We start from the raw sequence: 259,479 nt of genomic DNA, 5'->3' as shown, positions 1-259,479 counted from the left end.
GTGGCAGATGACAGAACAAGGAGCAATGGTCTCAAGTTGCAGTGGGGGAGGTTTAGGTTGGATATTAGGAAACACTATTTCACTAGGAGGGTGGTGAAACACTGGAATGGGTTCCCTAGGGAGGTGGTGGAATCTCCATCCTTAAACACCTCAGCCCTGGCTGGGACGATTTAGTTGGGGATTGGTCCTGCTTTGAGCAGGGGGTTGGACTAGATGACCTCCTGAGGTCCCTTCCAACCCTGATCCTCTATGGTTCTATGTTTGGGAGCACTATTAAGAGTTCCTCTGACATCAGCAGGGCTAGGCACAGACTCAGAGACTATTCCGTGTTAGGGGAGTATGGTCAGGGCCTAGGTTTGGAGGCAGAGCTGGGTTTGAAGAGATGCCAACAACATTCAAGGCCACACCTGTGCCCTATGCCACAGAAGAAGCTGGTTAGCGGTGCTACCCGTGGAATTTTCTGGTCTCTCTCTCCCCCCCATCCCCCCTTGTATTACCCAATAGCAATGCACTGTCTGCATTTGCAAGGCTGTGGAGTAACTGTGAGCCCCTGCCTGGACCAATTCCAGCCCCTACAGTCCTAAAATCAGCATGCACAATTAGCAGAGACCAGAAAGTTTACCCAACTAGATTTGTCTTCGATTAATTAGGTGTAGTTCAAGCAAGAGTCTCAAAAATACCAGGGCGTAAACACCCACTGTGACCTGTGTAGCTATGAAACTGCACTGCCTTTCACTTTTGTGTCCCGAACCTTTAAACAGTGGAGCTCACGCAGCTCAGCCACCATTATGTTCCCAGGATTCAGCAGGGATACCCACTGTGCTCTCTCGGGGGAGTTGGCTTTTGTTCTTTCTTGTTCAGCTGGTCTCATAAACCTAAATGAAAGGTCATTTGGATTTACAACAGTGCTTTTCAACCGGTGGTCCAGGCACCCCTAGGGGTCTACAGACTATGTCTAAGATTTCCAAAGGGACTTGCATCTCCATGTGAAAGTTTTTAGGGGGTCTGCAGATGAAACCGGGTTGAAAACCACTGATTTAGAAGACCTGTTTGCTCTTTGTGGACAGCAAGTACAATAAGCTTTGTGAGGAGGAAGGATGGGTTGGCGGAAACAATCTTTTGGTACTTCTCTGGCCCTCAGAATAGCTGAGAGTATCAAAGTTTTAAATGTATTTATCCTCACACACGCCTGTTAGGCAGACAATGCTGTTAGCCCAGTTGGACAGACGAGGAACTAAAGCTCAGAGGGACTCAAGGTAGACAGCTGCTGGAAGATGTAATTCCCAGCACAGGTAGACACATATGCTAGCACCTAAGTATAGCAACGTGGCTGTGGTGCGACCTTGGGCTAGCCACCCAAGTTCAGTCCGCACTGACCCCTGGGAATGTACTCAGCAGGCAGCTAGCCCATGCCACTAGACTGTGGTTTTTAGATGCTAGCCCATGTGCTACCCATTCTGGGAATCAGACCTCTCAGCTGCCATGTGCATGTACCTTCCATGACTTGTCCGAGGTCATGCAGGGCAGCTGTGGCAGAGCAGGGAATTGAACCAGCTCTCCAAAGGCCCAGGCTAGCGCACTAACCCCAGGCCAGCCTTCCTCCCAGGGAGGAGCTCCAAGACTGCGAAAGAGCAAGAAACCTGCCTCCCGGTTAAAAAAACCCAAAACAAACAGAAAAGCTAGAAGGCCAACTATGGAAATATGGGACTGCTTCCAGTTGCACTAAAAGGAAGAACAAGGGGGATTTTATGTCTGCGGGTTCAAAGTGTATTTTTATGCAAATGTTGTGAAGGGTATTGATAAAAAAAGATCATTTTTCTAATGTTGTGGGGCCAACTAGCATTTGCGGCGTTTAGGTTTTCCACTGGGACTAGGTGACTTCCAGTAGAAAGTCTTGGAAGAGGTTCTTAAAAAGCAGGAGATGTCCAAAACTAACCTTGTAGCAGAAAGATCCAAGTTCCATCTAAGGGCACAAATCAAAGGAGAAAATATCTCTGGATTTCTAGCCAGTCTGCCAAAGCTTTCACTGGGTTCTGGCAAAGACTGCACGTTCATTTTGCAGAAAAGAGTAAGTTGTGATTAATGCTTAATACGAGGTGGCCATACGAAGAACACTCCTTTGGCCAGGCCCTGTGACGCATTGCATAATGTTTGCCATTTCTAGGTCATCTGACCAGATCACGTCAGATAATGATCCCCCGTTTGCGTCTGAGGAATTTCAAATATGCCTCAGGATAGTAAAGCACCCTGATTATCATCCAGCGGCAAATGGATGAACAGAGAGATGTGAGCAGACACTTGGATGAGGAAGGAAAAGTATAACTAACGTTAGAATGGACCAACAAGCCCATACAGAACAGCGTTAGAACATTTGGGTACCACCATCTTAGCATGATCATTTACCATTGCTGGCTGGATCTACCCCAGAACATCGGGATCATGTCCCAAGGAAAATACAGACAACGAGACAGACAGGTGAAGCCCAGAGCAGTGGGACCATCTCTTGACAATGAAATGTGGGGTTTTGATCACAGATGCCGAATTTCCAAAGTGCCGGGGGGTGCTTTGACCCCCGGCTCTGCCCCAGGCCCCACCTCGATCCACCCCTTCCCCCAAGGCCCCACCCCTGCCCTGCCTCTGCTCTCCCCCTTCCTTTCCCGCCCAGTCCCACCCAGTCCTCCCTGAGCGTGCCCTGTCCCCCCTTGCCTCGTGGGAGGCACAAGCAGGGAGGGGGGATGCTGATTCATGGGGCCTGCCGGCAGGTGGGAGAACTAATGGGGGGCTGCCAGTGGGTGCTCAGCACCCACCATTCTTTCCCCGTGGGTGCTCCAGCCCTGGAGCACCCATGGAGTCAGAGCCTATAGTTTTGATAGATAAATAATAGGACTTAATTAAAACTACTGCTAGCCTGTCTCCGGAATGCGAGAGGCCAGTGTGGCCGTATTATTTATTATTGGTATTATGGTAGTGTAAGGGAGCAGGGCACCATTGTGCCAGGTGCTGTACAAACAGAACAAGGACGGCCCCTTCTCTGAAGAGCTCACAATGTACGTAGGTACATGACAAGAGACTACAACACACAGACGGGCGGCAGGCGCAAGGTAATAACGAGGCCACTCTGCGCGGCCTGACAAGCTGCGCTCTCCGCACACCAGCTGCCACCCTGTCGTCGAGTTCTTTGTCTGCATCCCAGCAGAGGGGAGCGTTAAGAGGCAGGTGACTAGCAGAGGTTTATGGAGCGCTCCCGCCGTGGGGCGCCAGGGGAGGAAGCATGGAGTGCTGGCTGGACAATTTGAGCAATGGGGGCTGGAGGAGCGGCGGCAGGCGTGAGCATCTCTGTAGTGTGTATGAGATAACAGGGAGGGTGGTGATAGGCCATGATGAGCCTTAAAAGCGAAGATGAGTAGCTAGCATTTGATGTGGCGGAGGGGGTGGGGGGCGAGGGACACACAGAGAGGGGGGAATATAGCCAAAGCAGCAAGCCCAAAGCAGCAGCAAGGAGCTATTTAGACAGGCTGGGAAGGGGGTGAGGCCGCAGTAGTGAAGATGTGAGATGACAAGGGGCCTGGACGAGAGTTTTACCCATGTGGACAGAGGACCGGCCGATCTCACAGCTGTCCTGAAGGAAGAAGCGACTGGATTTTGACATGGCCATGGCAGAAAAGCCATTTGCTATCACATTCCTAGCCCCAGCTAAAGCAGAGGGAAACTCTGCTCTGGCAGCAGAGGACAATGGGGATGCTGTGGGCAGGGAGGGAGGAAAGTAAGTGAATAAGGAAATCCCCATGTTGTCCTGTGGGAGGAAGTTTACAGTGATTACAGGCCGCAAGCCTCTCATTAAAGATCTGGGGTTGAAAGTGGGACTCCAGGGCTGCGTAATTGGGCCCTGATGTTCGTGTCTTCTTGCCCCGAGGGCCAGAGTGCACCTGCTGCATTTCCAAAGCGCCCAGCTCCTGTTGAGAGCCCCACTGAGAATAATGCGAGTTGGTGCTAAGCTCTCTTGGAAAATCCAGCCCACGAGGTTGGGGAGAAGCCATCTGCTAATGCACCAGCCTCATCGCCCGCACATTAGAGTGGGAATGTCCTTTTAGAGAACCTCTGTTTAGGAATGAACGTGAAGAAACCTCCACCAGAGAAAGATAAAACTGCCTGAACTCAGGCCTTGTGCAAGCCTTATAGGTGACAAACTGACCCCAGGTGGAACCCCAGATCATGCTCTCGCAGCTGTCTGCTACATGTCCATGTCCTGTGCGTGACACAGGGAGCCGTGTGTGATGGGACCAGGAAGCAGTGATGTAGCATCCCCCTGGGTAGGTCTACACTGAAATCACAGGGTATGATTGAAGGTCAGGATTTTCTCAGGTAAATGACTGCATTTTTTCAGGTCAGTTCACCCTTTTTGGACTGTTCTATCGCAAGAGCGGTTCAAGAAAGTCCAAAGCCAGAACTGCCGCTGCTAGGGTGACCAGACAGCTACTGTGAAAAAACTGGGACATGGGGTGGGGGGGGTAATAGGCACCTATATAAAGACAAAGCCCCAAATAATCGGGACTGTCCCTATAAAATTGGGACATCTGGTCACCCTAGCCACTGCCAGGCATTCGAACGCAATGAGAGAGGGCAGCCATTTTGGATAAGGGCAGACCTTCACCAAACTGGAAGATGAAATCAGAAATTCATGAGAACCTTTAAAGACCCACCGGACTCACGATGAAATCATGAAAGTTGGCAGCATGGCTTTCATTCTTCGGTCCTCTAGGGCAGGCTAGTGCATGCCACGGTTACTGAGTGGGGGTTGTGTGACCTTTGAGGAACTCAGCCTCTCCAAGGACACATGGGGGTCCCTGGGATGCCTGGTGAGGATGTCATATGGACACTGCATTAGACATGACCTCTCACATAGAATATCAGGGTTGGAAGAGACCTCAAGAGGTTCATAGATATTAGGTCAGAAGGGACCATTATGATCATCTAGTCTGACCTCCTGCACAATGCAGGCCACAGAATTTCACCCACCACTCCTAAAAAAGACCTCACACCTATATCTGTGCTATTGAAGTCCTCAAATTGTAGTTTGAAGACCTCAAGGAGCAGAGAATCCTCCAGCAAGTGACCCGTGCCCCATGCTACAGAGGAAGGCGAAAAACCTCCAGGGCCTTCCAATCTGCCCTGGAGGAAAATTCCTTCCCGACCCCAAATATGGCGATCAGCTAAACCCTGAGCATATGGGCAAGATTCATCAGCCAGATACTACAGAAAATTCTTTCCCGGGTAACTTGGATCTTACCCCATCTAATCCAGTCCCACCTCTTGCTCAAAGCAGGACCATGACAGAGGGGCCAGGGTGACACATGAAGAGGGGCTTCGGAACAGCTCTGAGCCACCCAAAATACTGAGAACGTCTGACATGAAACAGACGGTGGGGGGGGGGGCAGCAGAACTCCAAGATGGCAAACTCTGCACCTCAAATATGGGGGCTGGGTGTGTAGCACATCTCTCTGCTGTCTAGAAACTGCCCAGGAAGCTCTGCGCAGGGGCCGAGAGTCAGCTGCCCTGTGGGGATCGGAAGCAGCCCCCCAGGGGAGCGGCTCACACCGCAGAAGCTGCATGCATTCATCGCAGTAACCAACCCAGGGCAATCAGGCCTCCCTCAGGACCTGAATCTCCACTGGCAACGGGTTGCATTCATGATGGCGGTCATGTTGGCCGACACACCAGGGCCTGAACTAGGGATCTCCAGCGCTAAGAGCACAAACTGCTAAAAACTCCCTCGTTAGCTGTGTGACAGACTTATAGCCGCCGCTGACTGGCAACAGAAGGGGGGCCTGACACACCCTCAGCAGAGGGGCAGGGAGATACGGGGCAAAATAAAGCGAGGATACCTTTGTGCCTCCTGGTCCTCAGGTCCCAGCCAGCTCCTGATGTAAGTTAGAGCAACCCTCAGGGTGTTTCATTTTGTGTGTAGGCTGTCCGAGGCCCCTACGGGATGGTGGGCAGCCGAGTATAACCACAGCGCAGCAGTGCTCTGACTCCACGCCCTCTGTGCTGGGAGCTGGGAAAGAGGCTGGCTCTTATTGGCTGGCTGTGGGACTTCCTTTTTTTCTTTTTGGTCCACTGCTGAGGCTTTTTTCAGTTGCTGTCAGCTTTCTGAGCCACCAGGTCACATTTCCAAGCTTTTCTCCTCTGCCATGTGGGCTATAAACTTAGCTTTCATAAAAGAAAAGGAAAAGAAGAGAAAAGAAAAAAAGTGAGATTCTCACATAATCACATGACTCCAGGAGCTAAGGCTGTAAGAAGAACACCAAATATCACAAGAATTCCACATAGAATCATAGAATATCAGGGTTGGAAGGGACCTCAGGAGATCATCTAGTCCAACCCCCTGCTCAAAGCAGGACCAATCCCCAATTTTTGCCCCAGATCCTTAAATGGCCCCCTCAAGGATTGAACTCACAACCCTGGGTTTAGCAGGCCAATGCTCAAACCACTGAGCTATCCCTCTCGGCTTTCCTATTTATACAATGGGGCCAATAATACCTGGTTCTTATCTAGCACTTTTCATCCGTAGATCCCAAAGCATTTTACAAAGGAAATCAGTATCATTTCCCCATTTTACAGATAGAGAAACTGAGGCGCAGAGAAAAATGACTTGCCCAAACTCACCCAGCAGGCCAGTGTGAAAGACAAGACTAGGATGCAGGTCTCTTGGGTTCCAGCCCAGTGCTCTATCTAGTGGGCCACACTGCCTCCTATAAGCACAGTGATCTCTCTGCATGACAGGGATCTGGGAGGACAAGCTCCTTCTTACTGAATGCTATTTGTGGTTCCTTGGTGCAAGAGTCTTCCAGAGAGAAAGAACCCAAGTTCAGTATGGAGAGGAGACTGAGTGGTTGAGAGAGGACCAGTCTGTGCCACTAGGTCAAATGTGTGAGCTGCCAAGAAACTGGCTGCAGTCAGCTAGGGCACAGCTTAGTCTAAATCTTAGGGTATGTCTACATTGCAATTGGGTCTGTGATGCGGCACATGCCTGATGCATCCAGGAGTACATCTTGCAAGTACCAAGAGCAATAAAGCGGCAGCAACATGGACATCAGCATGGGCTGGCCACCCGAGCAGTTACCCAGGGTCCCAGCTGGGCTTCCACACAGCCATCATGCTCTCGGTCACTGACTAGCTGGATTAAAGGTGCAATCACACCCCCTGATGGCACTGTAGACAGACCCTAAGCATGGCAGCAGGCAGGCTGGGGCTGAAGGCCACAAATCTTGTGTCTCTCGTCTGTTCAGTACTGTGTTGCTCCCTGGTTCCGAGGACTAACTCATAGTAGGGGAGGGCTGTGAGAGACCCCCTTACACAGCCCTCTGGTGATGATGCATGACTAATTTTAAAGACGGTTGCAGCGTTATAGCCATGAGAATCCCAGGATATTTGAGACACAAGGAGGGTGAGGGAATATCTGTTATTGGACCAACTTCTGCTGGTGAGAGAGACAAGCTTTCAAGCCACCCAGAGCTTCTGAAGAGCTTGACTCTTTCCACAGTGGACGTTGGTCATAAGAACGGCCATACTGGGTCAGACCAAAGGTCCATCAAGCCCAGTATCCTGTCTTCCGACAGTGGCCAATGGCAGGTGCCCCAGAAGGAATGAATAGAACAGGTAATCAAGTGATCCATGCCCTGCCACCTAATGCCAGCTTCTGGCAAACAGAGGCTAGGGACACCATTCCTGCCCATCCTGGCTAGTAGCCATTGATGGATCTATCCTCCATGAATCTATCTAGCTCCCTTTTGAACCCCATTATAGTATTGGCCTTCACAACACCCTCTGGCAAGGAGTTCGAGGTTAACAGTGCATTGCATGAAAACATACTTTCTTGTGTTTGTTTTAAACCTGCTACCTATTAATTTCTTCTGGTGGCCCCTTGTTCTTGTATTATGAGAAGGAATAAATAACACTTCCTTATTTATTTTCTCTATACCACTCATGATTTTATAGACCTCTAGCATATCCCCCCCTTAGTTGCCTCTTTTCCAAGCTGAAAAGTCCCAGTCTTAGTACTCTCTCCTCATACAGAAACCGTTCTATACCCCTATCATTTTTGTTGTCCTTTCCTGAACCTTTTCCAATTCTAATATATCTTTTTTGAGATGGGGCGACCACATCTGCACACAGTATTCAAGATGTGGGCATACCATGAATTTATATAGAGGCAATATGATATTTCCTGTCTTATTATCTACCCCTTTCTTGACGATTCCCAATATTCTGTTCACTTTTTTGGCTGCCGCTGCGCATTGAGTGGATGATTTCAGAGAACTAGCCACAATGACTCCAAGATCTCTTCCTTGAGTGGTAACAGCTAATTTAGACCCCATCATTGTATATGTATAGTTGGGATTATGGTTTTCCAATGTGCATTACTTTGCATTTATCAACATTAAATTTCATCTGCCATTTTGTTGCCCAGTCACCCAGTTTTGTGAGATCCTTTTGTAGCTCTTCGCAGCCTGCCTGAGACTTAATTATCTTGAGTAGTTTTGTATCATCTGCAAATTTTGCCACCTCACTGTTTAACATATTCATAAACGATCTGGAAAAAAAGGTAAAGAGGACTGGGCCCAGTACAGATCCCTGGGGGACACCACTATTTACCTCTCTCCATTCTGAAAACTGACCATTTATTCCTACCCTTTGTTTCCTGTCTTTTAACCAGTTACCAATCTATGAGAGAACCTTCCCTCTTATCCCATGACTGCTTATTTTGCTTAAGAGCCTTTGGTGAGAGACACCTTGTCAAAGGCTTTCTGAAAATCTAAGTACACTCTATCCACTTGGATCTCCTTTGTCCGCATGCTTGTTGATATTCCCTCACCCACCTTGTCTCTGTAATTTTAAAGTGACAGTACCAAAACATACCACAGCGAGCATGGACTTGCAAGGATTTATGCTTTGTTTATAGAAATCCAAGCCTCAACCACCGTACCTGCCAAGTGGGGAGAAACAGGAGGTTACAAGGTGCCCCCTGAGAAGCTGTTCGCGATGCACCCTAGGACGTCTGAAACATCACTTGATGGAAGGGAAAAGAGGGGAGCATTCCAAAGCTCCAGAAATGACATCTCTGCCAGCTTTGGCAGGCTCAGTAGCTGTACCGGGCACATCTGATTTGCCTGAAGGAACAAATTCCTGACCCGCCCCTGAGCTTGGCAGGCTCCAGATGAGCGGGGCGTGTCTCCTGAAACAAGGGAACATCAGCACTTTGTCATTAGGATCCAGATACAGAGTTTCTTTTCTTTTCATTCATGAACACTTTTTCCATGGACAGAGCCTATTTTAATCCCAAGCCAGCGCTGCAAAGAGTTAGTCTCTAAGGTGCCACAAGTACTCCTTTTCTTTTTGCGAATACAGACTAACACGGCTGTTCCTCTGAAACCTAACATTAATACTATCAATCTGGGAACTAATCCAAGGGCAATTCCTAATAACCATTTATAATGAAGTTCTGTTCAGGGCATTGCAGGAGCAGGCCAAATGTTTCCACTGGGAAAAAAAAAACAGCACATTGGTGTTTGTAGGACAAAATAAGATCATTTCCCCCCCCCCCCCCCCCGACTATGCCCGTCTCTTCCAGCAGGAGAGAGCTGCAGAAACACAGAACATAAAACTGGTCACCCCGCTGCGGCTGACAGATCTGCGGGTTCAGACACCATGCCCCAGGGGAGGCGATTCTGTAAAGGGAAGTGCTGGTCTACGCTTGAAATGCTATAGCGGAACCGCTGCATCTGCGCAGCTGTTGGGCTTGAGTGTAGATACCCGAGCCGCTTAGTCAAGAGGACCCATCCCCCTCCCTTGGGGAGGGGGTTCTCCTGTTGGCATCGGTAATCTACTTCCCCAAGGGAGGGGGGATAGGTCAGCTTAATTATGTCCTTCGGGGGGGGGGGGTGGATTTTTCACACCCCTGAGCACTGTCGTTAAGCCAACCTAATTTTCTAGTGTAGACGAGGCCTCTGGATCTTCTAGATTTTGACTCCAGAAAAGGATGAATTTTCCTGGTGCAAGAGGCCCAGGTGAACCAATCACATCAAGAAAAAAAAATAATAATAAAAAAGATCTCACTAAAGGCTTTGCATGAGTGCCCGCATGACGTGATGTTTATTAGGGAAGATTCATAATAGGCAAAAACCTTTTTCCTTAATGGACCCAAGAGCCTGTTTAAGTGTTTTGAAGAAGATCATTAAATAAGAGCATGTGGAAGAGGAAGAAAGAGAGGAGCTAAGTAGGAGCAAAAAGTCAGTGGGAATTACAGAGTGGGCAGGTTGCTTTGGTGTACGGGAGTGATGGTGGTCTTCTACCCGTACCTCCATCACCCCTGTGCATGGCAGTGTGGCCTAGTGGGCAACACAGTGAACTGAGGGTATGTCTGCATTGGCTGAAAGGTTCAATTCCCAGCTTATGTAGACGTACCCAATATCCAATGGAGTGAGCACATTAAAGAGGCAGTATAGAGCAGTGGTGCCAGGGACTAGGAGCCTGAGTACCTACCCAAGGTTTCAGAGGGGATCATTCTCAGGGCAGCCAGCCTCTCCTGCCACTCACCTCCAGCGTAGACATATCTGGAGACCCCAGAGAGCCTATCTTTGCCATTGCCCTGCTGTGTGACCTTGGGCAAGCTGCTGCCCCTCCTCTGTGCCTCAGCTTCTGCATTTATCACATGGGGAAAACGATACGTTTGCAGAGCTCTTGGAGAGCGGCACAAGAAAAGCGCAAAGGAAGAGGGGAGTTTTGCAGGACAAGGCAGAAAGCAGGCTGACGCGAAGAGAGAAGATGCAGGGTAGAAAGGGCAGGGATGAAAGAGAACTGCAACTGAAAACAGCAGAGGAGAAGGGAAAAAAACCCCAAACATTTAAAACAGCCCAGTCCAGACACAGGGCGGAATATTCGACCTATTGCAACATTGTTTGTTATTTGCGGGACTGGGAGGCTTGCAGATTTTACCGGGTTTAAGGGCAGAAGAGAACACGAATGAGCATCGAGTTTGATCTCCTGCATAACACAGGCCATCTGGTGTCGGGTGACGTTGCCAGGACCCTGCTAGCCATCCAGACAGGTTGATTTAAAACACCCTTTCTCCTTTGCACTTTTCCAGTTCCCATGCTCTGTTTTCGGTAACAACACACTGAACAGAACACAGGGCTCCATTATGGCTATTGTCTAGAGAACAAAGGATCCTCATCATACCGGTGACACATTTGTTTAGCTCATTGAAAGGGCTGATTGTGTTCTGGGCAGTGAGTGGAGCCAGGTAAAACACTGAAGGCAGGATTCCTCTGCGACCTGATTTTCAAAGGAACCATTCTCCACCAGCATAGAGTCATAGAGTGTAAGGTCAGAAGGGACAAGGTCATCCAGTCTGATCTCTTGTATGTCACAGGCCACCAGTCCCTCCCAGCACCTGCTCACTGAGCCCAATAACTGAAATCAGACCCAAGTATCACAGTATTATGAAGTATCCAAATATTATGAAGGCTTCACACACTGGTGCACCTAGGTCCCTAGTCTATTTTCGCCTGTGGCACATAATAGTGCCTATTGTGTGCCGCAGGTAGAGAATAGGCTAGGGACTGAGGTGCACCAGTGTGTGAAGTCTTCCTAATGGCAGGGAAATGATTAAGTGTGATATACCCAGATAATCCTGGCAAGTCACCCCCTCTGTTGCAGAGAAAAGCAAGAAAGCCCCAAAGTCCCTCTTAATCTGATCTGGAGGAAAATCCTTCCTGACCCCACATATGGCATGTGAGCTCGCCAAGCCAAGCACCTGAGAGAGCAAATGCTGAGTGCCACCTCAAAGCTCTGGCCCAACTTGAACAATATCCCACCTCCAGCCATGGCCATCTCTCATGCTTCAGAGGAAAGAGACCAAAAAAACGAACCAACCAACAACAACCTAGAATACATTAGAGAGGGAAAAATCCCATCCTGCCTCCTGCCAGTAGCCATCTGAAACCCTGAAGCATGAGCTTTTAGGAATGCAAGACAAACTGGAAGTGAGCCCCAGGGCAGCCGAGCCCTGCTCCCCACTGTCTCAAGCAACCCCAGCCAGGGGCACTGGAACCATGTGTACAACAGGGGTGCTGAGAGCCACCGAACCCAACTGTCAACCCTGGATATGATGGAAACCACGTCAAGCCAGGGGGTGCTGCAGCACCCCACCCCCACCCCTAGCTCCGGCACCTATGACCCCCGCAGGCGGCCACACTCATAAATTTGTCCAGCATCTTCAAAGGCAACTTTGTGTGGGGCCAGAGCTGTGAATTGGAGGAAACTGGTGACTTCTTTGGGTTCAGAAAGGTCTTTGTGCTCTGTACAGGACATGGAGGGGATCTGGGCAGAGAGGAGGACAGTGTAGCTAGAGAGGAAGGATGGGCTAGCGGGGAGGCACTAGCTTAGGACTTGAGACATGAGGTGAAGTCCCCACTCATCTACAGATTTTTTGGGTGAGTCACTTAGTCCCCCCCATGCCTCATTTGCCCATCCGTCCAATGGGGATAATAGCCCGGCCCCGCCTGACAGAGGAGTGTGAGAATAAATACAGTGTGCGGATATTACAGTAATGGAAGCCGCACAAGCTCCTGCAACGGATTGCTACAGCAGAGCGTGTTGCATCCCAGTGCTCTGCAGCTTCTCCTTGATGTCCTCCACGCACACTGACCTCTTCACGTTTGTCAGGGCTCACCGCTTTTAAAGCCAGGTGGGACCATTCGATCATCTAGTCTGACCTTCTGTATACCACAGGCCAGAGAATTTAATCCAATTACCCCTGCACCGTGCTGGGTTTGGCTAAAGCTGCACCATCGCTTCCAACCCTGATCTGGAGACACCAAGAGATGGAGGATACACCGCTTCCCTGGGGAACTTGTTAATCACCCTCCCTGTTGAAGATGTGCCTTATTTCTAATTTGAATTGATCTGCCTTTAAATTTAGCCGTTGGTTCTTGCTCTGCTCTGCCTTTCTCTACTAGTTTAAAGAGCCTTTTAGCACATGGTGTTTTCTCCCCAAGAGGGTGCCTACACACCATCATCAGGTCATCTTGAAAGCTTTTTGATTTTATTTGATTTAGAGTGTGCAGAGTCGTCTAGCCAAGCAATGGCCTCTTCAGTGGTGGGATGCAGTTCTTTTAGGCCACCGCTGAACCTAGTCAGCAGGCATTCCTCGACAATGTGCGTCATGGTCTGTGTCACCCCGCAGCTGCACAAAGGGCTGTCCCGAAGGCCCCAGTGACACTGGTTGGCTGCACAGAGACCTTGCCTGGTCCGGAACCTGTTCAACAGGGACCATTGGCAATGGGGCAGGTCAAAACCAGGCGGGCAGACTGTGGGGTCGGTGACAAGGGACTGGTTGGGGATTATAACAGATATCCATTCCTCTCGCCAGAGTGTTTCCGCCCTACCATCCTGGCATGGCAGATGAGACCATAATGGGCGACGTGACGGCAAACATGCAGCTGGTGGTTTAGAAAAAGGTCATTGTGCCGTGGCAGGCTTGGGTTGGCGCGTACTTTCTCCAGTAACTTGCCAGTGGCACCCTCTCATCTGATATGGGGAGGAGCGATAGTGCTCAGAACTGGGAGCCATGGGAGTGGAGTCGGACCCAGGGTGCCGGAGATTATGCGCATGGCGGCAGGTAACTGCATATCCACCAGTTTGGTGTGTGACAATCGACTCCACACTGGTGCACAGGACTCCACCACCGAATATGAGGTGGCAAGAGCGGACGTCCGCAGAGTTGGAGTGCGAACACCCCATGACGAACCTGCCAGTTTGCTAAGAAGATGGTTGCACGTTTTCACTTTAGCTACTGTCTTCTTCAGGTGGGCATGGTAACTCTGTGTGCAGTCTAAGATCACACCTAGATAGACCGATTCTACTTCAAGCTTCGCCTTCTGACCATTCAGATAAGCATTCATTCAGTTCTCGGGTTGCGCTGGCGTGATGAAGATAGAACAAACTGGAGACTGTTTTAATGGCGTTTGGCTGGAGGAGCCAAGTCTTATAGTCATCAGGTAACTTTACCATGTCCTGGTTTAAGGTGGCATCGAGCTCGTGGAACGTCCAGGCCTAGGTACCACAACAGATGTCATCTGCATAAGTGAACTATCATGACTCCGTTGTTGGCAGGTCACTGGTGTAAAGGTTGAAGAGGGTGAAAGAACAGAGCCCTGGGGTAACCTGTTGCTCCGTCGTCTCCAAGCACTCGTCTTCTCCCCCATATGGACTCTAGACTGCCTATCGCGGAGGAACAGTTCAAGAACGCCTGTGACCCAAGGTTGCAGGACCCGTGATACCTTCACAAGCAGGCCAGTGTGCCATGCCGTGTCGTGTGCCGCTGTTAGATCGATGAAAACATCTCCTGTTTTCAAGCGTCTCTGGAAGCCATTTTCAACAAATGTGGTCACGCGAGTACTTGGTCGCATGTGCTATGGCCTCGGCGAAAGCCGGCTTGGTCAGGGCTCAAAATTCTCTCCATGTCGGGTGATATGTGCTGTAGGATCACGCGCTCTAGTGCCTTGAAGCACACCGACAATAATTATATGGGACGATAGCTTGATGGTTGACTTGGGTCCTTTCTGGGCTTTAGGAGGCCAATGACTTTTGCAGTGCGCCATATTTTTGGTAGCCTCCCTTCACTGATGACCCTGGTGAAGAATTTTGCAAGCCAAAGCCGAGCACAGGGGCCAAGGTTTTCAGGAAATGTGTTATAGCCCACAGCTGTTCCACACTTGATGCTACCCAGTGAATGGTTCTGGGCAGCTTCCGATCTGGTGTACGTGTTTAAACGCACGCCAGTCGTTCCTCACTTGTCTTTGCACCCGTTTCTCCAAAAGTGCTCTGACCACTTTAAATAGGTGTCCAGCTACCTGGCTGGGTGTCACTGAGGGTCGGCAGAGTGCAGGTTGCTGCTGCACAGACTCCAACACGTGCGGCTGGAGCAGGCAAAGCTCATCCTCTCGGTCATCTCCTCCCATCTGGCATGGGGAGTAGTGTTCAGTGATTCTGTCAGATGGTCGGTGACATCTGGGACAGCAGATGCCTCATACTGCTTGAGCAAGGCAGCGCTCTCCCCGTCGAGACAGGGGATGTAGGAGGGGTGGCAACCACGTGGGATGGCTCTGCAGGCTGCTTTGTAGATAGCACCACAGAAGCGACAGTAGGTCTCATTTACAGAGAGACGCCGGGCTGGCATTGTCACCACACTCTTCTCCAGCGCTTCCTGGAATTTTTCCTGGTCGGCCTTTCAGAAATTTCACTGCTTCTTTTTGGAACTCTTGACAACTGGGAGCTGTAGCCCGATATGGATCAGCGACGGTTTGTGTTGACTGTGTGGAAAGTTGTCCAAGACTTGGCATGTTGCTGGCTGAGGAGGGCCATGAACTGAACTGACCCAGCACAAGTCAGGAGAGTAGTCACAATCCCATCTAGAAGAATGGAATGTGCCTTACTGCTTAGCATCATGGATAAGGGCGAGGTCATTTCGAGATGCCCGGTCTGCAAGTTGTTCACCATTGGTGTCAACCGCCTCATACCCCCAGTCTGTGTGATGGCTATTGAAGTCCGACGTAGACAGCTGGATGTGGCAGGCTTGGTAGAACCTGTTGGCTCCAGCTGATGCTTGGAGGCTTGTGAACATTTGCTAGCCAGAAATCGCCAACCCAGATGCTATCACGGAATTCAGTAGACCATTCAGCTGATGTATCTGCAATATCAGACTGAATGTATGTGACTTGGCCGTGCTTCGGGTGTGCCACATGGCACAACAGGTTGAAGCCATCGATACTAGAATGCCCGGCTTTGGCAGTTATCATGTGTCTCTCTTGCAAGCAAATGATGTCAATAGTATGTCAATGAGCAAGAACGCTGAGTAAATCACGCTTGGCAGCTGACAAACCCTCCACATTGAGCTGGAACAAGCGTAGAGCTGGACCAACGACATAGAAGTCACCGGGCTGCACGTTGGGGTTGTTGGTGACGACAGTGCTGGGCTTCACTGAGCTCGTGGAATTCGTCTCGCCGGTTGGATCATTAGCTTCCTTGACTGCTGTCAGGTACTGGTGGGTGGCGTGAGGAGGACACAGATCCGTTTCCCTCAAAAGCCCTATTAGCTTTTTGATAAATGAAACCGACTGAGCTCATTCGTTCGCTCCCTGTAAGGCACTTTCTCCAGTCCTCACACACTGACATTCTGCAGCAAAGAGACGCTGTTGTTAATAACAGAGCTCTCTGTGAATCCCTCTAAGCTCTGCAATATCTGCACAGCCAAGAAGTTGAGTCTGGGATGGAGTCTCTCATTGGCCCTGGCTAATTCCCCTTATTACAATCACGGGGTATTTCCAAACCCTGGCTGCATAGTGAAAGGTATGAGTGAACTGGTTGTTTCAAGAGGAACCTCCCCTTGCGCAGAGCCTCCTTTCTTATGCTGTCGACGTTCAGCTTTTGATGCTTTTCGCATCTAAAAATGTCTCGGAATCAAAGTTACCTGAAACAGTGGATTCCCGCTCCAAAGGGTACTCTAGCCTTTCCCCTACAGGGCCAGCTTCTCCAGAGCTAGGAATCTGAGCTCTGCTGCAGTCATGCAGTTTTGAGAGGTTATGGATTCCAAGACAGGACATTTTTAGGACACAAAAGCCAGAGACACTCAGCGCTGAAGTTCCCACAGTACATTAACTTTGTCCCTTGTGTATGCTCCTGCAAATGGCTGGGCTCCAGAACTTACCAGCAATGATACAAAATGCTGCATAGTGGAATAAACTTGCTGGCTTCTCCTGGATATCTCCCTGTGCCCGGGCTAAGCTGGAGGGAAAGGATCTGGCCAGTAGAGGGTGTTGTGCTACCAAACCGAGCATCCATCCACAGCCCGCAGTGTATGGGAACAGGTGGTAGCATCCGGAGGATCCGAGGGGACCAGACTCAGGGCAGGGACAGAAGCTGTGTGAGCAGGAGCAGCAGGCTGGGAACTGGACAAGGAAGCAGCCCATTACCTGTGGCTGGCAGGACAAAACAGGGCAGTGGCCAACTGGTGGGGCGATTATGGAGAGGTTACGTGGGGATACACAATTGGAGTTGCAGCTAGCAAGGGATGTGAAGGGTAACAAGAAGGGTTTCTACAGGTATGTTAGCAACAAGAAGGTGGTCAGGGAAAGGGTGGGCCCCTTACTGAATGGGGGAGGCAACCTAGTGACAGAGGAGGTGGAAAAAGCTGGAGTACTCAGCGCTGTTTTTGCCTCAGTCTTCACAGACGAGGTCAGCTCCCAGACTACTGCACTGGGCAGCACAGCATGGGGACGAGGTGAGCAGGCCTCAGTGGTGAAAGAACAGGTGAAGGACTATTTAGAAAAGCTGGACATGCACAAGTCGATGGGTCCAGATCGAATGCATCAGAGGGTGCTGAGGGAGTTGGCTGATGTGATTGCAGAGCCATTGGCCATTATTTTTGAAAACTCGTGGCCATTGGGGGAGGTCCCAGACAGTTGGAAAAAGGCAAATATAGTGCCCATCTTTAAAAAAGGGAAGAAGGAGAAACCAGGGAAGTGCGGACAGGTCAGCCTCACCTCAGTCCCCAGAAAAATCATGGAGCAGGTCCTCAAGGGATCCATTTTGAAGCACTTGGAGGAGAGGAAGGAGATCAGGAACAGTCAACATGGATTCACCAAGGGCAAGTCATGCCTGACCAACCTGATTGCCTTCTATGAGGAGATAACTGGCTCTGTGGATGAGGGGAAAGCAGTGGACATCATATACCTTGACTTTAGCAAAGCTTTTGATACGGTCTCCGACAGTATTCTTGCCAGCAAGTTAAAGAAGTATGGGCTGAATGAATGGATTATAAAGTGGATAGAAAGCTGGCTAGATCATTGGGGTCAACAGGTAGTGATCAAAGGCTCAATGTCTAGTTGGCAGCCGGTATCATGCAGAGTGCCCCAGGGGTCGGTCCTAGGGCTGGTTTTTTTCAACATCTTCATTAATGATCTGGAGGATGGTGTGGATTGCACCCTCAGCAAGTTTGAAGAGGACACTAAGCTGAGGGGAGAGGTAGATAAGCTGTGGGGTAGGGATAGGATACAGAGGGACCTAGAGAAATTGGGAGATTAGGCCAAAAGAAATCTGATGAGGTTCAACAAGGACAAGTGCAAATTCCTGCACCTAGGATGGAAGAATCCCATGCACTGCTACAGGCTTTGGACTGACTGGCTAAGCAGCAGTTCTGCAGAAAAGGACCAGGGGATTTCAGTGGACAAGAAGCTGGATATGAGTCAGCAGTGTGCCCTTGTTGCCAAGAAGGCTAACACCATATTGGGCTGCATTAGTAGGAGCATTGCCAGCAGGTTGAGGGAAGTGATTCTTCCCCTCTATTCGGCACTGGTGAGGCCACATCTGGAGTACTGTGTCCAGTTTTGGTCCCCCCACTGCAGAAGGGACGTGGACAAATTGGAGAGAGTCCAGCGGAGGGCAACAAAAATGATTAGGGGGCTGGGGCACATGACTTATGAGGGGAGGCTGAGGGAACTGCGCTTATTTAGTCTGCAGAAAAGAAGAGTGAGGGGGGATTTGATACCAGAAAGGGGGTTCCAAAGAGGACGGCGCTCGGCTGTTCTCAGTGGTGGCAGATGACAGAACAAGGAGCAATGGTCTCAAGTTGCAGTGGGGGAGGTCGAGGCTGGATATTAGGAAACACTATTTTATGAGGAGGGTGGTGAAGCACTGGAATGGGTTCCCTAGGGAGGTGGTGGAATCTCCCTCCTTAGAGGTTTTTAAGGCCTGGCTTGACAAAGCCCTGGCTGGAATGATTTAGTTGGGGTTGGTCCTGCTTTGAGCAGGGGGTTGGACTGGATGACCTCCCGAGGTCCCTTCCAACCCTGATATTCTATGATATGGTTCCCTTATAGCCGGGCACTGGGCTGGGCTAGGGACAGTTGTGCTGTTTTATTGTAACAAAGCCCTTGTGTGGGGGGCATTCACAGCTTGTAGTGGCTGGCACCCAGTAGAGGAATCCTCTGTTACCCAGAATATGTGAGCGTCTCTGGGGGCCCGTAGACCCCAGTCCTGGCCTGGGAGTACTACAGCGCTTGCCTCCACAGCACACCCCTGGAGGGGAGTTGATGACAGAGAGAGAGGGATGAAAACTGGATCACGTTTCTTGCAAAGATCGTCACGAAAGATCCGTCCATTTTGTTGTAAGCCTATATCACAAGTGTGCATTGTTCAGCTGCCCTCACTCCCGTGGAGGAAGCCAGATCCTCGCCCCACGTATCAATGTTCCCAAGCCAGGCACACACGACGGACAGGCCATAAAGGCAACTCAAGAAGGATTCGGTGGCTTAAAACTCTCTTCTCTGAGAACATTTCTACCTCCTGTGGTTCTGGAGGGCACCCGGGGTCACTCAGCCAGAAGGAGATTAGAGAGCAGCTTTGTTTTGCTCGGTTTGGCCCATTTCATTTCTTTAGCTATTTGCCAGCATTCTCCGCAGCCAGGTTCCTGGGCTGAATGGCTCTTTCACACAGCTTTAGGACTGCCTCCCTTTAATAGGTGCTGTAGTTTGGGCAGTTCCTGCATCACAGCTCTCCTCTGCAGGGTATTCCTCTGCCTGCGGGTCCCCGAGCCAGGCACACAAACAGGACCAGGGCCCCATTGCACGTGACGCTGCGCTTGAGAGACTCCCCGTCTTCAACAGGCCAGACAAAACCTGAAGCAGGAATGTCTACACTGCTAGTTTGAGCCCCGTAGCGGGAGCCGGAGTCAGTTGACTCAGGCTCCGAGACTCACTGCCTCGGGATTTTTTTGCAGTGTTGACATACCTTAAGTGACTTGCCCATGGTCGTGCAGCAGGGCTGTGGCAGAGTTGCGAACTGAACAGAGACTATGGGAGAGCCAGGTCAATGCTCTCCATCTTTCCTATGTCACCTCTCCCCTACCTGCTGCCCTGGGCTGCTTCCTCAGCATTCCTCTCCAGGTTAGGGGCTGGCAGTTTGTTCAGGCTTATGGATGCGGTATTGCCCTGAGGAAAAGCGAAAGCTGAGAGGGAGGGATGTGGGTTGCCTTGCTCTGAGGGTGGGGACTGTCTTTGGGCTGAGTGTGGCCTGGGGCCAGGGCCATTGCACCAGGGATTCTCAGTCTCAACATTGGAGCCCTGGGACCGTTACTCAAAATGCATCTTGGAGGGGTCTGATTAAGAGGAGAACCACCAAATGCTGTGTGTGCGCACGTCTGCCTGTGTACTACTTTGTGCTCTGTGTGTGTGTGTGTATATACACACTAGCATACCACAGAATGCTCTGTGTGTCCATTGCCCAATGCAGGGGTGTATGTGATGGCCCAGGGGTTGCTAGTTAAGCTTCATCCAGGGCCTCTCTCCTGTAGATCACCAGCTAACTCCCTCAGCTCTGCAGTAGCCCATGTCTGGCTGTGTGGAGGAGAACTGTGAACAAAACCTGGATGGTCTCAACCCACTCCCTAGCAGACAGCTGTACATTAGGCTAGGCTAGGCCCCATCAAAGCGCTCCTTCCCAGGAGATAGAACTGCTTAGTCTTTGCCAGAAACAGTCCCTCCAGCTCAGGGCAGAGGCCTAGAGGCCGGGCAGGGGATGGAGGGCGTTTGCTCTGCTGCTGACTCTACAGACAAAAAGGAGCTTTAGCCTTGCCAGCGTCAGTCCTGAACTTCTCCCCACAACTATATTTGCTCAGAGTAGACCCCAAAGGACCAATAACCCTGCCGCTCTCCTGCTTACCCCAGACGCGTCTGTTTCAACGGGGGAACTTGGGCTGAACGTCTCCACGGAATTAACCTTGCCAAAAAAGGCAAACCCAGCTGCACTCTGGTGGCTGCAGTAACACCCAAGTCCTATCTTAGCCTAACAATGCACCACAGGGGATTAGCAGAGCAACCACCGGGGCCTCGGATTCCCGGATTTTACTCTCCAAGGAACGTTTACCAATAAACCAGATAATGAACCGTGAGCCTCTGTCTTACCGGACGGAGGTGGCCTGAAGGCCTTTACCGAAACACATGCATGTTAGTTACCTGTTTCAGTCTGAAGTGCTACATTGCCGAGCGGGCTGGGTGTAGGAAATGGTTCCTGGCACATACTGAGCGCAAGGTTCTGAACTCACCCCGAGACGTCTTGAGAGACAGAGCCTTCGGCTGCCAAGAAATTCTGCTCACATCAGCTGTTTCTTCACAAGCAACGATTAACTAAATGACTCAAAAGTGACCAGCTGTGACACAAGCACTGGGCAAGAGCGTCCTGGGAACATGCTCATTTCCCAGAACCTTGCTAACTGGGTCTCTTCTGCACTCATGCTGAGAAACCGCTAGCTTGGAAGATAATTAGGGAAATTTTTTGCACTGGGGGGGGGGGGGGATTATAGAGGGGAAACAAAAATTTTGGCATGTTTCTCTGAGAAACTCTCTGGCCTTTGTAACCAGGGGAAACCGGAAGTGCCAACGGGGGGAGGAGCACGCAGCGCCCACTACATCAGCATGGCTTGGTTGGTGATGCTCTACCTTGCCCACAGGATGCTAAAGGTACATAGCCCATCATTCAGGGGTAACAATCTCTATAGACTGGAATCACATCCCACAGCTTGGGCTCATGGAATACAGCAGCGCAGGGACGGCGGGGGCTGCTGTCCTTCCCGTAAGCCGTCTGCCTGAGCTCCTGTCTCCAGTGCCCAGCCAGGCTGAAGTTCTCATCATCTTGGGGACAGGCGAGCGGAGAGGATCAGTAATGGGAGACGGCATCGTTCATCTCTAGGCCACCTCGATGGTTCTTTAGTGACCTGCACCCTGTCATGGGAGCAGGGATCTCAATGCACAGATCTTCAGTAACATTCCCAGCAGGGAGGCGGAGGTTGGGTGGGGCGTGAGGGCTAACACCCACCCCCTCCACGGGTCCCAAAGGTGCTGCTCCCACTGGGGCAGGATGGATGCTTGTGCAGTGCCGATACTATGAATACACAGGGCATTTCCGGCGCTGCCAGGCCACTATTTTAAAACAGCTCCTGAGGCTTTAGAAAAGAGTCAGCTTTGAAGGCAGAGTCCTGGCCAGTGCACCTGGCACTCAGAAGCAACTGCTGTCCGAGACTGGATTCATCCTCAGCCTCTTACCCACGGCCTCCTCCTCCCACGTCTGACTGCGAGGGACGTCCCGCCCACCCCTCGCTCCCAGCTGCCCCAGCCACTCAGCCCTCCAGCCCACGAGGGCTAGGGGCAGACCAGGATTTAGAGGGGGGAAACTGTGAACCTGGGAGCACCTCAGGCTCTGGCTGTGTCCAGCAGCCTCTCTCCTCAGCCCTCCCCTCACCCTTATTCTCATCCACTTTCTCTCTCCTTAGTCTTCCTCCCGCATCACAGGGGGAGCCTGTGTGAGCCCCAACTATGCCGGCTGGCTCTGGGCATCACTCAGTGGCTCCTGCCCCTCTCTGCACCAGCCAGTGTAGGGCGAGGCGCAGAGGGCTGACAGCTGAGCTGTGGGGCTAGGAGCTGCCGAGAGCAACTTGCCCTTTCCTTAGTGTAACCTTCTGCCAGGCGGAGCCAACACCAACCAGGGCCCGGTTCAATATCTCAGGGCTCCTTTTCAACAATACAACATAGAACCGGCCTCAGCCCCCACCCAGTAACCTGGGAAAATTACACACCACCCGGGCGCCTCTGAGAGGCCATACTCCCCCCCCCCCCCCCTCACAAGCACAGAGGGTAGAAAAGAAACATTTAACGAAAGGAGGGAAGTCACCTGACATTAACTAGGGAAAACGCCACGCGCAGGATTCATAATCGTAAAACCGTGAGGGGGACGTCCCCGCCACAGCGTGTGGGGCAGAAGCCTTCTGCCGCGTGTTCTAGAGCCAACAGTTCCTTTTCTGTGCCTGTAGCAAAGGGACGACTCACCGAGGCGGCACCCCCTGCTGGTCATCTGGGAATTAGCGCTTTTCCAGCGTACGGAGCGTCCTCTGCAGGCCGGTGTCCCTCCTGGACCCCAGTGCCTCTTTACCTCAGGGCTCTGCCCCCAGCAGTACTCCCACGCTCTGGGTCTCCCCTCCCAGGGGAACCCCCAACTCTCTAAACCCACCTTGCCTCAGTGGCTACTGCCAGTCATCATCTAGCCCCCTTTCCCTGGGGCAGGCTACAGTCTGTAATGGCTACTCATCATTGGCAAGGGGGTTAGGACCTGCTGCCTCTGCCTACTCCCAGGCTACACCTCTGTAGCCTCAGTATCTTTCCTGGCCTTTAGCAAGGCCTGCAGCCTGGGGGTTTACCAGGCTGGAGCTCCCCAGCCCCCTTTACCCTTCCCCAGCACCGCTCTGCTTCAGGTACCTTGCTTTCAGGGAGCTAGCCCTTCCTATTCCAGGGCTAGAGTGAGACTCCTCCCGCTCCTGGCCCACAGCCCTCTTATCAGGGCCAGCTGGGCCCTAATTGAGCTGGCCACAGCTGTGGTCAGCTACTCCCTCAACTGCTTTCACTCTTTTTCTCCTCTCCAGGGCTGCTTTCAACCCCTGTTCTGTGGGAGTAGGGCATCCCCCCTCATCCCACCCCACTCACGGTGGCTGTGCTTGGTCAGTGAGGACCCAGGGTTCAGAGGTGCAGCTGTGTGAGTTCACCTCCCACCCGGGGAAGAAGACGACACCTGGCTTGCTCCATCATCTGAGCACTTGCTCTGGCTGGCCACTCTGTCAGCCGCTGTTCCTCACTGCCTGGGCGCCCCACCAGCTGCGGTTCCTTTCCTCCCGCTGGCTGACTGCTCGCCACTTTTGCTGGCCGCTCCCACAGGCAACCCATCAGTTACCTTCTGCTGCCACCTGCCTCTCTGCTGTGACCTCTATAGGTCAGTCCTTTTGTGATTTTTAGCTCTCAGCAGAAACACGGCCCCACCAGAAGTGATTTCAGCGTTTAAAATAAAAAAAGGCTCCTAATGAAGCCTGTTTAGCTCTATCTTTGAACAGTGGGGAGGAACAGGTTAAACCAGACCGGGGACCCTTAGGGAGTGTCCACACCACCTGGCAGGGACACCTGTCCCCACCCCTCTCACTTTCACAGGGTCTGGCATTTGAGCCCCTGGCTTAATGGGGTCCTTTCAAGCTGAGGGTGGCCCCCTCATTTGGGACTGGTTAAGCACAGTTCTGCTCCCCTTTATTCATACAATAAAGGCAACAACACTGATAACAGTATTTCACTCCCCCTGCATTGAGTACTACAGTGATTTGTAACCCAACACCCGCCTTTGAGCACTTCATCACTTTGAGCAACACTATCTGCTGGATATCTAGGCAGAGTAGGTATGTTCATGTAAATACAGTTTGCTCCTGAAGTCTATCCCCATCCCAGCTAGTGGGATGAGTCAGGGGGTGAGTTCATTCAGACCCTGCTTACACTAGATTGGGCAGGGCACCGGGGTTGGTAGAGAAAGAAACAAGTCACCCACCTCCCACAGCCCTAGGGCCCACCCTCACCCCACTTTCATCCTCCTGGCCCTGACCCCAGAGATGTGCACAGCTCCCTTCCCCCCGCCCCAGGACTGTGCTCACAGCACACTTTGGGGCAGGCTGCACTACTTTGAGGTGTAGCTAGAGAGTTTTGCTCCTCAGACCACTTGGTGCATTTTCAAACCCTTCAAACATTGTTATCGCTCCGCCTTTCCCCACCGGCGAGACACTCCTGCAAAACCAGCTCACCAGGAGAATGCAGGGAGAAGACAGGCTCTGGTATGCCATTCTCCCTGTCCTGTATTCTGGTCCCCACAAGGAAGGTTTGACCAGACAACTGATTCTGAGCTAGTGCGGAGTCCAAAAAATGAGAATGGCCCATCTGCTGCCAAGAGCTGAAACACAGAGAAAAGGATCTCCTGGAAATCCCCTTCTCCCCATCCCGGAATGCCTCTCCTGCCTCAGGGGACACCCCCACCCCCAAAGAAATTTGAGAGACAATATGGGCATGGGGGAGTGGAATGGAAGGATCACAGCAATGCTAATTATAGAGAGTCACGCCCCGGAAACTGATCTCAGCTGGTACTCCGCCCTCAATCAGCAAAAGCACCCCGCCATGTCAGTCGGCGCTAGAGATGGACAACGAGCTGGGACTAAGGTTTAGCCCTTCGGGTTTGAAAACCTCAAGGCCGGATGCATCCCTGTTGTGACATCAGTGGATTCACGCAGGGTTACCCCAGGGATGGTTTTACCCTGGAGAACTCAGAAGTAGCAGCACTGACAGTTCTCCAAACAGGGTGTAAATGGGCCCGGATGCAGCGAGGCTATTGGAGATCCCAGTGCAGCCACTTACACCAGGACTGAACAGGGCTTAGTGAGTTCTTGGCAAGAGAAGGGCCTGATTCCCCCTGCCCTGCACCTGGAGTTCATTTACACCAGCTCCCAGTGGGCGGGAAATGCCCCCAGACTGGTAGTGTCTCACCCGCCTTGTCTCTCTGATATCCTGGGACCAACATGGCTAGAACTACACCCAACCTGGGAGGTTGATTCTCTGGGACAATCATGAATTGGGCTGAAATGCAGAGATACTGACCAATAGCCCTATAATTAGGCTGCAGCTGCCCTCTGGTGTTAGCACAGAATCACTGTCGGTGATTGCCCGTAGTCAGAGGTTTTGGAGAAGTCTTTTACCAGAACCTGGGGAAGACCCAATCCTCTGCTCCCTCCCCATGCTGTGACTGTCTTCTTGTTGGGGGAGGGCCTGTACCCCCTCACTGCCCATCTGCCCCATGGCAGCATGAGGCTTCTGCACTTCCTTAGAAGGGGCTTGGCTTTTCCTCCAGGAAACCCCAGCTTCCATCAACTCAGGGAGATCCCCCAGTTTCTCTCCCCGAGGTCTGCCCCTGCTGTACCTGCCCCCCAGTATCCCATGGATCCTGCCTGCCCCCCACACGGTGTCTCTGTCCCTCCTGGGCCTGAGGGCAGGGTGGGGTGCGGTGAAATGGGTCATGCACATCCTCAGCCCCCCCCGGGAGGGTTAAAGCAGGCAGTACACCTCCCTTCCTCTGAGCTGGTCCACTCTGCACTCTCACACCTAGGAGCAGCTGAGGAAGGGGTGGGGAGGAGCCAGACATCGGCTGCCCTCCTTTGCTCTTAATCCGCTCTGCACAGCCCCCCATGGTGGCAAGAGGCTGGCGTTTCTTCCAGCAAACAGGCTGTATCAGCAGCCATTCGTCCCTAGGCCACTGGATTATTGAAACCAGGGCAAACCCCTGCGACCACAGTCACCAGCAGAGGGGCAGGTTGTGTGAGGGTGTCTAATCTAGCCAGGGTCGGCCATAGATCTCTCTCTGAACGAGGCAGCGTGTTGGGGGCATTCGCAGACTGGGGGAAGTCACACCGGCCAGTGAGGGCCGAGAAATAAACCAACGGCCCTCAGGAGGTTAGACACCAGGAGAGAAGCAATGGATGACGTGGGAGCAGAGGGTAGCACCTAGCCACAAGCTGGGCTGAATGAGAAGTGGTGAGCAGCTCCTAGAGCAGGAAGGGGAGCGACTGTATGGCTGGGTGTTTGGGCCACTTGAGGTTCTCCACAGCTCTCTTGGTTTCACCGATGTACCTTCAGCTATTTAGTAGCACTGATGGACTTGCTGTCTGAATTGTTCTCCTAGGAGCTCAGGGCCTCAGGCCTCACCTGTGTAGGAATGTAGGTGCCAAGTGGAAGAGGCCTCAGGTGAACCCCAACAACCCGTATGGTCTCCTACGCTGAATGCTTCTGGCCATGGGATGAAGCCAGGGACAGAGGTCGTGTTGGAGATCAGAGTGCCATTACTTAACCCTTCCGTAAACACCCCCTTGCCCTGTTTTCAGACAGATTCATGATTCTGAGGCCAGAAGGAACCATTGTGATCATCTCTGACCTCCTGCATAGCGCTGGCCATAGGACTTTCGCATGAGTTCAACATACCTGCTGAGCGCGCTCTACCGCACGGGGAATTAGTCCTGAGGGGAACACCCAAGAGACATATTCTAACACCACCGCAACAACTGGAAGGGGCCTCGCCCTGATCTGCCAGATTTCTGTCACTAGCCCCAGCCTGCCTGACCCAAGTAAGAGGTTCCATTGTGTGGGGCCTGTGTGAATCAGGAGCACCCCTGATTTCCAGAGGTCCTCTCTGTGCTGAGCTGGCCAGTGTCTCTGGCAGAATGAGGCAGTCCAGCCGCTGTTGTCCTCAGCACTGAGAGGTTGTCCTTCCTTCCCCTTGGATCCAGGCAGGAGCTGGTTTATTAGTCACTGGCTGCTTGACAGCTTTCAGTCACCTTCGCATTTGTTTTCCAAACAGTTGGTCTGGGTTATCATTGTCCCTTTGTCCTCAGTTCTGTCGTGGCTACATCTGGGGAGAGGATCCAGGCCATGGAGAGTGGAAGAGGGGACGCTGTGTGGCCCCAGACACAGAAGATGGGGCCTAGTGGAAGCCAGGGAATGTGATGGGGTGGGCCCTGTCCCTGAGTCTGCCCAGGGACCCTGAAGGGAGGAGTGGGGCACAAAACCAGTTATGGTGAAGGTTTGAAGCCAGAGCTGGGAGAGTGGGAGTGGAGGGGGCTGAAAAGGGTGAGGTGTGGGGGGAATGGCCGATTCCAAGGGAGCAGGGGATGAGCTGGGAGTGACTGGGATTCCCCTGCATTGGGCCCTGACAGAAATGCCAGAGTGGTGCCAAGGGGGCAGGACTCTTCCCTGCACACACAGGCCACAGTATTGTTGCTTGGCCAGGATTATAGGGTCAGACACAGGTTTGCAGCCACTTGACCGGGCCTGACACCACATGCAGAAACACGCAACAGCTGAGCATTCAAACATGACTCAGTGTGTTTGTAATGCTCCGTGCTATGAGAGACAGGGCTGGCTCCGCTCCAGGAACTCAGATATCCCCCAATCGACCCAGGGCTTGGAGCAAGGGTGGGGGCCTGGGGAAAGGAAGGAACTTAAATGTCTGGGGAAGGGGCAAGGTGCTGGGTGAAGCAGAGAGTGTGGTTGCCCCACCCTGTGGGATGAGGAGAGGGGATGGGTGGAGGACAGGGCATAGCCAGTTGTGGCCATTGGGGCTGGGCAGGGCAAGGCCTATTGCGATGGTTCTGGTCACTCTGGCCAGCTCTCAGCAGGGTCTCGTGGCTGCCAGACTCTTGCTGAGCCCCCAGCTCTTTTAATTCATTCAGGGCTTGGCCCCTCGAGGTCTGGGCTCCGTTAGAATCATAGAATCATAGAATATCAGGGTTGGAAGGGACCTCAGGAGGTCATCTAGTCCAACCCCCTGCTCAAAGCAGGACCAACCCCAACTAAATCATCCCAGCCAGGGCTTTGTCAAGCCGGGCCTTAAAAACCTCAAAGGAAGGAGATTCCACCACCTCCTTAGGTAACACATTCCAGTGCTTCACCACCCTCCTAGTGAAAAAGTTTTTCCTAATATCCAACCTAAACCTCCCCCACTGCAACTTGAGACCATCACTCCTCATTCTGTCATCTGCTACCACTGAGAACAGTCTAGATCCATCCTCTTTGGAACCCCCTTTCAGGGAGTTGAAAGCAGCTATCAAATCCCCCCTCCTTCTTCTCTTCCGCAGACTCAGCAATCCCAGTTCCCTCAGCCTCTCCTCATAAATCATGTGTTCCAGGCCCCTAATCATTTTTGTTGCCCTTCGCTGGACGCTTTCCAATTTTTCCACATCCTTCTTGTAGTGTGGGGCCCAAAACTGGACACAGTACTCCAGATGAGGCCTCACCGATGTCGAATAGAGGGAAACGATCACGTCCCTCGATCTGCTGGCGATGCCCCTACTTATACAGCCCAAATGCCATTGGCCTTCTTGGCAACAAGGGCACACTGTTGACTCATATCCAGCTTCTCATCCACTGTAACCCCTAGGTCCTTTTCTGCAGAACTGCTGCCGAGCTCCTCGGTCCCTAGTCTGGAGCGGTACATGGGATTCTTCCGTCCTAAGTGCAGAACTCTGCACTTGTCCTTGCTGAACCTCATCAGATTTCTTTTGGCCCAATCTTCTACTTTGTCTAGGTCCCTCTGTATCCTATCCCTACCCTCCAGCGTATCTACCACTGGGCCTGCTCAAGCTCCTGTTGAGGTCAGGGGATGTTGGGCTGGGCTGCACACATGGCACTTGTCCAGGACTTAGCCTGGGATGACTCTGCCTTAGAAGTTTTGCGTGATCTTTCACTGCAGCTGCCCTGCCCCCCCCACCAATTCCTTCACTAGCCCCCCATGCCCTGTGATAGCACTTCCACCTTAAACGCTTGCAGGCTAACCTCTCTCCCAGCCCCATGCTAAGTCTCCAGGGCTCATTTCTTCAACCGTAACTCCCTGTATCCCATCTCTCAGGTGCCTACTCCCATCTCCTAACTTCCTTCAGAGAGCCAAATGGTGCTGAACCCGTATGTCCCACCTCCCTTTGCTGGCCCTTATATTGCCTTGGTGCCCAAACAGCTGTCTCCCCTCGGAATCTAACAGCCACCATGTGTCTGTGGCTCATGAATCCCTCACATTCATGGCTCTTCCTCCCCATACCCACCTGTTGTCCCGTTCTGACAGCCAGACTCTCCGGATCCTCCTAACACTAGGAAAATGGCCCATTGTTGACAATCGGAATCACCACTGGGTCCCTCCTCAGCTGGTATTGAAAACAGCTTGACTTGAAAACAGCAATTGGAGCTGGAGCCTGGCTGTTTTCGACACCCGTTCAGAGGGTTTGCTAGCAATGGGGTCCAGCATGCTGTCTGCAGTGGGTGCTGGGCCCAACCTGAACTCTTCTGCAGAGAACAGATCCTTATTTCTGATGGGTCTTGCTAGGTTTGGGATTTTTCTGCTGATATGCCTGCATGTGCTCAGAACCACAGGGTTAGAAGGGACCACAAGGATCATCTAGTCCAGGGGTTCTCAAACTTCATTGCGTCGTGTCCCCCTTCTGACAACAAAAATTACGACATGACCCCAGGAGCAAGGACCGAAGCCTGAGACTGCCTGAGCCCCACATGGGTCGGGGGGGGGAAGCCAAAGCCTGAGCCCCACCACACCGGGTGGAGGGGGGCAAAGCCGAAGCCCAAGGGCTTCAGCCCCAAGCAGGGGGCCTGTAACCTGAACCCCGCCACCCAGGGCTGAAGCCCTCGGACTTCAATCGCAGGCAGTGAGGCTCAGGCTTTGGCCCTGGGCCCCAGCAAGTCTAAGCCAGCCCTGGCAACTCCATTAAAACAGGGCTGTGACCCCCTTTGGGGTCCTGACCCACAGTTTGAGAACCACTGATCTAGTCTAACCCCCTGCCAAGATGCAGGGGTTGTTGTGTCTAACCCATCTCAAACAGAGGGCTCCAGCCTCCTTTTGAAACCCTCCAGTGAAGGAGCTTCCACTAACTCCAGAGGCGTCTGTCCCATTGTCCTGCTGTTCTGACAGGCAGCTTTTCTGGAGATTAAATCTAAATCGGCTGTGCTGTAGTTTGACCCCATCGCCTCTTGCCTTGCCCTCTGTGGCAAAAGAGAACAGCTTTTCTCCATCTTTTTCATGGCAACCTTTCAAGTATCTGAAACCGCTATCATGTCCCCCCTTAATCTCCTCTTTTCCAAACTAAACAGCCAGTTCCTTCAGCCTTTGCTCGTAGGGCTTGTGTTCCAACCCTCTGATCATCTTTGTCACTCGCCTCTGGATCCTTTCCAGTTTCTCCACCCCCTTTCTAGATGGCGACCAAAACTGGACACCGTCCTCCAGCTGAGGCCTAACCAGTGCCGAGCAGAGCGGTATTCTCTCTCAATGCAACCTAAAATTGCATCTGCTTCTTTTGCAACGGCATGGCATCGCTGACTCATGCTGAGGTTGTGATCCACCACAGTTCCCAGATCCTTCTCAGCCGTGCTGTTGCCAAGCCAGTTATCCCCCGGTCTGTATTTATGCATTTGCTTTTTCTTCTCTAAGTGTAGCACCTCCCAATTGTCTTTGTTGAATTTCATTTTGTTTTCTATAGCCCAGTTCTCCAATTCATCAAGATCCCTCTGAATTTTAGCTCTTTCCTTCAAAGTGTTGGCAACCCCAGCTTATGCTCAAATAAATTTGTTAGTCTCTAAGGTGCCACAAGTACTCCTTTTCTTTTTGCGAATACAGACAAACACGGCTGCTACTCTGAAACCCCCCCCCAGTAAATAAATCCCTCAGTCCAATATACATCATTGTCATGCCATTTATTTCTGATAGGTAGCCTACATCTTCCTTCACTGCATTCCATCCCAATCATGTCGTCAGCATCTCCACTGGAGTCACTCTGGATTGGCTGTGGTGGAAATGTCTGAAAGTGACAACAGGTGTCATTTGGCTTCTTGCGCCAACACACAGGGGCACAATGAGTCTTGGGACCACAAATGGCCTGGGCTTTCCCATTTCCGAAGTCTCTTGCTCCAGCATGGACAAAAAAGTAGACCCGAGTTCTAGCTCTGGTACCACCATTCACTTGTTGTGTGACCCTGGGCATGTCATTTTGCCTCCTTGGTAACAATGGAGATAATATTGTCTAACATTGTTTAGGACTTTGAGAGCTTTGGATGCTAACTACTATTTACATCCCAATGTCTTTGTTACCCATGGGGGAGTATGTGTTAAAGGTTCCCCTCTGTGCCACTGTATAGCGAACAGGTGCTGTAAGAGCCCTCAGCTGGAGCTGCTCATGCTTCATAGCTCTGGAGGTCACTGGTTCAGTCCCCAGTGTAAACCAAAATGGCGGCCATCGCAGTTTGACTCACTATTAGGCAGCTTTGCAGCCCTAAAGACACACCTGGAAGGTGATGAGCTGTACTTTGTGGCAAATTCTGAGGAGGGTTCTTTTTGACATTGTGTGTGTTTGACTTGCATCTTCTGGCATATACCGTCTCCGCTATCATTCTGGCCCTGCTGTGTGATTAATAGTAATCATCTCTTTTTGCTGCCATTGGAGGAAAAACCGTACAATGGATGCATTCCCCAAGCCACCCTAACTCAGGTGCAGCTGGTGCATGGAGGTTTCACAACAATGTGTCTCTCGTTTTGGCCGCGTACAGGAATATGCTTCCGCTGGCTCATCTGAGATAGAAATTGATGCTGATGACAAATTCTCCTTGAGCCAGCAAGTTCCAGGAAGAATTTGCAAGGCCCTGGCTCTGTAAATGCTTACGCACATGCATAACTTTATGCACACTGGTGGGTCCTTTGACTCCAAGAGGGCTGCTCTGACGAAGTTACCGACATGCTGAAGCGGTTGGCAGACCAGGGAGGAAGTATCAGCTTTGCGACCAGCAGAGGGCAACATGGCAGTTTCTTCTTTGCTGTGCGAGTCACTTGTGTCCGTGCTACACCACAGCTGGGTAGTAAGTAGTTACCAGCTCAGCCTGGGACCTGGAGGTGCCCTCATGTCAGCCTTAGTTAACTGGTTCTGTACATGGGATCGTTTGGATTTTTCCTGTCCCCATGTAGGCCAATGGAAAAGCAGCTTTCTTGGGTGGGGGGAAGGGTTGTTTCATTCTAGCTCTTCTGCTGTTAAACATGGGATTCTCCAGCCCACTTTTTGTGTGCCGGTGACTTTATCAGAGACAGATCCTACCATGGACACACTTCCTCATCCAGCCTCTCACGCTGTCTACTGCCGGAGTTCATTCTGCACCACCCCAGGGTGTGTGTGTGTGTGTGAGTGAGACACAGTTTGAGCAGCTAGGGAAAAATAATCCATAACTCTTATGTAGCACTTTGCATCAGGAGAGCGCAACGTGCTTTACAAAGGAGGTCAGGATCATTAGCTCCATTCTACAGATGGGGAAACTGAGGCACGGAGTGAGGCAGTGACTTGCCTGAAGTCACCCAGCAGGCCAGTGGCAGAGCTGGGAATAGATCACACTCCTGAGTCCCAGCCCAGGGCACTATCCACTAGGTCAGCAAGAAGGTTGTGAGCCCCGCGGGGTCAGGAGGCACTGACAAAAGAAAAATTCATGCCCCCCCCACACTCTTCGAGCTCCAGTGGTCTCCGCCAGCCTCTCCCAGCACCCACACAAACGTGAGATATAGGCTGAGCATTGTTATCATTGATACATTATGGACCCGAGGTGCCTATGCTCCCCAGCTGCTCAGCCACCTGCCTGGCAGGGAGCTTGGCAGCTGGGGTCCCCAGCTCCCCCAGCATGGGTCTCATGCTTCCCAGTGGCCTGTCCGGTGGGGAGCTTGGGAGCCAGTGCTCCTCAGGTTCCTGGTTGCACTGGCTACCCAGCAGCCCACCTGGCCATCTCCCAGGCGGTCCGCCACCTGCCAGGCAGGCAGCCAGCAAACCAAAACATTCTATTTCCACTCCCCAGAAACAGGGGGGAACCAATCACATTTTTGACTTTTTGTCACATTTCAGAACAAAAACATTTCAAACCCGTGGACGGTTTTGCAGGAAGAGATTTCAATTTCCCAGCCAGCTCCACCCCTGACCGATGCGGCGGTTACTCGGCCCCCATCTGCCATCTGTTACTGAACAGCGACCTCTGACTCTCACTGATTTTCTGACCCTGCAGATGCTCCTTGTTAGAAAACAGTTTCTTCTGCAGTGGCCCAGTCAGATGCATTGCCTGGAGCAACTGTGCTGCCCTGGTGTTTCTGGGGGTCGGTATGCTCTCTCTCTCCATGCACAAGCATCAGCAGGAGCGTCCTGGACATCCTCCAGAATCAGAGCTCTGGCACATCGCTGGGTTTTGTTTTGGTATCTCTCCACCCCAGTGGCTCTGATGTTAAGACCCTGGTGCGAATAGCAGATTGGCAGGTTGCTGGGCATTTTCCCGTTGGGTTACGGCATGTCAGCAACATAGCCAGCGGTGCTCAGGGAGTGACGTGGCCAGCATCATGTCTGACCACCTGTGACTGCCATAACCCAAGGGATCAAGTACCCAGCTTGCAGCTGGTTTGAACTGAAGGTGGCCTTTCAGTGTGAGAGTGAGCAAGACACAAACCCACGTCATTCAGGACTGTGGTCAAGAGCCTTAACCACGCAGCCACCACACCTTGATCCCTTGAGGATGGGGGCAGGTATCAGAAAGGGGGATCTGCCTTGAGGTTATTACCTCCCTTCTGGGTGCCACAAAGTTACTAGGTGCCTCAAAGGCCCTGACAGTAAATACACCAACTTCCACCTGAGGATCACACCCTGATCCCACCAAAAACCTGGCTAAGGCAGGAACCTGGATGGTGCTGACCTCCAGACCTGCGTATTGTAACAGCGATACCTGGAACTGCTCCAGCTATGAAACACAGCAGCTCAAGCCACGGTCAACAAGTCACCCCAGTGCTCCGCTCTCTGCACCGACGCCCTGCCCAATACCGAGTTCAGTGCAAGGTCTCTGGCCTAGTGTTCAGATTCCTCCAGAGGACAGGCCTCTGCCTCATGAGAGACACCTCTCTCATTGTGGTCATCACCTCACATCAGCTACAACCCCTGGGAGCCGTAACACGGCCAACAAGCAGGGGGTGACTTGTTAGTGCAACAGACAATTTCTGGGAGTCAGATCCAGACTGTGCAGCTATCTTCAGAATGACCATGGGCCTTACTGCTTTGAGAACTAAGGGCAACCCTCACCATTTAGGCGTGGCTTTCCCTCAATAACTCCAGCCGACAGATACATGCGGGCACCTGAATACAGACACACACACAACCATGAGTCACACACAAAGCACACAGATCAAGTCTCCCAGTTACTGACAGCTCCTAGCTGCGGGGAAGGAACTGCATGGCAGCATTTCTGACATTGCTGTTTGATCATTTGCAGGTGCCCAGATATTACAGAGGCAGCCACTGCACAAGAACCTGGAGAGCAAGACAGACAACCCATACTGATCTGCTGGTAGGATTTTAATCAGTGGCTCCCAGGGGCCCCATCCAGGACCTCACTGTCCTAGAGAAAGGGAAGAGCCTCCCCACAACTCATTGCCAAGTCACAGGCCAGGCACAGCCCAGGCTGTGGGTTACATGGCAGTTACCCCAGATCCCAGCTTTCCAGGTCCATGCACGCTTGGGACATTGCCTCTTGGGGGCAAAGTGGTCTCTGAACGAGGGGCACTGGCTGCTGCTGCTGCCCCATCTCTGCCGAGCACCTGTTCCCATCACTACAGGCCGAAGCTCTACTGAGCAGGCATGTCGGAAATCCTGTGTTTCAGAGCATAGGGAGAGGGGCTGCTCCGCATTCCAGGGCAGGGGCGTGGGGGTGGAGGGAGCGGGCCTGGCATCTTGGCGCAAGGAGCAGCTGCTCCCAAATTTGTTACAACTTGTCATTGTCAGAGCAGCAGGAATAGATGTCGGGCAGCCTGGAAAGCAGAGGGGACTTGGGGGTTGGGGGCAGGCAGAGGCATGGGGTCCCTGAGAGGAGAGGGAGGGGGGGTTAACTCTCTGGGGAGAGGGCTTGGGTCCCTGAGGGGAGCTGGAGAGGGCTGTGTATCTGGGGAGAGGGCTTGGGTCCCTGAGGGGAGCGAGGAGGGAGCTGGGTATTCAGGGAGGAGAGGGTCTGGATCCCTGAGGGAAGCTGGAGGGGCCTGAGTTCCTGGAGGGGGCTGGGTACCTGAGGAGCGGGCCTGGATCCAAGGGGCCGTGACTCCCTGGGTTGTTCCCTAGAGCACTTTTTCTAGTGTAGTTTTAACTGTTCCAAGCTCAGAGGCTTTCACTGGGGTGTTGTTTCCTCCATTCGATTCATCCCATGTCCAGACATTCATCCCTCACATTCAGTTTAACTGTCTCTTTTCTGAATCCCAACTCATGGTTACAGCTCCAGTGCCATCCTCACCCATCCCCCTCCATGCATGGGGCTCACCCCCTTGGACTGTGATCCCCTGAGCCACCAGCCACCTCACCCTGATGTGCAACGGTGTAGACAAGAGGGAACAGCGAGGGAAGGGGTTCCTCCCTCACTGTAGGAAATCCATCACTCCCAGAGGCAGGAATGGTGTCTACACTGGGGCTTAGGGCAGCTTAACTACAGCGCGCAGGGTATGAAATTTTCCCCAGCCCTGAGCAATGTCGTTAAGCTGACCTAGCTCTGAAGTGTAGACCAGCCCTTCGAAATGTTTTTAAACTGATTTCTGGTAAAGTGGTGCAAAGCCCTGTGTGCCACTTTGATTCCGGATGCCTCCAAAGGGGCGGGCTGGCTGGTAAGCTCACACTGGCTCTCTGGATAGTTAGGTAAAGATGAAAAGTTCTTTATTCTCCCTTTCCCCAGGACCTGTGCAACCAGAAACCTATAACAGACTGTCAGCTCTTCTTGTTCTGTTTTTGTACAGCACCTGGCACAATGGGGTCCTGGGCCATCACCAAGGCTCCTAAGTGATACTGCAATACAAATACACCCTAATAACAAGAGCTGACCACATTCACAGCTAGGATAGGCAGGTCCCAGATAGCATTGACTAATTAGCCCTGCATCTCCTCATTGACTTCTGGCCTCCTCTTTATCCAACATATACAATTTCCAGTGACCTTAATGGGCGAACCTACTGCATCTGAGACTCCCCGAACTCTCCCTTGTAAACAGACCATGGGAGCAGCACCTTGTTCCCAGGCCTGCGGGCCCACAGTCCAGCAGGGAGAGAGGAAAGGACCAAATCCAGGCAGCTTCCGGAGCCAATCACAGGGGACTTATTTTGGGTTAGCTTCTGCTGATTCCTAGTTGTCTTGTGCTGAACTGAAATGAGCCCATTTTTAAACCATAAAGAGGGTCCCACACAGCCTTTTCTGCTGGTTCAACTAAATCAGTTCAAAGTCACATTCATCCAGTGAAAGTTTCTTAGGTAGACAAGCCCTGAGCCAGACGTAGCTCTTTGCACCTTTTCCCACAAGCCCCTGGATCATTTCTGTTGCTCTTCACCCAAACTGCCCTTAGTTTCTTTCCTGTAAAGCGGTGACTTGAACGGAGCACATTATTGGTGACACCAGCGATACAGAGGGAGAAGCTGCTACCTCTCTGCTGTGCGACATGGTATCTCTGCACTCACAGCTCACACCACTGGCCTCTAGCCGTGTAATCATTCAGTGCAGATATATCACACAGCAAACTCATAGCTCATTTGTTGTGTGCCAACACCAAGCTCTCTCTGTCATTATGGTGTGGCCTCGTGGACAAAGCATTGGACTGAGACCTAGGAGATCTGGATTCTATTCCCATCTCTGCTACTGGCCTGCAGAGTAACCTTGGGCTAGTCACTTCCCTTTTCTGTGCCTCAGTTTCCCCATCTGCAAAATGAGGATGAAGACACTGATGTCCTTTGTAAACCGCTTTTAGATCTAATGGTGCACACTGCTATTTAAGTGCTAGGTGTTATTATTATTATTATGGGAATTCACTTCCTGGATGTCCTGCTGCCAGGCCAAGCTCCACACGACTAAACCTTATCTTCTCTCAACAGCTTCCCTTCTCCATCACGGAGACTGATGCCAGTATCCTCCCCAGGGCTCATGGTAATGGCCTCCATTTCCTCTTCAGTTCCCCTCCTCCATCTCCCCCAACAGCCAGGTTTGCCCCTGTCATAAACATACAGCTAAGGGTAGCATAAAATCTCTCCTTTACCTGTAAAGGGTTAAGAAGCTCAGATAACCTGTGTGATGAAGTGGGACTGTTCTTAATGTTTCCTCTGAATATTGTGGGGGTGCCTCAGTTTCCCCTATGCAGTTCTTAAGTATCTAGGTGGTGGGGTAAGGGTGTATGATCGTTGCAGAGCCCTAGAGGGCAGGTGTGTGCAGGGGTCTGGACACAGAGAATGGCCGACACCCTGTTTCCTGGCAACTGATGGCCTGGCCCTTCCCCCCTGCAAGGTGAGAGCTAAAGGGTTGGAGAACAAAGGAATCAGGTGACCTCCTGGACCGGGAAAGGGACAAAGCCCAGAGGAGGAGGGGCTGGAGGGAGTTTCGGTTTGGGGCTGGCTGGAGACATGGAGTGAAAGGCAGACATGGTTGTCTGGCTCACTGCCCCCCAAAATGGACCCAGCTGAGGGGTCCTGTTCTCTGCACCTGCAAACTCTGTTTTAGACCATGTTCCTGTCATCTAATAAACCTCTGTTTTACTGGCTGGCTGAGAGTCACGTCTGACTGTGGAGTTGGGGTGCAGGACCCTCTGGCTTCCCCAGGAGCCCCGCCTGAGCGGACTCACTGGGGGAAGCGCACGGAGGGGCAGAGGATGCTGAATGCTCCAAGGTCAGACCCAGGAAGGTGGAAGCTGTGTGAGCTGTGTGTCCTGAAGACAGGCTGCTCACAGAAAGGCGACTGCCCCAGAGTCCTGACTGGCTTCATGGGGAGCAGTTCCAGAGAATCGCCCAGGGACTCCGTGACAAGCTGGTTGGCACCTGATCAAAAGGACCAATAAGGGGAGAAGATACTTTCAAATCGGTGGGTGAAGGTTTTTGTTTTGTATTTCTGTGTGTTCTCTCCGGAGACGAAGAGAGAGACCAAGCAAGTAATCCAGCTCCTTCTGAATGATACATCTAAAATTACAGAAATAGTAAGTAAGAGCAAAAGTTCTGTTTTTAAGAATCTGATTGGGGTTTTTAGTGTCCTAAAAACCCAAGGGTCTGGTCTGTGCTCACCTTGTTTACTCTCAAGCCTCCCCAGGAGAGGGGGGGAAGGGGCTTGGGGGGTATATTGTGGGGAAACAGGAACTCCAGGTGGTCCTTTTCCTAAGTCTTTGTCTAATTCACTTGGTGGTGGCAGCGATACCGTTCCAAGGACAAGGAAGAATTTGTGCCTTGGGGAAGTTTTTAAACTAAGCTGGTAGAAATCAGCCCATTGAGGGCTGTTCACCTTCTCCCCATTCTGTGTTGCCCAGCACAGCAGTGTGGAAGCTGACCTTGTTTGTGAAGACCGAGGCTAAAAAAGCATGGAGTACTTCAGCTTTTTCCACATCATCTGTCACTAGGTTGCCTCCCCCATTCAGTAAGGGGCCCACACTTTCCCTGACCTTTATGCCAGTCTTCCCACACTCCTCCCTTGGTCCCTTCCAAATCAAACCAGCCCCAACCTCCATGCCTGCAGCTCCCCACAACTCAATACCTCACCTTCGGCTGTGGTCTTCTAGCCAGTTTGCAGCCCATCCAGACCAAAAGGAATCTGGAAGTCCCCTCCCAATCTGAACCATGATGTGTTTTCATGAGAAAACCAAATCAAGGGCAGGTCCACACTTAGAAGGCTACAGCAGTGCCATGGCATCACTTCCGTGAAGATGCTACCTATGCCAGTGGGAGAGCTTCTCCTGCCAGCGTGGGTAATCCACCTCCCCGAGAGGCCCTAGCTATGTCATTAGGCAAATTCTTCCATTGACTTAGAGCCGTCCAGACCAGGGCTTAGGTCAATTTCACTGCATCGCTTGGGGGTGTGGCTTGTTCATTGCAGTGAGTGACGTAGTTTCCAAGTGTAGACCAGGCCCAAGTGTTTGGAGTAATCAGGAAAGTTGTGTTTTGGAAGATTGTGCTGTATTTCGGAGATGACAACGTTGACAACTACTGTAATGGCCAGAACCCCTTGCCCTGGAGAACTCACAAGCCAAGAAGCTCCAGCATAGAAAGACAAGAAGGAGCTTTTTTCCGTGTCCACTGAGACCACAGAGCAGAGAGGACTAGCCATTATGGCTAAGAGAATGGGTGTGGTCAAGATACTGTCCTGAGACTCTGGCAGTGGAATGAGGAAGGTGATCCAACCCTGCTCCTTAGGGAAAGATCCCATGAAGTGAAGGGAAATACTATCTGAGCCCCGAGTCTCTACTATTTAGCCCCAGCTTAATTTGTAAGCCATATTTCAAGTGGATCCCATCAGTGGTGGAGCCAGGTTTTGCAATGCAGCGGGGTGGGGGTAGGGGTGACGGCTGAAGGGGCATTAACCACCCCCCAGAAGCACCCTTCACACCTGCACCTCAATCCTAATCCTAGCCCAGTGCGGAGGGGAGGCCCGGCGTGGGGGGCTGGAGAGTGAGTGAACCCACTGCACACTCACTGGGCAGCAGCAGCTCCTGTCCCACGGGACAGGCTCACTGCACTGGGCGTTGTGACATGGCAGTCATGACAGTGCCACGCGACCCTGTGTGCCATGTTGCAATGCCCGGAGCAGGAAGCCAGGCCCTGCCCCATGGGACAGGAGCCACCACTGCCAAATGAGTGTGGGGCAGACTTCCTTTCCAAAAAGACATCACACATACCCCCCCAAAGGCCACCGGGGGGGTCACCCCCCACCCCACATTAGCTCCTACACTGGATCCCATCCAGCATTGTATTCCAAGAGAACTCAGCCCCATGGTGCAGCACTTAATATCTTGCCTTTTCTGTATTCCTCTTTTGTACATAACTTCTTGCTCAATACATCCATTTCCAATATGGCCAAATTAGCTTGTTGGGAGCCCCTGTTTATTTCAGGCAGGGCATTAACCTAAAGGAGGGAAATGTGACTGATCTTGTGCCAGAAGAGTTCTGAGGGTAACGACTGAGTCACTGGGGATCACTGATCATGGGCCCACACTCCCCTTTCCAACTCACCCCTCTCCAGCTCACTGACGAAGACATTAAGGCCTCAGTTCTAGCAAAGCACTTTATCGTCAGCAGCTGAGTAGTTCCAGTGATTTTGGTTATCCATTTAAGCTCCTTGGAGATAAGATAATTGGCGGGAGCCAATTGAAGAGTGTCACCTTAGGGGTCTGCACCAGTTAAGGAAACTGATTGTAAAATGGTTTTGTTAAATGGGTACAACTTTTGTGCATAGACAAAGCCAGCAATTGCTAAGATTAACTCTCTCCTTTCTTCTGGCCCCCAGCCATATACTGAGAGGATCAAGCAGCTCAGACAAAATTCTCAAAAATATTAAGTGAAATCCTAGCACCACTGAAGTCAAAACTCCCATTGACCTCAATGGGGCTTGTGGATTTCACCCATTGTGCTTTGCAAATCATTCCCTCTGGTGGCCAGGGGGCCACTTCCCTGGGGAATTGTTTTGAAAATGCCTGCCAAAAAGATCCCAAACTTGTCCCTTTGAGGTTTCCTCCTGAGCGAAATACAAGACAGTCCAGCAGGGACTATCAAGCAGCATCCAAAGAGGGTGAACTGAACATAAGAATGGCCCTACTGGGTCAGACCAATGGTCCATCTAGTCCAGTATCCTGTCTGCCAATGCCAGGTGCTTCAGAGGGAATGAGCAAAACAGGTAATCATCAAGTGATCCAACTGCCCCAAAGATAGAAGAATTCCTTACATCTCCACCCCACTACTGCCCAAACACAGGTCAGTAAGTTAGGTTGAATACATTCTTGTGTTCTCACCCCAGCATGCTGATATCTTTGCTAGCAGGAGTCTGTGCTAGCAGCCTCCAGGCTCACACTCTGGCTGTTACATAGGTTATGTTATTTCTTTTTACCCTACAGCATAAGGTGTTTGTTACTCCACATGTTACCTGTTTGGTTTTTGCTGCAGTTGGATCTATGTCGTTACCCAGAAGGAGATCACAGATGAAAGAAGCCACAGCCAGTTGGTCTAAATGGTCTCAAGTTGCAGTGGGGGAGGTTTAGGTTGGATATTAGGAAAAACTTTTTCACTAGGAGGGTGGCGAAGCACTGGAATGGGTTCCCTAGGGAGGTGGTGGAATCTCCTTCCTTAGAGGTTTGTAAGGTCAGGCTTGACAAAGCCCTGGCTGGGATGATTTAGTTGGGGATGGGTCCTGCTTTGAGCAGGGGTTTGGACTAGATGACCTCCTAAGGTCCCTTCCAACCCTAAAATTCTATGATTCTAGTATTCTAAAGGCAAAGCGGCTTAGCTGGCGCTATGATGTGTCTGTTTTAAACGTTTGAGGTTTTCAGACAATACAAAAGGAAGAATCCAAAACAAAGGGATATTTCTGAATGAGTCAAGCCCCTGCGGGTCCCTAATGTGTCTCATCAGAGCTGTATCAGAGAGATGGTTATCTGAATCATGTCCTCCCGTGTTAGGAGAAGCTGCTTTTCTGGGAGAAGTGGGATTTCCCATGATAACACAGCATACTTCAGAGAATGTCTGCAGCTCTTTTTGTCTTTCTCTATCAAAACACAGACATGGATTTGAATCCTGTTCTCGGAAGCAGTCTCAGAGGGTTGTGCCTCTGGTACAGACCCTGGGGACCAAGGGCAAATGTTGATCTCTGTGGTTTTCTCAATGGACTGGTATTTTTAGACTGGGCTCAGCCCTGGCTTGCGGCGAATTTTCCTCCCTGGCTGTGAACATGTGAGCAGGCCCTGCCAGGGCCTTCCAGCCTCCCTCCTCCTTTTAACACAGTAAGGTCACCCCGTGACGGATCGGAACACGTTCGCCTCTTACACAAACACACAATGTCGCCTTTGTGTTGTTACCATCAGTGACCATCCATCACAGTCTAACCTGACAGCAGGCAGCAGAGCCCTAATCCCCCAGCCAGCTCGGAATTAGAGAGGGACATAAACCGCCTCTGCACACTCGCCCGGCCTGCTGCCTGGCTGCCCAGGAACGAGCCTCAGCCCTCACCCTCAAGGCGCAAAAAGGGGCTACGGGGGAAGGGGCTCCCCCTCTCCCGCAGCCCTCACCCCTCAGATCCCCTGGCTTATCAGACACAAGAGGTCCCAATGGCCAAGCGTGAAAGCTAGCTAAGGCTACACGGCCCCCACCCAGATGTGCTCTCCTAGGCGACGTCTCCATTTATGGCAGCGTGTAGAGAACAAGCACTCCCTGGGGAGCTAGACGCCGCGGCAAAAGGCTCGAGCAACAGGGAGGCAGCAAGACACGACGCTGCAAAGAATAGCAGAGTAGACATGGGGGGCACTGCTTGGGCGTGTCGAGAGCTGGGTAGGGCCCATGCCTGGGGGTTCACTCTGCTCCCCTAAACTGTGCCTCACCGTCTACACGGCTATTTATCCCCATCTAGCTGGGCGTGCAGTGTTTGTACTCTACATACCGCCACAGGTGGAGACGTACCCCTGATGTGTTACCGCGACAGCTGAGCGAATAATAGACATTTCAGGTCAGGAGCCAAACAACATGAAAGGCTGAAAAGTTTTGGGTCACACAAAATGTTTTGTTCAAGCCGAAATGAATAGTTCTGGTGGTGGTGTTTTTTGTTTTGTTTCTGGTTGTTTTCCACCCGTGTGTGTGTCTGTGTGCGTGTGCGCAGCTAGATTTCTAATGGAAACACGGTTTCAAAACAAACAAACAAAAATCAAAACTTTGTTTCAAAATTTCTGAAACAAGCCATTTTGATTTGAAAAACAGTTTCCCCACGATCACACAGCTCTTTTCCCTACACGTTGTAGACAGGGGTTTAAGGAACGAAAAGTTGTCCTGTTCTCTAGCATGGCTGGTGGTCTGCAGCAGACGCCAACTAGTTCCCGATCTTGTGCTTTATTTGTTTGAACATTGATCCATAAAGTATAAAAATAATTTGCTTCAGGACTTAGAAACAGGTAATGCCCTTTTGCACAGAGTGTCCTTCACATTTGCCAACTTGACCTGTCCTAAAGGGGTTCTACCTTGATTTTAACATTCCAGTCACATGAATCCCATCGAGTTTCAGTAATAGCAGCTAGGATGAACTGATGTTCATAAATCAGCAATTCCAATTGCTCTTGTTTATTACCTAGGCTCCTAGCATTGGTGTATAGGCAACTAAAGGATTTCTTCTCTCCGTGTCCTTTTGTTCTTCTATTAATTTTGTTCCCAACATCTCAACTTTGTGCTGAGTTCCCATATCTTCCCTTTTCGCACTCCCCTTTTGTAATTCGTTAAAGCTCCCCCTGACTACTCTAGCCAGCCTGTCCCCTTGGAAATTGGTTCCCCTTCTCCTGGGATGGAGGTCATCCAAACTATACAGCTCCCTCTCCCCATTGAAAGTGGACCTGTGTTGCACAAAACCAAACCCCTCTACCTTACACTACTAGCCAGTGGTTCATTTCCAGAATCTTCTGCCCTCTATTTTCCTTTGCTCCTGGAACTGGAATGATCTCCAAGAAGATCACTTCTCCCTCAGCTTCTTTCCAAGTTCCCCAAAGTAAACTATCATCTGAGCGATAGCCCATGACACAATGTCATTAGTGCTGATATACATAATCACCAGTGGATCTTTGTTGACTTCAGAAGCCTATCCAAGCATAGAGTGACATCTTCTGTCTTGGGCCTGGGAAGGCAGCACACTGTCCTGTTGTCCACCTATCACTTGCAGAATGTTCCTTCTATTCTTCATAGTATTGAATCTCCAACGAGGATCATCTGTCTTCCTTGGATGGTTGAAAATCTCTTTAAGGGTAAGCTTGATTTTCTGATAGGTCAGGCAGAAAGGCTGCCCACAGGTGTGTCCCCATGCACCTCTCCATTTCATTCGACCAACTGGATCTTCAGAGATTTCTTCTGCAGTTTCCATACTGAGAACCTGGTACCAACTGGAAACCTCTAGCTGTGTGGAATGCACACTGGTCCTCTTCTCTCTAGTGGTCACAGCCTGCCCATCTTCACCTGCCTCCAGCTGTGTAGAACGCCTCCTTATCCTCTTGCCTCTGATTATTATGAACCACCAGGCTGTGACAGGGTTCACGACCCGCCCCTCTTCCTGGGGCCCGCTTGCTGCCCCCAGTAAGGCTCAGAGAAGCTTCAGCGTTGTGCAACACCCATGTCTTTATTTACTTAAGGTTATCCCACCACTAGTGTCTAACTATATATAAACTTTACAGGATTAGTCACCTCTTTCATGGGCAGAGTCAGCCTTCAGCTAGGAGTCCCCTCCCTGGCTTCTCCCAGGCTGCCCCCCGCCCCTGCCTTCTGGCTCCCTCCCAGCCTTTATAGCCCTTGGCTTGTCAGGCCAGCAGGTGTTGCCAATCCTCAGGCCAGCATCAGGCCCTTTCCCTCAGCCCCAATCTGTTTCCCCTGATTGGAGCTGACTGGGCAGGGGCTAATTAGGTGCTTTTGCACAGGCCTCCTCTCTGATCTCATCAACAGTCAGATGAAAAAGTATCCCTTTCAATTACATCATGTAATGGCAGACAGCTAAGAAGTGACAAGTTTTTAAAGTGCTTATATACAAATGCTGGAAGTCTAAATAATAAGATGGGTGAACTAGAGTGCCTCGTATTACATGAGGATATTGATATAAGAGGCAACACAGAAACTTGGTGGAATGAGGATAATCAATGGGACACAGTAATACCAGGGTATAAAATATATCGGAAGGACAGAACAGGTCATGCTGGTGGGGGAGTGGGACTCTATGTGAAAGAAAGCGTAGAGTCAAATGAAGTAAAAATCTTAAATGAAGCAAACTGTAGCACAGAATCTCTATGGATAGTAATTCCATGCTCTAATAATAAGAATATAGCGGTAGGGATATATTACTGACCGCCTGGCCAGGATGGTGATAGTGATTGTGAAATGCTCAGGGAGATTAGAGGCTATAAAAATTAAAAAACTCAATAATAATGGGGAGATTTCAACTATCCCCATATTGACTGGGTACATGTCACCTCAGGACAGGATGCAGAAATAAAGCTTCTTGACACCTTAAATGACTGCTTCTTGGAGCAGTTAGTCCTGCAACCCATGAGACAAGAGGCAATTCTTAATTTAGTCCTAAGTGCAGTAAAGGATCTGGTCCAAGAGGTGAATATAGCGGGACCGCTTGGTAATAGTGACAATCATATAATTAAATTTAACATCCCTGTGATGGGGAAAACACCACAGCAACCCAACACTGTACCATTTAATTTCAGAAAGGGGAACTACACAAAAATGAGGACGTTAGCTAAACAGAAATTAAAAGGTGCAGTGCCAAAAGTGAAATCCCTGCAAGCTGCATGGAAACTTTTTAAAGACACCATAATAGAGGCTCAATGTATAGCCCACATTAAAAAACATAGTAAGAGAACCAAAAAAGTGCCACTGTGGCTAAACAACAAAGTAAAAGAAGCAGTGAGAGACAAAAAGGCATCCTTTAAAAAGTGGAAGTTAAATCCTAGTGAGGAAAATAGAAAGGAGCAAAAACATTGGCAAATGAAGTGTAAAAATATAATTAGGAAGGCCAAAAAAGAATTTGAAGAACAATTAGCCAAAAAGACTCAAAAAGTAATAGCGATTTTTTTTTAAGTACATCAGAAGCAGGAAGCCTGCTAAACAACCAGTGGGGCCACTGCATGATCGAGATGCTAAAGGAGCACTCAAGGATGATAAGGTCATTGCGGAGAAACTAAATGAATTGTTTGCATTGGTCTTCACAGCTGAGAATGTGAGAGAAATTCCCAAACCATTCTTTTTAGATGACAAATCTGGGAACTGTCCCAGACTGAGATGTCTTTAGAGGAGGTTTTGGAACAAATTGATAAACTAAACAGTAATAAATCACCAGGACCAGATGATATTCACCCAAGAGTTCTGAAAGAACTCAAATGTGAAATTGCAAAACTACTAACTGTAGTTTGTAACCTATCATTTAAATAAGCTTCTGTGCCAAATGACTGGAGGACAGCTAATGTGACACCAATTTTTTAAAAGGGCTCCAGAGATGATCCCAGCAATTACAGGCCAGTAAGTCTGACTTCAGTATCAGGCAAACTGATTGAAACTATAGTAAAGAACAAAATTGTCAGACACATAGATGAATATAATTTGTTGGGGAAGAGTCAACATGGTTTTTGTAAAGGGAAATCATGCCTCACCAATGCCAACTACCTGAAAGGGGGTTCCAAAGAGGATGGCTCTAGACTATTCTCTGTGGTAGCAGATAACAGAACAAGGAGTAATGGTCTCAAGTTGCAGTGGGGGAGGTTTAGGTTGGATATTAGGAAACACTTTTTCACTAGGAGGGTGGTGAAACACTGGAATGGGTTCCCTAGGGAGGTGGTAGAATCTCCATCCTTAGAGGTTTTTAAGGCCTGGCTTGACAAAGCCCTGCCTGGGATGATTTAGTTGGGGATTGGTCCTGCTTTGAGCAGGGGATTGGACTAGATGACCTCCTGAGGTCCCTTCCAACCCTGATATTCTATGATTCTATGATTCAATCTACTAGAATTCTTTGAGGGGGTCAACAAGCATGTGGACAAGGGGAATCCAGTGGATACAGTGTACTTAGATTTTCAGAAAGCCTTTGACAAGGTCTCTCAACAAAGGCTCTTAAGCAAAGTAAGCTGTCATGGGATAAGGGGAAAGTTCCTCTTATGGATTGGTAACTGGTTAAAATATAGGAAACAAAGGGTATGAATAAATGGGTAGTTTTCAGAATGGTAAATAGTGGTGTCCCACAGGGGTCTGTAATGGGATCAGTCCTGTTCAACATATTCATAAACGATCTGAAAAAAGGGATAAACAGTGAGGTGGCCAAATTTTCAGATGATTCAAAACTACTCAAGCTAGTTAAGTCCCAAACTGGGTGACTGGACAACAAAATGGTAGATGAAATTCAGTGTTGATAAATGCAAAGTAATGAACATTGGAAAACATAATCCCAACTATACATATAAAATGATGGGGTCTAAATTAGCTGTTACCACTCAAGAAAGAGATCTTGGAGTCATTGTGGGTAGTTCTCTGAAAACATCCACTCAATGTGCGACGGCAATCAAAAAAGCAAACAGAATGTTGGGAATCATTAAGAAAGGAATAGATAGTAAGACAGAAAATATCATGTTGCCTCTATATAAATCCATGGTACGCCCACATCTTTAATATTGCATGCAGATGTGGTCACCCCATCTCAAAAAAGATATATTGGATTGGAAAAGGTTCAGAAAAGGGCAACAAAAATGATTTGGGGTATGGAATGGCTGCCGTATGAGGAGCAATTAATAAGACTGGGACTTTTCAGCTTGGAAAATAGATGACTATGAGAGGATATGATAGAGGTCTATAAAATCATGACTGGTATGGAGAAAGTAAATAAGGAAGTGTTATTTACTCCTCATAACACAAGAACTAGGGAGTGACCAAATGAAATTAATAGGCAGCAGGTTTAAAACAAACAAAAGGAAGCATTTTCTCGCACAACACACAGTCAACCTCTGGAATGCCTTGCCAAAGGATGTTGTGAAGGCCAAGACTATAACAAAGTTCAAAAAAAAAAAAAACTAGATAAGTTCATGGAGGATAGGTCCATCAATGGCTATTAGGATGGTGTCCCTAGCCTCTGTTTGTCAGAAGCTGGGAATGAGCGACAGGGAATGGATCACTTGATGATTACCTATTCTGTTCATTACCTCTGGGGCACCTGGCATTGGCCACTGTCAGAAGACAGGATACTGGGCTAGATGGACCATTGTTCTGACCCAGTATGGCCGTTCTTATGTCTGTCAGATTCCTTGGTGGCCAGTTCATGTCTTACTTGAATCCGGGATAGTATGCTTCCCAAATCTGGTTGTCCAAGAAGTCTTCAGCTTCTCTATTTTGTTATTGTCTGCTCAATTAAAGAGACCTCTGGAAATCTTCTACCCATGTAGGATCTTATAGAGCACGATCATATCACCTCTTAACCTTCCCTTTGAGTAAGTAAATAAATTGAGCTTCTTTAGTCTCTTGCTACAAGACCTTGAATCATTCTTGTAAATCTTTTCTGAAGCCTCTCCAATTTTTCAATACCCTTTTAAAAAATGTAGACACCAGAACTGAACACAGTAGACTAGTAATGGTCTCTTCAATACTATATATAGTGAATACCATTTCCTTAATCCTCTTTGATATTCATCTGCTTATATATCCAAGGGTCATATTAGCTCTAGTAACCATAGCATTGCACCGCGAGCTCATGTTCAATTGGTTTCCACCATGCCCTCTTAAGTTCTTCTCAGTTCCCCATTCTGTAAGTGTGATCTACAGAGACAAGGCTATTCCTAGATGCATGACTTTGCATTTGGCAATATTAGGATTCATACTGTTCAGATGAGCCCAGTTTACCAAATAATCCAAATTTGGTCTGTATTACTGACTGGTCCTTGTCATTATTTACGATGCCATCAGTTTACCAATGCGAAGAGCAAGAATGAAATAGACTATATTTTAGTCAATAAAAGGTGCATTGTTCAAGACGTCTCTGTGGTGCAGCCTTTCTAACACCGGCAGTGACCATCGCCTGCTTAGAGTGAAGTTGATTTTCTACTAAGTGGTGGAAAAGAAGGCGTTACAGATGGCAAACAGGAAACAGCGGCCAAAGACATTCAATGAAGCAAAGCTGAAGAAAGTGATTTCTGGGTTTGACTGGAGCCAGATGGAAAAGTGTGATGAGGACTATACTATCTTTGTTGACAAGCTGAGACATTGCATAAAAGCAGCTAAATTTGAAAAGCCGAAGAAGGCGAAGGGAAGAATCTCGAATGAAACAAAAAACTTGTTGGAGAAGCGGAGAAACATGAAAAGGAGTTTGGATAACAACCTTGAGTACTCTATTCTGTGCAAGCTTATACGGTGAAAACTGAAGTATGACTTTGAGAACTTCCAGAAAGAAAAGCTCCTCAAAACAGCTGAATCACGCAAGAGCCTCAGGACATGCAAGCAGGAATTGACACAGTATAGACTGAGCGTAACAGCACTGAAGAACAAGGACGGAGAGACAGTAATCAATGGAGCAGGGATGGAGGACGTCTGCAAGGGCTTCTATACAGAACTGTTCAAATCAAGAATCAACGTCCCTCTCCCAACGCTCCAAGAGTCAGAAGAACGCATCCCATCAATAATCGTCAGTGAAGTCCAAAGCGCACTACACCAGATGAAGAAGGGGAAAGCTCCAGGCAAAGATGGAATAATGTCAGAAATTATTTCTGCAGGAGGTGAAAAACTTTGGAAGGCCCTAGCTTTAAGATTTAGTCGACATCTTGAAGAAGGAAAAATACCATCAAGCTGGAAGGAGTCGAATACCATCTTGCTGCACAAGAAGGGCAATTGAGAAAATCTTAAGAACTACTTCCCTATACACCTGCTCTCTCACATCTACAATCTCTTTACAAAGATGATAATGAACCGACTCTCGCAGAGTCTGGATGAACAACAGCTGAGAGAGCAGGCAGGGTTTTGAAGAAATTTCAACGCGACTGACCATATATTTACCTTTAGCCAGCTCCTAGAAAGAACAAGGGAATACGAACTCCCGCTGTGCATTGCTTTCATCGACTATGAAAAGGCCTTTGATAGCGTCGAGTTTAACACAATATTAAAGGTGCTCGCAGAGCAGGGCATTAACATGCAGTACATCAGTTTGTTGAAGGAAGCGAATACTGGATGTATAACAGACATTACTCTCCTCAAAACTCCCCTCCACATCCAAATCGAGAAAGGCGTAAATCAAAGAGATACGATTTCACCGAAACTATTCACCGCCTGTCTGGAAATGGTTATGAACAAGATCAATTGGAGGAGTGGTGTCAACATAAATGGAGTAAGATTATCCCATCTCAGATTCACGGACAACATCGTACTAATTGCCGAAAGCCCCAACCATCTGCAGAGCATGCTACGAAGACTTGACAAGAAAAGCAGTCAGGTCGGCCTGAAAATGAACAGCTGCAAAACGAAATACATGTGATCAGATGTCTTACGAAAAGCCTGAATAATGGTAATAGGAGAAGAAATCAAAAAAGTGGAACAGTACATATATTTGGGCCAAGAAGTTAATATGCACCAAGACCTGAATGGAGAACTCTCGCAAAGGATTCGGGCAGAATGGTGTGCATTTAATTCCATCAAGGATGTCCTCAAAGGAAAAATTGACAAGACCACACATGCAAATATCTTCAATTCAACAGTGCTGCCAGCCATGCTGTATGGCAGTGAAACATGGACACTGACAAAGAGAGAAGAACAGCGGCTGTAAGTAGCTGAAAGGGCAATGGAATGAGCCATGTTGGGAATTTCCCTTCTGGATCGCATCCCAAATGAAATGATCAGAGAACGCAGTGGTGTGAAAGATATTGTCGTGGAAAGCAGACATAACAAGATGCGATGGGCGGGCCACACAGCATGGCTCACGGACAATAGGTTATATTCTTATTAGAGCCTGGAATTACTATCCACAGGGATTCTATGAAACATGTGGATTCATTTAAGATTTTTATTTCATTTGATTCTACATTTTCTTTCACATATAGTGCCACTCCCCCCACCGCACGACTGTTCTGTCCTTCCGATACATTTTGTACCCCGGAATGATTGTGTCCCATTGATTGTCCTCACTCCACCAGGTTTCTGTGATGCCTATTACATCAATATCCTCCTTTAACACGAGGCACTCTAGTTCACCCATCTTATTATTTAGACTTCTAGCATTTGTGTATAAGCACTTTAAAAACTTGTCACTGTTTATTTGTTTGCCCTTTTCTGATGTGTCAGATTCTTTATGTGAATGTTTCTCGGCTGATCTGGCCCATACTTTATCCTCTTCCATCCCCTCCTCCTGACTAAAACCTAGAGAATCTCTGTCGATAGACTCTCCCCTAAGAGACGTCTCTGTCTGATCCACGTGCGCCTCTGCAGCCATTGGCTTTCCCCATCTCTTAGTTTAAAACCTGCTCTTCAACTTTTTTTTAATGTTTAGTGCCAGTCATCTGGATCCACTTTGGTTTAGGTGGAGCCCATCCTTCCTGTATAGGCTCCCCGATCCCAAAAGTTTCCCCAGTTCCTAACAAATCTAATACCCTCCTCTCTACACCATCGTCTCATCCACGCATTGCGACTCTGAAGCTCTGCCTGCCCACCTGGCCCTGCGCCTGGAACTGGAAGCATTTCTGAGAATGCCACCCTAGGGATCCTGCATTTCAGTCTCTTTCCTAGCAGCCTAAATTCTTGCTAATTCTTCTTGCATTTGAGTGCAAATTATCTGGCCCTGCAGATTAAAAATGTTTAACGTCAGTAGAGATTGCTTAGCATCTTCCCCAGTTAGTGTTGGACTGGAGAGTATTTCATTATCACTGGAAGCTGCGAATACACCATCAGCTTCTTTCCAAACACAGCACAGAAGCATTTGCAGAACACGTCTGCCTTTTCGTAGTCATTCCTGTCCATTGTATCGCTTCTATCTCGAAATGGACCTACACCGCGGCTGGGATTGCTTTTGTTCCTGATATATTTAAAGAATTCTCATCCTTAACCCGACCAGGCCAGAAATGACGCCAGAGCTACGAGGAGTGTGATGCCCATGCTTTGTGTCACTATTATTCTGCCAACAGTTTTATAGTTTGTATAACTATTTGCTATGAAACCTCAGATGCTCTGACACTTCCACGCTTCCTTGGCAGATGGAGGTTTAGCCCTCAGAGCAAGGGGGATTAGATTACGAATCGTCCAGACAGTTTTCAGCACCTTATCTAAAGGCCTTTGTGTTTCTGTCAGTTCCCCATACTGCTGTGAGCAAAGTTTTAAAGGCTCCCACCCACAGCGATCACCATCGGGGGTCATGCTGGCAGAGGGCTTGTTCTGGGTCAGACTCAGGCAAGACTCAAATGGACTGCAGCCGCTGGGGCAGTGAGCCTGGAAGGGATCAGACCAAATTGTCCTAAATCCCATAGGGTTCTCCAATCCTATGGAGGGGATGGCCCAGTGGAGAACACACTTGGGGTCGGGTTGGGTAGTGGGTAAGTACACTTCAGGGCTCAGAACACACTCATGGAGTTGGGGAGGGGCGGACCTTACAGCCTATGGGTGCCTTCTGTGGCCTTTGTGACTATCTGGTAATGGAAAAATCTCACATGCTGATGGGGAGTATCTGAACTGGGAAAGGCCACAATCCCATCCCCCAGCTCATGACACTCTGCCTCCTTTTAGAAGTTGAATGGGTGCCACTTTTCCAGTGGTCGCAGATCAGTGGGGGACACCAGAAAGAAGCCAGTCCTTAGAGACAAACTGCTGGCAGCTTTGATTTCTGCCTGTACCAGCAGCAGATTCTAAATATGCTTGAGGTCAGCCTGAAGTCACTGAGAGTTTAAGCATGGGGGTTAAGAAGTGAATGTTAAACTGCAAGTTCCTCCCACTGCGGGTGGGGATTTGGGGAAGGAAAATATTATCACATTTTGCCCTTCCCTTCGCTGACATTCTTTCCACTGACCAATCCCGCTGCTGGTATTTGGCCTGGAGCAGGAGAAAGGCTCTCCCCGAATGGGAGGAGGTGGTTGGAAGTTTCTTACGTTCCTAATGCAAAAATAATCAACACTAAACTAAACTAAAGACAAAGATGGAGGGATGTGGCTTTGTGGCCAGAGCAGGTGGCTAGGAGCTAGGATGCGGGTTAAAATCCTGGCACTGCCATTTGCACAGTGACTCAGTTTCCCAGTGACTCCGTTTCCCAGTTTGCAAATTAGGGACACACAGGGGAGCGGAGAAGCTCCCTTAGTTAATGGCTGCCCAGTTGTTTGAGATGGTAGAGGAGGGGGAAGTGTTAGTATCAATAAGATGCTCATCTCTGTTGGAGGGGACGGGTTACCACCGTAAACATCCAGCGCAAAATCTCTACCCTCCTTGGAACAACTGTCTGCTTTGCCTTTCATCCTTCCCAGGGGATACACTGATCATTGTGCCCTGATGTGGGGCCAGATTCCCAAAAGAGCTCTGTACCCAGCCAGCTGAGCTCTTTGGAAAATCTAGCCTTAAAGCTGGACTCCTGGCTGCTCTGCATGGACGCTGACTTGGGCACAGTCCATTGTTTATTATATGTTTGTACAGCACCTAGCACAGAGAGGCCCAACTTGGTTGTGGACTTTAGGTGCTACCAAAATACAAATTGTTTAATAATAAAGCATAGGACACTGGCTAATCTCCAGCACCTTGGGGACTGGCCTGTTTCCTAAGGTTTCTGCTGGGAGCAATATAATGGGGAGGATGGAGAATTTGGGGACCACTGGAGGAAGGGCTGGGCAATTATGGGGATGGACGAGTGTGGAAGGGGATGAATGGATGTGTAGGGGGCTGGCTGGATAAGCATATGGAGGGATGGATGAGTATTGGCAGGGATGGATGGATAGATGTGTATGGAGGTGGATAGATGGATGAGTATGGGGAGGGATGGATGGGTGTGTAGTGGGATGGATGGACTAATGGATGGATGAGTGTGAGGAGGGAGGGATGGGTGTGTAGGGGGGTCAATGGATGGATGAGTGTGGAAGGGGATGGATGGATGAGGATTGGCAAGGATGGATGGATAGATGGGTGAGTGTGAGGAGGGAGGGATGGATAGATGGATGGATGGGTGAGTGTGAGGAGGGAGGGAGGGAGGGATGGGTGTGTAGGGGGATGGATGGATGGATGGATGACTGTGAGGAGGGAGGGATGGGTGTGTAGGGGGCTGGCTGGATAGGTGTGTGGGGATAGATGGATGGATGGACTGATGATGGGTGAGTATGAGGAGGGAGGGTTGGATGGATGGGTGTGTAGGGGGCTGCCTGGATGAGTGTGAGGAGGGAGGGATGGGTGTGTAGGGGGCTGGCTGGATAAGTGTGTATGGGGATGGAGGGATAGATGGGTGAGTGTGAGGAGGGAGGGATGGATGGGTGTGTAGGGGGATGGATGGATGACTGTGAGGAGGGAGGGATGGGTGTGTAGGGGGCTGGCTGGATAGGTGTGTGGGGATAGATGGATGGATGGACTGATGATGGGTGAGTATGAGGAGGGAGGAGTGGATGGATGGGTGTGTAGGGGGCTGCCTGGATAAGTGTGAGGAGGGAGGGATGGGTGTGTAGGGGGCTGGCTGGATAAGTGTGTATGGGGATGGAGGGATAGATGGGTGAGTGTGAGGAGGTATGGGGATGGAGGGATAGATGGGTGAGTGTGAGGAGGGAGGGATGGATGGATGGGTGTGTAGTGGGATGGATGGACTGATGGATGGATGAGTGTGAGGAGGGAGGGATGGGTGTGTAGGGGGCTGGCTGGATAGGTGTGTATGGGGATGGAGGGATAGATGGGTGAGTGTGAGGAGGGAGGGATGGATGGATGGGTGTGTAGGGGGATGGATGGACTGATGGATGGATGACTGTGAGGAGGGAGGGATGGGTGTGTAGGGGGCTGGCTGGATAGGTGTGTGGGGATGGAGGGATGGATGAAGATTGGCAGGGATGGATGGATAGATGGGTATGTAGCAGTGTGGATGGGTAGCAGTGACACAGAGGGAAGGAGAAGAGTACGAGCACCAGAGAGGGTACCAGCCTGGCACCATGAGAGGTGATACTCCGAGAAGGAGCGGGGACGCGCAGAGATCAGAGCACGTGCAGTGTTTGGTACAAACCAAAGGCTCGATCCCCCATGTACGTTCCTGCCACACCTTCTGGCTGCATTGGGAGTTCTGGGTGTGGGCGGAACTGCAGGACGAGGCCCAAAGTCAAGAGACCAGCCAGGCTGGTGAGATGGTGGGCTGGAGTGAATAGCTGGAGTGTCAGACCCAGCAGTGAATCAGAGAAAGTGCAGGTGGAATGGTGGGGGACCAGGGGGCAGAGACAGAGAGGTGGGCCAGGCTGAGGGGCACGTGACAGGCAGAGACTGGTGGGACGAGGGGCACAGTGACCAATGTGTCAGAGTGGGCAATCCAATAGGCAAGTGGGCGAGGGGATGGGCAGAGTGCATGAGGGGAGAAGAGGAGGAGCAGAGCAGTGGGGAGGTGGTGAGTAGAGCAGGATGGGAGAGGTATGGCGGGGAGGGGCTGAGCAAGGTGGGGTGTGAGGGGCAGGGCAGAGTGTGAGGCTCAAGGCAGAGTGAGGTTTGAAATGAGGGGCAGGCTGGGGCATATCCAGAGGGGCAGAGTGGGGTGTGAGGGGAGGAGGAGAGTGGGGCATGACCAGAGGGGTGGAGTGGGGCAGGGTGTGAAGGGAGGGGCAGAGCTTGTGAGGCTCCAGGCAGAGCAGGCCTGCAGTTCGGGGCAGAGCAGGGTGTGAGGGGAAGGGAGGAGTGGGGCAGGGCATGAGGGGAGGGGCGGCGTGGGGCAGGCAGTGAGGGGAGGGGCAGTGCATGGGCAGCTCCAGGCAGAGTGGGGCAGGGTGTGAAGGGAGGGGCAGAGCTTGTGAGGCTCCAGGCAGAGCAGGCCTGCAATTCGGGGCAGAGCAGGGTGTGAGGGGAGGGGTAGCGCAAGGCTGTGGTGTGGGGCAGTGCGGGCAGGGCTTGGTGTGTGGGGGGCACCCCAAGGGCCTGCCCCTGTCGGAGCCGGGAACTGAGCTGGCCTTTCTCCTCAGTGCAGGCCGTGCTGTGAGGCCCTGGCCCTGGCCCTGGCCGGGAGCAGTAACTGAAGGCAGCAGATGATGCAGGAATGCAGCGTGGAGCTGCCAGCCCCGGGAGCAGCCTGATCATCAACAGCGCTGGAAAGAGAAGAAATGAGAAGGACTCAAACAAGGCCGTTGTTTGCGAGGTGGCTGAGCCGCTGTCCAACACATGCCAGCTCCCCCGTCCCCCCGCCCCCCAGATACAGCGCAGCCCCGGGCAGCCTAATCCCCACAGGGAGAGCACATGAAATCAGATGGACAAGTTTTGATGTGAGGCAGCAGCTTAGGGCAGGCTCAGGTTTCCTTTAGGTTTTTCTATATTTATCTCTGTGATTTAATGCCAGCGCCAGGGTTTAAATGCCACCAAACAGTTGGTGTTAGGAGACAGAGCAGCCGCACACTCTGAGCAGGCTGCTCCCCGCCAGCCGCTTGCCCATGGAGCTCTTTGAGACCAACCCTTACTTCTTTCCAGACCAGAGGTTTTACGATGGCGAAAACTATTTGAGCTCCCGTTTGCAGGGCTACGAGCAGGGGGCGTACCAGGAGCGGCCGGGCCTGGGGCTGTGTCCTGAGGGCAGGACGGGGCTGGAGGAGAAGGGCTCGCCCCTGCCTGAGCACTGCCCCGGCCAGTGTCTGCCCTGGGCGTGCAAGATCTGCAAGAGGAAAACGGTCTCCATCGACCGGCGCCGTGCCGCCACCCTGCGGGAGAAGCGGAGGTTAAAAAAGGTGAACGAGGCCTTTGAGGCCCTGAAACGGAGCACGTTACTGAACCCCAACCAGCGGCTGCCCAAGGTGGAGATCCTGCGAAGTGCCATCCAGTACATCGAGCGCCTGCAGACCCTGCTCAGCACCCTCAACCAGCAGGAGCGGGAGCAGAGGGACCTGCGTTACCGCAGCAGCGCCTCCCAGCCAGGGGTAAGTGCCCAGCGCCCCGCCCAGGGAGACCGCAGCTTCCAAAGCCGGCCCCCACCCAGGGAGACCGCAGCTTCCACAGCCGGCCCCCACCCAGGGAGACTGCAGCTTGCATAGCCGGCCCCCGCCCAGGGAGACCGCAGCTTCCATAGCCGGCCCCCGCCCATAGAGAGACCGCAGCTTCCACAGCCGGCCTCCGCCCAGGGAGACCGCAGCTTCCATAGCCGGCCTCCGCCCAGGGAGACCGCAGCTTCCACAGCCGGCCCCCGCCCAGGGAGACCGCAGCTTCCACAGCCGGCCCCCACCCAGGGAGACTGCAGCTTCCATAGCCGGCCTCCGCCCAGGGAGACCGCAGCTTCCACAGCCAGCCCCCACCCAGGGAGACCGCAGCTTCCATAGCCGGCCCCCGCCCAGGGAGACCGCAGCTTCCATAGCCGGCCCCCGCCCAGGGAGACTGCAGCTTCCATAGCCGGCCCCCGCCCAGGGAGACCGCAGCTTCCATAGCCGGCCCCCGCCCAGGGAGACCGCAGCTTCCATAGCCGGCCTCCGCCCAGGGAGACCGCAGCTTCCATAGCCGGCCTCCGCCCAGGGAGACCGCAGCTTCCATAGCCGGCCTCCGCCCAGGGAGACCGCAGCTTCCATAGCCGGCCTCCGCCCATAGAGAGACCGCAGCTTCCATAGCCGGCCCCCGCCCATAGAGAGACCGCAGCTTCCATAGCCGGCCCCCGCCCAGGGAGACAGCAGCTTCCATAGCCGGCCCCCGCCCAGGGAGACCGCAGCTTCCATAGCCGGCCCCCGCCCATAGAGAGACCGCAGCTTCCATAGCCGGCCCCCGCCCAGGGAGACTGCAGCTTCCATAGCCGGCCCCCGCCCAGGGAGACCACAGCTTCCATAGCCGGCCCCCAGCCATAGAGAGACCGCAGCTTCCACAGCCGGCCCCCACCCATAGAGAGACCGCAGCTTCCATAGCCGGCCTCCGCCCAGGGAGACTGCAGCTTCCACAGCCGGCCCCCGCCCATAGAGAGAGGGAGCACAGCGACCACCACTTCCCAGCCATGGAGAGTGCATGTACACCCCCTGCCTCCCAGTCCAGGGGAAGGTGGCCTAGAAGGGCTGAGAGTCGAGGCTGGTGACATCTGAAAATGGGCTGACAAAAGTGACCCAGAAAGGGGCACATGGAGACCAGTCAAGAAAGCAGGTGACGATCCCCTGGTCAGTGTGAGCAGCCACAGGGGCACAGGTTGCAAAGCGGTTTTGATCGTCAGCATTAAATGCCTGATATGCCCTATAACCCCTTCCACAATAACCCCCCAGTCTCCTCCTTAGGCCAAGCTCAGGTACAACTCGTGGCTGCTGATAACGCCAACAAGCAAACGAAGAGGGATCTTGAAATTCTCCTCTCTGCGTGGGCAAGCGCCGTCCTTTCTCCTTTCACAAAGGCTTAGAATGTAACAAGACACAGTCCCTGCAAGGTGGCATTGCCCAGGAAAGAGTCAATATTTTGTGCCTAGGATGCGTTCCTGCAGGGGGATGCGTCAGGGCAGATTTGCCAATATGTTCTCGCTGCTCTGCTCTGCTCTGGCAAAACAGCCTTGTGCCTGGATTCAGTGTTGCTAGAACAGCTGCCGTGTAGTGGAGAATCTGGTACATGCTGTATATACTGGATCATAATATTTGGGCAGTAAATGCTCTAGGCAATAAAAAAAAGTTAACTTCCTGAGCTAGTCTCATAGAAAGGCCCCTGAGCCAGGCACGCTAAGAGCAAATGTCTGCACATCCTTACAGCAAATGCGACTGGCACCTGGAACGGTCTTTGCAGCAGATGGCACTTGAGTGGCAAGCCCTCGCGCATATGCAGAGGAGAGGGCAAGAGGGTGTGGGTGTGGCTGGGAACAAGGCCACCTGTTTAGCACATTTGTTTTATTCAGTGTGCCCATCCAAGTGCCACACAAGGGCATTGGGGCCCCACCCAGAGTCTCAGAACCAGAACTGCCAACCATACGTATTCAAAACTCATGAGTCAGGGCTAGAGCTGGGTCCATTTTTTGGTTTCACGTTGAATTTTTTTTTGTACTTTTCAATTCTCCTAAAAAAAAAAAAAATTAAAAATTTGTTTTCAGTTTGACCGAAGACAGTTTTATATTTTAAATGTTTTGGAATTGCCAGTGAGCTGAAAAATCCATTCTTTGCCCAGTTCTGGTCAGTACTCACCACCGCCACAAGACTGTCTTAAAAATTATGAGATTTTTAAAAGATAATACACATTGGGTTCTTTTTATTTGCCCCCTGGTTTCTCAACCACTAGAGTTACACTCCAGTCAAGCTTTTCTCTAAAACCCCTGGGGCTAGAAACTTACTTTAAAACAACAACAAAAAAAGACAGCTGATATAGCCAGTAGTCACTTGACTTCAGGAGCTGGAGATTTAAGAAAAATCTCTGACTATTATAAGACTCCTGAGAAAAATATAAGAGTTGTCGATACCACAAAACTTCCATAACATTTTTGCACATTTTAAGAAATGTGAAAGACTGCAATGCATTCTGGGCTCAATCCTGTGGGGTGCTCAGCACACTGCACATTCCTATTGTGGTCAACAGGAGTTGAAAGTGTTCAGGACCTCACCGGAGGAGCTCTTTGTTTGCAATATCTCGCTGCCCATGCTCTATGGATCACAGTTCCCGAGGCGCAGATCTGGCTGTGAAATATTTTTTTCTTTCTTGTTTCATTACTTTTCATTCATTTTCTTTCACGATAATGATCAGAATTAAGAAAAATCTCCACAAGCAAACAACCAGATGAGGCAAATCTATAGGAACAAAGGTGTGAAAACTAGAAAGTATGCTCAATTGGAATTGATTTATATGGATTTCTCCTGCAGTATGGAAATAAATCAATGCAAACTGCTTACCAAAACAACCCAAACCAGGCAAGTGCTATGTTAAACTGTCAGGGCTAACAACTTTTCTTCAACCCATTTTAGCCTCCTTACCTCTTCTCCTCCTCCCAACTCCTAGGTAGGACTGATCAAAGGTGTTTACTTTAAGTGTATAATGTAAAATCTAACCTTTTTGTGAAACAAATTCATTTCCATTACGTTTTTCTATTTTTGGACAAAAGTCAAAATGAAAAATGCACATTTGTTTTGTTATGAACTGACATTTTAAATTGTGTTCTGGGTTTTTTAGTTTTTTCTCCATATTTTTCATTTCTCTCCCTTTTCCATGGGGATAAAACAAACAAAAACCAAGGAAATGAAAAGCCAAACAAAATGGACATATTCAATAAAACATGAAGAACTGAAGAAGAGCTGTGTGTGGCTCGAAAGCTTGCCTCTTTCACCAGCTGAAGTTGGGCCAATAAAATCCGTTATGTCACCCACCTTTTCTCTCTGAAACAAAACAAACATTGTACATTTCAATTCACTTAGCTGGAAAGTGATTTTAAAAATCCATGGAAAAATTGGAATTTTTTTCCTGGAAAATACTTACCGTTTTTCAACCAGATCACGCTTGTGGGTTAACTTACTGGATAATTGGAACAATGTAAATCACCACAAAAAAACAAAATACAAGAGAAGATGAATTCTGATTCACTAATGCCTTTGATTCTGTTAAACAATAACTTTTTTCCAAATGCAGTCATACCCTGCAAAGATACCTTCACTGCAAAGAATTGGTGCATTTTTATTTCAAGATGATTACACTGATGTGAAAACATTGTGGAGACAAGGCAAAAGTAGCTCCATAGAGCTAGATGAGATCAATCCTATAGCCTTTCTCCCCTTCCTGGGGTTTACCACAACTTGCTTCATCAAAGTGAAAACTACAATGTCCTACGTACACCAGGATTTTACATCAAGATCACTCTCTCAAGTTAGTTATCTTGACAGAAAAACATACCTCTTTTTGCAGTGAAGACAGCATCTCACAACGCAAGGGAGCAGATCAGTCTGTATAAATCCCAGTGATTTTGCGCACTGGTTCCCTGTTTAATGTGTGAGAAGAGACAAGGGGTATATGTCTTCACTAGACTTTTTACCTGGAGTTAAAGAATTGCCAGGTAACTCAAGATACATAACATAACACCGTCCCCACCGCCACATTTGGGCCAGGCTACATTTGATCTTCACCCAGCTGTAGCTCACGAAAGCTCATGCTCAAATAAATTGGTTAGTCTCTAAGGTGCCACAAGTCCTCCTTTTCTTTTAGCGAATACAGACTAACACGGCTGTTACTCTGAACCCTAGGCCAGCGTTTCTCAACCTGGTCAGGTTGGTGACCCGTTCTTTGAAGTGAAATATTTCCGACCCCCTTATGTTTGCAACGCGAGAGTAAATAATGTGGTCAATGCTATGCCTATAGAATGTATTTGTGTGGGACCCTTGAGAGGATGGCAGACAGTACTCGACCTTGAAACATCAGCAGTGAGGGAGCAAGATTTTCTTTGCTTAGAGATTATAATAACATTTTTACTACCCCCCTGGGCCCCTGACTGCCTTTTCTGACTTGCCCCCCACCATCCCAGGGGTCACGATCTACCGGGTGGAGAAGCAACCCTAGGCTAATCCCTGTGATGTTTGTAGACTTGATCAAACATGTATTTGGTCCATACCAGCCTTTACAACTGTGTTAAGTACTACAAGTCAATTAGCACCCAGTTAATTCCAGGTAAAAAACTCTAGTGAAGACCGGCCCAAGAGGGGCTAAGGAGTGGGGATTGCTGTTGCATGACCTCCGACTGCAGTGTAGCCCTACCCAATGGCATCTTCTGTTAACCCCCCGTTCCCCCTCCGATAGCATCTAGGCATGTAGGTGACAGGACTGTTTATATGCAAGGACTGTTTACCAGGAGCAGGTATAATGACTCCAAACTAGAACTCTTATTGGAGCAGTTGTCCCCAATATGGCCCCATTTTGATCTCAGCACGGTTGCTCTGCACTGTGGTTTCAGAGAGGAGCTGAGAAGCCACCTGGCGGGGTGCAGGTGTGACCAGGGAACGGTTGGAGAACAGACGCCGCTGTGTGCTTCCCAGCTCCAGTGAGGGTGGCCAGTCCCTCCCCTCTCCCTTCATTTGCTCTTGCTTCCATTCCAGTTTCTGCTATGTTCAATATCTCACTTCACACTTCTCCCCACCACGGGCCAAGGTGTTTTTCCCTTCTCACATGTCTTCTCAGGAGCTTTCCCCCAACTGCTTTTCTCTCCAGTGTCCCTATTTCTTCTCATACCAATTCATGCTCCTAAAACCTTCTCTTTGCCCCCCCCTCGTCTTTGGTCCATCTGCTGGGGTCTCTGCCTCCTCCCCAGGAGAGAAATTCCCAACCCCAGGCTTGTTAGCAATTGACCCTACACAGATGTGTAGAAAGACTCACCAGAGTTAAAGCCCCTATTGTCCTTCACAGCAGCTGATCCCATTGGGGTTCAGTTTACTGTCCCTTTCTTTCTTGAATCCCAGGAATGGAGATTCTGCCCTGAGCTCCAGGGGACGAAAATATTCCTAAGGATTGAGCTAGACCATCATGGGACCTGTTAAGGTAGAACAATACCCTAATCTGCTCACACACTCTCAGTTCCCATGAGCACAAAACAGCCATTAATGATCTGATCTGCCACTTATAAGATCTGGACACTCTCCTCAAGGTCCAATCCTTGCCCATGGGTCTCACAGAATCCACCTTGGGAGATCATTGTTTTAATTCTTAATTAATATTGAAAACATAGGACTTCTCACTCTGAGCAGGTTGGATACAGTGGTAGTGTGCTTCCACATGGACTGAACGTGATTTTTAAAAGAGGTTTGCTTTTCTCACTGGGATTGAGGGAGAGGAGAGCTAGGGCCATCTGGGCCAACTGAGTGGAGCATTTCAGAGCACACCTGGGAGATGACCCTGGGAGATGACCCAGTGTGAGGGTAGAGCTCTTGGCATGAGTAACCCTAACAGTGATTATCTCCTCCTAATTACAGGTGGCCAGTGAGTGTGGGTCCAACAGCGCCTCGTGCAGCCCAGAGTGGAGCTCCCAGCTGGAATTCAGCAGTAACCCTGGGGGTAAGCAGAACACATACCTCAGACTGGCCTCTTTGTCCCAGTGCTTTTGGGATGAAGGACAAAAAACTGGACAGTTCAGCTCAGAGAACTGGATGTTTATCCAAATTCTCTGAGCTTTGGGGACATTGCTCCCTCCAAAAGGCCTTCCTAATTCCCTTCTCACATAACGTCCTCTCCTCCCTACAGGCCCAGTCTCCCCTTTGCCTTGTCTTTTTGGTAGGCCCAGAGACCATCATCCCCAATCCACTGTTTTCAAGGGGTGTCCAGATGGTCCTTCCAGATATCCAGGAGACAGGTGGCTGTTCAGCTAGTCCTCAGAGCCCCATGGCAGCATCTTCTGAGCCAAGGGCAGTTACTGACCATCCACCCGCAGCGGGACCCAGACTGTCCCTTTAGCCACCGATAGGTTGTGTACCCAACAGCTCATCTCCCCAGAGCCTCCTCAAATTTCAGCAAGCCCTGCCCACCTGGCCAGGGCGTGAGAATGGCCCAGGTGGCAGCATTTCAAGTCCTGGCTGCCACCTCCCAGAACTTGTTGCTACGGCGATTGAGGGAGGGAGTGGGCCTGGTGCTGGACCACCTCCTCCAGAAGCCACAGCAGATAGGATGGGAGGAACTGAGGAGTGTTGTGGTGGTGGGGGATGTTCCCAGGTGGAAGGAGGGCACCCAGGGGTGGTTTTCATAGAAATTTTTCATAGAATATCAGTGTTGGAAGGAACCTCAGGAGGTCATCTAGTCCAACCCCCTGCTCAAAGCAGGACCAATCCCCATTTTTTGCTTTTTCCAGACCCCAGAGGAATTTTTCTCTAGGAAAGGGAAAAGGGTTGCTTGGTTCCTATTTTCTCGTCCTTCAGGCTTTTGTTATTCTGAGAGATGAGACTCCAGATGCTCCTAAACCGATGAGCTCTTTTCTCCCTCTGAGTTCAGGAGAATCCAGGATTTACTTCTGTTCTGAAGGGATATTACCTCTGGAGCTAGCCTGCCCCTTTGCTGCCTTTTCAGCGACTTGAGAATCAGGAGCAGAAGCCTCCGCACATGCCTAGAATAACACTAGCCTTTCTTCTGCACTGCAAAAGGATCCAGACATTGCAAACTCATGTCAGTCTTGATGTCCCCTCGCCCCACTAAGGATATGTCTCCACAGCACAATGCCCCCGCCCCCTCCCCGCCGTGGCAGTGAATCTCAGAGCCAGGTCAACTAGCTCGAGCTGGGCTCTGAGTCCCTCCCCCTTCACTAGGTCTCAAAGCCAGGCTCCAGCCTGAGCCCAAATGGCTACATGGCTATTTTTAGCCCTGCAGCACGAGCCCAAGCCAACGGACCCTGAGACGCCCTGCCACGGGTCTTTTTTTGCTGTGAGTCGTACCCTAAGCCTTGTTCACCATCACTGTGTTGCAGGTTTCCCCTTTTGGACACAGCAGGCTATTTTCACCCCAGTTGTAACACCTCAGCTGATACTCATCCTTTCCGAAGGGAACGCCCTAGACTGAGCTTCTGCATAATGCCGGCCAGCACATTTCTCCCAGATACCCTTGTACTGAGACTGCATTCAGACTAAAGCATTTCAGGCCTCAGGAGGCTAACCTGTGTCCTACAGGCAGCAAACAGGAGAGATGGGGCTACCCCCCACACCTGAGGCCCCAGCCGTGGCACAGAATTGATTAGGTGGGAGATGGCTGGAGGATCCCTGCTCTTTTCTGCCTGGTTCCTGTCTGTCAGGCCATCACGCTGGATGATTCTGGCTGCACTGATTCAGGGTAGACGCAACATAGCTTTAAGACGTAGGCTGTAGGAGACCCACTTGCAGCTGGAAATGGAGAAAGCAGCTGCTCAGCTGGTTTTGGTTCCTCCTTAGTTCCAGCTGCTAACTCACATCATCTCGAAATACATTCAGGACTGGGGCTGACTGGAAAAATGCATGCTTTATTCCAGGGGAAATTTGGACTTTTGGTTTGGGGAAAAAAAAACAACCAAAACAAAAATGCTGAAAACTGAAGAATGTCCAGCTAAAAAACATTTTCTGCTGCAAATCTTCAGTTTGGGGGATTTTTTTGGTTTTCCAACAAAAAATGGTAAATTTCCCACAGAAAGCAGACACTTTCCCCAAACATTTTTCATTTAATAAAAAACCTAATTTACTGTTGGAAAGAAGATTTAAGGGAAAATTTTCAACCAGACATATTCCTTGCTTCCTGAAAGGCCTTCCCCATGTCAGCAAGTGCTGATATTCCCACAGTGTTGAGTGGGAAGAGAGAGGGGGGTGGAGTAATTGCTAACAAGAGAGGAGGTGTCCATGAGACAATAGGAAATTAGGAATTGCCAGACTGATCAGACCAAGGGTCCAGCTACTCCAGTATCTTGTTTCCAACAGTGGCCAGTGCCAGCTGCTTCAGAGGGAGAAACCTGCACTAGCAGTTCTGGGATAACTTGCCCTCATGGACAGCTTCCTCCTGACCCCAGAGTTACAGGTCAGCTTATGCTAACCTTGTTATAAATGTCTCACTCTTTTCTGAATCCTGCCACTCTTTTGGAATCAAAGAATCATAGAATATCAGGGTTGGAAGGGACCTCAGGAGGTCATCTAGTCCAAGCCCCTGTTCAAAGCAGGACCAATCCCCAACTAAATCATCCCACCCAGGGCTTTGTCAAGCCTGACCAAAACTTCTAAGGAAGGAGATTCCACCACCTCCCTAGGGAACCCATTCCAGTGCTTCATCACCCTCCTGGTGAAAAAGTTTTTCCTAATATCCAAACTAAACCTCCCCCACTGCAACTTGAGACCATTGCTCCTTATTCTGTCATCTGCTACCACTGAGAACAGTCTAGATTCATCCTCTTTGGAACCCCCTTTCAGGTAGTTGAAAGCAGCTGTCAAACCCCCCTCATTCTTCTCTTCTGCAGGCTAAACGATCCCAGTTCCCCCAGCCTCTCCTTGTAAGTCATGTGCCCCAGCCCATGAGTCAGTGAGCTCTTGTGGCAGTGAGTTCTACCGGGCACTCATGGAGTGTGAGAAGGATTTCCCTTTAGCAGTTTTGAATCTGCTGCCTTTCAGTTTCATTGAACATCCCCCTGCTCTCATGTAACTTTTTGTGAATAGACGTTATCTCCCTTTACTACATCATCAATTATTTTGTACACTTTACCTCTGAGAGGCGATGAATAAGAGGGGACATGAGGAAACAGTCCTAATCTTTTCAGTGTTTTCCAGTCTCTGATTGTTCTCATGACTCAGCTCTGTTAAGACGTGGTGCACATGACCCAACGAGTGTGTTTTCCCATCTCTGACATTTCATCACTTACCCTAGAAGGGCCCTTACATTTGGGAACAGAAACTGCTTAAGGTGTCCACCACAGCTTGGCATTTCTCTCACCCCTCGTTCAGGGCTGCAGTCAGGGGATCACAGCAGGGAACAATTGTCACCTTTCCTAGCAGGTCAGTGAAGCTGGGCAAGTTTCACTCCCTGTAACACCCACGTATCTGAAGGAATGATGGGAGAGCCACACCCTAAGTGCTGATCTTCCATGGCCTGGCAGAGCTAGAAACACTTTGGTGATCAAGGCAAACACTTTCTGGACAGCGCAACGGCCCTGAACAGATTAGTTCCTTCCCTTTCAGCTGCAGGGATCCTGGTCATTCCTCTTAGGTCTCCCTCAGTCACCTTCATTGGCAGTTTGGTCCCCAAAATCACCTTCATATGGTTTCCTCTCTTGCTCTCTGTAGATCATTTGTTAAATGACGAATCCTCTGAAGACCACAACCTTCACTCCCTGTCCTCGATCGTTGAAAGCATCGCGGTGGAGGATGTGGCTGTCACGTTCCAAGAAGAGAGGGTTCAAAACTGAGGCGGGCAGAAGCCTCTGGGGCTTTTTAGAGTCTTCCCCGGCTGGTAATGAGGTGGTAATTTGGCACCAGAACTCTTCAGACACTGGAAAATGTATTTACCTGTCCAAAGTCATAGACTGTAACTGGTGAAGCCCCTTATCCAATTCCCTAATCATAGCAGAGTGTTTCCACTTGGTCAGCTAAGAGACAAAGGATAAACCGGCTGTTTAAAATGAAGCCTACATTAATACACAAGCTAGTGACCTGATTTTCAGGGGTGCTGAGTCCCCACTTCAATAGGAGTTATGGGTTCTTGGCCTCTCTGAAAAAACTGATCAAAGCATTTTGACATGATTTATTGTAACTGGTACTCAAGGGAGGGGGGCAGAAGCGACACAACTTCCGTGTGAGAAGGAAGGATTCCAGCGTGGGCTTTGTGTTTCGTTCCCTGTTTGTGGAAGTTTGTTTCTTTGGGGGCCAATGTTTGTGTGTGGTTTTTTTTTTTGTTTTTTGTTTTGTTTTTAAAAGATGCTGTTTGACCAACTTCCTTTGCCAGCTGGTGTTTTGCAGGCGCGGGAGCCGTGTAAATGCTGCCGTCGGGGTCTTTTCTACTGAGCGCTGTGTGGAGTTGCCGGGGTGGGGTTTTTTATTGTTATTTTTGCTAACTTATTTGGACTTTTTTTTAAATAAAGGCAGTCTCGTTTGAAATGGCTTCTGGGTCTCTGTGTTGCCTGAGGGTCACTGTCCCTCTCTCAGGCATGGCTCGCTGTGGGAGACTGGCTGCTTCTTGCCAGCCTTGTGGATCTGCTTCCATTAGGAGTCCAGGAAGCAAACACAGAGGAGAGGAGGATGCAAGAGCTCAACCCAATTGAAGTCACTGGGAGTTCCAGTGCTAATTTCAACAGGAGCTGGCTGGGGCACTAATTTAGATCAGTGCTACGCAGGAGAACATTCCCCTTCTAGTCACTCATGTAATTCCCAGCGTTTTCGTACCAGGAGCTCCCTTACAACTGATAGTCACAACAGATCTTAAACATGCTTTTTGTGCTGTGTTTGTACAACCCCTAGCTTGCAATGGGGGTGAGGTCCATGGCTGGGGCTGATAGCTGCTACCTCAGTACAAAAAGTAACAATAAAGTAACACCCCTGTGAACTAGGTAAGGCACCTGTCAGAACTTAGTTCTGGAGACTGTACGCAGAAGTCCCTGGATCTTAGCCCCATGCTCAGAGAATTGGACCACACCTCTCCTTTGATCTGCCTGTCCTCATCCACCTTAGCTCCAAGAATGCCAGGTTCCCTGTGGTGGAAGGGGGATGAATGCCCCTTCTACCTGCAGAGGAACAGGAGAGAATGTCCTGCCTCCCTAGCCGTGCAAGCCCCCCTGTCCCTTTAAATGGGGATCTCCCACTCCGCAGCACCTTGTGCTAGACACTGGCCGGCGCAGGAAGCTCCAGATGCATCATGTGCTCCAATTAAAAGATTCATAGATTTTTAAGGTCAGAACAGATCTTTGTGATCCTCTGGTCTGACCCCCTGCATAACACAGGCCAGGGCATTTCACCCGGCGATTCCTGCTTGGAGACCAATAGTTAGTGTCTGAGCAAGAGCAAAGCATTTGCACAGTAGGAAAGCCACCAGAAGTTGTTCCAACAGTTAATTACCCTCACTGCTAAAAAGTTGCACCTTATTTCTATCCTGAATTTATCTAGCTTCAACTTCCAACCACAGAGCCGTGGCATAAACAAGCTTTGTCTGCTATTTTAAAGAGTTGTCTAGTATCAGAAATCTTCTCCCCCCATAGGTACTTTTGGAACATGATCAAATCACCTCTTAACAGTCTCTCGGATAAACGCGTTCCTGGCTAGGAATCGGTCTTGTCGCGCTCTTCTGAACCCTCTCATTCTTTCCCTTGGGGCTCAACAGCATGAGAACCTGACAACTTGGAAATGAAGCGTTAAGATGCTACTTCGCACACAACACAACCTCAGCTTTGCCCCCGGAGGGACACCACAGGAACTTCGGGCCTTTCCCTAACAAAAATGTCCTTTTTCTTGGTTTCTCTACAATACCAAATCAAGACTCCTGCTCATCCAGTCCTTCACTGTGGCCTCTGAGCTGCATGAATAGGAGGAGTAATTGCTGCTGGTTGACATGTCACACTGTGCTGCCTTTCTGGTTCGTTTCCAGTTGTACAATCACAAGTAAAGAAGCTAACAATGCATTGGGGGTGTTCCTACAATTAGGTTCCTGCAGGTCAGTCAAATATTGTTCACTCCCAAAGAGGCTATACAGAAAGGTGTTGGCACCCTAAAGGGGGCACAGTTGAGGATGAATTGTGTGTGAAGCTGTACTGACCACAGCCCTGTGAAATTTCCAAGTTTATGGGTTGTTTGTTCTTGCCACCCTAATATTCTTTGCAGGGATTTGTGGGTAGGCTTAACTCCGCATTTCTCGGTTTGCTAACGTTTGAGTCTGGTGCTTTGAAGTGCCAAGTCCCATGGGGGAGCAGAGAGCCCCGTTATGCAGCAAAGACCAATCATTTTGGGGAGTAGATTCCCAAGAGTGGCATCAGCATGGCAGAGATTCAAGAACAGGCGTTGGTGGGAAGGCATCCTGCAAAATCATAGAATATCAGGGTTGGAAGGGACCTCAGGAGGTCACCTAGTCCAACCTCCTGCTCAAAGCAGGACCAACCCCAACTAAATCATCCCAGCCAGGGCTTTGTCAAGCCTGACCTTAAAAACCTCTAAGGCTGGAGATTCCACCACCTCCCTAGGGAATCCATTCCAGTGCTTCACCACCCTCCTAGTGAAAAAGTTTTTCCTAATATCCAACCTAGACTTTCCCCACTGCAACTTGAGGCCATTGCTCCTTCCCTGGCGTAGTAGGGGCAAGGGAGCTCTTCATGTGCATGCACGGCAGATTTTCTCGGCCGGACCTGCCCAAGAGCCCAGCCGGGATGTTTTCATTCCAGGACACGCTCATCAGCCTCCCGTTGGCAGAAGACAGCTACTGATGGCGGTAGAGCCATCACCTTTATCTAGGTTTCAGAGGGGCAGCCGTGTTAGTCTGTATCCGCAAAAAGAACAGGAGGACTTGTGGCACCTGATTGATGAACCCATTTATTTGAGCATCAGCTTTCGTGGGCTACAGCCCACTTCATCTAGTGGCTCTTCTCAGTGACCCCCAGTGAAGTTAAGGCTGAGCTGTGGTGGTCTTCCAATGGGCATGGATACAGAGGAGAATAAAGCACAAGCCACGTGTTGCTTTAAAATCCTGTTTATTGGAACACACACACATCCTTCCCCACCCCTTTTCAGGGCTTGGAATCCATGCAGTACCAATAATATGACAAAGAAACAGGGTATTGATATAAAGGGGCCACTTACTCTTCAAATTAAAAAAATATTTAATACTGTATTAGGCAAGTAATACACCAAAAGACATTGCAACTGTACAGTCTCTCTGATATTGCACTTCCAAACACACATGATGAGTATAGGTCATTCCAGCCATCTATAAATACCACACTAGAAACAGGGGCCACACAAGGCAAAAGTGGCATGAGGAGACAAAGAGATCCTACCCTACAGGGAAGAAATGGAAAGAGTCAAGAGTCTCCTGCACCAGTTGCTACCTAACCTCAGAGGGGCGGGTGGTGGGAGCTCCCGCTGCACCCACGGCTGGGGCAGGTGTGGTCATTTCCTGGGTGACCAAGCGGGAAAGGGAGGGGTGGGGAGATCATCTGCTGTTTGAACGTCTAATGTGTCCTGTGCACTTCTAGAGCCTATGTGGCTGGAGAGGGAGGCGTGGGGGCAGCTCCCGGCCTCCCCCTCACTGCCCATTGCAGATCGGTTTGGTGCCTCGAATCCTCAGAGTGCTCTCAGCATCAGCTCAGTTCACACACACACAGATACTGCTCAGTGTACACACGGCACGCGAAAATACTGCGTAACCCGGCCTAGTCACTAAGCTCACCTCTCCGTGAGGGGCAGCCCCCGCCCTGCACCAGCACAGACCCCTCTCACCCCGCCCCCGAGGGCAGCCCCCTCTCTGCAGCAGCCCATAAGCCCTGTGGCTTGGTGCTGAAGCCTGGTGTCTTCCCCAGCCCGTGGGCTGTCCTGGCAGAAGCTCCTAGCCGTGAGGCCTGGCACCACGGCTCGTGTATTATAGAGAAGGGGGATTCCCTCTTGTTCTCTTGGCAGAGGGCTCCTTGGCTCCCTGGTGCCCGCGGTGAGGAGACGCCAGCGCGGCTGCCCTCAGCTATATCGGCAAAACGAAACAGACACAGAAACAAAGTGGACAAATCTTGCAGGCCGGCCTCAAGGCGTCTCCGCCCCGCACATGGGGCCGGACCTTTCGGACGGAAACACAGCGCGGCCAGCTGACCACGCCTGCAGCAGAGAGGTGCCCCGTGCCGCTCTCAGAGGAGCCTGTATCCGTGAGGCAGGTGAGGAGGGAGGATGGCTGCAAAGCCACAGAGGTTACCGGGACCTAGGGGGACCCAAGAGGAGACTGGGAGGGGGTGGGGTTGTGTACAAGCGGGAGGCGGCGAGCGTCCTTTTCGGTCCACGTGGCCTGTAGCGTCTGGTCTTTGGAGCAGAGGCGCAGACGTGGTCTGGGATTCCGGCCTAGTCCCGGAAGGCAGCCAGCAGGTAGCCATACAGGAAGTGGGAATGTGCTGCAAGACAAAGTGCGAGAAGCCCTGTTAGCATGAGGGGACGTGACACTGAGCTGCAGCAGCTTCCACTTGCCTTCCTCCAGGGGCTCGAGCAGCTGGGGCTTGCCGTGGAGCAGGGCAGGGGGTTAGCAACCCCCCTGGCTTATCTATCTCAGGGACTTCCATAGCCCCCATTGCCATAGGGTCTAAGCGTTCCTTGCAATCTTTACAAGGGTAGTACAATCTTTACCCTCACATTCTTCTGGGAGGTAGGGCCGGGCTTTTGCTCCATTGCACAGACGGGGACTGAGGCCCAGAGAGGCTAGGTAACTTGCCCAAGGTCACACAGGGAATCTGTGGCAGAGCCAGGAATTGAACCTGGGTCTCTGGCTAACACCCTCACCACTAGGCTGCACTTTTTCCATTCCAGTGGGGCCCTCCCAAATCAGGAGGTGGAGGCAGCTCCAGGACAGAGACCAGGCCGGCTGTTTGCGCAACACCAGAAGGTTGGGCTTGTTAGGGACAGTCCCCTGGGGGCAGGGACCAGATCTGCCTAGGTCTCTGGACAGCCCCTAGCACAGAAGGACCCTGGTCTGTAGGTACCACTGCAGTACAGATAGTAACAACTAATAACAACCAGCTGGGAGGGCAATGGGAGCATCCTCTCAGGGGGCGCAGTGTTTCCATCAGCCAGAGCTGCCCCTGCTGTACAATGCATTGATCAGCACCTGGAGCAGGAGCAGGGAGAGTCCGATGTTCTCACAGGGTGTGATGCAGGCAAATGCAAGACCCCTGTGATCCATTCCCTTCGTGACTGGCAGCACATCTCCATGAGCCCCAAGAGGAGAGCTCTGGGCCTGCCCTTGCCCCCTGCTCAGCCCCTCCCCAGTCACCAGCTCTCAGTGAAGATCACCTGGACCAATCCAGCAAGCAAGTGAGCAGAGGGGAGCAGCGACCTGGGAGTTAATGGGAATGGGGTGCACTCTAGACATGCAGGTTTGAGTAATTGCCTCAGGGGCAGACAGGTCCCCGAGGCCAATGCACCCGATGCAGGCCCAACGCTGGCTTAGTTGCTCTGTGCCACCCTCAATGGCCCTCCATAGTCTCACACTGAACATCCTCCTCCCCAGGCTCCAGGCTGCATGTCCTTCACGTCAGCTGTGTCGGCCCCCCTCTGTACTCGTCCCCCTGCTGCAGGCCCGCCAGGCCCCTGTGCTCCAGTTCCACGTACCATGCCCGTTCTAGAGCCTTCTGGCCAGCACTGCAAAGCACGGTCACCTGCTCATTAATGAATTCACATGCAGCAGGGGAGTGTCTTACTGAGGCTAACCTGCTCTGGAGCGAGGACGTGCTGATGAACAGAACTGCTCCACGGCGGGTTGATGCCAGTGCTCCGTGCAAGCGGGCGAAGTGACCGGCCCTGAGTCACACAGCAAAGACATTGCCAGGGACAGAGCCCGACAGTCCTGACTCTAAGCTCAAGCTCCAACCACTGGGACGTACCCTGTGCGTTACTCTGTCAAATCCCCATGAAGACGAGGGTGGAAAGTGACTTCCTTTGATGTCCAGGGCCATACACTTGGCTGGGGTAAACCAGCACAGACCATTGATTGCCATGGAGCTGATTTACATCAGCAGATGATAGGCCGTAGAGGGTTATGAAACATCTTTCCTGCAATTACATTGGCGTGTCTCTGCAAGCACTGTGGGGCTGTATCTCTACGTCCATCCACAACACATCAGAAGAGAATCCTTAGTTAGAATTAAATGTTCAGAAAGCAGCATCCCATTAAAACCGACTGCAGAGGTACTGGTCCCTCCTCTTAGCCAGCGCCCTCCCCACTTGTCTCATCATTCCCTGCTGCATACCGTCCAAACACTAGACTGGGACAAGGAGGGTGAGGGAATATTTTCTCTTGGACCAACTTCTGTGGGTAGAAGGGACACGCTTCACTGAGCTCTTCCTCAGGTCTGGAGTTAGCTAGGTAGGAGTGTCGAAGGGAGGCCAAGTCAGGACACTAACCTGCCACATGCAAACTCACTAATGAGCAGGAGACAGTGCTTGGTGACGCTGTGACAGTTTGTACTCTTACAGTCACCCTTTTTACAAGTCTAGGATAAATTCTGTACAAAGTATGCCTGTAGGGCATCATTTGAAAACTCATAATCTGCTGAACATTATTGTCCTGGTAAAATATATGCAGCAACATTGTATGTAAAGTTATAAAACTCTACTGTATAAGGCATGTGCTAAATCTGGGGAAACAGCCTCAGACCAGTTCCCCAGAGACAAAAGGATAGCCTGCACTTCTGCTAGGTGCCAATATAATCAAATGGACTATCAGCTCGTTAAATGGCCACTCCCTGGCAGGAAAAAGGGTGTGAGTGAAAAATTTACAAAAATTGGCAAAGGAACAGACTTGTTGTTGTCTGACCCCAGCTGGAGAGGATTCTCAGAGCAGAGAAAAAGATATAAAAATGAGGAACAGAGGCCCCAAATTACCTCTTTCCCCTCATGGCATCAACAACGTTTGAAAGGCAAAGGACACATCACTGAACTGGGGAACTAGTGCTGGCTGAAAGATCCAGCCAGACTGGTGTAAGCAAATGGTGAGAAAAACCTTTTGCTTTGAATTCACTAAGCTTGTCAAGGTAGGTATTAGTTTGTGGTTTACCTTTTATTTCTTTGTAACCAACTCTGACTAATATGCCTCATTACTTGTAATCACTTAAAATCCATCTTTCTGTACTTGATAAGCTTGTTTTATTGTTTTATCTAAACCAGCATGTGTTTGGATTGAAGTGTTTCGGAACCTCCATTTCATCATTTCATATCACATCATTTCATATCATTTTCTATTAATGAAATGGTGGCCTTTCTATGGGTTTGTATTGTCCAGAAGGAAAGAGCTGGGCAGTACAAGACACACATTTCTGGGAACAAGTCTGGGTCTAAGAATTTGCTGGTGTCACTCTGCAATACAATTCAGGAGTGGCTAGCCACACTCACATAATTCAGCTGGAAGTGATTTTGCATGCTGGAGGCTATTTGAGAGCAGGCCAGGAGCGGTGGTTCTCACAGCGAAGCCGTGTAAAAGGCACCCCAGGTTGGAGAGTTAAGGGGACACAGCTGTTCAACAGCCCAGATCGTACCCTGGGGAAGGTCACAGTGATGGTCTCCAAAAGGTGCTAGCAACAGAAGCAACAGCTGAAGATGAGCTCTGTGTCACTCAAAAGCTTGTCCCTTCCACCAACAGAAGCTGGTCCAATGAAAGATATTTCCTCACCCACTTTGTCTTCACTCTTATCCTCTGTGAATACCAGACTACGAGCTCTCTGGGCCATGGGCTGCCTTTGCAGCATTTGTATCTACGGGGCCTAGTGCAGCAAGGGATCCCCAACCGGGGTCTTTAAGCCCTGCAATAACAATGAGAAGCTGTTTACTTCTGAAGCTCCAAAGGAAAGTCCTGGGGAAATCAGGAAACCCCGCTGATATGCTAATGACCTCATCTCCTCTGGAACCTCTCTAGGTGAGCTGGCTCAGAGCTCCTTCCCGGGGAGAGAGGCGGAGAGGAGGACAGAGGCATAGCCATGCCAGCGAGAGGAATCCAGCAGTAGAAGGCTGTACTGGGTCTTTCCTTGGGCTCGACGAGTAGACCCCCTGGCGGCTGCTTGGATTATTGCCATTTCAGCTACTGTACCTTGGTCTTCCTTAAACTTACCCACAGTCTGGGCTGATTCCCCTTAGAGAATGACCCTCAGCAGGAATACGTTCGAACTGTGGAGGTCTCCAATCTTTGCGGCCCAGATGCACCAACTGCAAGCCGGTCAGAGTAAAACACAAAGCATGCGATTAGGGGTGCCCGGGCCTAGCTCAGAATTAACTCTCAGCTGCCCACAGACATGGCTCCAGCTGGGCTGTTATTCGGAAGGGACAGGAGTTAGTTGTTTGGACTTGAAAGGACTGCATTATTTCAGTTAATAAGCCTAAATGAGTGGCTGGTTCTGTACAGTAGGGTGCGTGCATTGCTGTCACACAACGAGAGCAAGTTCCCCGGCGATGTCACAGGGAGGCCAGAAGCAGACTGATTTGGTGTAACTCCTACTTGGAGGGGGGAAGGAGTATGTTACATCAGCTCAGATTCCCTTCAGCCTTCCCTGTGCTTGTGTAGACTCTTCTCTGAATCTGACCCAGGATGTTTGAACTATTCTACCTCTTGGGACATCATCTCATTTTCTCCTTTGTGAAGCCTGCCCTGAGGAATGCTTCTCTTGGGCTTTATTCCCCCTGCAGGGTGCATTCCTGTGTCACCAACTCTCGCAATCTTATCCGGAGTCTACCACTACTAGGTGGTTTTCTGAAAGCCCCAACTCCTGGAGTCCCGTGATTAGGTAAGAGGCTCTGCGACTCCTAAGTAAGTTTCTAGCCCACGTGGTTGAGGAGAAATGCTTGGATGTATAGGCACCGGGGCTGGAGCACCCATGGGGAAAAAAATGGTGGATACTGAGCACTCACTGGCAGCCCCCTATCAACGCCTCTCCCACTGGCACCCACTGGCAGCCGCCGATCAGTGCCTCCCGCTCCCTCCCAGCGCCTCCCGCCTGCCACAGGCAGCTGTTTCGAGGCATCAGGAGGTGCTGGGGGGAGGAGCGAGGGTGCAGCACGTTCAGGGGAGGGGGCGGCACTGGGTGTGGAAGAAGCGGGGCGGGGGCGGGAACAGGTGGGGCCGGGGTGGGAAGAAGCAGGGCGGGACATTGGGGTGTGGAGCAGGGAAGGGGCCAGCGGGCAGAACACCCCTCCCGCCCCCAGCAGATTACAAACTCGGCGCCTCTGCTCGGGTGTGTGAGCGCAGCCCAAAGGCTCAGAAACCAGACGTCAAAGGCAACGAGCCCAATGGCCTTTTCTTTTTCTTTTCTTTTCTTTTTTTTTTAAATCAACCTTGTGACTTTTTAGGCCAATCTCCTGCTTTTCGGGGGGCTGAAGGGGGCCGACTCACGATTTTGGAATAGCTGGGAATGGCAACAGGGGCACCCTGCTTGGGAGGCGGGGCTCAGCGTACGTCCAGGCTTCAGTCCCAGGACACGACGGCAGCTCGAGCAGACACGCCCGAGCTAGCTTTGATGGAGTGCTGCAGCATGGGCCAGCTGCTCCGTGCCGCGAAGTGCTCGCTGCCACGGCTTTGCTGCTTCCGGTTCTGGAGCTAGCTAGGTCAATGCTCGCGCATCTAGGTCCACCGGAGCCGCAGTGGCAGTCCGCAATTGCAGTCTAGCCATCCCCAAAGAGTAACCAGGGGAGAGTGGATCATTGCTCGCCTGCTCTAAGCTTCCGGCTGACCACAGCTTCGCAATCCAGAGGAGAGAACAGAGTTAGGATGGGCCCTGGGGATTGGGTGCCATCTCTCCCAGTTCTGTCACCTGAAATGGACGGGCTGGATGCTGGAATCCCGGGGGGAAGCTCTCTGGCCTGTGTGATGCGGGAGCTCAGAGTGGATGATCAGAATGGTCCTTTCTGACCTTCGTGTCTACGAATCAATGAAACGCTGCTGATGCTGTGGGACCTGCTACTGCCCTACGGCAAATAGCCCCTGATGCCACCCGGGACCTGGGCGTCAGCAGCAGGGACGTCGACGCTGAACTGAAAACTAGAAATAGCAGCAACGTGGAGTGAACAGAAAATGGGATACAGAGAGGTGCCGCACTGTCCCCCTCTGTCTCTCTTGGACAGCAGCCGGGCTAATGGATACGTCAGAGCTTTGATTGTAGCTCTGTGGCTCAGCCAGGCTTCCTGGGGATGTCTGGCCCTGGTGACTTATGTTTTGATGTTATGGTGACAGACAGACAGCTAGGGAGCTTGGTGTTTCACCTCCACTTTGCCCTTTCATTAAGGTGCTCAGGGAAGAGACTGCGCGGCCTCCCATTCACTGCCTAGGAGGTGTTCCCCCAGCACCCTCCATGGTGGGTGCAGATGTGCAATCATCATTTCGCTTCTCTGCAATCTCCTCATCCTCCTTGATTGCCCCCTTTTCCCCCGGACGTGGCCCCAGGGCCTCCTACTTCTCATGGATCTGAAGGATTTATTCTCTCTGTATCTCAGCCTAGTCTCCAAGTTTAGCCCAACTATGACTAGCTCCCCTCTCAGACTCCCTTAGGCTGGATTTCCATTTTGGAGGCCAGCTTTCACCCTGGAGAATCACTGGGGCAATGACTTCTGGCTCACCAGGCACTAGAGCATGATGCTAACTGCTCGCCCAGGACAGCAGATGCTGGTTTGAGAGGCGTCTGCTCTGCAAAGAAGCCCCTGGGGAGCTGGGGCTGGAGGGCCCATGTCCTACCTTCTGGTGGCATTTTCTTCAGCGGGGCTGAGGGGGGTGGCAAGGGCACCAAGGCGGTGGCTCGGAATCCGGCGGGGAGCGTCTCGGCCGAGCCGCTGAGCATGTCGATGCTGTGAACATCTCGAGGGCGAAAGCGCTTTCTCCAGGAAGGGGTTCGCCGGAAGGCCTTGTCCTCACCCTGCAAGGGAACGGCTGGTTACGCCTTTCACAGCCAACAGCACCGGGAACAGCGGGCTCTCACACCAGTCGGGGCTGGCGGGGGGCGGTGTGTGAACGGGGTGACGCACGCCGGTGGGACAGTGTGTGTGTGTATGGGGGGGAGGATCAGACACTGCCTGCAGCACCAGAGATGGACTCAGACACCCCTGCGGCACGGCGGGGGGGGACGGACGAGATGACGGGGAGGGCTCAGCCATGCAGCTCAGGTAACGCCACCGCCCTTCCGTCAGTGGCACCCGCTTCCCCCGCATCCTCCATTCACAGCCCCCTGGGAGGTTCTCCGGCCGGCTGGCCCTTCCCTGTCACTAGCCCAAACTGAATGGCCCCCTCATGGGGCAGGTGAACGACCATCCCCGTGGGCTCAGCCACGCGGAACGAAAGGGCCACAAACTGCCACGTGGCGGCGTGTGACACCAACCCGGCCCAGCCATGACTCCTGGACAACAAAAGGTTTGTCTACAAGGAAAATTATTCCAGATTAATTAAACATGTGAATTTAAACATGATCAAGCCCATGTGGACACTCCCACGCAGAATAAAAGTGGTTTTAGGGATTGCCTACACAAACAGGGACACTCAGAAAAGTGAATCCTAATTAACTTTTAAAAGTACATTAGTTAATGGCATTAAACCTCTCTGTGGACACTCTCATTCAGAAGTAAAGTGGCCTTGGAACTGAATTAAATGAAAGAGAATTAAGGTCACTTTAATTCTGAATGAGAGCATCCACATAGGGGTTAGTGTGATTGAACTAATCCACTTTAAAAATTAATTTTCCACGTAGGCAAGCCCTTAATTCAGTTTAATTTAATGTACTTCCATAGTGGAGTAATTATCCTGGAATAAAATCCCTTTTATTCCAAAACAGAGAATCCACATGTGGCGCTATTCCAGAATACCTCTTCTAGCCAGCCAATTTCCTCATGTAGACATGTCCTAACGCTATAAGCTCATGAGGGTTTGACTTTCCCAAGCAGCTACCGCCATGGACAAGAGAGAGACAATTGAACCAGGTCTGGAAGTCAGCGGCTTATCTCCCAGTGATCATTCCCTCACATCCCCTCGCATGTATCTCCCTCCATCAGGGAGTACAGATGTGCTTGTACAATGATGGGTGTCACAGAATTCACACGCTCTCATGCGGCACTGGGCACAAAGAACGTGCAAGGGCAAAGGTCTATGCAGCTGGCATCCACGCCAACAAGGCCCTTTCTGTCCAAAGAACCTACCCAGATACCGGGGCTTCTTTTCTCTCAGGTCTCGTTGCCCTAGGAGGTTTGTCCATCCTGCACTGGGATTGCCACTAAGAGTTAATTAACTTGAAATAGCACAGATGTAGGCCTGGTCAAAAATTTGACGTCAAAACCGTTTTTTGATGAAAAACTGGGTGATTGGTTTTTTTTGCAACAAGTGTCTGCTCTCCGTGGAAACATCTGAATTTCAGCTGAAAAACTCAACGCCTCAAAACTGAAACAATTCCTCTGAAAACGGAAACATTTTTATTTGGCTCTGGTGCCGCAGTGCCTCATGGGAATTGCAGTGGAGTTGCCTCATGTCTCCATTCCGCTCCATGGGGCACTGCAGCATTTCCAAATCCAAATATTTCGGTATTCAAATTTTCCCCGAAAAACCGAAATTTTCCACAGGGGCTGGCTCTAATTTAATTTTTGTAACCACCTGTTGACTTGTTTGTGTCACGTTGGTCCCTTCCACGCTTCTGATTCACTCTCCCATTGGCGGTCGCTGGCGCACGAAAGGCTTGTCCAAAGCTAAGCAATGACTTCATACTGTAGCTACTCAGTAAAGAGACTGGCCTTGGCAGTGAGGGACCTGCACTTATTATCCGGTTTTTGTATAAAGGGCTCTGGGAAAGGGGATGGCATGAGGCAAAAGTAGGTGGCTTTAGGATGCTGTGTGGGGAAAGCTGAGGAACCTGGTTCCAGAGGGGCTGCTCAGGCCCCTGACACCACAGAAACTGTTTGAGGGCTTCCTGGCATACGGGTAAGGCTTGTCCTTCCCAGCTTAATGAGGTAGAACATGGGACCTGACGGTCTTAAATCAGACCCAGCTCTGGTCTGTCAGGGTAGTGGAGGCCCAAAGCCCAGACAGGCCCATGCCCATTTCTAAGGTAGGGCTGGCCAGGCGAGTTCCCTGAAGGGACCAAGTCCCCTGAGCATGGGCTCCCATCCCGGCCTGCATGTCTTGGTGCTAACTGTAATCTCGGCTTCAGGGACGGAGCGTGCCGAAGCGTGCGCCTTTTCCTGAGCACGTGAAATGGAGGGGCCAGTGCGGCGGCGAGCTGCTGGAGAGAGAGGCTTGTTCCAGCTCTCGGTGTGCCTGGTCGCTGGCTAGAACGGTGGATGTTCGTTTATAATGGCGTGGGCTTTTCATATTGGGGTTTTAAGTTACATCCTGGTCACCGAAGGGCTGATTTTCAAAAGCACAGATTGCATTTAGACACCTAACTCCCCTTGACTTTGAGAGTTAAGCACCCGACGGCCATCTGTGCCTCCAGAAATCTTCCCGGAGCGGAGGGATGGCTGCTTTTTTTATTCCATATCCATCTACATAAATACATAGACGATTTCCCATTGTCCCTGGGCTGCCGCTAAGCCTGGTCACCTGGGAAGTCATCTGTCAAACAGGTGCAGTGCCAAATGGCTGTGACTTACTTAGACTGTCAGCTCTGTGGGGCAGGGGCTATCTTTCTGTTGGGTGTCTGTACAGCCTAGCACAGTGGGGTTCTGGCCCATGGCTGGGGCTCCTCGGCGCTACCATAATACAAATAATAAATGAGGATAATCACTGAGGGTGCCTGTGGTGGAGGTGCTGGGGCTGCTACTGTGGCTATCATATCTCAAGTCTGCCGCCCAGTCCTTGCTGTGCCGTACCCTTCCTGCCACGGCCATGGCGCGGCTCACTTTCTGTGGAGGAAGACTTCCAGCTGACCCATCCCTAGCAGGATACCCCATATGTTCCAGCTGTTTCTTGGGAACAAGCAGCCACTTTGTGTAATTTACTAGGAACCTTGTAACTCCACCACCCTGCTGGTGGGAAGGACAGACCCGCCTAGATCCCTTCCAAAGCCAGTGGGGACATATATTGTTCTCATGGGGGAATATGCCCAATTCACACAACTGCGCTGCTCCAAATACAAGTGTTTGCTACAAGGAGATGGTACCAACTCTTGCCCATAAGGGCAGCACTTTGCCACGGCAGGGCTGCTCCCTCAGTAAGAGCCTGAGAAACGTCTGGCAATTGGTGTGTACCAAGAGATCGGCATTTTCAGGCTGTTCCGTAAGGGGTGGAGGTCACCTCTTTGAGGAGACAGTCTCACGGCCACCTCCCTCCCATTTGCAATTGCCTGTTCCCATCCCCGCTGCCGTTCGGGATTCCGTAACATCTCTGCAGTGAATGCTGGCTCGATGAGCCGCGCTGGCAAAGAACTCCTGCGCTTTCAATTGTCTTCACTGCAATGCAGGGCACACACCCTGACGGAAGCAGCGAGATGCAAGGATGAGCCAACCCCACAGGACCAGCCAGCTCTCGCAGACTGTGAGATTTTCTTAAACAGACTCCGCATCCAGCTACATCCTCACCTGTCCTGAGGCAGCAGATAGGCTGATCAGGCCAGTCCATACTGGATGTCTCTGGGTTCCACCTGAGCCACTGCTTGAAAGCTGCTGCTTTGCTTTTTCATCACTGATTAAAGCAGAGGAGGCCGAGACCAAAATTTTTAGGACAGTCTCTCTCCCATTGAGGCACCTAAATAAGCAGTCAGATTTTCAGAAGGGCTCAGCAAGGGGCGGGAGGGGGAGGGGGGCATGTTGGGTGCTGAGATCTTTGGAAAATCTGGCCCTCACTGCCAAGAACAGAAAGAGAAAGTGCAAAGAGACCCAGGGGCTGCATGCCTGTGATAACGACAGTGACCCACCTGCCTCTCTCAAATGTTATGAGCAGTAATTAACGTCCTGAAAATCGAACGCGTTGGCGGACGTGCAAAGCGTTACGATGCACCACCCTAGCCTACCGGCGGATAGAAAGGGACACCGTGCAGGCAGTGAGTGGCTGACAGACTTGGTGGGATTTCGTCACGCGCCACGAGGCTTGATGGCTCAAACTTCTGAACTCGGAAAGTGCCCCACTCGGTCACCAGCCTCCGGTCCCATCCCGAGCACGGAGAATTCAGGCAGCACTGGTAGCACGGTGACATCCTGTGTCCGAGTACAACGCTCAGCCTGGCCTGGAGAGCAGCTGGTGCTGCATGACGCCGGGCACAGGATGGAAACAAAATCTCCAGCACTGTGTCGCTGACGTCCAACTAGTTCTTGGTCCCCTCCCACCCCCAGTAGAAATGTGTGTCAGTTTTTGCCTTGCATGTTAGAGAGATCTTCAGAGCGACTGCCGCTGCCCCAGAACGTCACCAGACCTGCAGCATTTAAAGAGACCTTGCACATTCTTTGAACACAAGTTTGTATTTATTGACAGAATCATACACTGATCATGGTACATGAACCAGCTGGGACAGTGACTCACAATAGGTACAAAGTTACACGTCAGGGAGCGAACGGGCAGACTCAGCGTGGAAACCTCTTCAAATTACAGAACATCAGAAACACACTTACAGCTGAGCCCCTTGTTAGCCAGCTTCTGCAGCCACCTGGCTCCTACCAGCCTTAGATGGCCAGTAAAAGATAACACTAAAGCTAATTCTGCTCTAAAACCAGAGGAGAGCCAGCGTAGTCAGCCTCTTGGGATTTGGCCCACAGAAAATGAAGGCTGAAAAGACCCATTAGATTCCATCAAGTCTATTCCTGAATGCCAGACCGTCCCCAACAGCACAGGGCTATGGCTAGTACAGGCTAAAATTATTCAAGTCTTACTGCTCCCCCCGCTTTCCCTAGAGGGCTGACCCCACAACCTGTACACTTGCTAATTGGTGAGCCTTTAACAAAGCGAAGAGCCAAGGTGCGGCTGGTGCTGACACCTGTGCCTACAGAAATAACGCCAGAGCCTTGGTACCTTACAAAACATGCCGGTTTTCCTAGGGCAGAAATGGATCCTCCCCGCTGCTTGTGAGCAGCCATCCATGCCCATGGCTCTGTATATCCATTTCCTCGACCAGCACACCCCCCCAGAGTGTAACCAAGGTCGTTCAGGCCGTGCAGGGGTTTGAGCATTGAAGTCCTCTCCCGTAGGGGGTGACAAAATCAATGCTTACAAGGGCAACCTAGCTGTCGTCTCCCCTCCAACCCGCTGCCGTGTTGTCTATTTCTCATCCTACAGCAGGGACCCTCATCTTTTCAAATACCCAGCACGACTCAGTCACAAGATAGTACTTTGTACTCACATCGTCCAGCCTTCTGTCCGTGCCCAAGGCAAGCAGATTGTTGAATTCTCTCTCCATCACCTGCCGTGCCTGAAAATAAGATCAAATGAGTAACAGTAACACCCTGTCCCTGGGGAATGACTGACACTAACATAGGATCGCCATGCGCTCGGACAGATCCAACTACCAGTGCAGCAGCTGTGAGGAAAGGACAGGTCCCTCCAAACGCTGCTGGGCTGCCTTGTGACACACAGAGCTGAAGCTGGCTGGCTGGATCTTGCTACTCTAAAACAGATCCTTGACACGGTGAGAACAATATCAAATCCTCCAGTATCAATGGGAATGGCAGAGTCCAGTCAGGAGGAAAACCATTGCATTTTCAAGGCAGAGTATTTTGGATGACTCTCTCTCCATGTTCTGTGAAACCCCAAGGAGTACACACCACCACCTCGACACCAAGGAGATGGATGCCTTAGAAATACTTAAGCGGATGAGAGAATGGAGACAGATAGACAGACGGATAATATGCAATAATCTCTGGCAAGCCCATGGTGGAAATGTTCTCCTTACCTGGGTATTCTGCGTGGGTATTTGTAGGACAAGTGCCAGACTATTATGGTCAAAATTTTCATCCAAAGCTAGGAGTGCTCCATGGACTCCACTCTCGATGAGGTTATTTGCATACTCCCTAAGCCCAATGGACTGGATCCAGTGAATGACCTGATCATTGGTCCAGACCAAAACATCTGGAAGACAGCAGGGTCAGACAGTCAGTACATACCAAACCTTGAGTTAGATCAATTTTCAGGAATCTCTTGATCCCTGCTGAGCCTTGATCCCTGCCTGTCCCCGTGGCAGGGTGACAATATGACAGAACACAGTGTGTTGCCGGTATATATATTTCCTCACAGCTTATTGGAGTAGCCACATTGCCAGGAGCTACAGAGGAAGCTGATCACCTGTCTTCTCAGACGAAACGAAGGGGTTTGGCTAGGCCTGGCCCTGGGGCCACTATCCCTCCTGCCCGTCGACCAGTAGCAGCTCAGGTGCTGTGATCGTATTCTCACTGACGTTTACAAAAAAAACCCAAACCAGGAAGGAAATTGAGTGGATTACTCCTGGGACCTTTACTGTTGTTATCCCGATAAGGGAGGATAGATAAAGAGAGAACCTAAGCAATAGACACTTATACTAGGAGGGTGCACACCCTGCAGGTTCTGCTGGCCAATCCTATTGCACATACCACAGGCTCCTTGCATCTCTCCATCTCCCCCCACAAGATCCTGGTCCCCGAAGGAGCTGCCCTGACGCTGTCTCTCTGCATCTTGCCCATTTAATTCCCCCTCTCTACTCCCCATCTACCTCTGCTAGAGACACGATCAACACATTGTATGTGTCTTTGGGTCTCGCATCACGAGGCAGCGGTGAGACCGTCTGCTATCACCAAGAGGCTGCAGTGACCAGATTTCTCTCCCTCTGACATTGCCATGTGACATAGTGAAGTATTGGAATGGGTTAACTCGGGAGGTGGTGGAATCTCCAGCCTTAGAGGTTTGTAAGGTCAGGCTTGACAAAGCCCTGGCTGGGCTGATTTAGTTGGGGTTGGTCCTGCTTTGAGCAGGGGGTTGGACTAGGTGACCTCCTGAGGTCTCTTCCAACCCTAATCTTCTGTGATTCTCTGCACATGGTGTACTGTGACCTCCCTGTACAATTCCAGCCCGCCGTCTTTAGCAGTGAAAGCAGAGAGGTGCAGATGCTTGGGGAGCAGTTGGAAACCCCACTCAGATTAGAAACAATGCTACTCAGAGAGTCAAGTTCTCTGGCTGAAAACCTGGCAACTTCCCCGTCCCAACCCCAACTTCAACAGGGTCAGGATTTCACCCTTTTTTTGTTTAAATGATATATTTACCTTGCTATCTATAAGCCTGGGTAGATCCGCTGATGCAAGCAGGAATATTGGTGCATATTATATTACCTACTTGAGATCTCTCAGTGGTGATCACAATAGTTTAATTTTCCCAGTTCTGTTCAAGAGAGTTGAAAATACCGACCCACTTGACACAGAAACCTCCAATTCTCTGTGGAAACTAAATTCACTTTCGGGGCAGACAGTCTTTAAGTCAAATGCTGTCATCAAGTGGGCTCTCCAGTTAAGTTCAACCAATTCTTCATTTGAGTCCAATTGCAATAGAGCTGCTAGCGGGGGCTCTTTAGATCCTCAGGGTTTCTCTGCTCTTGCCATTCATCTCCCGCCTGCCGTCAGAATCCCGTGTTGGTTCAAACGAACGTGATCTGACAAACAGGATCAGGACTTCAAAGGGGACCGAGAAGGAGCCCGTAGAAATGACTTTGCTTCCAAGCAAGTATTCTGTAGCGAGCAGAACTTATTAATAAGTCACAATTTGCCTGCAGCTACTCCATGAATATGTGAAAAGCCAATTTCCTCGATATTTAGAGGGGGGAAGGGCTAGTGACTGTATGACATTGGTTGGGAAGTGTTGCCTTTTGTATTAAAAACCGAAATGGAAATAGAAGGCGGCGGGGTCTCTTCTGCTGTCATTTCCCCTGAGACGCAAACAGCTCTTTTAAATGGTTACTGACCTTTGATTTCGTGCTGGCTTTCCTCTCGCCTCCTCTGAAGCTCCTTGCGGTCATAATTTAACCTCTTCAGGCACATGATGCCATACTGTAGGCTGGTGCTGGGAAAACAACACATCACTCAACGCTCAGGATAGGATACACTAAGACAAGAGAGGGAGGCGTTTGCTTCTCAGCAAGGTTCACAACTCGGCGGAGGGATGCTCTTAGAAACGGTTGAGTCTTATTATCGACACTCCCTAGAGGGAAACTCTCAACCCAAGAACACCATAGTGGAGAAGGTCAAAGACATCAGCACTGAGAGAAACCCTTCCAGCTAGCTCACCTGCCAGGGTCCCTGGTACTTGACAGGGCCAGCTCTAGAGCCCAGATCCTTAAAGGTATGTAGGCACCTAACAGCCATTGATTTTAATGGCACTTAGGAACCTAAATACTTTGGATCTGGGCCTAGGGGTTTGCTGTCCCTAGGCTGGGATGTGTCTGTGCCATTCAGTCCTGTATTCATATGCACGATCAGCTGTACTGGGGCATTCAGCCTTCACCCATTCTACCTGCACGGGAGGGCATGGATCCAAACTCACCGACCCACAGCCCCTTTGACAGGTCAGAACTCTCTTGCCCGGGAATTCGAGAGCCTCGGGCTTCCGGGTTGCTAGCTGGAGCGGGGGTTCTGGAAGTGCCAGGGAGCTCTGCGATCAGTCCCGATGCTGCACAGGGCCCAGGAACCTGCATTCCAGTCACCGGCAAGGATCGAGAGATGTCGTACTGTCCTTGCTGAGGAAGTTGCGGTGGGACTTTCTGAAGACCCACCATGCACCCAACTTCCATTCCTGGGAGCAGGGGATGCGACCCAGCTCTCAGTCAGCGCACTGCAGAGCTGCACCCCAGGGGGCCGACCAGGGGGAATGCAGCCCCAGAGAGCAAGAATTCCTCCCACAGTGCCTCAATGGGTCGGGGAGCACGCCCCTTGTGACACACCGTCAGGGGCTGCAGCACACTGTCCTGCCCCCACATGCCATAACAGGCTGGCGTTAGGGAGGGGAGGTCATGGCCTTGCCTCCTCCTCACCCTCAGCGGTGCACGAAGGGAGCCAGGCCGGCACTGTGACAGCCCCCACGTGGGGGAAGGGTGATGCGCCCTGTGCGTCCTGCTCCCAACACACTTGTGGTTAAGCTCCTACCAGGGCACCCCAGCTGCAGGTCCCCAGTGAAGCCTTTGGGACCCATATGCAACCTCTTACGCCCAGGTGCAAGGCCCTGGAGCTCTTCTCCGGCTCCCCGGGCACCGGTGCTCTGCCCGCGGTAGCAACCCCCTGGCGACGTGCTCGGGGAGGGCAGAGGGAGGAATGCCACAGGCAGGTCTGGCCGCTGCCGATCCACGCAGAGTGGAGTACGGCTTGCAAAGCAAAGCAGGACGCACCGCACAGACCAGGGGACAGATCTGGAAAGCCATTCCAGGCTGGGAGTCCCCCTGCTTCCCTCAGTGAAATCACTGACCTCCTGGGCTGAAGGAACAGCTGCAGCAGGATGCAGTCCCCCCTTGAGCTGAACAGAGGCTTCATTTCAGCGGTGTCTTTGTAAAGGAAACGGGCTGCATTCTTCGCGATGCGCTGGCCGTCACGCTCTGTCTGACTTTGTGAGGCAGGGAGGGATGCTGGAACGGGGCGGGGGACTCAGAAGCGTGATTGGGTAGGAGTCGGAAGATCACCTCCTAGGAGCTAGGATTTTCTGCAGCTCCAAACAGGAGGAGGGACCAGCATTGGCTGGTGAGCTACAGAGCAGCTGCAAGTCGTCTATACATGTGTGTATTGCATAGGGATCGGAGCGGTCCAAACCCCAGGTCTGAAAGGCTCCCTGCCTCACTGAGATCTCTACAAAGGCTCCAACGAGAGGGAGGGAGGGGTCATGTGGATGTAAAGCCAAAAGATTCAGGAATCTCTTCTGTGTCTGGAGAAACCCCCTGCAGATCCCCGCCCGAAGAAGCAATCTCCAGGGGGACGCCAAGGAGCACAAACCAAACAGAAATATGGAGACGGCCCTCTGGGAGCTGGCCGGGATCCAGAATCGAGAGAAGCACGTCCAGCTCACACTTGCTAGGGACAGACACTGGCAGCTGTTCCCAGGGGACAACGAGCAGTCAGTCCTTTTGGCACTGGGACTCCGGCTCCGGCGCTGTTCCGAGGTGCCCCTTGGTACTGGCTTGCTGTCCAATGGCCTCACAGTCAGCCCCCTTCAACCCTCCTCCCAGACTGCGCCAGGCATCACCTGGCTGAGCCCAGGGACCTGGACCTGCATTTAACCTCAAGGGTTCACAGTGCAAGTGTGAACATCCCTTAAATAGTGCTTCACTAAGAGATGGGAGCAGAGGAAGGAAGCTGTCTGGGTTTGTGCCCGACCTGGATCCCCTCCTGGGGAGCAGAGACCAGCTCTGCCTGTCTAGTCCTGGCTCTTTGCCTCAGCTCCACTCAAGAGCCTGCTTTGCTTTTACTGTTTCCCCACAGCTGGCTGAGGCCTTGACACCTCGTGGTGCTAGACTGTACATCTCCGGGACGGAGCCATCTGCTGATGGATCCATGGGCTGCAGATTCAGATTCAAGTTAGCTTCTCATGACTCAGGGGCTTTGGGGAGGTGGATCCCCTGAGGGGATTGCCTGGCTCTGCAAAGGGCTGTGGGTTAGGAGAAGTGAGCCAATTTGAGGGCACCACATTCACTCGTTACTCGGAGAGCAAAAGATGCACCAGCCACCAGAAGAGAGGCCCTCACCGAGGCCCCTTGGGCACTGGATGTAACGATCCATTATGGACAACTGGCTGTCTCACAAAGCCTCTCAATCCTCCAGGGCTTCAGGATCTCCTCTCATGTGGCCTGCAAGCTGATCCCATTGCAGCAGTGATAGCAAACTCTAGTTCACTCGACAGCTGACACTAACAACCCCAACCACGACCCCAGTGTTCTTAAACCCCCCCCCCCCCCCCGCCCCTCCAATGCAACGTCAGAGAAATGGATGAGCTGCTTCCATGACTGCTCCAGAAGGTGAACAAAGGGAGGGACAGACAGATGAGCAGGGGGAGGCCTTTTACCTTTGTGCTTTGGGATGTTCTACTCCTGGGTCAGAAATTGCTCCACCCCTTGTGGTTGACCTGGATTGAATGGTTCTGTGCCACGCAACCACCTACACTGGGGATCTGCACAGGGAATTTCATGAAGGAGAACATCAGCCTTTCTAAGTTGTTCCAGACCATCCAGTTTGAACCTGAATAATTCTTCCTCCAAAGCTGGTGTCTGAGCATGGTCAGCCACACCAGCTGGATCTGGCTAAAATCTGTGGAGAATCCCACTTAGGAACCCTTGAAATCACAAGACCGACCACAGACCTTCTCCTTTACTGCTCAGGAAGGGACTTAATACTCTTGACACCTTCCAAGGGAGCCCAGCTCACCGATGGAAGCTGTCGACCATCTTTAGGTGCACTCTGAGATCTTTCTTAGTCAGGTGGTCCAGCATCCGAGCATCAACGAGACACTCCATGAAGTAGCTGCGATACTGCGGGAGCCCCAGACTAGGCAGCCATTCATTCCCAATCCATTCATGGTTCATGTCCCCATAGGCCAGCGTCTGTGAAAGCAAAGGGAAAAGCGTGCATACATGCCGGCTCTCAGCAGCCCTGCAGACACAACTTTCCAGGGGACTCGTTGGTGGCACTTTAGGACATGTTGGTGCAAGATGTTTTTTCCAAAGCTCTTGCATTTAGAAGAAGGTGGGTCATTTTCAGCTGAATTGGTTTTACTGGGAATTTTGCTTTGGCAAATGTCTGTCCAGTTACTAATAAATTGTGTTTTAATAAGTTAATAACTTGAGTCAGTGCTTCTCTGTCTGAGCAGACATGTCACAGATTAGAGAAATACAGATGAAAAGCCAGTATAAAATGCCCCAACCCTGGATGGATTGATGGAAGAAGGGACCCTTGGATCCCAAAGCATGACCCTCCCTTGTCTGAGCTAAGGGACCCAGCTCTGTTAGCCAAGGCTGAAGCTAGCGTTGGGCAGGAAATGGCTTTCCCATGAGACTCTGAAAATTCTCTCTCTCAAACTGGGACAAAAAATTTAAAGTCTTGAAAACTTCCACAAACTGAAAAATCCAAAAAAATTTTCAGATCGAGTCTATTGAACGCTTTGTTCTGATAATCTCAAAACATTTTGTTTCAATTTTGACCTGTTTAATTTTTTTTTTACTTTTTAAACCTTAAATTAACTTAAATTTCAAAACAAAAATGGCACTTGTGCCTCTCTAAAAAGTCAAAACGAGACGTTCCAGCAATTTCAAAACTTTTTTTTTCCAATTAATTTTTCAGAACAGGAAATTCAGTGGCATCCACCCTTTCCTGCAAACAGTTAGGTTTTGATAAAGTGGCATTTTCAGATTAAAAAAATATTTTGTCGAAAAATTCCTGACTAATTCTAGCTGCAGCAAACTCTTCAACCTCTATATATGCCCCAGCCACCATTAAAGGGTGACAGAGCGCCATGTTGCGTGGGCATGGGCTACATTGTTCTTATTAAGTGTAACCAGTTGGATACTTGCCTACAGTATCTCACACAGACGTTGTGAGGCTTAATTAACTTTTGCAAGGCATTTTGCAATGGTTGGATGAATGATGTTCTATAAATCAAAATTAAAACCAGGGGCCAAAAATTTTCCCCTCTCAATATTTTGCTACTTAAATTTCATAATGTAAATGTTATGCTGGTAACAGGGCAACTCGTAGAACATTTGCTGAGAAAAGCTCAGCGGCTCAGCATTCTCCGATGCCCGGGGACTGCTCAGCACTTCTCCGGTTTAAGCCCCACTTCTGGAAGTAAGGCAGAAATGTAGACAGTTAAATGTAAATCAGGAAGGAGGAGAGAAAGGGCCTCCTGCTCCACTGCCCTGCCCCCTGGTGCGGTTACTGAAGCCAGTCTCAAGTCAGTTTAAAATGCCACCCCATCCACACAGCAGTTCAGCACCCACTTTGCACCAGGTGCAGGGCAATCAAGGATCAGGCCCAAATGATACTATCGTTAACTCCGACCACATCGGCAAGTGAGCAGGACTCACATGGGTGGGTATGCCCTGGAGGACTACACGTGGTTTATCAACCCCTGTTTTTTAATCCTTGGCAGGAAGCACTCTCCCACCTCTACGTATCCCTAAAACAGACCCTGTTCCAATACCGGGAGGGGGGCAGTGTTGTCTTCCTACCAGGAAAGGCAATTTGCTTGACATCACTTCAGTATTTCTTCATTCCCTGCCCCCACCCCTGTATAAATGGATATTTCCTTCCCTCCCGGGGGAATGAGGAGGTCAGCCAATGCTGCCAGATGTGCAGCGCTGCAGCTGTTCTCAGGATCTTTATTACTGTTGCTAATGGAGGGCTTTCCTCTTTTCTCCTGCAAAGGACAGTCACGCGCCGAACAGAACAGAGATGTCTTGTCTTTAGCTACAAAGCCAGTGATGCATTTGACAGGCATGGCTGATCAAACAGAACAGGCGAGGGGCTAGGTTACTAAGGGTGGTGGGGAGAGAGGAGGGATTGCATCGCTGCTGGAACACTGCTACACTGCCTGCCCTATGGTTTTTACCAAGTCCCGGGAAGGAAAGTCCTGGCTAACATGCTCTAGAGGTGCCCAGATGATCAGAACTGGAATCCAGATCTGGTCTCAAAATCAGAGCTCCCCAGAAACTGGGATTGGGGGAATGGTTTGGGCCCAACCAGCTCATTCATTCATCCAGCCATTTGCCAGCTTTACTAACAGACTATGGAGTGGATGGACGATGACCGGTGACCACAGGGCATGCCATGTATGGGGAGATGAGATCACAAGCATTTTTACTCGACATGGGTCCCCAATTTTAGAAAACCATTTCCAGGCAGCAGGGAACCCAGAGCTGAGAGTTAACACAGTCACACAGCGCTTTTAGCCATGTATTTTTCATGCCTCGGAAATGGCGAAGGCCCCTGCCCTGACACGCCAAATCTCAGCCTAGTCTGTCACCTGCAGTACACAAACCCAGAAATGGTGTGCTGTGTTAGTTCCTGGGACAGCTAAAACGGGAGTCAAAAGAAACATGGCATTCCACCGCAACCAGCAATGAAAGGGCCATGTTCCTGGTGCGGGAGCGTACGGGCTAATACATGTTATTGGTTGGTGAGAGCTAAGAGATGAAGCTCCAGCCCCGGGAACACTATCCCCGCCTTACAATGACACAAAGGAAGAGTCAACAAACCACAAGAGAAAAGAAGAAGTGTTTTTCCCCTGCCTTTGAGCATTCTCTGTGCTGCCTTCACCGACCTTCCAGTGACGTCCCTTTGGGGGCAGGGTTTAAGGGGCAAAAGGGCGGGGCTAAATGCTGAATAATTGTCCGAGGGAGTGGAAACGGAGTGATGTGATTGGACACACACAGTGTCACTAGGGCATTCAATTCGCAAGAGGGTTGTGTGAGATTCTCTGGGCGACGGCCCTGCTCCTGACCCCGGTTCGCCTAGCTAACAGACATGGAAAGAGATGACATAGAGGTCTCACCTGTGCCCAGCTGCCCTCCTCTGTGTCCTAATTGTAACAAATGTAGCATGTCAACAAAAACAACAGGTAAAGTCAGTACCTCTGCCCCGGGGGGATCACGCCCTTCGAACATGAATAGAACAGAACACAGATCTGAAAGGTGATACATTGCGGTCAGAGGAAAGGTACGAGAGAGACTCGGGGTCCTTTGCGAGAGTCCTGACCTGAGTCAGCCAGACAGGAAATGGGAATGCTCACTTCATATGCAACTCAGGAACATGTGTCTCTCAGCTAGACTGCAAATGAGCCCTGGTGCAATCCTGATCCTGCGTGAATCAAAGGGAGTTTTGCCACTGGCTTCAATGGGGCCAGGTGTTCACCCTGGATACCATCAACAGTGCTGCTACGCTCCAGGAGTCCTGTTCTCCCCAGCATTTACTTCGGGCACAGACGCCTCTAGAGCACACGCTCGTTGTGACAAGCGGGTGTAGCACTGGGCAGAGATGCCAGGCTGACAGCCTCCATTTCCCAAAGTACAGACACAAGTCAGACAGCGGCAGTGCAAACTTCCACCGCATCGCCCGGCCAGCTTGCGCCATCCCTGACCTGGACACTATGCCAGTGACCCATACTCAACACCTGCAGGGCCAACGCAGGCCGATTAACATCCCTTGTGACGGCAGGTTTTGTGATGCGGACACCTGGCCACTAAGAAAGAGACTGAGACCCCTAAAGTCCTGGCCCCACTGAAATAAATGGAAGTTTGGCCCATGACTTTGGGGACAGGGGTGGGGGAGGGTGTCAGGATTTCACATTCTGGGCTGGTTTCTCTGAACCTTCTTGAGTTCAGTGGGTCTTTTTCTTTTTTACTACAGGTGGACAGAGAGACACAGTCATCATGGTCTCAGCAAAACCAACAGGACCTTGAAAAAGGAGAAAATATTTCTTATTTGGGGGAACAAAAAGGCAGCTGTAGAAACTGCCAAGTTATTAAAAGCTGAAAAGCAGCTTCTAAGCATGCACAAACCATTTTCCAAAAGGCACCTTGCTATGACTGCATGAGATACAGATCTCTTTCCATTCAACTGGACTGAGATTTCAGCACAAACACGCCTTCAGCTTGGTAACTGACATGCTGTTCAGATGGGAGATGGGATTAGACAAGAAACTAACCGTTTTGGTGGAAGTTGCCATGTTCTCCATCTCCTCGTGTGTGAGCCAGACATTTCCAGAGGACTAGAGGGAAAAGGTCAGAAAGGTCAATCAGAGAAAGATCAACAGCATGTTACAACAGGAGCACAGCGGTCTGCTCAAAATTCTTAAAAAGAAAAGGGGGACTTGTGGCACCTTAGAGACTAACCAATTTATTTGAGCATAAGCTTTCGTGAGCTACAGCAGCTTATGCTCAAATAAATTGGTTAGTCTCTAAGGTGCCACAAGTCCTCCTTTTCTTTTTGCGAATACAGACGAACACGGCTGCTACTCTGAAACCTGTCAAAATTCTTAGTGAAGCAAGTTCAACTAGAAACGGTATTTCAGGTTCTACAGTGGATTACAATGACACACATACAGGCTTTATGGTTGGATTCTTCTCTCCCACTGGTTTCACACCAGGAATTACTGCTCATTTACACCAGATTGAGATCAGAATCTGGTTCTGTTTATCTAAATCGAAAGGACACTGGTGGATTCCTCGCATTCTTGTCAAGAAACACACTTTCAGCTTCCATGAAATTTACCTAGGACTCCTTACCTTAGTAAAAGAGACAAGACGTGTGACAGGACAGAACGATGAGCCGTGCTGAGAAGGGTGCGCCCAGCCACCCCATTCCAAGAACAAAGAGCACATTTAAAATGGATAAAATGCAGTAATATTTCACACAGTGCGTATTTAATTAGTGGAATTTGTTGCTCCGGAATACCAGTGCGAGGAAAAGATGGTTACCTACTTGTAACTGGTTACAGAGTAGCAGCTGGGTTAGTCTGTATTCGCAAAAAGAAAAGGAGGACTTGTGGCACCTTAGAGACTAACCAATTTATTTGAGCATAAGCTTGCATCCGATGAAGTGAGCCGTAGCTCACGAAAGCTGATGCGGCAAATAAATTTGTTAGTCTCTACTCGTAACTGTTGTTCTTTGAGATGTGATGCAGATGTGTCTGCTACTTAGATGTGTGCGTTCCCAGAGCACTCGAGTCGGAGAACTTTGCCTTGCAGTACCCACAGGGCAGCACTCAGCCCCTCCCCTGGCCACAGAAGGCCAGCACCACCCTGACCCTCTCAGTTCCTTTGCACCAAATGTCATAAGCACAGACTCCGATGCAGAGGGGACGGAGGGTGGGCCGTGGAATACACGTCCGCATCACACCTCGAAGAACAACAGGTACAGGTAGGTGAGTGTTTTTACTTCTTCGAGTAGATGACATTTCTAAGTGACATCCCGATATTGGACATTGGCAGGGTTGCCACTTGGTCCTCTGGGCATGCATCTACCAATCACTGCTGCGCCCAAATCAGATGCAAACTTGGGGAAGGCAATCCTGCAGCCCTTGTTTAAACAGACTCCGAGCTCTACCTCCCATGCACACCGCTCGGGAGTCACCTAAGTAGAAGACATGGCTGCTGCAGCTACTGACCGCCACAGTGGCATCTCTTCATGGCCGGGGTGTATACTCCCAAAGAACGTAAAGTAGCTCAGGGGGCAGGGGGGTCTTTAAAAGAGTGCAGAGTTTCGTCTTCTTTTCTGAAAATAAAACCTGGCCATCAGACAGCAGCTTATGCGTATTCTCCTGAGGGAAGCCTGCCCGAGGTGGCACCCATCTACCTCCGGAGGTCCTGATACACCTGAAAGTCCTTGGGTCCCGAGGGAGGGGAAGATTCCGGCAGGGGAGAGTCGACCAAGGCAGTTCACTGCATCAGCAACAGGTCCTGTTCTGGCGCCGTAAGATCTGGTTGGAATAACCCGAGTCCAGGAGGATGGACTCAGCAGTCACCGGCCACTGAGATGGTTTGACCGAGGGAGCCACCATCGGGACTGGTGATCTCACTCTGGAGCGCGTCGAAGAGCGGGACCTTAGGGACCGAGGAACGTCCCAAGGAGTCTAAAGAGGCCACTGGGCGTCTGGATAAAGCATTGGTGGCCAGTAGGCACTAGGCCAAGAGCCCCGTCTTGACTGCAGTACAGATGCCAATCTCGGTACCAATGGTGATCCGCAGGCAATCTCTGGTGTCTGTTTGATGACGAGGGAGAAGATGACCCTGACCTGGATAATGGGGAGTCCCAGAGGGTCTCTAGTGACAACAGGGGAGCCAGCATTGACAGGGAAAACAAATAGTCAGACATCTGAAGCCCCATACGGGGGCAGCATTAGTGCTGAAGAGGAATGGGGGATTGGTACCAGTGGCCCTGAGTGAGGCACACCCACATGGTACCAGAAGAGGTGCTGGTACCTAGGCTAAGGGCGTACCAAAGATGCTCCACAGTCTGAGGCCCGGGTGGTACGAGCTCTGGTGCTGATGAACCTGGCGGCTCTGTGACGTGCCAAGGGCAGAGTTGGGATGAGGCGGTAGAAACCATGGCATCAGAGAACTCCGGAACAAGTGGAGAATCCAGGACTGAGAGGCAAAGCAGGTCAGATGCCACCAGGTAGCTGTTGGCATGGAGACAGTCAGTGCTGGTGCTGATGTTAATTGGTACCGGACTCAATGGATGCCTCATGAGTGGAGTGGAGGAACTGGAATTGATGGTAGGGACTCTCGGCATGGTACTGGGGAGCAGTTAGACAGACCTGCTCCATCCTGTGTGCCAGAGGGAGTACGGTGCCGGTCAGCGCTCCTCTTGGAAGAAGAAGAGGAGTCTTCCTGAGCCCTGGAATGGTCCCAGCTCATTTTACAGGACCTTTTCCTCACCGTACCAAAGGAGGGAGAACGACCTCTCTTCCTCTTGTGGGAAACATCAATGCCCGAGTGCGGGGCGGCATCGCTTGCTGGCTCCGAATGCGACTGCCGATCAGGCGAGGTCGCGATGCCGAAGCGAGCCTCATGGCCTGCTCCAACAGGGTGACTATTTAACTGGGTGGTTGTTGGTTTGAAAAGTGTGAATTGGGAGTGCTTCGTTCCAGGTGGGCCTTGAGTGGTTGACTGGAAGGAGTTAGCCTGGGAGTTCGCCTGAGGGGAGTTCCCGCAGAGTTTTTGCCTTTCAGGCTTCTGTGAGCAGTAAATACAACATCTGAAGACGCTCTTAGAAGGAAGACAATAGGGATAGTGACCCATCAGCTGTTGTGACCTGCCCAGGATGTGCCATGTTGGTCTTTCTCCCAGAGGGTAGAAGTGACTTCGTCTGTACGAAGCGCAAGCTGGTCTCTGTATTGGAAGAGAAGGTTAAAGGACTAGAGACCCAAGTGTCAACCCTGCGTTGCGTCAGAGAAAACGAAGACTTTCTGGATGGAAGTCAGCATTTGGTACTGCGGGCACAGCATGCTGAAGAATCAGAGAGGGAAGCGCAGAACGGGGAAGAAAATTGGCAGCATGTGACCTCCAGAAGAAGAAAGAGGAGAACCTGTGTGCCCCCCAACACAGATAGAGGTGCGAAATTGTTTTCAGGCTCTCTGCACAGGTACTGCAGTGGAGAATGGTTTGGAAGAGTTATCTGAGGGAAGGGATCAGAAGGAGACCCCATCGACCAGAAGGCATGGGATGCATTGTCCTAGGGATGGGGGTTCCATGACCACCACTCCCAAGAGGAGGAGACGGGTGGTGGTGGTCGGGGACTCCCTCCTAAGTGGGACGGAGTCATCCATCTGCAGTCCAGATTGGGAAACTCGAGAAGTGTGCTGCTTGCCTGGAGCTAGAATTCAGGATGTGATGGAGCATTTGCCGAGACTGATCAAGCCCTCAGACCACTAGCCCTTCCTACTTCTCCACGTGGGCCTTCAGTGGGTCACTGCAGACTATGTGGCTCTGGGAAGAAGGATAAAGGAGTTTGAGGTACAAGTCGTGTTCTCGTCCATCCTCCCTGTTGAAGGAAAAGGCCCAGGTAGGGACCATCGAATTGTGGAGGTAAATGGTTACACAGGTGGTGTCGGAGAGAGGGCTTTGGATTCTTCGACCATGGGATGTTGTTCCAGGAAGGAGGATTGCTAGGAAGAGATGGGATGCACCTAATGAAGAGAGGGAAGAGCATCTTTGGAAGCGGCCTTGCTAACCTAGTGAGGAGGGCTTTAAACTAGGTTCACTGGAGGATGGAGACCTAAGCCCTGAGGTAAGTGGGGAAGTGGGATACCGGGAGGAGGGTGCAACAGGGGAGGCCTCCTGATTCATACTGAGAAAGCAGGGCAATCGGCTAGCTTAGGTGCCTGTACACGAACAAAAGAAGCCTGGGAAAGAAGCAGAAAGAATTGGAAGTCCTGGCACAGTCAAGGAACTATAATGTGATTGGAACAACAGAGACTTGGTGGGGTAACTCAGATGACTGAAGCATTCTCATGGATGGGTGTCAACTGTTCATGAAGGACAGGCGGGGGAGAAAAGATGGGGGAGTTGCACTGTATGTAAGGGAGAGTAGGATTGCTCAGAGCTCCAGGAAGAAACTGGAGAAAAGCCTGTTGAGAGTCTTTGGGTTAAGTTTAGAGGCGAGAGCAACAAGGGTGATGTCGTGGTGGGCGTCTGCTACAGACCACCAGACCAGGGGGATGAGGTAGACGAGGCTTTCTTTGGACAACTAACAGAAGTTTCCAGAGCACAGTCCCTGGTTCTCATGGGGGACTTCAATCACCCTGACATCTGCTGGGAGAGCAATACAACAGTGCACTGATAATCCAGGAAGTTTTTGGAGAGAGTTGGGGACAACTTCCTGGAGCAAGTGCCGGAGGAACCAACTAGGGGCCGTCATCCTCTTGACCTGCTGCTCACTAACAGGGAAGAATTGGTAGCGGAAGTAGAAGTGGGTGACAACCTGGGCAGCAGTGACCATGAGATGGTCGAGTTCAGGACCCTGACAAAATGAAGAAAGGAGAGCAGTAGGATACGGATCCTGGACTTCAGAAAACCAGACTTTGATTCCTTCAGGGAACTGATGGGTAGGATCCCCTGGGAGGCTAATATAAGGGGAAAAGGAGTCCAGGAGAGCTGGCTGTATTTTAAAGAATCCTTACTGAGGGCGCAGGAACAAACCATCCTGACGTGCAGAAAGAATAGCAAATATAGCAGGCGACCAGCTTGGCTTAACGGAGAAATCTTTGGTGACCTTATAAGAAGCGGAAACTTGGACAGATGACTAGGGAGGACTATAAAAATATTGCTTGAGCATGCAGCAGTGAAATCAGGAAGACCAAAGCAAAATTGGAGCTGCAGCTAGCAAGGGATGTGAAGGGTAACAAGAAGGGTTTCTACAGGTATGTTAGCAACAAGAAAGTGGTCAGGGAAAGTGTGGTCCCCTTACTGAATTAGGAGGCAACCTAGTGACAGAGGATGTGGAAAAAGCTGAAGTACTCAATGCTTTTTTTGCCTCGGTCTTCACAGACAAGGTCAGCTCCCAGAGTATGGGGAGGAGGTGAGCAGCCCACAGTGGTGAAAGAACAGGTTAAGGACGATTTAGAAAAGCTGGACATGCACAAGTCCATGGGGCTGGATGCAATGCATCCGAGGGTGCTGAGGGAGCTGGCGGATGTGATTGCAGAGCCATTGGCCATTATCTCTGAGAACTCATGGTGATCAGGGGAGGTCCCAGAAGATTGGAAAAAGGAAAATATAGTGCCCATCTTTTAAAAAAGGAAAAAGGAGAACTACAGACTGGCCAGCTTCACCTCAGTCCCTGGAAAAATCATGGAGCAGGTCCTCAAGGAATCCATTTTGAAGCACCTGGAAGAGGGGAAAGTGATCAGGAACAGTCAACATGGATTCACCAAGGGCAAGTCATGCCTGACCAACCTGATTGCTTTCTATGAGGAGATAACTGGCTCTCTGGATATGGGGAAAGCGGTGGACGTGATATACCTTGACCTTAGCAAAGCTTTTGGTACGGTCTCCCACAGTACTCTATCCAGCAAGTTAAAAAAGTGTGGATTGCTTGAATGGACTATAAGGTGGACAGAAAGCTGGCTATATTGTCAGATTCAATGGGTAGTGATCAATGGCCCAATTTCTAGCTGGCAGCCGTTATCAAGTGGAGTGCCCCAGAGGGTTGGTCCTGGGGCCGGTTTTATTCAACATCTTCATTAATGATCTGGAGGATGGTGTGGACTGCACCCTCAGCAAATTCACGGATTACACTAAGATGGGGAGAGAGGTAGATATGCTGGAGGGTAGGGATATGATACAGAGGGACCTAGACAAGTTAGAGGATTGGGCCAAAAGAAATCTGATGAGGTTCAGCAAGGACAAGGGCAGAGTCCTGCACTTAGGACGGAAGAATCCCACGCACTGCTACAGACTAGGGACCGACTGGCTAAGTGGCAGTTCTGTTGAAAAGGACCTGGGGATTACAACGGATGAGAAGCTGGATATGAGTCAACCATATGCCTGTGTTGCCAAGAAGGCTCACGGCATATTGGGCCGCATTAGTAGGAGCATTGCCAACAGATCGAGGGAAGTGATTATTTCCCTCTGTTCGGCACTGGCGAGGCCACATCTGGAGTACTGCATCCAGTTTTCGGCCCCCCACTACCGAAAGGATGTGGACAAATTGGAGAGTCTAGGAGAGGGCAATGAAAATGATTAGGGGGCTGGGGCACATGACTTACGAGGAGAGGCTGAGGGAATTGGGCTTGTTTAGTCTGCAGAAGAGAAGAGCGAGGGGGGATTTGATAGCAGCCTTCAACTACCTGAAGGGGGGTTCCAAAGAGGATGGAGTTCAGCTGTTCTCAGTTGTGGCAGATGACAGAACAAGGAGCCATGGTCTCAAGTGGCAGTGCGGGAGGTCTAGTTTGGATATTAGGAAACATTATTTCACTAGGAGGGTGGTGAAGCACTGGAATGGGTTCCCTAGGGAGGTGGTGGAATCTCCATCCTCAGAGGTTTTTAAGGCCTGGCTTGACAAAGCCCTGGCTGGGATGATTTAGTTGGGGATTGGTCCTGCTTTGAGCAGGGGGTTGGACTAGATGACCTCCTGAGGTCCCTTCCAACCCTGGTATTCTATGATTCTATGAGTCTCATCGCCCAAGTTCTCTTTGTGAATGACTTGCAGATGGCGCACCTCTCACCTCGTGTGGGGGTCACTGCTGGGGATGGCCGCCCCACAGGACAGACAGTGGTTGAACCCTGGTGAGAGAGTAGACAGCCACTATAACTGAACTAACATAAACTTACCCAGAGGTACTACGAACGGCTATACGTAAGAAAAAAATTCTCAAAAACAGACCAATGAGCAGGGGGTGAAACATCGCATGGAGCTCTGACTGTAGCCACACCTGGTGAGAAGGAACTGAGGGGGCTGGAGTGGTGCTGCCCTGCCCGGGGCACGAAGCGTGAGTGCCGCCCCTTTGGGCACTGCTGGGCAAAGTTCTCCGGCTCTGGTGCGCTGGGCATGCACACACCTAAGTAGCACAAAACAAAGTCAACAAAGGAGCAAGAATAGCACCACTGTTACACTACGTAGGCTGAAGCATATATCATTCCTCATATTCCAGAGGTCAGGAGGCCTGGATCAGGAAGGAATTTCACCCTTATGGAAAGTATCGGGCAATTGGCCAGGTACATCATGAGGGTTTTAGGTCTTCCTCTGAAGCTTCTGGCATTGACCGGAGATGGAGACAGGATACTGGATGGACCAGACAGTTTGTTGCAACATGGCAAGGCATATATGTTCCTTACAAAGCATTAATTCATCCTGGAACATGAGCACTGCTTGAACGTAGATTCCCAGACTTCTAGTACTTCAGCTTTTCAGAGGCTGAATGAAATCCAAACAGCAGATCCAGTGAGAAGATGACATTCACTAGGAGGGTGGTGAAGCATTGGAATGGGTTTCCTAGGGAGGTGGTGGAACCTGTGAGGTTTTTAAGGTCAGGCTTGACAAAGCCCTGGCTGGGATGATTTAGTTGGGGATTGGTCCTGCTTTGAGCAGGGGGTAACCTCCTGAGGTCCCTTCCAACACCGATAGTCTACGATTCTATGATTAGCACAAACCACTTTATCTTTCACTGGGAGGAAGCAGTCTGTTATAGCTCCCACTCCCATCGTCAGGCTGTTTCAAGCTGAAGCAATGGTCTTGTGAATTCCTGCTCACCTGCAAGTGAGCAAGAAAAATGAAACTCTGCTCCCTTCACAGCCGGCTCCACTGGATCATCTCTGGTATCAAGTATGGAAGAAAAACTGCTTTTTCCTTTGGAAAAGCTGGCAGGGTACACTGTCCTCCATATCGTCTTTCTCTGACAGGAGGATGGATGGCACCCCATAAACAGGGTCAGGGTCTCCGCCATGTTATATACAAGAATCTCTGCAGCCGTGAAGCACTTACCGTCCTCGAGGTGGGCGGAGCCGAAGGACTTGTTAACGACACCATTTCCTGAATGGCCAGACGCAATTTCAGCCGGTGAAGGGGGTTGCTGATGCCGATCTCTCTCTGGATCTCTGTATCGGACAAGGCAGACATGATGGCACCGCTCTTCACGTTGGCTCTGCAGGCTGCAACATACCAGGCGGGCATGCCCACCCACAGCTGGCAACACAGAGGAAAGCAGAGGGTTTCATATCAAGGTCAGGCTTGACAAAGCCCTGGCTGGGATGATTTAGTTGGGATTGGTCCTGCTCTGGGCAGGGAGTTGGACTAGATGGCCTCCAGAGGTCCCTTCCAACCCTGATATTCTATGTGCCCATCTCCACCTAGACACACACGTGCTAACAAGGGACACAACCGCCGAGACTGAGGGTTCAGCTCAGTGGTTTGAGCACTGGCCTGCTAAACCCAGGGTTGTGAGTTCAATCCTTGAGGGGGCCATTTAGGGATCTGGGGCAAAAATTGGAGATTGGTCCTGCGTTGAGCAGGGGGTTGGACTAGATGACCTCCTGAGGTCCCTTCCAACACTGATATTCTATGCTTCTATGATTGATCTTTTTGAATCATTTCATTAAAGCTATGTCCACATATCCCCAGACAATTCCCATTGCAATGACAGGCTAAGGAGCCTGGCTCCATCAGCATAGAGCTGGAGTCGTTCTATGCTCCTGATACTCTAGGACAGTGGTTCTCAACCAGGGGTACGCATACCCCTGGGGGTACTCAGAGGTCTTCCGGGGGTACATCAACTCATCTAGAGATTTGCCTAGTTTTACAACAGGCGACATAAACAGCACTAGCAAAGTCAGTACAAACTAAAATTTCATACAGAGAATGACTTCTTTATACTGGGCCATATACTATACACGGAAATGTAAGTACAATATTTATTTTCCAACTGCTTTATTTTATAATCCTATGACAAAAATGAGAAAGTCAGCCATGTTTCAATACTGTAGTGCCCAGGGGCTGTACCCAAGTGCCCCCCATCCCCGGCTGCGGTCCCGAGACCAGTGGCTCTCAACCTTTCCAGAATACTGTCCCCCTTTCAGGAGTTTGATTTGTCCTGCGTACCCCCAAGTTTCACCTCGCTTTAAAAAGTAGTGTGATGTGCCACTTTTGTATTTTTAGGTCCGATTTATGTACCGCAGAAGAGGGGAGAGGAACAGCATGAACACAAGGTCTATCGTGAGTCGCACAATGGATATGTTCCTGTCTCGAGCTGAGCGAATAAACAATTTCCCAGTTTGGTGGATGAACCAAAAAAAAACCCAAAAAACCAAAAATCCGTTTCAGGTTGAAATGAAAAACAAAACAACAAACAAAAAATTAAAGTTGGGTCAAACAAAACATTTTGTTCAACCTGGAATGAATTTGGGGTGTTTTTTTTGGTTTCGTGTTCAGGGTTGGGTTTGTTTTTTACCCCTTTTTATGTTCATTTTCACAAATCTAGCTCAACAAAATGAAGCTGTTCAATTAGACAATGTCAAAATGAAAGGTTACAGCTTCTTCCTCCTGCCAAAACTATCCACTGAATTCAACCCAAATCCGCAAATCATTTCGGTTGACCAAAACCTGCACTTTTCAGCAAATAAACTATCCGTCCAAAATTTTTCGCCCAGCTCTATTTGCGACAGTGTCAACCTCTCCACTAAAATGCCCAGCCTCACCTCCAGCCAAGAGACCACCGTCGGTCCATCCCACTGAGCAAAGGGCATGCCTTTCCTTCGAGCATCTTCCAAAAGCTCATGCCTGGAAGGAAACGGTGAGGGAAGAGTTAGGCACTGAGGGCCAGGTTCTCCACGCACACACACATTGCCTCTACCAAGTGCTGCAGGCTCACTACCTCCCACGCCTTCAGGCAACGTGGTGGGAGCTAAGAAGAGGGTGCTGAAGACAGTTATCTGCAAGACACAGGTACATATGGACAAACCCAGCAGAAGTACAATGGGCACAGAAGCAATCGCTACAGGCAGTAGGACACTGTACTTAGCAACACAATAATAGAGGTATGGCTGACTCAGGAAAGGGAGCGGTGACCAGATGTCTCGGCTCAGCAGGACCTGGGTGGAGAGAGAGAGACTCGGGATTCAGGATTCCCAGATCGGCCAAGCCTTGCTGCCAGCTTGCAGGACTCCCCCTCCCTGCCTCACACAGGAGCAGAGAAACAGGCATGCTTACTTCTTCCTCAGCCGCCGGTCCCTCTCTGCTTGGGCTCCCAGCTTGCCAAGTCCCAGCGAATCTTGTATGCTGAGCTCAGGATCGGACATCAGAACTAGGAAAGGAGTCAAACCGTTTCGAAGGTTAGACTAGCCATCGTCTAGTCCCCAGCTCCTGCCCCCAAGCAGTCACGGCCACCTGCCTAGTGCTGTGCCACGTGGGCACGCATGGCTCCAGCACAGGGTGACCCATGACAGAGAGGGCGACACGCCCACTCCGACCCATTTACAGTACAACAGATGCTACCCACCCCACAGTCTCTGGACCCTTTGGTGAGGCCAACCAAGGGTGTTTTTTTTTCCATCCAGTTCTTCCAGATGTCCCATTCCTTTTGACGTCAAGAGCTTTATAATTACAATAATACCGTACTTAGCACTTCCGACATGCTCTGCATTTCAGAGGGCTTTGCAGAATGTATCTAGCCCGGCAGCAGGGTAAGATTTCAGGAAAGCAAATTTGAGGGAATTAAGGCATCGAATGAGCGAGGAGCAATAGGAGGCAGCGTTAAGCTCTGACCTACACCCAACCGTTGGGCCCCGTCAATTCGGCGGGTATGGTTCTAGCCGGACAGCTCCACTCTTGTGGCTGCAGTTATCCTGCTATGAATGTGCGTGCGGCTACGTCTACACTCTTGCATGGAAAGGGGAATAAGCAATGCACCTTTATATCAGTATAACTGTACCCACACGAGGGGATATACCGGTCCTGCTAGAACACTAAAGAATCACCCACCCTGACAGACGTCGCTGCCCCTGCGTAGAGGCCAAGCCGAAGTCAGCAGCTGTAGCATGGCCGTGCATGCCCAGAGACTGTAAGGACACAGTCCTTCAGAGCAGGGCTAACTGTTTAACAGAGACCTAACCCTGCCTAGAACAAGGCTTGGTTCCCCACTCTGCACCTGCCACGCAGACAGCAGCCCCCCCTCTCCCCCCAGTCTCTCATGCTGAATCCCAAGCAAGAGAGACAGCCACTCGGAAGGTGCTTCCCAGGGCCTGTCACCCCACATCACACCCTGCCCTTCTTTACAGGGGAAGGAAGAGACTCAGACCGTGGCCGGTGGCTCCGTCTCGGCTCAGCTGAATCAGACGGCCTTTCTCTTTCTTGCCGAACAAGCGCCCAATGGAAGATTTGATTCCTTTTCTCTTGGAGCCTTTGTGCAGGGAGTCCTGGCTGCTGGTACTGCTGCTCAGGTTGCTTGTCTGCTCCTCCAAAGAGCTAAGAAAGGGGGCAGGGGGGAAGAGAGAACAGGCAAAACCTTCAGATTGTTCTTTATTTGGAGCAGCACCAAGTAGCAGCACCCGGAGCAATGAGCAGGGAAACCCAGACGTCCCCCCCAGAGCCTGCTACTCCCCCAAGGGAGCAGTAAACCTTCTTTGTGTTTACACACCACGCACTCCAGACTGCACACACAGGAACTGAGCAGTAGCCATGCACGGCCAGCCTCTGGCACTGCCGAGCAGTGGGGGAAAAGAGATGCTGGCCAAGGACGCACACAGCAAACCGCCCGGGTCCCACGGTTATGTGCCGTGGGAAGACAAAGAGCCTTTGGTTCCAGAGGGGGTAGGTCCCTCACACCTAGCGCTTGGCCACCTTTACCATCCGCCCTGGCTAGAAGAGAACATATCCTCGCTGTTCACCTCCGTTCCGGGCTAACTCAACGGAGGCGGTGAACCGAGCCTCATCTGACACGGTTTCTCCGGCGATCTGTGTTCGGCCGGAGGGATACAAGTTGGGAGCCATCGTCCGTCTTCTCATTCCCAACCACCCTCGCCTCGGAACGTGATGCCTGGCGAACCCCGGGTTCCAAGCAGAGTGGATGAGGTCAAGTCGCTGAGCCCTACTACTTGGGAATTATCATAGGGTACGCACCACTCCCAGCCTCTCTAGGCTGTGAGGGAGAGCCCTGAGTCACCAGTATGGGCCCAGTCGTCTAGCCCAGAAGCCCAAAGGCCACCATCCACAGCCTTAGTCCTGCCAGATCCCTGCTCAACTATGACATCAGGTCTGGTGTTTAAAGCATCTGGTGCCTTTATTATTTCCATCCCCATGGCTTGTAGGAGGGTTTCCCTGCTCCACCACACACCATGAGAGGTGGCGCTGGCAGAGTGCATCTGCTTGCCAGGCCCCCTCCTGCCCCCCGTACCTTTTGCCATCCTCCTGACTGAGGGCAGGATGCCCCAGCTTCTCCAGCCGCAGTGTCCTGGGTGAGGAAGGAGGGGAAGTCTCACATTTTATGGTGGTTTTATCTTCTCGGTTCTCATCCCGAGCGGCTGGCGACTAAACAAACAGTGGAGCGGTGAGGTTAAACAGCAAAGATCCCTGCCTCCAGAGCTAACCCGCCTCTAACAGACACGCCCAGCCCCAGGAGCAGCTAGCCAGCCAGTGCCTTTAAAAATGAAGTGAGAACAGGGCCTCAGTGGTTTTTGTGCGCCACGACAGCCTCTTCTCACAGCATGCCCCGAACCAGAGCCCAGGTGAGGGCCTGTTCCCAGACCAGCAGGGGGCGACGTGCCCATAAAGGGCAGAGAGAGAACCTGATAAGAGTGGGGCGTGGCAGAGAAAGGAGGTGCCCTTTTGGGTCCCACAATGCTGTGCGGGAATGAGCAGTCTCCCTAAATTCCAAAGGAAACATGCCCATGTCCTAGCCTTGGATTCAGCCTGCACCCAGCCCCCGGAGGCCCCGTGGGCTAAAGGAGCAGACGTCCGCTGCAGGGATCCTACAAGCGGTGGGCACCAGTTAGATGAGTCGGCCCGACATCTTTGCAGCTCCCCACTGGGCCCAGGCAATAACCTCGCACTGGCCCGGACACCCTCCCACCCCATGGCACGACGGCCCAAATCCACAAAGGTGTTTGGGCTTCTAACTTCCACTGACATCAATGGAAATTCGGAGCCCGAGTCCCTTCATGGATCTGGGCGAAACTGCCCCAGTTTTGGTTGGGTGCCTGTCCTCCATGGTGAGGTCGGGGTGTTGAGGGGGAAGGGAGGTCGTTCCCTCCTTGACTAATGCAGCGATGGCTTTTCTGGCTGGCCGATCTGTATGCAGGCCTCTGGCCCCACACGCTCCGGGGCTAGAGGGACTGCATGAGTGGGCATCAAATGGGAAAGAAGCTACACGTGGGAGCGGAGCGTGTGGACAAGTGACACCGTTGGTGCCGGGATCTGGGTTGGGGCCACGGTCGAGGCAGAGCAGCAACATCCGCAGCTGGCACATTTGAAATCCTCCTGTGGCTGCTTCCTAGGAGGCATTAGCAAGGACTCCACCCTGCTTGCATAGAGCTCTTGGTGTGAGTCGAGAGGAAAACACAGCTCCTGAGTCTGCCCCCGTATCCATGCCAGGTGGAATGCTCTCCCCTCGGCACAGATCCCTGCTGGCACTGAGCCTGACACTGGGGCACCTGAAGGACCACGGCAGAGATGGCAAACGGGCTTCCCTGCACCATACAAAAGACTTGGCTCTGGAGCAGGGAGATGGCCACGGATGCTGGCAGACATCATAGAATATCAGGGTTGGAAGGGACCTCAGGAGGTCATCTAGTCCAACCCCCTGCTCAAAGCAGGACCAATCCCCAACTAAATCATCCCAGCCAGGGCTTTGTCAAGCCTGACCTTAAAAACTTCAAAGGAAGGAGATTCCACCACCTCCCTAGGTAACGCACTCCAGTGCTTCACCACCCTCCTAGTGAAAAAGTTTTTCCTAATATCCAACCTAAACCTCCCCCACTGCAACTTGAGACCATTACTCCTTGTTCTGTCATCTGCTGCCACTGAGAACAGTCTAGATCCATCCTCTTTGGAACCCCCTTTCAGGTAGTTGAAAGCACCTATCAAACCCCCCTCATTCTTCTCTTCCAGAGACTAAACAATCCCAGTTCCCTCAGCCTCTCCTCATAAGTCATGTGTTCCAGTCCCCTAATCATTTTTGTTGCCCTCCACGGGACGCTTTCCAATTTTTCCACATCCTTCTTGTAGTGTGGGGCCCAAAACTGGACCCAGTAATCCAGATGAGGCCTCATCAATGTCGTATAGAGGGGAACAATCACGTCCCTCGATCTGCTGGCAATGCCCCTACTTATACAGCCCAAAATGCCATTGGCCTTCTTGGCAACAAGGGCACACTGTTGACTCATATCCAGCTTCTCGCCCACTGTAACCCCTAGGTCCTTTTCTGCAGAACTGCTGCCTAGCCATTCGGTCCCTAGTCTGTAGCGGTGCATGGGATTCTTCCATCCTAAGTGCAGGACTCTGCCCTTGTCCTTGCTGAACCTCATCAGATTTCTTTTGGCCCAATCCTCTAATTTGTCTAGGGCCCTCTGTATCCTATCCCTACCCTCCAGCGTATCTACCTCTCCTCCCAGTTTAGTGTCATTTGCAAACTTGCTGAGGGTGCAATCCACACCATCCTCCAGATCATTAATGAAGATATTGAACAAAACCGGCCCCAGGACCGACCCTTGGGGCACTCCACTTGATACCGGCTGCCAACTAGACATGGAGCCTTTGATCACTACCCGTTGAGCCTGATGATCTAACCAGCTTTCTATCCACCTTATCGTCCAGTCATCCAGCCCATACTACTTTAACTTGCTGGCAAGAATACTGTGGGAGACCATGTTAAAAGCTTTGCTAAAGTCAAGGAATAACACGTCCACTGCTTTCCCATCATCCACAGAGCCAGTTATCTCATCATAGAAGGCAATTAGATTAGTCAGGCATGACTTGCCCTTGGTGAATCCATGCTGACTGTTCCTGATCATTTTCCTCTTCTCTAAGTGCTTCAGAATTGATTCCTTGAGGACCTGCTCCATGATTTTTCTAGGGACTGAGGTGAGGCTGACTGGCCTGTAGTTCCCTGGATCCTCTTCCTTCCTTTTTTTAAAGATGGGCACTACATTAGCTTTTTTCCAGTCATCCGGGACGTCCCCCAATCACCATGAGTTTTCAAAGATAATGGCCAATGGCTCTGCAATCACATCCACCAACTCCTTTAGCACTCTCGGATGCAGTGCGTCTTGCCCCATGGACTTGTGCTTGTCCAGCTTTTCTAAATAGTCCCGAACCACTTCTTTCTCCATGGAGTGCTGGTCACCTCCTCCCCATGCTGTGCTGCCCAGTGCAGCAGTCTGGGAGCTGACCTTGTTCATGAAGACAGAGGCAAAAAAAGCATTGAGTACATTAGCTTTTCCCTCATCCTCTGTCACTAGGTTGCCTCCCTCATTCAGTAAGGGGCCCACACTTTCCTTGACTTTCTTCTTGTTGCTAACATACCTGAAGAAACCCTTCTTGTTACTTTTAACATCTCTTGCTAGCTGCAACTCCAGGTGTGATTTGGCCTTCCTGATTTCACTCCTACATGCCCGAGCAATATTTTTATACTCTTCCCTGGTCATTTGTCCATTCTTCCACTTCTTGTAAGCCTCTTTTTTGTGTTTAAGATCAGCAAGGATGTCACTGTTAAGCCAAGCTGGTCGCCTGCCATATTGACTATTTCTACACATCTTTGCTCAGACGGCAAAGTCCGGGGCAGGCCGCACAATGGAACACAGAGGCACAGGTGGCTGCAGCCTGTGGGCCGGTGCATGCAGGTGTGACGGGCATGCGTGCAGCCAGCACGCTGCCTGCACAACCAGCAGCAGGAGGGAACGCGCAGGCAGGCATGGCAGCTGCACTAATGAATGCAGGAGTGGCAGCAGGACCATAGATGCCAGGGTTGGGAGAGAGCTCCTGTGTCCTCCCGCCCATTCCCTGCCCCAGTGCAGGACCGTTCTCTCACACTGAAGGGCTTTTTCCTTTCTCCTCGCTGATGACCCTAGTCCGGGGGGCTTGACTTCCCTCAGCAAGACGATGAACTGTCCAGGTGCTCTGGTTGTGAGATGTGTCTGTCAGAGCTACAGGCTGCTCTCCTGGAATCTCTGAATCTAATGGTGCTTCCTCTCTTGTGCGATAGCCTCTGGCAACGGAGACCCCGGTATCATCCCCTCATGGTTCCCGTTGCCCGCACGCTCGGCTAGTCTCTCTCCACAGGTCAGGCCCTCAGGCTCCTCTCGCTGTTGCTGCCTTTCCTTGGATTCTCTCCAAACACAAACTGAGATTTTTCTGGAAGTTATTCTAGAGTCTGTGCACGGGGCAGGACGTCAGAGCATCCCTGGAAGGAGAGCCTCATTAGTTGAATCACACAATCGTAGGACTGGAAGGGACCGCAAGAGGTCATAAATCCTGTCTTCTGCACTCATGGCAGGACTAGTCTTGTCTAGACCATCCCTGACGGGTTTGTCTACCTGCTCTTAATAAAAACAGGAAGAAGGCAGGCGGTGCATAGTTCCCAGAGGAAGGCTGGTCTGGTGGGCAATGCATGACCCCAGCACCTGGGAGACCTGGGTTCAAATCCCTGCTCTGCCACAGACCCTCTCTGTGACTTTGGGCTAGTCACTCAGATTCTCTCCCCATCTGTGACTGCAGGATCCCACTGTCCCAGAATGGCAGTGGACACGGGGTCTGGATGCGGAGTGAGTAAGCCCAGAACAGTGACCAGTCTCCTCCCAGAGCCAGGGGGCTTCGCAACATGTGGGGGTCCAGCAGTTATGCCCATGCACAACACCTGGCTATCCATCCAGAGAGCAGGACTGGGGCTAGCCTGTGACAGAGGGCAAATATGGGCTAGCAGATGGAACAGGCAAGCCAGTGTGATTCTGCACTGCACCTAGACAAGGGCAGAATAGCCCCTCTCTGTCCAGGAGCCTAAGCTCTGCCTTGCTGCCTGCCCCGGACAGGAGTCTGCTACTGTGTATATCAGCACCTCCGGGCCTCACCTCTGCCATCCGTGCTCCTGACTTGTACGTGGCCCCGCTACACTGTTTCTTGGGGCAGGGGACCTTGTCTCTCGGAGCGTGTCTACACTGCAATCACGGGGTGTCACTGCAGCTCGCCTGGGCTAGCTTTGATGGAGCCAGCTCTGGTACGGGAGCAGCACCAGGGGCGAGCCCTGTGAGTCATTACCCAGGGCTGCAGGCAGGCGTGTGCACACCAGCTGCAGGGCAGAGACACCCTGGGCCTGTCCGTCAAATGCCTGGGACACTGTTGTTCAAATACCCGGGCAGGGCAGTAATAAGGGCTAATGCACTAGCCAGGCTGTGCTCACGCTCCAGCTGGCTCCTTGACTCGGGACCTTCCTCGCTGTGCTCTGAAAGTCACCGGCGTTGCTCTGGCCCGTTGCTTATTATCTCTTCCTTCTTCCCGCCATGTCCGTTTTAACTTTTGGGCCCGAGCGCCTCTCACCGGCCATCGCTCAGGGTTTTCCCTTCAAAACCCATCCCGGCCTCGAGCTGGTTCCATCCACGCACTCGGAGCTCTCCCGAGCTGTCGGCACCTAGACTGGGATAAAGTGCCCTCCTCCTCCACACTGCCCTCTGGGGAACCCCATGCACCAGCTGCTGCAGCAGGAACGGCTCGTGGGACGAGGCCCACAGGCAAAGCCAACCAGGAAGGGTCTGAGAGACAGGCAAGCACCCCGTCCGTGTCCGAGGGAGGGGAGTTTGAACATAGCACCAGGCTGGGCTGTGCAGGACATTTTCTCCACAGCAACGAAGATCTGTTCGCAGATCAACCACACTGCTGTGCTCTGTCCAGCAGGCCCTACCCTACGGAAGAGCGGGGAATGAAGGCTGATTTCTACGCTGCTGTCCTTGAGCTGGCCCTAAAACAACACCGCCCAGCCACAGTCCCACAGATGCCAGCGGGCTCCCAAGGCCACTCCCCGCCACCGAACGCCCCCACGGGCTGGATCCATCGACAGGTGCTGCTCGTTATCCTAGTCCTGGCCGTCACTGACCTGTCGAGCAGCATTCAAAGCATGCCAAGACCCCATGGGCCCAGGCGTCTGCCCGGAGAGTCCTGGGGGTGGCTCCAAGCGAGCCCAGGGAGACAGCCAGCTCCTCGGCGTAGCGTAGGAGCTGTGCACATGCGATGAAAGTTGGCGTACACACGTATCCGAGGCCATGAACTGTCCGGGACAGCAATCCAGAACCCCGGTCCCCAGGGATTTCTCCCGGGTAAGCGGTACTGCACAGTGCCTCTCTTCACACAGAGGGGACGGCAGGGGCCCTGTCTGCGTACGTGTTACGTGACACAGCTCTTGGCTCGCATCCCAGGCAGCACCTGGCCCCCGTTTCTCCCCACACACCTGGGCTGCCCGCAGGACACTCGTTTCTGTGCCGCAGTGATGTGTGGAGTGAAAGGGGCAGCGCTGGACAGCGGTGATCGGAGCTGCAGGCGAGTCATTCTGCTGTCTCCTGCGGACGTGTCTGAGAATGGCTGAGGGTCACTCCTGTGTCCCACGGACAGACCCTGGGCCCAGCCTGATGGGATTTGGCCTTTCCGTTAGGAGCTCCATGCTGGAAAACGTGGAGAGGCAGAGTGGGTTCCGACCACTTTCAGCACACCCCTCTGTCTGACCATGTACAGATATTGCAGCAGCACCCGTCAGGATCAGAGCCTACTGTTCCAGGTGCCGTACAAACGTATGTACATCCCAGGGCACAGCCCCAGCCCCATATTGCTCACAATCCTTCCCCCTGACCAGTTTTCATTCCTCAGCATACAAACACACAGGAGCAGCTCCCGCGTGCAGTTCAACAAGTCGACAGGCACCGCAGCGGGGCCTGGGACGGGAGCAAGAGAGAGAGTCCAAGAGCCAGAGGAATTAGAGAGTGACTCACAAGCAGCTTCCTCCGGTGCTTCCGTAAGTCACTGGGCTGGTTGCAAGAGGCAAACAGAAAGAGACACAGAAAGGGAGGCAGTTAGCTGAGAATTCCCCTGCGGGCAGAGCAAAGCGACAGAGGTGCTGACTGCAAAACGCCCACCCCAGACAGCCCACAGAGCCAGGTGCGGGCCCTGGTGAGAACCCCGCTATGCACGGCTTTCCCTAGGGCTGGGCAAATCAACGCAAGGAAACGGCAACAAACACACTGGGCTTTCAACACCCCCCGCACTCACACACCCGGCTACCCTCCCATACGCCCCCGACAGCTCTCAGACCCCCACACCGCCCTCATACACCCAGCCCCTGCCCAGTTCTACACACAACGCCATCCTCACACCCAACCCAACTACACCCCCCCTCAGGTCCCTGTCCACCTGCCCAGCCAACACTACACCTCCATCCACACCCCTCACACACATCCCTGCCTGGGTACACCTCCCCCGCACCCGCCACGTACACTCCCACGCTTGGTACACCCACCTTTCCATCCAGCCCCCCACCCGCCCCACCTTCATTCACACATCACCCTTGTGCCCTCGTAACTGACCCTGCATTCGCCCCCTGCATCAGCCCCCGCCTCCTCCAGGCCTCCTCGTGCCCCCCTTTCCACTGGGAACAGCACAGCAGAGTTGCGCCGGCCAGGAGCAGGCGTGCGAATGAACGCACAACGGGCCATGAAGTTCCAGTGAGCAGCATCCAGAGGTGCCACCTGAGGGCTCAGAGACACCCTGCTCTGCCCCCCCCCCTCAGGCAGGCAGGCAGGTGCTATGTGGGGAGATCCCAGAGCGGCGCCCGCGGGCCCCTGTGGGTTCAGCGGCCTTGGCTGGCACCAGCGCACCCCGCCCGGCTCACCAGCGTCATGATCCCCATGCGGTCCAGGTCCTGAGCGGCGCTGCGAGAGGACAGCTTCGGGGTGGAGCGCCCGCTGACCGGGGGCGAGGAGCTGGCCAGGGACAGGGCTGTCAGGGAGGTGGGGATGGAAGCCCGTTTGCGGAGCTGCATCAGGTTCAGGCCCTCCATGCTGCCACTCGTGACGCGGGTCTCCAGCTCCTCAGCGCGCAGCTCCGTGGATTCCTTCTCCTCTTGAATCATCCTGAGGAATTGCAGACGGGGTGAGGCGTGGCAGAATTCCCGCTTCCCCGCCGACGGCCCGGTCGCCATTCCTGGGGGTCCCCCGGCCCGCCTCCTGCCTCCGCGGCTGCCAGATTCCAGCGGCCAAACGGGATGGCACCACAGGGCTCTGCCCCCCAACTGCAGTGCCAGGAGGCCCCTGTCCCCTCTCAGGGAGGCTGCATGGGGCCCCCTTCTCCACTCCAGCAGCAGCAGCCGGGCCCTGTCCCTCAGGAGCAAAAGGGATGGCCCTGGGGCCCCCCCAAAGACCAGGCGGAAGGAAGGTTGTTCAGGAGCCCCTGCAGTGTATTTTGATATGAACCCTTCCCTATAACTCCAGCACAGCGGGGCTTCGTCTGCAGGCTCCCAGGGCTTTTCTAAGTTAAAAATGTCACACGAGAACACGCCCCAAGGAGCCCCTAGAGGATGCTGCCCCACGATGCTTCGTCTCTCCAAATCATTCCGGATCTCAGCCTTCCATCCTTCCCGCCCGCTGGAATGCCCACGCCATGGTCCTGAGGAAGCTCCAGCTGCTTTCGTCCACTCTGGGCCGCACAAGTACCCTGAGCTGAGTGACGCGGTCTGCTGGGTTTGCAGCGGATCTCGGTCACCAGAGCAGGGCAAAGCAGCCAGAGGGTACAGCTAAATTCCCACCCCGTCCTCCAGAATCCCCTTCCCAACATTCCCCTGCATGCCCCCAAATTCCCCCTTCCCTCCTGCCCCTCCCGACATTCCCCTGCATGCCCCCAAATTCCCCCTTCCCTCCTGCCCCTTCCCACATTCCCCTGCATGCCCTCAAATTCCCCCTTCCCTCCTGCCCCTTCCCACATTCCCCTGCATGCCCGCAAATTCCCCCTTCCCTCCTGCCCCTCCCCACATTCCCCTGCAGGCTCCCAAATTCCCACTTCCCTCCTGCCCCTTCCCACATTCCCCTGCATGCTCCCAAATTCCCCCTTCCCTCCTGCCCCTCCCGACATTCCCCTGCATGCCCCCAAATTCCCCCTTCCCTCCTGCCCCTTCCCACATTCCCCTGCATGCCCGCAAATTCCCCCTTCCCTCCTGCCCCTTCCCACATTCCCCTGCATGCCCCCAAATTCCCCCTTCCCTCCTGCCCCTCCCCACATTCCCCTGCATGCCCCCAAATTCCCCCTTCCCTCCTGCCCCTTCCCACATTCCCCTGCATGCCCCCAAATTCCCCCTTCCCTCCTGCCCCTTCCCACATTCCCCTGCATGCCCCCAAATTCCCCCTTCCCTCCTGCCCCTCCCCACATTCCCCTGCAGGCTCCCAAATTCCCCTTTCCCTCCTGCCCCTCCCCAAATTCCTCCTGCCCCTGCACCCATATCCCCGGCCCTCCTGCCCCTCACGGCTGCACTCAGAACCAGACACTCCGCAGATTCTACCTGATCTCCTCGTTGATGGCGTCCAGCTGCTCCTGCAGCATGATGGCCAGGGTCTGGGCGTCGGAGTGCCCACTGGGGGACAGCACGTCCATGGAGCTGAAGAGCGCCTCGCGATCATCCTCCTCCATGTCCGAGATTTCCAGGTCGCTGTCGAAGGTGTGAGACACGGTGGCCAGGACGCCGCCTGGCTGGGCCTGCTCCCAGTCCTGAGAGATGGCAGACCCCACACAGGTCACTACTTCCCCACCAAGCAGCAGAGGCCAGGGCCCAACCCATGGGAGTTAGGCTCCTAACTTTGAGCAGCTGGGCCAAGCCATCAAGGTGAAGCAGCCAGCAACGGCTCCCCTTGAGTAGGGGCAGGGTCTGCTCCCTGGCGAGGCGTCGCCGAGTGCCCCTCATTCCTGTGTGAGCCCCCCTCTCACAACTGTGCCAGGAGACTCTTGTACACAAAGGCACCAACACACTGCCCTGCAGCAATCTCAGAGCTGGGCCCCGGGGAGACGGCCCCCCATATGACCCCCAGACCCTGGGGAGAGCCTTCCCTCTCAACCTGGTTCCTGGGAAGAGGGGCCCCCAGATTTGGGTCCCAGGGCAGGGGGCCCCCACACGCACCCTAGAGCTGGGCCCCGGGGAGACCCTTCCCTCTCAACTTGGGTCCCAGGGAGAGGGGACGCCCCCTTAAGCCAAGCTGAAGGGAAAGCCCCGCCCCTCAGTGCTAAGTCCCATGGAACAGGGCCCCCAGGTGCCCCAAAGCCTGATCCTGGTGAGAGGATCCAGGCCCTCCCCATTCCCCAGGGAAATGCAGGAACAGAGACACTCTGCTCAGGGCAGTGCTCTCTATTCACCAAGGGCCGTAAGTGCACACCGGCCGGCTCCGCTGACCCTCGACCCCCCATGCCAGCCCCGCGCCACGTGCGTGTGCTGTAGTGTAATGGCACTGTGCACCCACTTCACCCTGCACTTTAAACCAGGGAGTAAGTGCTGGCCTGGCCACGGTCCAGTCACTTCCCCACACAATAAGGAACCTCTTGGCTAAGAAGGGGGTTTAGGGCAGTAGCCCTGCAGCTGTCCCTGCCTAATGACCCCAGCAAAGCCCCCCTCATTCGAAAGGACACAGGCAGCTGCCACAGCTGTTTCAGTTGCAAAAGATCCGTAACACACTCCAAGCCGCCGGCGTAACTGGAGCCTGCATGCAGGCCGGCCACTGCCCTCGGAGCCGCTGGCTGGAGATCAGCCACGAGCCGCACTCGGAGCAAGGCCGACCCTGGGGAATTTTACCTTGGGGGCTTCTTCCCGCAGAGCTGCAAACCGACCCTTCTGTGGCCGGTGCAGTCCAGGAGGCGTCCCGAAGGTCTCGGCGGGGGCATGAACCCCAGTGCTCAGGGGGTACCTGAGGTCCGTGGCGCTGCCCACGTGGGACCTACGAGAACAAGGGAGAAGAGCCACGGTGTGAAATGCTGCGGTTAGGACAGCACAGGCGCATCCCCTCCTGCCCGGGACGAGCTGGCTCATGCGGCAGGCTGCTAAACCCGTCCCCCACCCCACAGGCTGAGCCGGTGCGCTCCGTGTCCGGCCCGGGTTTGCACTGAAGGGAAGAAGAGATGGAGACGAGGAAGTCTGAGCTCCCGGGGCTGTGACCACCTGATCTGAACTGACAGTGCCTGCTCAGGGCTCTGGAAGAAAGTGAAGCCCCTACCTCACCGTCTCTAGATCCCAGGGAAATTTCTCCCCACCCCTGACTCTGGAGAGGCAGTTCCACCTGGTGGGTGTGAGCAAGAACTAATGCAGGTAACCAGCCAACCTGTGATGCAACTGGTACCCAAGGCCCCGCTCCTCAAAAATATTTAGGAATCTAACTCCCACACAGATCAGGATCTGGACCCAAGTAATGGCCCATGTTTTCTTGCACCTCCATGTGCTAGGCAGTACAGGTACCAACCACCTGGCTAAGAGAACCGAGCCACTAAGAAAAAGCCCTGCAGTGTGTTTACTCATTCCCCTGTGAGCCCCTGAGTTCACACAGTTCTCATCCGAACTCTTGTGATCCTCCCGACAGGACTCAAGCCCCCCAAGATCCTCCTGCAGCCTTCTCTTCTCCATAGTTCACTTCAGCCCATCCCCGTGGTGAAGATCTGCCACTAGAGCTGGCCGGGAAGTCATCTGCCCACCCAACCCCCAGCACCACCACCAAAAAGTTCAACAAAACCAAAACTGTTTCCTTTTTGTCAATTTTTTTTCCTTCAGCCTTTTTGTGGGGTTCATCGAAAAGCTGAAAAATTTCAGTTTAAAACCAACCATTCGGGGCAGGGAGGTTCCCACAAATGGACAGGTTTTATTCATTTCATTGGAAAAACCCTTTTGGATAGCATATGTTTGAGCCACTCTCCCCACCACATTCCATGGGACCCCGGCGGGACTTCCGCCCTACGCATTTTCATTTTGGAAACGCCTGACACCCCATTCAAGCTACCGCCACGGAAAGGGAATCCAAATGCCGTTGGGTCTGACTCAGCAAACTTCAGGGCTTCCCCTCCCACTCCCGCAGCCCAGCGCTAGTCTCAGCTCAATCTGCAGCTTGATCCTGCCAGCCCCAAAGACACCGGCGCCGCTCCTAAATCACCGCTCACGGTGCAGGGAGAGAATCCGAGAGAGCAGTAACCTGAGCACGCCCACGGTTCAGGTCTATGGCCCAGTGTGGCAGGCGGGGCTGCTCTGCAGCGCCCCCTAAGGGACCTTGTGCGGGATTGCAGGTGTTCGCTGCCTTACTCTGTAAGTTGTGGCCACCGGCTTGGAGCAGGGTGACCTAAGCGCTGCGGGTCTCTCTCAACAGTTGAACAGCATCATGAACTCAGGATTCGGCTGTCTGCATTTTTAAGTATGGGGGGAAAAAATCCCTCAAATGCAAGCACTTAATTGTAGTACTTGAGGGTAAAGGCCTGACCTGTCCCTGAGATTCTGGGCTAGCACTGAGGAACTCCTCCTCTTCCCAGTTCCCCCAGCTCTGCCACTGAGAAGAAGCAGGCCAGCCTTGCTGGCCAGTCTGCTGGCTGTCTCGCTGGTAGCCTGGTCTGAGCGGATTTTCCCGGAGCCAGGGAGGAAACCGATGGCTCCTGCAGGGGGGCAGAGAAGGCCTGATAGATCCTGTCACACCCAGGAAGTTGGCATGCAGTGCACACGGGGCAGCAAGACAGTCTGTGGCCAAGCCCGAGGTCCTTACCTCGTATGTACGCTGTCCGCAAATGTCCCGCTTCTTGTCTTTAGCTGGTCAACCTCCGACCTCAGTTTGTCAATTTCATCTGACAACCTTCTCTGTTCAGAGAGAGACGGGACGGGAGGTTAGTTTGTACTGAGCAGCTCATCTTTTGGGGAATCTAGTTTCTCTACAGTTAAACCTGTTTTAAAATATCACACCCGTCCCAGGCTCTGGGCGGTCTTAATGTGTCTGGAAAGCCACGGGGAATGCAGGCAACGGTGATGCTGCTGCTAGGGCCTCTGCAGGGCCCGCTAGGTGTGTTACAGGGGGAACAGACAGATGTGTACACAGGGAAATGATGGGAGTCTGTTGCTGGTTTGTTACACGAAGGAGAACTGACCCCACTTGGATCTCCAGCTTTCGCTCCACGCCTTGCCATGTGAAGGTTTGCACTTATCCCAGCGAAAGGGCTGACAGCAAGGAATCTGCCCTGGCAGCCAAATCTGCCTCTAGCCCAGCTCCTCCCACTGCCAGCTAGCCAGCAGCTCTCTCCTAATCAGAAACTTGCATCTGCACTAAGTGGCCCCATTATAAATTAATAGCTGCCAATGGAGAGGCCACAGCTAGGCAAGGAGGCATCACAGACTGGACTGGAGCCAGGAAACCATTATCGCCGCCTGGCAAACTCCTGCCTTCCCAGAAGGCGGCAGCCACATCCCATCAAGTCACTGCTCATGAGACTAGATGCATCAGCAATGACTTGACGGGGGGCTAGTGTAAATGGACGAGGACCAGGTGACACCATCGCACCAGGCTCCAGTCCCGTGTGCAAACGGATCAAAACTTGGGTTTCTCCAAATGCTCCTTCCGCCAAGCACAGAGCACCATGTCAGTTCCCAAACATCTGGTTCCCTGCACCGCCCTGAGCAGCCATAGCCCTGCTAGCGGGAGATGCCGACAGCTAAGGCCATGCTCACACATCCCGAAGGGTCAGGGCGCAGCAGACAGCATAAAAGAGGAAGGGCTAGCTGAGAGCAGCCCAAGGATAGTTATGAGCGAGGCCCGGGGATGAAAGCAGGGCTGCTTAGACCCCGCACTGGCTTCTCAGCAAGCTGCAAGGGAGAGGCAAAGTCCTGCTCCTCATCTTCAAGGCCTTCTGCAGGCCGGGCTGAGATCAATTGTCACTCCAAGATGGAGCGAGCTCCTAGGGACCAGGCAAGCTGCTTCCCTGGCAGGCAGCCCTGAGTGTGGAACCACCTTCAGCAAGCACCAAGATAGTCCAGGAGACTCACTCTATGGAAACTTCACCTGCTTAGCAGGGCTTTCCCCAGAGCCCGCGAGTTATTCTGCAAATCCCCCTCATATAAACTAGGAGGAAGGGGCAGGGAGCAAGAATCAGCTGGCCAACTTTATGCTCCCTTTGGAAGGGGCATGGTTACCCTGGGGACAAGCGCAGGATAAATCTTGAGACAGCTCAGACTGGAGAGAATGTGCCTGTTAAATAATACCAGGGGCTGGTGGGACTCGCAGCTTTCACCCACGCCACGGCATGGCATTATTTATGGGACTCGTGCTGCTGGGCGTTTTGGGATCCTGGCTCTTGAACCCATAACCAGGGTGTTTTCAATAGATGTGGCTGCCACGGGCACGGGACTGGGAGTGAGGCAGCCCCCCGGAGCGGCACGTACCTTGTCATGCTGCTGTGCCTCGATCTGCTTTTGGGTGCTTTCCAGCTCTTGCAACAATGTATTCTTAAACATAAAAAGAGAGAGAGAGAGAGAGAGAGAGAGTCAGTTTAGCTCAATCAGTGGACATGTGCCCACATGGTTGATGAGCCTCAGAGGGGGCCAGGCTGATGGACACCCGTCAGAACAGAAGGTGACGTTTTCCAGACTCTCAGCTGGCAGTGATTGGCAGTGGGAGCCATCGCACGGACAGATCCACCTTGGCAATAACTAGCTGTGGCATCAACCATCTGCTTTAAAATCCCTTCCTCGGGTACCCGCAGCTGCCGCAAAATGGAATGTGAATAAACAATATCTGCAAACTTCGCAGCCCTGCCCAAGGCCTGCCCCAAGCCATGAGAAGAACATCTGATGGGAAGGGACCTCTGAGGCCATCGAGTCCAGGCCCCACTATCACAGGCCTGTCATATCATCCCCTTCATAAATTTACCAAGCTCCATCTTCACACCAGTGAGGTTCCTTCCCCCACTGCTCCTACAGGAGAAATATCCCCCAGTCCTGAAGCGAAGGGCGAGCAATCCGGCATGCGCCACAGACCACCCCCCACATACACACACACGCACACCATGTGCCTCATCCCTGCTCCCCACACTGTGGGAGTCTCGCCTAGCTAGCCTGTAAGCTCTTTGGGGCAGGGACCTTCTGCTCCCTGGCAGCGTCCTGTACAGTGGCCTGCAGATGTTACCGCAATATGGACAATAGCGAGTAACACTGAATCGGGACTGCTTGTGACCAGCCTGGGAGGCAGCAGGTGAGATTTGCAGAGATTTGCAGCACTGCCCAATTCCCAGTAGAAAGGGACGACCAATCCCACAGTGGGGTTGGAAATCCGAGTCCTGGTTTTTCCAGCCCTTCCGCCCATCTCTCCCCTGTGCAGAGGCTGCAAAGCTGTGCTCTCCACAGAGCCGTCATGGTCTCCTCTTGCCCCTCACCCTGCAGCCTGGTACCTTTTCCTCCAAGGCTGCCATCCGCTCCTTCAAGTGAAGCTGCAGCCGCTCATTGGACTCGCTCAGCAGCCGATCCACCGTGTCAGACAGCCGCTTGTTATGCTCCTCGTTCATCTTCTCTCGCTGCCGGGCCTGCAACGGCAAATGGCAATCAGCAGTCTGAGCCCCTGGAGCTGGGAGCGCTGGTAGGATGCTTTTCAAATAGTTCTTTATCCGAGTTGGGAAAGGCCTAGCCCATCTCCTGGCCACCACAGGCCCCTACCCAGCACTGGGACTGCTTCCAGGCCATCATTTGGTGCCTGTAGGATTTAGCGAAAAGAACCTATTGAATGTGAACCTGGTTGAAACTGCTGCCATATGGTCTCCCTGAGCCTGCAGAGAGCATGACCAGGCATTACCTGTCCCACTGATTTCAATGGGGGCTGACTCTGAACCCTAATGATGACATGTCACACAACATGCCAACACTGTTAGCTATTTCACTGCTGGTGAATTAAGCACAAGCGCCCGGCTTCCCCACTGGTGTTGGATGCAGTGGTGGATATTGGGGGAGCTGGTTGCTGTCAAGGGGTGCGGACCTAGGAGTTCAAGAGACCCCCCCAAAATTTCTAATGACTTCCAGCCTTACCCACCACGGGGAATGAAAGAGGAGATGCACCCCATGTACACCTGGTCCAAAGCCTCTCAGTTCCTGGCTGTCAAAATGCCCCTGCTGCCTTCTCCCCAAATTGCCAGCCTCCCCTGAGCACTCAAGTAAGCAAACCTGCCTGGGTGCCAGTGACCCTCCTGAACAGTGCTGTGGGCACGGCTCGGCTAGGGGGCCACATTCACATGGTCATTCCAAGCCCCTGTTTTCAGACTCTCACTAACCGTCGGAAATAGGTGAAGATTCAGGTTGAAATTCTTCCAGGCCCAAGAGCAGGATTCACACAGGACTCTGCTGGGCTGGAGTCAGCCAGTTTTGAGTTACCAGAGCAGAGAATTTATTTATTAGTATGCTTTAGCTCTTGGGGCGTGCAGAAGTGCCTGCGTTTCCAGGCTTTCAAACGTGCGAGAGCTGACTGGGTTCTTCGAAAATAACAAGGGGCAGAGCCGAGGCGCACCAGGAGATTATCACGAACATCAGAGGATCACGAGGACAACCCAAGGAGAGCAGCTCACCACTCCACATGCTTTAGAAAGGCGGGGCGGGGTCCTGATCCCCACCTGGGGCCCAGAGGCGGGAGGCTCATTGGGTCTGAGGCCATAAACAAGTGTCTCAGGCCGTTCATTCCTGGAGAAGTGGACTCTTTGTAAGTCGGTGTAGAGGGTCACCTGGCCAGGGGCAGCTGGAGCTGGTGAGCTCCCAGCCGAGAGCTCTCCCTGCCATCCTCGGGGCTTCTCCACACAGCTACCTTATCCTCCTGCAGCTCCTGCCATGCCTGGGAGCCCTGCCGAGCTCTCTGCACAGCTCTCCCATGATCCTGGCCCCACCCTGTCTCTCCATACAGTTCACCCGGCATATTGCTGGAACATGTGCTTGGCTGGCTGGTTTGACAGTGGCTGGAGGTTCTAACCACGTAACACACATCTGGCAGGAAATCTAGAACATGGTTTCCCAAGGCTTCTTGTTCTAGTTTTGCCCATGACCCAGAGCCAGTCAGGGGTGCGGAAAAGCAGCCGTATCCAGTCCCCGTTTCTCTGCCACTCATTGCTTCTGCCAGGTAAGGGAGCCCCTCTGCTTAGACCAGCCATGCACTGCTGAGCTGGGTTAAGATGGTCTGGGAGTGACCCCACCAGCCAGCCTGAGATCACTGTGTGCACAGCACAAGTCTACTTCTGGGGCTGGACCCCAGTAAACTGGGTACAAGATACTAGCTTAGGGCCTGACCCTTTACAGTCAATTCAAGCTCCCTGCGGGGACGAAGCAGGCCAGTGAGAGGGAGGGGAGTTCGGCTCTGCTGATGCAGAGAAGATGCTCAGCAATTTAACCAGTGCTTCCTGCAAGTGAATAGCCACCCCACTCCACAGCCTCTGGGCCTCTTCTCCTCTCTTCTGGACCAGTGTCACTGCCCTGACTCCAAGAGCGTTACAGCTGTGAGAGCGGAGAAGCAGGCCCAGGACTCTAAGGTGGTACATCGCTGGATCAAACAGATGGAGCGAGATTACCATGCAACTAGCATGATGGGGCAAAGCCCTAAAGACTAGATGGTGAGCAACCCAGGAGCAGGAGAGCAGCCCTCTGTTTACACCGCACGGCTTCAGAGACGGAGATTATCAGGGCTTTCCCCCTGGTATGGGAGGCAGCATTCTCTGGGTGTTCAAGCACACGACTGGGAGTCAGGAGATGTGGGTCATATTCCCAGCTGTGCTAGTGGCTCAGTGCTGGGGCTCGGGAAAGCCATTTCCTCTTGCTGGGCCTCGGTTTTCTCATCTGTAAACCGGGGATGATCATTCCTTCCAACCTCACAGGGCTGCGGCGGGGGTGACATGTCCACACGGGAAGGACTTTGAGAACCTCAGATGGAAGGTGCTAGCTAGAGCCGTGCAAAGGATGTGGCGAATACGGCAGTACCCACCATCTTTCAGTCCCCCAGGGGCATGGATCGGCATTCATGTTGTGCTCCCAGTCAGTGCTGTTAATGATCCCACCAGAGGACCAAATTCAGTGATGAACCCTGGTCACGCGGCGCCTGAGAGATGTTGCGCATATGCTAAGTAGAATTCAGTCCTCCCAGAGACAGGCCTTGTTTAGACTAGGGAAAAATGGGTGTGTGTGGTGGGAGAGGAGTTATAAATGAAGGGAGCTCAGCGCCTTTGACATTCTTCTTAGCACCAGGAGTAGGTGCAGTTTAACACCTGTACATCTGAGTAACCTTAATGGGTAGCCTAGATAAAGCCACAGAGATAAAGCAAACATGGCATGGGAGATTCCCCATCCCCTCACCCAGAGCTCCTCCCAGAACGCCCCACAAGCACCTCCTTCCCCAGCCCCACACAGAGCCACCCGCGTCTCTTCCGCCGCTTCGCATTCCCATGCAGAGATGCCACAAATGGGAGCGGAGGAGCAGCAGCCCAGCTCGTGTCCACAGCAGGCATGTGACTCCTGCATTGGTGGACCTTACCCTCGCCAGCTCCTGGTTCTTCTCCTCCAGCTGACTCTCCAGCTGCCGCAGATGCTCCTCTATGCTCCCGTGCCTCTCCTCCGCCTAGGAAAATCCAAGAAAGCTTCTAGGAGAAGCCCGCATGTGAGGCTCCAGAGAGCAGCCGTCCTGCCTGGGAACCGCATTGACCCACCAGAGAGGGCAATGGGACTTCAGTGCACTCCAGCACTGGACTCGACGGGACCCCCGTGGTGTCCCCAGGCACATCAGCTGGCCTCGCTCACTGAGTGGGCAGTGACAGCTCTCCATGGGGGGGCTTGGGGACTGGGCGGCCCTGGCAGAGGGCTCAGCTGGGCCTTGCGCACTAACTCTCGGGCCTGGCATTCGGGTGCTGAGAGAACCCTTGTTCAAACACAACATGACAGATGTTCGTGGCTCACTGTGCTGCTCTGCACCAAGCAATGATGAGACCAGGCAGGTAACTCCTGCCTCTCGGCGACTTGGGGTTCCCCCTGCCCTCCATCAGTCCCTGTCCCACACATTTCCAGTAAACTGCTCTGCAACAGGTAGGGGAACCCTTCTCCCCGCTTGGCATGGGCTCCCTCTCTCCCCAGCTCCTGGGTGCCCCATACTCCCCCAGGCACGGAGGCTGGGGACAGCCGACTGAGCACCCTCAACCAAGGCCAGCAGAGGCTGGCAGCATGTGCTGGCAAGGATCAGGCAGCCGGGCAGGAGCAGGGACACAGAGGAGGCTGATGATGAGGCACAAAGGAGGTTGTAAAGACACAGGCCACAGTGGCTTCTGCACCCCTCCCATCCCCAGGGCAGCCCCAGCTCTGCCTATCGTGGGCGTCTCAGACACACTTCTGCCCCGTTAAGGGTTGCTAGAGGCCGAGTGCCCCGGCGGTGCCTGCTGGGTGTCTGGGCTGGTGCACAGCCTGGCAGGCAGCAGGTGCCAGAATTAAACTGAAACGTGGCAGATGGACTGGAGGCACCGGGCGGAGGGACCTGGACACCCACACGTCCCAGAGCCGCAGGAGCTCAGGTAGCGGGAAGGGTGGGCGTGGCCCTGGCCGCCTAAGTCACGCCTCTTCTCTGCCCGCACTCCCCACACCTCATCCCCAGCACCACCCACGTTAGTTCAGGCCACAGCCCCGCAAGCAACACCCAGCTCCCCACCACCGCCATGGGGTTATTTGGCCCCACCCTTCGCCGAGCCCCTCAATGGAGCCCATCCTCCAGCAACTTCGCACGGCACAGCCCCTGGAGGAGCCTCTCTGCTCCTCTCTCTAGCAGAGTAACACAAGCGGCTCCGCTCTGGCACGCACATCCAGAATGCCCCTTCACTTAATGCTGTCAAAGGCCTTGGGGTTCGGCATCAGTGACAGCCATGCACTGTCCAGGCAACCCCTGCGCGGGCAGGGGCTCCTCTCGGCTCAGTGCTAGGGCTGAATGGCCTGGGTTAGACAGGCGGTCAGACGAGGGGATTAACAGGTCCTTCTGGCCTGAGAATCTATGAATAATGGGGGGTGGGGGATGTTCTCTGGGGAGGGTCCTGGCTACTCCCACTGCCCACTTACCTTGGTAAGGGCTGCTATCCTCTGGGCAAGCTCTGCTTCTACCTCCGGCAGCGTCTCTGCCTTCCTCATCGTTTGCTGCAGTTTCTGCTCGGCCAGCTCCAGCAGCTCCTGGAGGTGCCGAGCCTTCTCCTCGCACTGCAGGACAACGCAGAGGAGACACACTTAACCCGGAGCCCTCTATACCCCACATCACAAGCAAACAGGAAGGACCAGGGGAATCTGCCCTCCTTGGCTGGGTGAATTTCAGAGACTGGGGGTTCAAGAAAAGCACCAAACTCGTTTAGTCTCCCCCCGACAGATATTGCCAGCCTGGGTCACACCCATCGACCAGTCTCCTGGCTCCACGCACCTGCTGCAGAAGAAAGTGCAAGGGTCCCCCTAGTGGGCAACTGTGGAATTACCTGCCCATGTGGGAAGTTTCTTCCTGACCTCTGGTAGTTGTGATTGGCTCATGCCCTGAAGCAGGAGGGTTTTATTACTTATTAATTTTTTTACCCTCCTTAACATAGCTGTGGATGTTTTCACTATCCATAGAAAGGGATAACTCCATCCTGAATCCTGCAGAGTTCTTGACTCTAATAATCTCTTGGGGTGGTTAGTTCCCCTGGTTAATTATGCAGGATGGAAAAACTACCCCTCACACAATACATTTTGGCTAGCTCTAGGTATCAGCTGGGCTGGCAGTTGGGTCTAAAGCTAGGACCTCTGCAGTGACACCCCTGCTGAGATTTCCCCGACTTCAGTCCCTTTCTGAACAGTAGCAATGGCTGCGTCTAATTAACTGGAGCGGGCCGAGCCCGGCACAGCACCTGACCCTGCAGAGGGAGGGCGTGAAGGATGGGATCCTCTGTCCCATCTGTTTGGCCTGTGTTGTTTAAGATCTGGTTACAAGGGGTTAATTCAAGCAGAGGTTACTTGCAAGAAAGAGGACAATAGGTTCAGACAGCCCCATTTACCAGAACTTAAAAAGATAATGCAGGCGTCATTTGCTTTTGATGTTTTAACTCTGACCACGGGAGGGCTGGTAACCACAGTTTCCAGGCAGGAAAAATTGGAGCAAAGAACTTTGAAGGATACAAGGGAAGTCCATGGAGGACTGGGCAGACACTGAGGCAAGGACTGCTGGAAGGCAGGCTGCACTCCAGTCCCCAGAGGCTGAGGCGTCTGGGACAAAGTTAGTCCCTGCCTCAGCCGAGCTGAGCGACCCTGGAGAGTACCCAAGGTGTTATGGAGCAGGGACCTGGTCGGAGGGTGGAAGAACCGTGGGGTTGCACCCTGCGAGAGTGTAAGGTGCAGCTAGCTCTGGAGCCCTGACAAAGGGCTTCCAAGGAAGACCGACGGCTGATCAGCAGGCGGGGGTTGACTCCCGACGGGGCAGGCAGGCATCTCCAGACAGGATGCTCAGCTGAGGGGACAGAGGGGGGCTTCCAGGCAGCTACTGAGTCTGCAACCCCTCAAGCTGTTTCCTGTACGTACACTGCTCCTGCAATGCCGGGGAGGGCCCAGTACCTGGCGATGCAGAGACTCCTTGTTGGCCAGCTCATTCTCCAGCTTGTCGTTGAGGTCGTGGATGGAGGTGGCTTCTCTCTGGGCTGCCAGGTAGCGCTTCTCCAGCGTGGTGATCCTCTCCTCCATGTCGTCCTTCTGAGCCAGAGCCTGCGGGGACAGGGCACCATTAGAGTCACAGCGATCCACAAGCCCACAGGCCACTACCCCCAAGCCTGAGCACGGAAGGGGGAGCCCTGGCACATGCCAGAGAGGGGTTTAGAGCAGTAGGAGCTAATAGGACAGGGCTTGACAGCAATCAGGGGTCACTGTCATGGCAACAGACCCTCCTGTGCAGAGTAAGCTGAAAACCCCTATCCAAGTGTAAAGCCCTGGAGAAGCCACAGCCGCCGGCACCAACATGTCTTGCTGCCATGGGTCAGCAGCATGTTTGGGGACTGAGCAGGCAAAGGGGCAGAGATCCCCCAAAACAGGCCTCCAGAAGCGATGGCCTCGTTTGGGGAAAAAAATTAAAAATGTGGCCCTTTCACCTCTCTGCCTTTGTTTCCCCCGGTCTAAAACAGGAGCAAGGTCCATGGGCGGCGCGGGAAGCTTCCCCTGGGGGAGGCTAGCACCCTGCCCCGCCTCTTCTGTGCATGGCCCCCTCCATATTCCATCCCTGCTCGGCCCCGGGCCCCACCGCCACTCAGCCCCCTCCCTGCTTGGCCTCCTCCTCTCCTGCGCCCCCGCGAGGCCGTGTCCCTGCTCTCCTCCACACACCCCGTCCCCTGAGGCCCCCACCACTCGTGCTCTCCCCGTCCCTCCTCTCCCCCCGCCCCACCACGTGAGGGCCCACTGCTCGCAGGGATGCGGGGAGCAGCGGGGGAGAGGGGTAGAGGAGGGAGGGGAAGAGGTGGAGTGCAGGCGAGGACACCACGGCCACCCCTGGCCTATTTACGCCCGCCGCCTACACGGCAAAGATCCTGCCTGCAGCAGAGCGCCTGGAAGCCGAATTGGTCAATATCTGCCCGGCGCTTTGACGCTGCCCCGTGCTGTTAAGAGCACAGGGACTGTTAGCACGGCTGGAGCACAAGCATCTGACCTCTCGCAGATCCCTTTGGTACTTGCTGCTTAGCTCTTCTGATTTTATAAGATCCTTCCTGGCGGTGCCTAGATCCTCTTCCAGCTCAGCAACACTGGCCACCAGCCCCGCCAGCCGCTCTTTAGCTTGCGCAAGCTCGAAGTTCTGCTTCTCCAGGAGCTCCTGCAGCTCCACCACCTGACTCGCCTCGTCGTTGGGGTGGATGGAACCATTGGGAAGTCTCTGCAGAACCACAGGACACAAAGCTTTAGCGCTGGGGTGGAGCAGCGTCTTACAGAGGGCCCAGAGAATTGCCTGCAGGGCAGCCGGCCAAGCTGGCTAGTGGAGAGCTGCTGGAGGGTGCAGAGGAGGGATGTGGAGCCTTCTGTCTGGGGTGGGGACTGTTTGAAGCAGATGGTCTCCACTTAAGCAGGCGGATTTGGGCTCACAGTACATTTTATCTGCTCCCTGTTTAATCATGGGCCCAGTGAAGTGCTCGATGCCCTGGTTAGGAGTGCCCCACAGGTGCCTCTCTTGGAAAGCACGGCCCACAACATCCTCCAGCCCAGTCCCCAAACCTCAGGGCCCAGTCCTCTCCTCTCACCACGGCCTCACACCACTTCCCTCTCCCAGAAGGGGGGAAACCCGATTTGCCTGGCATGTCCCGAGATCACGAGGCAAGGAAAAGGATCAGGAAATGTCAGGGAACCAGCTCTGTGCTCGGGCACTGGGGGAAAGAGGATGACAAAGCCACCCCAGAAAGCTCCGAGGTCACCTGCAGCTACGCACAGCTGCCACTCAGATGGCAGGCATGGAATAGCGCAGTCCCTCTCTGCCCCTCGGAAAGAGCTCTCACCTTCCAGAGAATCTTTTGCCCTGGTTCCTTGCCCTCCACCCTTTTCTCATCTTCTCCGACTGAGGCTTCCCTCTGTGCAGGGCCCTGCTGCAAAACAGTTACCTGTAAAATGCAACCACGTTTAGGCATAAGCTCCCAGCCCTACTTTTAGTGCCCCAGGCTCTTCGCTCCCTGCCAGGGCTGCGGGCCCCTGCACTGCAATAACTGAGATCTTTGTTCACAGAGTCAGAGATTTAAAGGAACCATTGAGATCATCTAGCCTGACCTGCATCGCACAGGCCAGAGAACCTTCCGAGGGACTTCTGCATCCAGCCCATCACTTCTGGCCGAGCTAGAGCAAATCTGTGCCCAAAGGAGGGCCTGGAAAGCCCAGCTGATCGGTAGCATTAGCCCAGATACAAGGGAGGGGTGAGAATGGACTGTGTACGTGTAGATAGGTAACAAGAGGTAGATCCTGAGCTAGTGTAAGCTGTCCTTGCCCGTCGAGCTATGGGTTTCATGACAGCAACGGAGTGATAACAATTCGCACCAGCTGAGGATCTGCCCCTTGATCCCCACCTACCAACACTCTAACGTGCGGACCCACGGGTGGGAGGAATTGGGCTGGCACATGGGTGTCGGGCTCGGAGAAACGGGATAGACCCGAGACAGGAAAATCAGGCTGAAGAGGAGAAAAACTCCTAAAGAGCAAGATCCACCATGCCCCCTGCTCTCTGCCCAGCTGCTGACATGCACCCCCACCTGCACCCTGCACTGGCATGGGGTCCCCATCATACCCCCTGGCAGTGCCAGGGCACTGCATTCATGTGGCTGGGCTGGTTCATTTCTGAAGGGAGGGAGGGAACTGGGGTGAAAGGCCAGAGAGAGGAAGATCATAATCAACCCACCCCATCGCCCAGCTCCCCGTACCTTCTGCTCTCCCCCATTTCCCCACACTCCACCTGTCAGCAAGCAGGGACTACAGCAGAGTCAGGCTCCAGGCAACCTAATGAGCACAGCTGCCCTGTAGAAGGCTTCCCGATGAGTGGGAACAGCCAGCAGCCCAGCCGTTGCTCACAACATTCGCCCCTGGCTACGATAGCTCCTGCCTGGCCTCCCTCCAGTAACCCGGCTCTGACCCTCAGCTACTCCGGCTCTGATCACGGGGCACGATCACCCACGTCCCGGTTGCATCCCCCGGGCACCGCCTTTAGGAAGACACCCCTGACACTCTCCGATTTTGTGCCAGCACTTTCCTTTGCACAAGCCTCAGGAGCCCAGGCCGGCGCTGCCCGTGCACACTCTATTGTGCAATGCACGAGAAGGGGGCGCAGAGGCACACGTGGTTCTAGTGAGAGCCCAAACCGGTGCCACACAGCACAAGTCCACGCGCATGAGTCACACAGGGCAGAGGCCTCATCCTGCTCTGTTGGGGCGGGATGGTGGCCCAGGGTGGCCAAGTCCCAGGAATGGGTCTCTCCCCGCAGGAGAGAGAGGGCCAAAGGTGGGCGGCTGTCCATTGGGGCGAACGAGGGAAAGAGCCGCAAGTCCGGAGGAGGCGAGAAAGCCCCATTCTCCGCTCTCAGATGTGGCCTAAGATCCCATCTCGAGCCCTGGATTCATTGCCCGGGGATGCCCCCACTGCAATCAGAGACGTGACGAAAGCACACGCAGACAGAGCCGGCTAGCTCGGACCCAGCTAGTGCCAATCCCAATAGCAGCGATGCTGCGGCAGCACAGACTCGTCCCTCACGTACGTACCCAGAGCCCAGGCTGCGCTTTTACAGCCCGTACGGAAGCCCGGGCTGCCGGGGCTTCGCTGCCGTTGGTTCCCGAGCTAGCTAGGCCACAGCTGGCTCGGGCAGGTCGACCGGTGCTGTCGTTACAGCTCGGGGCGCAGTGTAGACACACAGGCCAAAGGACCAGGAGCGTCTTCCTTCAAGGGGATGAGGGCTGGTCTCTCTCCTGGAGTTCACAGATCAAATGGGGTTAAGGCAGGAGTCGAGCCTCTGCCACCGGGCGGACGGGTTCACTGCCGGATTAGGTGCCTGCTGCTCCGGGCCAGACCAAGGAGGCCTGGGGGAGCGTCAGTGTTTTTTTCGGCCGCAGCCCCCCAGGAAGCACACGGCGGCCCAGCACGATGTCCGTAGCAGATGAGGCCCCACGGGAGGATCCCAAAGCCCCCTCTTACCTGCTGATGGGCACTCGCCAGCTGCTCTTCTAAGCTTGCCACTCGCTCTAACGCCGCTCGCAAGCGCTCTCTGACCTGCAGGCATCCGAGACAACGGAAAAGGCAGTTACTTAGCTGCTGGGTGGGCACTGCTGACTCCTCGACTTGGCCCGACTCCTTGCCCGGACCCAGCACGTGCTGGGACCCAGGATCACACCCGAGCAGCATGGTACTGCCCGATCATCAGCCAGGGGCCAGAGCCGGGAGGGGCTGCAGGAGGAAAGCCCGGGGGTCACTGAGAGATTCAAGTTTGTGCTACTCCCACGATGCCTTTCCACTGAGGGCTGAGCATGGGCATCAGATCGGACCCCCCACCCCTGCGCCGTGTGAGCTGCATACAAGGCGTCTCATCACCAGGCTGCCCTGGAGCCCCAGCTGCTGAGACAGGGCCCAGGATTTTGCTCCCCTGTCTATATAAGTGGGCTACTCCCGTCACACTTGGCTCCAGCCCTCCCCCTCTGCTAACTCTCCTCCTCTCTCCACCTCCAGGCTCCCCGGGTTGGCTTTCCGGAGAGAGCCGCACGGCCAGCCCCAGCACCCCCAGCCGTCCGTCCGCAGCATGCAGCAGTGTGGGGCCGGGGCAGCCCGAGGGCCGAGCAGAGAGGGGCCTGAGGCCAGGTATCACTGGGGGAGGGGTCAGCATCCCACCACCAGCGACAGGCACCCCAGCCTAATCCCATCTACCTCCCAACAGCCATGCGCTCCGCCAGGGCAGCCAGCCAGCGGCGTGTCCCAGGGAAGTTTACACGCGAGTCTGGACGGTGACTACGCCATGGAGCTGTGCCCTGAAGAACCTGAACCAGGCCTGTGGCTACAGAGTAATAGGGTCACTGTCTCCCTGCCAGCTCCCCTGGGCTCTGGGGGGAGCCAGGAGTGCCTGGGGCCTGCTGCATCATCGCTCAAACGGCTCCTTTGCCTGCTTCCCTGCTGGGCCAGGGGAGCCCCTGGGAGAGCAGGAGGGGTGCTGGTGCTCCAGGCCAGAAGAGGAGAAGCCAAGAACCAGCCACCAATTATGTCTCTGAGTCTCTGCCCCAGGCCAGGTTAGAGCAGCCTGGGGGCTGTTCCACCTTATCCCAGCTGGCAGAGATCCCCAGTGGGAGCGGCACAAGGCAGAGGATCTGCCCCCAAGCACTGATGAAGGCCCCTTGACTTTCAGCCTGCAGGGACAGGACACCAGGGCTCGCATATGAGCCAGCTCCTTCCAGATGACTGATCCCCCCTCACTGCCGAGCCCTGCCATGCCTCTGAGCCCCCGTAACTATCTGAACCCTCCCAACTCCTCTGCCCCAGGGGCCAAACTGCTCCTCTGCTTCCCCACAGCCGCTGACAATGCTGAGACAGGCCCGTCCGTCCCTCGCGCAGGCCGCATGCCGGGAAGCAGTGTTCAGCAAGCCAACGCCTGCAGCTCTCTGGCTGACCCACTTCTGCCAGGAGAGCTCTGGATAAAAATCCAGGGGGAGGGTGATCTCGCTGCCATAATGCCCCAGAGGACTGCAGAGAGCCCTGCGGTCCCGCTCAGGGAAAGACGTCCTGCTGCTTAGAGACAAGGAGATTCTGCTTTGCACAGGAGAAAAAAGGAGGTGGAGAAAGGAATGGCTTGAGGGTTATTTCTGGGAGCTGCCTTCCCATGGGCCTCAAGTCCAGCCTTCTCCATCCATGAACACAGAGAGGGAGGGGGCTGGATGCTAGCCAGGCAGGGCCAGTGAGAGCGCTGGATACAGAGTGTCCCAGGTGCGGGGCAGCTGGCGATGGTAAGGGGGCAGGGCCCCAGCTGGCTCCAGGCCCCTCTGCAGGCAGCTCACCTTTTCATCCAGCGCTTTGTGATGTTCGAACAATGACTTCAGCGCTTTGAGGACTTCCACTTCGCTGGAGACGCCGGACGGGGACTGAGCCTGCCGCTTCACCACCGTCATCCTCAGCGAGCGCTCGTGTCTCGAGACCAGGCACTCCAGGTGCTCCAGCAAGAGCTGCAAGAGAGGGAGGGAGAAGCCTTCACCGCCTCCCATGGCCCTGCTCTCCGGTCTCAGCCCGGGGGGCTGAACAGGGCACTTCTCTCCTCCCCAGTTCCAGAGCAAAGGCCACGGTGGCACAACGCACGGCAGCCCCCATCTGGGCGACCAACCCAGCTCCACAGCCCAGACCTGGGCACATGCTTTACCGCCTGCCCAGCAGACAGAGGGGGCTACAAATGTGAAACCTCTTATTACTGGGGAGGGAGATCTGGAGACCCCTCCTCACCTAGCTGCAAAGACCAGGAAGCCTTTGGAGATCTCTCCCACGAAGCATGGAGAACCCACCCTCCCTTATGCTCAGACCTGGGGAAAACATATGATGAACGGCCAGCAAACACAGCCACAAAATCTCCATCGCACGCTCACCTCGCCCTGGCCATTGAAAATAAACACCGTGCGGCTAAAGGCCACACTACGCAGATCCCTGCTGCACGGCATCTTTGCTCCCCCAAGCTCAGGCCCCGGCACACTGCAGCGGATTGGCCGTGTTGAGAGGGGAAGCGTAGTTTGAGCTGAGGGGCTACTGCAGTGTGAACTTCCTTAGCAAAGCTTAGGGCCTGGGGCAGGGCTGGACCAGCATGGATTTCTATAGTCTAGGACTGAGGTTCCTCTTTAGTGCTGTGTGGGGATCCAGGACAGTCAGAACAGCCCGTATGACAGTCCATACACTGCAGTGTAGTAAGTATGAATTCAACGGGGTTGTAGAGAAATGTTGGGGGATTCTGTTCCCAAGCCGTACAGAACTCAGTACAGAATGAGATCCCGCCGAGGCAGGTCCCTAGGGGACAAACTCCAGAGACTCTATCGCCAGCTTGCCCAGAACGCGACAAACCAGAGCGTCCATGCAAGGGGGAAGACAGCACAGGGCTTGTATAGCAATTGCTCCCGCTCTGCCCAGCTCTAGCTGGTATCGTTAGTCCCAGAGTTGGGAACCACTGGGGTTTTTAATAAGAACCTCTGCTCACAGAGCCTTAGAAGCAGCCAGGTATCAGGGCTAGGAACAGACATTATTCCCCATGACTTACCCTGGTGTTATTCCGCTCGGCTTTCAGCTCCGAAATCTCCTCTTCCCGCTCCAGCAGCTGCTCTCGACAGGCATTGAGTTCTCTCGTCAGCGTGGCAAACTCCTGCAAAAGGTCACAACGCTACAGCGAGCGGAGATCGCAGAGAGGCCGCACGCTGTCCTGCGTGCTGGGAGGCTTTACAAGCCCCCGAGAGGAAATGGACTGTCCTGGTGCGTATCTGTTCAGACTGATGTCTGATGAGGACACAAGCGAGGTCCCGATCTGCTACTTCAGGGGCCTCTGGCACTGTTTAAAACCACGATACAGCCAGAATGATGCCAAACACCATCCTCAGCTCAACCGGACAGACAGCCTCTTCCCAAGCAAAACTTCGCCTCCTCCAGAAACGACTGCCTCTGACGGATTCCACTGCCTTTAGACTCCCAGTGGGGAAATGGGCCTTGCTGGGTACCCTGGCTGCTAAGCCTGGTGGTTTCAGAGGGACGCCCTGCCACCACCACCCCCCCATTACACCACGGGGGCTCCTAGATCTCCACCCCACTCATCGTGACTGCAGCAGTGTTGCTCAGGGAGAGAAGCCGGCTATCCATCTCCAACCAGGTAGCACTTTTTAGGCTAAAACCACCACCTTAAATTTGACCCACTAAACAACCAGCAGCTAAGACAGCCCCAGAGCACATGCTCCCTGTAAGGCGAGCCCCTGCCGTCTGGATCAGCCTCAGTTCCAGGGCTCGTTGTACGTGCTCTGGCCAGAATTTACAACTGAGCTGGCCTGCGGGCTCAGGTTACCCAGAGGGTGACGTTGCACTCCATATTCCTTATGAAAATATGCTTATGATATGAATGACATAACTGAGAGATACTTTATGCCAGATGGCTCATGTGAGATATCATTGGAAAGGGTGTGATTTACTGAATGCGATTATACAATCTGTGTGATACGAAATATCATTTCCGTATCTGAAGTTAGGAATATTGACTATGAATCTGTATTTCAACTTTGCTACTTTGAGTGATGCCTACTGCTAACACTTCAGGTACAACCATGGAAAAGTCAGACAGGGGATGGCCCATCCACGAGGATGAGAGACTGTGAAAAGCTTGGCCTTCCTGTGGACCCTCCATACTGCTCCTGACTCATGGACGCCGTTAGCCTACAGAGTCAGCTGGTCTTGTCACCTGATACTAAAACATTACCTGGGACTTCTTGTAACTTTCCACTGTAAGGGAAGCGGGGGGTCAAGTTTGGGAAACAAAAGATTCCCATCTTATGTAAATCCTATTTAAGGGTGGGGAGGAAGGCAAACAGGACTCCTCCTCTCCCTGGCCTGTCTGCCCAAGAAGAAAGACTGCAAAAGGGAAGGCAAGGGGGGAGTCCAGACTGAGACGGGTCCAGTCTGAAAAGGAATATAGCTGGAACTCTGAACCACAGAAACTTTGCAAACTGCCTGCAACGATATCAAGGGTGAGAAATATTATTTGTAACCAATTGCTTTAGTGAAACTAGCTTAGTTTGCGTGTTTGATTTCATTTGCTTAGTAATCTGTTTGCTACGCATTTTACCACTTAAAATCTGTCTTTTGTAGTTAATAAAATTTGTTTTATGTCTAGTATAACCCAGTTTCTGTAATTTCTAACTGAGGGGCGGGGGGAGGGGGGTGAGAAGGTGTGCATACCTTCCTCCACATTGAGGGAGGAGGTGGATTTCATAATATACCTTTGGGTCTGCACTCCAAGGGAGGTGGACATCTGAGTGCTGGAGCAAGTCCCTTAAGCTGAGTCTTCCCAGAGTTGATCTGCAGCTGGCTGTGGCCCTACCTGTGTGTGTGTTGGAGGTGGTTAATCATAGAATCATAGAATATCAGGGTTGGAAGGGACCTCAGGAGGTCATCTAGTCCAACCCCCTACTTAAAGCAGGACCAATCCCCAATTTTTGTCCCAGATCCCTAAATGGCCCCCTCAAGGATTGAACTCACAACCCTGGGTTTAGCCGGCCAATGCTCAAACCACCGAGCTATCCCTCCCCCCTTTCCAGAGCCTGGCTCAGCAAGACAGGTTAAAGGGGGCCCACGCTGGCAGAACAGGTAGACTCAGTGGTATCTCAGCACCTCCGGTGGCTTCCCAAGGGGTCCAACCCGTCACACAGAGAAAGAGTTAATGGGGGATTCCCCTGCCCTGTCCAGCCTCCCTCTCCTACCAACAGTGGAGGACAATTCTCCGGAGCTAATGGAACCTCCACAAGCTCCTCTTGGTTCAGATTCCAACATCTCCAGTTTCTTCATCTGTCTCCCTGGCTCCCCTGAAGGAACTGCCCTCTCCTGGCAGGGCCCAATCGGCCCTCACGTTGCTCACCCCGAGAGACATGCAGGCAGCCCCATTTGCTGCCTAGACAGGAAGCAGCTCCAGGGCTCCTAGGGCATCTGGTGCTGGAGCATGTTGTTCACAGCAGCCCCACTCAACCCAGCCCACCAGCCTCCTACACCTGTCTGTGCCACGCAGGATGTCTGGTCTAAGGTACTTCTATGGCCTCCATCACTGTAGAATCCGAGCCCCTTGCAACCTTTACCCCATGTGGCAGGGCAGTGCTGTATCCCCATTATACAGATGGGAAACTGAGGCCCAGAGAAGGGAAGTGACTCACCCAAGGTCACACAGGGAGGCTGTGGCACAGTAGAGAGCTGAACCTGGGTCTCCCAAGTCCCAGATTCCCACACTGACCTCTGAGCCACCCCTGCTCCCTATGTTGCATTTGACAATCTGGGTGTCTGCCTCGAGAGCAGCAGCATTTTGGAGAGACCAGGGAGAAATGACCACGTCCGGTCTAAGGGCTGGAAGCAGCGGATCAAAAGCGCAAGAAAGTCCGAACTGCGCTGAACGCCCATCAGAACATCACAGTAAATCAGGCGTCCTCAGACAGGGCAGAGTCTGGGGGGTTTTACCGGGGGTCTAAACACTAGCCGAGCATTTAGAAACAGCTTGGAACGCACTGAGCAGGGGCTGTCTCCATAGTTCCTTAGCTGCAGTATGCACCCAGGAGAACGGCATTTGCCCAGGCAGCTCTCAGTGGGTCTGCTTGGCAGCTTTGCACAAGAACCGAACCAGGGGAGAGAAATACTAACCTGAGCAGCACGCCCCGTCGTGAGCACATTGCCCCCGGGCCCCAGGCTCTGCGCTGGCTGCCGAGGGCTCTCTGGGTGCAGTTTGAGATGTGGACTTGGAGCTACGGAGCCCTAACCAGCCCGGCACCTGCTCCAGAGACCGTCTCTCTCCCCACTCCACCGGCTTCAGTCACCACAGGCACTCCAGTTCGAGCCCTCGCGGTTTGCAAGAGGGGTCTGACTTTGGCCCTTGAGCCCCAGCTTGGTCCAAAGTAGCCCAGATGAGTTGCCCTTTAGAACATCCTGCAAAGACCATCCATTCACTCGGGCTTCTGGGGTGGGTGTTTGATGGGGGAGGGGTATTTCTCTTGGTTACTGGCAGGGGTGGGGAGTGTATTATTAACAAGGAGTGTTTCTCAAAAGTACGTGGAAAAGGCACTTTTTCTCCTCTGTATAATACAAAATTAGTCCGTGTGTGTTCCTACGGCAGCTTCTTTGCGAACAGTGCAATCGTACGTATGATCTTGCTGGACAGGAAGGGAAAAGACACACCTGTTTTTAACCTCACAGGGGCTTGGGTGAGAAGATTTTCTCCTTGGAAATAAAGATCAGCTATCCACAGCTTAGCCCAGACGAACGCTGCCCATTGCTCCTCTCTCCGGAGTTTCTATTCCACTCTATACAGAATTTATAACACTCCCGGGGTACTGACCGCTCTGATCACAGGCCCAGAGGATCCCATCACGCCACTGCTCCTCTTCATGTGTTGCACTTGTCGACAGGCTAAAGGAGACACATGGAATTGGGAGCTCCTTGGAACAGGGACCCTGGCTTTGCACAGCACCTGGCCAGTGGTACTCTGCTCTGGACTGGGGCACTACAGTCCTAGAAATACTGATTACTAAAAGGCAGGCAGAGCGAGGACCAGTGCCCATCAGCAGGTCTGCAGGAGAGCACAGGGTGGAGGGAGTCTGCAGAAGACAGCCCCTTTGAGATGGGGCAGTGCACAGACACAGGACAATGCAGAGGGGACATAACAGCGCAGGTGACCATTCGAGATGGCCCAGCCCGAGGGCTCCCTTCCAACAAGGTGTGAATCCTTCCAGCCATCAGGCAAATTGTCAAAACGGGAAGCACGTTGGCCTCCCTGATGTGCAGGGCATGACTAGATGGGATTATGCTTTTATCTCTCCGCTGATGCCCCAACCCCTGACCCTGGAGAAGGCGACTTTCCCCACGTGGATACTATTCCCATAGGGACTTTTTAATCTTGTTTTTTTCCTCTGCTCAGAATCTGATTAAGGCTCGAGCCCCTTTTAAACTAAGAACAGTTGATGAGGTGGAATGTAAATCAGGCGATTGGATCCCTCTGTCTGTGTCTTGTTTAATGTTTCAGATGCTTTTTTTGTATCACTCAAGCTCGGGAGGGAAATCTGTAGGAAATCTCAATCTCATGGATTGAGAACTGGTTAAAAGACAGGGAGCAAAGGGTAGGAATAAATGGTAAATTTTCAGAATGGAGAGGGGTAACTAGTGGTGTTCCCCAAGGGTCAGTCCTAGGACCCATCCTCTTCAACTTATTCATAAATGATCTGGAGAAAGGGGTAAACAGTGAGGTGACAAAATTTGCAGATGATACTAAACTGCTCAAGATCGTTAAGACCAAAGCAGACTGTGAAGAACTTCAGAAAGATCTCTCAAAATTAAGTGATTAGGCAACAAAATGGCAAATGAAATGTAATGTGGATAAATGTAAAGTAAAGCACATTGGAAAAAAATAACCCCAATTATACATACAATATGATGGGGGCTAATTTATCTACAACGAATCAGGAGAAAGAGCTTGGAGTCATTGTGGATAGTTCTCTGAAGACGTCCATGCAGTGTGCAGCGGCAGTCAAAAAAGCAAACAGGGATGTTAGGAATCATTAAAAAAGGGATAGAGAATAAGATGGAGAATATCTTATTGCCCTTATTTAAATCCATGGTACGCCCACATCTTGAATGCTGCATACAGATGTGGTCCCCTCATCTCAAAAAAGATATACTGGCATTAGAAAAGGTTCAGAAAAGGGCAACTAAAATAATTAGGGGTTTGGAACGGGCCCCATACGAGGAGAGATTAAAGAGGCTAGGATTTTTCAGCTTGGAAAAGAGAAGACTAAGGGGGGATATGATTGAGGTCTATAAAATCATGAGTGGTGTGGAGAAAGTGAATAAGGAAAAGTTTTGGTTGTTTTTCAAAGATACGAAGGTCAGAAGGGACCATTATGATCAAATAACTATAAAAAGTTATTTACTTGTTCCCAGAATATAAGAACTGGGGGTCACCAAATGAAATTAATGGGTAGCAGGTTTAAAACAAATGAAAGGAAGTTCTTCACTCAGCACACAGTCAACCTGTGGAACTCCTTGCCTGAGGAGGTTGTGAAGGCTAGGACTATATCAGGGTTTAAAAGAGAAATGGATAAATTCATGGAGGTTAAGTTCATTAATGGCTATTAGCCAGGAAGGGTAAGGAATGGTGTCCCTAGCTTCTGTCTGTTAGAAGGTGGAGATCGATGGCAGGAGAGAGATCCCTAGATCATTACCTGTTAGGTTCATTCCCTTTGGGGCACCTGGCATTGGCCACTGTCGGTAGACAGGATACAGGCTGGATGGTCTTTCTTATGTTCTTATGAAGGCTGAGCACACATAATGAGTCCAGTTTGTGGGAACCTGTTGGTGCCTGTCAAGTCCTGTCTAAATCTTTATTTTGCATCCACCTGTTGATATCGGGAGTTCTGTGGCACACCAACCTCAGTATAAAACTTGACTGTTTATGCAACAGATTTTCTGCTTTTCCTACCTCTTCTTCCTGACAAGGACTCTGTGCTAATTGGGTGTTTTACTGCAACAGGTTCCAAGCCAGTCTCAGTTGCTTCCTGGGGTATACCAAATGGCTTTTATATAACCGATAATGCCATTGGTTTTTTTTAACCAAGTGCCATAGGAATGGTGAACTCTGACTCCCTGGTATCGTACATGCCATTTGGGACACGTCAGTGTTTTGGAGAAAGAGGTCCAATCAACGAGAACGCAAGTACTCCCTGGACCTGCCTGCTTTTCAACATGAAGCTGAACTGGGCGAATTCATCAACAATCCCCATTTACTAGCAGACCCAAAAAATTAGCCAGTCTTTCTCTGGGAGCTGAGCCAGAGCCCATATCCATCCAACATAGAGCCCCTCCCGGCAGACGCTTCCCCAGCCTCTCACTCTGTATATCCCCTATGGTTTAAGTGAGACACCGCAAAGGCTGACAGCACGTGTGTGTGTCTCTATCTCTGTGTTATGCAAGAGCTCAGAGAGCCAACAGCACGTGTGTTACTCCCTAGGGATTACGCAGGGGCTCTGTGAAAGCCAACAAACAGAAAGCATGGCTGTGAGACACGCCAAGTATGTTCCGAGGTTCCTAAGCATCCAGATGAGGTTGGCACATTGATGGCTATTTCATATTTAGGGATATGTTACAAAGTCCCTTCATAGGCTGGAACGCATCTTGAGAAGAGTTTAGATGCAAACCACAAGCATCACTATAGACAGCCCACAGCACCCCGGATTTTGGGAGCCCTAGCAAAAAATATCAGGGTGACTCTCCATCGCTGGCCTTCCCAAAAATGTCAAGGCCAACTCTGGGCACAGGGACCTGAACACGACGCACAGCAATCGCTGAAGCATGAAGAGGCCTGAAAAATTGTTCTGTGAGCCGACGCAAAAGGCTACGGTTGGCCCTGTCCAAGTGAGAGTCCCGCGAATGGCAAATAGAACTGCGCACCTTTGGCAATTCCCGGAATGGCTAATTGGGCAGGGAAGAGTCACCTGCTGCAGATTTCACTGGGGAAATTTGCAAAGGGAGATGTGCAAATTTTCCCCCAAACCATCCCCACCTGATGAACCCGTTGGAAATATGGCGAATGTGGTGGCACATTTCCAATTAGTATTATTATTTGCATGACGGTGGTGCCTAGAAGTCCTCGTCATACACCAGGGCCTTGTTGTGCTCGGTGCTGTACAAACTCCAAACATTGCATACCCGAGCCACACCCTTGTCAGGCAGAATGACTTTGCCCATCACCATTACAGCTCCTCATGCTGGATACGGGCCGTAACCATGCAGAAAGTGATGCTAGCTGCAGTTGAACCGGGGCACCTGGCTGACCCCCAAGCAGAACAGAAGTTGTCACATGCTGTCTATTGAGTGATCCGCACAGAGAAGGCTCCAGGTATCCTGGTCTGTGCTGTTGCAAGCAGGGGAAGGGAGAATGCCGCTTACAGAGCAGCCCTAGGCTACGCGATGCTGACGGCCTGAAGAGACTGGACCGCTTGCTCTAACAAACCAATCCTTCATCCCAAACAGCAAAGAGATTAAAAAAAATTCGGTGTGACACCCAGACAGCTCCTGCCCCCAGTAAAATTAACATGCACCACTCACAGCAGGACCCATTAGGGGTGCTCCGAAAACAGGGCTCACACTTGATCACACAGGAGGAAAGCAAGCCCCCTACCCGGAACACAGCCGAGGCTGCAGGAGCCATCATCCAAGTCTTACTCCTCATTTGCGCCGGCCAATCACTCCCTGTCACAGCGTGGCTGAAAATGCAAGCGTTGCCACCGTGCTCTGCAGAGCGGGAGGGAAAAAGCTTTCGGCGATCTAGAGACAGCATCTCTCCCCAGAACTGCCCCACAGGGCCCGGGAAGGTACGAGCACCCCTAAGCCTGTCGTGGCACTTGCTGGCTCCAAACTTGGGGCACTGCTTCTCCCCAGAGCGGGCCTAGGACACAGCTGGGGCAGGGCCCGGCTGCAGCCCTAGCGCCAGCTGGGAATCCTGCGAGGCTGGAGACGGGCTGGCTGGAAAAAGTCTGTTCTGTTCTTGGCGTCTCCTCGACCATCCCCATCCCGTTCCCGCCTCCGAGGGAGAAGCTCAGTCAGTTCCTATCCCTCCCTGGCCAGCATGCTCACCCTAGTTCTCCCCCCCTACCCCCCACCGGTAGAGAGAGGCTGACCCACGCCTGCTGGATCAGATGCTTACCACTGTCTCTCCTCTAGCATCCCTCCCTAGTGTAGAGCCTGGAGGCTGAGGGAAAGGAACTTGGCAGTACAGCAGTGTATCTCCCCAGGGATAGGTGCATCTACTCAAGGCCCTGGGCCAAACTCAGGGGTGAGTCTAAGCTGGTGCAACTCACAGCTTCTTCCAGCTCCTCCAGGTGTAAGTGACACCAGTTAGACTCCTGTCGACTCTGGCGCAGGGACTGCCTCTGAGTGTCTAGCGAACACATTGGAGTCCCTTGCTAACGTAGGCGCCCTTTACTAGAGGGGCCTCTGGATTTAACTGGGAGAGCTCCGGAGCGGAAGACCCTGAGCGCTGCGATCCAGCCTTGGAGACGACAACTCCCGGGAGGCCTTGGGGAAGAGAGACTTCCAGGGGACGTGAGGAGAGCATGCAGTGGGGCTCCATTTTGGGAGAGGAGCGGAGACGGCTTGATGGAGCTCTGTCCAAGCCAAGACCTGCGGCCACGCCGCTGTGAGGAAGCCAGAAGCTGCCGCTGCGAGCCCGCTGGGGCTTTGACCAAACAGGGAGCCTCAGAGGCTGTTGCTGTGCCCGGAGCTGACTGAGGTGGGCCTGCACCTTGGCTTGGGAAAGACCACGCCGCCTCTTCTCCAAAGTGGTTGTTGACCTCTGCTTCAAACAACTCCAGTCTAACCCTAATTCCGAATGAGAGTTGTTACTGCCCCTTGTTGCCCTGGCTAGACGGATTCACTGGACCAACAAAGGGCCCACACGAGCACTGAAAACCCAGAAGCATGCACACACTCAGGGGTGGGGCAAATGGGGGCCGTGTAAATGCAAGTTCGAGAAGTTTCATTGACTACTGTAAACTGTATTTGTTAATTGATTTATCGAACTGCCCCCTGCTGATTTAAATGAGCGGTGACATTTAATCGCAGTCTGGCGTAGCGTTTTCTTAAATGGTTAAGGAAAGATGTGCTCACGCCAGTATAAGCGCAGATTGTTCGGAGTTGGGGTTTTTGATTTAGACCCATTGCAAAGAGGAGCTCAGGTTCATTCCTGGAGGCTCCCCAGGCACGCCCTTGAGAGTGAACAGGGCCCAGCCAGGTGGAGGCACGGCTGGTTTTAATTTCCTTTGCAAGTCAGAGGACTGCAGCAGAGGCGTGGAGAGAGGATTCCCATCCAGCCAACGTCATCCCAGGGTACTCCGGATTTCCTTTACTGTTGACATCATCAGGCGCCCGGGCATCCAGGTAAGCGTCGCCTGCCCCCAGTAACCCAGGGAGGAAAGGGCAGGTTATATTAACGTGTATCATCCTCATATACAGATCACCTCCAAATCTGACCCACTGAGGATGTGAGAAGGTGGAAATCAGAATAAGGTGGGGGCTACTTTAGCATGCACCGATTTACACCTTCCAGTTAGTCCCTTTACTTGCCGCACTCCTCTTCTGGCCCCTCGGCAGGCAAGTTACACCCATCGAGACTCCCCGGGGCTGAGATTCAGGGGGCCAAATTCAGAGGGGGCAGGTAAGGTGATCGCAAGGGGATGCAAGGCTAGGGGTGTCTACGTTAGCATAACGTACATGACTTCATTGGAGCCAGATTCTGCGGTGAACTTGGCTCTTTACGCCCATCCCGCGACTGACTCTTGGGAATAACGATAAGGTGGTCAAGTTGCAGCATAGATTTTCCTGGGGGCCTCATATAAAAAGATCTTTCCTTTCTTTTCCCCTTTGAAGGTAGAGTTAAGAGTAAGTGTCTCCTTCCCTCCGTCGCTGACCAAGAGCCCTTGCAGATGAGAGAACCGCGTGGCAGATCTTGCCTGACTGTAGATCTCAGCACGTGCAGAGAAGGCTGGACTATCATAAGCTTTCCAGTCTAAGCAGGGATACCTATAAGTGGATTAGAAAGTGAAACAGGGAGGCCTAATAGTGGCTCAAATTAAAAATGATTTATAAACAGAGCTGGAAACTAACCAAAAGGGCCCAAGGAGGGGACCTCCCGGAAAAAGGCAGCTCCAGACATTCCAAATCTTCAGGGCTCGTATTAAAACCCAAAGTGTAGGTCAGTATAACTAGGCAGACAGAGTTGCGAGCCCGAAGGACCCCGTCCCATGGTTCGTTGTTTCCCTCTCCGCCCAGTGAGGATAATGTGAAGTGCTTGGAGATCTACTGATGAAAAGTGCGATAGAAAAGCTAAGGATTATTCCTGTGCCTCACAGAACTGGTATTACCTCCATATATGACACTGGTGAGACCAGTACGGGAACTGTGCCCAGTTCTGGGGTCCACATTTGCAAAAAAGATGTTGAAAAAATGGAAAGCGTGCAAGAAAAGAGCTACAAGAATGATCCCAGGGCTGGAAAACCCGTGAGAGACCCACGACATTCAGTCTTTTAGACTAGCGGGGCTAAGAGGCAACTTAAGCACAAGATCATGGACAACGAAGCTAAACGAAGTGAGACGGGAAATAAAGGGCACAAGTTTACTTCTGAGGATAACTAACTAGGGCTGTCGATTAATCACAGTTAACTCATGCGATTAACTCCAAAAAATTAATCATGATTAAAAAAATTAATTGCGATTAATCTCATTTTTAATCGTACAGTTAAACAATAGAATACCAACTGAAATTTATTAAATATTTGTGGATGTTTTTCTACATTTTCAAATATATTGATTTCAATTACAACACAGAATACAAAATATACACTGCTCACTTTATATTATTATTTTAGATCATTTTAACAGTGCAAATATATGTAAACAAAAGGAAGTCATTTTCAATTCACCTCATACAAGTACTGTGGTGCAATCTTTTTAGCATGAAAGTGCAAATTACAAATGTAGATTTTTTTTTGCTATATAACTGCGCTCAAAACAAAACAATGTAAAACTTTAGAGCCTACAAGTCCACTCAGTCCTCCTCCTTGTTCAGCCAATCGCTCAGACGAACAAGTTTGTTTACATTTATGGGAGATAATGCTGTCCACTTCTTATTTACAGTGTCACCTGAAAGTGAGAACAGACATTCGCATGGCACTTTTGTAGCCAGCATTGCAAGGTATTTACGTGCGAGATATAAAAAATTTATTAAAGCAAATGTTAAAAAATTATATAATACACAGGTTGGGAAAAGAGTGACTGTACGTCTGGGTATAATGCTTAGATTATCCACAAATACAAAGTTTGTTTTTAAAGTCATATGATACGTAGAGTACAGAATCAGCAATAACCCAAATTTAGGTGAATAGATTTAACAATACACTTTAAATATCAGAATCCGAATACTCAGGTACAACACTCATGAAAAGTTGTACAGAGATTTGGTTGTAGAAAGCAAATTATATCAATGAGTGGAGATTGTCCCTCAGTAATTGAGAATTAAGTTGGTTGTCCATTTAGAAAATACAATCCGTGAGGACAGTATTTGTTACTTTCCTGACTACACTTCTCATCGGTACTCTAACTCCTCCCTCTTGATATAGCCGATGTCCGGTGATGTGTTCTATGTAGATGTCCCTCGACCACCGGATGACATCCGACACCGTGAGTTGCTGCATCAGCTGAGCGTAGCGTTGACCAATTCCGCATTCTCTCAGCACTCGTTTGTTACTGGGGTCCCATGTGCCTAAGGCACGTGTGTCTGGACCTGGTAACCCTTATTTCTCAAGGTTTTGGCCAGAGAAGCGTATTTCTCTACCTTTTGAGCTCGGGCATCGTGGAAGGCCGGGGTCCTGTTCTCAAAGGGCACTGTGACATCCACCATGATGATCTTCTTCCAGTCCTCGTTGGTGATGACAATGTCCAGTCACAGTTGGCTGTCGGTTCCGGGGATAGCGGAGTTTACGGCAACCTTCCCCATGGGTGCGGGATGGCTCTGGCCAGGCGATCTTGGATGGCATTGTGTTGCAGCTGCCAGGCTCTGGAATGGGGCTTGCAGCTACACAGGACATGAAGTAGGGTCTTGTTGGCATAGCCGCACTTCCTGCATCGCTTGTCCCGATTCCCACTGTGGACGGCTCCGTTCAGTGGGACACAGTTGAGCCAGGCCCATGGATGAACCTCTGCTTCCATGCTGATGATGCTCATTAAAAAAACGTGCTAATTAAATTTGTGACTGAATTCCTTGGGGGGAAATTGCATGTCTCCTGCTGTTTTACCAGCATTCTGCCATATATTTCATGTGATAGCATTCTCAGATGACGACCCAGCACGTTGTTCATTTTAAGAGCACTTTCACTGCAGATTTGATAAAACACAAAGAAGGCACCAATGTGAGATTTCTAAAGATAGCTACAGCACTCGACCCAAGGTTTAAGAATCTGAAGTGCCTTTCAAAATCTGACAGGGAGGAGGTGTGGTGCATGCTTTCAGAAGAGTTAAAAGAGCAACACTCTAATGCGGAAACTACAGAACCCGAACCACCAAAAAAGAAAAATCAACCTTCTGCTAGTGCCATCTGACTCAGATAATGAAATTGAATGTGTATCGGTCCGCACCGCTTTGGATCGTTAATGAGGAGAACCCGTCATCGGCATGGATCACGTCCTCTGGGATGGTGGTTGAAGCATGAAGGGACATATGAACCTTTAGCGCATCTGGCATGTAAATATCTTGTGATACCGACTACAACAGTGCCAGGAGAATGCCTGTTCTCACTTTCAGGTGACATTTTAAATAAGAAGTAGGCAGCATTATCTCCTGCAAATGTAAACAAATTTGTTTAAGCAATTGCTGAACAAGAAGTAGGACTGAGTGGACTTGTGGGCCCTACAGTTTTACATTGTTTTATTTTTAAGTGGAGTTATTTTTTGTACATAATTCTACATTTGTAAGTTCAGCTTTCATGTTAGAGATTGCACTACAGTACTTGTATGAGGTGAATTGAAAAATACTATTTCTTTTCTTTTTCACAGTGCAAATATTTGTCATCAAAAATAATAATAGAAAGTGAGCACTGTACACTTTGTATTCTGTGTTGTAATTGAAATCAATATATTTGAAAATATAGAAAATATCCAAAACTATTTAAATACACAGTATTCTCTTATTGTTTAACAGTGTGATTAATTGCGATTAATTGTTTTAATCGCTTGGGAGCCCTGTAACTAACCTTGAAAAACCTTACAAGAGATGTGTTGGATTCATCGTGACTTGAAGTTTATAAATCAAGATTGAACATCTCTTTTCTACATCTCCAGCTTGACCACAAGCTCTAGGTTGGACGCAGGAATCCCAGGTGAAGTTCTCTGTCCAGTGAGCTGCAGGACGTGTGCATTACGCAGGCACAATGGTCCCTTCTGGCCTTAAAATCTGTGACATTATGGAACTGGTGCAACCTGGGCTGCTCCACCTAATTTGGTTTCCACCTGGTTCTCAGCACGGTACTTTAACTCGATTCCTTACTGAGTTACACTGTAGCACTATAAGGCCTGTTTAAATCTAATTAACAGTGTTCACAAAGGGGTTTTGCACCAGTTTAAATTGCTTTTTAAACCAATTTAAAGTCAAATTGGAGCAAGTACAGAGAAGGGCTGCTAGGGATGGAGAGCCTGTTTGATGAGAACAGATGGCAAGAGGAAGGCTGAGGGAGGACCCAGTTGCTCTCTATAAATACATTGGGGGTGGGGGGCAAACACCAGCAAGGCAGAAGCACGTCTGAAGCTATCTGAAGCTAACGGAGATCATTGGCACCAGAACAAATGGGGATAAACTGGCCACAAATACATATAAGCTGGAAATGAGAAGAGGGTTTCTAACCAGGGAGGTTCTGGAACTGCCTCCCAACACGAGTCGTGGGGGCAAACACATATCTGGGTATAAGATGGAGGATGATGCGTTGATGAACGGGCTGATAGGGTGGGATTGCCTGAAGGATTCCTTACAGCCGTATGGTCTTAACTTTTAATCCAGACAAGAACATTAAGAAAGCAAAGTGAAAGTACTCCCAAATCAGGGAATGCCAAAGTTAAGGCTGCCCGCATAACCCTAACTCTGCCCCTTTGGGCATATGCTTTCCAATATAGCTATATCTCGAGATGCTATAAATCGGTGTAGCTACGCTGAAGTCAATGCTGAGGTTCTGGCCCAATGGTCCTTAGCTACACAAGCATGTTCCATCTTTCCCCCAGGTCCCTTGCCTCAGTCAGTGGTTTGCAGTGGCTGAATTAGCCAGAGCTCTCATACATATGGGCCTTGTTTTTGGTCCAGCTCAGTCTCAAATTTGAGTCTGCAGTAAATCCAGATTTACACCAATGTAGCTAAGAGAGAATCCGGGCCCCCCGCAGACAGGCTGGGTGGTGTGTAACGAACTAAGCAGGCGCCCACTGAACATGGGTTAAGTCTTGGTTTACAGTGTAACAACTGATCTGCTTTTTTGTACTACACTTCCCCCCCACTTGCCCAATCATCCTGGGACCAGAGTCCCAGGGGACAGGGAAACGCTCCTTAGCTCTAACTGAACAATGGATGGATATGGGTGACGGATCTTCTCACGCCAGCCCATTTCTCTGTATTCCCTGTAACGGCAGCCCTGTAATGCCGCACATCCTACAGTAACTCACGGTGGTGCAAAGGCCCTGGGTCCAACAATTCCACACGTTGTCTGTCACGGACACCCGGGCAAAGCAGGCCCATTCGGATTCCCACCCGCACTGCACAGGTGTCCGTAACGAGGTGCAGGGCAGGGTGAGCATCAGGCCCCGGGGCTCCAGTTCTCCAGCGAGCACCTCAACCATTCCAGCACGGACCCTGTCTTAACAGAGAGATCGTCTGGTGGACGCTTCCCACCCGCGATCCCGTTCTCCAGCTGGCCGCACCCCCGGGCAATCTCAGCACTTGATGGCTGAGGGAAGGGATATTAGGGAAGCCCCGGGGGGGTTGTTCAGTGCCTCCAAAGCAATATGTGTGTTGTCCTGTTTGAATAAAATTAATTTCATTCCCCCTTATCTGTGCTACTTTCTTTGTCCCCCCGGCTCCTGTGCATAAGCTTCTACAGTTCCCTTCCCCCTGCACATGCTGCCTTCCTGCCTGATCCTTCTCATCCCTTGCTCCAGCTGCCAGGTCTCCTTCTGTCCCAGATATTCCTCTCACTCGGCAGCCCAGCCCAGTGGTGGCTGGGGCAACTCCAGCCCCACTAGTGGTTCCATTCCTGTTACTTGTGATCTCCAATCTCGTCTCTTCTCCTCCCTCTCAAAGGGGGCAGCAGCCTCTAGTGGGCTGGCAGCTCTGTCTTATTCCAGCTGCTTTTACCGCTGTCCCAAGATCTTTCTTTGCAAGGAGCAGCAGCCTGAACCATGAGAGCTGGCAGCTCTCCATGGACCAGCAGTAAGGGCTCTGCATGTCACAGCTTGTCCTGTCCCTCTGCGATGGACTCGGACCTTAGTCGGTGTGGAAAGATGGGCTTACAGCTCCTCTGAGAGCGCTCTGGGCCCCTGGTCTGAGGGTCTGCTGACGTCAGGGGTGAATTTAAAGTGCCGAAACCCCTAGTCAGATTCCTGAGAACACAGGAGAGGCCCTCGGGAAAGGATACAACTTGCAGTTTTAAATTTAGGAAGGCGTCAATTAGACAAGAGCCATCCTCTCTGTCTCCAAGCGTCTCCTGCAGCAAGAAGGAGAACGTGGCACGGTGTTTCTGAAGCAAAGCTAATATCCGTCGTCCCTTCGTGGCAGGAGCGCTTTGACTTGACTACCGTAATGGAACTCAAGGAATAAATTGGATCCATCTGCGTGATTAATTTCATTTCAGGCCCCTAATTGGAATGATTGTTTCTGACAGGCCTGCGTTGTGAAGAGAAGGAGAGGCAGGAAGGCTGTTTATGCTGGGAAATCAGTGCTACTGACTTGGCATTATAGGGGGGAACAGAACGGTTAGAAAAGGAATCTGTCCAAAGCCATCTGTACCGTGGCTTTGACACTTCCATTCAGTTCTAAGCCTCAGACATTCTCTAAGGCATCCTCATTCTTCTACGGGAGCCCTGCGGGTCTGGGGCAGTCTATTCTCCCATCCCCTTATGAGGTTCAAGGAGGAGCCAATCCCGAACAAAAGAAAGACTCGGCTCCGGTGCTTTTCATCACTTAAATCTAACACCCAGGCCCAGTAACACAGCAGAATAAACGTTAAGAGAAAACTAAACACATCCAGGGGATAACGCAACCCCGAGCAATACGAGGCATGGAATTATGAAGAGTGAATCTTCCCAGACAAACCAGGAGACCTGGGTTCTCTTCCTGGCTCTGCCACTGACCAGCTGGGTGACCATAGGCAGGTCATGGCCCTCTGCTGTGCCTCAGTTTCCCCTCCCACCCACTGTGTGCCTTGTGTAGACACACAGCTATATAAGGCAGGGACTGTCTTCTACCCTGCCTAGCACAATGGGGCCCTGATCTCACCTGGCACTGCGGTAATACAAGAGTCGTAATAACAGTGATGGAAGAAGGGAACGTGGTAGACGTGGTAAGAGGATACACTGCCAAAGGTCCTCTGTTCATGCCCAGAACACTCGCCTATGAGCCTGCTCTCTGCAGAGATACAGGACTTACTCCCTGACTCCCAGGCACTGCCGCCCGTTCAGTACACGACAGGTGAGGGTTGTAACCCTCAAGTGAGCACTGGAGGACATGTGCCGGTCCATCTCCTGGGCTGGAAGGGGCCCCGGGCCTGTGCCATCCCGCAAGGCTGGATTTGCACCGCTGGGTCCTGCTGCCGCCTTGCTCAGAAGAGAGAACCACGCCCTGCAGCACCAGATCCCCACGTGGCTCCTCCCTGGGGGTGGATGGCATTGCGCTCTCTGGGAGCCCCTTCACTGCCGTGCGGGACCCAGGGTCCTGGCCTCTGGGGAGCTGCTACTGACGGAGCAAGCCTTCCTCATGCCCCTATGTGGATCGTCGGCCGTGGGGCGTGAACCCAGGACCAACCTGTGGTTCTTAAAGCACAAGCCTCTCCTGCCTGAGCTGGGCCCAGCGCTGTCAGCCAAGGCTGCAGCAGGAGCCTCAGCCTCTGTACGTGGCCCAGCCACCGCTGGGATGGGGGCCAGAGGGGGCCAGATTACACTCACGTGGCTGAGCTGGCAGTACAGGGCACTGGGTAACTCCTCTCCCAAGCTGCTCCACACGGACACTGTCCCTCAGGCCCCTCGCTGCCCAGAGACCTGGCTGCTGGCAGAGGGCGGAGGCAGGGCTGTGCTTGCTTTCCCCGCTGGCACGGGGCGTAGAACTGACCCTGGGAGCAGGGCTGCCCCCGTCCAGGTTTTCCCCAGAATCGAGCCTTTGTTGAGGTCGCTGTCCGGGGACGTCTGCCAGCTGGGCTCAGGAGCATCCTGGACAGCCCAGTTCCTTGTACCTCAGAGGTGGCAGTCCCACCTGGGAGAGAAGGTGGCCCACTGCGGGTAGGGTTGCCAACTTTCTAACTGCACAAAACCGAACACCCGAGCCCCACCCCTTCCCAGAGGCCATGCCCCTGCTCATTACATTCCCCCTCCCGCAGTGGCTCGCTCTTCCCCACCCTCACTCATTTTCACTGGGCTGAGGCAGGGGTGCGGGCTCTGGAGGGGCCAGAAATGAGGGGTGCAAGTGGAGGGGGAGCTCTGGGTTGGGGCATGGGGGTGAGGACTCTGTCTGGTGGTGTGGGCTGCAGGGTGGGGCTGGGGGTGCAGGAGGGGGCTCCAGGCTGTGGGGTGGGGCCGAGGGATTTGGAGTGCGGGAGGGGGCTGTGGGTTGAGGCAGGGGTTGGAGTGCAGGAGGGGGTGAGGGCTCCAGCTGGGGGTGCAGGCTCTGGGCTGGGGCCGGGATGAGGGGTTTGGGGTGCAAGACGGGGCTCCAGGTTTGGGTGGGGAACAGGGCTGGGGCAGGAGGTTGGGGCTCGGGGTTGGGGTGCAGGCTTACCTTGGGCAGTCCTGGTCAGTGGCGCAGTGGGGTTAAGGCAGGCTCTGTGCTGCGCCCCGAAGCAGCCACCAGGTCCAGCTCCTAAGCGGGGGGACCAGGAGGCTCCACGTGGTGCTCTGGCCCGCAGGCACGGCCCCCGCAACTCCCACTGGCCGCAGTTCCCGACCAATAGGAGTGCAGAGCTGGTGCTCGGGGCGCGGGCAGTGCACAGAGCCCCGTGGGCCCCCCTGCCTAGGAGCCGGACATGCTGGCTGCTTCGAGGCACAGCAGGAGCCAGGAGTAGCCTGCCTTAGCACCACAGCACCGCCAACCGGACTTTTAACAGCCCGGTAAGCGGTGCTGACCAGAGACGCCAGGGTCCCTTTTCGACCGGGCATTCCAGTCGAAAATCGGACACCTGGCAACCCTAACTGGGGAGGGGGGGGCAGCTCTCTGTAAGCCATCAGTTCACTGGGGTCCCGGATAGCTGGCTTACCTGCCCTTGGGGATCCCCAGAGTCAGAGCTTCCCCACAATACTCAGCTGAGTGGGGCTCAGGCCTGCTATGGATTGTTCACTGAATGTGGGCCAAAGGGACTGGAGGCTCAGGCCCAAATCCCTGAAGGGATTTAGGTATCTAACACCCCTGTTAAAGGGATTTAGGCACCGGAGGACCTGGGCCTCAGTACTTTGCTTGCTTGCTCCTAATTCTAAGAGACCTAGATCCACGGGAGCTGCTGCAGACAGAACACCCTGCACTCTCAGAGCCAGCTTCAACCCTTTTGTACAGGAGACTTAGGCTGGCTCTTTCTGCTGGCTGGTCGGAGCTAAAAACCAGGAGGCTAGACTGAGAAACAAGGTCAAAGAGACGCGGCCAGCGGTGTAGCATTGCCTGTCTCTCACTATATAGGAGAACCTCGGAGTTACAAACACCAGAGTTACGAACTGACCGGTCAACGCACACCTCCTCCGGAACTGGACATACGCAATCAGGCAGCAGCAGAGACAAAAATACCGAAACAAATTCAGTGCAGTGCTGTGGCAAACGTCAACTACTAAAAATATACAAGTTTAAAAAATGGTTTGACAAGCTAAGGAAACGGTTTCTTTGCTTGTCTCATTTAAATTAATATGGTTAAAAGCAGCATTTTTCTTCTGCCCAGTAAAGTTTCAAAGCTGGATGAAGCCAATGTTCAGTTGTAAACGTTTGAAAGAACAACCGTAAGGTTTTGTTCAGAGTTCGGAACAACCCCCAGGCCCGAGGCGTCCGTAACTCTGAGGTTCTACTGTCGTTGGTGTTTTTTCTTCAAACCCCAACTCCTGCAGGCCGGCGTTGACCCGAGTGTCTCATCTTGCGTTCTTCCTAGTCCTGGTTGCAGAGAAAAGCTTGAAAACATGACCTGAGGGCTCACAAACCAGATGGCAAAGAAAAAGATCAACAGTGATTTTCTTAAGCCAATCTCATGATTGGTGGGGCCTGACTCATGATTTTTTGAACGCTTGGGGTTGGTGATGCTGCTACAGATCAGCTACATGAAAACTAGAGAGGAAATGAGGAAGCGAGAAGAGTCTGGATATTGATTCAGGGCCTATAGGAACAGGGAGTATTTTAAACTTTCCAAAGTTCCCCTGCTCAGGTGTGATTCGGACACTGAAATAACACGCGCCTGTCCCACAGGCGCCGACTTCCACTGTTCCCGGTGGCTGTTCGACCCCAATCCCACTCCCACCCCTGCACAGCCCTCGCCCTGCCCCCATTCCACCCCTTCCCTGAAGTCCCCACCCCCTTCCCGCCCCCATTGCATACCCTTCCCCTAAGTCCCCGCCCCCTCCCCTGAGCACGCTGTGTCCCCGCTCTTCCCCCTCCCTCCTGGAAAGTCCTAAGCGCTGCCAAACAGCTGTTTGGCGGGCAGGAAGCGCTGGGAGGTAGGCGGAGGAGCGGGGACACAATGTGCTCGGGGGGAGGGGCAGGGGAGCTTGGCTGAGCACCCACTAATTTTTCCCCATGGGTGCTCCGGCCCCGGAGCACCCACAGAGTCAGTGCCTATGGCTTGTCCCCTTTGCTAAAACTCTCTCCTCATTGCTAGGACTACAGAGGGAATCAAAGTTTCTGCTGAGCCTCTCCAGTGATGGGAGAAGCTCAGCCAGTCGCAGAAGCAGAGAAATACCACGCGACTTCAACCACATAACGAAACCCTGCTTGAAATGACCCTGAGCGGCATCCCGGAAAGGCACACCAACGCCAGAACAAATTTCAGACCCAAATGCCATTTTTCAAAAACAAACAAACAAGAAACGCTGCATTTTCACATGAGCCCACACACCTTACAAGAGGAGATTTCAAGCAACTTCAAGCACTTGCCCAGAATCATAGAAATGTGGGGCTGGATGGCACCTCGGGAGGTCATCAAGTCCAGCCCCCTGTGCTGAGGCAGGACCAAGTAAACCTAGACTGTCCCTGATAGGTGTGTATCCAACCTGCTCTTAAAAACCTCCAGTGACGGGGATTCCACAACCTCCCTTGGGAGCCTGCTCCAGCACTCAACTCCCCTGAGAGTTAGACAGTTTTCCCTAATATCTAACCTCAATCTCCCTGGCTGCAAGTTAAGCCCATTCCTTTTGTCCTACCTTCAGGAGACGTGGAGAACAATTGATCCCTGTCCTCTTTCTAACAGCCCTTCACATATTTGGAGACTATCTGCTCCGTCTTCTTTTCTCAGCACTACACGGTGTTTTTAACCTTTCCCTGTAGCCGTAAGACAGGTTTTCTAAACCTTTTGTCAATTTTGTTGCTCTCCTCTGGACTCTCTCCAACGTGTCCACATCTTCCCTAACGTGTGACACCCAGCACTGGACACAGGACTCCAGCTGAGACCTCACCAGTGTCTTAAATACGACACTGTTTGCAACCAAGTTTTCACCCAGCCCTAGGACTAGGTGCACCAGTGGCCCCATCTGATACTGAAAATCTACCATAAAACAACTGCAGATTGGGACTTTTGGCCGATCAGGATTATTTATCATTTGGATTGCAGCAGCCCCTAGGAACCCAGTCATGGACCCGGGCCCCACTGTGCTAGGGGCACAGAACAAAACAACAGGTGATGCAGTCTTTTCAACTTGCCCTTTAATTCCCACACAAAGGCCTGACTCTGGGCTGTACGTGGGGTGCCTGCAGGAGCATAGGTCCACTTCCAGATGGCAGATCGGCCCCTGGGAATAAACTCTGGACCCAGGAACGAAGCACAAAGAGGGCCCAGGTGCAGCTAGCTGGGGGAGCAGGCTCAGCTCGGGCAGGACCTACAAGCCCATGCTGGGCCCCGATGTCACTGCTTGTGGGGAGAAGGCTCCGGCAGGAAGCTGAATGCCCCACTGCACGTATATGCAGCAAATGGGCTCAACCAGGAGCCTGCTAGTACGTGAGGGACCCTGCTGCAGACACATGCAGAGAGCAAGTCTGACAGCCTGCAAGGGTCTGCAGACACAGGAAAGGGGAACCCAAGGGATTTGGGAGCAGACTGACACAGGGAGAGGTCCTCGCTACAAAAGCACGCAGAGAACGGACCCTGCCTGGAAGCCAGCGGTGCAGGCCGCAGGAGCAGAGAGGGGCGGCCATCAGCGCTCAGTCATTAGCCCCAGGAAGGCACGGAAAGGCAGGCCTGGCCAGAGCTTGGAACACAGTGTTTTCAGCCTGATGAAGTCACACATGAATAAATAAATCACGTATGAAGCATTAAGGGAGCTTAGTCTCCCTGGGAAATCACACAGCAATTCGGCCTTTCGGGGGCCATGGCATGCCAGCGAGGATTAGGAGAATGACTCCAATGCTCTGGCGGCCCCTTGGTAGAGATCGCTTCCCGGGCTCCGACACGTGGCACCTGGGAGCTTCATGCTGGTGCCGGCCCCGAAGCAAGGGGCAGCCACTCAGTTAGTGACAATCGCAGGCACCTCACAGCAGCGCAGGGAGACTAGATGTAAAGGGATCGCATCTCAGCCCCTGGGAGGGGCCAGGGGACACAGGGGCCCCACCCACCCCCCTAAACAGTCCCCTTGCGCCCCATCCTGACCCTGTCTGCATGGGGTGCATCCTCCCATCAACCCCAGCCCTGCCCCCTATGAACAGAAAACACACCCTGACCTTATACACACACAAACTCCTCGAAGAGGCCACCCCCAGCCCCAAACAAGAAATCCAGCCGCAGGGATGAATGCCAAGAGCCGTGAATTCCTGCGTGGGAAGGCAGGCTGCTCGTTCCTCACAGCGCACACCTGGGAGTGGGCAGAAAACCCAGCTGCCCCGCTCTGGCTCAGGGATAGCAGCATGTCTCCTGCCAGCCCCACATGCCCTTGTTGTTGTAAGAGCAGCCAGGGCAGGGCACGGGCACGTAGGCATCTCTGACCCTCCTGCTGAAGCCGTGGCAATCTCCTGACATGATCTGCTAGTTGCCTGCAGCTCGGCCCCGGAGCCTCAGCCCTGCTGCTGGGGGGCAGCATGTCCCAGATCAATATTCCCTATCGGGGGGATTCCCCTTATTTCCTACTCCCAGCACAATCCTGGTGTATGGAACACAGGTAGCTCGGGCGCTGTGCCCAGCATGCCCACCCGCAGAGAGTGGCCGCTGTCACAGCCGGGAGGAGCAGCAGTGGGCCCCGGGGAGAGACAGGGCCATGCACACCCGCTGGCTAGGAAGGGCATATAGGGCCTTAGGGGTTTGCTCTACCTGGGAACCCCCAGCCTAACGTCCTGGCTGTGGCCTTCAATGAGCACCCACAAACGCAGACTCCCCCGGCCCTGCGGGTCAATTCAAGCAGCCAGCCTGCCCCCTCTCATCCTCACCTGACCACAGAGCAAGGCAGAGCCAGCCCCATGGCAAGCCATGGGCAACCCCCACCTGACCCCTCTGGGAGCCAAGGGCTCCCACTCCTCACCACAGCGCAGGACAGAGCCTCCCCCTCACCTTACTGCACTGCGAGCCACAGGTGCCCCCCCCCATCTGAATGCAGCAAGAGCAAAGGGTCCCCCTGACCTGAATGCGGTGCCAGCCAAGGGTGCCACCCTCTGAACATGGCACCAGCCAAGGGCCACCATAAACCTGCCAAGAGCCAAGGCCTTCCCCAAAAACGTCACAAGCCAAGGGCCTCTCTAAATGTATCCGAAATGGCTTGGGGGCTGGTGCTCCCCGGCCAGCAGAAGCACCGAGGCTGCAAACACAGCCAGAGACCCTGGGGTGGGGGCTCCAGCCATCCTGGCATTTGCGAAGGTGTCATCTGTGCCCAGGATGGTCCAAGAGGGGGGTTCTCTCGCAGCCTGTCTCCCCTCCAGACATGGAGCCTGGCAGAGAAGGAACTCTGAGCACCACGGGGGAAATCGGCGGGTTTACCCAGTAGAACTGATGCCCGTTGATGAGGCTGATGTCCCATTTGGGCCCGAAGAGCCCAGAATCCCCCTACTCCACCTTTCCCGGGTGGGGAGCCCCGCTTACCTGGTACATGTACATGCTGAAATGAGTCCCATTGGGCAGATGAATCGTTATGGATTTGCTCCCTGCATTCATGCCAGGGAATCATCTCCCGCTGGAGCTGTAAATCCACGGCTCTGCCAGCCTGGGGGGGAGAGCAGGTGCTAGCCCCGAGGCCGGGGGGGGGCGGGGTTCGGTTAGCGAGACCCAGGGTGCTGGAAGTCCAGGCACGAGGAACCGCTCCGAGCCGAAGGCAGCCGGGGAGCTGCTTCGCGTCAAGCCTGCCTCTCTGTGCAGGGGACGGAGCGCTGGGGCACTGGGGAAGGATCAGCGATGCACTCGGCAGGAGGAGGCATTTGGAGCTTGCAGAAATTCCCCATCTGCTGCGTGCGCTAATCGTTCCCCTTCCCAGGGTCGGAGGGAGCCAGCCCCATGGCTCGGACGGGGAGCCGCGAGCGGGCGCCCGCAGCGGGGGGACCCAGTGGACGAACCCGGAGGAGCGCACAGATGTACAGAGGCCCTTTGCAGTGACCTAGTTTGCTCTGCTTCGTTTGCATGTTCCCTGTGCGGAGACATGGAGGAGTCGGAATTGGAGCAAGAACTGCAAGTAAATCCGCACAGCCCCTTAATCCGGGAGTGGTTGCAGCAGCCTGTGGGGTGGGCAGCCCTCGCCATCAGGGTGACCTGGGATGCTCTCGCTCCAGCTGCCCACCATGGATGGACGCAGCGGCCCCTTGCCCAGCTGGGGGAGAGGGCACGGAGCCCAGGAGGAGTGTGATGGGGCATCACCCCACTCGTGTTTGGGGGCAGGACTTTGTTCAGCGGAGGATGGGGGCACAGCCTAGTGGGCATCTGTCTGGGCTGGGTCCCACAGGCCAGCTGGAGGTTTGCCAGGGTGGGGAGACAAAGGACCATGGGGCGCTGAGCTCAGGCAGTCAGCTGGAGGCAATCAGAGGCTGTGGTGAGCTAGTCCAGCTCTCGCTCCCCAGCCTGGCATGAAGCTCCAGGCTCCTGCGGGATCCAGGACCAGTCCAGCACCATGGAGCAGGGCCCTTCCCCAGAGGCATTTTCCTGTGTTTCTTCCGGGCATGCAGTACCCACTGAAGGGTGAGAGGTCCCTGTCTCTGCAAACTGTGAGCCAGCTGCCAGCCTCCAGCCCCGGCCCAAGCCTGTGGGGCAGCGTGGCCCTGGCTTAATCACACCAGGTTCAGCCAAGTTGCCTCCCCAGGATCTAAAGTCTTTGCTGAGACGGAGCCAAATCCCTGGCGCCGGGACTTCGGGGGCAGGAGGGGGAGGAGCATGAGGGTCAGGCATCCCGATGCTGAAAGAGAGCCAGTGAGGGGCCAAAATGTCTCAAGCCTCCCGGGCTCCCTGGCTGATCGGTGAGCTCCAGCCATGCAGGGCCCTCTGGCCCCACTCTCCCTGCCCTACACCTTGCGGCCAATGGGTCGGTCCCCAAGCTCCGCTCTCCACTCTCCCCAATGCACTGAGCACTGGTGGAAGAGGACCCATGAGCCTTCACACAGGCGAGACTCAGAGCCAAAGCCTGCCCCTCCACCGGGGCCGCTGACAGCCCTGCTCCGTGTGCATGGGCCAGGATGCCCAGGGGGTGTCAGCATCTCTCCCTGCAGGCAGGAGGTCAGAGCCAGGGCTCCTTTCCAGGGCTCCAGACCTTTAATAACTGGGAGTAGAACAGCCCCAGGTGCCCTGCAAAGAGAACAATCCCCCCTCACACGAGCGCTGCAGCAAGCCCTGTTCTCCGCTGGCACCCCCTCCCCTGACCCGCAGGCTGGGGCTGCTTCTAGGCGTCCAGCCCAGTCCCTGCGTCTGCTCCAGGCCAGAGAACAGATGGGCCCATGACAACATCCTGCGCCCAGCTCTGCAACCCAGAGAGCCGAGCCAGCGAGGCAGGAGGGGACAGGAGCGTGGAGGCAAAGGGGACCCAAGCAGGCTCCCCCGGCCACAGCTAGACTCTCTCCCTGGCCGAGATCTGAACAGCAGAAAGCAAACTCCTCCCTGACCCCGGCATGGCTCTGCAAGGTCCAGCCAAACATCCCTGCAGGGGAGGGGCCGTCCCTCCAGCCAGTGCTAGTGACTCTGCAAAGCCCAGCAGTGTCCAGACAGCTGCGCAGAGACCTTGCTGCCCCTCCCTGGTGCTTTTACGGCCTGTGGCTTCACAGACAGGAAACCCCTCCTGTACCGCACCAGGTCCGGGCCGAATGCTGGGAGGCGCTGAGCACGCACAGCCCCTGCTGACTGCAGCATCTCCCAGAGCCGGCCTGGCCAACGCTAGCAGCAGGCCCCCGGGGGTGCCGAGGGTCGTGTGCTTTGAGACCCGCCATGCACATGGGTGGCTGGGCCCGTTGTTTGTGACTGGTTTGGACAGCGCAGCAAGCTGGCTGAATGAGGGACATGGCCCGGCGTTCACCTTCCCTGGGGCAGCTCAGTCCATTAACACCCATTGGACACACCTGAACTCAAACCCGGCCACGGTTAGAAAGTGACAAGGTCCCAGTTCGGCCCAGGCTCCCCACGGCCTGCGAGCTGTCTGCCCACTGTGCACCCAGCTGCCAGGCACATCCCAGGACCCCTTGCCAGCTGTGCCCTCCAGTCACACCCGAACAGCGCTTGTTTGTGGGGCTCCCCATCCCAATAACTCCCACCCATCCCTGGGATACAGGCATGTTCTATACAGCTCACCATGCTGCGTGGGCATGTTCCAATCCCACCTGCCTGCCGTGTCATCCAGATCAGGCTTATGATGTCCCACGATGCCCCCCAAGGCCCACGCACAGCCCACTATCGCCCTCACACCACGCTGGCAAAGCCTGCCCGTCACTGCCACGCTGCCCAGGACTCTGGCTATGCCAGAGCACAGGGTGAATCCCAGTGCGACCCGCCACTCTGTCCTCAACACGTCCTGCAAAAACCAACCCTTGGTGCTGCCCTTTGCCCGGACACCTCCCGGCAGAGCCGGCCTGCCACGCTGGCCAGGGTATCAGCTGATCTGGCGTACAGCTCAAAGCACGTGTAGATCAGCCGCCGTGCTGCCAAGAGCTCTGGGCATGAGCTTTCTCGACGTGAATTTAAATGAAATAACAACAAGCAACAGTAGCCCAGCTGGGACGTGGTCAGCGGGTGAGCGGAACCCAGCTCGGAAAGGGTTAAGCAGCTCCCCTCAGCAGGCAGCAAAGGAATCAGACAAACTGACTGAGCAGCTCAGACTCCAGCTGACTGCAGGCCAGTGCCCTTCACCAGTGGAGCAACGGTTCAACCCTTCACAGCACCTGCCAGCCGCCTCCGGGAACTTGACTAGCCTGGAGCACCACCTACCGGCATTAACCGCCTATTGCAATAGCCCAGGCCGCATCCAGAATGCAGCTACGTGGCTTTTCCGTGAGCATCATCACCCCACTGCTTTAGAGCAGCTGCCAGCCACGCCCGAGGGCGAACAGCCACAGAGATGGAGTTTGGGCAGCGCTCAGCACCCACAAGAAGGGTGGAGCCCCCTGAGATCAGGAGTCAGAGCTGGATGTTTTTGAGGGGTGATCCCTGCTGAAGGCAGGGGTGGGGGGTGCAGTTTTCCAGGCTGTGAACTGGTCCTTGCTGCTTCCGGACCACCTGAGAACCTGCCATGCCCTCCTTCCCTCCCAAGTTTACGTGGCCCGAGGGCGCGGTGAGGAGGGATTAACAGTGCGGTGCTGGCAGGCCAGATGCCAGCTCATGCCAAGGGCCCCATGCCTCAGTGGCCCACTGACAGACACCTCAGGGGCAGTGTGGACCACCAGACAGGAGACAGCCGTCAGCGAGTGTGAAGGGCTGGGCTCCAAAGAAGGTTGAGTTTCACCGCTCTGTATCCCGCGTGACAGGAACAGTCCTCGGTAGCCGGAGAAGGCCAAGCCCAGGGCCCCTGCTCTGCTCTAGGATGGGAGGGGAGGCTACTTTCTTGTGTGTCTAGGCAGAGCCTAAGCCACCCCCGAAGGATGCAGAGCACGGCTCCCCCTCCCCCTGCAGCAGTGCTCTGGCCGGCCAAGGAGGAGATGCTCTGCTCCCCACTGGAGATCAGGGGAGGGTGAGGTGCAGAGGCTCCCAGTGACAGGCTGGGCAGAGAGAATCACGCGGAAACCCCGCAGCGGGCAGGGAACAGCCCTGAGACCAGCCAGGGAGCAGAGAGGCCGCAGGCCAGGATCCCCAGAACCCTGGAGCTGTGGCCCAATTAGGAGACAAGGGTGGTTAACACCCCCACACGCTTCGTAACAGCACCCCCATCCCAGCACCCGAACCAACCCTGAGCCCTGCCTACGAGTGCCCCAGAGAATCCCGGGCGGAGTCTCTCCCTCAGCCTCGGGGGGTGCTGCAGAGGGCACGGCCAGGCCCCCTGGGCTGGACAGGCAGGAGCGGGAGCTGGGCTGGGCTCCGATAGTGCAGGTTGCCACCCACGCTCGGCAGCACCGTTCAGATTGCCCGGCTGCGCTGTGTGGGAAGCACCCCCCTAACGCCACTACGCCTGGCTTTCCAGCAATTTGAACTTCAACTCTCCCAGCACGAGGGGCCCAGGGCAGAGCTCAGCACTGGCAACTGAGAGAACAACCAGGGGGGCCTTCTCCCGCCCAACAGAACAGCCATAGATCCACGGACATCGCACGGCATCCCGTGCAAAGGGAGAAATCCGCAATGGGACAGCAGGACCTCATGGCATCCCCCCAGACCTCCATCTACACCAGAGCACAGGCAAGGCCTAGCAGGCCTGACGCACTGTCAAGGAGATGCTGCCACACAGATGCAGGTGCCGGAGGGACAGTGTCACGGTCTGTGTTTCTCAGTCACACCCAGGGTCTGATCGTGAGGGGTGCTCAGCACCTGTGCCTCCCACTGAGGTCACGTCTCAGGATCAGGCCCAAAATAAAGAAAAATAAACCACTTGTCCCCATTGCATGTGTTCAGGAGGTGGAGAGGTCAGGGGTAGGGGAGCAAGGTTTGTGTTCATTCACCCGCCCGGGTAACGCAGGGCCATGGAAGGAAGGCCTACTGGGTGACCTCAGGTCAGTCATTGCCCCTCTGTGCCTCAGTTTCCCCATCTGTACAACAGGGATAATAGTGCTGGCCTCCTTTGGAGAGCGCTTTGAGTTCTATTGGTGAAAAGGACGATAAGAAGAACCACGTCCCCATTTCCTCTTCCAGGGAGTGCAGAAGTGTGGGGGCCACTGGTGGGAAGCAGGTGAGCAGGAGCCCAAGAGGAGAAGCTGTTGGGACCCTGTCATGGTGCACAGCCATAATCTGGAAACCAGGTACGGACTGACACACACCTGGAACCCAGCAGAGCCAGGACAGCTGGGGTCAGGAACCCCCTAGTGTTCCCGAAACATCACCCAGGACCTAAGCCCTAGTTGTGCTGTTAGGTGGAAGATACCCTGACAGCATTTCCCCAGGTGTGGAGTGGCGTTTCCAGCTGACAGAGCCCCGGGATGTTCTAACCTGGCTAACCATGGACCTAATGCCCCAAGCTCCAGAGGTGCTGCCTCTGAAGCCAGGGGGAACGGCAGACCCCGCAAAGATCCAGTCATTACGTCATTAGCTTGGCTCACCTTGGCTGTCCATTGTGGCACAGTGCCTGGGCTCCAGCAGAGACAGTGCCCTCCTGAGCCGACGGGGAGACGCCAAGGGGTCTAGTGGTTAGAGCAGGGGACTGGAGCCAGGAAGTCTGACAATTCAGCCACTGACCACCGAGGGCAAACCACATTGTTCTCTGTGCCTCAGTTTGACCACCAGCTGCTACCTCCCTCCCAGGAATGTAGGGGAAGGTTAGCCCACGGGCTTGGCTACACATACGCTTAGTTCGCAGCAAGCTGGGGTGCAAATCTACCCCCACACTAGCCTGCTGCGAGCTAAGTGTCCGTGTGGACCCTGCAGCCGCAGTTCCCTAGTGCGCTTTAAAACTACCCCGCTTTGCAACGGGCCATGCTTTGGAGTTATAACACACTGGCCCAGAGGCCATCCTGCTCCCAGGGCAGGGAACGTGCTCCTGGGTTCCACCGGCGAAGCAGCGCTATTGCCCGTTCAAACTGCCCTCTCAGGATTATCCTAAACATCTTGAGGCGTCAGCCAGCATGTTAGATCCCCAGTCAGGGGTGACAAGTTCCTCACCCAGCCCCAAAGGTCCCTGTCCAGCCACCCCCAGAGCCCTGCCAAACATACCATCCGACATCAGGGGAGTCAAACACCAGCCAGACCAGCAGGCTGCGTGAGGGGCCATCAGCCAAGGACCAAGCTTCATTTTCTTCCTCCTCAGACCATGCATATTAACCACTGTTCTCTCTTGCCAACATTTTGCTTGATCTTCTCATTTCTATAACCCAGGATCTGCAGCCAGGACTCACTGCACCGCACACCTCATTATGCCCCAAGATTTAAAGTCATCTGGTGGCAGATGGCCAATTTCTTTTGCCTGGACCAGCAGCCCCCCTGTGTACTGTATGTGCGGTGTGCCCAGCAGAACAATTGCTATCGGGTCATAAGGAGAGGGCCACTGGACTGGCAATCCGGAGACCTGGGTTCTATTCCCAACTCGGTCACTGGCCTGCTGGTTGGCCTTGAGCAAGTCACGTCACCGCTCTGTGCCTCGGTTTCCCCACTTGCACAATGGAGATTAACGATACCAACCTGATTTGTAAAGCGCTTTGATAACTATGAACAGAAAGGGCAATAAAAGAGCTGGGTGTTGATATTAAATATATATTTGGGGCCTACAAAAATATCCACGAACCATATTTATCTCCCTGACACGCCTGCGTTTTTGTGAGACTCTTGCCTTTTAACCAGCCATGTTAATGAACTGAGTGAGACCCCAGGGAGGACGTCTGATCAGTCCGCGGCTCAGGGAGAATTTGGTTAGAACGCTCTGAATTCGGCGCTCAGGTCCCAGCGCAATGGAGGCAGCGCGGCCTAGTGGACAGAGCACTGGGCTGGGACTCAGAAGACTTTGGTTCCACCAGTGCCAGCAGCTCCAGCAATGTGCTGCAGACACAGCTCCCCTGCAGGCTGGCGGGGACCGCGGGTAGTGACGAAGCCCTGCACCACCGGGCTCCCGCCCGGCCATGCTCAGTTCCAGCCAGCCCACAGGCTTCACGCTCTTTGGGGCATTTGATTAAAACGGGGACACCTGCCAAGCGGCTAAACCCTCAGCTAGTGGCCGAGCTGGCCCAACGGCGAGGGCAAAGCTGGGGGTCACGGCAGCCAAGTCTCTGGGCTCGTGAGCACAGCTGGCCCCTCACGCCCCTCGCTGCCCTGTGCTGAGGGCGTGACGTGCCTCTGAGGCTCAGCACCAGCGCCCCGCCCCACCCCTCCCCCGTTCAGAGGAGCGATAAATGGCACTTCTGAGGAGCCCGTAGTATCTGATCACCTCCCAATCTTTACCCTCACACTCCCGCTGTGGGAGGCAGGGCTATTATCCCCATTGTACAGATGGGAGCTAAGGCCAGAGAGGCTAAGGGACTCACCCAAGGGCACACAGGGAGTCTGCGGCAGAGCAGGGGTTTGAACCCAGTTCTCCCAAGTCAGCGCCCTAACCACTGGGCCATCCTGCCTCCCTCGGGATGGGAAAGGCTGTGAGCAGGAGAACACGAACGTTTGCTCTCCAAACCTCAGTAGCTCCGGTTCAGGGATACACGACCCAAAGCTGGGACCCAGCTGTTGGGACTAGGACAGCAGAATCCGCCCTCCCCACCCGCAGAGTCTCCAGGAGGCCATCAGCGGGGAGCCACCTGCGCTGGGGAACTTACAGGCCGGGCAGCGCGGGTCTGAGGAAGGGTTATAATGAACGTGAACGGCCCCACTGAGCGGGCAGCTGGCCTTCGCCTTCAGGGACATCTCTTTAGCCCCGTTGAGGCCAGTACGTCCAAAAGGGGCCTCGATTCCCAGGTGTCCAACCTCACCCACCTAACACGTGATTTGCCGGGGTGCTGAGCCACCGTCACTACAGCTGCAGACAATGGGATCTGCGGGTGCTCAGCACTTTGGAAGTATCAGGCCCAAGGGGTCAGAAGTCAGACACTCGGAATGAGAGGCCGCTTCTGGCAGAGCTGCATTTCCTGGCTCCATCCTGGCTTTAAGCACCAGGCTGTCAGGTTTGCAGCAGCCCAAACCGGGCTAGCCTGGACGCTCGCTGTACAGCAGTGCTAGCAAGGAGCCTGGAGAAATCCCGAAGACATCTACCCTATTCCCACAGCCCTGCCAAGGTCCCCAGCCCTGGCCCTCCCTCGTCCCGGCAGAGCTCCGGAGCTGCTCTCCTTACCTGCGGGAGGGCAGAATTGAGTTGCCTCTGCAGCTGGTCTCGCTCATGCCCAGTCTCCTGTAACCGACTTTGGGTCAAGGCCAGAGTCTCCCGGGTCTCCCGCAGCGTTTCCAGCAGCTTGTCTCGCTCGTCCAGCATGTTCACCATTAGCTGCTCGAAGTTGGCCTCCGAGTCGGGGCCCTGCTGGGACCCCAGGGGGTCGCCCTCGTTGATGGTGGGCATCACCTCGCACATCATGGTGGTGGTGGTGGCTCGTTTCAGCCACGCGCCAGTCGCCAGAGAGGCTAATTTGCCTCGCCTAGGGGTTTGCTTAGACGACCTCCTCGGGGTCTCTCTTGGGCTGTAGATCGGTCGGACAGCAGATCACATCGCTACAGCTGCCCGCGGCCCATTGCAGCGAGCGTCAGAGACCGGCAGCTTGGGACAGGGTGCAGGCTCCCCCATGCCTGCTCTCACCTCGCAGCCCCGAATCATTGGTTAAGCTGAACCTTGCACTGCTGAGATCAGCGTCCCCTGCTCCATGGGCTACACGGTGTCCTTTAAACCAATAAGGCCCCCGAAGAGACGACCGCCTCTGGCTCTCTGCGGTTCATTCCAATCAGCCACCCAGACAGCTTCGTAGCCCACAGATGAGTGGATCCCATCTGACGCAGCGCATGGATGCCAGAGCACAGCAAAGCCATGGGCTCAGAGAGGAACGCGGCGCCCTTCCAGCACGCACCTCTTCAGGGACCCCGCAAAGCCAGTAGTACTAGGAGGGGTTGGGGGACTTTTCACCTGCCTGGGCATGGTGAACGAGAATCAGTCTGTTGGAAGAAATGGAGGCTGAGCGATGCACTTTGCAGTGAGCGAGATACTCCCCAAGCCTCTGCCCCACGGAGCTGCGCTTGCGATCCAGGTCTGTGACCTACGGGAAAAGAGACACAGTGAAACACTTCCCACCTGCGTGCGGCTGCTTCCCCAGGCTCCTACCCGCCCCATGGGCTGGGATCTGCCAGCACACTCCTTCACAAACATCCAGCCAGCACCGAGGCACGGCATCAGCCCCTCCAGACAGCGGGAGAGCCAGATTAGATTCTCGCTTATAGTACTCGCAAAAAGAAAAGGAGTACTTGTGGCACCTTATAGTACTGGAGCACGTAGGAGCCCCCGTCCCAGACCAGGAGCCCATTACGCCAGGCGCTGTACATTAAGCTTCTCCGCCTCCACAAACGGGTGCTAGTGAACCGCCCTCCCAGCAGCCTCCCTCCAAGGTCTCTAGCCTGCGTCCTTATCGCCATGGGATCTAAGTGCAAGCCTTGTAGGGTAGGTCAGGATTCAGGAACCTGCTGGCCCACAGGAGGCCAGCGGCATGGCTCCGTGCTCTCCTGTGCTGGCCCAGGGAAGCATCATCTACCAGCTGCTCCCCCCCCCCCCGCGCTGCGGCTGTACTCACAAACATCCAGGGGGATGTGAACATTGCGTGAAACCAAATTTACGCACACAGGCATCATGGGACCATCCCACACACCAGCCCCACCTGCGTCTGAGTCCCTAAAGTACCAGGCTCTGGGAGAGGGGGAATCTCCCCAGAGAAACAGGCCACATTACCCCATTTCTCCCTCAGATGAAGTGCAGCAGAGGAAAATGGATCCCAGAGAGGAGCTGGAAGGCAGGGTGCTGCCGACCCCATCTTCAGGATGCAGCATGTGCCTTGTCGGTGTCTGTCTGCGTGCTGGCTGGACTATCCCAGCTCAGTGGGAGCTCTGGCCAGGGACCGCTGGCTCCCAGGGGCTGCAGAATTGGAGCTGCTCCAAGGCAGTTGTCTCTAGCTCTAGCGGCAGGCTGTGCTCATGCTCGGTGCCGTTGGGAAGCCAGGGCTCCGGGCCCAGTGATCAGCCAGATAATTTCCTCTGATTGTCAGGACTCTCTCCCTGTCGCCTGCCTGCCTCCCCCCGGCCTCTCCCAGCAGCTGTCAGGAGTGCACTGGCAGGGGCTTGCAGCCACGTGGCTGCCAGGCCAAATATAGCAATGAATCACAAAGGGCGATTTGGTGAGCAGCATCTCCAGCCCTGCTCGGGGCAGGTGCCTCCCCCGACCATACAGCAGCTGGGAGAACTGGAGGTTGGCACCCACCTGGGGAATCTGAGACCCAACCCCTCCTTTCTCTGAAAACCCAGGTGCAGAGGGATCCCCTCTCGGATGCACTCCCTGTGCACTGCTCTGAAACGAAGGGGGTGGTTCCTGGCTCGCAGACCGCAATAAAGCCACAGCATTGCCCCTGGCTTCAGTGGGATTGCCAGGAAAGTGAGATCAGAGTCTGGCCCTGGGCATGCAAAGGGCTAAGAGAGAAGGCGAAGTTGCTCCTTCCGTAGCAACCCTTGTAGCCAGTGCCAGGAAATCGGCAGAGGAGAGAGAGCTGCATCTGCCAGCTGGTGGCAACATACGTCATCCCGGCTCAGACCAAAGGCCCATCCAGCCCAGGACCCTGCCGATGGGCTTCAGTGGTGCTGGGCAAGGCGAACACCCCTGCTCCCAAGGTGTTGGCATTTGCTCAATGTTCTGCGGAGCCAGGGGGGCTGTGGACTGGTCACTGTTAAGCAGCGGTCCTGTCCGGAGAGTTACTCGGGCTGCTTGGTCACAACGCCACTGAAATCTGAGCGGTTGCCCCTCTGTTCACACCAAGCGACGGCCGGGCCATATTTCAGCGTGTGACATTGCGAGCTCACCCTGAGATCTGGCCCAGCCTCACCTCTGTCCTGCCAGAGGGGCAGTCAGGCCGATATGTACAAATCTGTTCCTGGCCCGTGGCACTCAGGCGTGTCACCAAGACCTTGATTCCTGGCAGCATGGGCCCGTGCGCTGGGTGGGTAAAAGAGGGGAGACTCTCGAAAGGGATGAGTGGAGACAGGATCCCTGCCAGGGTTTGGGGGTGGGGGGAGGGCCAATTACCTATGATGTCGCCTAATGCAGCACATGGGGTAAATTCCCCTCTGGACCCCAAGACAGGCAGTTACAGCCCAAAGCCTGGATTTTCAGTCACTCCCTGTCCTGCACAGTGGGCCTCAGCTACTTTCATCCAACAGATCCCTTTGCACAAGAGAGATCAATGGGACACCAGAACTGCCTGGCAGGATGAGACCAGGGGTCCATCTAGTCTACAGCTTTGTTTCAGAGAAAGGTGCATGGAACCCCCTTGTAGAGAATTATGGAATAACCTGCCACGAACTTCCTAATCCTTGGCAGTTAACGGTTGGATTATGCCCTGAAGCAGGAGGATTGATATCTCTCCTGATTCTTGTATCCTGCCTAACGTAGCTGGGGTGTTCTCATTATCCACAGAAACATCCAATCCCCGCTTTGAATCCTACTAAACTCTTCGCTTCTAAGTATATCTTATGGCAATGAGTTCCACAGGTTAGTGATGTGCTCCGTGAAAAAGTATTTCCATTCATCAGCGTCAAGTGCGCTGTTTTTCCAATTTCATAGAGAATTCCCTTGTTCTTGTAGGAGGAGAAGGTGCATGGCAGTGCATTCAGCCCCCTGCTGCATTGGGCCCTTTGCCAACCAAAGGCCATTTTGAGCTTTAACCTCAGTATGGCTGTGTAGCTCTTTATATTGCTCACTGCTCTGCAATGGCTAATTTCCTTTCGGGTGCCCTTTTAAAGGGACAGTCAAGGAGACAGAGGTAGGGGCAGAGAAGCAGAGGCAGATGAGTAGTGGTGGAGGACAGAGACTGAGGGCCAAGGGTGGTTTTGGCGACTCCCTTTCTTCCCCCTGGCAGGCGGACATGCCCTGCTCTGCCCCTCCAGCTCTGATGACTCTGGGCACGGCTACAAATCTTCTTTTCAAAATACTAAATCAGCTGAACCAACATTAACTAAAAAGCAGCAAATTGATCCCAAGGGGGAAAAAAATGGTTGATAAAACATAGCCTAGCCTCACTCTCTCTGCAGAGGCCTGGGGCTTTAGTGGGGCAGAGAGCCTGAAACACTCCATGACATCAGGTATCCGGCAGGTCTCTGCACTTAGCCCTGAGTAAATAGCTTGTCTGTGCCCTGGAGCCTGAAATCAATAGCAATTCGAGAGAGAAGACCCTGCCTCCTATGCCCGCCCGTTCCAATCTAACAGTCCTACACTGACGCTTCCCCGCCATCACCAATGCTCTGTCCTTCCTCCTGATGCTGCTCTCGACTCAGGCGAGGGAACTAAGGGTGCGGGGGTTTTGCGCGGTGTCCCGGCTGCTGGCCCCGTGCCCAGGACTCTGCTCCCGGCCTGCATGTGGGGTCCTGGCTGCTGGCCCCAGCCCGGGACTCCACACCCAGCCTCGGCCCCCTCACCCCATCCGTGTCCCCTCTCCCGAAACCACAGCCCTGCTCCCGGCCCCAGCTCTAGGGGTGGCGGAGGGCGCAGACAGAGGTAAGCGGGGGGAGGCGCAGCTCAGCCCCCCCCCCACTCTAAAACCCATTCCAGCGCCACTGGCTCTCGGCCTCCTCCACCTATAGGGAACAGCCTCTCACCCCGTTCCAGCTCACTGGCCGCCTCCTCCGCACTGCACCGACAACTACATCACTCCCCCATCTGCCAGCAGCACAGAGCAAGGCTGGGAGCAGGGGGGCTGGAACAATTTGTATAGTGGGGGTGCTGAGAGCCATCGATCAAACTGCAAACCCTGGGTATAATGGAAAGCCCTTCAAGCCGGCAGCCCCAGAGCCAGCACCTATGGCCATGAGGGGTATCAGGAGCAAAGACTCATAAGGGATAGCCGGTTGGGCTTTTAGGTTGACCAGCTGGCGTCCACCTGAACCCACCTGGCTTATGGAAAGACATGACTGTCTATTTACACCCCTTATTAAAAACACTTCGAAATGAAACCAGGACGGCATAGCACCAAAACTAAGCTATTATTAATACCGTTCAACTAAACTGCCAACAAGCAATACAACCAGCGAATCAAGGGCAAATCAGTCAGTCAGTCTCTATACTGGTTTGGCATCAAGTCATCAAATTAGTTAAATCAAATGACTACAAAAAATAGCCAACCCTTCAAAATGCTAAAGCAGATTCGAAGGTGGTGGCTTTCCATTTGGTTATCATTCCAACTAAAGAATTCAATCACACCTAGAGTTTGAATCCAGTTAAGTAGCTTAATACGGAAACCAACTGTTTATCGAATACCTGGAGCACAACCTCGGAGTCCATTATAAAGCTTCCTTCATAGAATTCAACTCATGCAGCAGCTAACCCTTTCCGCCCGCAACAGAGAGATTATAACGCAGACGTGAACAGAGCACCCATGAGAAGCAGAAGTTTGACAACTTTTGTTTAGCAGAAATGACAGGTGACAATTTCAAATCTCTCAGAACTTTTAAACACAGAACAAAGCGATATGTTCATGGTGCGCTCACACACACACACACACAAGGGTTGCCAGGGGTCCAGTTTTTTACCACCACACACCAGCCATATTAAAACACATATTGTTTGCTTGCACTCAGTTTACTAAGTGATCCAGATCGTTCTGTGCCAGTGACCCGTTCTCTTCATTATTTACCACTCCCCAATGATGTGTCATCTGCAAACTTTATCAGTGATGATTTTACGTTTTCTTCCAGGTCGCTGACAAAAATATTTAATAGTGTAGGGCCAAGAACCAATCCCTGCGGGGACCACACTGGAAACAGACCGACCTCCTCAGCGACAATTCCCCATTTACAATTACATTTTGCGACCTAGCAGTTCACCAGTTTTTAATCCAGCGATGATTGATGTCGTAAGTAAACGTAAAAAGAAATCTTGGTGATTTGCATTGTTCCTTGGTGTAACTGCTAAGCCTCACCCATCACGTATGACAATTGCTTGCAGGCCTGTATTGGTGCGTTCAGTACATGCCCAGATCTCCGGCTGCATCTACACACAGTCGATGAACTGTTGACTGAATACTGACGTGGTCCTGGGTAAATGAATAAAGTGTTGATAGGTTAAGAGTAATCAAGTGTCCAGATCTGAGAAATACTGTCCAAGATCAGAGTAGCAGCCGTGTTAGTCTGTATTCGCAAAAAGAACAGGAGGACTTGTGGCACCTTAGAGACTAACAAATTTATTTGAGCATAAGCTTTTGTGAGCTACAGCTCACTTCATCGGATGCATTCAGTGGAAAATACAGTGGGGAGATTTATATACACAGAGAACATGAAACAATGGGTGTTACCATACACGTTGTAAGGAGAGTGATCACTTAAGATGAGCTAATAGGAAGATGAGGAACAGTCGGGGGAGGGGAATAAACATGGGGAAATAGTTAACTAAATACAGTTAACTTAGGCTTGAATAGAGACTGGGAGTGGATGGGTCATTACACAAAGTAAAACCATTTCCCCATGTTTATTCCCCCTCCACTGTTCCTCAGACCTTCTTGTCAACTGCTGGAAATGGCCCACCTTGATTATCACTACAAAAGGTTTTCTTCTCCGCCTCCCACGCCCCACCCCGCTCTCCTGCTGGTAATAGCTCATCTTAAGTGATCACTCTGGTTACAGTGTGTACGGTAACACCCATTGTTTCATGTTCTTTATGTATATAAATCTCCTCACTGTATTTTCCACTGAATGCATCCGATGAAGTGAGCTGTAGCCCACAAAAGCTTATGCTCAAATGAATGTGTTAGTCTCTAAGGTGCCACAAGTCCTCCTTTTCTTTTTGTCCAAGATCATTGTAAGAGCTGACCTGAAATAAATCTAGCATCAACTTAGAAAGCAAACGCTCCCAGGACTCAGTAAAAGGAGTTCTCCTATTCAATTCCATTCTAATATTGGCTGGAACACTTATACAGTTGCAAATCTAGTTGGTTAGATTTCAGCTTTACAAATCTATCTTGTCCCACGGAGAATTAATCAAACTGACCACCCCCACTTTCACACTTACAAAGTTTGACGCAAAAATCCTACAGAAATAGCTGACTGGAAAAACCAGTCACTCAATATCCATGAGCAAAATTAAAAATAACTTGGGTTCAGTTCCATCATGTGCACTTCCTTCTGAGAAATGAGGCATTTTACAGTCATTTTCCTATTTTGGAACTAGTCCATTGGTTAAGTGGCTTATTTTCTGGAATCTTCGTCTTCATAGAGAAAAATTACTTTAAAGCCTATTCAGATGAAATCCATTTAAGAAATAGACTCATAGACTTTAAGGCCAGAAGGGACCATCATGATCATCTAGTCTGACCTCCTGTAGGCCACAGAACCTCGCCCACCCCCTCCTGTAACAGACCCCTAACCTCTGGCTGAGTTACTGAACTCCTCAAATCAGGATTCAAAGAAGTCAAGTTACAGAGAATCCACCATTTAAACCTTCAGCTGACCTATGCCCCATGCTGCAGGGGAAGGAAAAAAACGCCGAGGGTCTCTGCCACTCTGACCTGGGGGAAAATTCCTTCCCAACCCCAAATATGGCGATCAGTTAGACCCTGAGCATATGGGCAAGACCCACCAGCCAGACACCTGGGAAAGAATCCTCTGTAGTAACTCAGAGCCCTCCCCAGTGTCCCGTCTCCAGCAATTGGAGATATTTGCTGCTATCAAAGACCGTCTCCATGCCCTTGTACGCAGTCTCATCACACCATCCCTTCCATAAACTTATCAAGCTCAGCCTTGAACCCAGTTAGGTTTTTTGCGTCCACTGTTCCTATAGGGTCTGTATTCCCACAGATGCTTTATCTCTCATAGCCGCATCCTCTGGTTTATACTGCAAGGTTCCCCAGCGTATAGCACTGCTTGTGAGTAAGATGCCCATGGGCGGTGGGGGGAAGCCAATGAGCAAGGAGCAGGCCAGCTGTTTCTGTCCCAGTTAAACGGGGAATGCTCAGGCCATCTAGTCACACATGGGAGAGGAGAACATGGAGCCAGGCAGCTCTCCCAGATCTTGGCTGGAGCAAAAGGACAGTTGTTTCTTTAACGTTCATCTACTCCTAATAAGCAGCTCCAGCACTATGCACCGACTTCCACCACATAAAAAGAGTCATGCCCGCCTGCCCATCTGACACCAATGACCTGTGCCCTTGAGAGAGTCCGAGCTTTCCCTGGGAGCTATGGGTAAGGCGGTGAGTCTGTCAAGGAGGTCATGGATTCTGGGACTTTCCGGGACTTCTGCAGCAACTGGTGCAGCTGGCCCGGGGGCCACCTGAGCAGCTCGGGTAGCCCCTGGAACAGCCACACCAGCTGCTGCTGGGGCAGATCTGAGAAATACTACCCCGCGCCTCCCCCTGCCCCCAAGCACTAGTGGTAGCCTTGGGCTGCACCCCCGAGCACCAGCGGCAGGCCTGGGCCTCATGCCACCACCCCACCCCCAGCACCTGGGCTGCCCCCTACCCCAAAGCACCCAGGGCACGCCTGGAGCCCCACTCCAGAACACTCAAGTTTTAGCCAGGGGTATATAGTACAAGTCATGGACAGGACACGGACCGTGAATTTTTGTTCATTGCCCGTGACCTGTCCGTGACTTTTATTAGAAATACCCATGACTAAATCTTAGCCTTAGCTATGAGTTACGGTCCCTGAAGCAAAGAAGTAAGAAAGAGAAGCAGCCACATGTTCCCATGGCAGCAATCTGGGCTGATTGACCCTTTCTCAAGGCAGCTGCCAGTCAGGGGAAAAGCCCAGGAGATTGTCCCCCGAAATGTGCCCACTGCAGTTGGAAGGATTTGCTATGAAATTGTTTAAAATCATTTGAAAAATCAGTGAACTATTTCCGGACTCTATGCTAACAGTGCCCCAAGCCTAACGCCACGTTAAATGGTGAAAGCAGGCATCTGGGTGGGCCTGCTACTCCCCCACCTCCTCCCAGGAGTCCAGCCAATTCGTGCCTGACCCCAACGCATCCATCAAAGGCTATGGGAATGGTGCTTCAGGAGGGTATGCACACTGGCCAAGGAAAAAAAAGCAGGCTACCAAGAGAGACCCAGCCATAAATCTGACTGGAGCTGTACTCAGGGCAAAATTTATCACAACTGCAAAGCAAAAAATCGCTTGGCTAAGCGGGAAAGTTACAGGATAAGCAGCGAGCTACGGGCTGACTGAGAGCATCAGGTGACCAGGCGGAGGACACCCTCCCCAGTTCTTCTAATGCACCTCAGTCCAGACCTGCAGCACTTTGTGCCAATCCTGGGTCCCTCCTAGCTCTCTGTTGCAGCCCTTGCTGCTAACCGCTGGCTGGGCCTCTCCTGCCCCACGCAGTTCTTAGCAAGAGACCAGGAGGCTGGCTCACTTGGGGGTCTGTACAGGAGGAGTCTTGTTACAATCCTCAGGGCTGAGTGCACCGCTCTCCACCTTTCGGTTTAGCCTTTCCTGGATGAATTACCCTACCAGAGCCTGGCCTCTTCTGACAGGGGCAGGAGAGGGGTGCTTTGGTCAAGACTGGATTCCACAGAATGAGATCCATATAGGATCCGGTGCGGGGCTGGAGGGGGGGGGGTTGTTTGTGTGAGTGGAAGGGGACAGAGATGACAGATGCGGCCCCTCCAGGGGAAGGAAAAAGATGTAAGAATTCAACGCCTCCCACCCCTCACCCTGGGATCTGTCTTTCCAGCCTCCAATTTCACGAGAAGGCTGCTAAAGTTTTCCCCGCTTACAGCCCAGTTCTGCTTCCCCGTACGGGGCGCTTCTCCCTCAGCTCTCCACAAATTCCTTCTTCCAGTACACAAATCCAGGCCGGTGAGAGATGGCGAGGTGGAGTAAGGACGGCAGGGCCACAACAGAGTGGCAGCCAGCTTATGGCCAATCCTGGCCTGGTGTGAATGGATGCAACCCCAGGAACACTGCAGCTGCTGCGTGTGGCCTGAACTGGGCCATGGGAAGGGTACGGGCTTCCTCAGCTGCCGCTGTGATACTCACAGCAAATGCCACTCCATTGCTCCAAGGAAAGACTTGTCCACACACACACACACACACACACACACACACACACACACACACACACACACACACACACACACACACACACACACACACACACACACACCCACCCACCCCCCTTTGGAACCCCCCGCCACAAGATGCCATGAAGGCCCAAAGCTTGGCAAGACTCAGAAAGGGTTTAGAAATTTCTGTAGTGACACAGGAGGCCCAGAGAGCAGTGGGAGAGTGCCTGAGGGGAAATATATAAGCTCAAGGCTAATTAAGGCGTAGATCCCTGTAGACTAGGGAAGGTGGCTGCAGATTAATTGGAGCACCTGCAGTCAATTAAGGCCCTGTTAGGAACCTAATAAAACCCCCTGAGTCAGGCAGACAGAGGAGGAGGAAGAAGGAGAATAGACTAGAGCTTGGAGAGATTTGGAAGACCCAAGAACTAGAGTAAGGGAGACCCTGCCCAGCAGGACAGGGAAGACTCCCTTCCCCCCAACATCTAAGGACTGAGGGTAACCCCACCTAAGGGGGATGATGGTAAGAAACCAGCAGGGGTTGAGGGGGGCTGGGACTCAGAGCGAGGAGCAAACCCAGACCCCTACCCCGCTTCCCTCCTCTACCACCTTCCTGGGCTAGTAGCAGGGCCCTCTGCACCCAAGAGCAGGGGCAAAGGGTGGCATCTTAGCTCCCCGCCCAGAAAAGTGCAGGACCCACCAAACTAAAATCTGCTATCTTGACACATGGTGAACAAGAACTGCTAATGCTTAAAACCAACCAACCCATCCTGAGAATGCAGGACAAGGCGTAACCCCTCCTGCTTCAGGCCTTGTGCCACCTACTTCTAACCATGGGAGTCAGGAGGATGCTCGCTCTCCGAGAGAAACAAGGTGGGTAAAGCAATATCTTGTATTGGCCCAATTTCTGTTGGTGGAAGAGACAAGCTTTCGAGCTACCCAGAGCTCTGCTTCAGGTCTGGAAAGGTATGCAGAGTGTCCCAGCTCAACACAAGTGGGACAAAAAGAAAAGGAGGACTTGTGGCACCTTAGAGACTAACCAATTTATTTGAGCATGAGCTTTCGTGAGCTACAGCTCACTTCATCGGATGCATACCGTGGAAACTGCAGCAGACATTATATACACACACAGAGATCATGAAACAATACCTCCTCCCACCCCACTGTCCTGCTGGTAATCGCTTATCTAAAGTGATCAACAAGTTGGGCCATTTCCAGCACAAATCCAGGTTTTCTCACCCTCCACTTCCCCCCCCCCCCCCCCACACACACACAAACTCACTCTCCTGATGGTAATAGCCCATCCAAAGTGTCACTTTAGATGGGCTATTACCATCAGGAGAGTGAGTTTGTGTGTGGGGGGGGGGGGTGGAGGGAGAGAACCTGGATTTGTGCTGGAAATGGCCCAACTTGATGATCACTTTAGATAAGCGATTACCAGCAGGACAGTGGGGTGGGAGGAGGTATTGTTTCATGATCTCCGTGTGTGTATATAATGTCTGCTGCAGTTTCCACGGTATGCATCCGATGAAGTGAGCTGTAGCTCACGAAAGCTCATGCTCCAATAAATTGGTTAGTCTCTAAGGTGCTACAAGTTCTCCTTTTCTTTTTGCGAATACAGACTAACACGGCCGTTACTCTGAAACAAGTGGGACAGATTGTTTAGCAGAAAGGGGAGAACACATGACTCGCCCAAACCTTCCCCAGATCTGAAGCAGAGCTCTGTGTAGCTTGAAAGTTTGTCCCTTCCACCAACAGAAGTTGGTCCAATAAGAGATTCCCTCCCCCTCCTTGCATCTCTCATGTCCTGGGACCAACACGCTACAGCACCACTGTTCTCTAGGTGCAGATTATCCCGAGGGCTCTACCAAATTTATGATCCATTTTGGTCAATTTCATGGTCATAGGATTTTTAAAATTGTAAATGTCATGATTTCAGCTCTTTAAATCTGATATTTCAGTGTTGTATCTGTAGGGGCCCTGACCCAAAAGGGGATTGTGTGTGTGGGGGGGGGAGAATCCTTGTGGGGAGGGGGGGGGGTGTCACAGTATTGTCACCCTTACTTCTGCGCTGCTGCCTTCAGACCTGAGCCCTCAGCCAGCAGCTGCCACTTTCCAGCTGCCCAGCTCTGAAGGCAGCGTAGAAGAAAGGGTGACAATACCATTAACACCCCCCCCCCCCCCGCAGCTCCCTTTTGGGTCAGGACCCCCAGTTTGAGAAACGCTGGCCTCCCCTGTGTACAGTATAGGGTAAAAGTACACAAGACCAGCTTTCATGGGGGAGATCAGATGTCACTGTCCATGTGTTTTTTCACAGCCATGCATTAGGTAGGGCCCTCCCGATAACAGCAAGTTTCTTCCCCTCTCCTTCAAAGCAGCAGGTACTAGTGGGGGACACAACTAGCTGACCACTGGCATGGCAACTCCTCTGTTCATATGCACTGGGCAGTTTGGGGTTAATGGTGTCGGAAGGGGATCTGATTGCCAGACAGGAGCTGCCCTGCCCAGGCGGGATTTGATGGCTCTGCCGCTGTACACATTGAACTTCATAAGGGTGCTCAAGCTCTTCCAGCATGGATTTACAGACTTCCACGGCTTATGTCCGTGAATGCTGGGCACCTCCCTGCTGAGGATCCTCCTCCGAATCTCCCCCCGCTACACAACCACAGCCCCATGGAGAGGATTTAGCTGACTTAGCCAGTGAGCGTTATAGAGGTGGCTCTGTGCTTTCTGGGCGTACACCTCCATTCAGCTACAGCTCATATGTGCATTAAACAAATCCTGGCACGTTCTAAGGCCTGGCCTACGTAGAAAGGTTAGGTCGACCCAGCTACTTTGCTCACGGGTTTGAAAAAATCCACATACCCGTGAGTGGTGTCGTTAAGCCAACCTCACCTCCAGTGTAAACCGCGCCAGGTTGACAGAAGAATTCTTCTGCCAGACTAGCCACCACGTCGCGGGGAGGTGGATTAACTCCAGAGACGGGAGAACCCCTCCCGTCGGCCACGGCAGGGTCTATGCGGATGCACTACAGGTGTGCTGTGGTAGCATTTCAGATGTAGACAAGCCCTAAATCATACTAGTGTTGACAGAGGAATAAGGGGAAACAGAGGGCTGGATTTCGGTCGGTTATTCAGTGCTGCTGTATTATGGCTAGCTTTAATCTTATCCGCAAACACTGGTAACGCGTTCTGATTCTGAACCGTGACCTTTACTAAATGACAAAACACGCCGCTTGCACCACGTTAAGGTTGCCCAGTGAGAGCTCGTGCCCTTTCCATCGAGTTCAGCAAACGCAAACAGCTGAAACCCAGCAAACGCAGAGGGAAGGTAAATGCCCACACCACCTTAACTCTGCCCCCCTGGAGCTGGCAATAGCCACTGGGAAGTAGCCCCATGCACCCAGCTGCATTCCCTGGGTTAGGGGTAGCTGCACTGAATGGTGGAGGAACAAGGGGGAGCAGCTGCTGTGAATGTGGTATGAAGAGATCTGGGAATTAGTTTGAGCAGTGTCAGATCTCGGGTAGCGATAGGAGGAGACCTGGGTCTGACCCGAGGAAAGAGGTGCAAGTGGATCCTGAGCTTCCAGTCTGCACCATTTCAACTCTGAATTGGGGTGGGGGGCAGAGCACTGGGGACTTACCCGGGCATGGTCAGTAGTGAGGAGCAGGCTGTGGCTTTAATGGTGGGAAGGGGAGACATGCTTCCAGATCTCCCTCCCATTTCTCTCCTGGGTGGGTTTTCAACTTCAAAGTTGCTAGAAACAAGTGAATTTAAGGATATAATTTTTTTTTCAGGGTAGCTGCAGCTTTAAATCCCCTTGCTCCAGTGAACCCATATTTGGATCGCTAACCTGACACTCCAACGAGTGTTAGCAAATTTCAGAATATAACGTAAGAATGGCCAGACTGGGTCAGACCAAAGCACCATCTAGCCCATATCCTGTCTTCCGACAGTGGCCAGTGCCAGGTGCCCCAGAGGGAATGAACAGAGCAGGGCCTCATCAAGTGATCCACCCCCTGTGGCCTATTCCCAGCTTCTGGCAAACAGAGGCTAGGGACTCCATCCCCGCCCATCCTGGCTAATAGCCATTGATGGACCTGTCTTCCATGAACTTATCTAGTTCTTTTTTGAACCCTGGTGTAGTCTTGGCCTTCACAACAATCTGAGTAAGCCAGCGCTTGGAGCACCCTGAGAAGAGTTCTCCTCTCAAGGGGAAGGGCTTCCCAGTCTTCACCAGGACAGATAATACTGTATGAAAGGGGGTGGGGGGCTTTACACATCAATCAGCAGCACGGGAGGCTCAGAGAAGGGTCAAGTGGCCCATTTCTCTCCAGGAAAATGAATACAGCATGAAACAATAGCTCAGAGACCTGTGATCTGCTCCATTCAAGCCACTGGGTGTCTCCTTCTCTACTCCCCACTGCTAGGGTTTCTGATGGGTGTCAAGCATATCCGTTCTCAGCTTCTCACCCTCGTCCTGGCAGCGTGCTCTAAGTTCCCCACCCAGAGGCAGGGCTTCCCCAGATGCCCCCAGAAAGCCAAGCCCCACCTCCAGAATCTGGCTTCCCCTCAGCAGGGCAGGGAGGGGGTGGTCACCGCCCCATAGATGGGCAGGGGCCCAGGGATCCCCAGAACCCAGCTTGAAGTGGGGATAGGGATAGAGAGAGGCTCACAGACACTCCTTCAGAAAAGAAGCCCCTCCCCCAACCTGCTTCACAGGAGGGTGGACAGGGAATGGGGGGAACAGACTGCCATAGATGGGCAGGGGCCCCCCAGAACCTGGCGCACATAGGACGACCAACAGGACAGTGCACACACCCTGAGGAGCAGGGATCCCAGTTCTCGCACTGGGAGGAGGAGAGAGACTCAGATCTCTCCAGATAGCCAAGCCCCTCCAGAACCCAGCTCGCATAAGGGGGGAGAGGGTCAGACCCCTGTTGGTGGGCCAGATCATATCACACACAGTAGGGAAATGTGGTGCTGACAGGCACCCCTGCTCCTATTCTTCCCCCACTCCCCGTTGCTCACCCCTGTGACCCTTCCCATCCCTCCCCTCCCACTCCCCCAGCCACTATTTCTACCCATTGGTGCTGACTCCCTGGGTGCTCTGGGGCTGGAGCACCCACGGAAAAAAACAACCATAGTGGGTGCTCAGCACCCACCAAGCACCCGCCGCTCAGCTCCTCCCACTCCCCGACAGTGCCTCCTGCCTGCCGCCGATCAGCTGTTCAGCAGTGGGTGGGAGGCGCTGAGAGGGAGGGGGTGGGGCGGGAGTGGAGTCTTGGGGGTGGAGTGGAGGCGGGGCCTCAGGGTGGAGTGGCGGCGCAGCGCCCCTGCAAAAAGCCAAAAGTTGACGCCTGTGGGTTCCGTCCAAACAAGCGTTTGCTGGTGCTGTTCATCTTCTTTTCAAAGAGATCGCTTCAGCCCCTTGGGAAGATCCTGCTGTCCTCAGCCTACATTTCCCCAAAACAAAACTCCCCTTTGCTAGAGGCAGATGGAAGCAGGCATATCACTCCAGGTACTGCACAATTTTGCCTAGTTGGCTTCAAATCCCCAGAGCCTGGGGTGGTGCTGCTTCAATTTGATGACATAAGAACGGCCATACTGGGTCAGACGAAAGGTCCATCTAGCCCAGTATCCTGTCTTCCCACAGTGGCCAGTGCCAGGTGCCCCAGAGGGAACAAACAGAACAGAGAATCATCAACTGGTCTATCTCCTGTCACCCATTCCCAGCTTCTGGCAAACAGAGGCTAGGGACACTATCCCTGCCCGTCCTGGCTAATAGCCACTGATGGGCCTATCCTCCATGAATTTATCTAGTTCTTTTTTGAACCCTGTTACGGTCTTGGCCTTCGCAACATCCTCTGGCAAGGAGTTCCACAGGTTGACTGTGCATTGTATGAAGAAATACTTCCTTTTATTTGTTTTAAACCTGCTGCCTATTAATTTCATTGGGTGACCCCTACTTCTTGTGTTATGAGAAGGAGTAAACAACACTTCCTTATCTACTTTCTCTACACCAGTCATTATTTTATCGACCTCAATCATATCCCCCCTTTGCCGTCTCTTTTCCAAGCTGAAAAGTCCCAGTCTTATTAATCTCTCCTCATACGGAAGCCGTTCCATACCCCTAATAATTTTTGTTGCCCTTTTCTGAACCTTTTCCAATTCCAATATATCTTTTCCGTAACCTGTGCAGAGCCACCCAGACCCCTTGATATGAAGGTAGTTTTCCACGTGGTTAGTCTCTCTGTCTGCACATGCTCAGTGTTATGTAGGCAAGTGAGCCTTAGCGGGCCTAACTGGGGAAGCAAACACTTGAATTTTATTGCCCCCAAAGCGCTTGGGGGTGTCAGGTGCTGGGGTATCCCTCAAGCCTTTGAGATCATGGTGCAAGGATCTGAGCCCTGGTTTCATCCGTATTCACGGGCAAGAAAATGTTGCCAGATTGTGTCAAATCTTAAAAATAAATAATAATAACAACATTTAAAAAATCTCTCTCAGGCACCCCCTGGCTCACTGAGCATCCTCCAGGCAGCATGGCAAATTTCAAGGAAATCTGATTAACGGTACGGATTTGAGAGCACTTACAACATTCAAGCTTTCACGGAAAGCCTGGTCTCCAATTATAGCAAAGCAATCGCCCTGCTGTAGTTAAGGTTGAGACATATCACTCGCAAGGGGGTTAACAGCAAATCACAGTCCATCAGATGCTGCTCTTGGAAATACCTTTAAAAATACCCACTCCGTTTCTCAAATGAGGAACGGTGCAATCACCCACCCAGCCAGGTGTGAGCTCTGAGGGCAGACATCCCAGGGAGCCGATGTAGGGGCTGGGACAGGCGGAGAGGGAGAGCGAAGGGAGGGAATACTGCAGCGGCTGTGAAAGGGAAGAGCAGTAGCCGGCCATGAGGGGGTGTCAGCATCAGCAACCGAGGAAGTGAGCTGTAGCTCACGAAAGCTTATGGTCAAATACATTTGTTAGTCTCTAAGGTGCCACAAGTACTCCTGTTCTTTTTTCCAGCCATGGGGGGGTGTCAATAACTGATTTTTAGGATCAGGCAGGCTCCAGCCCCAGCAAGCAGGCTCTTCCCACTAACGGGGCAGGTGCTAAGCAGATACACATATGACTTTTAAAAATAAATGACCCAATTTCCCCCTCCCCATCTTTTTCCGAGGCTTTTCTATCAAGGTAAGGGGCCAGAGCCCGGGTGCCGCAGGAGAGGAGCGCTGAAGTGTCTTGAGCGATCAGGGATTAGGAGAAAGCAGACCCTGGGAGACCTGCAGTGGCTAGAGAACAGAGCATCATGCAGAAATGAGGTTGTGAAAAATCTCAGTGGCTGAGGATCCAACAGAGCCTGGGCATTGGGAGAGCACGAGCATCCTGTGCTAAGAGAAGGGTCCCAAAGAACAAGCACCAGCCAGCACCGGCTTCGAAAATCCCTTCACTGTTTGAGTTCCCAGATCCCCTGCAGAGAACCTGTGAAAATCCCCCTGCCCAGAATGAGATTTTGACTAGGTGGGAAGCAGAGACCCCGGAGAACCAAATTCATTGCCTTGCCCATTATCCAGGCCGCACCTGTGTGGCCCAAGCCCCGGGTAATCACGGTGTTTACAAAGCCTCATCTACCAAGCAGCCAGGCTTTCCAGTGCTCAAATCCCCCAGCCTCAGGTCATGCCTGTCCACACCATGGTACTGGATGCCAAAGTTTTTTATGCAGCAGCCACCAAAGATCCTGGCACAGCCATCCACTCCACTGACAGACTTCCCCCATGTCTGAACCATCTTCCGGCACCGGCGTGGGTGGCGCGGCTGGGGGCAGCTAGGTGGTCTTACAGCCCAGCGGCACAGAGTGGAAAATTAACATCTGTAGCCCTCAAGAACAATACAGGTGCCCAGCGTAGCTCTGGGTGCTCCTGCTGAGCTGTATGCCTCCAGCCTGGGGGCTTGCGTTTCAATAAGCTGTCAGCACCGGGGGCACAGTTCTGAGACCCGAGATTGATGCTCTTATTTGTACTATGGTAGAACCCGGAGGCTACAGCCGGGATCAGCGGCCCCCTATACTAAGTGGGGTACGGTACATACACACAGTAAGAGTATCTCTGCCCTCAAGAGCTTCTGGTCTAAACCAGAGGTCCCCAAACTGGGGGCGAACCCCCCTAGGGGGGGTGTGGAGGAAGGTTCAGGGTGGCATGGCGGGGCCTGGGCCAGCCCCCACGGGGGGGGCAGGGAGGGACTGCTGCCCAGCCCTGCTCTGCTCCCAGCTCTTCTCCATCCCCGCCCCCAGCCACGGCATGGAGCCCCAGCCTCAGCCCCTGACAAGGCTCCATTCCTGGCCCCGCTCCCAGCCTCGGCTCGGGGAGGGGGGGGAAGGGTGGAGGGGTGTGGACAAGGGGAGGGGAAGTTTGGGGACCACTGGTCTAAACAGACAAGACAGGCAAAGGTTGGGGGGCATAGATGCTAGAACTTGGGGTGCTGGAGGTGCAGCTACACCCCCTGGCTTGTAGTGGTTTCCAGCATACAAAGGGTTTACAGTTTGGTTCAATGTCTCTCAGCACCCCCACGATACACATGGTTCCTGTGCCCCAAGCTGGGAGGGGAAACAAGACCATGCAGTAGATTGGGAGCAGAGCTGGGAGCAGAACCCAGGGCCCCATTCAGTGGGCCACATGGAACTGCAGCTCCATAGTATTTACTATGTGCCACGAGCGGGGCTGTCCTTAGGCATACGCAGAATACGCAGCTGCATAGGGCACCACAAAATTTGGGGCACCAAACTTCATGGTGCCCTAAGCAGCTGAGTGCTTTGTATGCGGCATCGCCGGCGGCCAGCCCCATCCCCCAGCTGGCCCTGCTGTGGGGTGCGCCCACTGCAAGGGACAGGGACGGTCCTAGGGCTTGAGGGGTCCGGAACAACTCCCTCTGCCCCACTCCGCCACTTCCCGCCCCCATTTTCCGCCCCTTCTCCCAAGCCCCCTTCCCCAGCGATGGACGCGGCCCAGGGGATTAGCGGGGGGGCTGGCAGCAGGGCTCAGGCCTACCCCCGCACTCACTGGCGGCGGGGGAAGCAGAGCAACCCAGCCCCAGCCTGGTCCACTCTGCTGGCTCCCCACCATGTCACTCCACTTCCTGCTGCCGGCGCCAGGCCCCCCCGCTAATCCCCCAGGCCGCTCTGGGCCTGTGGGGTCCCCCAAAGCACCCCCCCCACAGCTCCTGCCTCTGCGGCCCCGCAGGCCTTGAGCGCAGCCCAGACCCTCCGCAGGGGCAGAGGGGCAGGTGCTCGGGCTGCGTAGGGCACCATAATTGGTAGAGACGGGACTGGCCATGAGAGCACTAGTCCCTGTATCTGACAGGGAAAGACAAGGCTGTGTCCAAAAGTACCCCTTATTCACACCCTACACGCTACTGTAATAATCTTTGTAAAAAACACACCTTGTGAGTGATCATTTGAAAACGAACACCGCACTGATTAGTCTTGTGCCATGTACGTACAAAATGTGTATCGAGGGTTATGAACATAAGATGAAATTAGGACAACAATGTGTTTACCAGACACGTCTGGGGAGCAGGGTAGACCAGTTTCTCAAAGACAAAGGACAAGCTGGCACCTCTAGCCAGGGGTCAAAGTTAATTGGCCATCACCGGTCAAGTGGCCGTTCTTTGGCAAGGAAGGGGGCAGGTACTGATCTATCTCCATTATAGCAAACAACACGGCTCCTTTTCACTACAAGACTCGGTCTCCATCCTCTTGGCTGGAATGAACTTTAATTAGGGTTGACCCTCAGGAAAATGCATTTCAATGGGTGACTCGACTATAAAAGTGAGGGGCAAACACACACCAGATGATCTCTCTCTTTAATCTAAGACAACAAAGGAACCAGCCCTTTGACTTCAGGGGGAGACCCTGACTTGAGAATATGGCCAGCCATATTTTACCTTGAACCAAGTCGAGCTTGTTACATTTTAGCTACTAGAAAGCTTTTTATCTTTGTTTCTGACTTTAATACCTTATACTTGTACTTAAACCCTCTCTCTTTGCCAAGAAAAGCGCAGGACCCACCAGACTAAAATCGGCCATCTTGCCACGTGGTGTCAGCAGTGGGATTTCTGCACCTTTGTCTTTGTTGTTAAATAACCTTGCTTTATTTTTAATCTAAACTAAGCCAGCATTGTTGAAACTGAATTGAGTTGGTAACTCCAGTTAAAGTAGCAAACTATTGGACAGGGGCAACAGACCTGTGTCATATGAACCATCCAGGAGAGGGCTGCGAAAACACTGGGTCCGGGAGTGGGTTGGGATCCCCCAGCAAGTAGTAAGCAAGGCTGGTGGAGAGCAGAGTGTGCCTGGTGTGCTGCTGGCAGGCTGCTGGGGTCAGAGCTGCTGGACCAGGGCTGTGGGTAGACACAGACACTCAGGGGGTGACCTGCCGGCTGACAGGCTGTTTGTGAGCAGCCCAGGTTGGAAGCTACAACAGCAAAGCATTGTGACAGGTTTCAGAGTAGCAGCCGTGTTAGTCTGTATCCGCAAAAAGAACAGGAGGACTTGTGGCACCTTAGAGACTAACCAATTTATTTGAGCATCAGCTTTCGTGAGCTACAGCTCACTTCATTGGATGCATGCAGTGGAAAATACAGTGGGGAGATTTTATATATGCAGAGAACATGAAACAATGAGTGTTACCATACACACTGTAAGGAGAGTGATCAGGTAAGTTGAGCTATTACCAGCAGGGCGGGGCGGGGCGGGGCGGGGGGGTGGCAGGGGAAAAACCTTTTGTAGTGATAATCAAGGTGGGCCATTTCCAGCAGTTGACAAGAATGTGGGGAGGGGGGGCGGGAAATAAACATGGGGAAATAGTTTTACTTTGTGTAATGACACATTCACTCCCAGGCTTTATTCAAGCCTAAGTTACTTAGGATGTGTCATTACACAAAGTAAAACTATTTCCCCATGTTTATTCCCCCCCACACACACATACTGTTCCTCACAGGTTCTTGTCAACTGCTGGAAATGGCCCACCTTGATTATCACTACAAAAGGTTTTTCCCCTGCCACCCGCCCCCACCCCGCCCCGCCGGTAATAGCTCAACTTACCTGATCACTCTCCTTACAGTGTGTACGGTAACACCCATTGTTTCATGTTCTCTGTGTATATAAAATCTCCCCACTGTATTTTCCACTGCATGCATCCGATGAAGTGAGCTGTAGCTCACAAAAGCTTATGCTCCAATAAATTTGTTAGTCTCTAAGGTGACAAAAGCATTGAGAGACATTTGTGGTTGCAGGGCCACATGGAACTGGTCTGGATTGTACCCCAGAACTTCAAAGATGTTTGCCCCAGAACATCTGACTCTTTAAAGTTAACAGCAAGGTACCCGTTGACTTTAATGGGAGCAGCATCAGACCCTAAACCAGTACACTAAAGATATGACGGATTTGACTTCTGCCATAATTAACAGGTTTCATTTTGTTGCCTATCTTGACCCTTAAAATTATACATGGTAGCACTCCGTAAAGGATAATGTTTGGCTTTAAAGGGCCTTACTGATCGGATAATAACTGGTTAGAGGAGCTAGAATGCAAGGAAACAGCTGGTAATCAGGGGAAACAGACATCACGCTGCTCTAGCCCCTTTACAGGGTATTTTTAGTTCCACAGAGCTGCTAGGAGCCGTGTTGCTGGAAGCAGATTTGTTACTGGTGAAAAAGCTTCCGCACTTTGCTATTTAAGAAAAACAAAAACTCTCATCCATTTTCAACAGCAAGAAACTGGTTACGCTGCCCCAGTGCTTCAAGAGGGCAGTTTACAGCCGGTGACAACCGCATCCAATCCAGTCCTTTGCGGCTGATGAGTGACAGATTTCCTTTTCATACTTGAACGGTAGGGTACCAATGGAGCTGAATGACCAGAGAATGTTGCTCTGCTCAAACCGCCGTGAGAATTCTCCTCCTCGGTTTGATGGCAGAGGCCAAATTCCAGCTGTTCCCGATAATCAGCTTCTTACCTCAAACCACCCCAAAACCTCTGGAAAACAGCAGAGACTCTGGGAACTAAGAGGGCCCACCAGCCCTGCCATTACAGCCCTCACCGCTCCCCCTTTCCAACAAACTTCTTGCCCTCACCTTTAAGGTCCTTCATGACTTAGCCCCTCCTTACGGTGCCTTCCCCCACCTTACCAGTGCCCCACTTCTTCCCCGTCCCCTTTGTACAGGCATGCCAGCCCCCCAGGACAGAACACCCTACCAAGATCAGAGTTTGAGATCAGAAGCTACCTCCCAGCTGATCCAGTCTGACCTGTAAATCACAGGCCACCCGCACACTAAGCCCAACAACCCAAAAATGTCAATGCACAAAGCCAGCATCCTGGCCTCCTTAAGCCCGTTTCTACCACAATGCCTCTGGTCAGCTAGCTGGCCAGGCCCCTGGGTGGGTCATCAGCATCAGGGACTGAACCTGGAACCTGGGGAGCTAAAAGGATGCACCTTTCCTGTCTCAATTAGAAGACCCAGCTCTGCCAGCCTAGGCTGAAACTGGCCCATCAACCGCTAGATGGGGCCAGCTAGCGTGAGAGGGAACAGAGTGGCACCCAAGTGGGTGTGGGTTACACACTGGCTAGGCAGGTTGGCCAGTGCCACCATTATGAATATTCTTAGTTGGTTTATTTCATAAAAGCCTCCTTGGGACTTGAAACCTGCCACGTGCCCCAAAGTCGGTCCATTGTCCCACACGTTGATGTGACCATCACCCTCAAGGTACCACTCCCTTCCATTTTATGCCACACCCACTTTTCATGCCCTGGCTTAAACCATACACTAAAAACTCTGTAGAAGTGTGGGCCACGCCCAGCACAACGGGCGTCCTGGCCCTACAGGAGTACAAACAGTAAACAACAGGCACGAGGGCATCAGAAAGCCAATTGCACACCCCGGCCAAAACCAAAATACCACCACCGCTAGTGCCGGCTAGCCACTGACCTCTCCCTCTCGGAGGCCATCCTCAGCAGAAAGATCAAGGACGACACAGCGGGCAACAGAAACCAAACTTCCACAGGTGGTCTCATCAGGGCAGGATGAGTTCAGGGGGCATTTGGCCCAGTGCTCGTGCCTGACCTGTAGATAGCCAAGGCTTCAGGACCCAGTGGAGCCACACTGGCACTTTCCATGCCCTTGGACTCCTCCGCAGGGCAGTGGGTGTTGTCTGAGGTTCTCTGCTCGGCATCCCCCTCTCCCCTCCCTGTGACCTGAGCTCCATCCCTACTGGTTCATATTTTGTCCCAGAACTTCGCTAAGTCTCAGTCCTGGGGCCCCTCCCCCTGCTTGAGGGGGCAGTCTTGTATAACTTTGGTAAGCTCAGTGCACCAATCCCAGCATTTAAATAAAACGGCACTTTTTACCAGCACGAGAAATTCACCCCAATATTTATACAAATTAAAAAACAGCTGGAGTGCTGAAGGAACGGGAGATTCCTGGTGTTCCCAGAACAGCTCCATTCTCCAAGATCCTTTCTGGTCTTAAAAACTCTGACTCTGTTTGCCCTTAACGAATTCTCCACCACTCCTTCAGGGTGATCACAGAGGGTTTCACACACACACCAGCAACAAGGTTTAATAGATGTATTGTCCTCTAAAAATGTCAGTTATCTTCTGCACTCAGAGATTTTCCTTTTCAGCCACCCAAACTGTCTTCAAACCATCAGCGCTGTACAGAGAGTGAAACTGACAGGCGATATGATTAATCTTACACCACCTCTCCAGCACCTAACGCTACCAACACTGACATGATAGTTAACAGTATTATCCTCTGCTGATTCCCCACAATCACCACACAGCCGCAACAGCCCAGCCAGCAGCCGCGCTCTGGTGGAGAGCACCCCTGCTGCAGAAGTGACCTTGAACAGGGTCAGCAGGGATAGGAGGACTTCATGCAAGGCTAAAGCGGAGCCCCTCCGCTGTTCCGCGTTGGCCCCTTCTCGGCTCTGACTCGCGGATGCTTCTTGCTCTACGCAGCCTGGTACAGGATGGGCGCAGAGCTGGGCCCACCCCACGGCACAGGGTATGAGCATCTGAACAGAGGTGCACTTCCCCCGCTGAACACAGAGCTGGGTAAGGGGGCAGGGAAACCACCTTCATTTTGCTCTAGGTTTTCTTCCTAACTCACTAGCCATATTCCAGCTGGCTCTTCCTCCTTGGTGCCCTCCAAAAGGTGCCAGGGGGTTCACTTGCACCCTCTGGAAAGCACAAGGGGTGGGAGGCAACTCTGGCTCCCCTTTTATAAATGGCATAGCCCAGTCTGCTTCACTACAGCCATGCTGTGCACCCCAGAACACCCCATCCCACTCAGACAGCCCCCCACCAGGCGCCTGAACCTGGCAGCCAAATTCTGACTGCCCCCTGCATTGGCACAATAGGGTGGGAGAGGGGAGAAGGTTCCCTGCAGCATCCGCATGAGCTAGCCACAACTCACCCCTCACCTCCCCTGTCTCTGGGCAGCCAGGACCTGGCCCGCCTGCCATCGGTGAGACAAGGATCTGAGCCACTCTGCAGTTATGGGATAACCAGCCATCCAGGAGTTTCCTTCTGAACTTCAAGAGATAGAGGTCAGCTCATGGCCTGAACACAAGGGCTCATACCCCTTCCTGGCTCTTGAGCCTTTGTTTGGAGCATTTACTATTCTCACTCTGCATATCCTCCTTCCGCGTAAAAAGGTCCAGTCCTTTTCACAAGCCCGCTGAACTCTTGGCCTCAGTAATATTGGGTGGCAGCGAGTTCCACAGGCTATTACATATTGTGTGAAAAAACTGGCTCTGAACGTGAATTATAATTATATATAATGTGAATTATAATTTCATCAAATGTCCTCTTGTTCTTGTGTTATGAGATGGGCAGAACAGATGCTCCTGCCCTCCCTTCTCCAGCCATTTATTATTCCATATACTTTTATCATGGCCCCTCTTACCCATCCCCTCTCGAAGCTAAACAGCCCTAATCTTTTCAGTCTCTCTTCCTGGAAGAGTTTTTCTATGCCCTTAGTCATCCTCATTACCCCTCCTAAACCCCTTCTATTTTTGTCATTCCCATTTTGAGAGGAGAAGACCAGAACTAGACACAGTATTCCAGGTGAGGGCTCCTTATCAATTTCTGTAACATCATATTGTCCATATTAATCCCCATCCTGGCCCTTATGCATCCTAATGTTTTGTCGGCTTTTTTTTTTATATATATAAACAGTGCTGCTCACGGAGCAGAGGTCTTCACTGATTCCCGTTCTTGGGCTGATACCATTAATTTAAAACCCTACAAGGTGCATGCATCGCTGGCATTATTCCCTCCAATGTGGATTACTTTCCTTTTGTCAACACCAAATTTTATTTACCATCATGTTGTCTGTTTGTCCAGCTTGGTTAGGTCACTCTGCCTAAGCCAAATACTTTTGTGCCATCTGCATATTTTGCCACCTCATTTCTCACCCCCTTTCATACGTTTATTAATGATCTGGAACACCCTGGTACTCATGTGGATCTTTTTCACCCACTATCAGCCTTTTACCATGATGAAAATTTATCACTTATTCCTACTCTTTGTTGGGTCTCTTACCAGTTCTGATCCACTCGCTCCAAGACTGGTTCATTTCCTTAGTAACTTCTTGTGAGGGACTTTGAAAGGGCTTTTGTGTAAATCCAAATAGAATGACTTCAAAGAGGCCTCCTTTATTCATTATTTTACGGACACATTCAAAGAATTCTAATAGATTAGTGAGGAACAATTTTCCTTTCATAGAATATCAGGGTTAGAAGAGACCTCAGGAGGTCATCTAGTCCAATTCCCTGCTCAAAGCAGGACCAACCCCAATGAAATCATCCTAGTCAGGGCTTTGTCAAGCTAGGCCTTAAAAAACCCTATGGATGGAAATTCCACCATTGCCCTAGGTAACCCATTCCAGTGCTTCAGCACCCTCCTCGTGAAATAGTGTTTCCTAATATCCAACCTAGACCTCCCCCACTGCAACTTGAGACCATTGCTTCTTGTTCTGTCATCTGCCACCACTGAGAACAGCTGAGCTCCTTCCTCTTTGGAACCCACCTTCAGGTATCAAATCCCACCTCATTCTTCTCTTCTGCAGACTAAATAACCCCAGTTCCCTCAGCCTCTTCTCCTAAGTCATGTGCCCCAGCCCTCTAATTATTTTTGTTGCCTTCCACTGGACTCTCTCCAATTTGTCCACATCCCTTCTAAAGTGTGGGGCCCAAAACTGGACGCAATACTCCAGGTGTGGCCTCACCAGTGCTGAATAGAGGGGAAGAATCACTTCCCTTGATCTGCTGGCAATGCTCCTACTAATGCAGCCCAATATGCCATTGGCCTTCTTGGCAACTAGGGCACACTGTTGACTCATATCCAGCTTCTCATCCACGGTAATCCCCAGGTCCTCTTCTGCAGAATTGCTTCTTAGCCAATCGGTCCCCAGCCTGTAGCAGTGCATGGGATTCTTCCGTCCTAAGTGCAGGACTCTGCACTTGTCCTTGTTGAATCTCATCAGATTTCTTTTGGCCCAATCTTCCAATTTGTCTCGGTCACTCTGTATCCTACCCCTACCCTCTGACATATCTACCATGCTGACTGTTCCTGATCACCTTCCTCTCCTCCAAGTGCTTCAAAATGGATTCCTTGAGGACCTGCTCCATGATTTTGCTGGGGACTGAAGTGAGGCTGACCAGTCTGTAGTTCCCCGGGTTCTCCTTCTTCCCTTTTTTAAAGATGGGCACTGTATTTGCCTTTTTTGCCTCCCCCGATCGCCGCAAATTTTCAAAGATAATGGCCAATGGCTCTGCATCAGCCAGCTCCCTCGGATGCATTAGTTCTGGACCCATAGACTTGTGTATGTCCAGCTTTTCTAAATAGTCCTTAACCTGCTCTTTCACCACTGAGGGCTGCTCACCTACTCTGCATGCTGTGTTGCCCAGTGCACAAGCCGTGCTGGTTAGACACTATCATATCATCTTCCAAGTGTCTACTTTGTAATCATAATTTCTACCCATTTACCAGCATGGTTTCTGGATCAGAATCACACTAGCTCCACTGCCAGCCTCCTTCCATGGCTGTAGAGGCAAGGGCAGGATCTGCCCTTCGTGCCCATGCTCCCACAGAAGTCCAGAAGAGGCTGGGGTGTGGTAGGAAAGTAGGGTCAGGCCCAGTGTGACTTTGCTTGGTTATTTACAGAGTCTGTCCCTCCCCACTGTGGCTACATTCCTACAGATCACAGTGTTAGTAAGCTACACTCAAATCTATTCCATTTTAGCATGCTAGGTAGGGTGACCAGATAGAAAGTGTGAAAAATCGGGACGGGGGGCGGGGGGAAATAGGCACCTACATAAGAAAAAGCCCCAAATATTGGGACTGTCCCTATAAAATCGGGACATCTGGTCACCCTAATGCTAGGTCTGCAAAGAGACTTGACTGATGGGACAGAGGTCATGCCAGGCCAGATCTTCAAGAGCTCAGCACACTGGTCTCAGAGCTCTCTGGAAGATCCGGCCTTTGAGGAGAGGGTGCTGGAAGAGTGGTTAGCTAGTGCCGTATGGTCTGGGCACAGCATATTGCGGGTGGGGAGTCAGGAACATTCAATTAAGAAGGGTACTGATTGAGTTAGAAGTAGGGAGTCACAGAGACGGGAAACAGGGATAGTGAGAAGGGAAATAGGGTGAGACCAGAACTGGAATGATCTTCCCCTTCCCTGTTTATGCTTATCTCCTTCCCTGTCAGCTGCCTAGCTGCTTCTGGAGGCTCCTCACCTGAAAATCCAGCAGGTTGGGTCATTCCTAGCAAGCAGGTGAACCAGGTCCACCTGGGAACCAAACCCACTGGCTTAGCCACTGCCGCAGAGGCAAAGGAAACAAGGCTTCCTCCCAGGGCTCAGCTTGGTGGAGGTGGTGCTGTCTCTCCCCCTCGCCCCAGGACAATACACCCCATAGCAATAATCCTATGCAAAGTATGGTGGCTAGATGGACGTATAAGAGGGGCTAATTGGCTAGAGAATAGGAAGTGTGAGTGTCTGTTTGGGGTGGGTGGAGGTGTCCAGAAGAGGCAGAGAACCATGGGCCAGTGGCTAGAGCACTTGGAGACTGGGTTCAATACCCTGCTCTGCCACAGACTTCCTGTGTGACCTTGGGGAAATCCCTTAGTCTCTGTGCCTCAGTTTCCCAATGCGTACAAGGCGATAGCATGCCCTACTGCACTGGGGTATATGAGGATAAATCCAGCGTATGAAGCACTCTGCTATTACAGTAACAGTCCTAATGGTTATTACTCAGTACTTAAGACAGACAGGTACCATAGCACCCCCGTCTCCCTCTCTTTGGTAGATGCAGTGTCTGCTAGAATGTCAGGTCTGGGGACTGTCATTTTTAATGACTGTGCTTCTGCCAGAGGAGCTGGTCAGACAATGGAGCGAATACGGTCATGGAATATCCCCGCCCACCCACACACCCACACTTACTTTCCTGTGGATACTTTTTTCAAACCTGCTCCAGTTTCAGGACACAGCAGTAGTGGCAAGAGATACGACGACGATTCTGCATGGACGCCAAATTCAAGATTTGGACATCTCTCACTCCGGGGGGAAGCCAGCAGAGCTGGGTTTGCTCGGCAAAGTGACGATCCTGTGACTGGCGAGGTTTTCCTGACGTTTTCTAATTTAACAAACATTTTAAAAATTGGCTCTGTTTTTTTAAATCATTTCTCACGGAAACAGCTTTGACATTTCACAGTTTCAGAGATTAGTTTATCCTGAAATTGCAGGGGGCCTGGATTTCAGGGACGCAAAGTTACGCAGAACCAAATGATACAAAATGCAGACACGCGCGTTCAGAGTACAGGCTGCCATAGCTAGACTGGCATGACCACATAACACAGATGCATTCACGGGGGGAGGGATAGCTCAGTGATTTGAGCCTTGGCCTACTAAATTCAGGGTTGTGAGCTCAATCCTTGAGGGGGCCATTTAGGGGTCTGGGGCAAAAATTGGGGATTGGTCCTGCTTTGAGCAGGGGGTTGGACTAGATGACCTCCTGAGGTCCCTTCCAACCCTGACATTCTATGATTCTCAGCAACCGAAGGAGTTTTTCCATCACCCTAGGAACACCACCTTCCCCAGCAACAGTAGCTAGGTGGATAGAAGTATTCTTCCGGAAGCCCAGCTGTGTCTACGCCAGGGACTAGGTCGGCATATGGTGCTCAGGGCTGTGAAAAAAAGGTCCACGTTTTAAGTGCGCACCAGCCCCCTCGGGTTGCACATGTGCACTGCTAGGGGGAGCTGGAAAGGCCCCAGCCTCCCACCCTCTTGATTAGGGTGACCAGATGTCCCGTTTTTAAAGGCACAGTCCCGGTTTTGGGGACTTTTTCTTTTATAGGCGCCTATTACACTCCACCCCCTGTCCTGTTTTTTCACAGTTGCTATCAGGTCACCCTACTCTTGATGCACCCCCCTCTCCACAAGTGGCCTGCTCTGGAGAGCGGGATGTGAATGCCCCACCCCTGCAGCATTTTCATCTCAGCGTGCACCAGCCAGCTCACCCTTGCAGCCCCAGCACCTCCGTTGTCCAGTCCCACACACCGCAGCCCAAATGTCACTCTAAAGTCAAATTCTCATCCGGGCCCCTGCTGGACTGGGGACTGGCACAGCCTTGACGTGCTCTGCCACATGCAAATATCAGGAAATGGAAAGTCAGAGCAAACAGAATACGAGATACTACAAAGAACTAGACGGGGGTAAAGGAAACCATTGCAGTTGCTGTGGTTACCAGAGTTTAAATGCACACAAGTCAGGAAATTGGAATCCGCTCCCGGAGCATTGTACTGACAGATGATGCGGAGCTAAAAGAGACCATGTAGCAGCATCGTGAGCCATTGTCTCACATCCATGGCGTTTCTGCCATTTATTATACAGACACTAGTCATATTAAAGCTCATTATGATCCACATGGCATTACATCACCTCATGGGGGTTACAGCCAGGCCGCTTCCCTGTCTATTCTCTACGCCTCTCCTCCTACCGAGGATCTGAGCACCTCACCATCAGATTTATCCACATCGCAAAGGGTCGGAGGAAAACTACCTGGGAACAGCCAACTCATCCTAGTCAGAAGGGAGACCAGCCAGCAGAGCGCTAGGCTTGTGTGTCAGCAAACCCCACCTCTCCAGAGCAGGCCTTGGGATAGAGCCAGGCTGCGGTATGAATCCTGCCCCGCTCGCTCAGCTGCATGGCACAAGCTTTTGGATGTACAGCAGGTACTTCCTTATTGGAAGTAAAAAGCCCTCAGGCCTGTGCTGCAAAGCTAAGTCCTGCTTTGCTTAGAGAGAGATCCAGGCCCTTTGATTTCTCTTGACACCTCACATCCGCTTTCCCTTCTAGGGGCACTGGAGAGATTCTCTGCTCTTTAAATAACTGCAACATGCAGAGGACACTGGGTGTTCTGATGGCCGTAGGCATGTTACTATTCCCGCTCCACATGGGAGAAAGCAGAGCGTTTCTAATCTTTAGAAAGCTGGGGTCATTGAGGCCAGCACCCTGCCCCACTGCTCTCCAATCTAAGACCTGCCACCAGGGCAAACTCCACAAGAGAGGAGCGATCCCCGGCCTGCTGGCTACTTCTCACTGGGGCAGCAGCTCTTACACAGGGCTAACTAATTACATGGAAAAGGAGCAGAGAGATGCGGAGGTGGCAGGACAGCAGATGGGCTCGATGCGGCATGCTCCGCTTTCAGTGGGACAAGAGGAGAAGGGCCAGGAACCCCTCAGGCCTGTCTGCACCTAGCCCACGGTCCATGCTGCGTCGAGATCATGGGTCTTCGGTCTGCTCCCAGCAATGGGACTGCTCAGAGAGCACTGGAAACGAGCAGGGCACAAGCTGCCCCTCTCTCATGCCATTTATTTGAGACACTCATCAGAGCGGCGGATGTCCAAGTGATGCAAAGGGTACACAATGGACTTGATACTTCCTTCACGTAGCAGAGAAATGGGGTTAAAGCAGAGGATTCAAAGAGTCACTGGAGTGAAGCCGGTCCCGAGACATGCCTGTTAGCACCCACCCAGAGCTCACCTGGGAGAGCCCAAAGTGCATGCAGAACACCCATTCCTCGGCAGCTTGCTTCAGATTGATGCAGGGTATGAGCTGGAAATTAACCTTGAGATGCGTTCCCTTCATATGAAGTTACACATGAGAGCCAGCCTGCGGCAGCATGTTGGTCATGACATACTCTACAAACAGATGTTAGTCTCGGGGGGGACACGTCATAGCTTGGGCAGGCCAAGCTCACTGCACTCACCCGGGGCTCCTTGCATCCCTCCATTCCATCCTACGAGTTTCCTGAATGCCACCCTCCCAGCCCGCTCCCTTTCAGGAGCTCCCGGCAACCCCTCCCCTATACTGGGGCTCTGTAACCCCCAATTCCCCCTCCACTACATGCCAGTGGTTCTGTAGGTCCTTCATTCTCCTCCTCCATGACTGGGGCTCTGGGTGCTCCCCTGTTCCCCCATACCAAGGTCCCCCCAACCAGGGGTTCTGGGTCCTCCTGCCCTTCCATGCTTGGGGCTCTATACGCTCCCCCTTCCTACTTCCCCCATACTAGAGTCCCCAAATCTCCCCCCACCAGGAGCTGTGTGCTCCCAATTCCTATCTAGGAGATCATTCTACTGGATGACAGCACAGGGGTGTTGTCCTGGAAGGTGTTAATGGCACCATTAGCTGGTTCTTTGATCTACAGACAATGACAGAGCCTAGACGCTTGGCTCTGCCCACCAAAGGAAAGGGGATCTTTGGGTCCCCCATTTTTCCTGTTCCAATTTTCCATCTGTAACCAAAATCCACAGGGTTCTGCCTTTCAAGGCCGAGAGCATTCCCTGGAATCAATCGGATGCAGCATCTAAACATTATCGTGTTACAGACACACCGAGCAATGCCATCGAGCTGAGTGCAGGGCTGTGCAAATGCAGGCAAAAAATTACTCACTTGGCTTCAGCAGCCCTAGCTCCCCCAGCCTTCAAGCACAGTAGAGGAATGGACCACAGTGTACATGTGCGAGGCTGGATTAAGGCATAGATACTATAGGCCATGCCTAGAGCACCAGCTCTTAGAATCACGTGATCACAATCTCAATTTTAATGGAAGTGTCTGCAGCCTGAAGAAAAGCTAAAAAAAAGTGACTGGAGCAGCCAGCCTCGTCGGGTGTGCCGTGAGAGTGATGGCCCCAGTCATCTTAATGGGGTGTTCATCCTGAGGCCCACCATCCTGAGCAGTCCCAGCAGAGGGACTGTGTGCAGCAGGAAGAGAAGCCTGCAGCAGACCCAGCCCGGCACCCAAGTTAATAACGTTGCCCCCTCAAGTACTTACACTGGCTTCTGGGGTGCCTGCTGCCACCCATGCTGGGGGAGAAGGACCCCTGCTAGTGTTCCTGAAGACCAGCACCGTCACTGCAAGCAGAGCCATGGTGAAGGCTGGAGCCATAGGGCCCTCAAGCTATAGCCATAGGGGCCTCAGCTAGAGCCTGAGACACCGGCTTCGAAGAGGTGAGGAGAGACCTGGATTCATTCAGATGGGACGTGTGTGGAAATCATCCCACGCATGACTCTGGTGCAATGCTCATTCCTGAGGGTCTGTACCCATGCGAAGTCATAGCTCGTTAATACCACACTAACGAAGTTACCCCTAGGATCCTGCAGAACCTGAGCTGCTGCCGTCCTCGCTGCTCTGAAACAGCGGGCGACTGACAAACTTTCCAGCCTCTGTCGTAATGTTGGCCAAGGAGCCGAGGCAGCTGCCACTCAGGTGCCAGAGCAAAGCCCAGTGACTATCATAGAATCAGAGAATCTCAGGGTTGGAAGGGACCTCAGGAGGTCATCTAGTCCCACCCCCTGCTCAAAGCAGAACCAACCCCAACTAAATCATCCCACCCAGGGCTTTGTCAAGCTGGGCCTTAAAAACCTCTAAGGATGGAGATTCCACCACCTCCCTAGGTAACGCATTCCAGTGCTTCACCACCCTCCTAGTGAAACAGTGTTTCCTAATATCCGACCTAGACCTCCCCCACTGCAACTTGAGACCATTTTTCCTTGTTCTGTCATCTACCACCACTGAGACCAGCCGAGCTCCATCCTCTTTGGAATCCCCTTCAGGTAGTTAAAGGCTGCTAGCCGCTCTTCTCTTTTTGAAGTCTAGTTTGAGGATTCCTTGGCAAACATTTGCCATTCGCCTACAAGACAGGAAGGCCTCTCATACCTTCCCAGTGCCATGCCAGGGACTTGTCTAAAGAGCAGCCAGTAATTCCCAGCCCGGTTCAGGGAAACTTGCCAACTCAGAGCCTGGGGCAGTCCCTGCTTTTTCTACTCGCTCTGACATAGACCGCTTCTGCTCTGCCTAAGTCAGACACTGACAACAAGACGCATGTGCTAATTTATTCAGTAAAATTGGAAGAGAGTTGCCAGCACCGAAGGGGGCTGCTGAAGTCTGTGCCAATGACACACTAAAGCCTTGACAAGAGAAATAATTATGCCTCCTCCCAACTGCTCGCTAGCTTCCGTGCCTCGCTCCCCCAGCCTTGGCACTTGAGTCACAATAAGCTACAATCTCACACAGGCAGAGAAATGAAGGAAGGAATCGGCCACCCAGCCATTCTGGCAAGTGGACAGTGGGGAGCGGAGATGCCCCCACACTGGCTCTGCATGGCCCCACAGCGATCCCAGCTGCACTGCCCTTAGACCCACAGCAGAGACGGTTATATTCCCAGTTGAACAGGGAAGAACAAAAACAGACAATAGATTACAAGGTGCAAAGCCTCGGTCCAGCAGCCAGCATCCTCAAACACAACTCTTGCGCTCTCACTAGCTTCCATTGTCCGTAATCCCAATTCCCTGTGCCCACTGCCTCTCCCCTCCCCTGCAATTTGCCCCTCAGCACCTCCAGAACACAGCCCAAGGGCCAGGTTTTCAGGACCGCTCAGCGCACACTGGGTGCTGAGTATTCAGAACAGCCAGCCATGTGCCCACCATTGCCCCTGCATCTCCTCCTCTGCCATAAGCACCCACTACATCAAGAGGAGCATCCTCAGGCCGTGGAGGGGAGATCAGCTAAGAGACACTCATGGTGGGTTACTGGTGCATAGGGCCCATGGAGACAGAAGGGGCCACAGGCTGCAAGAAAACATCTTGGCAGGTCGCATGCTGATGGTGGACTGCACAACAAGGCTGCACGGTGAAGTGATTTTGCATAGCAAGGCTCCTACCCACGATTCGTGCCTTCTCTCATGCCATCCCCCATGCCTGGGACAGACTCATCTACCAAGTGCTCTCTCCCGCTGTCTTGGAGAAGAAACCTGCATACAATCCCTGCTCAGCATTACTAACCCACAGACTCTGCGGCACTTCTCTTGTCCGTATTGCAGGAGCGCCGATGCTCTAGGCCCTCATGCTCTGTAGCAAGCTGGACCTAAGGGAGGCAGCGTGGCCTAGTCAGTACAACACTGGCCAGAGATGCAGGAGACGTGAGTTCTACTCCTGGCTCTGTCACTGGCCTGCAGGGCAACCTGGGGTAAGTGACCTCTCCCCAGCAGTCAAATGATTCTTACTTCCTTTGTCAGGTGCTCCCCGAGATTGACTCATGTGAGAGGCTAGATAAGATCTAGGCCTGGGTTCTGTGCCACTCTGAGAAACAGGCTGGAAATCCCTCAAGCCTCATTTAAATTCAGAACTGGAAATTCTTTTATGAACTCGAGTCAAGTAACACCCGGTACAGCATCCCTCCCGGGGCATTTGTTTTGATATCTAGTTCCATTTAACTTTGGCCCCGTGACAGATATTGCAATCACAATATGGTCCCCAAAGATACTGCATGTATTAAATTTATGAACGCTTTCTGTAAGACTGTGTTCTGCTCCATGCAGGAAGGGTTAGCACAGCTCCTCCAGGAACTACACACAGTGGGAGTGATTAAGGTGAGTCACTGAGACTAAACACCTCTGGAGAGGTGCCACCCCCGGGGTAGTTTGCATGTGCTGGTCCACGCCAAGCTCTCCAGAGATGAGGAGACAAAGAAAGAGCTGTTGGTACAATGGATGAGCTTGAAGGGAAGACAGAACCTTCTACCTGATCCAGCAAATGGACAGAACTTTCTGTCCAGGGGCCCCACTCTTGTGGAAGAGTTGGAAAGACTGAACTGCTCAGGTCCCGTAAGACGGACGGGTGACTCCTGGTTTGTTTAGTGTGTTTCACTCTTCTTTATACGTTTTCACTGGAATGCCATTGCTTTACAAATAAAGGTGCTTGCTGCGGAAGAGCTGGGTAGTAACTGCTGGCAAGACACTGTTCATAGCCCTTGGAGAGAAAGCAACACAGGGCCATTAGGCAGACTGGCTTGCTGGGGATAACACAGTGTAAGGCTGGGAACTGTACAGCTGTAACCCCCCAAGTCAGAAGGGAGTGAGATGAGACTCCCAGCCCAGACACAGGTGAGAGAAGGAGACCTGACTAGAAATCCTGGAGTGGACCACGGAGAAGGGAATACAGGTGCAGACACCCTGAAAACCTGTGAGAGCCCCACACAGGTTTAGTGGACCATAGATTTTCACATTGACAGTGAGTAACTGTACCACAGAAGGTGCCTAGAGCGGAAGCGGGGGAGTTGGGGGCTTTGGCAGCTGGGTAAGGGGCAATCAGGGCTTTTGGCACCAGATACCATTTGGAATTATTGGCTAAGAACTTTGAGTCTTTCTTTTAAAGTGAGCAGAAATGGAAGTCATCAACAATGTTGACATGTACAGTGTCATCATTAAGTTTCAGAGTTAACACTCCATTGAGATAAATGGGGTCATTCACACCTCTCAGAGGTGTAGTTTCAAGCTGTTTGCAGATTCAGGAAGACATTACATTACAGATTCAGGAAGACTTTCACTTTAAATAAGCAGTCCGGAAGCTCTAGAGCACAATTCCACAGCTGTGGACACCACAGGGCCCCAACTGTGCTCCTCAATGCAGAGAGCACATCTTACCCATCAGATTTTAAAGCACTGTGCATGCATCATTCTAATATTATGTGCAGCACCTATTCCCCAGCCCAAGGGTACCACTACACCTGCACAGGCTGAAGGCTGAGATAAATCCACTTTAATTAGGCAGACTGTGCTTTCAACATGAGGAGGAGGAGGAGATGCTGATGAAGAAGGTACAGTCAGTTTCCAGTCCTGGGAGCAGAAAGCCACCGCTGCCTCCCAAGGAGGATTTATTCAGATGCACAAAGAATTTAACGTCTCAATGTCATTGAAAGATTTCACAGCCAAGACGGATGGGGTCCCCTAGCAACAGAACTGTGATCACGTGAGCAGCGATAATAGGCCGTGGAGGCAGTTCGGAGCCTACGATGCACATACTGCCCTCAGTGTAAGGTCTGGCCCGCTCAGGGACTACCCCAGTTCCCAGGGCTCTTCCTGCCCAGAGCACAAAGCCTGGGCAGATATTTACTGAGATGTCAGCAGAAGGAAATTTCACAAATGCAGGAGGAGGACACAGGGAGGAAGCTAACTCTGAAAAGGAGAGACTACTTGCCCCAAAGAGATCACAGGAGGGGAATTGCCAGCCAAGTGCCAACAGCATCAGGAAATATCCCTGCCCTGTAGAGATTTTAATTGGGGATCACTTGTTGGCTGCTAAAAGCCTTCCAGCCCAGTGAGTCCTCCTGCCCTGCCGGCTAAGCATCAGATAATCTAGTGAGTAACCAACAGCTGCATTTCTACAATGGAAGAAGGGAACTGGCATTCTACTGCATTTCCCTTCTCTTAAAAAAAAAAAAAATTGTTTTCTCAAAGAAGGAAATCAGGGTAGTGTGGCACAATCTACCTTTGGTACATTTAAGGATCTGTTGTACTGTTGGCCATATTCATAAATGATCTGGAAAAGGGGGTGAACAGTGGAGGTGGCAAAGTTTGCAGATACAAAATTACTCAAGATAGTCAAGTCCAAAGCTGACTGCAAAGAGTTGCAAAGGGACCTCACTAAACTGGCAGATGAAATTCAACGTTGATAAGAGCAAAATAATTTACATTGGAGAAAATAATCCTATGACGGGGGTCTAAATTAGCTGTAATCACTCAAGAGATCTTGGAGTTATTGTGGATAGTTCTCTGGAAACATCCACTCAATGTTCAACGGCCGTCAAACAAGCGAACAGAAAGTGAGGAACCATTAGGAAAGGGATAGATAATAAGACCGAAAATATCATAATGCCTCTACATAAATCCATTGTCTGCCCACCCCTTGAATACTGCGTGCAGTTCTGGTCCCCCCATTTCAACAAAGAAATATTAGAATCGGAAAAGCTACAGAGACAGGCAACAAAGACGATTAGGTGTATGGAACGGCTGCCGCATGAGGGAAGATTAGAAAGACCGGGACTGTTCAACTTAGAAAAGAGATGACTAAGTGGGGATATGATACGGGTCTATAAAATTGTGGATGGTGTGGAGAAAGTGACTAGGGAAGCGTTATGTGAAAGGGTAAACACAAGAATCAGGGGTCACCCAACGAAATGAATAGGCAGTATGTTGAAAACAAACATATGGAAGAACTTCACACAACACACAGTCAACTGCGGGAAACTTGTTGCCAGAGGATGGCGTGAAAGCCAAAAGTATAACAGGGTTCAAAGAAGAATTAGACAAATTCACAGAGGACAGGTCCATCAATGGCTATTAGTCAAGGTGATCAGGGATGTAACCCCATGCTCTGGGTGTCCCTAAACCTTTGACTGCGGGGACTGAACAATGGGAGATGGATCACTTGACGATTGCCCTGTTCTGTTCATTCTCTCTGAAATATCTGGCACCGGCCACTGTCAGAAGACCGGATACTGAGCTAGATGGACCATTGGTCTGACCCAGTATGGCCGTTCTTACATTCTAAGAATGTGTATTATTGTGAGTAGGGATTGCATGTAATCTCTCTAGGGATGAGATGTGATGTGAAGCCTGGGAATGCAAAGGACTAGCCCAGTGGTCAGCAACCTGCGGCACGCGAGCCAATTTTTAATGGCACGCTGCTGGCAGCTGGGGTCCCAGCCGCCGGCCCCACTCAGCCCGCTGCCTGCCTGGGTGAACGGAACCCCTGGCCGGCAGCAGGCTGAGCGGGGCTGGCGGCCAGGACCCCGGCTGGAACGAGCCGGTGGACGGAATCCCAGACCGGCAGCGGGCTGAGCCGCTCAGCCTGCCGCCGATCTGGGGTTCTGTCCGCCGGCCCCACTCAGCCCGCTGCCGGTCTGGAGTTCCGGCCGCCAGCCCCTTGCCAGCTGGGATCTCAGCCGCCGGCCCCGCTCAGCCCCCTGCCGGCCGGAGTGAACGGAACCCCCGGCTGGCAGCAGGCTGAGGGGGGCCGGCGGCCAGGACCCCGGCTGGCAGGAGCCGGCAAAACCCCAGACTGGCAGCGGGTGAGCTGCTGCCGGTCTGGGGTTCTGTCTGCCACTCAGCTCAGCCCGCTCACAGTCTGGGGTTCCAGCCGCCGGCCCCTGGCCAGCCAGGGTCCCAGCCATCTGCCCCGCTCAGCCTGCTGCTGGCCTGGGATACCAGCCACCGGCCCCACTCATCTCGCTGCTGGTCTGGGGTTCCAGCCACCCAGCCCCCTGCCAGCCGGGGTCTGGGCCTCCGGCCCTGCTCAGCCCTCCTGCCGGCTTGGGGTACCGACAGCCAGCCCAGGGCTCTGCTCCTGGCCTGGGCCCAGTGCTCTGCAGGCCTCATCAAAAATTACACTACAATTAGCTTAAAAACTTGAAAACTTTGTATACTACAGTAATTGTTAAAACATGTATAATGTTAATAAATACATCGGTTTGATGAAAGAAAGTAGTTCTATTTATGTGCCTGCGCTTAATTTGTGTTTTTGATGATTTACCTTCTAAAAAAAAAATCTCGCATGTCTCGCACCCCCAGAAAGGGCATCTCGCACCCCCAGGGGTTGCGTGCACCCCAGGTTAAGAACCACTGCACTAAACTGATAAGATCTGCATTTTAATTTAATTTTAAATGAAGCTTCTTAAACATTTTAGAGACCTTGTTTACTTTACATACAACAATAGTTTAGTTCCATAAGATAGACTTATAGAGAGAGACCCTCTAAAAACGTTAAAATGTATGACCGGCACGCGAAACCTTAAATTAGAGTCAATAAATGAAGACTCGGCACACCACTTCTGAAAGGTTGCTGACCCCTGGACTCTACTGACAGTGTGCTAGACAAGAATGGACTTTTGGGACAATAAGCATGCGGTGGAAATCTTTTTAGCATGCTTGTAGGTTCTCTCATTGTTTTTAATATTTTTTTTTTTGCATTAAGAATAAACGTACTTGCTCAGAAAGAGCCGTGCGGCAACATATAGCTGCTGGCAATACACAGGGCATAGCCTCTGGAGAGAAAGCAAAGGGCAGACCCTAGCTGTGTAGGCAGCCTGGGGATATCACAGTCTAAAACAGGGAGCTGTACAGCTTTAACAGCCTAGTCGCGGGGGGGGGGGGGGGGGGAAGGGATGCGGGTCTCTGCCCAAGAGAGGTGATGGCTGAGAAGCCTGGAGAGACCACGGGGCGAATAGAGGTGCTGATCTGCGACAGCAGGAGAAGAGCAGATACCTGGTCTCAGTGAGCGTAATGCTCTGCTGAAGAGGACAGAGAGTGGGGCCAATGTCACCACATGCCAAGCGGACAAAGGGCAATGATGGAGAGAAATACCAGGCATGACCCCAACTGCCCTGATAACCAAGCAGGAGCAATTCTGTGCTGTCACTTCCTGCGAACGTCCAGCGGTGCCAGCAGGCTTATCAGACAGGGAGGAGATTCCAGTCAGCTGGGTGCCAGGTCTAGTTATCCCAGCTCTGCGGCTGATGACAAGTGACACAGCGAGCGAGCAGCCATAAAGGGACTTCTTAGGAATGTGACATTTCAAAAGGTACCTGGGGGCAAGGAACAGACACTAGCTCTCCACACCAGAGTCACCCTGCATGGCTCTACGGCCCCTCGGCCTTCAGCCCACTAGCCTGCCTCACTCGTGAGCCAGATTAGACTATTGACCCTGTCTGCTCTGGTACGTTGCCTCAGCCAGCTACTATTTTGGCTGCTTCAAAAAAAGATAGGAGATCCCCACACTGCCCTCAGCCAGGTGTGCAACCCTGGGTATGGAGGAGAATGGCCCCCTGTCTGACCCCCCTGGGGATCAGTGAATCAGGGAGCCCATTTCCCCAATTTTACAGGCAAATTCCCAGTTTGAGGGCTGTTTGTGGCCATTTGGCAGAATTCATAGACTCCAAGACCAGAAGGGGCCATTATGATCATCTAGTCTGACCTTCTGTATAAAACAGGCCAGAGAACTGCCCCCAAGTAATCCCTAGAGCCCATCTTTGAGGAAAAATAACATCCCATCTGGATTCTAAAATGGCCAGTGATGGAGAATCCGCCACAAGCCTTGGTAAACTGTTCCAATGGCTAATTACTGTCACCATTAAAGATGTTCGCTTTATTTCCAGTCTGAACTTGTCTGGCTTCAACTTCCAGCCACTGGGTCGTATTATACTTTTGTTAGACTGAAGAGCCCATTATTGAATATTCATTCCCCATGTAGGTACTCACAGGCGAATCAAGCCACCCCTTAACCGTCTCTTTGTTAAGCTAAATAGATTGAGCTACTTGAGTCTATCACTAAAAGGCCGGTTTTCTAATAGCAATAGACTCAAAGAGCTGATCTCACACTTGCACAAGATGGAACTCAGATTCTTTAAAGGGCTGATGACACACTTTTAAAAGCTTCTATAGAGATGTGTCAAAGAGGTTAGCAAAGCAAGATCTAATCCATCATAATACCCAAACCCACTACCATCAGATTTAGGACCTACAGCAGAGAAAACAACAAAATACATAGTTCAGAGACAGGAAAGAACACAAGTCGGTCCCACCTTCTGCTCCTTGCCCTTTCTGTGATAACAGATCTAGGAACTGGACATCAGGAAGCACACAGATGGTGGAATATCATTCAAACTGACATTCAAATCAGTTGTGCCTTTATGAGAGAGTGAATTGCTCGGTGTTTACCACTTCAGACAAACAAAGAAGGTAATTTCCCTGCATGGAATTTGACACAGAATCTACTCTTTGCCAGAGGATTGTGCCCCAATGGAAGCTTTCACTAAAAGGGTCCCAGGGTTGAGGAGAAACCTTTTAAATGCAAACGAAAGGCAGCACATGTGAACTGAGAGGTGTGAACTGCCCCATTCAGCTCCAGGAGGTGAGAGAGGATACAAATTTTTGCATCAACATTGGTAATTATTTCACTGCTGATCATTTTAGCATCCAGCTCACATGCTGATCCCACATGGCCAGGCAGCCTCCCACGCTTTTGCAGACATGAGAAACCACAACTGTCCCCTACCCAGCCACCAATCCTCCATCTCTCCCCCACACCCCCAACCAACTACTGTACACAAAACCAGGCATTTTCAGCACAAAATTCTGAAGCAGGCTGAAAGGCTGCAGTGCAGGCAGAGCAAGAAACAAGGGGAGAATACTCCCCTTCACTCTCTTCGGCAATTCATGAGAAACCACGCCCAATCTCTGTTGCACTGGAGTGTCACAAAATGCACAAAGCTTGGGACAGAGTTCAGAGTGTGATGGTTCTCAGGGCACCCAGGACTGAGAGTCACCTTGGTTACCCCTCCTCCCCCCACCCACCTCCGGCAAGATGGAGTCTTGCTCATGCTCATTTGGGTGTCAGCTCCCTGATGCCACCAGCCTGTTAGCCACTCATACACTCCCCTCTGGGCTAGACCAGCCTTTACTTTGTCTTGCAGGTTAACAACAGGTGCACCCCAGTTCCCGAGCCCCTTTGGAGCAATCCCCTGTAGTGTCCAGCCCTTTATGCACTGAACACTCACAGAAATAGCAGGTCTACTGTCCCTAAGGGAACAGTGCCCACACCAGGTCGTCTGATTCAATTCACGATCAGCACCTTGCTCAATGTCACAGCACTGAGATACACTGATAGTGAAAACAAGGATGTATGCATTACCAAAGACTCAAGAGACAGTGAGCACAGATACCGGAAACAAACAGTTACAGATAAAACAAAATCATCACATGCTTTTGCGATGCTGGCTCATGCCAAAGCCCCAGGCCACTTGACTTGTGTATTAGTTTAGATAAAAGTGATTGTTCAATGTATAAGAGTGTATTTGGTATTTAAACTTCATGAAAACTAATGGGATGTTACTGGCATTGTTTTCACTTACCTGTATAATGTAATGGCAAACATTTCCATTGTGTGTACACCAAAGTAACTAAATAACCCACCAGATGAAAAAGAAGCCTTGTGGAAGGCAACTGAAGAAGTTTAATAGAAAAGTGCTAATTTCAAAGCAAATGATTATTCTGTGTGATGATCGGAGGTCAAAGACTCCAAGTGCATTCCTCACTCTCCGTCATCAGAGGAAGAGCCCACGTGGGTAGTGACCCTGTCGGCTTGTTTTCTCTGAGAAGCAGCTATGAGAATGAATTCAGGGAAAGAGCCTTCATCTCTGGACTGTCTGGATTCTTACAGGGCAGAATAACTGAATGAGAAAGAGTTATTCTGGGTAGCCCTGAGAGACTTTTGAGAAGCTGGCAGATGACTACATCTCTGCTACCATTTGGAGTTATAGACTGACTCACCTGTGTATATATTTTACCTGCTTTAACCTCCCAGTAACTCATTTCCTTTTCTTAGCTAATAAACCTTTAGTTAGTTTACTATAGAACTGGCTACCAGTGTTGTTTTTGGTGTAAGATCTCGAGTTTCAGTTGATCTGGGGGTAAGTGACTGGTCTCTTGGGACTTGAAGCAACCTGAATGTGGTGTGATTTTTGGTATAAGTGACCATTTCACCAAAAAGTCCAGTTTGTCTGGGTGGCAAGACAGGCTGGAGAGTCTAAGGGGACCGTCTGTGACTCCATGGTAAGACTGGTATAATGATCCAGGAGTTCAGATTTGTTACTGGTTTGGTGAAATCTGATTATAGAGCACACCACCAATTTGGGGTGTCTGCCCTGTTTCCTGAGAGTCTGCCCTGAGATAGACACTTACTGTGGTGAGCTACACCCCCAGAGTGTGACAGCTTTCTGGACACTAAACAAACAAGTTAGCTTTCTGTCTAAAGAAGTCTTCGTTCACCAAAAATCTTCTGCAGCGTTTCCAGCCAAGGCTGGCTGTGATCCTGTTTTCATGAATGCAAACATGCTTTCCGTTTACTTCCTAGGTGCAGGGGTGTCGTCTTCTTTACCTTCTACTTATGCTCACCGAAGTTCACCCTCTGTACTCAGACAGGATAGCCCCCCATGGCTTATTTTCCTGTGTGCTGATTCCCTGTTGGCTTCACATCTCTTTCCGCTGCCTCCGCACGTAAGTGGGTATCCATTGTGTTCGCTTATGATGCTTAGTTTGCATTCTGACAGAGACTGGCGAATAAACATCTCTGACACCACCTCTGCTGTGACACAGACATGAAGATACTTTCGGTATACGTACATCATTCCTCACATAGCATCTGTACACAGTTCAGGAGACCTCACATGACAGTCTGTGGTGAACCAGGATGTACATATCAGAATCGAGATATTCCTGCAACCCACTTGCCAGTTGGCATGAAGGGGGTCTTGGGTCACACGGAGCCCTGCTACTAGCAGGCTGTCACCACACACTCACACGCACACACACACCATTGCCATGGCACTGCTGACTGCAGGCACACAGGCCATGCTCACAATATTTCCCAAAAGAGAGGAGGTTTTTGTACTGCATTTTAACTTCCAAGTGTCCCAGCCCCAAGAACAGCAGCCCAGATCCACTGGGATTTCCAATAGTTATAATTCTGTAACAGGCATCATGGGTGCCTTCTCCGAATCCAAAGGAGTGAACTGGTAGCCAGCCAGTGAAGGGAGCTCTCCCTTAAGTCATGACAGCTTTATGATGCTTTCCCCGCTATCTTCCCTCCGGCCGATGTACCACATCCACAAGAACTCACAGACCCAGAACGGGGTCACTAGGATCCATGCAGTGCTCTTCTCCCCCCCCGCCACCCAACTTCCACTAACCCATAGGGCTGAAGGGGGCAAAAATTCCAGGGAGGAGCAAGGCCCAGAGAAAATCTCTCAAGCTGGCAGACACCGAAGCAGCCTCGACAGGTTCTGCAGCAACTCCAGACACGGGGGATAATCTAGAGCTGGGCAGAGAAGTTTCGACAGAACCATAGTCCGTTGGACTACGTGGGTCCATCGAATCAGACACCACGGAAACTCTCAGACCCTACGTAAGAGCGTTCCTCAATCTGGCTTCTGAAATGCTGTTTTTTGTCATCCACTGGCCCCTTTTGGGTCACAGAATGGAAACAGGCACTTGTTGCCATCAGCCACAAGTGAGGGAAAAAACAGCCCCTGGAGGCACTGGTCATCCCATGTTGGTGCCTTTTCCAAAGGCTGTTCAGACAGCCAGACCCTAGCTCAAAGCCAGACCTGTTCCAGCATGCTGCACCCATGGGCAGCTGCTTCACACACCAACAACCCAGTAAAGAGTCAAGAATAGATCGGTATCTGGGCTAGGCGGGAGTGGCAACTCCCCCCACTACACGCCCGTATCCTTACAGGAGATGCAGCACTGACTGCAGAAAGTAGCTTTCCAGCACAGGGATTTAGCTGCATTAGCCGACGGCATGAACAGGAACCAACACCAGGTGCTGCCTAAGGCATTGGAGAGGTGAACCGTCTACAGACAGCACTGCCTTCACACACGCCTTCTGGTCTTCAAGAGGCAGCCAGGTACAGAAGAGAGAATGACTTCTCCCTCCAAGCCCTTAACCACCAGCTTGCTGGAGAATTTACTCCTCAGCACGAACGCATACCCAGCACCCCTCCTCAACCCTCGTGCCGGGGGCAGGGCCACGCTTCCTAGCCAGGCTTCCTCTGAGACAACCAGCCTTTGGATAAGAGCCCTGTGATCGGGACACAGAATTGCCACTGGGGCAGGAGGAGACAACTGAAGAGTGATTTAATTGGGGATCGGTCCTGCTTTGAGCAGGGGGTGGGACTAGATGACCTCCTGAGGTCCCTTCCAACCCTGATATTCTATGATTCTAAGAGACGTTCACTCTTGTCTGCAGCCACATGACACGAACGCTTCGTTCGTTCGGCAGGCTTAGAAGCTGCCTCTGTAGATCCACCCTCTTGGAAAGCACCTGCTTGTCATCAAAAGAAATTCAACCTGGATATCTGGAGCATGCATTCTGCCATTCTGAGCTGCAGCCATTACCTCCTTTGTGGAGGGCTTGGAGGTCTGTGGCTGAAAAGCACTAGGTGATATTGGCATCACTGCCAGCTGTGCCATACACAAAAGAAGGCTGGCTAAAAAGGCATCAAGGCCTGGGGACAAGCAGGAGACCCAACAGAGGAGGGGAAACAGCACCAGTAGCCACACTGCAATTTACAGGATGCCCCTGTATCGCTGGCCCAAACAATGTCCTAGAGATGCAACCGATAAAAGCTTTTAAGTAAACAGCAGCATGTACGTGTACCTAACTGACTTCCACAGAGCCTGCCTGGAATACATATTGCTGCTAGACACACACGGAGTGCCCAAGATTGCGGGAGAAACTCCCCTCATCAATCGAGAAATTGTAAGCATGTCATTAAAGCCTGCAGGGTGATGCACAGGGCAGAGTTAAGGATGCAACTTTAGCCTCATTGATTCCCGGCTTGAGCATGTAGCTGGGCAAGCTGAATATCGCCTTCTCATTGTGTTTTGCATGGGTTCCCTTGAACGGGCACGTGAAGCCAGAGGAAGCGGAGCAGAGGGAGAGGGGAGCAGCGCAAGCAGCTCATGGGAATGCTGCGATTTGGCATCGTTTCCCTATTTTTAGGGAGGATTTGAGGCACCAGGATTTGAAAGAGCAGCGCTGACCTTCAGCGAGATGAAGGGGGTCAACTTGAAAACACTCCAAAAATCTGAAGAGCAGCATGGTTTGCAGCCGTGCTGCCGAGATTCAAAGGAGGCCCCTTCCCTTTCCCAGGAGGAGCGCGATTCAGAGCTGTTCGTACCACAAAAGGCAGCGCTGGCTATTAGCTCAGCTCAATTTCCATTCAGCTCCCTCCTAAAATGTCAGCTCCACAGAGCTAAACTAATTCAGTGAGTTCTGCAGCCTGGCCGTGATCTCCCAAGCCCAGCGCTCCCCGGGGTCAGCCCTGAGCAGATCCTCTAGCCAGTCATCCAGAGTCCACATCACTCCCCAGCTAAAAAGCCCTTAGAGGCTGGCTCTATCTGGAGGCACCAGAGCGGCTGTGCCCTGGTCCATGCTATACTACCCATCGGCTCAGCTCTGCCTGTCGGTCTGCCTACAGAGGACAGCTCAGAATAGCTTCAACATTACCATGCCCCTCCCACGCCAAACTCCAAGGGCAGAGACCCCATCACTCCAGCCCCATCCAGCAACACACAATGTCACCAGCTAGCAGGACGGCTGCAGCTTTCATACTCTTCCACTTCAGATTGTGTCATTCCCCTGCCACATCCATCCCTGACTCCCTATGCCATGGGCCAGTGCAGAGCTCCTTCAGGCACCTGTCTGCAGTCACAAGTGGCATTGTGAGGTTGGGCTCTTCCTTGATGGGTTCTGTATGGAGACTCACAGAATCCTAGAAACACAGATGTGGGGCTGCAAGGGACCCTGAGAGGTCATCAAGTCCAGCCCCCTGCACTGAGGCAGGGCCAAAACCCCTGACAGAGGTTTGTCCAGGCTGGTCTTAAAAAACTCCAGTTCTGGGGATTTCACGACCTCCCTAGGTCACCTGTTCCAGCACTGAACTACCTTGGGAGTTTGAAAGCTTTTCTGAAAATCCTATCTAACTAGCCTTTGCTGCAAGCTAAGCTAATTCCTTCTTGTCCTGCCCTCAGTGGCCACGAACAATAGATCACTGTCCTTTTTATAACAACCTTTCACATAGTTGAAGAAATATGTTCCCCTTCAGCCTTCTCGTCTCAGGACTAAACATGCCCAGTCCCGTCAGCCTGTCATCATAGGTCACATTTTCCAAACCTCTGATAATTTTTGTTGCTCTCCTCTGGACTCTCTCCAATTTGTTAACCTCTTTCTAATCACATCTGGACACAGTACTCCAGCTGGGGCCTCACCAGTGACAAGTGGAGCAGCACGGTTACCTCCTGCGTCCCACATACAACACTCCTATTAACATATCCCGGAATTACATTTGCCTTTTCCGCAACAGCATCGCACTGGTGACCCGTTCAATTTGTGAGCCATGGCAACCCCCAGCTCCTTTTCACTAGTACTAGCCAGTTATTCCCCATGTTGTATTTGTGTAGTTGATTTTTTCCTTCCAAAGTGAAGTACTTTACACTTTTCTTTATTGAATTTCATCTTGTTGATTTCAGACCAATTCTCCAATTTGTTGAGGCCGTTCTGAATTCTAACCCTGTCCTCCAAAGTGCTTGCAGCCCCTCTCCCCACCAGCTTGGTGTCATCGTCTAGAACAGCAGAAGATATTGGGACCACAAGAACATCCCAGTCAGAACCATGAGGTTCTAAGAAGCCAGATGGTCCCCAGCTGCCTCAGCTCCTGCCACTGAAGCCCCAATTCCTATCAAAGCAGGACTCCAAGGAGAAGGGAAGACTGGTGGGGAGTGAGACGACACAGAGGCAAGAGACAATGCTCTAAGTGTGCCATAGTTAAGGTGGGCAACCCCTCTTCACAGTGGTATCTGCATGCCCCCACTTCCGGGATTCTAGCAGGAACAGAACCCCCAGGAAGGTGCACCGAAGAGTTCAGAGTAGACCAAGGTGGCAGAACTGCTGTCCTAAAGCGAGCCTCAGGTCTAGATGCCAAATCAAGACTGTCGTGCTGCACAGACTAGTGAAGACAACTGCAGACTTTGGAGAAGGAAACACTGCAGAGGCAGCCGGGGCTGCAGTTAGTCCTAGGAGAACCCATTGGTGGGTGTGTTACAAGGTCCCCTTCTGCGCCCGACACACAAAGCGTGAGTGGTTATAGCCCCCAGATAGAGCACTTCGGCTCTGTAGCTCAAGCTGTAGCCACTCTTGCTTTCAGCTGCGGACGTCCCTGTTCGATCCCTCGTGGGTCAGCAATGAGTCACCTGGACTATCTGCATCTACCAAAGCTAACAAGCAACGGATCACTGGGGTCAAAACCCCAAGGAAAAGCTCTCCAGGCACATAGTCCTGACACCCCTAGAAAGAAACTCGGGTGGCGGGGAACCAGTGACTCTGGGGGTGCGGGGCTGTGGCAGGGATTGGGGCAGCTTCTCCGGGCAGCCAGAGCTCTGGGCAGCTCCTCCAGGCAGGTGGGCCGGTGCATGGGCTTGGGGTGGCTCCTCTGGCCGTGGTGGGGGGGCTCAGGCTTCCTCTGGCCCCTGTGGGGGCGGAGCTTCAGGCAGAAGGGACGGGGCAGGGGGGTAGCCTCCCTGAACGGGATGGGGGAGGTTGTAACACAGACGCCAGCACAGCCATTACGCTAGGGGTTGCCAACCCCTGGTGCTGTGACAGCAGGATGTACCAGGGTGGTCTCCATCACGGCCGTGCTCGTTAGGCACCAGTGACACGGCAGGCTCCACTCAGCCTCTGCTGAGGTGGTGGAGGTATTAGATTTCCATCAGTCAGCCAGGGTGCACAGTGCCCCCCCTCCCCAGCTCTTCTTCCCCCAGATTAATGCCACCCCCCTCAGTACAGCACCAATGCCATCCAGTGCTTTGCTCCAAGGGCAGCAAGCGAGAGGGGCGTCTACCTAGGGAGTGCGACAGCCACCACCACCGTAGTGAGCAAGCACCTGGGCGTCTTTGGTGTAGAAACTCGTGAGCCAGGGCAGGGCTGCTCCCCTCCTTTCACAGATGGGGCACAGAGGCACAGGCCGGATTAAATGACTTGCCCAAGGGCCTGTGACTAAGTCAGGAATTGAAACCACGTCTCTCGCGTCACGGACCAGCAGCCTACCCACTATACCACCTTTCCTGCCCGTTCCCATCCAGCCACCCTGAGCACCGGCCGGCCAGGGCTGCACTGCAAGAGCGGACGTGCAAGTAGGAGACAAACAAGAGAAACGCGACTTGGGATCATTTTGTGGGCCTGCACCGTGCGAAGCTCTTTCCCACGAGAACACAGTCTCCCTGTACGCCCTGAGAGCCCATGCACACAGCGCTCGTTATACCTCATTCTGCGACAGGCAATGGCTCTCCCCAGCGTGTAACTCCCCGACAGACACAGGGTATGTCTACCCTGTGGGGACTCTCCCAGATTCGCGATGCCAGCCTACACTGATGGAAGGGGTTTTTCCATTGCTGTGGGAACACCGCGCCCCAAATGACGGTAGCTACATCGAGGGAAGCATTCTTCCATCAACACAGCTGCATCTACACTAGGGGCTACCCTCACTTATGTAGCTGTGCCATCCTAACTTAAGCGTAGGCCAAGCCCCATACACGGGTCTGGAGAAGACCAGAAAGCAAAGCTCCAAGTGTACCCTAAATGGCAGAACACAGAGTCCACATTTTTCAGAAGCAGCCAGGTGCGTTTGGGAGCCTCTGGGTTTTTTTTGGAGCCCACCCTGGGCACCTTAAGGTGTCTCCAGAATCGGGCACCCAAAGCCAGTGGTGATGAAGATTGGGCTCTATGCTCATGCAGAAAAAGGTTCTTCAGACTCGTGATCCAGGAGGTGTTGTCCTGACCAAGGAAGGTCCACCTTGGCTTCCAGCCATCGTGAGAACTCAATGCAAGTGTGAGTAACGGAGAAGCTTGGCTCCAAGGTCTGCAGCTACTTGCACAGCTCTGGTCCCATGCCTGACTGTGCACAGTTCAAGGGGATCAGACCAGGAAATGTCATTGGCGAGTCAGGTGCAATGGGAAGAAGATGAACAATCCTCCAGTAGAGGAAAGGCCCAGGGAAATCCCATGACATGGGCTGGGTCTCAATTAGGGCACAATGAGAATTCTAATAGAGAACAAGCAGCAGCGAACAGCCCTGGCTATACAGGGAAAATGCATCACGTAACTAAAACATGTAATGTGTACGGAAGATGGCAGATGTATTGCTGAAACATAGCCACCGATCCACGATCAGCTGGCACATTTCAAAACACACCATGTCTGTCACAGTCCAGGATCCAAAAAAACGACTGCATTTAGCTTGGTGGGAGGGAACACAGTTGAGGCAGTGTGGCCTAGTAGAAAGAGCATTGACCTAGTACTCAGAAGATCTGGTTTCTATTCCCAGCTCTGCCACAGGCCTGCTGGGTGAAACTGGGCAAATCACTGCCCTATCAGTGCCTCAGTTTTGCCATATGTAGAATGAGGATGAGGATACGGACCTTCTTTGTAAAGTGCTTTGAGATCTACGGATGAAAAGCACCTAGAGAGCTAGGTAATATTACTAGGAAAGCAGCCACATAATGCATTTTCCTTAGTATAGACAGACCAGCCTGGTGTGGCTTCATGATTCGTCCTCAAAGACACAAGGTTCTTAAAAAAAAAAAAAAAAAAACCTGGCAATTAAAACACAAGGGTGACACAATCAGACAAGGACCATCATTAAGTATTTCATCCCTGCAGACTGAATTAAGGCAGCCGAAAAAGAAAACTTTTGGGCCTTTTCGCTAAGTGACAAGAAGATATGAAGGAAAGGATACCACAAGGGAGAAAACTGGACCATTAATAAATGCGGAGGGGGGAGAACATGGCTGGGCCACTGAACTCCTTCAAACTAGTCTTCTTCTAGAGATAACTTTTCTTAAACCCTACTTGTCCAGACTATCTAAAAATAGCAAGTGATGAGAGGATACAACTGGGAAGCTCAGAACATCTAAAGTCAGCCACACTGGATAATGCCCATCCGAAAACTGACAAGCTGGCTGACAAGCCTGTTGAAGTGCTAACAAGACGACAGGAAATCAGCAAATGTAGTACTGATCTTCCGAAAAAGAAAAGAGTGATACTGACTATTACAGTCTTAACGTCTAGAGGACAAAGGAAACCATGCTAAACACAGTGTTGGTGGTTGAGAGCTATGAAGCCTCAAATGGCATGCATTCCAGCGGTTCACATGCCACTTCTCTCCAAATCTACCACCACAATGGTCCATATAAACCAGAGAGCATTTGCTAACAGTCTTCACATTTGACTGGGTACTTTGTGAAGGGCCCTCAGCCTTGTTCTCCCATCCGTCTCAGTCTTTGACTTTCATGGCATGATATAAGGCCCACCTGTTTTATCCGGTCACTTAGGGAGACAAGAATGGAGGGATTTTTGCTTTACCGAGGGCATTTAAAGTAGACACCCTTCAGCAGGACCGCAGATTTGTTTAAGTGTGCAAGGGGCAGACTTCAGAAACTTATATCACTGGATTCATCCCATCTTTTCCCACCAAATTGGAGCATGTTAGTGGATGCATGAGTTGCAGTGAGGACAGCTAATGTACACCTCTCAGCTAATGTACACCAGCGTGAGTCTCCGATCCCGGGAAGTCTGTAGGGCTGGCAGCTAGACTGTGTGTGTGTCTCTCTCTCTCAGTGGGTAACGGCTACACTGCAAGTGAAGGTGTGATTGAAGCACAGGTAGCCATACCCATGCCAGCTCTCCTCTACTTAGCACAGATAACAAAGGGAGTGTAGCTATGGTAAGATGGGCTTCAGCACGGACTAGCAACTGGAGTTTATATCCAGGGTCCCTGGCAGGCTTGGACTCTGGTTGCTAGCCCATGCCACCTTATCTAGATTAAAGCTTGCACGGGTATGCTTATCTGTACTATGACCACACCTTCACGAGCTGCATAGACATACCCAGGGAGAGAGACAAGACCCTGGGGAGGCCCGTTATACGGTCACTTTTCAGGGAACAATTGCCCTTTAAGACTTGTGTGTGGAGACAGTAGCAGAGCTGGGAAGAGACCCCCAACCACGACAAGCTCCTGACTAACCCCCCTACCCCCCGGCCATGGTCCCTCCCTGTAACATGATTTGCAGAGAAACAGAGACAGTACGTTTATCTGTGAATCCACAGGCACAAAGGAAAGACAGTTTGCCACAACCCTGCAGCCCAGCTGATGCTGTGAAATCTGACCTGGCCCTGGCAAGCAGCATGCTGTACAGCAGGTGCCCACACCGGAGGGAGGAGTTCTCACAGACCACCCTCATTCCAGCTCCTACCCAGCAGACAAACAAACAGAGAGACATTATTAGACCCTGGCCAATTTACTCTCCCATTTTACTCATTCTTACCAAGAAACCCTCCTGTTTTTCTTACTAAATCTGATGATTCCCCCCCCCACAAACACACACACCCAGCTCCGCCCAAGCTGCAAACAGTGGCTACACACAGCAACAGCTTAGATTTCCCATCGCCGGCTCCCTTCCCCGTTGCATCTCCATCACCTCTTCCCCAGATGCTCACAAGCTGCATTTGTGGATACAATTCTCAGCCTGGGAGACTTGAAGGGATTTCATAAAAACACACACACCCCACAACCCCTCCCTCTCCTCCCATCAGCTCAGCACTGGAGGCAGACACAGCCTGTGGGGTTGCCTCATTGTTCAAACTCTCAGAGCACGCCCCGGGTTCAGACCATCTTGCTCTGTACTGTATCCGACAATACGAGCATTTTTTTTTTTTTTTTTTTACAGATCTCGACAAGCGCGAGGTGAAGGCAGCCAGAGCAACCCTGCGATGAGAGACGCAGCTGCACAGTGGCAGGGCTCTTTATAACCCACTTCACCATCTTACAGTGTTAAAATGTACAAAGGAAAACAAACCAGCCAAAGCCACAGCGGTACCCAGAGCCGACTTCCCGTCCGCAGGACCTCGCTGGAAGCTCCTCCGTGGCTCACAGGACTCTCCCCTTCAGCGGAGGCAGGCAAAGTGAACCCAGCCCCGCAAAGACGCAGGCAGGTCCCCATGCAGCGAAGGAGCCCTTCCCTCAGTCAGGAAGAGCACTCGCCACTATCCCCGTTGGCAGGGATGCCCCGAGCACGGAGCCCCTTTGGCAAGCTAGCAGCTGAGCCGCGGCTCTGCCATGCCCTTTAGAACCCAGAACTGACTGCCTGCCTGCTTCCATCACAGCGCAGCGAGCCGCAGCCACCTGCACGGACGTGCCCCCTCGTTCTCCTTCCCCAGCCCCCCCATTTCTCACCCCTCTCCTCCCTGGCTCGCAGTCCATGCTAGCTGTTAGCCAGATTCATACCAGCCAGAAACTGCAGCTAGCAAATCCACCCCCTCAACACACCCAGCATACACTCACAGGGAAAGATCTGGCACACCACAGATCCGCAGGACTGGCTGCCGGATGCTCTCCCCCCAGCAGCCTCCCTTAAGGAGAGTCTAGCATTCATCCAAATCTGTGGAGGATCTGTAGGAGCAGAGGGATTTTCTAACCTCTCCCCTAGGATTTGCTCTGAAAGCTCAGACCCCGGTCACCAAGGCCAATGGGGTCAAACAGACCACGCCGGACCCTTTAGGAAGCCAGTCACGACCCCTGGGCAAACTCCCAATTTACCTTGAAGAGAGACCCAGCAGGCCAAGGGCAGAGGCAGCGAGTGACAATTGGGTCCCAGTCGCCTCTGTGGGGCTAGAGGTGCAGGACCATGGCAGGAGAAGCAGGGTACGGAGACCTCAAGGGGCAGGAAGGGAAGCTGCTCGAGGAAACGGCAGTGCGACGAGACCAAGCTCCACAGGCAACTGCCTTTTTCTTCTGTGTTTGTACAGCGCCTGGCACAGCAGAGCCCAGGTCCATGACTGGGATCCCGGGTACTATCAGCAATGCAAATAATGGGGCGGGGGGCAGAGACAAGGAGAAGGAAGTGGTTGGGCAGAGCCACCCCAGAGACCATGCAGGAGCCCTCCGAGCTCCTATGTTTAAATACTGCCGTGACAAACATTCCACATGCCCAAGCCAGAGAGCGAGCCACACAGGGAGGCTAGGGGAAGGGTGCTGCTGGAGAACAAGGAGCTGGTGCCAGGGGAGAGAGGCTACTGGGTGCAGCAGGGGGACAGGCTGCCTGGCAGCTGCAACAGGAGCCTGTCCAAAGGGAAGCAGTAGGTGCTGGAACTAAGGGGGCTGCCGCACCCCTGGGCTTGACGTGGTTTCCATCCTATCCAGGGTTGACAGTCTGGTTCAATGGCTCGCAGCATCCCCCACCGTACACATTGTTCCAGCGCCCCTGGTAAGCTGCGTCATTGCCCACACCCGAGAGCCAGCAGCCGAGGAAGACTGACACCAGGCCAGGTGGAGGGGATGGCCGCACGGCAGGGAAGGCTGGGAGGGGTGAAAAGGGTCCAAGTTACAGAAGAGTCTAGAGAAGCCACTGAGCAGGGAGCTGGCATCTGCAGCCCTGGGCACCAAGAGGTTGGGGGAAGCAGCCAGAGGGAATGTCTCATGTGAGCTAGCCCCAGGAGGGACTGGGGGAACAGACTCAGACCAGCCTCTTTACTAAGATATTGGTACCACCGAGGAACCTACTGTTCCTGGAAATTCAGGCCTCCACAAAGGAGGCCTTCTCCAAACTGATGCAGGACATCCGCCATGGAGGTGCTCAAGGCAGATAGCAGCGCCGAGGGCCATAGTATATTGCGCATTGCTTGGGCAGAAGGATGGCCTAGTGGTTAGGGTGCTCGTCTGGGACTTGAGACCCAGGTTAGATTCTTTGCTTTGCCACAGACTTCCTCTGTGCCCTTGAGTGAGTCACTTACCCCCTCTGTGGCACAGTTCCCCACCTGTAAAGTGGGAATAACATCACAGCCCGACCGCACAGATGTGCTGGGTGGATAAATACAGTAAGGGCTGCGAGCTGCTCAGATACTACGGTAACAGGGGGCAGATAAGCACCTAAGTGAGATAAAAGCCCTTGTCAGCTCATTCTGTAGAGTCAAGGAAAAAAGCTGCATGATACAATTATCGCAGTGAGCCTCACCTTCCTAATCACGTCCGCTTCCTCCACCAGAGCTATTTTGGGTGGCCACGCTTCGTCTGAACTCATTCAGAGCTATTTAGCATTCCAGGGAGTATCTGAGTCCTGCCGGATGCAACAGCCACCCAGTGAAACCCTCAGACAGGTTTCACACTCCTCTTTGCAGCCTCATTTGTGATCAAAGTTGGAATGAGGAGGGCTCCATACCTATTCAGGCTTTTCTGTCCCCCAGCCCACTACTGTCCATGCAGGCCAACGAACCCCAGAAGAGGCCAGGGAGTGGGGCAAATGCTCATTATTTCTAGCAAGCTTGTCTCTCTGCCAACATAGGACCCCTATAAATTAAGGCCCAAAAGGGACTTTGTGATCATCTGGTCTGGCCACCTGCATAACACAGGCCAGAGAATTCCTCCCACGGATTCCTGCATCAAGCCTTCAATTGTGGCTGAGCGCGAGCAGAGCATTTGGAAGACATCCAGTCTCATTTCCAGGTGCCCAACTCATGGAGAATCCGTGGTAACTTGTACCAACGGTTTGTCACCCTCGCTACACCTTAGTCGCTGTTTGAGTGTGTCTAGCTTCAATTTCCAGCCACTGGATCCTCTCCTTTCACAGGAGAATTGCTCCCAGATGGCAGGATCCAGATCCCACCACGATAAGAACCTGCACACAGCAAGGGGTTACTGTGATGCCAGGTATGTTTCAGCCAGCTACCCACCGTTAAAGATTAAAAGATGAAGTACCCGGAGTTTCCTTGCCTCGTGGGGACTGTGTGGACTCCTTCAATCCCCAGGACCCAGGGGACCCAAGATCATGTCAGTTAAAGTTTGTGCCTCTTCTATTTGTGTTGTGGTAGCACCTATGAGCCCCATTCATGGCCCAGGCCCCCATCGTGCTAGGCGCTGTACAAACAGCAAAACCCTTTAAGGTTGATACTTGATAGTCAAGTTAAGATGAATGTTACCATTTTTAAACACCAAACATTTATCACTATGGAAACAAACAGAGAAACAGCCAAATATCCTCCCAGTTCATACAGTCTCTAAAATAACTGAACCCATCTGCAATATCATATGCATGTCATCTTAGCTTTGCCCCATATGCACACCCAGCTTTTAACATTGTCCAGAAACCTGCTCACTCCAGCCATCACATGTAGTTCCAATATGGGCTATGAATCCTCAAGTTATTACCCACCATACATGGCCCAGAGAGCACCCTCAAGTACACCCACTTGGCTTGGGCCACAGACCCCAGCACTTCTGTCACATGCCAGACTCTCAACCTGTCACCACAGCAAGCTGCTACAGCCAAGAACCCATCTAGTTCTCCACACATGGTCAAGGACAATATCCTTCTACTCATCCACCATTAGCTAAGAGACCCAATCCACTCATCCATCCTCCATTTGCCAACTGGAAACCTCAGTATACCATTCACCTTCCCCTTACATTGAGCACTGGAGACCAGCCATCCAGATACAACCACATATCCACCTTCATCCAATCCACAGACCTCAAGCCAGGCTAGCACATTACTTATTTACTATGGCGAGAAAGGTGTCAGACTACAATGGTATCACGCATGATACAATGGCCAGCTAGTCAATGCGTCTAGAATGCGATACACGGCATTTTTAGTCCGTGACTTCCAAAGCTCAGACACAAGCGTATCCTCGTGCAACAGGTGGTGATGGTGGACAGGCGATGCCAGAGTCGAGGCTGGATGAGCTGTGAATATTTACCTTCTCTGAACTCTCCATGCACGTGGCTTAAAGGCATGGGATTTTGGTTGGGGTTTTTCAGTGCGATGTTCCTTGAACAACATTTTAAAGTGTGTGATGGTTTTGTCTGCTTATTCAAGAAAAGCCAGTTAGGAACTTGACCTTTACAAGACCCTCAGCTTTGCCCCACCACCACTCATCCCCCCGCAACCCAGGCCCTCCGGTAAACTCTTCCTCTCTCCCTGCCCTGATTTTCCCTGCCTTGCAGAGCTCAAGAGAGCTACAGCCTTTGCTCTTCCCACTGGATAGAGCTGGAGCCATGGAGCAGATTCTGTCCCCTGCTCCAACCCCTACGCAGTGCCCTCACAGCACACGGGGGCTGGCACTGGGCTGCAGCTAGCCAAGGCAGAATTTCCAGACACAGCAGATGCCACTGCTCCTCACAAGCTCTGGCGTGGGGGACAAGCTCAGAGCATCACGCTGTGGGGATTCTGGACTGGGCCACAGCACAGGATGGATTACTGGGGGGCTGCTCTAAACTTAGGCCGGGGCCATACTGGCTCATGGTACAGCCCAGAAGGCACAAAGCGATCTTTTCCCCACTCCTGGTGGACTGAACCTCCTGGAGGCGCGGCACCAAATCAGACCCATGGGGCAGGGCCCGTCCGCTTGCTCCGTGTTTGTACAGCGCCTAGCACAATGGGATCGCGGGCCAGCACTGGGGCTCCTAGGTACTACGATCATACAAATAATAAACAGTTTGTGCTGATGGCTAGAGCTAGTGCATTATTGAAGTACTAGATACAGAGAGCAGGATGTGGCCCAGGGGTGGGCAAACTACGGCCTCTCGGGGCTTTGGATCCGGCTCGTGGGATTGCCACCCCCATGGCGCCGCACTGCTCCGGGAAGCGACCACGCCATGTCCCGGCAGCCCCTGGGAGTGGGGGGGCAGAGAGCTCCGCACACGGCTCCTGCCTGCGGGTACCTCCCCCAAAGCTCCCATTGGCCAGGAACAGGGTACCACAGCCAATGGGAGCTTCGGGGGAGGTACCCACAGGAGAGGGAAACACACAGAGCTCTGTGCCACCCCCTTTCCCCCCCCAGGGGGCCACACAGGGACGTGGTGCCGGCTGCTCCCCGGAGTGGTGCGGCGCTGGGGCCGGGGCACGCAGCTACCACCCCGGGGCCGCTCTAGGTCAGCAGCGCCGGGCCGGAGCCTGAACCCACCCTGCACCCCAACTCCCTGCCCTGAGCCCCCTGCCTGCACCCCACACCCCTCCTGCACCCCAACTCCCTGCCCTGAGCCCCCTGCCTGCACCCCGCACCCCTCCTGCACCCCAACTCCCTGCCCTGAGCCCCCTGCCTGCACCCCACACCCCTCCTGCACCCCAATTCCCTGCCCTGAGCCCCCTGCCTGCACCCCACACCCCTCCTGCACCCCAACTCCCTGCCCTGAGCCCCCTGCCTGCACCCTGCACACCTCCTGCACCTCAACTCCCTGCCCTGAGCCCCTGTCTGCACCCTGTGCCCCTCCTGCACCCCAACTCCCTGCCCTGAGCCCCCTCCTGCACCCCAACTCCCTGCCCTGAGCACCCTGCCGCATCCCGCACCCCTCCTGTACCCCAACCCCCTGCCCTGAGCCCCCTCCTGTACCCCACGCCCCTCCTGCACCTCAACCTCCTGCCCTGAGCCCCCTCCTACACCCCACACCGCTCCTCTGCCCCAACCCTTTGCCCTGAGCCCCTTCCTACACACCGCACCCCCTCCCACACACCGCACTCCGCCCCCATGCCCCAATCCCCTGCCCCAGGCCTGCAAGCAATTTCCCCACCCAGATGTGGCCCTCGGGCCAAAAAGTTTGCCCACCCCTGACATGGCCCTTCACACGGTAGCAGATGTACCGTGCTAAGCTTCACGGCAACAGTAAAACACAAAATGGTGGCTGTGCAAGAGCCAAGTCATTTGATAATTAAAGTGCCGGTATTTTCAGGTTCGAGAGAGCGTGCGTGTGTGTGGAACAGGCTTCAGAGTGCATGCCTGGGCCACTCACTGCAGGGCTCTTAGAATTCAATTTATTGGCCATGTGCTGAAGAGATGCCAGCACCCGCAGAGAACATGAAGTAACTGCGAACGCTAATACTTTTGATTGTTTTTTTAAGATTTAAAATTACTTTCGAGAGAAAGTGCAAAAAAAAAAAAATAAACAAAGAGAGAGAGAGCCAAGTCATTTCTAAGCTACAAAGCACAAAAGACACACTTTGCTCTAAATCAGGTCATTTTTAAAACCCGGTGACTAAAGTTAAACAAAACCCAGTTGATCAAGTTATTTCCCCCAACACAGCCTGAGAGGAATCACAATAACGTAGAGCGAAATACTTTCTCTGTCCAAAGCTTTAAAGGTAAGAGGGGAAAGGCGACCATCACCCTCGAACACGTGAATCGACTGTCTCAGACCATGTCTATGGGGAGCAGGCAGGTTAAATAACCAAAGCAAGAGTTTGTTATAAGAGCAGTACTATGAAGAAGTCACAGGGGACTGGGGATAATCTCTGGGGCTGAGGCAAGGCAGGTTACTTTCTGCTTGGTTTATCAATGGCTATCAACAGCAGGGCAGCCAATGAAGTGAGCTGTAGCTCACGAAAGCTTATGCTCAAATAAATTCGTTAGTCTCGAAGGTGCCACAAGTCCTCCTGTTCTTTCAACAGCAGGGCTGTGACTCAACTTTCAGTTTGTCAGGAACACTAAAGATAGAAATATCGTTAACACCTCTGTTATCATTAGTGGATAGTTGTCGGAAAGATTCCGGTGCCAGGGGATGGCAGGGCAGGAAATAGGAGAGGTGATGCCTTTTACTAAGCTAAAAAATCCCAAGGGAATCTTTTGCATTGGTAGGTAAAAAAAACCTGGCATTTCTGGGCAACCAGAAGGATGTAAGAATCTGATTCTCAGCACCATGAAGAGCAAGAATGCATTGCTCTCTAAGGTCCCCCTGACTGCAGGATCTGAGCACTTCACAGTCTTTAGCATATGTGCCCTCACGCACCCCTACGAGCAGGGCAGTGCTGTTTTACAGATGCACGGAGGCTAAGTGACGGGCCCACAAGTCCCACAAGGAGTCTGTGGCAAAGAAGGGAATTGCACCAGAGTCTCCTGAGCCGCAGGCTAGCATCTTAACCACTGGGTCATCCTGCCCCTGCACAGTAGCGGCAGAGATGTAACAGGTTACTTGGCTGCGGCAAAACAACCATTATTATAAACAAGAGGAGAGAAGGTATTTTACAGCTACAGAAGAACAGGGAGACGCCGCACCCTGGAAGACTGAGTCCAGTTGGGGCACCTTGCCTTGCAGGAGGACACCTTCTGGAGGAAGTCCAGAGAAGAGCTTAGAGGTGGGAAGGGTCTGGTAATTTTTATGACTGACTAAAGAGCCAAAGTCTCTACATTTTGGAGAAGACAAGGCCCCAGGTTGATCAGGGCAGCTGGTTCATCTTGAAAGTCATAAACACAGCAGCCTACCTCCAAGGAGAAGATCTCAGAACTAAGCCACACCAGGGACTCCCTCACTCTTCAGCGAGTTCGTCGAGCTCAGGTGACATTTGCAGACTGACCGCCAACTGGGAGGCAAGAATGGAGGAGCCCTTTCAAAGCATGGAGTTCCCTGCCCCTGCCCCCACCCCTCCGAAGCCATACAGGCCAACTACACCTCCTCTCCAACGCTGATGACTCGGGGGGGGGGGGACGACGACGACGACAAGTACCACACGTGCATGGTGGACGATGGGCCCCGCTCCCTGGAAAGGTCCAGGGTCGCTAGGATCAGCAGGGAAGTGGGAGCTTTGTTCTCTGCACATCTTCACTCTGAACACAAAACCACCACATTAAAAGCCAGACAATACCAGCAAGAGCCTGGAACCACCCTTTGCAGCCCAGTCAAGGAGAGAGTATTGACGACAACTGTTTCTAAGCAGAAGGAACCTCCAGGACTTCTCCGCAACCATTGTTTAATGCTGCAAGATCCTCTGAGACGGGAGAAGGCAGCTAAGCAACAGCGAAAATTCTGTTTAACACCATAGAGTCATTCAGGGGCTCAGGCATCACATCCCCTAGCCCTCCCCCTCTTCAAGTCTTCCTTCCCAACTTCAGCTGGTCCCCATTTCACCCATCCCCTGTGCTATCCCCAGAGCCATACTGCAGATCAGAGCAGCACTTTGCCAACTGTAACTGTTCACAGAGCACCAGTACGTGGGGAAATCCAGTCTACTGCCAGCTTTATACCCGTGTTTCCAGCCACACATCTTGAGGTCCAAAATGAGCTCAGCTGGAGAGGATCATGTGTGGTGCAAAGCATCCTTCAGCCCTGCGTGCCCTCCCCTCCCGTCTGTCTGCAAAGCCTGGCTAGACGTGAGAGTCCTTCACCTTGCAAAGCTAAGTGTGCCAACTGCATCTCAACAAGAGGGCGAGGGAAGTGAGAAGCACAGATGGAGGGGCAGGCATTCAATCCCCTTTTGACTACAAGGTGTGCAATGGCAGTAGGCCATCTATTATTCTCCACTGGGTAGACAGTTGCCTTTGCAAGGCCTGGTCTACACAAGAAAATTAGGTCAGTGTAACTACATTGTTCAGGGCATAGTTAAGCCAACCTACGTCCCCACGTAGACAGTGCTAGGTTGACCGAAGAATTCTTCTATCGACCTAGCTACCGCCTCTTGGGGAGGTGGAGTACCTACAGCTATGCCACTGCAGAGTTTAAAGTGTAGACAAGCCTACGCCACACCCCAGCTAACAAAATACCAAGATAAGCAAGTAAGCAGATACCAGAAGGCAGCAGCCATTTGACTGCATCATGTTAGGCCGCTCTGGGGCAGAGCCCTAACTGACACAGCAATGCCACCCTCAGGTGGGGGCAGGAAATGTTACTGACATGCACTGTGCACCCAGCCAAGAGAACTGCAAAGAACTGCACTGCAGTCAAGTCAGTCCACAGGAAGGTGACCAAGCTGGCCCCATCCAGGCAGCCTCACACACGGCACAACTCCAGCAGGTCTCCGGAGGAGGAGTACCAAAGGAAGGTGCTGAATTCAGCCTCTAGGCACCAGCGATCACCATTGCTGTTCATTCCACAACAGGTAGACTGCCAGCAACCGCTCCGCACCAGGGCTCCCCTGACGGAACCATGCCCATGGTAGCAACTGTGGGAAGTTTCAGGGGAAAGAAATTCTAGCAGCAACGCAGCCGGAGAGAAAAGCAAGATCTGTCCATGTGGCTCTCACACTTAACACTTCCCTTTCCCCGAGGGGTAGGAGAACCGAAAGGGAGTGAAGGCAGCTCATCGGAGATGGTACCAAAAACGACTTCACAGCATTGCATGCGGGGAGGCGGGTGGGGATCAAAATCCAACAAGGCGACAAGATATTCAGCATCACCTCAGCTACACCATCTCCTGCAAGGTAGCCGACCAAAACCAGCAGCAGAGTGTGCAGGGGCTGGGAAGAGAAGGTTGTGCAGGGCCTGAGAGGAGTGCAAAGAAATCTTTGGAAGACACACAAAGACAGGTGCTCAAGGAAAGCAGGAAGGGGCCCCAACTGCAGCAGCAAGGAGAAGAGAGGGTGGCTAAGGAGAGCCAAGAGCCTCCAGCCGCACCCATCACCAGTGCTAGGGCAATTAGGACAGGGTGGGAAGAGGTGCACTGAGGCAGTTCTTGAAATGGTCCTGCCTCAAAGAAGGAGCATTGGGGCTGGAAGGGGGAAAGTGATGCCCTGTGCTTCCCGCCCCGCCTTGCTGATGGATGTTGCCGTTCCCGTGCCGTCTGCTCCTCGAACGTAGTGCTCTTTAGTGGGCTCTTCCCTGACTGAGGACATGGGGAGGGCTAGCTACTCTCCCCACCTGAAGGTCTAGCACACCCAAGCATGGACCCTTTTCTGAAGCAAGCCACTTGCCTCATAGAATCATAGAAGATTAGGGTTGGAAGAGACCTCAGGAGGCCATCTAGTCTAGCTCAAAGCAGGACCAATCCCAACTAAATCATCCCAGCCAGGGCTTTGTCAAGCCAGGCCTTAAAAACCTCTAAGGAGGGAGATTCCACCACCTCTCTAGGGAACCCATTCCAGTGCTTCACTACCCTCCTTGTGAAATAGTGTTTCCTAATACCCAACCTAGACCTCCCGCACTGCAACTTGAGACCACTGCTCCTTGTTCTGTCATCTGCCACCACTGAGAACAGCCCAGCTCCATCCTGTTTGGACCCCCCTTCAGGTAGTTGAAGGCTGCTATCAAATCCCCTCTCACTCTTTTCTTCTGCAGACTGAAGAAGCCCAGTTCCTTCAGTCTCTCCTCATAAGTCATGTGCCCCAGCCCCCTAATCATTTTTGTTGCCCTCCAGTGGACTCTCTCCAATTTGTCCACATCCTTTCTGTAGTGGGGGGTACCAAAACTAGACACAGTACTCACCAGTGCTGAATAGAGGGGAAGAATCACTTCCCTTGATCTGCTGGCAATGCTCCTACTAATACAGCCCAATATGCTGTTGGCCTTCTTGGGCACACTGCTGATTCATATCCAGCTTCTCATCCACTGTAATCCCCAGGTCCTTTCTCATGGCACCTCAATGCCCCACAACGAGGCTGCCTGAACCCATCTCACTATTCTGCAGGAAGCTGGTCCTGCAGCATGTGACGCCTTCTCCACCCTCCAGGGAATCCCTAACCCAGGCAGAGGTGGTGTGGAGTTGGACCAGCATCATGCTAACCCCCCCCACACACACACACACGTTTCACCTCACTTAAAAACTACTTGCTTACAAAATCAGACATACAAATACAAAAGTGTAACAGCCACTGTTACTGAAAAATTGCTTCCTTTCTCATTTTTACCATACAAGTATAAAATAAATCAACTGGAATATAAATAGTGTGCTTACATTTCAGTGTATCATACATAGAGCAGTATAAACAAGTCGTTATCTGTGTGAAACTTTAGTTTGTAACATTATAACATTTAAAAAACAGTCGGAGAACACTTCAATCTCTTTGGTCGCTCGATTACAGACCTAAAAGTGGCAATTCCTCAATAAAAAAAATTCAAAAACAGACTCCAAGGAGAGACTGCTGAACTGGAATTAATTTGCAAACTGGATACAATTAACTTAGGCTTGAATAGAGACTGGGAGTGGATGGGTCATTACACAAAGTAAAACTATTTCCCCTTGTTTATTCCCCCCTCCCCCCAACTGTTCCTCGGACGTTCTTGTCAACTGCTGGAAATGGCCCACCTTGATTATCACTCCAAAAGGTTCCCCGCCCCACCCACCCCCTTTCACCTGCTAGTAATAGTTCACCTTACCTGATCACTCTGGTTACAGTGTGTATGGTAACACCCATTGTTTCATGTTCTCTGTGTATATAAATTTCCCCACTGTATTTTCCACTGAATGCATCCGATGAAGTGAGCTGTAGCCCACGAAAGCTTATGCTCAAATAAATTGGTTAGTCTCTAAGGTGCCACAAGTCCTCCTGTTCTTTTTTTAGTTTGTACTGACTTCACTAGTGCTGTTTATGTCACCTGTTGTAAAACTAGGCAAATCTCTCGATGAGTTGATGCATACCCCTGGCTGAGAACCACTGGCCTGAACAGCTCAGGAAAAGCAAGTCGCTCCCTCTTAGATCTAAATCAGCAGGCGGCTTGAACCAGCCGCAGCCAAGAAAGCTCGGGTGCCTTTTCTGACTCTTCACAGGGGAGAGAAGCAGCAGGAGGTACTAAACAGAGAGCTCTTACGGATGCCAAGCACCGGGCTATAGAAAAGACTGATGCATTACTTGGATTGTCAGCTCTTTGGAGCAGGGGCGGTCTTTGATCTGTGCCTGTAGAGCACTAGCACAAGGGGGGCCTGGTCCATGCCTGGGGCTTCTGGGCATTAGGACAACAGTAAGAAGAATGGGGAGTCAGACTAGGGCATGGTTTGGAAATTCAGGTACCCCCGGGGGAGCTCTCGCGATGCTCATTCCCCAGCAATACTACAAGCTCTTTCCCTGATTTACGAAGGAAGAGCCCGGACAAGGGGATGCTGTTCCCTGATGCAGAAAACTAACCGACAGGTAGAAATCTGTGTCCGTGCCCACACAGCAGATGGGATCTGACTAGCAACTTCCGGACAGGAAAAGCCACTGACTGCCAAGATTCGCCGATGGGGCACAGCAGGCTCAAAGCAGCAGCTAGGGCTCAGTGTATCTGATGCCCAAGCCCATCCCCCCGGCCATGAAGAGGACTCCTCTTTAAGTGAGCGTATCTCTCGGATGTGTTACGGGGTACAGAAATCCCATGGGTATAACAGGGACGTCAAGGCCCCAGCAGATCAGATTTGCCCCGTCCCCATGTATTAGCCATGTCTTGAGTTATGCTTCGGGGTGGGGAAAGAAGTCTGGGCTTTGCTCACTGCAAGCCAAGAATGAAAGCAGAGCCCTCTCTCCGCACAGCACCAGGCTGGCGGGCGGCAGTTCTGAACAGAGGTCGGCTTCTCTTACAGAGCTGCGCAACGTGAGCCCCGCCAAGGCGATTGACCCTTTCTATCATGGGAAACTGGAGCACACAATCCCAGCAGCAGCCTCGCCTCCTCCCCAGCCACGCAGCAGAGGGCTTGCTATTTCAGGACGTCAGACAGAGGCAGTTATCTGCTCAGGGCACAAGATCACCTCCCCCAGAGAGAGAGCTGGGTGCACAGTTTGGCATTTCCTGCCCTGAAATTGCACTCACCTGGGGGCAGCCAAGCGCTCCACCAATGCAGCAATCAACGTCACCCACCGGCGCTCGCTCAGGGGAGCCACTTCCCAACCAGCCACTGCAGGGGCACAGAGCATTACACAGCAGCACTTGGGGTAGCATCACGATCGCAGTCAGCTAGCGGCTTCGGCAGCACCCCGCAGATGAGAGCACACAGGAGCCAGCCCCGCTCTCGCATCTTGTCACCCTGCCACAGCACATGCCCATCAGCTGGCCCTGCGTTGGGCCGATGACAGCGGCCTGTCCAATTACCGCGCTCAGCTCAAAGTGCCCCCTTGCTGGAGCTGGTCTGCGCGTGGCAGGGTTGGTAACAGCACCACCCGGCCTCTCATAATGATGTATCTGAGCACCTCACGATCTGCAATATATTCCATGTCCCGCATCACCATAAATATGATGGATTAGATAGCGAGAGGGGTGTGTGACGGGGGAGGAGGATGGACAAATAGAAGTGGTCCACACACAACATTGCACTGAAATAACAAGTGTGAATGAAAACCCATTTCGCTATTTCTGTGTATAGCCTCACAGGCACTAGTTAAACCAACATCAGAGAGTACACACAAGGGTTTGCACCTGTTTGGCTCAAGCTACATTTTAAACCAGTTTTTGTTCTACCAGTGCAACTTCCGTGTTCAGACAAGGCCTCCGTTCTCTGTAGCTACTTTTATTCCACGAATACCCACACAGCTTGCACCAAAATAACTACATCGGTTTTAACTCACGCCATTAGTCATCTCAGCGGAAGCCTGTGCGCGCAGCAGCCCCCAGACCATTTAAACCCTGATTCTGTTCACACATTTAGCTCAAACACTTGAAGGAAAAGCTCTGCTGAGGATTCAACATGCCACCCCTTCAATTAATGGCTCAGAGATTTCCCAGTCCATGTTTGCAAGTTATCTGAGGCGGTGGCAGGGGAGAGAAGATCAGATATTCCAAAGTAGAAAACCCCTTCTTTTAGAAGACAAGATTTGAGGCTCTCACTGTGTGCTGAAGAATCTAATATTTCTTCTCTGGAGAAGATTAAACCAGAACTTTACCAGGGTAAATTGTGCCAGATGATGACAGTGGTGCCAGACATTTGTTCATAATTTTTTTTTTAAACACATCTCCTCCTGCCCCATCTCCAACAGCTGCAGTACCTGCATCAAAGTCCCCATGCACTAGACACCTGGGTTAGGTGGCCTTAAAACAGGATCACGGGCTCCAGGGCTCGATCTCTGTTCCTCTCCTCCCAAAATTCCCATCTCTGTGGCTGGACTCTGGCAAGGAAGCCAATCTCTTTTGCAATATGCCATGGTGACATGAGCCACCAGGGACCTTATAACCCACGAACCCACCCCCGCTCTCCCCAGGACTTATCCTCTCTTCCTCAACTTCCCCCCCGCACAGCCATTGTGTACTCAGGCACATCCACACTCCAGAGCGCTGTACCAGCAAGGGGCCAGGAGGTTCACTGAAACCCAGGCTTCTGACAGATTGCAGAAGGACAAAGCCTGAGAACAGACACACCAAGCCAACCCTGTTCCCTCCTCCCCCAGTAGACAGAGGCAAATATCCCAGCAAGGGACCAAGGGCAGACACTTTCTCCAGACCCCTCCCGAGACTATCCTGTCTGATCTCTGTGGCAAAACGGGATCAGCAGCCTGATTCTCAGGAACAAGCAAAGCAAGACAAGTTCAGTCAATAAAAGCAGCAGCATCCACAGGAAACACACAGCTTAGCCTGTATCACACCGAGACCTGGCGGGAAACCACCACCAGTACAGGACCAGAGCAGCTCAGTCCAGGGGCTGCTCAATGAGATGAGGAGATGATATGGCCTCCTCTCACACCACACGGAGGTACCCCACCAAGGAGGTAGAGCCATCTGAGCCCACACGCCTGCTAAGCGAGTGGCAATAGGACCATCCCAAGAAGTTCACTGGCTTCCTTAGCAGAACAATAAGAGCTGCTGTCCAGTCTGGCACTGGAGTCTCCAATAATACCCATGCAGATAACAAGATCTCACGTCCATCATGAAAACCTTAAAGTTCTCTCATGTGGTCTTTGGTGCCACCTGAGACTCCATGTCCAGCCTAGGCAGACTCATCAAAGGCATAGCAACCTTGCTGCTATCATCTCCACCCCCTCAACTTCTTCCCCTCTGGAAAGTGGGATTAGTGAAGACCGTCTCAGTTAAGATGCCCTGGGCCCAGTAAGTTCCCAGGACACCATCCAACTGTGGAACCTGTGCAAATCTTAGCAAATTTCAGCCAACTACCATCCACACCTTGATAAACTAGCCCCAAACACTCTGAGAACAAACCAGGGCAGCCGCTGCCCCAGAATCCATTTCTTGGTGTGAACAATCTTGTCAGCTTCCTGCCTTGAACAGTCCCTTTGAAAGACCCATTATTGAGAAACTGGTGGCACATCAGTGGCACCTGGTCTCTACCAATCCTCTAGCCCCCACCCAATTTAGACTCAAAACCAGAATAAGGTACAGAGGCAGGTCAGATAGGAGACATCCTCGTAGACACAAAAGCTGAAAATCTCCCAGGATTGTTGGATCTGTTGCTAACATTAGACACTGTTGACCATGAAGCCCTGAGGGCTCACCTACAGGGATGATGGAGTTACGGTAAGCTGGCTTCACTCATTCTTCTCAGATAAAGCCCAAAGATTTGAGAGAGGTACCCACAGCAAGCTCACCTGGTTCCTAGCCCTACTTCACTACGAGACACTTAGGCTTTGATGACGGATCACCTCTGACTACTATGGTACTCTTACAGCTTCCTCAGAAGCATCTGATATGGGATTACTGCTAGAGACGGGACTTTGGACAAGATGGACCTTGGGTCTGACCTAGAATGGCAATGCCTCTGTTCCTACGCAGATGACCCTGGCTCTCAGTTTCATTTCCATCAAATAGAACAGGAGGACTTGTGGCACCTTAGAGACTAACCAATTTATTTGAGCATAAGCTTCCGTGAGCTACAGCTCACTTCATTGGAATGCATCCAGTGAAGTGAGCTGTAGCTCATGAAAGCTTATGCTCTAATAAATTTGCAAAAAGAAAAGGAGGACTTGTGGCACCTTAGAGACTAACCAATTTAGGACAGTGGGGTGGGAGGAGGTATTGTTTCATATTCTCTGTGTGTATATAATGTCTGCTGCAGTTTCCACGGTATGCATCCGATGAAGTGAGCTGTAGCTCATGAAAGCTCATGCTCAAATAAATTGGTTAGTCTCTAAGGTGCCACAAGTCCTCCTTTTCTTTTTGCGAATACAGACTAACGCGGCTGCGACTCTGAAACATTGCCATCAAATGCGGACAATGCCCCAGCGGAGATGCCCCAGTGCCCGAGGGGACAGGGGTTAAAAGCACCCAAATCAAGTCTAAGGGACAGTGTCACTTGAAGAGTCACACTGCCGCCTGAAAGCAGTTCACCTCCATGGTTTCATGTTGTATTTAATGCCACCTGGGAGAGGGTGGGGAATAATTTTTCCCCTTCTAGTCTTGTGTTATCGCCTGCCTTCACCAGCACTGCATGCCCAGTCAGTTTCACCCTCGTGGGGGTGCAGCTAGCCTGGCTCCCTGTTTGCCCGTGTGAGCGTTTCACACAGCAACGTGGGAGAGAGCCCACTTGACCTCGGTACAGGAAAAGAGGGTGGAAAAAGCCTCCAAAACTGGCAGGAAAATTCAGGGCCAGATGGAGCCTCCACACCGCTGCTCACTCACTGCAGAGAGGGGCTGTATCCCCCGGGCTCCCGGCAGCAGGAAGGCTAGTAGGAAGTGGGGGCATGATGAGGACATGACAGGACATCCCAGTGCGGAAAGCACTGGAGCAGTGTGCCGCCCCAGAGACAAGCGCCCCCCCCCGGGAAGAGGGAGCCCCCCGGCTCTGAGACCCCCCAGGACAATGTGTCCTTCCACCCAACAGAAAGGGGGCCCCCCAGAGCAGTGTTCCCCCCGAAAGCACGGGGAGGGCCGGCTCGGAGATCCCTGGAGCACTGAGCCCCCCGAGAGAAAGGGTCCCCCAGGGCAGTCTGCCCCCTCCCCCGATAAGAGGGGGCCCGGGCTCAGAGACCCTTTTCTTCCCTCGGAGCCGTGTGGCCCCCCGAAAGGGTCCCCCAGGGCAGTCTGCCCCCCCCGGCTCAGAGATCGCGGGGGTCGGGGCGGTGCCCCCCGAGAGAAGGGGTCCCCCGCCCGCGATCACTCACCGGCTCCCGGAGATGCGGCGGACGCAGGAGCCAGCTGAGCAGCTCCCCGCCTGCCTCCGCCTCGCCGCAGCGCCGGCCGAGCCGAGCCCCGCCCCCTCGGCCTCGAGCCACGCCCCCTGCCTGACTCCCCTCCGCCCCGCCCTGCTCCCCAAGCCCCGCCCCCTGCATTTCATCAAGGCGTAGCCCCGCCCCTGCCCCAGCCCCTCTGCCTTCCAGGTCCCATAGAGGCTTTGTGTACTAGCCCCCCTTCTTGACAGCACAGGGCCCCAGCCAGTGGGGGGCAGGGTAGGTCCCTGGCTCCCTCCCAGCCTTCAAGCCCCAGCCGGAGGACTTGTCCCAAGTGTGCCTCAAGTCAGGGAAGGGCAGGCCCTGATCCACTCCTGTTAACAAGCCTTCTATGCCCCATGTGGCCATCCCCTTTGCGACCCGCCATTCCTCTATCTGGGATTGGGGGGGCAGGGTTATGGATTGTGGACCCAACCTGTTGGTGATTTTTTAAACTCCTATTTAAAAATTCACACAGTATCTCCTGATTTCTCAGCCCCCCCCCCTTCCCTACCAGCTAGCAGGCTACTGGGGCTGTGGGGGATGGCAGCCCCATGGAGAGGGACAGGCAAAGTCCAGAGGAGGAGTGGTCACCTACTTCCCCTTTGCAAGGGCCAGTGTGGGGGGCCAGGAGCTCCACCAGAAGTCTAAGTGGGAGCTTGAGTCTTGCCCCTCCCCAGGAAGGGAAGCAAAGACCTTACCTGTTCCCTTCCAAGGGAACAAAGCACTGAAGGCCAGAGGTGACCTATGGCCCACCCAGTCTCCACCACACCCAGGGCAGATGAGAGCCACTGAGGGGGCTGATGGGGAGGGTGTTTCCTCCCTCTGTACTGCACTCTTCACCTGCTAAAGGGAAGCCTGGCTGAATGTGCAGCCTGCTGGGTCATTTCAATCCTCCTCCTCCCAGTGCGTGTGGCCTGACCCCAGGAAGGGGAGGACCACCACCACCACCACAGCAGCATATTAGCTCTTTAGGGATGGAGGATCAGGCCATCAGTCACAGGTAAAATTCCAATGTCTGGGCCTAGATCGATGGGTCTGGGCTGTGCCCTTCCCAAAGTATGATACCCCCGGCTGACACGCTTGCAGGCTCCTCTCCAAGTGTCTGTCAGGGTTGAAATGTAATTTGCAAACACCCAGACACGCCCTTTCCCTGCACATTCATATTCATCCACAATATGTTACATAAATACCCTAGTTCTAATGTGCCACGTTTTGCTGGGAGATCTAGCAACAAGGGACACTGAATCCCCAGGAACTGTCTATCTTGGGTACTTAGCTGGCCTCCATTACCGTAATATCTGAGCACTTCACAAACTTCAATGCATTAAAGTGTGTGGCAGGGAAGGGCTGTTATTCCCACTGCTGGATGCACTGTTGTAGCCGTGTTAGTCCCGGGATATTAAAAAGACAAGGTGGGTGAAGTAAAACCTTTCATTAGATCAACTTCTGCTGGTGCGAGAGACAAGCTTTCAAGCTACACAGAGCTCTGTTTCAGAAAGAGCCTCTTGCCTCTCTCACCAACAGAAGCTGGTCCAATAAAAGAGATTACTTCACCCACCTTGTCTCTCTATTATTCCCATTGTACAGCTGGAAAACACAGGGAGGCTAAATTACTTACCCAAGGTCACACATAAAGTCTGTGGTGGAGCAGGGAACTGAATTCAAGTCTTTCAAGAACTAGAGCAGTGCCCTAACCACTGGGCCATACTGCTTCTCTAAGCATGGCACTTCCTTCCTTCCCCAGCTCTGCCAATAGCTCCTGTTGAGTCTCTCTCTCCTTTGCAGGTAACAACATATTAGACAATCACAAAGAAACCATCCTGAGAAACAGGGGCAGACAAGAAATCATATGGAACACAGTGGTTTACAGAGAAAGCATGGTCATTCTCCCTCCCCCCTCTTTTTTACCTTGTACATATCAGGATTGTCAAGTCTTCTGTTCCCTAATTCTGCTAGAGCAGTGCTACTCAAAGTGGTGGTCCGCAGACCGGTGCCAGTCTGCGAGCCATCAGCTGCCGGTCTGCGCGCACGTTGGGAAAAAAAACTGCCGGTCCCCCACATCAGATAGCTTGAGAAGCACTGGGCTAAAGGACTTCTTGGCGTCTCAGAGGCTATGTATTGTGTGCTCCCACACTTCAACTGGGGTGGGGCAGAGGTGTCGAATAGCCTTTCTCCAAAATGGCCATTGGACACTGGTGTCACCAAAACCATAAAAGACAACAGGATTTGAACAATATGACTAAAATACGCCTTCCCCTCTCAGTTGCTCAGACTTCCGCCTTTTGTCTATTTTCACTAGTTCTCACTTGCCAGAGTATTCCAGGGTAGACAAGACCTGCATTTCATATGTAAGAAAAACAGAAACACCAACCTGTCACACCTTATTATTGTTACCTATTATTTGTATTACCATAGCACTGAGGAGCCCTTGTCATGGACCAGGACTCCACTGTGCAGACACCTACGACAAGGGGATCCTGAACCTGAGAATGGTTTGGTACTACTGTAAATGGCACAGTCCGAGGGCAAAAAATTGTCAACAACACCGAAGACACTTAGCAGCGTAAGTCCCATTTGAAAAAGTGACTTCGGCAGGTAGGACCATAAGCGCCTCCTGAAGCCAGTGGGGCTCAGGCTATTTGGGTCCTTTTGAAAATGTTATCCCTAACCTTTCTTTTCCTTTGCCCGTCACCTGTAAAATACAAGTTTTAATAATTTGCTCACCACAAGGTGGCACCGTTTCTTTGATTGTCACACGAAAGCACCCAGCATCGGACTCAATCCTAAAACAAATAGCCGGGATAGTTTAGTATCAGCCTAAACTGGGTCTATCTGTTTAGCTTGCACCATTTAAACCAATCTAAGGCTACATCCACTCTAGAAACACTAGAGAGGCAGCGCTGGAGTGGAGACTCTACAGCAACAGAAAGGAGTCTTCTGTCAGAGTAGTAAATCACAGACCCCATAGGCTACGGTGACACTACAGCCGGGGTGGGCAAACTTTTTGGCCTGAGAGCCACACTGGGGTTCCGAAACTGTATGAAGGGCCTGTTTGCTCAGTGTAGACAGCTCACATCGCATCTTCCCTGCTGACCAAGGTGGCTCCCCTCCCTCTCCCCGCATGCCAGGGGCTCTGTGTCCCCCCCACACCTTTCCCCATGCCAGGGGCTCCGTCCCCGCGCCCCCCCCCCGCCAGGGGCTCTGTGTCCCCCGCATGCCAGGGGCTCTGTGTCCCCACCCCAGATCTTTCCCCATGCCAGGGGCTCCATCCCCCTCCCCCAGGCCAGGGGCTCTGTCCCCGCGCCCCCCCCCCCCCCCGCCAGGGGATCTGTGTCCCCCGCATGCCAGGGGCTCTGTGTCCACCCCCCCAGACCTTTCCCCATGCCAGGGGCTCCATCCCCCTCCCCCAGGCCAGGGGCTCTGTCCCCGCGCCCACCCCCACCAGGGGATCTGTGTCCCCTCCCCCCCCCCGCATGCCAGGGGCTCTGTGTCCCCCCCCAAACCTTCTCCCATGCCAGGGGCTCTGTGTCTCCCCCCCATGCCAGGGGCTCCGTGTCCCCCCCCGCGTGCCAGGGGCTCTGTGCCCCCCCCGTGCTCTCCACGGTACAGTTTTTTTTTTTTTTGAAGCAGAAAAGAATTTTATTTGTGTAACACTTACAAAGAATCACCAAAGAGGATAAAGCAAAACTGTGCAACAAAACAAAAGCAAACAGAAGGTCCGACACAGCAGCCTTCAGGAGGGAGAAGTGTTCAGCCTAGCCTGGGCCCAGAGCCCGGGGGGGGGACACCTTCCTGGACAGTCGAGGTCTTCCACCCCCTCGAGTGTCCTAGTGCCGCGGCCAGAGTCACCGATTAGCCCTCTCCTGAGAGCGCCCGGCAAGATGGGCCCGGCTGCGGGGTGGGCGGGGGGGTGGGCGTTGCGGGGCGGGCGGGGGGGGTGGTGCGGGGCGGGGCGGGCGGGGGTGGGCGGGGCGGGGCGGTGCGGGGGTGGGCGGGGGGGTGGGTGGTGCGGGGCGGGCGGGGGCGGGCGGTGGGGTGGGCGGTGCGGGGCGGGCGGGGGTGGGCGGTGCGGGGCGGTGCGGGGGTGGGCGGGGGGGGTGGGTGGTGCGGGGCGGGCGGGCGGGGGGGGTTACACCCACGTGTGATAGGACCCCTCCCAGGTGACAGTGATGATGGTCCCCACAGCGCCAGCGGCTGGGCTGGGGTCTCTCGCTCTTCCCCTCAATCAGAGGGTCAGGCGGAGGGAACCGGTCGGGGGCACCGAGCAGAGACTCCAGGCTACAGTTGCCCCCTGTCTCCACGAGGGGGAGCGGGCGCGGGAGCAGGGCCCGGGCCCGCACCGGGGGGCGGGGCGGGGCAGGGGCGGGGCTACGCGCTGCCACGCCCCCGGCGGCCGGAGGACGTCAGAGCGCGCGGAGGGCCGGGCCGCTCTCGCGAGAGGGGCCGGAGCAGGCCGCGGCGCGGAGCCGGGCGCAGGGGGGGGGTGCGGAGCGCGCGGCCCCCGCTCCCGCCCGGGACATGGCCCCGCGGAGCCGCCCCGCAGCGACCCCCGCGCCGCGCGCCGCCGACATGCGCAGGAGAGGGGCCCGCAAGCGCCCCCAGTTCCGGGCCGATGACGTCTGCTCCGAGCGGGGTGAGGGCCCCGGGCCCCCCCCCGGCAGCCGCCCCCCCGCCCCCCCCGAGCCACCTGTCCCGGCTCCCGACTGACCCCCCTTCGCCTGTCCTGGGGGGGGGGGACGGCGCCCGACTTCCGGCCCTCCCCGGCCCCCGACTGACCCCCCCACAGCCTTTCCCTGTCCCGGCCCGCGACTGACCCCCCCCACCCTTCTCCTGTTCCGGGGGGGGCTCCTGACTTCCGGCCCCGACTGAGCCCCCCTTCCCTTGTCCGGGGGGGGGGACGCCTGGCCCCTGACTGACCCCCCCCACCCTTCTCCTGTCCCGGGGGGGGCGCCCGGCCCGCGACTGACCCCCCCACCCTTCTCCTGTTCCGGGGGGGGTTCCTGACTTCTGGCCCCGACTGAGCCCCCCTTCCCTTGTCCGGGGGCGGGGGACACCTGGCCTCTGACTGACCCCCCCCACCCTTCTCCTGTTCCGGGGGGGGGGGGGCTCCTGACTTCCGGCCCCGACTGAGCCCCCCCTTCCCTTGTCAGGGGGGGGATGCCTGGCCCCTGACTGACCCCCCCCACCCTTCTCCTGTTCTGGGGGGGGGCTCCTGACTTCCGGCCCCGACTGAGCCCCCCCACCCTTTCCCTGTCCCGGGGGGGGCGCCAGGACCTTGACGGGCCCAGCAGGAGGTGTGCACATTCACTGGGTCAAGCCCCCTCCCTCACTACCCCGTCAGGCCCCTTTCCCCGTGTGGTGTTCAAAGCCCCGTCTCTGGGGACCCCTCACCCCAGTTGCCAGGCAGCCCCCTCCCGTTCCCTGACACCTCTCCTTTCTCTCACCCCGCTAGTGACCGTGGCGGATTACGCCAACTCCGACCCTGCCATCGTCAAATCCGGACGCATGAAAAAAGCGGTGGCCAACGCGGTGCTGCAGGAAGGTGAGTCTGTCCAGAGATCCCACCACCTGGGCTGTGCACTGCTCCCTCCTCTGGCTCCCGCTGGCCAGTCAAACGCCTGCACCGTGCGGGTTGTGGGGGCGGCACCTGCAGCCCTCTGAAAATCTGGATACTTATTTTGGTGCCTCAATGGGAGCTGAGCTTCTTTGGAAAATTTGGTCCTGAGTTTTGTAGTATTTGTGTTGCAGTAAAGCCTCGGCGGCCCAGGCATGGATCACGGCCCCCTTGTGCTAAGTGCTGTACAAACATAGAACAAAAAGACAGACCCTGCCCCACACAGCTGGCGATGTAAAGCCTTGTCTACACTGTCGCTCTACAGCTATGTCACTGCAGCATAGACGCCACCTATGCCAAAGGACGGGCTTCTGTCGGCATAGGTAATCCACCTTCCTGAGAGGCCGTAGCTAGCTCAACGGAAACATTCTTCTGTTGACACAGCATTGTCTATACTGGGGTTAGGTTGGCTTAACTACGCTGCTCAGGGATGTGGGTTTTTCATACCCCTGAGCGGTGTAGTTAAGCTAACTTAATTTTGTAGTGTAGACCAGGTCTAAGTAATTTACTCAAGAGGTTGCACAGGAAATCTGTGACAGAGTTGGAAATAAAACCTAGATCTACAGATTCCTTAGACAGGAAGGAACATCTTGTGTCTGGTGTTGGAAGAACTCTACTTCTCTCTTAACTGAAGCTGAGAATATAGTTTCAAGAAATCTCTAATGCTTTGCCAGTTTACATCAAATTTTATAGTGAAAAATCCTGGGTGGGGTGTGGGTGTTTAAGCTAATGCTGCTGAAATTCCTTTTCCGAGTTACAGGTGATGTCTTACTTTTTTGAGGGTGTGTTTTGATGTCTTTTTGATTGCTGAATCTGTTCGTCTAGTTAGGCAGTTTCTCAGAGGGCTGTTGCAATCAATAGTCTATGCTGCCAACATCTGCTCTTTGTTTTCATTGCTCAGAGTAGCTGAAAACCTGTCTGAGTCAACCTCCCATTCTTAAATGTAAATGGTCACATATGTAGAGTGAGACTATTTATTGACACTAATAACAAAAACTAAGGACTTGTTCACATGGGGAAATTTACCGATATAATTATACCACTGTAGTTATACGCTTCCAGTGTGACATAAGCTAAATCACAAAAATGCACTTTTATTCTGTAATAAGTGTCCACACAGGGAGCTATTCTGATATAGTAATGCTGAAAAAATTTCCTCATGTAGATAAGCCCTAAGAGACATGGAGCAGATATCAAAATAAAGAGATGCAGGAACATTAAAACATAGACTACAGACAAGAAAACGTGAAAGCTGACAGCACGGGGATGCATTAAATGTAAACTTCCACTCTTAAAAGAGAGTTCTGTGTAGTTCATGTGGGCTAGACCCCGCCCCCCAAGTCCCCAGCAATCACATTTATCTTTTTTATATATAGCTTTTTTTCCCTCTCCCTGTTGCTGTGAAAGATCCACACGTAGTCAGAATAATTTCCCCCTCTACAGAAGAAACCATGGCACTGTCTGCATCCAAAGTGCTGTCAAATGTACAAAATAAATTGAAAAAAGGAGAGCTGTTTTCTTTCTTTTTTTTCAGTTAGAGTAACTTTGTGCTACAAATACCTCTACAAACAAACATACATTTCAGAAAGAAATGTGACCACTTTTTTTTTTTTAAAAGTTACTGGCATCCTACTAAATAGACTGCAAGGTAAATCTTTTTACAACTGTCATAATTTCATGGTAACTATAAGGAACAACCACAGAAGTTTCAAGTCTCTAGTCTTCACCTGTCTATGGACTGGGACCCACATCCCTCTCCTCCTAACTGGGGGATAGGCTGCTGTCCCTGTGCACTCACTGGGTATTTCTACACAGCTCATAGAAGTGAGCCCCGCAGCCTGGGTCAACAGACTTGGGCTAGAGGTGAGCTTACAGTCTATAAATAGCTGTGTGGACAGGGCTTTGAAGTTGAGGCTTGGGCTGGAGCTCTGGCTCTGAAGCCTAGGGGCAGGTTTGTTAGTTTGTAGAGGAGTTGTGGTAACCTTCTTCCTATGAAGTTGAATGGAATCCCTGGCCCACAATGATAGATAGAACATTCGTAAATTTAATACAATATGGTCTTCAAAGATGTTGCATCTGGTTGCAGTATCTGTCACAACCACTGTCCAAACAGCTGAGGAAGTAAACACAAATGTATTATCAGGTAATTTGTTCCTCCAACCAGTCCCTTTTTATATTTGAGAGACTCTCCTCTTCCAACCCCAAGGGATCCCTTCTAAAAACTCCCTCTTTGAGTGACAGCTCCCCAGGCATGATCCGTCTCACTTGCACATCCTTTGTGCTGTAAGACAGCACAATCTCCTTTCTCTCTGTCTCCCCTTCCTGTTAGGATTTAAACAGCATCCCTTACTTGGGTCCTGGTGGATTACTCTGACAGTTCCATATCATCTTAATTCTTTAGACTGTCCCAGTCTTGCAGGTATTGATCTCCCTTACTGAAGAGTGAGCCTTCCATGGGTTATGTACTCTGATTATGGGCATGGGTTATAATAATGGGTTTCTGTACTGGTGAAAGAAACCTGGTGGGATTAAATTGCTGATAAATTACAAGAGCTTTAATACAGTTTATACCATCACAATCTCTCCTGCATCTTTAGCCATGCACACTCCTTTGTCTTCTCTTAGTGGCAGTACATCCCGTCTGTTGTCATATAGGAAAATAGAACATGAATTCAGGCATTTTAGAGATGATGTATGGTCCTTGCAAAACTGAAAATGGCAGAAAGGGGTCCACAGGACAGGAAAGTCTGTCATATGCGGAAGATCAGTTAGATCTGTCAGAGGAGCTGGTGGATTCATTCATAACTCCCCATTACTTTAGGTATGCCATTGGGATCGTTACTAAGCATCCACTCTTACAGCATCAGAAGAAATATCCTTTCTAGTATATTAGCAAAAATTGCTCATGTAGATGCCTCTCAGACAACTGCAGCCAGCCCTCGTAGTCCCTAATCAGCTCATGTTACTTCTCATAGTGTGTGTGTGTGTGTGTGTGTGTGTGTAAAATCTATTTCTTCTGGTTCTAGTAAAATCCCTCTGTGGTTTGGAAGCCTCATGTGTTCCTGCTGAGGAGGTGCTCTCCGTGACTGGGGAATCCTGTGACAGTAGTGATGAAATGGATGTTAAGGAAAGCACCAACGAGAGAACTGCCTCTAGAAAAAAGAAAAGCAAGAGGCACAAAGGTAGGACTCCTTCACTCACCCAGTCAGCTCTGCAGGGTCCTTCCTGGGATCATCTTCTGCATTTGCCAAGCTATTTACAGATCAGCAATGTGTCTCTTTGAAGAGTTCAGTGGAGTGTGTTTGGGTATGTGTGCATGCATGCAGTCATTTGCACAAAAGCTTAACCAAAGGAATGCTAGGTAGGAGATGTGGTTCCACAATCCTGAGTGTCATCTCCCCTTTCTTACTGAAGGTGGACTGTTGCAGTTGATTGAATCATGCCTAACTGGTTGATTTTGACCATGTGTGTGCTGCAGATACAAACTCTCCTGAAACGCTATATAAAATCCTACAGTTATGGCACATGAAAGGAGACCTGCAAAGAGAAAAACGTTGTACCTTATTTATTATTTTGATGTCTCAGGAGAGCACCCCCCCTTTTTTTTTCTAAAGAAAAATAAAGGGTGGCGATTGGTGAATTGTTTGTATAAAGTGTGTTACCTGTTCTTGTGAGAGGATTCCTTGAATGACTAGAGAACAGGAGTGAGAGCTCTGACAGCTGGTATAGGGTGTTGTATCTTTCACACAGAGCTTATCTTTCAGTTTATTAGGAATGTAAGTTAAATAGTCTGTTAACAAAAACAGACTTAAACAGTCGGGCTAAAAATTGCTGCCCTTGTCACTTGCACAGATTCCATTCTCATGTCTCTTGGGATGTTCTCCTAGCTCTGAGCAGTGTTCCAGGAGACTGCGTCCTGCTAATGTACAAAGCAAGCCAAAACCGCTTATCCCTTGGTGGAAGAATTGGGTGCTTTTATATCACGAAGCACAAGCCCAATGTCTTCCCTGTTTGGATATCACCCGTCATGTTGTAAACGCAAAAGCATTCCAGAAATGCAAAAGAGAGGGGTTCCATTAGCAACATTAACTCTGCAACTTTTGTTCTTGAGCTACATATTTAGCAGTTTAAGCAATGATTGAAATCTATAAATGGGCATTGTGGAGAGATTAATGTTCATATTAAGAACATAAGAACGGCCATACCGGGTCTGACCAAAGGTCCATCTAGCCCAGTATCCTGTCTTCCGACTGTGGCCAGTACCAGGTGCCCCAGGGGGAATGAACAGAACAGTTAATCATCAAATGATCCATTCCCTGTCATTCATTACCAGCTTCTGGCAAAGAGAGGCTAGGGACACCATCCTTGCAAGTGCAGTTATAGCCAGAAAAGTGACTGTAAACTGACACTACCTTCCAGCAGGCTAGCCCCAGTGTGTATTGGAATTAGTCATGTTGATTTGCCGCTAAAGTTATATTTTAACTTCTTTTTTTTTAGTTTTTGTTAGCCTTACAGAATTAACACAGCTCAGGCTCGTTCATCTTCAGCAGAGCTATCAACTAAGTTTGATTATCAGGTCCAACTTCATTGTCTTCAAATTACAATTTCAATTACATCTGTGCAACCCCATGGAAGACACAGAATTGTATACCTGTAACTGAGAGCAGCATTTGCTCTGCATAATCCTTATTGCTGGCAACAATGCACTAGCTTGAAAGAACCCAGCTTGACTCTCAGATCCGAGCCTGAGTTTGCGAGGTTAGCAGTTCATTAAAAGATGTTAGGATGATTTTTTTTGAGGGTCAACTGAGCAAATTTGGAGCAAAGGACCCAGGTTTTTTGTTTTTTTTTTAAACAGTCACTTCTGAGTAAAGCAGTGCTTCAGCAATTCTATTTTATGCAGCTCGGTAGGATATAAGTTGCACCACAGCGTAGATAAGCTATATAGCTGCAATGCTGTGGATGCAGGATTATGCAACTTCACAGTGCAATGGGTCATATCCTAGCTGAAATTCAATCAGAATTTAATTGCATACAATTGTGAGGAAAATTGTAAGTTTTTATAAAATAACATAGTTAATTTTAAAGAAATTGACTTATGTGGCTCTTTCCATCTGGGAATCTGAAAGCATTTTACAAATAATAATGAATTTAGCTTTACAGCACTCCGGTAACCTAAGAAACAGTTCCCAGTTTTAGAGATGACAAAATTAAGGCCAAGAGACCAGCCACTCCTCGTCATTCTTGCCTTTGGGAGCCAAGCGGGACAGCCAGTGTATTTATGTGCTGCTGCCCTGCTTTGGAAGGTAGGCTGCATGCCTTGGGAAAAGGTGCTGGAAATATTCCAGATAGGTAACTGCAACTTTAACAAAGTGTGGCCGCAACTTTTGAACCAAAAAATGCAAACAGCTTTCTCATGGCCTTAACGATGGGAATAGTCGCACTTCCCTGTGTCACCAGGGGTAAGTGAGGATAAATATCTTAACGACTGTGGGGCGCTCAGTATTTTAGCCTACAGAGGACCTGAACTTCTAAGGTAAAAAAAGCAGCTTTTTTTTACTATGCTCCTTTATCATCATAAAGAAGAAAAAACATGCTGAAGCCCAAAGTGACATAAGTCAATGAAAGAGCCAAGATCGCTTGGATTTTCAGACATGAGTTTGAATTTCAAGGCTGTCATTCTTCCCCAACTTCTACCTCTCCTTGAGGATTAGCCACAGATTAGGTCTGAAATCTTTGGGCCCTATACCTTTTTAGCCCCAACCTAACGGGGCGTTCATTACATCCAGGGTGGACAGATTTAAATTGTGATTTAAATCAACAAGCGGGAGAAGCCTAGATTTTATTTTTTTAATCATTGCTTTTAATCATGTTTTGCCTTTGTACTTCTTAGTTATTTTCCTAAAAAAAGTTCATGCTTATTAGTTGATAAACATTAAAATAAGTTCATTTGCAACTAAGTATAGACTTTATACTAAATTTGGTGCTTTTTGCTTACTGGGAAGATGCACTATATACGCATTTTTTTTAACAAATATATAGCGTAACTTATATTTATTCTGATTCTTAATTTTTACATTTATCATGGTAGAAAATGGTGAATGATTAAAAAGGTTATCAAAACATTCTACATTTAAAACTCATTTATTAAACAAGGAAGTACAATGTAGTTAATGAATTGAACTGATTGTTTCTGGTCGTCATGTCCTTCAGGGTTTTAGAGCTAGTAGATCATACCCTCTCACATCTAGTTTTTTTTATTCCTAGAGGGGAAGTAGAAAACAAGCTCTCCAGTTTTTTCAACTCCCAACCAATGTCACAACTTTGAATGAACTAATAATTGAACTGAACTGGTTGAATAAACTGAAATGAAGAAAATACTCTCTCTGGACCTGCAATAAGGCACCTGCAATGTCAAAAGCTGGTTTAGCCTCCGTTTGCCAGAAGCTGGGAATGAGTGACAGGGGATGGATCACTTGATGATTACCTGTTCTGTTCATTTCCTCTGGGGCACCTGGCATTGGCCACTGTCGGAAGACAGGATACTGGGCTAGATGGACCTTTGGTCTGACCCAACATGGTCATTCTTATATTCTTCTGTTCTTATTTTAACAAACTTTGGTTCCAGGTGCTCAGCCAGTGACTTGACATTCTTTAAAACTTGGTAGCAAATATGTACAGCTTAATATTTTTTGTTTAATTTAAATAATTTTGACATATTTTAAAAAGTTTAGGCCTTAACACGGGTTGTCAATTTCAAATTTAATTTTAAATAGGATCTTTTAAAAAAAAAAACCAAAAACCTGTATTTATTCCTTTTTTAAATCCCCAAATAGAATTTTTAAAATTAAATTAATCATCAGTTTTTACCTACCCTTATTACATCCAAATGAAAGTTCTCTCCCACATTTCTCAATGCTGAGTAAGGCCTGTAGAATCTATTTGAGCTATCTGTGTCTTAACTTTTAAAACTTGAGCAAAATCCATCAGCGTTGATAGTATTAGATTGTTGGAAAAATATATGTGCTTTGTGCACAGATATTTCTAGGTGCATTTGGAATTAAACAAGTATGTGAAACTTTAGTCCAGTGGAAAAGTTTTGGGAGCACTGTGAGTGGAAATGGGTTGTTAATGAGTAGAGAAGCCTTCCTGGAAGCGGAGTAACAGCCGTGTTAGTCTGTATTCGCAAAAAGAAAAGGAGGACTTGTGGCACCTTAGAGACTAACCAATTTATTTGAGCATAAGCTTTCGTGAGCTACAGAAAGCTTATGCTCAAATAAATTGGTTAGTCTCTAAGGTGCCACAAGTACTCCTTTTCTTCTTCCTGGAAGCGTTTGCTTTCTTGGAAGTTGTAATTGAAATGTAGATAAAACAAAGCACCTTTTAAAGGTGGGTTACACAAGAGATAATGACTGTCAAAAAGGGAAACTTCAAATGAGGCTCCAGTAACGAATGCATTTCTTTCTCTTTCTACATTTTGTTTATGCTGACAGTGAAATCCCAAAGGTCCCCTGAAGCACCAGTGGGGCCTATAGGTGGGTCTACACTTAAAAAGCTTTTTAGTGAAGATGCTGCCAAGCTGATGGGAGAGCTTCTCCTGTCATCATAGGTACTCTAGGCCTGTGAGAAGTTCTCTCATCCATAGTGCTGTCTACACCAGGGGTTAGATTAGTATAACTGAGTCACTCGGGGGTGTGGATTTTTCATACCTCTGAACAACGTACATATACCCTACATAGTGTAGAGTCTAGACCTGGCCTTAGTATGTAAAAATGGTCCATCCTCAGACACTTGTTTCCCAGTCGTTTGGGAAAGTTAACGTTGTATGAGATTTGCTGTAACAGATACCAGTGCTCCATAATGCTGCTTTGATGCCTCTTAAAAACAAAGAACTGACCCAAAGGGAGCGGTAGTCTCCATGGGGTAACAATATCTTGGAAGTTCAGGTGCCCTAACCTTAAGTTTCTTCATGATGAGCTACTGTAAACGAGCGGTTGCATTGAAAACGTACGGACTGAGCCTGTCTTTGGCTAACGTGGCCTCTGTGCTGTCCCACAGCCATGTCGTTTACAGTGTGTGTGTGTGTTCGTGCTGCTCGCTAACTAGTGCAACTGGCAGGTTGTGGCGCACTTGCAGAATAGTGCCAAACAGAGAGGAGCCAATCAGCTCAATTTGCTTGCCTTAAGGTTCATAATGCCTGAGCTATGTTACACTAATGTGTGTTTGTTACGCTTAGAAAACCCTGATGAGGCTGTTGGAGAGGATTATCCCATTGACATCTGGCTGTTGCTGGCCGCCTACATACGTCCAGAAGATACAGTGACATTTTCTCTGATTTGCAGAAAAGCCTGGACTGTCACTTGCACTGCTGCCTTTTGGACCAGACTCTACAGAAGGTGCGACCACGAAGAGTTTGTAAACATACTCTATGGTGTTTGTGCATGTCCAGCAGTGTCTGGGCAGAATTTGCTACAGAGTTATTAATAGGGATCTATCTCCTCATTGGGTCAGTCATGCTAGACATTGGAACATAGTTCTTTTTGAAGGTGGCTGCGGCATGTTTACCTCTGAAATCTTTGCCATTCTATAACAGGTGGTGATTGGCATCCTATATCCTCATCTGGGCTGTTTCTATTAAATGTTGCTGTTTGGAGAACTTTAAATAGTATTTCTTAAGAGATTTGCTCTCTAGCCGGTCTGTTTCGCAGTCTGAAAATAACGACTATTTTGTAATCTTCCTCTATGTCTAATCCAAGGTTTAAAAATATGGTGAGCTCGAATTGTCAAGGCCTAAACACTCAAAAGAATGTCATGCCCATAAGAGCACGTCTTGGGTGCAAAGCTCTCACAATGCATACAGGAAAGTGATGGCATTGCGTGATTTTGAAGGGTTAATTTTTTGGGTGGTGTTTTGCCTCTTGGTCTCAGGCATTAGTTGTGGTGATCTGCCCATAAATTAACAAGGAGCAGGACTTAATGAAAATAAAAGCATTGTATCTGACTGAACCGGGTTTTAGGGGCAGCCAGAAAGATGGTAGAAGTGGGAGATGGTACAGAAGGAGGAGAAGGGAATGGATGGAGAGCATATAGGTGTCCACTCACGATGCAGAAGTTCAAGCTCCTTCCTCCATTCACATCCTTGACTCTCCTTTTTCACTGGGAAGATTGACATTTATTCCTGTTACTAAGCATGTTGTTTGTCAGACAAAATCAGCGTTCTTTCCCTATTTGTACTCTTCCCCTTGTTTTCTGTGCTTGCTTCTCAACCTCTTTGTTCTCTGTGCCACACAGTAAAGATACTAGAGACCTTGGTAAGCCTCACTCTGCAGCCTTGGCACATCATGGTGCGAAGTCACCTTTTGAGGCTGGCAGCCATCTAATGCAGAAACAGTATGGTGCCCTTGCAGAATCTGAAGATGGCTGCAGGTGCTCTGGACACCAGCTGTATGTGAAGGGGCAGTGTGACAGCCAAGAGATGTCAGGGGGTGATGTGGTATAAAAGCAGAGTTTGACCCCTTTGTTCAGTCACCTTCTTTAACACTTATTTTGTTGCGCCCTGAGATTTACTTGAAATCCAGTACAGCTATGGCTTTTCAAGGGGTGTTGGGTTTGTCCCTGTTCCCTTTAGGCACTACACTCTGGATGCGTACCTGCCTCTCCGTTTACGGCCAGAATCGATGGAAAGGCTGCACTGCCTCCGTGCATGTGTCATCCGTTCGTTATACCACATGTATGAACCTTTTGCTTCTCGTGTCTCCAAGAATCCGGCTATTCCAGAGACTACCCCCAGCACTTTAAAGAATTCCAAAGTAAGTAGCAGTGTTTGGGGTAGTGAACTAAACTGTGTTCAGCTGGTACACTCTCTCTGCTTTTTGTTGTTCCCCTTTCAGAGAAATAAATCTCATTCAGTTGGACCCTAGTGAAATACATGCACTGGATCAGTGACATACATAGGAAGCTAGGAAGAGTCTGACTTCTGAAGCTTTATCAATTACATGTGTTTGTACAGCCCCTAGCACAATGAGGTCCTGGTGTGTTACTCGGGCTCCTAAGCACTCCAGTAATACAAATTAGGAAAATGTCGTTTTACACTGATGGAAGCCCTGTCACTGACACAATCCACAATTGTCCCCTTCCCGCCTGTACACGACCCAGGCTGCAAAAGGAGTTTGAGCTAAGTAGGCATTTTTGTCTACTACTTGCACTGTTGTAACTATTTTGTAATTATTTTGGAATGTTTCTTCTGGGGCAGTGGCAGAGCATCACAAGTGCCTCTGACAGCCTCTAAAAGGAGAGTCCTTTCACACCGCGCTCCTGCGGACCATTGTCCTCGGTTTCTCTGAAGGGGGAAGTGTTGTGAGATGGAGAGTTAGTCTGAGAAGCAAGTGCCTGCTTTGGGGTGTGGCTGTGCAGTGGGCAGGGAAGCTGGGGAGGAATTGTCTGCTGTGTCTTTGGGCAAAACCACACTGCAGTCCTTGCTTGGAGCATTTGTGTATCTTGCCCTCTTTAGTCACTGTTTATCATGAACCCCTCATTCTGTCTGTTTCTAGCCTGGCTTTAATTTACTATTGGCTGACACGTGGTTTTCGGTCTCAAAGGGTGGAGTTTCAGTTGGACGCTTTATACCAGGGATACTCAGACTGGGGCTTGGGAGCCAAGCTACGGGTGGTTCTTTAATGTGTCTCTTGCCGTACATGATGTTAAAACTCTGTATCATTTAATTATTAACCAATCAGGATGCTTTTCCTATGTTAACAAACTGTAGAATACCCACAGTCATTTTGCTGTGGGAGTAAATAGTAAATGAAATAACGAATTCACACGGTGGTGGCTCTTTTGGGTAATGTTGATGGGTAATTTGGCTCCTGAACCCCTGAGGTCTGAGTATCACTTCTCTATGTAAAATACAACAAATCCATTTCTTTGCTTTCTGACATCCCTGCTGCTTCTGTCCCTCCCCACATGAAGACACTGCCAAAGTGGCAAGTTGCCCTGAGATAAGACTGAGAACAGCCAGAAGCAACAGGTAGGTCGTGCTGCAGGTCAGGGTTAAGGAGCGTTTGCAGCCTTTTGTGCACAAGTCCTCTGCACCTGTTTGCTCCCTGAACTATTAGTTCTTTGCCCGAATATCCCATTCAGGCAATGTCTTCCTTAAAAAGAAGGAAAAAACCCTGCAGTTCCACTAACCTCCTGGTCTAGTCTCAGTCCTTCTGAATCTAACCACCTGTCATCCCATCCATCTATAGGTCTGATTAGGAGACCCCCCTCCGCCCCCAGTGGAAGGGTCTGTGTCTGGTATTCATTCACGTTCACATCATAACGGCTTTGGTGCCCACTCTTGGTGCTTCTACCATACTAATAGTTTTGTAAAGATTCCTTGCATGTAATACTTTTTTATTACCATTCACTTAAAAAAGGAAATTAAATGGTGATAAGCCTTTGTTAGAATAACAGTAGAGGTCTGACTTCAATCCATCAAAGCATAAAAATGGCCTTGTACGTCTGGCCTCCAAGACTCCAGACTGTGTCCTCTTTGTTCCATGTGCTGCAATGCCTAAGCACAATGGTGTACATTGAATGGGACCTTACGTTTCCTCTGCGATTCCTTGCTTTCATGGGTTTTGGTTAGACCCTTAGGGGTCTGTTAACACTGATGGGTGATGCTCGTGTAAACTGTGCATGCAGTGAAGGGAGAATCAGACCCCTATATTACTGAATCCAGCTTTTCCTCTTTAATTTCCTTTCTTCTTTCCCTAGTGTAGCTTGTGTGGGACACTGGAGCCGTTGTGGTGTCAGCAGAAGTGTTTGCCCTTTAAAGACACCCCCATTATTTTTGGTGGAGCGGCAGGCCATACGTTGCACATCTGAAGGGCAGGACGGCTGACACGTGGATGACATCCTCTGCCCCTTAGGAGGTACTTACTGTTTTGTGCTTAACTACTTGCCATGATCACATGAGCTGTTAGTTGAAGCTGTGTCTGTAAGGGCACGCGCTGGCTCTGGGTCTCTAGACGTACACACACTGGCTCTGATCAAACTAGCAGTCTAAAATAGCAGAGTGGTTGTGTTGTCATGTGGCAGGAGTGGCTAACCCCCTGAGTGTAACCCAGTCAGAGGTGGTAGGTAGGTACCTGGACAGCTAGCCTAAGCTGCCACCATGGCCACGCTGTTGTTTTCAGCATGCTAGCTTAACTCCAGCAAGCGTATGTAGGTCTGCCCACCCTGGGAATTACTTCTCTCGCTGCAGTGTAGATGTACTCAGAAGGCGAACGGCAAACTCTGCTGTGAATGGAATTAAGGCCAGCTGTATCTGCTGCCTGCCCCCTGCTAAGCATGATCCAGGGAGCAGTCAGTCTTGTAATTGGTTAGAACTGTTTGCTGCTGCCCGGGTGGGGAGATCATTCAGCCCGTGCTCCTGAGCTTAACTGCTCTGCAGCTTGGTGCTTCACCTCTCGGGGATTCACCACTGCAGAGATCTTTCTCGCACTCCTGCCCCCTGTGAATATGATCTAGCAATGAAGTGAAAGGCCTTGTCTCACTGCAAAGCCACACAGTAGGAGTGACCCAGGCTTGGTGCCAAGAGGGGTCAGATGAGTCCCTCACCCCAACTAGAATTAAATTGCCTTAAAATGGTGCAGATTGCATCAGCCCTTGTTTTTTGTGTCCATGAAAGCAATTCGTGCTGGTGCGGCCTCTCAGATTTGACAGTGTTAGTGACTGCAGCTAGCAGGTACAGCATTGGCAGAGAGGTTTCCCCACATTGACCCAGAAGAGGCCTTAACTCTGACCCAGAAAGACCATCTCTGAGTGAGAGGGCAGTTTTCTCCATGACTCATGCCATTCTTTCCCTTCCTTCTGAGGCTGTTAGCAGGCCCACTTAAGGTCAGTTGTTATGGAAGGTATCTTTTGTGACTTGGACACTTGCTTTCTGGCAACTGGACTGAGATTTGTCAGGCTGTCTCCTTACTGGCTACTGAATGGCTGTCAGATGACTGCAGCTTCCAGTCACTGACCGCTTATAGATATTGGGCTCTATTCAACCTCCCCCCACTTGAATACAGTAGTTCTGCTAAGACACTCCTATTTCTTGGAGCATTGCATGCCGGGACATAGAATCCCACAGCTCTACGGCTGTATAAAGGTGTGACAGTCAGAGATTACACTATAGAATACCTGAGATACTTTTGCCAGGAGATCCAGGGTTTGGTTGCCTCTGGCATAGAGGCAATGAGGCATCGGACCCCATGTATTCATCCGCCTTTAGAAAAGAAGCAGTGTTCTGGGCCACTGGTTGAACTGCACAGCCAAAGCTTTGTTTTGTGTTTTTGAAATACTAATACATTGCCCTAATGGAGGGGAGTATGACCGCTGGGTGCTACAGATGCACATCTCCATAGGATGTGCCCTCTCCCCCCCTGCCCTGCTTTGTCAGCTCTGTCCAGTCGCTTTTAACATTTGCCTCTTTGCTTTCTCCTTCCCCAGTCTGCTGTTTGCTCTTCCTCACTCCTGCTCTATTCCGAATGATCTGAATGCATACATTGACCTGAGATGTTATCCATTCAATTTGGCTGTTCCATGTAGTATGTAGAGGAGCAAAGTCCATTCTGTTTTTCTCTTCTATATGGAATGGGTGAGCGGAACAGGAAGTACTGCTCATCTGGCAAGAGCCCAAGTGCTGGGTCACCCTCTGGTAGAGTGAGGTTGCCACCTTCTGACTGGCAAATGGAAAATGCCAGGTTTGCAGTGTAGTTGTAGCTGTGTTGGTCCCAGGATCTTAGAGAGAAGGTGGGTGGTCCAGTAAAAGATATTACTTCACCCACCTTGTCTCTCAGGTATGCGTTAATGTAGGTAATGGGACCAGATTGCTCCCATCTCTTCAGCTGCTCCTGTGGTCTGTAGTTTGAGTTCTTTGCCTGTGTTGAAATTCACTAAAAAATGGAATAATTAACTCTAAGGGTCTCATAACCTGCTGTATTTTTTTTTTCCATATCAGTGTGTGCTTTTCTGGTGCAGAAAGATTGAAGGGAACAGACGAGAACCTATGTGGGAATTTAACTTCAAATTCAAAAAGCAGGTATGAAAGCTAACCACTTGCCATTGAAATGTCAGGGCGGCCAGGTTTTGAAGCTGTAATGCTTTTTCGTCTGAAGTTGTTGTTGATGGGTGCAGTAGATCAAGGAATATCCGATCTCACAGTAAAAGAAATACATATTGCCAAATGCAGAGGTGGTCAGGTAAGGCGCTGGTGGAGCTGCTGAGTAGGAAACGCGGAGCAGGAGGCAATTCTTACCACTTTAAAACAGGCCGTCATTTTCAGTCTTGAGTGTCTAAAGGATTCAATCCCTGCATCCATATTTAGGTTGTTGATTTGCCTTCCCCTGACCCAAGTTACTGAGTATCTGCAGCTCCAGATACCTTCAGTGGGGGGGTTGTGATGACCCCAGTCCCTTTTGATTTAGTGGCCTGCATTTAGGGATCCAAGTTCTAAATGTTTTGCATAAATGTCTTTCGTCTCTTCACACGGAAAGCCTTTCTGAAGCTAACAAAACCAACCCTTTTTAATTTCCTTGGATATTAGGAAAAACTTTTTCACTAGGAGGTGGTGAAGCACTGGAATGGGTTACCTAGGGGGGAGTTGGAATCTCCTTTCTTAGAGGTTTTTAACACCCAGCTTGACAAAGCCCTGGCTGGGATGATTTAGTTGGGGTTGGGGTTGGTCCTGCTTTGAGCAGGGGGTTGGACTAGATACCTCCTGAGGTTCCTTCCAACCCTGATATTCTATGATCAGGAGGTGACGGTAATCTTTGTGAAACCCTCCTTTAGCCAGACTCAGGATAAACGTATAATACTGAGCACCCTATCAGGACCTCTGAAGTCTGTCTTCAAAGAGACAGTCTTGCAAACCCTCCATCCCAGGGTTTTCATTGAACATGGAACCCTTTTGCCTGAACAGGTGGGCGTTAGGCAGGAATCCGCTGCTGAGCCAGGATGGTCTCTAGGCATGAAGTGAAATTTCTGGTTGGCTTCAGTTTAGTTGAATGAACCGGTCTCTTTCTGTCAAGCCTCCCAGATTGAAGAGTAACTGTTGCAGAGGTCTTCAGCCACCTGTTCAGTATGAGGATGTTCACACAAATCCTGATCAGGACTGCTGTCTGCTGCAGATCACCACCCTCAACTTCATCTTCCTGCCAGTAGTCATGGGTATGATATTTACCTTGGTAAGTGTTAAGAAATCCGCACGTAAGCGCCATAGAAATGTGCTAAGAAAATGGTCTGGTCATTACTGCTTGTCCGTAAATCTTGCTGCACCAACAGACTGACTAATATGCATTTCCGTAGTGCATTGAGGCCGTCACTCAAGGATTTCTTCAGTTTAGTTTCTGCAAGTCACTAAACTCTCTCATGGTTGGTGTAGACTCATGGCACCAGCCCTCAAGGCCCAACTAGAAGGGACTGTTTGACAACTGTGTTCAACGAAATGTGCTCCATTCCTGGGGGAAGGAAGGATGAGGATTTGTATTACCGTGGTGCCTAGGAGTCTTAATCAGCAGCACCTAAAACATCCTAGATGACTTATGGGTATTCAAGGTAGAACTGGAGAATAGTGTCCAAGTTCTCTCGCCTTTGCACTTCCATAAGATCAAAGCTCCAAATAACATTTATTTTAACTTTAGAAGAGAGTTGGTTGATCTTTCAGTTTTTAACGATATCTTTCTGGTATCTTTTTTGTAAAAAGCATGCTTTTTGGAGGCTCTCAATTAAAAAAAAAAAAAGTATTTGAAAATATAAAGTTTAATTGTAAAACAGCACAAAGAAAATGTTTGTCCAATAAGAATCAGGGATCAGCATTCACAGTAGTAGATAGTATTTGAAGGGAAACTAGGCATTTTCTGGAAGTAGTACATAGATGTCTAATAAGGAAATTGCCAATTTTCTTCCCTGCAGTTCACAATAAATGTGAGCACTGACATGAGACATCACAGAGTGAGGATGGTGTTCCAGGATTCTCCTGTCCGGAATGGCAAGAAGCCCCGACTTGACCAAGGAGTACAAGTTGTCCTGGACCCTGTGCACAGTGTCCGTCTCTTGGATTGGTGGCATCCGCAGTACCCCTTTTCCCTGAAAGCTTAGCATGCTCCTACTGCATCTGTGAGTAGCCATGACAGGCAGAAGAGAATGTCTAGGAACTGAGAAATCCTGTTTTTATTTCCTGAATAAATTCTCCAATCTCCTTACAAATGAGTGAAGCTCCAATGCCAGTCTCTGTATATAATTTTCAGCCAGTAATGAGCAGAATCGAGTGTAAATGGAAATGATTTGTAAACACATTTTTATGTAAAGTTCACATTTTATGATTTGAAAGGAGCACCATGAAACTGTTCATTTAAAATCCTTTTGATGTTAACGAAAGTCGTCCTGTGTTCTGTTGCACAAAGGAAGCGGAAAACTTGCTTCCAGATCCAGTGTGGTCAGAGATTTTCAGACCGTGTCAATGAAATCAGTGTTTGTCTTACTGTAGCTTGACCAAACTCAAATGCAGCAGCATTATGCTATACTGATGCAGCAAGGAAAATAGCAGTGACCATCATGCTTCACTCTTTAATCTGCTTGAGCACAATAAAGGCATAAATGATCAAACAAAGAGATTGCCTTTACAGCTTGCATTTAAATTAAGTGTGTGTGGTGATAAGGCAAAGAAACACTTACAAAAGTTTGAATCCTGATGCTCTCTTTAAGAAAGAGAATCTAAAACGCACATAATGGAAAGGCTCTCATAGCATGTGGGCATGAAACAAAAACTAACCGCATCAGTCAGTAAGTGCTTGGACTTCGGGCATCAGAAGAATAAGATTGTCTGTGAGCTGAGTGAACAGTGTTTGGAGCTAGTGACTGTGGGAAAGCTATTAGCAGCAAAGAGGAAGTATCCAGTTCCCAGCAGACAAATTAACTACCTGGGAAAAATAAACCCAACCCTTCCGGCTCGACTTGGTGGTGTGAGAGGGCTAAGCAGGATACTGTGTCTACTTCAGCGTATCTGGAGTTGTAGCACCACAATACCCAAAATGGATGGGAGTGTGAGTTTTATGCAGAACCGTGGGCAAGTACAGTAACTCCTCAATTAACATAGTTTTGTTCCTGAAAAATGTGACTTTAAGTGAAACAATGTTAAGCGAATCCAATTTCCCGTAAGAATGTATGTAAAGGGGAGGTTAGGTTCCAGGGAAATAGGTTTTTTTGCCGAACAGTACAGTACTATAGTTGGGAGGTGCCCCCACCTTACCCCATGCAGGCCCAGCCCCTGGCACTGGGGACAGTGAGGCAGGCAAGGAGGCTGAAGGTGCTGTGGGCTGGGAGAAGCACGTTGTGCACAAGCAGCGGCAGCTTCCCCTACTCTGCAAGCACCAGGGGTGGGGGACTCAACCCTCAGCCCGCCCACTCCACCCCTTCCCCCAAGCCCCACCCTTCACCTGCCTCTTCTTCCCCCCCTTTACTCTGCACGCCGTGTCCTCGCTCCTCCCCCCTCCCTACCCTGCCTCCTGCCCGCAGCAATCGGCTGGTTTGCGGCATTTGGGAGGCAGGAGAGGGAGCCTGCATGCTGAGTCCTCACTCCTCCCCATTCCCTCCTGAACGCCACAAGC

At 51.9% G+C, this 259,479-nt stretch overlaps 3 protein-coding genes across 12 annotated transcripts; 2 read left to right on the top strand and 1 right to left on the bottom strand.

Moving 5' to 3' along the window:
* The first annotated feature begins 56,513 nt into the window (after positions 1 to 56,513).
* MYOG (myogenin) lies at positions 56,514 to 66,955 on the top strand. The gene is given in 3 exon segments (XM_073320080.1): positions 56,514 to 57,071; positions 63,033 to 63,114; positions 66,834 to 66,955. Coding segments are annotated over 3 exon segments (762 nt in total).
* Positions 66,956 to 70,199: 3,244 nt separating this feature from the next.
* On the bottom strand, positions 70,200 to 236,268 carry PPFIA4 (PPFI scaffold protein A4). Of its 10 annotated transcripts, XM_073320169.2 has the most exons (32): positions 236,179 to 236,248; positions 194,963 to 195,155; positions 166,572 to 167,478; positions 134,810 to 134,911; positions 133,575 to 133,739; positions 131,734 to 131,808; positions 129,564 to 129,665; positions 128,729 to 128,950; positions 127,651 to 127,797; positions 126,142 to 126,276; positions 124,583 to 124,666; positions 121,479 to 121,610; positions 120,475 to 120,537; positions 118,811 to 118,902; positions 116,872 to 117,013; positions 115,594 to 115,799; positions 113,935 to 114,175; positions 113,039 to 113,074; positions 106,468 to 106,601; positions 105,373 to 105,539; positions 104,286 to 104,379; positions 103,775 to 103,856; positions 102,066 to 102,266; positions 93,787 to 93,849; positions 92,635 to 92,661; positions 89,514 to 89,689; positions 86,078 to 86,175; positions 84,047 to 84,222; positions 83,498 to 83,566; positions 77,929 to 78,106; positions 75,319 to 75,413; positions 70,200 to 71,617 (listed from the first exon to the last, which is right to left on the bottom strand). In XM_073320169.2, the coding sequence occupies exons 3-31, from the start codon at positions 166,806 to 166,808 to the stop codon at positions 75,355 to 75,357; spliced, it is 3,705 nt and encodes a 1,234-aa protein (XP_073176270.2). In that variant the 5' UTR covers positions 166,809 to 167,478; positions 194,963 to 195,155; positions 236,179 to 236,248; the 3' UTR covers positions 70,200 to 71,617; positions 75,319 to 75,354. The 10 variants fall into 10 exon arrangements, with proteins under 10 accessions (XP_073176270.2, XP_073176267.2, XP_073176273.2 ...); XM_073320166.2 differs by lacking the exon at positions 194,963 to 195,155 and having other exon boundaries at positions 236,179 to 236,268; XM_073320172.2 differs by lacking the exon at positions 194,963 to 195,155 and having other exon boundaries at positions 129,564 to 129,650; positions 236,179 to 236,268.
* Positions 236,269 to 240,621: 4,353 nt separating this feature from the next.
* Positions 240,622 to 258,482, top strand: TMEM183A (transmembrane protein 183A). Its single transcript, XM_073319506.2, has 8 exons — positions 240,622 to 240,859; positions 241,679 to 241,768; positions 244,867 to 245,022; positions 250,077 to 250,236; positions 251,469 to 251,649; positions 255,834 to 255,914; positions 256,903 to 257,058; positions 257,786 to 258,482. The coding sequence occupies exons 1-8, from the start codon at positions 240,745 to 240,747 to the stop codon at positions 257,969 to 257,971; spliced, it is 1,125 nt and encodes a 374-aa protein (XP_073175607.1). The 5' UTR covers positions 240,622 to 240,744; the 3' UTR covers positions 257,972 to 258,482.
* Positions 258,483 to 259,479: the final 997 nt, after the last annotated feature.

The sequence above is a fragment of the Lepidochelys kempii genome, chromosome 21, assembly GCF_965140285.1.
Source record: "Lepidochelys kempii isolate rLepKem1 chromosome 21, rLepKem1.hap1, whole genome shotgun sequence".
Lineage (NCBI taxonomy): Eukaryota > Metazoa > Chordata > Testudines > Cheloniidae > Lepidochelys > Lepidochelys kempii.
Note: the sequence above shows the minus strand (reverse complement) of the source record. Positions and strands in the feature narration are given on the sequence as shown.

Excerpts from the sequence above, each read along its gene's own strand:
- PPFIA4 (XM_073320166.2), bottom strand. The coding sequence starts at position 166,808 with ATGATGTGCGAGGTGATGCCCACCATCAACGAGGGCGACCCCCTGGGG. Across the intron at positions 93,850-102,065 it reads CTCCGCCCACCTCGAGGACG|TCCTCTGGAAATGTCTGGCT; the intron begins GTAAGTGCTTCA and ends TTTTCCCTCTAG. Across the intron at positions 86,176-89,513 it reads ATGGTCGACAGCTTCCATCG|CACCAGCCTACAGTATGGCA; the intron begins GTGAGCTGGGCT and ends TTGTTTTCCCAG.
- TMEM183A (XM_073319506.2), top strand. The coding sequence starts at position 240,745 with ATGGCCCCGCGGAGCCGCCCCGCAGCGACCCCCGCGCCGCGCGCCGCC. Across the intron at positions 245,023-250,076 it reads GAAAAGCAAGAGGCACAAAG|AAAACCCTGATGAGGCTGTT; the intron begins GTAGGACTCCTT and ends TGTTACGCTTAG. Across the intron at positions 251,650-255,833 it reads GCACTTTAAAGAATTCCAAA|TGTGTGCTTTTCTGGTGCAG; the intron begins GTAAGTAGCAGT and ends TTTCCATATCAG.